The 278,511-nt window shown below is 39.9% G+C and overlaps 2 protein-coding genes and 1 pseudogene across 8 annotated transcripts; 1 reads left to right on the forward strand and 2 right to left on the reverse strand.

Annotated features, from left to right (window-relative positions):
• Positions 1–33,264: 33,264 nt before the first annotated feature.
• LOC128587316 (inositol monophosphatase 1-like) lies at positions 33,265–34,099 on the reverse strand (annotated as a pseudogene). Its single transcript, XR_008380571.1, has one exon. The product of XR_008380571.1 is annotated as an inositol monophosphatase 1-like (transcript).
• Positions 34,100–51,828: 17,729 nt separating this feature from the next.
• Positions 51,829–81,083, forward strand: TM6SF1 (transmembrane 6 superfamily member 1). Of its 5 annotated transcripts, none has more exons than XM_053593331.1 (10): positions 51,829–51,947; positions 56,747–56,850; positions 59,347–59,444; positions 63,431–63,534; positions 65,370–65,452; positions 66,078–66,199; positions 67,888–67,992; positions 69,755–69,847; positions 70,037–70,156; positions 78,363–78,810. In XM_053593331.1, exons 3-10 carry the CDS (start codon positions 59,424–59,426, stop codon positions 78,552–78,554), a joined length of 840 nt encoding a protein of 279 aa, XP_053449306.1. In that variant the 5' UTR covers positions 51,829–51,947; positions 56,747–56,850; positions 59,347–59,423; the 3' UTR covers positions 78,555–78,810. The 5 variants fall into 5 exon arrangements, with proteins under 5 accessions (XP_053449306.1, XP_053449304.1, XP_053449308.1 ...); XM_053593329.1 differs by lacking the exon at positions 51,829–51,947 and adding an exon at positions 52,271–52,445 and having other exon boundaries at positions 78,363–81,083; XM_053593330.1 differs by lacking the exons at positions 51,829–51,947; positions 63,431–63,534; positions 65,370–65,452; positions 66,078–66,199 and adding an exon at positions 52,272–52,445.
• HDGFL3 (HDGF like 3) lies at positions 79,991–166,691 on the reverse strand. 2 transcript variants are annotated; one of them, XM_053593334.1, is made up of 7 exons: positions 166,160–166,691; positions 103,765–103,841; positions 97,363–97,501; positions 96,877–97,035; positions 91,932–92,078; positions 87,474–87,540; positions 79,991–81,076 (listed from the first exon to the last, which is right to left on the reverse strand). In XM_053593334.1, the coding sequence occupies exons 1-7, from the start codon at positions 166,241–166,243 to the stop codon at positions 81,045–81,047; spliced, it is 705 nt and encodes a 234-aa protein (XP_053449309.1). In that variant the 5' UTR covers positions 166,244–166,691; the 3' UTR covers positions 79,991–81,044. The 2 variants fall into 2 exon arrangements, with proteins under 2 accessions (XP_053449309.1, XP_053449310.1); XM_053593335.1 differs by lacking the exon at positions 87,474–87,540 and having other exon boundaries at positions 166,160–166,681.
• Positions 166,692–278,511: the final 111,820 nt, after the last annotated feature.

The raw sequence follows: 278,511 nt of genomic DNA on the forward strand, positions 1-278,511 counted from the left end.
CTTCAGTGGGGAATTCAAGCCATTAACATTTATTGAGATAATTGATAAGTGTTGTAGTATTCTATTCATCTTATTTTGTGAGAGTCCATTGCTTAGTTTTATCTTTTGCATCAGTGTGGAGATTAGGTTCTGTCCTTTAATTTCTGAGTTCTTACTTTGCTACTGATCCATTGTGGTGGTCAGTGTACAGAACAGGTTGAAGTATTTCCCGTAGAGCTGGTCTTGTTGTGGCGAATTTCCTCAATGTTTGTATATCCGTGAATGATTTGATTTCTTTGTCAATTTTGAAGCTTAGCTTAGCAGGGTACAGAATTCTGGGCTGGAAATTGTTCTGTTTAAGTAGATTAAAGGTAGATGATCATTGTTTTTTTTTTTTGCTTGGAAAGTTTCATTAGAGAAGTCTGCGGTCACTCTGATGGATTTTCCCCTGTAGGTCAACTGGTGCTTACTCCTGGCAGCTTGCAGAATCTTTTCTTTTGTCTTGACTTTGGACAGGTTCATCACAATGTGTCTTGGAGAAGCTCAGTTAGAGTTGAGGCGACCTGCGGTCCGATATCCCTCTGAAAGCAGTGTGTCAGAATCTTTGGTGATATTTGGGAAATTTTCTCTTATAATATTCTCTAGAATGGCTTCCATTCCTCTGGGGCATTCTTTTTCCCCTTCTGGGATTCCTATAACTCTTATGTTGGAACGCTTCATAAAGTCCCATAATTCTGACAGTGAATGTTCTGCTTTCTCTTTCTTCTTTTCTGCCTCTTTTACTATCTGAGTTATCTCAAGAACTTTGTCTTCTACCTCTGAAATTCTTTCTTCTGCATGGTCTAACCTGTTGCTGATACTTTCCATTGCATCTTTAAGTTCCCTAATTGACTGTTTCAGTTCTTTCAGCTCTGGTTTATCCTTTTTATATTCTTCATATCATTCATCTCTTATTTGATTCTGTTTTTGGATTTCCTTTCGGTTATTTCCCACTTTATTTGCAGTTTCCTTCATTGTTTCCATCATTTTTTTCATTGTTTTCATCATGTGTATTCTAAATTCCCTTTCTGTCATTCCTAACATTTCTTTATATGTGGAATCCTCTGTAGTAGCTACCTCACGGTCCCTTGGCGGGGTTGTTCTGGACTGGTTCTTCATGTTGCCTGGAGTTTTCTGCTAATTCTTCCTCATGAGTGATTTCTTTTATCTGTTTCCTTGCCCTAATTTTCCTTTCACTTCCTCTTGCTCTTTAAGGTCTCGTGCCGGTTTTCCACTGTTTTAGTCCTCCTCTTGGGGTCCAGAAGTCTCTCACTGACTCTCTGTATCCTCACAGGGGTGATGATAGGCAGATCCCACCAGCAAGAGATGCCTGGAGTCCTATCTCCCCAGACTCACGGTGCCCAGATGCAAGGAAGGTGTTACTCAGCCGCCATCTTTTTCTCCTCCCCAGTAAAAGCTTTTTATTAGCTTTCTGAAGAGGATGACTTCTCAGAGTTAACTGACATCAGCAGCTCAATCTTCTGCTTGATCTTTTTTCGGATGTTTCTCTCTTTTCGGCCTCCACTTTCGGGTGCGAATGGCCAGCACTGGGGAAAGACAAGACACACACTAACGGTCATGCCGGGCGGCCTGCAGGGCCGCGTGGAAGGGAGAGGGGGACCCCCAAAGTTCTAATTGTTAAAGCAGGCAACAATGGAACATTATATTTAAACTAGACAAATGAAGAAACAAAAGAAAGAAAAGGGAAAAATCTAGAAGAAAAATGTTGAAATAAAAAAAATACCAAAACCCAAACCAAAAAGAAAGCAGTATGCATATCTTGCTGAATATTGTCTGGGCAACAGGTGATCTTCTGGGAGATGTTAATCACAATGCTGATACAGCTGTACAGATGGAGGCTGGAGGCCTCTGCTGATTTCTCAAACCCTGCAGGGTTGAGAGCCTAAATCACTCCTCAGTCCTCTTAAAAGACACTTTATACCAAGCGTCCTCAAACTTTTTAAACAGGGGGCCAGTTCACTGTCCCTCAGATGGTTGGAGGGCCCGACTATAGTTTAAAGAAAAAACTATGAACAAATTCCTATGTACACTGCACATATCTTATTTTGAAGTAAAAAAACAAAATGGGAACAAATATAATCAGACCGCCTCATGTGTCCCACAGGCTGCAGTTTGAGGACCCCTGCACTGTTGTCCTTGGCTAAGCAGAAGCTCTCCCGGGAAAGCACTTGTTGCTGGAATCTCTCCTTAAGTGGCTGCCCACTTATCCAATGCATCAAAACCAGATTCACTCTATGCCCCTGAGGGTCAAGACTGTAAGGCAGCCTGCAACTGCCAAACACTGAAATCTCTGCTCTTTGCCAGCATCTCAGTCCCCTCCTTGGTCTGTTCAGTCACTAGATTATTTGCCCAAGTTCTCCCAGCCTGATCCTTGCTCTGCGACCCTGATGGCAGAGCCTGCAGGGGTGATTCTCCCACAGTGACTGCACGTGACCCACAGCCAAACATTATTAGCTCTGTTAGGGCTCAGTGGCTCAGTCAGGGACCCTAGACAACACTTGAAGTCATCTGCACCTTTGCTCAGGTTCTCCCAATTTAGTTCAACCGAGTGCCCAAGTCCAAAAAATCGAAACAGCCTTCCCTGTTTGCTCTCTTGCTGTCGCTGTAGTTACAGCTGTGGGCCATTGAACAAACGCAACCTTTTGCCAATTCTCCACTGCTTTTGTCCTTCTCCTGGGGTTCAGAAGTCTCTCACTGTCTCCCTGTGTCCCAAAAAGGGATGTTTCTGGGCAGATCCCACCAGTCTGGATGCCTGGAGTCTTCTCTCCTCAATATCACTGTGCCTAGTTGCAAAGAAGCTGTTACTCGGCCACCATCTTGCTCCGCCCCTGGTTCTCAATATTTTTAATCTTATTTTTCTCTACCATTTATATCCCCTGGGGTTGGGTCCAGAGGGTCCATTTTTATTGTGATGAGTTGTGGCTCTGTGTCATTGCCTTTGGGTCATGATACTGGCTAAGTCAGCACAGTAGGTGGTAGAAGTATTTCTGGAAATTGTTCCTACAATGTAAATCTAGCATGAGTGACCAGTAACCACATAGGGATATTCTAGTAACTTAATTAAATGTATCCCTGACTCAGCTTCTCCTTAATGCCAGGGGCTATTCCAATGACATATGGGAATTGTCATGGAATATTTGTTAGATTCAACAGTCTTAACTACTGTTAAAATATCTTATTTTGCAAATTTAAAAAATATAATATTGTGTGAATATATTGCTAGGGCCCATCCTTAGCAGAATTCTTAGAAGAGGTTTGTGTAACTGAAGGGCCTTGAAACTTCAGCATCATTAGTTTTCAAGGGAATCTGCTTCTGCATGGAATTGATGTGAAGATCAACTGAAGTAATATATATGAAGAATTAGAATAGCCTGGCAACACAGGAAGTGCTCAGCAATTATTATCTATTATTTATTACTAATGTAGGAAAAGATATATGCAACAGATGAAGAAGCCCATAAACTGACCCGATTATAGGTAAAATGATCAATATAGAGACATGGGAGGAAGATAACATTTCATTGTAATGGGGAAAATATGGGACTTTTCAGTAAAGTATCAATATAAAATTATTAAATTTGTTAGAGCTTGATTGTATTTCATTCCTTCCACCAAAGTGTTTACCTGAAAGAATAAGCTATATATTTTAAAAGATGATGAAGGAAAATAATAATAGGAAGAGAACAACAAGAATAAGACCACAAGACACCAAAAAAGGGCTGGGTCCTATGGCTTACACCTGTAATCCCAGCACTCTGGGAGGCCAAGGTAGGCAGATTGCTTGAACTCAGGAGTTCCAGACCAGTCCGAACATGAGCGAGACCCTGTTTCTACTAAAAATAGAAAAATAAATTAGGTGTCATTGCAGGCGCCTGTAGTCCCAGCAACCCAGGAGGCTGATGCTGAAGGACTGGTCAAGCCAAGAGTTTGAGGTTGCTGTGAGTTATGATGATGTCACAGCACTGTACCCCGAGGCAACAAAGACTCTGTCTCAAAAAAAAATTAAAAAAAAAAAAGAATTTTTCTTAGTAAAGTATTATGAGAATGGAGAAGCAAGAATCCAATGTACTCAATTCTAATATGAAACCAGTAGATGATCTAATATAGACCCACATAAGAGAAAAACTCAATTCAAGGGGGTGGGGGAATGATGGAGCAGAGAGAGGGGAAGTGGTAGGGGGATGGAGGTGCTCCCACTTAAGGGGCACAATGTTAGGGTATATAGCACACCTATTGGGGATGGGAAACAATTATAAGAAGAACTTTACATAACAAATGCAAACAGTGTAACCTAATTCGTTGTACCCTCAATTAACTTTTGAAACAATAAAAACACTTTTTAAAAAAATATAAAAGGACTAAAATAAAATGCAAGTGAAAAATATCTGTTTTTGAAGTAGAGAATGCCTTTCTAAACGTCCACCAAAGGCTAAATCGGCAAAATAAAAATATTTGACTACATAAAACAGCTAAACTTCTTTCCATCTAAACATAAGGCAAAATAAAATTAAAAGTAAAAAGAGGCTGAGCACAGTGGCTCACACTCGCAATCTTAGCTCTTTTGGATGGTGAGGCAAAGTGAGGAAGAATAAGAGGGGTCTCTACAAAACCCAGAAAAATTAGCCAGGCACCATGGTTCATGCATTAGTCCCAGCTACTTAGAAGGCTGAGGCAGGTGGATCACTTGACTCCAGGAGTTTGAGGTTGCAGTGAACTATGATGATCCCACTGCACTTCTGGCTGGGGCTATAGAGTGAGACCCTATCTAAAAACAAACAAAAAAAAAGGTAAAAATACAAACTGGGAAGAATGTTTGCCTGATTTATGTCAAAGGTGTGGTATTATTATGACATAAAGAGCCTTTGCAGGCTTGGCACCTGTAGTACAGTGGTTATAGTGCCAGCCACATACACCGAGGCTGGTGGGTTTGAGCCTGGCCTGGGCCAGCTAAACAACAATGATGACAGCAGCAGCAGCAGCAGCAACAGCAATAACAACAACAACAACAAAATAGCCATGCGTTGTGGCAGGGGTCAACAACAACAACAACAACAAAATAGCCATGCGTTGTGGCAGGGGTCTGTAGTCCCAGCTACTAGGGAGGCTGAGAGAATTGCTTAAGTCCAGGAGTTTGAGGTTTCTGTGAGCTATGATGCCATGGCACTCTCTTGGGGCTACAAAGTGAACTCTGTTTAAAAAACAAAAACAAAAACCACACACCATTTTATTAATGGACAAAGGACACAAACAGAGATTATGCAGAATTATAACCTTTTTGAAGAGCAATTTAGAATTGTGTCAACAGTTTAAAACCTTAAAAAACCTGTGTATCTTTTGTTCCGGCAATCCACCTGTTGTAATTTTTCCTAAAGAAATAAAAGCTGGACGTAGAATTATCAATTATCAACAGCAGAGGATTTATGATCACCAAAATGTGGAATCAACCCAAGTACCCATCCACCCAGGAATGCATTAACAAACAGTGGTATATGTATGCCATGGAATTCTATTCAGCCATAAGACAAGATGGAGACTTTACATCGTTTGTATTAACCTGGATAGAGTTGGAGAACATTCTCTTTATCACAAGAATGGAAAAGCAGGTATTACTCAATACTAATATGAAGTCAATAGACAAATGCCCTCACAAGAGAAAAACTTAATTTAATTCAATTGGGGGAAAGGAGAGAGGGAAGGAGTGAGGGGGATTGCTGTGCTGTCAGCCAATGGGTACAATATAAGTGTATGTGGCACACTTCCTGGGTGAGGGGCATAACTACAACAGGAATCTTACCTCACAAATGCAAACATTGTAACCTAATCATTTGTACCCTCATATTAATCTGAAATAAAAAATAAATAAAATCAAAACAATGGAAATCAGACATAGTGCTTCACAGCTGTTATCCTAGCACTTTGGGAGGCCAAGATGGGAGGATCACTTGAGGCCAGGAGTGCAAGACCAGCCTGGGCAACATAGTAAGGGTCTCTACAAAAAATTACAAAATTATCTAGGTGTGGTAGTGGCAGGCACCTACAGTCCCAGCAACTCAGGAAGCTGAGGCAGGAGGATCACTTAAGCCCAGGAACTTGAAGTTACAATAAGCTGTGATCAGGCCACTGCACTCCAGGCAGAGGGAGACACTGTCTCTTAAAACACACACACACACACACACACACACACATATGCTTAGACGTATGCAAACAGGGAGGATATCAAAGTATTACAATAATTTTTAAAAATGGAAACAACTTAGATAATTGATTAAATTATGGAATAATCTATCATAAGATGGAACAATAAACACATGTTAAAATAGTTGTATTGTTATGAAAAAGTGTTCTTAACCTGTAATGCTGAGTTAAAAGAGAGAATACACAGAAATATAACCTTTTTGAAGGGCAATTCAGAAATGTGTCAATAGTTTAAAACCTTACTAAATGACAATCAGATGTACAGCATACCCTGTTGTCTTGGGGCTCAAGAGTGTACCAGTTTGTTTATAATCTCTGATTATATATATATATATTATATATGATTATATAATATATATATATTTATATATATATAAAGACAAAGTATGGCTACTGTTATTAATTTTTATTTTGTTTTGTTTTGAGATAGAGATTTGTTCTATTGCCCAGGCTGAGTGCAATAGTATCATCATAGCTCACAGCAACTTCAAACTCTGGGTTCAAGTGATCCTTCTGTCTCAGCCTCCTGAGAAGCTGGGACTACAGGTGTGTGCCATCACGCCCGAATAGTTTTTCTATTTTTTGTAGACATGGGGTTTCACTCTTGCTCAGGCTGATTTCAAACTCCTGGCTTTAAGCAATCCTCCTGCATTAGTCTCTCAAAGTGCTAGGATTATAGGCATGAGCCACTGTGTCCAGCTTCCCCTGCTATTTATTTGATATATTACAAAGTAATGGAATTGTACATGATTCTCCCCACTTTATATTACTTTTCTTATTTGAGAGAAAGAGTTTTTTTTTTAAGTAAAAATATTGTGAGATTTGACTACATAAAAATTTTGGATTAGCTACCTGGTAAGCTGGAGCAGGGTCACTGGGCATGTTTATACTATGCAATGCCATTATTTCCTTGATTTCATCTGAAATGCTGTTAGGTATTACTTTTTTTTTTTTTTTTTTGGTAGAGACAGGGTCTCACTTTATCGCCCTCAGTAGAGTGCCGTGGCATTACACAGCTCACAGCAACCTCCAACTCCTGGGTTTAGTGAGTAGTTGGGACTACAGGCGTGTTAGGTAAATTTGACTAAATGCAATTTAATTTAATTGGACACATTGCAAGGCACTAGAGGTGAGATTCAAAGATGACTAGAACATATTACTCACCGCGAGGAAGCTTATTATTTAGTAAAAAAAGGGAAGCCCACTGGGGCCTGCTCAGCTAGAAATAAAACTTCTTTGCTAACTGGTGGATTTTTTTCAAAAGAAAAGCAATTTTCCATGCCCTAGACTAAATTCAGCTTACTTATGGAGCTCTTCTTTCTTTGCTTGTCATTGCTTTCTGGAATCCAGCCTCAGAAAGTAATATATGTCACGATGTGTGCTAGTTTATAATTAGAACACATGTGAGGACTTATAGGAAAAAGACTTATTAGCAAAAAAAGTTAAGTAAAATTCCAGAAAAGGCAGTCAGGAGAAGGAAGAAGAGATCCATTTTGAAAAACAATTTAATGCCAAAGAAAGAGAAGACATTTAAAAAGCGTAAAAGGCAATTATTGTGTTAGGATTTTTGTATTTCAGGGAGTGCATAAAAATGTAGCTGCTATTGGATTACCCTCTGTTTGAAATGATGAGCCTTGTAGGTATAAATAGAAGCTAAGCTCAAGAAGCTAAAGGCAGAAAAAGACTCACATGTCCGGCAGAGACTGATAAGCATATGAAACAATGCCCTGCTCACAGGCTGACTCCATGCCTGCCAGCTAAGCTCCCAGGACATGGGCCCAAGATTGCCCTTCCTACCAATCTTAACTCAGCCTTCACCACCCTGTACCTTAACACTAGTGCTCAGTTGAGTCTGATTTCTTAGATCTCTGAGCCCATAGGGTCATTTCGCCCTGCACATCACGTTTCTCTAACTGAGAATGAACATTTTTCAGAAAGAGCTGGTTGATGTCAGCCCTGATAACTAACATTCCTCCCTCTCCAGGGTCAAGAATTTCTGACAGCCTTTCCCAGGAGTGCAGCCTGGCCCCCAGAACAAACAAGCAAATAAGCCAACAAACAAGCAGGAAGAGGGGCGCCCCAGTGTGAAGCTGCTGGATCTCTCTTCATATTTCCATCCCCAGCCCAGAAAGCACTGATCTCTCCATCCCAGATGTCCAGCCACGTGCAGGCAGGACAGAGCTGCTCAGCTCCCCCTAGCCACAGTCCTGTCCTGTTTCCTGAGGACCTCCCCACCCCTTCCTGCCTTGACTGTCCCCTCTGTCTGGGGGTCCTGTCCAGCTGCCTGCTGAGCCTGGCTGTGAGGGTTTCCGCTGAGTGGGGGGGCTAGCCGGTGTCAGCGAGTCTGCTCTCTCCACTTGTCCTCCTCTGAGAGCTTCTCTTGGATCACAACTCTCATGACTAAATGTCAGACCTTTCTTTGAGAAGAGGGGAACGAAGAGGTCCCCTCAGCGCACCAGCTCTCTCTCAGACCCTCTTCATCCTCTCTTCTGCCTCACCTGGAGGCCACTCTTCTGGCTTGAATGAGGATTTATTTAACTGCTGCAACCCATGTGAGGGATGGGGGACGTGTACCCAACACAAACAGGTACCTGGGATATCCACCGAAGGATTCAGCCAGCGGGTGGAAGCAGGAGGCGCCGTCTATCTTTTTGGATCTAGAAAGATTCCTATTCCTAGGTTCCTTCAGGCAATAACATTCCTTCTGATCCAGTATTCTGGGGATGATTGGAGGGAGCTGAGGTTTGTAGCTTCCAAAGATCCCAGTTTCTTAGCCCAAGCATCTGTCACCCTGGTTGGCACGGCCCTAGGCCTGGTTCATCTTTATTGCGGTCACACTATTCTGGGCTCCCTGCGTCTGTGATCTTATGTCAAAATTTCTGCTCCTTTCTTCTGCCCCTGTAAAAGTATGCATTTTCTTGGACCAGAAGAACTGAACGAAATGTTAGATTATTTAACTAAAAGGTGTCCCGGGGCTTACTAAATGAAGAGGAGTGTGAAGCCAAGGGCACTCTGAGGACAGTTTATTTAGATGCCACAGTAACACCAATAAGCATGTTTACTTAAGTATTGAAGATACTGTTTTTGGCCATTCCTCCTTTTGACATTACCTCAACACTTATTTTTTTTTACAACTTTCTCATTCAAAAGTTCATTTTTTTTTGACATTTTGACATTTTTCTGACTTTTTTTTTTTTTGTAGAGACAGAGTCTCACTTTATTGCCCTCAATAGAGAGCTGCGGTGTCACAGCTCACAGCAACCTCCAACTCCTGGGCTTAGGTGATTTTCTTGCCTCAGCCTCCCAGGTAGCTGGGATCTCTAAGTATTCTCCAAACATCCTTCCAGAAGGAACATATTAGTGTGCATTCCCACCAGCAGTGTAGTAGTGTGCCCCATTCTCCACATCCACGCCAACATCTTTGGTTTTGGGATTTTGTTAGGTGGGCTACTCTTACTGGGGTTAGGTGATATCTCAAAGTAGTTTTTTTTTTTTCTTTTACAGCTGTATAAGAGTCTCTTTTTATTTTTATTTATTTATTTATTTTTATATAAATCATAGCTGTGTACATTAATGCGATCATGGGGCACCATACACTGGTTTTATAGATCGTTTGACACATTTTCATCACACTGGTTAACATAGCCTTCCTGGCATTTTCTTAGTTATTGTGTTAAGACATTTACATTCTACATTTACTAAGTTTCACATATACCCTTGTAAGATGCACCACAGGTATAATCCCACCAATCGCCCTTCTCTGCCCCCCCATCCCCTTTCCCTCTTTCCCATATTCTTGGGTTATAACTGGGTTATAGCTTTCATATGAAAGCCATAAATTAGTTTCATAGTAGGGCTGAGTACATGGGATACTTTTTCTTCCATTCTTGAGATACTTTGCTAAGAAGAATATGTTCCAGCTCCATCCATGTAAACATGAAAGAGGTAAAGTCTCCATCTTTCTTTAAGGCTGCATAATATTCCATGGTGTACATATACCACAATTTATTAATCCATTCGTGGATCGATGGGCACTTGGGCTTTTTCCATGACTTAGCAATTATGAATTGGGCTGCAATAAACATTCTGGTACAAATATCTATGTTATGATGTGATTTTTGGTCTTCTGGGTATATGCCTAGTATAGGAATTATAGGATTGAATGGCAGGTCTATTTTTAGATCTCTAAGTGTTCTCCAAACATCTTTCCAAAAGGAATGTATTAATTTGCATTCCCACCAGCAGTGTAGAAGTGTTCCCTTTTCTCCACATACACGCCAACATCTCTGGTCTTGGGATTTTGTGATATAGGCTAATTTTATTGGAGTTAGATGATATCTCAAAGTAGTTTTGATTTGCATTTCTCTGATGATTAAAGATGATGAGCATTTTTTCATATGTCTGTAGGCCGTGCGCCTGTCTTCTTCAGAGAAGTTTCTCTTCAAGTCCCTTGCCCAACCTGCGATGGGATCACTTGTTCTTTTCTTGCTGATACGTTTGAGTTCTCTGTGGATTCTGGTTATTAAACCTTTGTTGGAGACATAACCTGCAAATATCTTCTCCCATTCTGAGGGCTGTTTGCTTGCTTTACTTACTGTGTTCTTGGCTGTGCAGAAGCTTTTTAGTTTGATCAAGTCCCAGTAGTGTATTTTTGAAGCTGCTTCAATTGCCCAGGGGGTCCTTCTCATAAAATACTCGCCCAGACCAATTTCTTCAAGGGTTTTCCCTGCACTCTCTTCTAGAATTTTTATAGTTTCATGTCTTAAGTTTAAATCTTTAATCCAATGAGAGTCTATCTTAGTTTTTTTTTTTTGTTTTTTGTTTGTTTTTTTTTGCCAGGGCTAGGTTTGAACCCGCCACCTCCGACATATGGGACCAGCACCCTACTCCTTGAGCCATAGGCGCCGCCCGAGAGTCTATCTTAGTTAATGGTGAAAGGTGTGGGTCCAGTTTCAGTCTTCTATAGGTTGCCAGCCAGTTCACCCAGCACCATTTGTTAAATAGGGAATCTTTTCCCCACTGAATGTTTTTTTTTTTTTATTGTTGGGGATTCATTGAGGGTACAATAAGTAAACTTACACTGATTGCAATTGTTAGGCAAAGTCCCTCTTGCAATCATGTCTTGCCCCCCCACTGAATGTTTTTAATTGGCTTGTCAAAGATCAGATAATGGTAAGTAGCTGGATTCATCTCTTGGTTCTCTATTCTGTTCCAGACATCTACTTCTCTGTTTTCGTGCCAGTACCATGCTGTTTTGATCACTATCGATTTGTAATATAGTCTAGGTGTGGTAGCGTGATTCCTCCTGCTTTGTTTTTATTTCTGAGTAATGTCTTGGCTATTCGAGGTTTTTCCTAATTCCATAGAAAATGAAGTATTATTTTTTCAAGATCTTTAAAGTATGACAGTGGAGCTTTAATAGGGATTGTATTAAAATTATATATATTGCTTTGGGTAGTATGGACATTTTAACAATGTTGATTCTTCCCAGCCATGAGCATGGTATGTTTTTCCATTCGTTAACATCTTCAGCTGTTTCTTTTCTTAGAGTTTCATAGTTCACTTTATAGAGATCTTTCACATCCTTTGTTAGATAAACTCCCAAGTATTTCATCTTCTTTGGCACTACTGTGAATGGAATAAAATCCTTAACTGTTTTTTCAGCTTGACTCTTGTTGGTATATATAAAGGCTACCGATTTATGAATGTTGATTTTGTAACCTGGGACGCTGCTGTATTCCTTGATTACTTCTAAGAGTTTTGTAGTAGAGTCCCTAGTGTTTTCCAGATATACGATCATATCATCTGCGAAGAGTGAAAGTTTGATCTCTTCTGACCCTATACGGATACCCTTGATCGCCTTTTCTTCCCTAATTGTGGTGGCTAAAACTTCCATTACATTGTTAAAGAGCAGTGGAAACAATGGGCAGCCTTGTCTGGTTCCTGATCTGAGTGGAAATGATTTCAATTTAACTCCATTCAGTATGATATTGGCTGTGGGTTTGCTGTAGATGGCCTCTATCAGTTTAAGAAATGTCCCGTCTATACCAGTTTTCTTAAGTGTTCTGATCATGAAGGGATGCTGGATATTATCAAAAGCTTTTTCTGCATCAATTGAGAGAATCATATGGTCTTTATTTTTTAATTTGTTTATGTGCTGAATTACATTTATAGATTTACGTATATTGAACCAGCCTTGAGAGCCTGGGATAAATCCCACTTGGTCGTAGTGTATAATTTTTTTGGTGTGTTGTTGGATTCTGTTTGTTAGGATCTTATTGAGTATTTTAGCATCAATATTCATTAGTGATATTGGTCTATAATTTTCTTTTCTTGTTGGGTCTTTCCCTGGTTTGGGGATCAAGGTGATATTTGCTTTGTAGAATGTGTTGGGTAATATTTCTTTTTTTTTTTCTATATTTTGGAAGAGGTTTAGTAATATAGGTACTAGTTCTTTAAAGGTTTGGTAGAATTCTGATGTAAAGCCATCTGGTCCTGGGCTTTTCTTTTTAGGGAGATTTGTATAGTGAATGCTATTTCAGAACTTGATATAGGCCTGTTCAACATTTCCATTTCATTCTGCCTAAGTCTTGGTAGGTGACGTACTTCCAGGTATTGGTCGATTTCTTTCAGATTTTCATATTTCTGAGAGTAGAGTTTCTTGTAGTATTCATTAAGAATGTTTTTTGAATTTCTGAGGAGTCTGTTGTTATTTCATCTTTACCATTTCTGATCGATGAAATTAGAGATTTTACTCTTTTTTTCCTGGTTAGGTTGGCCAAAGGTTTATCTATTTTATTGATCTTTTTAAAAAACCAACTTTTGGATTTATTGATCTGTTGTATAATTCTTTTGTTTTCAATTTCATTTAATTCTGCTCTGATTTTGGTTGTTTCTTTTCTTCTGCTGGGTTTGGGGTTGGAATGTTCTTCCTTCTCCAGTTGCTTGAGATGTCCCATTAAGTTATTGACTTCTTCTCTTTCCATTTTCTTGAGGAAGACTTGCAGTGGTATAAATTTCCCTCTTAGGACTACCTTTGTGGCATCCCAGAGGTTCTGGTAATTCGTGTCTTGATTGTTGTTTTTTTTCCAAAAATTTAGTGATTACCTTCTTAATCTTGTCTATAACCCATCTATCCTTCAGCATAAGGTTGTTTAGCTTCCATGTTTTTGTATGGGTATGCAGGTTCCTGTTGTTATTGAGTTCAACTTTTATTCCATGATCATCTGAGAAGATGCAAGGGATAATTTCTATTTTCTAAAATTTGCTGAGTTTAGATTTGTGGCCTAGGATGTCGTCAGTTTTGGAGTATGTTCCATGGGCTGATGAGAAGAATGTGTATTCAGTTTTTTTGGGATGCAATATTCTGTAGATGTCTGTTAAGTCCATATGTTGAATGGTTAAGTTTAAATCTAAAATTTCTTTGCTTATCTTCTTTTTGGAGGATCTATCCAGCACTGCTAAAGGGGTGTTAAAATCTCCAACTGGTATGGAAGTGGAGGAAATCAAGTTGCTCATGTCTGTTAGAGTTTCTCTTATAAATTGAGGTATGTTCCGATTGGGTGCATAAATATTAATAATTGAAATCTCATCATATTGAGTATTACCTTTAACAAATATGAAGTGTTCATCCTTATCCTTTTTTTTTTAAACAAAAATTACAGACTTTATTATATACATACAATAAAACAGAAAACATACATGGAGAAAAAAGCTATTCACAATTATAGCAAAAATATTAAGGAAATAGGAAATGCACAGAGCCAGTATGTTGCAGACTTCTAAAACTCTTCTAAAAGATCCTAAAAGAAAACAGGAGTAAAGGGAGAGATTTTATTTTTGGATGAGAAGTATCCATGTTGCAAAAATGTTGTTTCTCTCTATATCATTAAATCAGCACAGTGTACTTTTAGTATAATCTCCCAAATATTCCATATAATATTTATAATTTGATAAAATTATTCCCCCCCTTTTTTTCCTTTTTTTTTTTGAAACAGAGTCTTATTTTGTTGCCCTAGAATTCTGTGGCATCATAGCTTACAGCAACCTCAAACTCTTGGTCTCAAGTGATCTTTCTGCCTGAGCCTCCCAAGTAGCTAGGACTACAGGCACCTGCTACAATGCTGGGCTGTTGTTAGAGATGGGATCTTGCTCTTGCTCACACTGAAACACACAGTAATTTGAACCTGTGAGCTCAGACAATCCACCCACTTTGGCCTCCCAGAATGCTAGGATTACAGTCATGAGCCACTATGCTTGGCAAAAGTAATATAGTTCTGTACTCATTGCTGTACAAAAATACCATTTTATAGTATTAAGTAAAAAAATCAGGTCACAAAACAGCATTTATAATATGGTCCTATTTTGCATTTTATATTTTATATATACATTATATCTAGTAGACATAAAATTTGTGGAGGGATGTATTTATTTTTTTTTTATTGTTGGGGATTCATTGAGGGTACAATAAGCCAGGTTACACTGATTGCATTTGTTAGGTAAAGTCCCTCTTGCGATCATGTCTTGCCCCCAGAAGGTGTGGCACACACCAAGGTCCCACCCATCTCCCTCCTTCCCTTTCTCTGCCTTTTCTTCCCTCACCAACCTTAATTATCATTAATTGTCCTCATATCAAAATTGAGTACATAGGATTCATGCTTCTCCATTCTTGTGATGCTTTACTAAGAATAATGTCTTCCACTTGCATCCAGGTTCATCCTTATCCTTTCTTATTTCAGTTGGTTTAAAGCCTATTGTGTCTGCAAATAGGATTTCAATGCCTGCTTTTTTCTGCTTTCCATTTGCCTGGAGTATAGATGACCATCCCTTAACCTTGAGTCTAAATTTGTCTTTTAATGTAAGATGTGATTCTTGTATGCAGCAGATATCTGGCTTGAGTTTTTGTATCCAGACAGCCAACTTGTGCCTCTTTAGAGGACAATTTAAACCATTCACATTAATTGAGAATATTCATAACCCTTTCGAGAGTCCGGTGGATATTTTTAATCCTTTTGCGACTGTGGAAGTTGGAATTTGATCAAAATTTTCTGGGTGGGTTTACTTTTGTGGTGGAGGCTTATGCTGGTTTTTATGGAGGATAGGTCTGAGAATATCCTGGAGAGCTGGTTTAGTTATGGCAAATTTCATCAACCTGTGAATGTCATTGAAGTATTTAATTTCTCCATCATAAATGAAACTCAGTTTAGCTGGGTACAGGAACCTGGGTTGAAAGTTATTTTGTTTTAGGAGATTAAAAGTTGATGACCATCCTCTTCTAGCTTGAAATGTTTCAGCAGAGAGATCTGCAGTTATTCTAATATTTTTCCCCTTGTAGGTGATGGTTTTCTTTCATCTGGCTGCTTTCAGAATTTTCTTCTTCATATTAACTTTAGTGAAGTTGATTATGATGTGTCTGGGGAATGTCTTTTTTTTTTTTTTGTAGAGACAGAGTCTCACTTTATGGCCCTGGGTAGAGTGCCGTGGCATCACACAGCTCACAGCAACCTCCAACTCCTGGGCCTAAGCGATTCTTTTGCCTCAGTCTCCCGAGTAGCTGGGAGCTATTTTTTTGGTTGCAATTCAGCCCGGGCCGGGTTTGAACCTGCCACCCTCGGTATAAGGGGCCGGCGCCTTACCGACTGAGCCACAGGTGCCTCCTGGGGAATGTCTTATTTGGGTTGAGTTGTGCTGGCGTTCTGGAACTGTCTGCTATCTGAATTTCGGAATCTCTTGGCATGTCTGGAAAGTTCTCCTTCATAATCTCAAAGAGAAGAGACTCTATGCCTTGTGAAGCCACTTCGTCACTTTTGGGGATCCCTATAAGATGAATATTAGTTTTCTTCAAATTATCCCAGAGCTCTCTGAGAGAATGATCTGTTTTTGCCCTCCATTTCTCTTCCTCTTTGAGAGTTTGGGAGTGTTCGAAAGCTTTGTCTTCAATGTCAGAAATCCTTTCTTCTGCTTGCTTCAGTCTGTTACTGAGGGATTCTACTGTGTTTCTCAGATCTTTGAGGGATGCAACTTCTTGTCTCATTGTGTCAAAATCTTTGGTCATTTGGTCTTTGAATTCGTTGACTTCTTGAGATATATTTTGGGTTACTGCTTGGAATTCTAATTTGATCTTATTTGCTATCCAGATTCTGAATTCGATTTCTGACATCTCAGCTATTTGTTTGTGCATGGGATCTTGTGCTGTGTCTGCCCCATTGATCCTTGGGGGAGTTGATCTACTCTGACTATTCATATTGCCAGAGTTTTTCTGTTGTTTTTGCATCATGATTGTTTTTCAGTGTTGCCTCTGGCCATCCTCAGAGTTGGGGAGGTGTTTCTCCAAGTTTAGACCCCAGCGGGATCACTCTATTGTTGCTGGATTTTTGTAGGGAGTTGCCCTCTGTAGTTCCTCTGGGCCTGCCCCAGCCAGGGAGTTCTGGTTGTGGAAGCAGCCCTGGAGCGTGACACACCTGGATCCAGCAACAGGGCGGGAGGTGGTGTGCATGGTTCTGGGAGTGCCCGGTGCCCAGTGACTTTGGCACAGAGAGCCCTAGACTCCAGCAGTCTCTGGCCAGGAGAAGGGCTTTGTGCAGAGGCAGGGAGGGCTCTAGAGGGCACGAGGCTACCAGAGTCCCTGGCCAGATGAGCGGGCCAAAGATACCCACTTTTGAAAACTCCCTGAACATAGGTCGGTGCACCTTTCTGTGTGCATATTAGACTGCAAAAAAGTTTCCAACAAAACTTTGAGATTTGTTCTCTAAAAGTTGCATTTCTTCTGGATAATTTAGTCAAGAGATATTCTTTAGGCTCTTACTGCTTTTTACTATCCATGTCCTTATACTACTTAGTGCTTGGTTAAGTGATGGTAACAATATTTTTTCACACAGTAAAGTGATGTGTTTTATTTCCATCTTACTGTTCCTTTGCACTCTTCCCTATGAAAGAAGACTTATCTTCCTAGAGCAGGAAAGCATGCATATTTGGCCTGCTTATCAAGGTGATTGGTTTAAAATTAGGGTGACCTGGGCAAGGCCTGGCATTCACTCCTGGGAATGCAGAATTTAGAGCCGTGGACCTCCTGGATGAGGGTAAGGTCACTCCATTGCTTTACCTCCTGGTCAGGGGCCAGATGGACAATGTGATAGTAATTTACAGAGCTCAAATGAGGTTGAGCCAGCTGGAAGGTAGCCTGGGGCTTTGACCAAGAGAAACAAAATTAGTTAGACCAACTGTGAAGGTTAGCTATGGACACCAGGACACCAGGGCCAGGGCCATCCACACCTCAAAAATCACCAGCCTTTTGACACATACCAAAGGGCCAGCATGTGGGCAAGGAAGGCGTTTATCCCCCCAAAATCTTGAGATCACCTGGGTCACTCTCCTGTGTACCCAGATAAAAGCTAGAGGAACAGAATTTGAGAGACTGCATTGTTTAGCCTATGAGATAGCCTTTCTTAAAGGGATTGGTTACATTCTTGCTTTGGAAAAATTGTCCTGGAATAGAGTAAATTATTCTTTTCCGTGTCACCTAGTGAGTGGGACCCAGTAACATCAGATTCCTTAAAGATAAATAAAACAGCTACATTTCTTTGGCACTTCTGAGTATAGTACGAATAAATTTGTAGCCTTCTCTCTCTCTCATTTGTGTATTTTTCCTTGATTGTTTACCAACTTGTAGACTTTTGTTACTGCTGAAAGTAGTTTATGTTAGGAATTTTTCTAGATACTTGAGCAGAATTTGAAAAGAAAGCTCCTGGCATTGCAACTCCCCACAACCATTCCTTTATTTATTAGTAAAACAATTTTTTATAATTTCTTTTACCTTTTCTCTCTATTAATCATCTAATCATCTGTCCATCTAGGCAAATAATAGCCACTTTGTTGGGGGCATGTGTCAGGGATTGAGCTAGACGGTAAATAAGAGAAGTCCTTGCCATCAAGTTTTGAATACAGAGAATGAGCAGGTAAAGGCTCTGTCCCACAGTCACTTTTCCACACAACTACCATGGGTTTGTTTGAATTTCTGTGTCTAGGCATTTTAATTACAGTCATTGCTCTAGGTTTGGGCTTCTGAGTACGCTGATACAGTGACAGTCTTGGAGAGCTTCCTTGCTCTGTGGTATGTGATGTGCGTCTCCTGTCTCAGATGTGAAATCAGCCCTTTTTCTAAGGAGCCTCAGTTCCTTTTGGTGATAAATAAGTTTAGAAACCAGAATCTGACCTTCAGGGGAGCTCATTTCTTTAGCATCCATGATTGTTTCCAGGACTTTTCAATAGATAACACTGAAATGAAGAGTATTAGGGAGGAGAGATTTTTAGAGGTAAATGAAAAAACTAGTTTTTCTACTCTTAATCAGATTGTATTTTTTTTATTATAATGATAAATAAATCTGTCAGAAATACCTTTGTAGCTTTTTTTTTGCTTTGAATTCATTTACTTAGGATAATTTAGACTCATGGATTTATTAGGACAAAGGGCATGAACCCTCAGTCATCTTGCCTAATTATTTCCTCAGGGGCTACACATAGGACCAGCTACATAATTTCCAGGGCCCAGTGTGAAATGAAAATGCAGGGCCCTGGTTTAAAAAGCAGTGAACAAGTTCCACTAAGGTATAATAAACCTTGTCTCTCTTCCTGTTTCTCCCCACCCCTTTCTACTTCCACCCCTCTCTCCATGTGTCATGCTGTTTTTCATCTGCTAATGTCAGGTTCATCTGGCCACTGGAATGCTGGCGGCCAAGTGCAGCCCTCACAGGCCCCCAGGGGCTCAGGCCTCTGGTGGTATGCATGGGACACAGCAGCTGCCAATTCCCTTCCTGCCAGCCATCTCACCACTGGGCCTGGCTTGCACTGGGAAATCTGAGTCAGGGAGCTCCTCTTCCCGTAGGCAGGCTGCCCACGTCATAGTGGATAAGTGAATCCCAAGGGCATTGCTATAATCATGCCAGGATGTGCACTTGGACTGCAGGTGGTGAGAAGTTTGCCCTCAGTCCAGGAGGTCATTGTAGGAGTGCACATACCCAACTCTGATCCTTCCCACCAGAAATGGGGCCGACAGTAGTTGGTGGGCAGTAGCAGGTAGTAGGCAGAGGCCAGGTGAGGCTGAAGGCACCAGGGCGTGGGAAGCAGATGGCTTGAGTTGACCCCTGGGAGGAAGGGAGGCAGCTGGGGTGGGGACATTGTGTCAACCCAGGCTTAAGCCTGTGGTGTACGTCCTGTTGTGCCCTCAGACTTTACTTACTGGACACGGATTCAGAGCAGAGCATTAAACCCCAAACAGGGGGCTCTTCAGAGCACAGGCACACCCATGAAGCTGTCCCTTTATAGGTAGAATGTGTAGTTGTTTTTATTTATTTATTTTTTTTGTTATTTATTTGTTTATTTATTTTAGGAGTAGAGCATTTATTTGGGTCAAGGTTGAGGATTGCAACCTGGGAGTATAAATTCAAGTTGCCTTGAATATACACCCAGTACCAGCATGGACAAGTGGATTATTATTATTATTTTTTTGAGACAGAGTATCATCATGTCACCCTCGGTAGAGTGCTGTGACATGTAGTTGTTTTTAGAATATGGGCCCCAGAGGTTCATGGCAGCCTGTGAGGTGATCTGTGTGGTCAAAATTATTTTCGTAATGACACTAAGACGTTATTTGCCTTTTCCGCTCTCATTCTCCTAGTGGTGTACAGAGAGGCTTTCCCAGGGCTCCCTGATTTGATCACAGAAGCAGAGAGTCCTGCTGACTTCTAGGAAGCAGGCACGTAAAACAACACCACTCTCCTCACTAATTTCTGCTATGGAAAGCACAGGTATTTTCTATAAAAAGGTTATTTGCTGTTATTTTAAAATTTTATGTGTTTATTTATGTGCATTTATTTTTGTTATCTTAAAAATGATTGATGAATATTTAAAATTTTTCCCACTTTTAATTTCTAATACAATAAATATCGATAGATATATTCCACATAAGCAATAAATGAATACATTTTAAAAATTGAGGTAAGATTCACCTAACATAAAATCAACCATTGTCAAGCAAGATGATTCAATGTCATGGGCATACCAGTATTGTGAACCATCACCTCTGCCTAGTCTCAGACATTTTCATCACCTCAGAGGGATTGAGCAGTCACCCCTGTACTTGGTCCTCAGCCCCTGTCAACCACTCATTGGCTTCTGTTTCTAGGGTTTACTTATATTGGGATTTTCATGTAAATGGAATTACGCAATACATGATGTTTCATGTCTGGCTTCTTTCATGAAGCGAATTTCTCCCCCGGTTTTTTATCTTAATAGATTTGGGAGGTACAAGTGGAACTCTGCCATGTGTGTATGATACGGAGATGAAGCCTGGGCTTTGGCACCCACAGCATGTTTCTGGGTCTCCCACATTGTAGCAGGTATCAGTACTTCATTCTTCTTATGGCTGAATATTATTCCATTGTCTGATATGCCGTATTTGTCCATTCTTCGGTGGATGGGCATTTGAGTTATCTCTACCTTTTGGCTATTGCGATAGTAGATACTGTATGCATTCACATGCAAGTACACATTTGTTTGAATGATGTTTTCATTTGAGTATAAACTGAAGAGTGGAATTGCTGGGTCATATAGTAATTCTATGTTTACAGTTTTGAGGAATGGCCAAACTGATTTCCACAACAGCTGCATCATTTTACCTTCTCATAAGCAAGGCTGGAGGGTTCCAGTTTCTCCACATCCTCACCAACACTTTTTAGTTTCTATTTTTTTATTGTGGCCATCCTAGTGGGTGTGCAGTGGGCATCTTACTTGTGGATTTGGTTTGTATTTTCCTAATTATTAGTGATTTCAAGTATCTTTTTATGTGCTTATTGGGGATTTGTATATCAAAATGTCTGTTCAAGTTCTTGGCCCATTCTTATGTTGGGTTGTCTTTTTATGGTTGAACTGTAAATGTTTGTTATCTATTATGGACACCGGAACTTTATTAGATACATAATTTGCGAAGGTTTTCTCCCATTCTGTACATTGTCATCTTACTTTCTTGGTAGTGTCTCCTGAGGCACAAAGTTCTTCATTTTGATAAAGCCCATTGATCTAGTTTTTCTTTTGTTGCTTGTGCTTTCAGCCTCTTTTCTAGGAATCCTTGCCAAGTCCAAAGTCAAGACAATTTACCCCTATGCTTCCTTTTTAGAGTTTAATAGTTGAAGCACTTACAACTATTGTAAGGTCTATGATCCATTTGTGTTAAATCGTGTACATGATACGGAGCAGAGGCCCACTTTCATTCTTTTGCATGTAGCTATCGAGTCATCCCAGTATTATTTGTTGAAAAGACTATTCAGTCCCCTGTTGAATGATCTTGGCACACTTGTTGAAAACCAGTTGACCACAGATGTTTGGGTTTGTTTCTGGACTTCCAATCTTTATGTCTGTCCTTATGCCAGTAATACACTGGCTTGATTTTTATACTTTCGTAGTTTTGAAATGGGCATATGTGAGTCCTCCAACTTTATTTTTCTTTCTTCAAGATTGTTTCAGTTGAACAAGGATCCTTGCAATTCCTTATCAATTTTAATGTTTGTTTTTCAATTTCTGCTCCCAAAGAAGGTTGTTAGTATTTGCACAGGGATTACATTAAATTTGTAGATCATATCAAATAGCCGTGTCATATTAATAGAATCAAGTCTTCTAATCTATGAACCTAGGGTGTCTTTCGATGTATTCAGACCATTGTTTTTTTTATCAATATTTTATAGTTTTCAGTATGTAAGTTTTGCACCTTCTTGGCTAATTGTATTCTTTCTAATGTTAGTATAAATGAATTTTTTTTTTTTTTTTTTTTTGTAGAGACAGAGCCTCACTGTACCGCCCTTGGGTAGAGTACCGTGGCGTCACATGGCTCACAGCAACCTCTAACTCTCGGGCTTACGCGATTCTCTTGCCTCAGCCTCCAGAGCAGCTGGGACTACAGGCGCCCACCACAACACCCGGCTATTTTTTGTTGCAGTTTGGCCGGGGCTGGGCTTGAACCCGCCACCCTCGGCATATGGGGCCGGCGCCCCACTCACTGAGCCACAGGCGCCGCCAGTATAAATGAAATTTAAAAAAAAAATTTTATTTTCAGATTGTGTATTGCTAGTATATAGAAATACAATAGATTTATGGGTGCTGATCTTGTATCCTCTGACTTCACTGAATCCATTAACTAACTCTAATAGATATTTTTGTGTGTTTTTTGGGATTTTCTATATAGAGGGTCATGCTATATGTTAATAGAGATAATTTTGCTTCCTCCTTTCCAATTTGGATGCATTTCTTCTTTTTCTTGCGTCATTGCTCTGGTTGGGAGTTCTAGTGCAGTGTTGATCAGCAGTGATGGAAGTGGGCATCTCATCAATGTTCCCTTCTGCAAGACAGAAAAACAAAATACATATTCTTTGTCTTACATCTGATCTTATGAGAAAAGGTTTTAGTCTTTCACCATTGAGTGTGATGTTTCCTTTTACTCCTAGTTTGTTGAGTGATTTATCATTAAAGCCTCAATAATTTTCAAGAATGTAAATGGATCCTGAGACCAAGTTAAGGAGGCCTGAGACTAGTTTGATTATTGCTGGTATAGAGTATTAGTTAAGAGCAAGGGTTTTTAAGTCAGTCTACCTTGAAGGTTGCAGTTGGGCAATTTATTTGCTATATGATCTTGGTCAGTTTTTAACGTTTCTGTGCCCTGGTTTCCCTATTTGGGAAATGAGGATGATAATGGTAGCATGAGTTACCTCAGAAGGTTGAAGAAAATTAGATGAAAACTTGTTAGAATGGTGCTTGGTGTAGACTCAATGCTCAATAACTATTAGCAGTAACTCAAAGAACTGAACCAATTAAATACTGATAGGCGGTTTCTGTATTACTATTTTCCTAAAGTCTACCCTACAACCCTACATGGATTTAGTAATTTGACTTCACTTTTGATTATTTAACACATAGTGCTTCATTTTTCAAATTTATACTTCTGTAATTGCTATTGTTTAAATTAGTGTCCTAGTTGTGATTTTTTTCCTTTTAAATCTACTTTAACTGTCCGGTTATACTTTTGTTATTAGCTGTTTTTGTTTGTTTATTAGCACAGTAACAAATGTAGACTAAAGTAGTCCACTGAGCAATTCCTATTCCACACGTTACAATTAACAGCTTAAGGTATTTCACTACAGGTTTCCACAAATCCTGATTCAATTTTTAATCTTTCAACAATAAAGTAGATTGGCATATAAAATAAAATACATTAACTACTCATTTCCTAAATGTTGTCTTATAGCCACATGTCCATTTTATATATATGAGATGACAATCTCTAAAAATTGTTAAATATCAATGTTCCCTTCCAAGAAGGGAAAACAAATTCCTTAAAAAAAAAAAAAAAGAAAGAAAAAAAGTATGTAGTCTTAGAGGGACTTTACAGAAATGGCCGTGTGTGTAACCTGTACAAAATTAAGCTGTTTTAAATTTACAGACTACAAGCAACTGAACCCAAGTATCTAAATGTACATTCTTTTCTGTACTACATTTCAGCTAATATTGCAGAACTAATGACAGTTTTAAAAGTTGCTATTACCAATTCTGTCTACTGTAGTAAGATACCTTAAGTTAACAACCAAATCTTAGGAAGTAAGACTGAATAATATCTGTTATAGAAATACCCTACTCTTTACCAACTCCTACCCTCCCCCACCCCTTCAAAATCATAAGCAGTTTTCTTCTGTGACAGACAAATAATCTTAAGAATTGTGAAAACCCAATTTATGTAGCATATCTCTTGGTCCACTGTCTGGCCATCCTGTCATGTTCTGCTCTGTTGGTCATATACTGAGTGGCAATACTTCCCACCAACGGGTCAGCAGGGTTACAATCTGTAAGAAGTGAGCAGATAGAAAGGGGAACTTCAGAAATGGTTAGTGCTGGACTCCAATTATCTTTCAATATGTCCAAGCAAATAACACCTTGACTGTTTATATTACAGTGATGGATTCTTGTCCGAAATGTAACCTTTGGAGCCTTGAAGGGATATTCTGGTGTAAAAGTAATATCAAGGAAGAATACACGGCCCTCATACACAGATCCTGGAGGCCCTAGAATGGTTGATCTCCATTCATAGATGTTATCGCCTTTGGGACCAGCACTGCAGTTAGGTAGGGCGTCTAAAGTGATGTCTGCCAGTTCCTTCTGAATCCTGCCGGGAGTCGCGACCGCCCCGGCCTCCCCGCCCGCTCCAGCGCTCACCGGACGGCTCTAGCCGCGCGGGTAGAGCGGCAGGCGGGGCGCGGGGTGGGCAGGGACTGGGGCGACAGCGCGGGGCTGCTCCGCGCTCACCAGCTAGCCTCCCCCGGCGCCCAGGCCCGCGCGGGCGCCCAACTCCCCGCCCTGGCTGTAGCGCGGCCGGCGGCCTTATTAGCTGTTTTACATATTGTTTTGATGTAGTCAAATATAAATAAAATCAATTCAGTTTTTACCACATTATCAAGCCTATTGTTGTAATAAAAATTATATTAGGGTTCCCAGGGCAGGTTTCCTACATGTTCTGAGTCTTTTTCATAAGCCTGAAAAAGACTCAGAACATGAGCACTGAGCACAGTTGCTGTGTTTCTGCTGCAGTGATATAAATATGACCTTCCACGAAAATACGTGTCATGGCCAGAAAAGAAATTCAAGGCAGTAGATTGGGTTTCAGAGTCCCCTTCACTAGAATATGTTGCCTCTCTGGTTACAGTGAAGTAAATATAGACCAGACTGATTATGTGAACACATTTTTTTTTTAACTTAGCCCGTCTTTAATTATTTCCCAGCCAACAGAAACGAAATCAGCCCAGCTGTAAGTAGGTCTGGCAATCCCTTTCCCTCCAGCCTCAGTCATCCCCCTCCTTTTCAAGGCTAATTTTTCTTCTTCTGCTCTTGAATTCATCCCTTTCTGTCTTGCTAAACTATCTGTCCATTTTCTTTCTGGTTACTTTAATGTCTTTGGTCTCTACAGGTTCCTTTTCCTGATAAGCACAAATATATAACTGTTCTCATAACTGAAATGATTTCCTCAAAGCCTCTGCTTCAGCCTCTCTTCCTGTCGCCAGGCCTTAGAAAAAGTGACTTGGCCGGAGCCCATCCCTAATTCAGATTGGTTCTGAACTGAATACATAACCAATCATGGCCAAGGAAATGGAAGAGACTGGAAATAGGGTTTCAGAAAGATTTCTGTAGTCCAGTTAAATGTTAATATAAAAGCCCAGAGAAGAAAAAGCCTCATGTTAAGAAACTTAAAGGTAAAAAACCAGCAAGATGAGGATGGGGATTAGGAAGACATAAAGACATGAGGGCGTCCTTAGTGATGTCCTTGAACCACTGCAGCTAAAGGGGAGACTCCTTTCTCCAGGATCACTTCACATTTCCAGAGGTCTACAGAGCTGTGCATGCTGCTGCTTGCAACCCAGAGATCCCAATTGAAACAGTCCCTTGAAGAGATCTTTGAGGATCAAGAGATAATTCTGAATGTAATGTGTCAAGCATGTAGCAGACTTTTATTTTACAGCCACTACCCGACAGTTTTTTCTCCTGTCATTCCCAGTTTATAAAACCTGATTTTACTTAGGCAGAAACAAGCTCCAGGCCTCAGAGAAAAAACTGCAATAGGTCTCAATATATCTCTGTATATCTGAGTCCCCTTAATTCCTGTTCTCTTTCCTTCTCCCAGCTAGGTGTCATCCCTAAAATCTCTGGTTCCTACCACTCACATCCGTGTAATCACCAAACTCTGTAGAATCGATTTCCTTTTTAGTTTCACCTTGCTACTTTCACTGTAGCTGCCCTGGCTTAAGAACCAAGCTCTGCAACTTCTTTTTTAGCTTAGACAACTGCTCTTCTCATCTCTGCTGCCTGTTTAGTTCCCCTCACTTCATTCCCGCACACCCTCCAGACTGAGCTACTAAAATGACCAAGCTGAGCTCGTCACTTTTCTGCTTAAGGTCGCCATCCTTTTCCTCCCCAGGCACTGGCTGGAGATACCTAGACTGGGGTATGAGAGCGCAGCCATGCCATTCCACCTGTCCTTGGTACCTCCTTCATCAAAAGCCCTCTTTGCCCTGGTTCTTCAGGAGTCACATTCTCTTCCTGCTTGAGTTCCTGGCTGAATTAATCACTCCCTCTTGATGGGGTTTAGGGCACGTTGCCCCCAATATGGCAAGTCGGCACTAGAGAAAGCAGCAGAAGCCAGAAGGCCTCTCTCACTTTCCCCTGGCCCTTGTCCCCTGACTCAGGACATGATTTCCTCAAGCCAGAGCTAGCCTCCCACTGCCCAGAGGGAGGGAACAAGAGGAACATTTTAGCCCTTGAAGGCACACACACCAGGAAGAGTCTGAGTAAGGCCTTGCTGAGTTGCCCCAGTTTGTTACCATTAGACCACACCCCCTCAGTCCAATCCTACTTCCCCCCAACTACCCACTTCTTTATCAGACTTAGCACAAAAATACCCACTTCCTTGTTTCACTGAGCTTTCATTTCCAAAGGCCCCCCGTGTCATGTGAAATTTATATTAAATTTGTATGCTTTTCTCTTATGAATCTATCTTTTATTATAGGTGCCTCGATTATAATCCTAGTGATGGGTAAAGAAAAATACACAGTCCCCTACAGTCTCCCATGCACTTTGAACCTTTTTCATACTTTCACTGTTGTGGTTTTTTGTTTGTTTTAAAATGGGATCTCCCTCTGTCACTTGGGCTGGAGTGCAGTGGTGTCATCACAGTTCACTGCAACCACCTCCTCCTGAGTAGCTGGGACTACAGCCATTGTGTGCCATATAATGCCTCGCTAATTTTTCTATCTTTTTGTGGAGATGGGGTCTTGCTCTTGCTCAGGCAGGTCTCAAACTCCAGGCCTCAAGAAATCCATCTGCTTTGGCCTCCTAGAATGCCGCGATTACAGGTGTGAGCCACCGTGTACTATCTACTATTGTGTTTTGCTGGTTTAATTTGTTTACACATCCCCTGTAGATTGTGGGCAGCTTGGCGCTTATTCGCTCTTCCCATTTTTATTACCATGGTGCCTAGTACAGTATGTAGTGTATTGCACACACGCAGCACATAAACATGTATTGAATAAATGATTGAGTTTTAAATGTGACCGTGTAGGGATTCAGTTAACTCTCCTGTACTTTGAGGCTGGTTATGAAATGTATAGTTTATTTGGTCCCCATCTTCTGTTTTCTCACTTCTTTCTAGTTCCTGACTTTGGGCCATTTTCTCCACACCAGTGTGTGAGGAGTGAATGTGACACTCAATATTACCATACACAGAATTTGTATTGTCCGAGTTTCATTATTCAAGATCCCACAGTTAGAGTTTACAGAAAGTAGCAGAAGTCATCCATGCTCCAAAACTTTCACTAATGAGCAGGTCCCCACTGCGTCAGCCCCAGAGTTTGTCTGTCTTGACCACTGAGTCAAAGGCTTCTTTCTAAGCTGCTCCTGGACTGTTGGAGTGTGGAATTTCCTGCAGTTTAAAGTGATATTGGGCAATGGCTTATTTATAAAAATAAGAATTTGATTATAAAACCAATTAACAAATGAAGAGCAAAGTAACAAAAATGAAGATGTGATAAGTATTTCAAAGAGGGTGATTTGAACATGAAAAGATAAAGAGATGCCTTTGGAAACACTACTTACTAATCCCTTGACTATTTGTGCACAGCCACCCTCTTCATGATCTTGCTGCCAAGTTCAAACACACAGGGGCTGATGTTGCATTATGCCACCTGCTCATTTCATTTATTTACTTGTCAAAGTTATGTGTGTGGTTTTTTTGTTTGTTTTTTGTATTTTCTTTTTTTAAGATTTTTCTTTTTTTTTTTTTTTAGAGACTGAGTCTCACTTTGTCACCCTTGGTATAGTGCCATGGCATCACAGCTCACAGCAAACTCCAGCTCCTGGGCTTAGGTGTTTCTCTTGCCTCAGCCTCCCAAGTAGCTGGGACTATAGGTGCCCGCCATGACACCCAGCTATTTTTTTGTTGCAGTTTGGCTGAGGCTGGGTTCAAACCCACTACCCTCGGTGTATGGGGCCAGAGCCCTACTCACTGACCCACAGGCACCACCCAAAGTTATGTGTGTGTGTGTGTGTGTGTTTTGCAGTTTTTGGCCAGGGCTGGGTTTGAACCCGCCACCTCCGGCATATGGGGCCAGCGCCCTACTCCTTTGAGCCACAGGCGCTACCCAGTTATGTGTGTTTTTAATAAAAATAATAATAGATGACAAGGCTTGTAATGAAAATAGGAATTCTTTCCCCCACCTTTACTACCCCTGATTTCTATTCTGAAAAGGAATATCTTTCAATGGCTGCTTTTGCCCCAGTATTTGTTTCTTTCTTCTTCTTCTTTTTTTTTTTTTTTTGCAGTTTAGGGCCGTGGCCGGGTTTGTACCCACCACCTCTGGTATATTGGGCGGTGCCCTACTCCTTGAACCACAGGTACCACCCAGCCTCAGTATTTCTAAATAACATGTTTACACTGGTATTTCTCAATTTTTTCAGGTTTAGATGTTATCTATTCACTTGCTATGATAGAATATGAGGCTGTTTTCTTACTTCTTCTCACCACTTCAGCCTCAGATTCTCTGATGACAGACTTTTTCTTCTCTTACTATCTTGAAACACACTAGGTAACCTAAAAATTTCATCTCTTTCCAGAGACAGCTCCTCTCCTGTCCTCCAGGCCAGCTGTCACCCCATCAGCCCAGGGATCCCTTAGCCTCATTCCTGTTTCCTCAATCTCATGCCTTTCTCTGCATTGTGTACCCCTTTGTTTTGATAGGGTAGATTCTGCAGTAGCTTTCTGTGAAAAGACTTTTAGGAGTTAGCTTTTTTGAGACCTTGAATTTCTAAAAATGCCCCCCCCCTTTTTTTTGTCCCTCTCACTTGCTAGTTTAATTTTTATTTATTTATTTATTTTAGAGACAGGGTCTCCCTCTGTTGCCCAGGCTGGAGGGCAGTGGCATCACCATAGCTCACTGTAACTTCAAATTCTTGGGCTCAAAAGATCCTTCTGCTTTACTCTCCTGAGTAGCTGGGACTACAGGTGTGCACTACCATGCCTGGCTAAGTTTAAAAATTTTTTCATGGTGATGGGGGTCTTGCTATGTTGCCCAGGCTGGTATTGAACTCCTGGCCTCAAGTGATCTTTCATCTCAATCTCCCAAAATGCTAGGATCTAGGTATAAGCTGCCAAACCTGGTTAATTTTTCAAGTTAAAGTCTCACCCTATCTGTGCTAGATAATATGAGAAAACTACTAAGCACATTAAAAATTCTGGTAAAATAGAACAAATCTCTCAAACACACAGCTGAGCCTCCAAGAAAGTAAGTGAAATCCCTAGACTAAGAAAAACTAAACTGTAGGGCCTGGCTCTACGAACAACATGGTATAGCTCTAGGGAGGTTGCTGGTTCAGTAACGTGGAAACTCAGTTTTTATGTGTACACCAGTTTAGGTGACCAGGCTTTGAATTTGCTGGATGCAGAAAATCGAAACTGACATCTTTGCAGGGAGCTAGGGCTTTTAAAAGTGACGCATACCCATGATAAAATGATGAACTGGCAAAAAATTTCCCTGCACACAGGGAGACAGAACAAAGCTGGTATGTTTGGCCTGGGCTCAGAGCAGGGGAAAAACTCTTGCTTGTAAAATTACCGCCATTTTCAGCAGGCAAGGTGTCTCAAGCGTGTAATCCTGGCACTCTGGGAGGCCGGGGTGGGTGGATTGCTTGAGCTCAAGAGTTCAGAACCAGCCTGAGCAAGAAAGAGCAAGATCCGGTCTCTACTAAAAATAGAAAAACTAGCCAGATTTTGTGTGGGTGCCTATAGTCCCAGCTACTCGAGAAGCTGAGGCAGGACAATTGCTTAGCCCAAGAGGCTGAGGTTGCTGTGAGCTATGACTCATGGCACTCTACCAAGGGTGACAGAGTAGGAATGTCTCAAAAAAAAAAAAAAAAATTACAGCCATTTTGGACCATTACTCGAGATTTAAATTTCCACAACCAGCATATTCTAGGAGAAATGAAAACTTAAACCCATCTGATTCTTCTAGCAATAAATTGCACCTTTAGCTTGTGTCTGATTTGGGTTTAAAGACGTTGTGTACAGCTGTGCATAAGGACACCATTCCTCAGAGTGCAGACTGGAGATAACTGGTATCAGCTCTGGGAAATCTGTTAAGGATTCGGATTCTTGGGCTTTGCCCTAGAGCTAACAAATCAGAATATCCGGGAGACTACATTTTTAACAAGTTTCCTAAGTAGTTCTCGGGTGCACCAAAATCTTGATTATAGCTGAGTGAAGTGACTCCTCAGGCTTCTTTGGTTTCAAAGCTCACCAGGTCAGCAGAGGAACTGGCTGGAGCTGGCCTTGGCCTAGTGGGCTAGAAATAGATTCCAACAACACACACACACCCTGCACCTGGCCATTGTGCTTTGAGACATTGCTGCCTTGGAGGAACTCCTGAACATGCACATGAGGACAGAAGGACAACTAACACGTGGTAGTGAAAAATTAAAAACAACTCAGAGGTCTGTCTGTGGGTGAATGAAAACTAAGTTGCCAGAAGAGGCTTAGTAATATAGGTACTAGTTCTTCTTTAAAGGTTTGGTAGAATTCTGACATAAAGCCATCTGGTTCTGGGCTTTTCTTTTTAGGGAGATTTTGTATAGTTGATGCTATTTCAGAACTTGATATAGGCCTGTTCAACATTTCCACTTCGTTCTGGCTAAGTCTTGGTAGGTGGCGTGCTTCCAAATATTGGTCTATTTCCTTCAGAGTTTCATATTTCTGAGAGTAAAGTTTCTTGTAATATTCATTAAGGATTTTTTTAATTTCTGAGGGGTCTGTTGTTATTTCATCTTTACCATTTCTGATTGATGAAATTAGAGATTTTACTCTTTTTTTCCTGGTTAGGTTGGCCAAAGGTTTATCTGTTTTATTGACCTTTTCAAAAAACCAACTTTTGGATTTATTGATCTGTTGTATAATTCTTTTGTTTTCAATTTCATTTAATTCTGCTCTGATTTTGGTTATTTCTTTTCTTTTGCTGCGTTTGGGGTTGGAATGTTCTTCCTTCTCCAGTTGCTTGAGATGTCCCATTAAGTTATTAAGTTCCTCTCTCTCTGTTCTCTTGAGGAAGGCTTGCAGTGCTATAAATTTCCCTCTTAGGACTGCCTTTGTAGTATCCCAGAGGTTCTGATAATTTGTGTCTTGATTGTTGTTTTGTTCCAAAAATTTGGTGATTACCTTCTTAATCTCGTCTATAACCCATCTATCCTTCAGCATAAGGTTATTTAACTTCCATGTTCTTTTTTTTATTTAAAATTTTATTTATGGTTGTCTTAATTAAAATAAATTTAATTGTAAAAAACAACCTATCATAGAATAATACAAGTATCAGATGCAACCATCCCAATACAGTAATTATAGTATTCAAACCTTACCATCATGTACACTTAACATTCTGCTACATGTACACAACAATAACTCTCTACCTTGCTTGAAGTTTATAGAAGCACTTTTCATTTTATCAAACACAGGCCTCACATAAACTTATAATAAAATTAAATTGTCATGTCAATTTCACATGATAAGGAACAAGGCTAAACAATAAATTCATCCTTTAAAAATACCTATAACCAGTGCAATTTTCTTTTTGAGTCTAGTAGGCCAAAGACTATTGAAGACCATTTAAAGGCTGATTGGAACCTAGTAGTGAAGTTAAACAAGGAGTCTGGAAGAAACAAGTAGTTCAATATCAACAGCACAGTATATTTGCCAGCATGAATAAATTAGTGTAAACATCTTTAAGACGTGAATGTTGAATTGAGTAAAATGTCATACTCTATCTAATTATATCGGATACCTGAGGAGAGTGCTTTTTGGAAAGAGTTTTATTCTGTTGCACATCAGGGACTTTAAAGCAAATCCAAACACAATGAAAAAGTGGTTGGAAAATGCATTCATTGAAGAAATGATAAACAATGGTATTTGAGACATGGCTTTGCTCTGCTGCCCAGGTTAGAGAGCACAGGTGTCACATCATCATAGCTCACTGCAACCTCAAACTCTTGAGGCTCAAGTGATCCTCCCGATTCAGCCTCTGGAGTAGTGATCACAGGGATGTGCCACCATACCTGGTTAAATTTTCTATTTTTTGTAGGGATAGGGTCTCACCATGTTTTTCAGGCTGGTCTTGAACTCCTAGCTTCAAGCAATCTTTCTGCCTGGGCCTACCAAAGGGCGGGAACTATAGGTGTGAACTACCAGGTTTGGCCAGGCAATGCTATCTTGTAGTATAGTAAGGTAATGTGTAATGTTAGAAAGAGAACTAGACACTTTTTACTTCAAAACCTAAAGCAAAAATACAGAATAGTGGGAGCTTATTACTTTATGTATCTATTATAACTAAGAAATGTTTCCTTCAAATTATTCATCCTTACAATGTCTGTAGAGTGCCTTCTATTTCATAGGTACTATACTAGGTGCTATGTAGACACTGATGAATAAAATAAGTAAGGTTCTCTGCAAAGAGAAAAATTAAGGTCTAGGAAGTACTCATTATATCCTTAAAGATTTAAATAAACATAGCTTTTAAAACTAAAAAGAAATATTTTTTCCAAAAAGGTAACTTTCTGAGTATCTGTGTGTATGTATACAAATATCATAAGTCAAAATTCCAGGGGACCACAAGGACTCAGAAATGCAAAATTGCTAATTGATTTTTTCAGTTGGTGTCCTCCTTATCTGAGGAACTGTACTTCCTATGCATTTTTCCTAAAGTACATTCTCATATGCAGAATTTTTTAAAACAATGAAACAAATATTATATCTCTTCTTACAAACATAGTCTTAGTAAACATGGACTGTGTTCCAATTTTTTAATCTTGACAAAGACAATTTAAACCAAGCGTATCATACATCTGAAAAAGATACCCATCAGCAAGTCAGCAGTGTGGGGAAAGCAACTGTGACTGAACGTGAGGCTGTTGTCATTATTCTTCATCATCTCGTCGTAAAGGTACAACCTGAATTTCTTTGGCTGTCCTTTCTGCTAATGTTCTACTACTTGCAGCAATTACCCTTCATGACATCAAATCAAATGGTCCACCTGTAACATCCAGTAGCACTCTGCCAGCTTCAGTAACAATAATTCCAGCTCCTGCAACATCCCAGCAGTGAATTCCCATTTCAAAGTATGCATCGGCTCCTCCAGTTGCCACAAGGCACATATTGACAGCTGCTGTTCCAACACTCCGGATCCCATGAACAGGAATGCAAAACAGCCTTTCCATATTAGAAAGAATAATTCTGACAGTCTCTGGTGTTCTGCAAGAGCCCAACTCAGTCACCAAGAGTGATTTGGTAATATCTTCTTGTTTTGAAACCTGTAGTTTTTGACCATTACAAAAGGCACCTTTTTCTTTCCTGGCAGTGTACATCTTATCTTCCACACAACTGTACACAACTCTAAATTCTATCTTTTTATTTACAACAAAGCCAATCGAAACAACTACAAAAGGAAATCTATGTACAAAGTTGGTTATTCCATCAATAGGGTCAATGATCCACGTGGGGTTGTCAGTTAAGACACATTTTTCCACAGCTGCCACAGACTCCTCACCAATGAAACTGTGAGAAGGATACTTTTCCTTTATGGACGAAATAAGCACCTTTTCAACTTTTTGGTCAGTAACAGTAACCAAATCAGCTGGAGAACTTTTTAGCATAACATTCTTTTCATTTTTTTATAGCTTCACAAACCACCTCTCCAGCTTGTCTTGCTAGGGTTACAGCATAATCCAAGCATTCCTGCCAAGGATCAGCCATACCAAAAATATAGAGGAAGGAATCCTTTAAAAGCGGGCAAGAACTGAGGTGCCTCAAGGCGTAAAATGCTGAGTTCTGGGGAACAGTTCTTTCCAAACTCTTTTATACTTTCTTCTTAAGCTCAATATCAGCTCCAGTTGCAGTGCATCCTACTCGCTGGATGCCTGGCGTTATCCTAGCTTCCATGTTCTTGTATGGGTATACACATTCCTGTTGTTATTGAGTTCAACTTTTATTCCATGATGGTCTGAGAAGATGCAAGGAATAATTTCTATTTTTTAAATTTGCTGAGGTTAGATTTGTGGCCCAGGATGTGGTCAATTTTGGAGTATGTTTTGTGGGCTGATGAGAATAATGTGTATTCAGTTTTGTTGGGATGAAATGTTCTGTAGATGTCTGTTAAGTCCAGATGTTGAATGGTTAAGTTTAAATCTAAGATTTCCTTGCTTAGCTTCCTTTTGGAGGATTTATCCAGCACTGCTAAAGGGGTGTTAAAATCTCCAACTACTATGGAACTGGAGGAAATCAAATTACTCATGTCTGTTAGAGTTTCTCTTATGAACAGAGGTGTGTTCTGGTTAGGCGCATAAATATTAATAATTGAAATCTCATCATATTGAGTATTACCTTTAACAAATATGAAGTGTCCATCCTTATCCTTCCTTATTTTGGTTGGTTTAAAGCCTATTGCATCTGCGAATAGGATTGCAACACCTGCTTTTTTCTGCTTTCCACTTGCCTGGAGTATAGATGACCATCCCTTCACCTTGAGTCTATATTTGTCTTTTAATGTAAGATGCGATTATTGTATGCAGCAGATATCTGGCTTGAGTTTTTGTATCCAGTCAGCCAACTTGTGCCTCTTTAGAGGACAGTTTAAACCATTCACATTAATTGAGAATATTGATAAGCCTTTCGAGAGTCCGGTGGACATTTTTAATCCTTTTGCGACTGTGGAAGTTGGAATTTGATCAAAATTTTCTGGGTGGGTTTATTTTTGTGGTGGAGGATTATGCTGGTCTTTATGGAGGATAGGTCTGAGAATATCCTGGAGAGCTGGTTTAGTTGTGGCAAATTTCTTCAACATGTGAATGTCATTAAAGTATTTAATTTCTCCATCATAAATGAAACTCAGTTTAGCTGGGTACAGGAACCTGGGTTGAAAGTTATTTTGTTTTAGGAGATTAAAAGTCAATAACCATCCTCTTCTAGCTTACCTATATTACTAAACCTCTTCCAAAATATAGAAAAAGAAGGAATACCACCCAACACATTCTATGAAGCAAACATCACCTTGATCCCCAAACCAGGGAAAGACCCAACAAGAAAATAAAATTATAGACCAATATCACTAATGAATATTGATGCAAAATCACTCAATAAGATCCTAACAAACAGAATCCAACAACACATCAAAAAAATTATATCCCATGACCAAGTGGGATTTATCCCAGGCTCTCAAGGCTGGTTCAATATAAGTAAATCTATAAATGTAATTCAGCACACAAACAAACTAAAAAATAAAGACAATATGTTTCTCTCAATTGATGCAGAAAAAGCTTTTGATAATATACAGCATCCCTTCATGATCAGAACACTTAAGAAAATTGGTATAGAAGGGACATTTCTTAAACTGATAGAGGCCATCTACAGCAAACCCACAGCCAATATCGTATTGAATGGAGTTAAATTGAAATCATTTCCACTTAGATCAGGAACCAGGCAAGGTTGCCCATTGTCTCCATTGCTCTTTAACATTGTAATGGAAGTTTTAGCCATTGCAATTAGGGAAGAAAAGGCGATCAAGGGTATCCGTATAGGGTCAGAAGAGATCAAACTTTCATCTTCACAGATGACATGATTGTGTATGTGGAAAACACTAGGGATTCTACTTCAAAACTTTTAGAAGTGATCAAGGAATACAGCAATGTCTCAGGCTACAAAATCAACACCCATAAATTTGTAGCCTTTATATATACCAACAAACAGCCTTATATATACCGAAAAAACAGTCAAGGACTCTATTCCTTTCACAGTAGTGCCAAAGAAGATGAAATATTTGGGAGTATACCTAACAAAGGACGTGAAAGATCTCACAAAGAGAACTATGAAACTTTAAGAAAAGAAATAGCTGAAGATGTTAAAAGACATACCATGCTCATGGCTGGGAAGAATCAACATTGTTAAAATGTCCATACTGTCCAAAGCAATATATAATTTTAATGCAATCCCTATTAAAGCTCCATTGTCATACTTTAAAGATCTTGAACAAATAATACTTTGTTTTATATGGAATCAGAAAAAACCTCGAATAGCCAAAACATTACTGAGCAATAAAAACACAGCAGGAGGAATCATGCTACCAGACCTGAGACTGTACTATAAAACGATAGTGATCAAAACAGCATGGTACTGGCACAAAAACAGAGAAGTAAATGTCTGGAACAGAATAGAGAACCAAGAGATGAATCCAGCTACTTACCATTATTTGATCTTTGACAAGCCAATTAAAAACATTCAGTGGAGAAAAGATTCCCTATTTAACAAATGGTGCTGGGTAAACTGGCTGGTGATCTGTAAAAGACTGAAACTGGACCCACACCTTTCACCATTAACTAAGATAGACTCTCAGTGGATAAAAGATTTAAACTTAAGACATGAAACTATAAAAATACTTGAAGAAAGTGCAGGGAAAACTCTTGAAGGAATCGGCCTTGGTGAATATTTTATGAGGAGGACTCCCCAGGCAATTGTGAAGCAGTATCAAAAATACATTACTGGGACCTGATCAAACAAAAAGCTTCTGCACAGCCAAGAACACAGTGAGAAAGCAAGCAGACAACCCTCACAATGGGAGAAAATATTTGCAGGTTATACCTCTGGTAAAGGTCTAATAACCAGAATCCACAGAGAACTCAAAGGTATTAGCAAGAAAAGAACAAGCGATCCCATCTCAGGGTGGGCAAAGGACTTGAAGAGAAACTTCTCTAAAGTTCCAGACGCACAATCTACAGACACATGAAAAAAAGCTCATCATCCTTAATCATCAGAGAAATGCAAATCAAAACTACTTCGAGATGTCACCTAACCCCAGTAAGAGTAGCCCCAGTAGCCCACATAACAAAATCCCAAAACCAGAGACGTTGGCGTGAATGTGGAGAAAAGGGCACACTTCTACACTGCTGGTGGGAATGCACACTAATACGTTCCTTTTGGAAGGATGTTTGGAGAATACTTAGAGATCTAAAAATAGACCTGCCATTCGATCCTATAATTCATTTACTAAGTATATAACCAGAAGACCAAAAATCACAATATAACAAAGACATCTGTACCAGAATGTTTATTGCAGCCCAAATCATAATTGCTAAGTCATGGAAGAAGCCCAAGTGCCCATTGACCCACGAATGGACTAGCAAATTGTGGTACATGTGTACCATGGAATATTATGCAGCCTTAAAGAAAGATGGAGACTTTAACTCTTTCATGCTTATATGGTTGGAGCTGGAACATATTCTTCTTAGCAAAGTATCTCAAGAATGGAAGAAAAAATATCCAATGTACTCAGCCCTACTATGAAGCTAATTTATAGCTTTCATATGAAGGCTATAACCCAACTATAGCACAAGAATATGGGGAAAGGGCCAAGGGAGGGAGGGTAATGGGTGGGGCCACACCTAGGGTGCATCTTAGAATGCAGGTTGCAGAATACAAATGTCTACGTACAATAACTAAGAAAATTTCATGAATGCTACGTTGAACAGTTTGATGAGAATATTTCAGATTGTATATGAAACCAGCACATTGTACGCCTTGATTGCACAAATGTACACAGCTATGATTTAACAAGAAAATAATAATAATAATAATAATAAAAAACCCTAAGTTGCTGTTTGGTCATGCAACAGAATAACAGTGAAAATGAATGAACAAGTGTATAGAAATCAGTGTATTTAAAAACTCAAACATTAAGAGAGAATGGACTGTAAGGATATTATTTATGTAAACTTTTAAATTAACTCCCCCATATATTGTTTATGTATATGGTAAATGTATATAAAGGTGGAGTACAGGTGCTCCGATTTCAGCATAGTGATTGCTTCTAGAGACAGAGGGAGAGGACTGGGAAGGGGATTTCAGTTTTCTTTCTTTCTTTCTTTTTTTTTTTTGTGACAGAGACTCAAGCTGTTCCTTTGGGTAGAGTGCTGTGGCATCACAGCTCACAGTAACATCCAACTGCTGGGCTTAAGTGATTCTCTTGCCTCAGCCTCCCAAATAGCTGTGACTACAGGTGCCTGCCACAACACCTGGCTTTTTTTAGTTGTAAGTGTCGTTGTTTGGCAGGCCCAGGCTGGATTCGAACCCACCAGCTCTGGTGTATATGGCTGGTGTCTTAGCTGCTTGAGCTGTAGGCGCCAAGCCTCAGTTTTATTTCTTAAACAAAAAGGATTTGAAGCACCTTTTCTGCCTGTCCCCCCCACTCCGAGTTTTTATCAGCTACTATTCTTACAATACTAAAGGTTCATGATATTTACATTTTATTTAGTAATTCTAATTAAGTTTTCTATGTTTTGCCTATAATTTCAAAAGTTGAAAACTTTTAAATAGCATATTCAATTTTGTGACTATGGAAATATTTAATATTATGCACCAAAAAACTAATTGTTACAGCTCTTTTAGTTTTTTTTTTTGAAACAGAATGTTAAGCTATCGCCCTAGGTAGAGTGCTGTGGCGTCCTAGCTCACAGCAACTTCCAACTCTTGGGCTCAAGCAATCCTCTTGCTTCAGTTTTTTCACAGAGCTGGGCTTAGAGTCCCTTGGTGGCTACTCAGCTGAGGTGAGAGTATCACATGAGCTCAGGATTTCAAGGCCAGAGTGGGAAACATAGCAAGTGTGTGTGTGTGTGTGTGTGTGAATGTGAGTGTTTGAAATACAAAAGTTTTGATTTAGTCCTTGTCCCAGCTCACCTTTTTCATGTCAAATTATCCTTTATTTCTTTGCTTATCAAACCATAATGTTTTATCCTTATTTATCAACATAGAATATTTCTTCTGTTTTGCCAGCCACTATTACTTCAAACTCCATATTACCTCATTTGTATTCAAACTTAGTAATATAAAATGATATCCTAGAGCATTGCTTGATGGATATTCCCTTTGATCAAAGCTGGCAGATCAATTCAAGTTGGCAGGTGAGAAGAAACCTATTAATGAGTATTGTTGGGAAGGTTTATGGGGTGATGTCCAATCTTTTTTTTTTTTTTTGTAGAGACCGAGTCTCACTGTACCGCCCTCAGGTAGAGTGCCGTGGCATCACACGGCTCACAGCAACCTCTTAACTCTTGGGCTTACGCGATTCTCTTGCCTCAGCCTCCCGAGCAGCTGGGACTACAGGCGCCTGCCACAACGCCCGGCTATTTGATGGTTGCAGTTTGGCCGGGGCTGGGTTTGAACCTGCCACCCTTGGCATATGGGGCCGGCGCCCTACTCACTGAGCCACAGGCGCCTCCCGTGATGTCCAATCTTAATGGGAAAAAGTTCAGCGATCACTTGGTAATATTTGCCCTGGGCTTGGACTGGAAGTGATCACAGTGTGGGCCAGATATTATAAAATGTATCACTGAACTAAGCCAAACGTGCAGAGCCTTGCTTATCTGTAGGAAATTGTTTTGATCACTTGATTGCACTGAATGGCACTTGGCAATAAGCTGATAGTCACCTGCATTGAGGACGTTCCCAGAGACAACTGTTCAGAATTTGATTCTATATTTATTGCGGGAATGTTGCTGAGGACAAACTATATAACACTATGTTCCCTTTAAGAGGAGCCAGGGAAGAGTTTTTCTGAGCAACAGATCTGTTTTTATCTTATGGACACTGTGAATACTATAACTGATTATGTTTCCTTCCTTGCTTTGGTTGCTAGGAAACCCAGGACAAAATTGTAGACCTCCTCTCGTAACCGCACAGGACCTTTGAAAACATTTTTTCATGCTGCCTTTACTTCTCCTTTCAATTCAGTTTTTAATCACTCTTTCTTCTACACAACTCCTTTATTCCCCCAATACCTTTTTTTCTCTCTCCTTCCCCTCTTCAGTTTACATTAATGCAGCATCTGCTGTATGCTGGCACTGTAAAAGGGGCTGGACACACAGCCATCTTTCCCCACTGTAGCCCCTCCAAATCCATGTTAATAACTTTAGCCATAGTCAGGGTGCTTGAGAGTTGGGGAGACTCATGTGCTGAGAGTTTTTCAGTAGCTTTTTTTTGTGTGTGTGTGGGGAAGTGTTGGCTCCTCCCTGGTCCCTTCCCCAGACAGGACCCTAGTGACCTACCCATTAAGCACACCATGCTCATCCTGGTCACTCTCAGGTCGTTTGATCTGTCCCTGAACACCCCAAAGACCAGTCTACTTCACTGCCTCTTGCATTCATCTGGAGTGTGTAGCCTTTCACAGGAACACAACCTCACTTTCAGCAAAAGGATAGAGTGGGAAACTGGAGCATGTGAACAGGGAAAGTGAGTGCCAGTCCTGGAGCTGGTGGCCAAGGCATGGGGGGTGCTTCCGCTTTGCTCTTCAGAAGATCATTACCAGGCCCAGCCACTTTCTATTATGGTTCCTTCTTCCCATGTGACCACTCCTTGGGGTTCTGCTTTCACTTCCCTCTGTGACAGAAATAGTCATGGTGAGGGAAATCTTCAATCTAATTTCAGAATAGTCAATTATTTTGAATCTACACTGTGAGAAACTATGTCTTTCTCATCAGGTAACAGGGCGGGATACAGCCCGGTTTTGCTCCTAGGAGGCCTGGAGTCAGATCTGATGCTTTGTTGTAACATCAGGCCTTAGGGCTTGCAAGTTTGATGTTCCTAAAAAACCCAACAAACAAAAATCAAAAAACAATTTTATTGTCTGAATGTCTTTTTAAAAAGATATATTCCACCCTTTTTCAAACTTAATAAGTTTTGGTCTACACTGAGCAAAACTCCAGACCTTCGCCTCCTGAGCAAAGCGTCAAATGACCAAGTGTGGGCTGTGTCCATTTACTGTTTTCTAAGGTGCTGGGCATGGTCCTTTGCTGCTGTTCGGTGGTGGCACCATGAGTATAGCAACGTAAAGTCAAAGGACATGAGCTCAGTTTGCCCTTTGTCTTCCTCACTCTCTGAATGTGGACAAGTCATCTAACTTGTTTGAGCCCCAGTTTCTTCATTCATAAATGATTCTATATTCTCAGAGTATTGTGAGGATTACAAGAGATTATGTCAATGGAATTATTTTTTAATCTACAGCATACTGCTCCAAAATGGGATTATGTGTGTGGGTTTAGGATCAAGCCCCAAAGCCAGGAAAGGTCTCATATTTTGAGAATTAAGAGAAACTGTTTGCAACATAAATTACACAATCACCAATGGTATATTACAATACCTCAAAGCTCTGCCATGATCCCTTGCAGGCTCTGAGGGGGCAGCTTCAGCATTGAGAGGTTGGATGTTTCTGCCTCTGAGTTCATATTCCCAAGGCTGTTTTGCTGGGGGCAAGGCTCACCAACTCCTCTCAAGTGGCTTCTGTCCATTGACCTACCTTCTTCATGGGACATTCATTTCCTTATTTTAAGCCCCATTCCTATGTGGATACCCCAAAAATATCTGTAGCCTGTGCTTCTCTTGGTGTCACAGACAAACATCCCCAATTGCCTGTGGAATGGCTTCTCTTGGGAGCTCCATGGGTGCTGAAAACCCAACATGTCTCCAACCAAACTCATATCTAGTGCCTTCTCCCAATCATCTCCAATTCCTGTCCCGATCTTTCACATCTTTTCTCCTCCTCTTCCTTCTCATTGCCATCTCTTTGGTTCAGGTACCATCATCTCTTGCCAGGACAACTGTAGCAGCCTCCTAATTGTTCTTCCTGCCTTCTTTCTCTATTCTTTGTAAACCACGGTCCATTTTACTTGCCAGAGGTTCAAAGATGCTACTCTGATCAAGTCAACTTCTCCTCCCACTTAAAAATCACAAATGGCTCCCTGCACTTCAGATTCTGTGAGACCGAGCCCCCACCACCTTCCATCTTCACCTCCTGCCAGTCCCCCTCGGGCACAGCCTCCTTGTATTTCCAACCAGAGCAAACGGTTTGTAGTTCATAGAGTGACGCGTTCTCTCACATATTCCTGTCTAGAACATTCCACCTCTTCCTTGTCTTCTTAGCCAGCTTCTAGTTTAGTAATTTTTAACCAGTGTGCTGCGAAAATTTTTAAATTATTAATTAAATTATTTTCAAAAGAAGTTCAAACCACAGTAAGTATATTCTTTTTTTTTTTTTTGCTGTTTTTGGCCAGGGCTGGATTTGAACCCGCCACCTCCAGCATATGGGGCCAACGCCCTACTCCTTTGAGCCACAGGCACTGCCCAGTAAGTATATTCTTTTTTTCTTTAGTTCTTTTTTTGATCAACATAATTTAAGTGTGCCATGGAAGTTTAAACTATGGGTTCAAGTGTGCCATGAGATATAAAAGGTTGAAAGACACAGCTCCAGTTGTTCTTCAAGGCTCGTCTAAAGCCTCGTTTTCCCTTGAAGCTTTTCTTGGTTCCTGCAGACCAAACTGGCTGGTTCCTGTGGCAATTTGTATGTGTGTCTTTTCTTGCATTATGTGGTAATTGCTACTTGTTTTTCTCTCACATAAGACTGTGGTTTTCTCAGGCAATTTGTAATTCATATTTGTTTCCCCCTTTTCAGAACAATGCTGGAAACATGGCAGACTCTCTAAGGATGTTTGTTGATTAAATAAATTGACCAATGATTTAAGTATCATACCTATGATATACAGTAGTAGACAGCACCACTGAAGCTGGGTCAGTATGGGAGGAGTAAGTCTAGAGCTATGATGTCAAAGACAGAAGACACTAGACACATGTGACGGCTGAACACTTGAAACTGTGACTAGTTTGAACTGAGATGTGCTGTGTTGAACACACACAGGATTTTGAACGCTTAGAATGGAGAAAAGAATGGAAAGTTTCTTCTGAATAAGTCTCTTTAAAATGATTATCTTTTGGATGTACTGTACTGAATAGTATTAAAATTAATTTAACTTGTTTCTTTTTACCTTTTTAATGAAGCTACAAGAAAATTTAAAATTGTCCATGTGGCTCACTTTTTTTTTTTTTTTTTGAGACAGAGTCTCAAGCTGTCGCCCTGGGTAGAGTGCCATGACATCACAGCTCACAGCAACCTCCAACTCTTGGGCTTAAGGGATTCTCTTGCCTCAGCCTCCCAAGTAGCTGTGATTATAGGCACCTGCCACAACACCCAGCTATTTTTTGGTTGTAGTTATCACTGTTGTTTTGGAAGGCCCAGGCTGAATTCGAGCCTGCCAACTCTGGTGTATGTGGCTGGCACCTTAGCGGCTTGAGCTATAGGCGCCGAGCCCATGTGGCTCACTTTTGTGGTGCACATCATATTTCTGTTGGACAGTGATGATCCTGAGCACTCATTCCCTGAACAACTATTTTTTAAGAACCTACTTACTATGTATGAGGTATTCATCTAGATCAGTGGTTCTCATCCTTTCTAAGTCTGCGACCCTTTAGTACATACAGTTCCTCATGTTGTGGTGACCTCCAACCATACAATTATTTTGCAAAAGTAATTTCATGATTGGGGGTCACTACAACATGAGGAACTGCATGAAAGTGTCGTGGCATTAGGTAGGTTGAGAACCACTGATCTAGATGACGGAATGGAACACTGAGCAATGAAGATAAGGTTCCTGACCTCAAGAAGCTTCCATCATGGAGGAGAGAGATAAGTAAGCAAACAAAAGTGTAAGCAGAGAGGGAGAGATTAAAGATGGCGGCCGAGTAACAGCTTCCCTGCAACTGGGAACAGTGAGTCTGGGGAGACAAGACTCCAGGCATCTCTGGCCGGTGGGATCTGCCTATAATCATCCCTTTGAGGATACAGGGAGCCAGCAAGGGACTTCTGGACCCCAAGAGGAGGATAAAAACAGTGGAAAACTGGCAAGTGGTTGCATGTGTTTGATAGACCTAATCACGCCGGCAACCGTAAGTACAAGCAGCAGTGAGACTGCAAACTGGAAAGGCCTTACCTGTGAACTGTTTCGTGTTCTTGGACTTGGCACTCAGTCGAACTGCCTTGGGGAGAGCTTGAGCAGGAGTGTGGAGAACTTTGGGCATTGTCTGGGGCTCCAGACTGAGCCACTGAGCTGGGCACAGGAAGCCATTGTGAAAGAACTGTCCCAGCAAGCTCCGCCCTCAGGGTCTCAGAGCAAGGATTGGGTGGGTCAAAGTAACCTACTGACTGAGCAGCCTAAAGGCGGGGACTGAGCTGCCTTACAGCCTTAATCCTTAAGGGCAGAGTGAGACGGTTTTGGCACACTGGAGCCTTGGGCTGTTGCCCTGGGTAGAGTGCCGTGACGTCACAGCTCATAGCAACCTCAAACTCCTGGGCTTGGCGGCGCCCAGACCTCCATAAGAGCTGTGCAGCGACTCCCGACCAGTGACCCGCACCTACCGGGCCTCCACATTCCCTGACCAGGAACTGCGGGAGCCACGCAACCCTGTGTCCTCCCTCCTGTGTCCTCCCAGCTTCCACACTAGCCTGTTCATCTGGACAGGGACTCTGGTAGCTGCGTGCCCTTTGGAGCCCTCCCTGCCTCTACGCAGAGCTCTTCTCCTGGCCAGAGACTGCTAGAGCCTTGGGCTCTCTGTGCCAAAGTCACTGGGCGCCTGGCACTCCCAGAACCGTGCGCACCACCCCCAGCCCTGTTGCTGGATACGGGTGTGTCACAAACTGGAGCTGCTTCCACAACCAGAACTCCCTAGCTAGAGCAGCCCCAGAGGAACTACACAGGGTCACTCCCTACAAAGAGCCAGCAACAATAGAGTGATCCCACTGGGGTCTAATCTTGCAGAGATACCTCTCCAACTCTGAGACAGCCAGAGGCAATGGTGAAAAACAATCATGAGGTGAAATCAACAGAAAAACTCTGGCAATATGAATAATCAGAGTAGATCAACTCCCCCAAGGATCAATGGGGCAGAAACAGCACAAGACCCCATGCACAGACAAATAGCTGAGATGTCAGAAATTGAATTCAGGATCTGGATAGCAAATAAGATCGAATTAGAATTCAAAAGTTATCTCAAGAATTCAACGGATTCAAAGACCAAATGACCAAAGATTTTGACACATTGAGACAAGAAGTTGCATCCCTCAAAGATCTGAGAAACACAGTAGAATCCCTCAGTAACAGAATGGAGCAAGCAGAAGAAAGGATTTCTGACATTGAAGACAAAGCTTTCAAATGTTCCCAAACCCTCAAAGAAGAAGAGAAATGGAGAGCAAAAACAGACCACTCTCTCAGAGAGCTCTCGGATAATTTGAAGAAAACCAATATTCGTCTTATAGGGATCCCCGAAAGGGACGAAGTGGCTTCACAAGGCACAGAGTCTCTTCTCCATGAGATTATGAAGGAGAACTTTCCAGACATGCCAAGAGATTCCGAAATTCAGATAGCAGACAGTTTCAGAACTCCAGCACGACTCAACCCAAGTAAGACATCCCCCAGACACATCATAATCAATTTCACTAAAGTTAATATGAAGGAGAAAATTCTGAAAGGTGCCAGACGAAAGAAAACCATTACCTACAAGGGGAAGAATATCAGAATAACTGCAGATCTCTCTGCTGAAACCTTTCAAGCTAGAAGAGGATGGTCATTGACTTTTAATCTCCTAAAACAAAATAACTTTCAACCCAGGATCCTGTACCCAGCTAAACTGAGCTTCATTTATGACGGAGAAATTAAATACTTCGACGACATTCATGTTGAAGAAATTTGCCACAACTAAACCAGCTCTCCAGGATATTCTTAGACCTATCCTCCATAAAGACCAGCATAACTCTCCACCACAAAATTAAACCCACCCCAAAAATTTTGGATCAAATTCCAACTTCCCCAGTCGCAAAAGGATTAAAAATGTCCACCGGTCTCTCGAAAGGCTTATTAATACTCTCAATTAATGTGAATGGTTTAAATTGTCCTCTAAAGAGGCACAGGTTGGCAGACTGGATACAAAAACTCAAGCCAGATATCTGCTGCATCCAAGAATCGCATCTTACATTAAAAGACAGATATAGACTCAAGGTGAATGGATGGTTATCTATACTCCAGGCAAATGGAAAGCAGAAAAAAGCAGGCGTTGCAATCCTGTTCGGAGATGCAATAGGCTTTAAACCAACCGAAATAATTAAGGATAAGGATGGACACTTCATATTTGTTAAAGGTAAAACTCAATATGATGAGATCTCAATTATTAATATTTATGCACCCAACCACAACGCACCTCAATTTATAAGAGAAACTCTAACAGACATGAGTAACTTGATTTCCTCCACTTCTATAGTAGTTTGAGATTTTAACACCCCTTTAGCAGTCCTGGATAGATCCTCCAAAAAGAAGGTAAGCAAAGAAATTTTAGATTTAGACTCAACCAACCATTCAACATCTGGACTTAACAGACATCTACAGAACATTTCATCCCCCCAAAACTGAATACACATTCTTCTCATCAGCCCATGGAACATACTCCAAAACTGACGACATCCTAGGCCACAAATCTAACCTCAGAAAATTTTAGAAAATAGAAATTATCCCTTGCATCTTCTCAGATGATCATGGAATAAAAGTTGAACTCAATAACAACAGGAACCTGCATACCCATACAAAAACATGGAAGCTAAACAACCTTATGCTGAAGGATACATGGGTTATAAACGAGATTAAGAAGGAAATCACCATATTTATGGAACAAAACAACAATCAAGACGCGAATTACCAGAACCTCTGGGATACTGCAAAGGTAGTCCTAAGAGGGAAATTTATTTCCTCAAGAAAACAGAAAGAGAGGAAGTCAATAACTTAATGGAACATCTCAAGCAACTGGAGAAACAAGAACACTTCAACCTCAAATGCAGCAGAAGAAAAGAAATAAGCAAAATCAGAGCAGAATTAAATGAAATTGAAAACAAAAGAATTATACAACACATCAATAAATCCAAAAGCTGGTTTTTTTAAAAGATCAATAAAATAGATAAACCTTTGGCCAATCTAACCAGGAAAAAAAGAGTAAAATCTCTAATTTCATCAATCAGAAATGGTAAAGGTGAAATAACAACAGACCCCTCAGAAATTCAAAAAGTTCTTAATGAATACTACGAGAAACTCTACTCTCACAAATATGAAAATCTGAAAGAAATCGACCAATACCTGGAAGCACGCCACCTACCAAGACTTAGCCAGAACGAAGTGGAAATGTTGAAGAGGCCTATATCAAGTTCTGATAGCATCAACTATACAAAATCTCCCTAAAAAGAAAAGCCCAGGACCAGATGGCTTTATGTCAGAATTCTACCAAACATTTAAAGAAGAACTAGTACCTATACTACTAAACCTCTTAGAAAAAGAAGGACTATTACCCAGCACATTCTACGAAGCAAACATCACCTTGATCCCCAAACCAGGGAAAGACCCAACAAGAAAAGAAAATTATAGACCAATATCACTAATGAATATAGATGCTGAAATACTCAATAAGATCGTAACAAACAGAACAGAACAACACATCAAAAAAATTATACACCATGACCAAGTCGGATTTATCCCAGGGTCTCAAGGCTGGTTCAATATACGTAAATCTATAAATGTAATTCAACACATAAACAAACTTAAAAATGAAGACCATATGATTCTTTCAATTGATGCAGAAAAAGCTTTTGATAATATCCAGCATCCCTTCATGATCAGAGCACTTAAGAAAATTGGTATAGAAGGGACATTTCTTAAACTAATAGAGGCCATCTACAGCAAACCCACAGCCAATATCGTATTGAATGGAGTTAAATTGAAATCATTTCCACTTAGATCAGGAACCAAGCAAGGTTGCCCATTGTCTCCATTGCTCTTTAACATTGTAATGGAAGTTTTAGCCATTGCAATTAGGGAAGAAAAGGTGATCAAGGGTATCCACATAGGGTCAGAAGAGATCAAACTTTCACTCTTCGCAGATGATATGATCGTATATCTGGAAAACACTAGAGATTCTACTACAAAACTTTTAGAAGTGATCAAGGAATATAACAATGTCTCAGGCTACAAAATCAACACCCATAAATCTGTAGCCTTTATATATACCAACAATAACCAAGCCGAACAAACAGTCAAGGACTCTATTCCTTTCATAGTAGTGCAAAAGGAGATGAAATATTTGGGAGTATACCTAACAAAGGACGTGAAAGATCTCTACAAAGAGAACTATGAAACTCTAAGAAAAGAAATAGCCGAAGATGTTAACAGATGGAAAAACATACCATGCTCATGGCTGGGAAGAATCAACATTGTTAAAATGTCCATACTGTCCAAAGCAATATATAATTTTAATGCAATTCCTATTAAAGCTCCATTGTCATATTTTAAAGATCTTGAAAAAATGATACTTCGTTTTATATGGAATCAGAAAAAACCTCAAATAGCCAAAACATTACTGAGCAATAAAAACAAAGCAGGAGGAATCACGCTACCAGACCTGAGACTGTACTATAAATCCATAGTGATCAAAACAGCATGGTACTGGCACAAAAGCAGAGAAGTAGACGTCTGGAACAGAATAGAGAACCAAGAGATGGATCCAGGTACTTACTGTTATTTGATCTTTGACAAGCCAATTAAAAACACTCAGTGGGGAAAAGATTCCCTATTTAACAAATGGTGCTGGGTAAACTGGCTGGCATCCTGTAGAAGATTGAAACTGGACCCACACCTTTCACCATTAACTAAGATAGACTCTCAGTGGATAAAAGATTTAAACTTAAGACATGAAACTATAAAAATACTTGAAGAAAGTGCAGGGAAAACTCTTGAAGGAATCGGCCTGGGTGAATATTTTATGAGGAGGACTCCATAGGCAATTGAAGCACTATCAAAAATACACTACTGGGACTTGATCAAACTAAAAAGCTTCTGCACAGCCAAGAACATAGTGAGTAAAGCAAGCAGACAGCCCTCAGAATGGGAGAAAATATTTGCAGGTTATACCTCCCATAAAGGTTTAATAACCAGAATCCACAGAGAACTCAAATGTATTAACAAGAAAAGAACATGTGACCCTATCTCAGGGTGGGCAAGGGACTTGAAGAGAAACTTCTCTAAAGAAGACCAACGCACAATCTACAAACACATGAAACAAAGCTCATCATCCTTAATCATGAGAGAAATGCAAATCAAAACTACTGTGAGATATCACCTAACCCCAGTAAGAGTAGCCCACATAACAAAATCCCAAAAGCAGAAATGTTGGCGTGGATGTGGAGGAAAGGGCACACTTCTACACTGCTGGTGGGAATGCCCACTAATACGTTCCTTCTGGAAGGATGTTTGGAGAATACTTAGAGACCTAAAAATAAACCTGCCATTCGATCCTATAATTCCTTTACTAGGTTTATACCCAGAAGACCAAAAGTCACAATATAACAAAGACATCTGTACCAGAATGTTTATTGCAGCCCAATTCATAATTGTTAAGTCATGGAAGAAGCCCAAGTGCCCATTGACCCATGAATGGACTAGCAAATTGTGGTACATGTATACCGTGGAATACTATGCAGCCTTAGAGAAAGATGGAGACTTTACCTCTTTCATGTTTACCTGGATGGAGCTGGAACATATTCTTCTTAGCAAAGTATCTCAGGAATGGAAGAAAAAGTATCCAATGTACTCAGCCCTACTATGAAGCTAAATTATAGCTTTCACATGAAGACTATAACCCAACTATAGCACAAGACTATGGGGAAAGGGCCAAGGAAGGGGAAGGGGGGGGAGGTTTTGGTGGAGGGAGGGTAATGGGTGGGGCCACATCTATGGTGCATCTTAGAATGGGTACAGGCGATTGCACTAATGTACACAGCTATGATTTAACAATGAAAACAATTAAAAAAAAAGTGTAAGCAAAATAATTTTAGATAGTAAAAGCACCGTGAAGAAAGTAAGGCCGGGTGTTTGATAGAGAGGGTTGGGGAGGCTCAAGAGGGTGGTAAGGTCAGGCCTTCTAAAGCAGGGAGGGCCAGGGGACAGCCTGAAGGGAGAAAACTAGGACATAGCCCAGAGGAGAGGTGGTACAGACCAGAATAAGAGGTATTACGGGAGGGGAGGACCAAATGGAGTTGAGTGATACTTGGAAAGCAGCACTGGTAGAACTGCATAAGGAAGGAATCTGGAGAGATCAGGACTGAGAGGGACTCCCAGGTTTATGGCTCAGGTGAGTGAGTGAATGGCAGTGCTACCTGCTGAGATGAAGCAGGATCATGCCTCTAGGTAAAATGAGAAATTCTCTGGCCTTGTGGAGTGTGCGGTGCCAGGGGGATTCCCACGCAGGTCAGTGCCAGGAATGATTGTTTGGGATCTATTAACAAAGATGTGGTCATTAAAAGCAAATGCAGCTGTGAAAGGAGAGAAGATGGTAAATGAAGAGGGAACTCAGGTCCAGGGAACACATTTCTGGACTGGAAGACACATGTCTAGGTTGAGGGGAAGTATCCACAGCAGCCACAGGGTTTCAGGTGTAAGAGAGAAGGCAAGATGGGTGCAGCAGAGTTGGGTGGCCATGGGAGTGGGGCTGGGAGGATGGAAGGGGTGCTGGAGGAGGTGTGGTTAGGGAGCAAGCAGGAGTCTGAGGAGAGTGGTCAGATTAGGTTAGGGGTGATTGTAATGTGCAGGTTACAGGTGAGGACACCACCTAGAGAAACTTTGGCTATTTCGTAGATTGGGCGAAGGTATTATTTTGGGCTCAGAGTTGGAGACACCTTGAAGAAGAGTTAGGAGAGGGGATTAGGAGCGCTGGCATTTGAAAAGTTGATTGGCTCTAAAGCAGGTCTCTTTGAGGCTCATTGTCCTCATGTCTAAAATGGGCAGAATGGGCTCCGCGCCTATGGCTCAAGCGGCTAAGGTGCCAACCACATACACCTGAGCTGGTGGGTTCGAATCCAGCCCGGGCCTGCCAAACAAAGACAGCTGCAACCAAAAAAATAGCTGGATGTTGTGGCAGGCGCCTGTAGTCCCAGCTACTTGGGAGGTGGAGGCAGGAGAATCCCTTGAGAATGAGAATCTGTCTCCAAAAAAAAAAAAATAATAATAATAAAAATAAAATATAATAATAATAAAATAAAATAAAAAATAAAATGAGCCGAATGGTCTCCCTGGCAATTGTAAGGACACTAAATACCTGCCAGGCCTTGCCAGGCCTTGGTCTGGCACTTACTTTCATTCCCTTTCCCCACCAGTGGACCCAGCCCCAGGGGGCTTTCTGACACCTCTGCCCTAAAGCCAGCTCAACATCATTCGCAGTAGCCATATCCCCAGGGGAGGCAGTCTTTGCACACTGTGGTGCCCCACGCCTGGCCACCAGGATCGCTTCCTGGAATAGAAAGGAATGGAACAGAAAGGGCTGTGCTTTCTCTGAGTGTCAGTTTCAATTAAAAACAAACAAACAAAAAACCCAACCAAACAAGAAGAGAGGAAGGAGTTGCAGGAGACAGTAGCCCAGGGAGCAGTGCAGAACACAGCGTCTCGTGCGCCCTGCCTCAGTCAATCCCATGTCGCTCAGTGAAGCGGTTCGTCCTCAGAGAAGACACAGGTTAAGTAACTCGACCAAGGTCGCTAGCGGACAGCCAGGTTTTAAAACCCAGAAACCTCCTGGCCGCGGGAGCTGTGCTAGTGCCCGCAGACGCTGCTCAGAGGAGAGGTTCCGAGGTTCATTTGTCCACTCCCATCTCTGGGTAGGTCCCGGGCCCTCCGGTGGACGATCTCGCGCGCCCTTCCCGCTCTGACCCCGGGTCAGACTCCACCCGCCCTGGCCCGCTGCTCAGCCAGCGCCTCTCCAGCTCGTCCATGACCACTTGCGCGGCTGTGCCCAGGCCCTGCGACTCGCGGGTGTCCCTCGGCGCCGCGGGCCAGCGCCAGCCAAGCCCTGGCACCCATGGCAGCAGCGCGGCCAGGAACCGCACCAAGTCCCTGCGTTCCCGGACCGCTGCGGGTCGCGGCCGCAAGGGGACGCGCTGGGGGCGCGGAGCGGGGGCGGGGCGCGCGGGGCCAACGCCGAGGGGCGCGGGCGCAGCCGGAAGCCGCGGCAGGGCGGGGTGCCCGGGCGGGATGCGGTGAAGGGCGAGCGGCGCGGCGGGCGCGATGAGTGCCTCCGCAGCCACAGGGGTCTTCGTGCTGTCCCTCTCGGCCATCCCGGTCACCTACGTCTTTAACCACCTGGCAGCCCAGCATGAGTGAGTGAGCCTGCGTGGTTGGGGTCTCGGCAACTTCTGGGAGGGGCTGGGCCGCCGGCCGGTGGGGGGTGGCGCTCCGGGAATCCGTGGCGGGCGGAGGGGAGGCAACTCCCGGGTCGCACGGCCGCGGTCCCTGGCTGGGCGGACGCTCGCCGGGCCCTGGGGTCCGGGCTGATGCAGCGACGCCCTGTCCTGGGGGCTCGGGGCGGCGGGACGCGGCCCGGACGCGGGAGCGCGGGCGCGGCCGTGTCTCGGGGAGCGCCTCGCCCTTCCTCACTGCCCAGGAACGCTTCCATGTATGGACTTCATATACTTGTAGTTTCTTATTAATTTTAGAAACTTGTTAATGACTAGCAGAAATAACCCCGAGCCGGCAGGCGGAGACGCGGCTGCCGGGCTTGCGGTGGCTGTGTCCGTGCGGACTGGCCTCGCTTTCTGGTCTGGCTGTGTCTGCGCCGTCGGCGGGACCTGGGAAGCCCCGAGTGCGCTGGGCGCTGGGAACTGAGACGCGCTTGCCAGTGCCGCCCCGGGGCTGGGCGGGGACCCTGGGCAGAGAGCCGGGGGCCACCGAGATGGGTGAGCTGCAGGAGCGCTCGGGGTCCTGCCCCCCTCCCTCCTCGGGTCGCTGAGGGCTGGAGGCCCGCGAGCCGTAGGGAAGGCGCCCCTCTGCGTCCTGTTTGCTGGCGGCTATCTGGGGGAAGAGGAAGTAACTATTCTGTACCTGAGCAGCTGGTGCTAAGGAAATTGCATCAGTCAGTGCACTGCACGCCTCCCCCGCCCCCCGCCCGACGTTCGTTCAGTGTGTAGAGAGGGGTCTGTATGCCCTGCAGACTTCCTCCTTTCTCAGCGTGTGGCCACCTTATCGCCATGTGGATGTCTAGCACTAACCGGGCACCAGAGCCACTCCTGGACGCAGCTGCTCTGGGCAGCTGAATATCACGCGCTCGTCAACACAGTGCAGGGGAGGTGGGGAGGGTAGACTGTATTTCTAAAAGAGCGTCATGGGCAGTTTGGCCTACTGTGTGCTTGGTACTGTTTCAAGGGTTGAGGACATAGCTGTGAACAAGCCAGAAAAGGCTGGGGAGGCAGGTGTTGAGATAGGCATTTACAAATACATAAATGACTCTGGGAGGCCGAGGTGGGTAGGTTGCCTGGCTCACAGGTTCAGGACTAGCCTGAACCAGAGTGAGACGTCGTCTCTAGAAATAGCCAGGCATTGTGGGGGTCGCCTGTAGTCTTAGCTGCTTGGGAGGCTGAGGCGAGAGAATTGTTTGAGCCCAAGAGTTTTAGGTTGCTGTGAGCTATGATGCTACGGTACTCTACCAAGGGTGACAAAGTGAGACTCTGTCTCCAAAAAATAAATAAATAAAATTAAAACCACATAAACAGATAGTGACATGCTATGCAGACAATAAAATAGGGTGACTGGGAAGGGGGCTTGTGGTCACAGAAGGCTTCTTGGAGGAGGTGACAGTTGATTTCGGAGAGATCTGGGGACAGAGCCTTTCAGGCAGAGAAATGAGTAGTGTAGGGGAAGGAAGTGGATGGTCTATGGGAGGGCAGATGGGGTTTACTGAAGAGTTGCACAGAAGCAGAGAGAGTTTGAGGTTGGCTTCCAGGTTTTTGCTGCAGCCACTGGGAGATGGCGATGGCATTTACTGAATACAGATGGAATTATGTATTGCTGTGTACTACTGAGCACATTGCTAAGCCATACAGTTTTTTTTCTTTATAGTTTTTGAATAATTAGTTACAACCATTCTTCTTATCCTTCTGCAGGTTAAAATCCTAGTGGATTTTGACTCCTCTCTGTTCTTTCTCTACTCCCTTCCTTCTACTGTCCCCTTCCCCACATTTCCCTGGGCTAGTCTAGTATCTGTTCCCTCCTTTCAGATCCCCCTGGCACTGGCCCTCTCTGACCTGGACTGTGGCAAAGTCTCCTACTTAAGCCCCCTGCCCTTGGCCCAGCCACACCCCCCAATGCTAGTGCCACAGCCACATGAGGCTGTCCTTGGCCCTGGGACATGCCTATACATCCTGCCTCCTTCCCCATGCTCATGCTGTCCCCTGTGACTCGGGTGCTGCCTCCCTGTTGCTGATTGTGGAAGCCACACCTGGACTTTATGGGCCAGAGAAGAATGCTGCTTTTTTCCTTTTGCAGACCCTCCCTCTCTCTCTCTGCTTTCAGCCCCTGATGCCCCTTGATCGCACTTCTCTCCCAGAAGTTACTTTCCTGTGGTCAGAACTTATCTGGCTAGGCTATGGCTCACCTCAATATTGTCCTGTCCAGCCTAATGCCTTGCACAAGTAGGCATTCAGTTATGTTTGACTTCATTATCACTCTTCCTTCCCAGTAGACCTTTTATGAGAGTCTTGAAAGACAAAAAGCAGATCAGGTTGAAGCATTAGGCTCTCTCTCTCTGCTCCTTCTCATCCAAATATGACACCACATCCCCCTCATTAGAAGTCTGTTGATAGAAGGGCATGAGTGTCCCCTCCCCAAGACTTGCAACCTTTTGATCTCTTGGCCAGTCTCAGCCCTTCCTACCCCTGTTTCTTCCTGCTTCAGGCTGTTGTGCTGTACTTGGCTGTTGTAGGATCTCTGGAGCCCATACCAAGAGGCAGAGGTGATCTGCTGCCCTATTTCACATCATTCTTCCCTCCTCCCCTGGGGCGGAGAGTGTGAGAGGACGCTGTGAACCAGTTTGCACTGCTCTCTCTTAGTCCAGAAGAGCACTGCTGGGGGAGTGTGCTGGCTGTGGACTTACGCCCTTGGTAGTAGGTGCAGGTGTGGCGGCTGTGTCCCGACTGCCACCTGTACCTGTCAGCTCTTTGGCACCACAGACTGCTGCCCTCCTCACAGATGCTTCAGCATCATGCTCTTCACTCGCGTCAGCTTCCTCCCCCACTCACCTGCACCACCAAAACCAATGTGTAGCTTCTCTCCTGGACGCTGACACAGCCATCTCATTCTTATCCTATGACTGATCTATCTTTCCTTCCATTTATCATGCATCCATCCATTATCCATTCATACATCATCCATCTACCCATCCATCCATCCATCCATCATCTACTTTTGCCCCTCCAGCTCTGTCTGCCCTTCTCTCTCCCAGTGACATATGGCCAAAGCTATATCCAAAAGGCCCAGTGTTTGGCTGTGGTGGTGTGAGGGGTCTAGCCGAGGAGTGGTAGCACTTCTGGCAGCACTAAGGGGTTGTGAGGAGGTCCTGGCATAGCAGCCCATCAGAGGGGCTAGGTGGTTCTTTGTTTAGAATTGGAAGCCCTTTTGATGCTGGACATGTGCAAGGGAGAGTATCTTTGTTGGTCTGGAGGTGACCTGGTGGCAGCAGAGCCCCCCAAGATCAGTCTCTCCATGTAGACAGGTCGTCTCTTATCTCTTGTTCCTCTAGTCTAGGGCCTGCTATGTGAAGGTATGCAGTCCGTTTATCTGCAATACGTTCTTCAATTAATTAATAAACAGATGAATACCATGAGGTGAACTTCCTAAGGTCACACCATTAATCAGCGGCAGAGTGGTTACTAGGACCCAGGTCTCCTGACTGGCAGCTCTACTGAGTCTCATACCCCAGCGGTGCCCCACGGAAGGTCCCTGGTCTTCTTGGTGTCATTCCCTTTCCTGGAGAAGGTCCAGGGGATGTGCCCAACCAAGCCTCACCTTGTCTCCGTGCTGGGGATTGGATGCTGGCCTGATGGCCCTGGATGTGGATGTTGGGCATCTTCATTTGGGCCTCAGGTCCATCATGGTGCTTCTCTTGCTTGGATTTCCAGACCTCACTCTCTGGCGCATTTATTGTCCACATGGCATATGGCTCCTTCTTCCTTGTCCCCCTGGAAGGCTTGTGAGGTTGTAATGCCTGTGTGTTCCTTAGAGCTTGGCTTGAGGGTTTCCAGGTGGCCCTGAGAGTGATGGCAGGTCAATTGTCAGGCCTGTCAGTGCTGGGAGTGGGGCTTACAGGTTTGAGTAGGGAGAGGCAGTGGGGCAGTAGCTGTCTCAGGGGCAGGTGCGGTGGGGAGAGGGAGCCTCAGACATACTGTGCATATGAGGCAGGTGGGGAAGGTCAGAGGACAGTGAGGGCCTGATGGCTCCAGTCCCTGGCAGCCAGAGGCTGTGACCCAGAAAAGCCAAAGTGCTGCAGATAAACTTCCCCAAGCTGCAGGCAGAGGTAGATTACACAGGAATTAGGCTGCTGGGGGAAAGAACATTCAGTAGGCAGGAAATTCCAGGCACCAGTGTGTTTATTTTGTTGGTGACCACCTCCTTGTTCTGACTGTTGCAGTTCCTGGACAATTGTAGGGGTGGCTGCCCTCATCCTGCTCCTGATAGCCCTGCTGGCTCGGGTCCTTGTCAAAAGAAAACCACCCCGGGACCCGGTATTCTATGGTATGTCTCCCTGGAGGGAAATCATTTGTGTCTGTTTACTAACAGCTCCTAAGGTGCACCTGCACCTCCCCAGTGAAGGCCTGGGAATGCTCTGGGCTGAAGGTGTAGGGTGCTTCAGGGCAGCACAGCCCTCACCTCCAGACTGTTGCCTGTCCAGGGCTCTGGATCCACCCGCCATGGGATCCAGGGCACCCCCTCCATTCTTTGCCCCCAAATCTGCAGCATACTTTCATCTCTGACCTCTGACCTTGACTCTCTCCTACCTGCCCTTTCCTAGGCTTCCTGCTTTTGCAGCCCCCTCCGCCTACTGTACAGTCAAGTTCCGGTGTGGAACTTGACTGTACAGTAGGCGCCCCCTCTGTTCATGTGCATCAAGAGGCAAATAATAGCACCTTCTTGGGACAGTTGGTGAAACATTAAATAAAGTGATACCTCTAAAGTGTTTAGAACAGCGCCTGGCACTGTACATGCGTGTGCTGCCTCATATGGTTCTAAGCACGTCAGCGGCACCACAGCCCTCCACTTGAAAATGAGGAAGCTGGCTCAGAGACACTGAGAAATGTGGTCGGGTCCCATGGACAGTGAGAACAGCGCCGACTCCACAGCCCACGCCCTTTCCTTGGGCACGCTGCCCAAAGCAAAGCTGGGCCGCCTGGGAGCTCTTCTGTGCTGAGCACTTTGCTTGATGTGTTATTCCTTAATTTCTGCCTCAGTGAATGCTGCACAGGAAATACTCCCCAAGTCCTACAGCCACAAGCATTTATTTTTCTTGCCATCAATTTTATTGGTTGGCTGGGCCACTCTGCATCAGGCTATGGGCTAGATTCAGGCCTGTCTGCGTGTCTCCCTATTCTAGGCCCTGCAGCTCCCAGGGCATACCCTTTTTGTGGCAGATACTGAGGCACAGAGGGGCTAGGGAAAAATAGTCATGTCTCTTAAGGTCTTGGCTTGGGGCTGCTCCCTTTGCTTCCACCCATATTCCACTGGCTGAAGTGTCACCAGGCTAAGCCCATCATCCCTAAAGTATAGGGAACATGCTCTGCCTTCAGGGACCTTGCAAGGTGGGGTGGGAGTAACTAGTTTCTCCTAAACCGTGTATAAAAAAACTGAAGCACAGATAAATGATGAAACTTGCTTAAGGTTTTGTAGTTTCTCAGTAGATGAGCTGGGCCCATCTGACTTCAAGGCCTGTGTCCTTTTCTCTGCCCCACTCCACTTGCCCCTTGCTCTGGCTCTGCCCCCCTTTCCAGACTAGTATTCTGTACTGTCAGTCCCACTCCTTCCTTCCTCCCCACTCCACAGAGCCTGCTATAACTGTCCTGATGACTCTTCAAGGTCAGGTACCTCTGTCCTGGTCTCTGTCACAGGTATGTGCACACTGAAGCCTCAGGGTCAGACCCCAAGCCAGACCCTTTGTGCAAGAGAAAGCAGAGGGTATGTCCATGTGGGCATCAGTGATCGCTGGTTGATTACACAGAGTGGAGATGTGGTGTGGCTAATCGCCTGGGAAGCTTCCAAAAAATGAGTGTCAGAAAGTGATGCTGTCAGTGAGAACTGGGCTGCAGGCCTCCGTGGAGGCCTAGGGAAGGCATGTCTGCACAACAGGGCATAGGCAGACCTCCGCTCCTCCTGGGATAGGTGGATGCCAGGCTCCTGGCTTCAGACTCTGCTAGGGCCGCTTCCCCTCACTGAGTTAACCTCCTCTCTTCTCTCCATTTCTTTTCCCACAGCTTTTCTTCTGTTCACCATCAGGTTTTTCTGCTGTCCATGGCCATCCCATTTTCTGAGATACCCATTTATTACAACTTGAAACTACAACGTTAACACACACACTAGACTTCTTGCTATTTAAAAAATATTATTCCTTAGATGTTTGTGGCTGGTGGTTTTAAGCCCATTGAAGAGATGCTCACAACTCTAGTAAGATTCTCTAAGATGCTACAGCTTCTCTACTTTGATATTCAGTTGTACCATCTTGTACTCATTTTTAAAGGTCCATGGCCCTTTTTTTTAAAAGCCATTGTCACTTGCACATCAGCCTCCTGTCTGCCTGTAGGGTCTCAAGCATGGAGGAGGGCGAGCATGTCAGCACCCTGGGAGTTGACTGCTTGGTAGCCACTGAGATGAATCACCTTCTCTAAATCACTCCTTTGCTTCCTTGGCTTCTTGGTTACTGCCCAGGTGAGATGTGGTTCGCCTCTGGGCAGCCGTGGGGCTGTGGAGGATGGGTGGGCGTGGCCTGGTCCATCTCCTGGGACAGAGTGACTTTGTTATTCTCTACTCTGGTTCTTTCCGTGCTCTACTCCGGTTCCTTCCGTGAGAGCACTGGGCAGGGATGGGGAGATCCCTGAACAGGCAGAGATCTGACTGGATGTGCAGAGGGTTTAATGTTTCTGGAAAACATTAAAAACATTCCATCATTATTGGCTAATGTCACACTCTTAATGGTTGTCTCCTGATCTACTGCTTTTTAAGTTGCTGTTTTCTTTGCTCTAGTGTTTGCAGTTTTTGGATTTACCAGCGTGGTGAACCTTATCATAGGACTGGAACAAGATGGAATCATTGATGGATTCATGACATACTACTTGAGAGAGGTATGGGATTGCTTGGTAATTTTGAAGCTTAAACCAAAGAGCCAGCAGCTTCGGCCATGTTACTCAGAGAGAAGCCTTGTCAGTTAGTGTAAACAGGTGCGCTGCATGGCACCACATTTCCCGTAATACACCTAGGCTGCTTATTCACACACAAAGAGAACAGAAAGGTAGGGTGAGATGGGGGTGATTCTTGTCCACATTCCATTCTCACGACTCCTTGCCGACTCAAGGGCCATGATACACTTCTCCCCTTTATTTGGACTTAATTTATATGAGGTACTTTCGGTGCATTAGTATTTGTGTGTCTGTTAATACATTGCTGTCCCAGAAAGCCCAGGCTGTCTTCAGCTTGTGCTGCAGCAAACGTTGAGGCATTTAGTGCCACCATTGATGATGATGCTGCTGGACACTCAACCCCCAAACCTCGCCACCCAAACCCCAGCATTAGGAGCTGCTTGATGACAAGGCAGATAGTTCTGTTTTCTTATTTTAGAGTAGGGTGAAATCCAGCCCCATAGAGGTTAAGGCAGGTGTCCTCAAACTGCGGCCTGCGGGCCACGTGAAGTGGTGTGAATTGTATTTGTTCCCGTTTTGTTTTTTACTTCAAAATAAGATATGTGCAGTGTGCATATAAATTTGTTCATCGTTTTTTTTTTTTAAACTATAATCTGGCCCTCCAGCGGTCTGAGGGACAGTGAATTGGCCCCCTGTTTAAAAAGTTCGAGGACGCCTGGGTTAAGGACTTACTCAAGGTCACACAGGAAATGAGGGGCAGAGCTCAAAGTATACTCTTCACCTGTGTTTCAAATACTGAGGAGCTTTGTATGCCAGCTAGGGGAGTTGGGATTTTATCCTGTCTGTGAGGAAAGATTTTTAAACAGGGAAGGATGGGTCTGCAGGGAAGGGGCAATGCTGTGAGCCTGGGGGAAAAGTCAGGAAGCTTGTGCAGGGCCAGCACGGGCATGAAGTTGGTTGGGCAGGGAAGGGGCATAGAAAGTAGAGAGGTGACTTCAGGGGATTTGAGTGGCTGGAATGAATAGGACTTGGGGACATGATGGGGTGATGGTAGGGGGTTGAGGAGGCCTAAAATGACTTCCGGACTTCTGCTTTGGAAGTTGGCAAATTCAGTTTTTTATTTTTTCTTTTTGAAACTCCATTTTATGGCTGCTATTCAGAGTGCCTCCATCTGTTAGCATATTCTTTTTTTTTTTTTTCTGAGACAGAGTCTCCTTCTGTTGTCAAGGCTAGAGTGCCGAGGCTAGAGTCTCCTTCTGTTGCCTAGCTCACAGCGACCTCAAACTCCCGGGCTCAGGGGATCCAACTGCCTCAAACTCCTGAGTACCTGAACTATAGGCACACCATGATGCCCAGCTATTTTTTTTTTATTTGTATTTTTAGTAGAGACGGGGTCTCACTCTTGCTCAGGCTGGTCTCGAACTCCTGAATTCAATGGAATCCTCCTGCCTCAGCTTCCTGGAGTGTTAGGATTACAGGTGTGAGCCGCCGTGCACCTGGCCTGCTTTGGAAATTGGAAGAACGCTGTGGTTATTATACCAGACAGGGATAAGAAGAGGAATTCAGTTCACAGATATTTGTTGAGGCAACCTCTGGGGTCTGAAAACCTGCATCCTGAGCCCTCCAGGAGCTTACTGTCTGGTGTGGCAGGGGGATGGCATTGTCCAAGGTGTGATGAGAGGGACTCGCTGAGCGCACAAGTACACAGAGGAGGAACTGATCCCAGGAGCGGTCAGGGAAGGCCTTGCTACATTGGCGATGATGCTATGGCATTTAAAAAATGACCATGTCAGTGGACCAGGGAGGTAGAAATCCTTCCGAAGAGAAGCAACAGCTTGGGTACAGGCTTGGAGAGGAGAGTACGTTTCCCCTGAAGTGCATGTCTGGGAGGTAATGCTGAGTTTATTTGGAAACATGGAGTTTCAGGTGCTTGAGGGACATCTTGGCAGAGAGATCTGGGGGCTATGTATAGTTGGTACCTGAAGGTCTGAGAGGAGGGGGCTGCTTGCCCGGAGGAAGGTAAAGAGAGAAGGGGACTGAGGCTGGGACTTTGGAGACTAGGAGAAAGGTCCCCTGGAGTGGACTGTGGAGGTCAGAGAGACAGAAAAAAACCCCAGAGGAGGGATATTTCAGGAGGGAAGGCGAGTGGGCTGGAGGTTGAGCTGGAGGTTGAGTTGGTGGGGGTGGCAAGCACTGGGGCAGAGCAGGAGGAGGAGGGGACTGGGTACAATGATGCCACAGTATGCAGGCCCAGGCTCTAGGCATCTAGCTGCCATGCACAGGAGATGAGGCTTAGTTCAGGTGGTGACATGCTTTGATGAGGACATGCCGAATGCCGGGCTTTGAGAGCCTTCATCTGGCAGTGTGTGTGTGGCAGATGGGAAGGGAGGGAAAGAGAGAGACCATTTGGGAATGTAGCAGTGTCCAGTGAGAGACACTAAGGGCTTGACTGAGGCCATGACCAAGGGGTGACATTATGGAAATAAAATTGATAGCATTTGCCAAAAGACTTCATAGGGTGGTTTTGACCTGGGTGAGTTGAGTGATTTGTCCACTACAATAGAGGCCAGGTGGAGGTGACTTGAGGGGAGAAGCTGATGGATTAAAGGAGTTTAGGTGAGTGTAGAGGGCCTGTGGACCACCCAGTTAGATGTCTATTAGGCTACCAGGAGAGGACAGCACTTGCTTTGAGAGCCAGGTATGCAAGCATGGAAGACTGAAATTGTAAAAGTCAGATGGATTCTTTGGAGCATGTCAGAGAGAAACAATGGGCTGGGCATGGGTACAGAAGTATGATTTTGGTTCTGTCTCCTCCTCCTCTGTGGTTTTAATCAGATTTGATTTGCGAAGAGAGATGACAGCAGTCCTTGCCTTGCCCCTGGGGAGCACGAAGCTCCAGAGAATGCCCTGTGTGGCTGTCCTAATGGGCTGGCTGAGTTGTACTCCTGGTTGTAGAAAGGATGGAAGGCACTGTTGGGACACACTGAAAGAAGCAGGACAGCACAGACATGAGAGAAGGAAGGAAGGAAGGAAAACGAAGCAGAGCCTGAACTATGCTAAAGACCCACGAAAAACTGGCAGTGATTTTCTGGTAGCCACCTGGAAATGTAACCACCTGCAAAGGGAATGCAGTTCATCATATAATTTTATTGTCCTAAAATCAAAAACTTCCCAGGAGAAGTACAGGTTTTCTTTCTTTTTTTTTTTTTTTTTTTTTTTTTTTTTGCAGTTTTTGGCTGGGACCGGGTTTGAACCCGCCACCTCTGGTACATGGGGCCAGCGCCCTTCTCCTTTGAGCCATAGGTGCCACCGCTAAGTATAGCTTTTCTTGGTAGTACTGCTTCTGCTAGGTATTTAGCTGCGAGACCTTAGCTGTGATATCTCTGGAAGCCTCTATTTCCTCATCTATAAATGGAGTCAGTCCTATCTGTCCTATAGGGTTGTTGGGAAGGTCAATGGAGGGGCTGGGCATGAAGCTCTGAGTTCAGTGCCCACGTGTAGGTGTGTTTGCATGTGGGGAATAAGTGCCATCCCCATGCCCTGGCCAGCCAGCTGAGGGATCAGCAGAAACTGTTAAGGCCAGCCAGTGGCTCTGGTGAGCCCGGTCTTCTCTGGCCACCCCTCTGGTCATAGCCGAGGACCACTTGTCACAGATGTTGCTTGGCCTCAGTGAGTTTGTTGCAAAGCCAGGATTCCTACCACACCACCTGCCTTCTCATCACAGTGCAAACCTGTGTTGATGTCAGCCCCCCTTTAATTCCATCCTCTGTGGCCAGACCCTGGCTTTGGCAGCTCCAGGTAATGTTATATATTCTCATTTTACCAGTTTTATAACTCCGTAGAAGTAGATTCATTTTAGCAGACTAACACAAATTAGTTGTGCTGTTTTAACTTGCAATACAGGTCTGGTATACTGCGCTTAAATGTTTGAATCTTATTTAAAGTGAACTTCTTTTTCATACTTTCCTCAGGGTGAGCCCTATTTGAACACTGCACATGGGCACATGATCTGCTACTGGGATGGCTCTGCCCATTATCTGATGTACCTGGTGATGGTGGCGGCCATAGCATGGGAGTAAGTCCATTCACAGCTGTGTGTCTTTGCCACCTTCGCACCTGACAAGCGGGTATGTAAGGAAGTGTTAGGTGTAGAGGCAGGTGCACAAACAGGTATGTCCCAACATGAATATATGCTCCATGGCTCCAGTTAGATGCAGCTTGTGTTTCCTCATACCATGGCCTTTTGAACATGTGCCTCTGGATTGCTCCCCAACAGCTCGTGCAAACCTTCGCTTTCTGATCATGTGCTCTTAGAACAGTCTCATTTTCAGGAATTAAAGTGAGGCACAGTCTAAACTTCAAACTAAAATTTCAAAACTTCAAACTTATAAAACTTCAATCTCATTCCAGTTCAAAGCTCTTTCTCCCAATTGAGGCAGCTCTGAGGCATGGTTGTATGGTCCTTTCCCTGCTCACCTCCTCTGCAGCCCGCTCCATGGGAGTGCATGTCCGTGTGCACAGGATTAAAGAACTGACAGCAGCTCTGTTTTGGGTGCTGGTACCCTCTAGTACTATATGCTAACTTAATCTTGTGAGGCACATGGTGGGTTCTTTGGAGACCCTACTCTAGGAACCTTTGCATTGCAGCAATCCCTGAACATTGACACGATGTTCTCTCTGAATTCCTGGGTCTCCCCTACCCATGGTGGTACAGCCACAGATTCTTACTGCGAAGCTCCCTGTAAACCAGGAGGTCTACCCTTTGGGGAAGGATCTTCCAAAACATCTCAAGCTCAGTTACTTTCCCAGACCTCTATTTGTTTCCAAGTTTGAGAACGTTATGCTTTTTTTTTTTTTGGAGACCCCTTGGTGGAGTGCTGTGGTGTCATAAACTCACAGCAACCTCAAACTCTTGGGCTTGTGTGATCCTGCCTCAGCCTCCTGAGTAGCTGGGACTACAGATGCTCACCACCATGCTCAGCTAATTTTTCTATTTTTAGTAGTGATGAGGTCTTGCTGTTGCTCAGGCTGGTCTCTAAAGTCCTGAGCTCAAGCAATCCACCTGCCTCGGCCTTCCAGAGTGATAGGATTACAGGTTTGAGCCACTGAGCCTGGCCAGAAAGTCATACTTTTTTTGTCCTGTGCAAAGGTGCAGCTTGACACCTCCTCCCCCCTTGATGTACTCAAGGACTGTGCCAGTTACTTCTTATCTGTCCTTCTGCTTGGTAGGATTGTCCTACCAATCCCAGTCATTGTGAATGGTACTCTTGGGGTTTGGTTGTATTTGGCTTGAGGGCTGGAATTAGATAGGAAGCACACAATATTCTTCCTGTTTCCCTTCAGAGAATCTTCCTTTTGAGTTTTTCTCATAGCTTATTACATAGCATGGAATTGGGGTATTGGGTTATCAGTTGAAGGAACTTTTTCTCAACGTTGAAGATTAGGAGTGTATGTCTACTCTTTATTGCTTGGGGTACATGCTACTTATTACCTTCACCTTTAGGGCTTTGGCCACAATTCTGTGACTCCAGGGAAAGTCCTTTTATCATCCTGCTACTCATACTTACAATGATTTGAAATATGAATCCAATTTCCTTTCTTCTTTGAACTCTCCCCTTTCATGCTGTGGGTTTCATACATGATAGGGAAATGCAGGAGCCCTTTGGCAGTGATGACCATGTTGTATTTAACAAGATCAGTGTAGCCAGCATAATCTCCTATTTAAAAGGACACAAAAAAGGTTCTATAGTGTATCACACATGGAAATGAAGTTTGATTACCAGGGCTTCTTGTGTTAATCACTCTTGGTTCATGTACTTTACTAGTTTGAATAAAAATAACACTGAGGGACATCTTTTGCTCATAGTCTTCTAAAACAAATGCACTAAGTCAAGCTTTTTGTTGTTACAGAGAAAGTTATAGAACCATTGGCCTATATTGGGTTGGATCTATTATTATGAGCACTGTTGTTTTTGTGCCAGGAAACATTGTTGGTAAGAAACTTTATCTTAAAATTCATTTTTCTTTTCTGAAACAATCGGGCTTATTTTAAAGCAGAGATTATTTCAGTGATAATAGAACCTAGAGACTCCAAGCTTACCAAAAACCTGTTTTGCAAAAACCTGTTTTGCAGATTTATTCCTTTTCCCTCAACTTTAGAACAGTTTTCAGAAGTGTGACTTCAACAATTAGACAGTCAAGTATCAGTGATTCCTGACTTTTAGAATGATCTGGGGGGTGGATTATGGCTACATTTAGTGCACAAATATTTCTTACAACTCTTATTATTATATGTAACTCCTTACACATAAAAACTTCAAAAATGTACTTGGAAATTAATACTCTTAGAGGCTGAAGTAAAGGAGGTTATTTATGCTTGAAGGAAATCAGGATATTATATTAAATATGCCTTGAAACTACTATAGATAGGATATGGCTGTTAATACACATCTATTAGTTTTAAATTGAACATTTTTTTTTTGACCTCATTAAAAATACTGTCTGGCCCATAACAAAATTTTAGATGACTTGAGATTGGGAGATACCCTAAATGTTACTTGTGTTAGATGTGCTTTTGGTAAACTTTTGACTTTCTCTTTCTTTCTCTCTTTTAAATAGGGAAGTATGGAACACGAATTTGCCCTGCTTTTTTCTTAAGCATACCATATACTTGTCTTCCTGTCTGGGCTGGTTTCAGAATCTATAATCAGCCATCAGAAATTTATAATTATCCCTCAAAGGTGATTTTTATTAAGTTTTGATGTAATCTGTTCTCTAACTCATAGGGCTTACTCACATCCACTGGCCGATGAATCGAACTATGCCTCTGTAGACTGGAACATTTGGGGCATTCAGTCAGAGTGACTGTTTTGATTATGTGGCATGAGTTCACATCTTGGTTAATGTAGCCATGATGGTCTGTTTCTGTCTGAATGTATCTGCTTCTATGGGCAAAGCAATACCTGTGGGAATTTCCTCTGCCAGTGGCCACCTTGGCTTAACAACGATCGTGCATTAATTAGTGTGCTGTATGAAATCTGGAGTGTTTGGTTTGGCTGGAGTTGTTAATGGCCTGGCTTTTGACCACCTGGGCAGCTTTTTCTGTGTATTTATTGCCCCAAGAAGATGCTGGAGAGATACTGCTGTTCAAAGTAGTCCATGTAGCCACAGGGTCTGATTCCCAGGGTCTGATCCAGGCCCATGGAGACTGGCTGGCTATAGGACGTGTCCTGAGACATCTCTCTCCCATTCATAGTCCAGTCCTGGTCTGGAGGTACTCTTTAAAGGTCTTTATTTCATAGCTAGTTTCTCTAAGTTTTTCTTCCTTTTATAGGTATTAGATCATGTAGCAAGATCCTTTAAGAAAAATTTTATAAAAAGATTTACAATAAAGTTCACTAAAAGACATTTAAATTTACGAACAGTCCATTTCTAAACCTTCAGACATCTTCCATATAAACTCAGGCTGGCACACTGACAAGTGGTGCCCCCTTCAGTCCCTCTGAGGAATGGGTAACCTTACCCTTAATCTTGGCTCCACTATTTCTGAAGATTCCATATCAACATACCAACTGAGTCAGAAGGTGCATAGAACTATTTATTATTTTTATGCTAAAACACAGTGAGGGGCAGGGCCAAATGGGTAGTGTCATACAGTGCTGATAGGAACATAAATTTAGAATTGCTCTGTGAAGCAATTTGGCAGTGTTACCAACCTTACCAAATTTGACTCTTCAATCTAGTAATTCCATCTCTTGGGCCCTCCATCTTAATGGAAATGCTGTCAAAGATTTATGTACAGAGTTGTTCATTATCATGTTAAGTATAATGGTGAAAAATGCCTAAATGTCCAAAAATGGGAGAATAGATAAAGACATATGCTTCTACATGGCATTAGTTTTAGAAGAATTTTTAATGTAGGGAAGTGCTTATAAATAGCTGTTGAGGGCAAAAAGAATGCACAATTGTTTATACACTAAGTCCTAATTTTGTGAAAAATACAGATTACATAGGTGATATATGTGTGTATGTTATTTATGTGGGTGTGTTAGTATATATATTTACTTATACATATTACTGTAAAAGCTTATCAACTTAATAGTGATGTGGTGGGTTTATGGTTTATGTTTTTATTTTTCATATGTGTATGTTATATTTAAAAATCATGAAAATGTTATTTCATGAAAAAATATGGATTCATAGAGCTAGAGAGGTCCTTAAAGATCATCTGGCTCAATCTCTTCATTTCACAGATGAGAAAATTTGAGGGAAGAAATGATTTTCCTAAGTTCTATGGCCAGTGGTTTATTTTATGAATTATGCATATTCAAAATTCTGTCATTATCCTTCATTATAGCATTTAGTGTTTCAGGTTTCAGATTCTTCTTTGGCACTGTGTGCCTGTTCTTTAGTTACAACTCTATTTTAGGTTGTTCAAGAAGCCCAAGCAAAAGGCCTGCTGAGAAGACCATTTGATTTAACGTTGGTTGCTTGTCTCCTCCTGGCAACTGGATTTTGCCTTTTCAGAGGCTTGGTAAGCATAACAGATCAAAATATCATAACATGATTACACTGTTAATACTTCCAAATGGGAAAAACTAGAAATAAGTTTTTGTTTTTTTTATCAGACTTCTTAGCAAACTAACATACTATTCTCATGTGAGCCTGGAGCTGTACACCTGCCCTTCCACTCCCAAGGGGCAGCACATCCTGGGCTGTCTTAATGTCCCTCCTTCAGCTCAAACTATCATCCTTCCCTTATTTGAGGGCACCAGAAAAATTAGCCACCAGAGTCTCATTTCTTTTGATTCCTTTGTGATTTGAATGTGATTATCTTTGGTAAGGATGATACCCTAAGACTAATACAACTGTGGCCCAGAACGTCTGTCCGTGTGTTCTCAGGAGGAACGATGGGAGTGAGGAAGGGGTACGGTCCACATATATGTAGAGTCATGTGAATTTCTCACTGCTAAGTGTAGTGTTGAATAAACTATGTCCAGGTTTGGAGTCTTCATGCTGATGTGATGGAAACACATTAATGATATGTGGGGATTTCATTTTCTATTTTTCCTTTACCAGTTTAGTAGTGTAGTGTAGAGGTTAAGAAAAAGACCCACAGGCTTTGGAGTTGGAAATCTGGCCATTTACTAGCTCTGTGGCCTTGGAAAAATTGCTTAACCTCTTTGAGACTTCATTTTCTCCTCCGTAAAATAATAGTATCTGTCTTACAGTATGGTTTTGGAGATTAAATAATGCACATCAAACACTTGGTAGAGGGCCTTCCTTACACAAAGTGCTTGATAAATGATTGCTGTTTCTATTTTTAATGATCAGTGATCCTTCGCATTGCCCCAGTTTCATGATTTATTCTTAGTAGAAATGAATTTGAGGAGCTCAGAATTACGTGGTTAATTATATTTGGCTTCAGTGACAATTACTAGCTATATTAAGCCTGCTGGAGTAGCATAACTCTTGGGGAGTGCCAAGTGTAAGCTGATGTAACTAATTTATTGTTTGGGGTCCTTGGGCTATGTATCAAGGGCCCATGCAGCTGGCTGGATTCAGGGTGAGAAGCTGTTTTAGTTGTCTTTGGAGCTCATTTTTACCAGTTCTATAGCTGGCCCATCTTCATATGTTATCTAGGTGGGCAGCATTTATGGGCAACACCATGAGGAATGGTGCCTGAAGGGGAAGGTGACTCAGAGGGGGCTTAGTAATGTGCCCAAGAAACAGTTGTCTACTTGTGGCCTACAGTCTACTCCATTGTGACTAAATCTGCTCTGCTCTCTTCTGATGTGGACACTGGAGGTGGCTTCAGACAAGACGATCCTGCTTTCAGATCATTACCCTTTACTGCCCCCAAAGGCCATATGCTGTGAAGCACTGGAAAGAGGAGGATGCTGTTTTTGAATCTCACAAAATTTGGTGTAGAAATATACTTTTCTTCTTGTAGGGAATAGTTGGCTAGTTATTTCCAGGAAAAATGAAACTGGTAATCTGAAGCAAGCTGTGCTTTGGCTAGTCAAACCTAGATACTTAAGACTCAGTGTTTGCAAGGTACCCAAGAATCGTGCTAGCTTCCATTTCCTGCTTCATGATTAATCACTCTTTCATGTCTTTAGATAAATATGTAGAATATTTCATTTCTTTCTTTTTCATTGATGAACCTCTACAATGCATAGTTTTTGTTAAATACCAGAGCAGCTTGTGACTAAATCTGGTACAGTTAGTCTTATCAGCAAACCTAAGAACCAGATGTGAACATATTTTTATAATGAATTTATTTTTGTTCTTAGATTGCTTTGGATTGCCCATCTGAACTGTGCAGATTGTATGTACAACTTCAAGAGCCCTATCTCCGGGATCCTGCTGCCTATCCTAAAATTCAGGTCAAGTAGTTAAAAAGCCTATTTTTCTAAAGCTAAGTTTTTCTCCTTTTAAAAATAAGAAAATGTGGTCCCATGTAGGAAATAAGAATTAACATTTTCAAAAACGAAAATGTTGGTTTTTTGCACTTTTTTAGTTAGGCCAGGTTAACTGCTGATTTGCTAATGGTGTAATTTCTCTCTTCAATGCAGATGCTGGCGTATCTGTTCTATTCCGTCCCTTACTTTGTGATTGCGCTCTATGGCTTAGCGGTTCCTGGGTGTTCCTGGATGCCTGACATAACACTGATACATGCTGGAGGCCTAGCTCAGGTACTGAGAATATCCTCTGTTGAGAAAGTTTACTCCTGATCTGTCATTGTGGCAGGTATGAAGAACATCTTTGCTCCGAGTTACATTCCTTAGAAGACATTTCTGCAAACACGCTTCATTTAAATCTCACAATAACTATCGAGTAGATGTGTGATCCAGTTATACAGATGAGGGTCAGTGAGGTTAAAAGATTTGCCGAAGGTCATACACCCAGCAAGTGATGCTGTCATTTTATAGGGTTGTTTCTTTATCTCTGAACATCATGACTACTAAAAAAGGATTGAGAAGATGTCAAGATGTTTTCAAGATGTCTATCTAAATTTAAGACTTTAGAATTCCATTATACTATGCTTATAGAACCAGGGAAATAAGTTTTAAAATAGTTCTATTCCTGAAAAGCAGGGCTATCACTTGATCCCGCCCCATTGGCACTTAGCCAAGTCCCTGGTACAGCTTAGGTTTCAGTCAAAGAACTTAACTACACTGAACTGAAAATGAAATTATCTGTGGCAAACTTCACACATGCACATTTTACATAAGGTAATAGTTGGCAAAACAAGTTGATCTTCTGAGGAAGGAAGAAAATTAAGTAATTTTACCTTTTTTATTACTGGAAATAAAAATCAAATGAATTCATCTTTGAAAACATCTTTGTCTTGCTCTTTTCAAGCAGGATGAGGTTCATCAAGAACCTCTAGGCATATTAGTCAGTTATACTCATGGTATAATAATCATGACAGCCAAGACATACTAGAATTTACAGGGTTGAAAACCAGTTAACAGTATTTAAGGGTTAAATCCTTCTACTTTGAGGTACTTCTTAATTATAAATTTGAATATTAATATCAACAAAGTTGATGCAGCATCCAGAAGTAATGGTTCCCATCCTTTCCTTGAGTGACTAGAGAGAAGGATACATTTATTTCCCTTTGCTGGTTGTTCTTGCTTTGCAAAGTTCTAAATACCTAATTCCTTAGGCTTTGGTTTTGGGTCTTTACATATCTTTTGATACCAGCTACAGGCTGCTGACTTCTAGTTTCTGCCAAACTGCCCCCAGACTTTAATTCCAAACCCAGTCATTTCACTTGGGTGCCTCACTAGCATCTCAGATTTAATGTGAAAAACAGGACTTAATCTTCCCCACACTTCTCTCGCATTTTTTATTAACTTTGTAAATGGCTCAGTTACATCCAGCAGCTCAAGCCAAAAAGGTAGCTTTTTTTTTTTTTGACAGTCTCACTCTGTTGCCCAGGCTAGAGTGCTGTGGCATCATAGCTCATAGCAACCTCCAATTCCTGGGCTTAAGTGATCCTCCTGCCTCAGCCTCGCCAGTAGCTGGATTACAGATGCCTACCACAACACCTGGCTAGTTTTTCTATTTTTAGTAGAGATGGGGTCTCTACTAAGGTTGGTATCAAACTCCTGAGCTCAAGGGGTCCTCCCATCTCAGCCTCCCAGAGTTCTGGGATTACAAGTGTGAGCCACTGCACTGGGCCAATAAGGTGGAGTAATTTTTTATACCTCCTGTTTCTTTACCTTCTCCATCTAGACTATCACTGGCTAGTTCTGACTCCAGAGTTAATTCTCAAATCCATTAATTTCTTTCCAGCTCTGCTCCCACTAGATTAGCCCAAGCTCTCATTATCTTACTTCGTGCCAGGAAAATCAGGTTAAATATTTTACTTACCTGTAAGGATGGGCTGTGTGCTCTGCTGCAGAAACAAATACTCAATGGCTTAACACAAAAAAATTTATGTTTTGTTCCTATAATGATCATGTGGGATGTTTTTAAGGGCTAGGCCTGGCACCAGCTGTGATGGACGCTGGTAAATGTGGTCTTTTTGTGTGCTTCCAAGGAATGAACAGCATGATGAACATATAGTATTATGTTAGAAGTATTTAAAGGAATCTCCATTTAAAGATGAGGGTGTTGAGGCTCAGAACATCTCAAGTTACTTTCGTTAAGATTACAATTGCTAAATGGCAGAAAAGGGATATGAAATTCTGATTCCAAAGCCCACACTCATCTCCACTGTTATCTGCTCCTACCCCATTGAAACCATGAGCTATGGCACAGAGTGAGTCCTATAGCACAAAGTAAGGCTTGCACGTGGCACTGAGGAGTTGGTGAACCTTCAGGGGGGTAGGACGGAGTTGCGTCTGAGCTGAACTCTGAGGGTCAGGTGGAGCTCAGCCTCTCCAGGGAACATACGGCAGTATTCAGGTGTGGTGTGTGCAGCAGGTCTGGTGCCAGAGTAAGCCTTAGCTTTTCTTTTTCTTTTCTTTTTTTTTTGAGACAGAGTGTCAAGCTGTTGCCCTGGGTAGGGTGCTGTAGCGTCCTAGCCCACAGCAACCTTCAACTCTTGGGCTGAAGTAATCCTCTTGCCTCAGTTTTTCTATTTTTTTAGTAAAGATGGGGGTGGGTGGGTCTTACTTTTGCTCAGCCTGGTCTTGAACCCATGAGCTCAAGCTATCCACGCACCTTGGCCTCCTGGAGTGCCAAGATAACAGGCATGAGCCACTGCACCCAGCCAGCTTTGTTTTTCTGACTTGGTTCCCCAGCCTTATTATTCTCCTGCATCCTCCAGGACAGAGGGCCTCAAACTCAACTCACTCTTGGCAGCCCTTTCTTCAGCTTTTGATAGCTGTTCATCAGCTGTGTGCTTTGCCTGTACCATCAGGCCTTCTCTGCCTGCCCATGCCTTCAGCTGCCCAGACCAGCCCCCAGTGCAGGAATGCTGAGTGTTATCAGCTTGGAGGCTGTCTGAAGAGGACAGATATTGGAGCTGGTCAAATCTCAGGAGATGACTAGGGAACTAGGCAGGAAAACCTAGGCAAAGGCCTAACTAATCATGTGGACAGGGCTGAGGCTGAGGAACAGTTAGGAGGCTGAGGAAGGTCAGCATTTGGGGGAAAATGGGTGTGTAAGCCTACAGCAGCAAGACTAAGCCCAGACTGACCTGTTGGTGAGAACAAGTTTGCAGATGGGCTATTGTGACTGCAGCTGAGCTGTTCCAGGTGAAGTGTGGGCTGCAAAGCAACTGGCAGTAGCAGGGGTAGCTTTAGCCAGACCTCAGGCCTTGTAGAAATCCATCACTGCTCAGTTTAACAAGGTAGCCTGAAGCTCCTCTCTTACTGGTGAGTCCAAAGACTCAGAGCCTGAGTTTAAGGGCCAGATTCTCTAAACATCAGGACATTTCTCCAGACCTAGCAGGTAAAAGTGGCAGAATTATGTGTCTGACATTCCCCTATCTTAGTTGAACTTTAAAATCTACCTATTTGCAGTGTGTAGGCTAAGACAAAGTTAGAAACCATGCTACAAAGTGCATACTATTGGAACAATGAATGACAGTTACGTGATTTAGTTGGTACTTAACTAATACTTGCTTATGAATAGGACTGTCTTTTTACTGGGCACCTGACACATTCATCACAGAAAGCATTCTCCGTAATCTTGACTAGCACCCTTGTTTGCTAAAACTGCTATTCCTAATTCAGAAGCCTTACGGATTCATGATCCCACTAACTTACTAAAATTTGCTTTTAGTGAAACATTAGTGAACTCCCAAGAGTCTATGCCACAGGTTGCGAACCGCTGGTCTATGCAGTTTAATAATAAAAACCCCAACTTTTAAAAAGCTCTACAAGAGTGTAAGATCAACATTGAATATTTATTTGGTCCTTGATTTCAGACCATGTAGGGAATCTGCCAAATCTGCCACCTCAGAAATCAAAAGATCAACCCAAAAGTCAAAGAAAATTTTATAAAATAAAATAAAACCATTTTAGACCAAAGAGTTCCTTTGGGGGGCTTCTTTATAACCCAACTGTCTTTTCATACAGAATGGTGCCACAAGAATAAAGCTGTAAGTCTAACTGGAAAGTATTATAGGCTGCTTAGAACCACTTATTAGCATTTCCTGTCAACTGGTATTGTCTGTGCTAAAACATTACTGAAAATGAAAAAAAAAAAAATCAGAGCACCTATTGTTAGTTAATATGACTAAGAGTGTAAAGATCTGGAGGCAGACTGGCTCGGATTTGAGCCATTCACTGACCTTTTTCACTTCACCTCAGTGACCCTCAGTTTCCTCCTGTGAAGTGAGGGTAGTTCTAGCTCCTTTTCAGAGTTACTTTGAGAGTTAAATGAGGTAATTGCTCAGAACAGTGCTAAGCACATTAATAGCTGTTTACCTCTTTGTCGCTATTATTAACAGAAGATTCCCATTTTCCAAATAGAAAAATGCCTTATAAACAGCTCAGATTAATTAATCTGTAGACAAATTAAGTAAGCTGTGTGTATAATTACCAAAAAAGCAAAGAAAATGGAAGAAAGCTTTGAGACAGGCTCACCATGGCTTTGGCAGGGAGCCCATCACTCCCTAACCATTGAAGCAGGACCAGTTCTACTGCAAAGGTGACAGTCATTCCCCTTTGCTGCCCTCAGACTGTCTAACTTCCTGCAATGCAGGGCCATTGTCAGGAGGCTTATGTGTAGATAATCGTGTTGTAAAGAGTTAACTCTTTACAGTAGATTTCTTATGTTTTTTTCCTTTATAGACCTTTAAGAAATACCTGAAGGTAAAGGTTTAGGAAGAGCATGGATAATTGGGATACTAATGAAAATCCCATTTTACTCATTTGTTTCTAATGTGATTCATTACTAAACATCTTTATTTAGTATTAAAATTAGACTTTGACATCTTTAGGTGCATATCCTTTTGTGGAGACATGACAGCCAAATGGTCAAAAGGGTGTCTAAAAACAAAGAGCCCAGATTTTCAACAAAGTAGAGCACCAGATCATAAGTAGGCATTTCAGTGGAGTTCTGTGTTTAGGAGTAGCCCAAGTGCTTGGCACTAAGCACATCACAAATACCAATTCATTAAACCTTCACAACAATCTATGAGGTAGGTTCCATTATTATCCACTTTTATAGATGAGGAAGCCAGAGGGTTACAACTCTTGCCCAAAGGCCATACTGCTGGTGTGTGGTGGAGATGGGATTTGACTCTGGCGATCTGGTCGCAGAGACAGTGTTCTGAACCAGCATTTGGTGCTGCTCAGAAAACCGTAAAAAAGATAATAGTTCTAGATTAGCAATGAATACTGTATTGGCCAAATCGCCTAGCTATTGTCTCAATGGTCACACTAGTTTTTGCTTATAATATTAACACTGACACACAACACTCAGTTCTTTCTGGAGTTAAGATTGTAATTTGTAGTCATCCTTTCCAGGCTGTCTCTTATAAACATAAAAGGACAGAACTACTAAAATTTACCAGTAAAATTTTTTCACTTTTATTGTCTCATTTTCCATTCCAGCCATCCATTCTAAAAAAACCTCAAGAGTGTATCTCTTAATTACTTCTGTCAGGTGAAAAATAATTTAGAATGAAGTAGAAGAAAAAATATTAGGGATTCAATCTCGCATCATTAAATTTTGAAGAGATTTCTGGGTTCTGTAACTTGCACCTATTATCCTGGGCCACATGTGAATTCAGTAGCACTGACTGAGCTCCTCAGGTCCTTCGTAGGGAGGCCTCCCACAGGTGGGAACATCACCCAGGAGACATTGTGCAGTTGCTTATCAGCTGTGTGACTGGGGAAGGGAACCTTTCTCAGGTGAGACTGAGGTTCTGAAACTTCAGAACCCTGAACACTTAACATCACATGCCTTAGGAGGAAACTGTGGTTGGGTGCTCACTCGCCTGGAGGCGTGGCCACCAGGAGTATACTCATTAGAACTATGAGCAGTACTGGGAATGGCAGACAACTGTCCTGGGAGTTCTCTCACATACAAACACCTCTTTTGATTATGCATGTGATCTTTGCTCTTACTAAGTAATTGAGTTAAAGAGGCTAATAAAATAGGTACAAAACCAGAGAAATACTTTCAGACCCTTTTATTTCTTGAGATAGAGTCTTGTTCTTTCACCTGGGCTAAAGTGCAGTGGCATCATCATAGCTCACAGCAACCTCAAACTCCTGGGCTTAACTGATCCTTCTGTCTTAGCTTCCTGAGCAGCTGGGACTACAGGAGCTTGCCACCAACCACGGCTAATTTTTATGTTTGGGGAGACAGTGTCTCACTCTTGCTCAGGCCAGTCTCGAACTCCTCAGCTCAAGTGATCCTCCCACCTCAGCCTCCCAAAGTGCTAGGCTTATAGGCATGACTGTTTTGGACCCTTTCTGTATTGTGACAGTCACGAGACCACTGTTGTTGAACTTTTATTGAGCTCTAACAATGTGAAGGTGCTACACAAAACATTAGACACAGTACCTGCCCAGTGGGCTTACAATCTAATCTAAGGATATGAATCATTTTAAAATGTTGCTGCGACTTTGCTGTTCATGAAAATGAGGTATTAAGTGCACTGTTTAGTGCAGGAAAAGAGCCTATGGAATCACTAACTTTTTATGCAGGCTTCCCTATGCAAGTAGGCACAACTGCTTTTATGTCTTAAAGTATGGTTGGCATTTCCCCAAATTTGGTGATTTTGTGATGTTTACAAGTATCTATAAAGGTAGAGCCACCAGACTCCCATTTCTGAAAACCAGGGTCAAATTTGGCCTTTAGTCCAGGAGAAAAGGCTTTGATATATTTTTAGACAAACACTATCATTCAAAATAGGTCATAAGGAAAAACAATCAGGGGGGCAATCTGTTCAGAGTTCCTAGGATGTCCACAGTGCAGCTCCTCAGGGCAGCCTGGCAAATGCCCTTTACTCTCCAGGATTTTTGTCCTCAGAGCCCAGAGATGTGAACACGTTCTGTTTGGGCGGCTGCCTATGGGAGGTGTGTCCAAGGCACAGCCCTCTCAGTGTCTCATGGATCACACTGCAGACAGTCTACATGTTGGTCCTTGGGAGCAAACCATACTGATTTAATTTTTATGTCCAGAGAATAGCAAAAATGTACCAGAGTATGCCTCAGTACTTTTGTAAAAATGCAGCCCATTAAAACATCTGCTACTGATAAAAATTCACTGAGATGCTGCTTATAAAAGTTTGTCCTTTTGTCATGGGTAAAATAAAGTGGTAAGAAACACTTTTATCTGTTAGCCACTTAGCAGAATAAGTTGATTTCATATGGAAGGTAATATTAAATAACTTATGTATCTATAACAATTTAGTTCTTCATTCTTGTCACTACTGTGCCTTCTCTAGATGGCAGTATGTTTTGTCCCTTCACTTTGGTCCTGATGGACTAAGAATTTACTACGTATTACATTTAGATTCCCAATCCTTCCATCATACATATCTTGAATTTTGACAAGATATGAAAATGCAGACTCTGCCTCCTGAGGAAATCCTCTCAACAGAGCTTTTAATCCTGCTGTGGTGGCCTGTATTACCCTTTTTAATACAGTTTTCCTCTATTTTTATGAAAAGTATCAAAAAATACCAGCAGGCACATTCTGAATGTGTGTTCTGAACAAGTATGTAAGTACTGAGGAAGGCTGTTTAGATAACTAAGATTACGCTGGCAAGTCATACTTCTAGCTAAATTATAATTTGATTTGAAAAGTTTGCCTGCACGTACATTTGCCATTTTATAAAGAGGAACCATATTCCTACCTCTCCTCAAGTTCGTAATAGCCTTATCTTACAAACAATGCTTAATTTTTAAGTTGGATAAAAAGCAAATAAAGAAATAAATAAACAAAACATTTATGGTGAAAAGACTTTGAGTTCTTGTTCCAAGGAGTAGATGAAAGGCTGATAAATGAAGATAAGGCCCCCAGTGTTTTCTTTTTAAATAGTCTGTTATGCTAAAAATATATTAGCTATTTTAAACTTTACATGTATCTTCTTCATTTTTACTGGACACAGTTTGTGAGTCAGTTTGTGAGCCTCTATGTAGGATCTCCAGAATGCAATTCAGAGCAAAACTGAGATTTTATTGAGATTTTTCTTTTAGATTAAGCCATTAATGTTTAAGCAAGGGACTCTAGATGGGATAAAAAACAAAACTAGCATGATAAAACCACACTAAAAGAATGTATACTTTATTCGAATAGTTATATTAAGAATGGCCCTGAATTTAATGAAAGAGTAAAGGTAACAAAAAACTATGGATTGTTTGAAGGTACTCTGACTGGTTAGGAGAAACATGCTCTGAATGAACTCAGCACTCATCATCCTGCATCCAGCTGACCACAGATTTCACGCTTACCAATTTTTTTTTTTTTTTAATGCAACAGGCTCAGTTTTCTCACATTGGTGCTTCTCTTCATGCTAGAACTGCTTACGTCTACAGAGTCCCTGAAGACGCAAAAACCCTTTTTTTAGCATTAAACACAGCATATGGAATTCTTCCTCAACTCTTGGCCTATCGTTGTATCTACAAACCAGAGTTCTTCATAAAAACAAAAGCAGATGAAAAGGTGGAATGAAAATATTACTTCATGCTCTTCCTTTCTAGATTTGCGGCTTTTGTCATACTGGTACTGGTATTTTGTTCCATTTTATCCTCTTCCCATATATGAATACTTAAGAACACATAAATTCTTGCTCTGCACTATATGCTTGAGCTACACTGTATTGTGTATTATAATTTTTTTTTTTTAAAGAAAATAGAAGTTGTTGAGAAATTTGTTTAAAGAAATACATTTGAAATTATTTGTGGACAAACTTGACCATCTATCTCAATATTCTGTTTGACATATTAAATAATTATAGATGAAAATTACAATTTAGTGCCTACAATAGTGAGCATGAAAATGAAACTATTTGAAAATGAATATGGTCTACATATATTAAAAACTCAAAATAGTAAACATAGTTTGGAAAAATACATCTTCCCCTAAGATGTATGTGCTTCATTATAAAAGGCAAATCATCAGAGTATTTTAAAACTGTTTGAAAATGTTTTCATTTTTAGGAAAGTGCATTATTTGCTGCTGTTTAAAAATTGTTTTTAGTAATTTTTTGTGTGAATTTAAATAGCTAAAGAGGGACTGATAACTTTCTGTCTGCCCTTAATGAACACTTGTTTTATTGGTGGCTGGAAATATTTTTATTGCATTTCTGTATATATTTTTAATAAAATTATTTTTGGCCTTTATGAAGATAATTTCATTGACTTTAAAACATTTTATATATATATACACAAAAATGGCTTTTTAAGAAAATCTCTCAGTTATACATACCAATTCAAAACGTCATCTATATTCTTCTCATGTTTTAGTGTAAGCAATGAAGAGGACTTTTGATGAATTAATTAAACTTCATTAATTTCAAAATAAATTAAAATTAGAAAGTACCTTTTAAGAAAAAAAACTGGATTGGTATCCAGGTATTTTTTTATGAACGTTTCCTATGGAATTTTGTGAGTATACTAAAGAAAATATTTGCTACACGAGAGAAACCAAACATAGCTGCTTCCTCAGTGTGCCATGGAGTGAGAAGTGGATCGGTGTTTTCATACCCTTAGCTGCCATCATCACCATCAACAGCCCTAGGAATTTAGATCTGCTTACATTTTTCTCTTCATGTTAGAAAATCAAAAGAAAATGGGATACAAATCAATGGATGGATAAATTTAATGTGTAAATCTAGGGTCCACTTGGCTGGTAAATGTGCATGTGCAAGCAGGTCATATAGTCACCCCCAACACCCGTACCAGTTTTTTCAAATAACCTAAAACCCAAAGAGTGTTTTAAAAAAATGAAATAAAAAGAAAACCCTCACCTGTACTTGATTCTGTTGTCAACTTGCTGTTAACAATTTTTGCTTTAATATAGGAATTAACATTAATACCTCACATTACATATATGAAGCCAAATTACACTAACTTAGTTGTTTACAACCTCAAATCTTACTCCCAGTACACATTCCAATAAATTTATTCTGTAAAAACAATACATTTTTTTGTTTTTCATTTTTTTTACAGTAAACTTTTCAACTACAAACCTTGAATACGCAAAAGATGTTCCAAAGACAAGCAAAAACAGGATTGATAAAACTCAAACTGACTAAATGTGTTTTCACAATATAAGCTGGCATAAAAATAAATAAAATTCTCTATTATCACAATAGCAACAATAATGTACACATAGTAATGGTTTGTGGATGAATACTAACTATTCTAATTCTAGTTCCAAAAGGAAACAGTTCATTTTAAAGACTGTATTAAAAGTCAATGCTTTGTCTCGTTTCCCACAGGCTGCTGCTGAGTCCAGCTTTAAAATGTAAAGTGTCCACCGTGAGCGATTGGGTCAAATTGTATTGGCATTGGGAAAAAATAAATCATTGCCTTTATTCTGGAGTAACACAAAAAAAGACTTACTAACTTCACATATAGAAACTTAGCTTGTGTACATAACAATATGAATTTTGAGAAGTATAGGCTGTCAACTAGCTATTTCTAATACGGAATAGATATTTTACAATATGGTTAAACTTTACACATGGCCTCAAAACTGAAGGACAATTTTAATTTCATCTTCAATATACCAACATTATGTATTTAGGAATTAGTTCTTGGATTCTGGCACAAAGAAGAAATTCCATCCTTAAGTATTATTGTTGAGTGGTCATCTAAAAATGCTAATTTATATTTAACTGAGTGGTGATGGTGGAGTAAAGGCAAGAAAATGATAAACATAACTGCCTTGATAAAAGGATCCTAGACATGTGTAAGTCTGCGCAAAAATCTTGATAATCCTTAGTGGTTAAGGGCAATTTCATGCAACCAAATAATATGAAATTAAATCAGTAACTTTAAAAAAGGCTAAAATGTCTTCCCCAAACACAACAGAGAGGAATGTGAATAATGTACATACAAACTGGGATTCTGTCAATGACAACAAGGACTATGTGTTGGTTCATATCAAATCCAAGAATATTAGACAACCAAACATATAACCTTCTTGTGGTTTCTCTTAATATGCAGCATTCATTAGGGTTGTTAGGTCTGTAAAGAAAGAAAACAAGCCTTTAGATGATTTAGAAAGCTATCCATACTTATATACTATATAATTGATTTTCTGAGGTTTTCATATGTACTGCACCATGAATAATATTTACTTAGCAAAAATGGCTTGAGGCTTGGCTTTATACCCATCAGTGTGGCAAAGTAAAGGGAATATTAGGGTTCTCTATTAAGAAAAGAAAGCATTAAACTTCATGTACTGTCTGTCAGGGCAGTGAGTGGGCAGTAGTGTGAACTCTAAGGCTGTGTTCATTGTTGGGACACATGAAATCAATGGAAAAACTGATACAATCTATTTTTCTGAGGACTGTGGTTTCAGAAAAGCTATATAAAATGTGTGCAGGAATTAATCTTTAAAATATTTACAACTTAGGGCGGCGCCTGTGGCTCAGTCAGTAAGGTGCCGGCCCCATATACCGAGGGTGGCGGGTTCAAACCCAGCCCTGGCTGAACTGCAACCAAAAAATAGCTGGGCGTTGTGGCGGGCGCCTGTAGTCCCACCTACTTGGGAGGCTGAGGCAAGAGAATCGCTTAAGCCCAGGAGTTGGAGGTTGCTGTGAGCTGTGTGATGCCATGGCACTCTACCGAGGGCCATAAAAGTGAGACTCTGTCTCTACAAAAAAAAAAAAAAAAAAATGTACAACTTACTTATGAGACATGGCTCAAAGAAATACAAGAGCCAACAAAATCAACATGTACAAAGTTATCTGATTTCTTGCTTTTGAAAAAATTATAAAGGATAAAAGGAAGCTAGTTTTCTTTTAAAATTTTAGTGGCATCCAAGTGACAAAGTTAAAATATTTGTTTCATAAAACAATACGTTTCAATTTGGATTTCACTTTAAATTTTGTTAGGATATATTTATTTTCCAAAAAGGATGCTATTTTTGTTTTAGCATTAACCAATTAAGCCCCCTTAGCAATGTTCTTATAGTATAAATGAAAAGTGGGAACTCAGACCCCAAATGTTCTTTCTAAATACATGTACACATTCACAGGTATGTTCTCAACTAAAATGCATACTACTGTATTTTTATAAATGATTCCAGGACCTTCATAGGAGGAAAAGTTATCATCCTCAATATGGCCCAAATGAATTTCTTAGCCTTCTCTGTCCCTACCAAAATGAGGCAGTCAATCTTAAAACAAACAAAAATCACTTAAAATTTGTAAACTGGCAAAATGCAATGCCTAGTGACTCCTAATTATTAACAAAAACACTAGATATAAGATTATACTCACAGATACTTTGGAGGACATTCCTCCCTTGCGAAGGAGGAAGACATCCATTAGAATGAAAAACGGTCAACCAAAGAATCCTTTAACAGTTTTTAATATTAATGTGAAAGGCTACAAACTATATTTATCTTGGTAGAAAATTCATAGTAACTACTCAATCCATATCAAAGAATATTTTGGGACAGATCCATGGCAGCCTCAGAGTATTACTAATACCTCAAATAAAGTGAAGGTGGCACCAGAAACTTTGGGATATGCTTATTTTTGTCTTTAAGGTATTGTCAAATGGATACTTTGTAAAAGCAAATTATGAAATCTGAGGTTTCTTTTTCTTCTCATACAACAATCATTCTATTTACATCTATGCATTGAAAAATACATCTTACTAATTGATAATGATATATGTTCTGGACTCTGAGAGTCTGCCAGACCTGAAGTCTCTTTTTAGTAAGCAGCCAGAAATGGTTCCTTATGCACTGGTTGCCCTGCCCCTCTGGACTGTCTAATGGCTGCGGAGTCCGATCAGATTCTCTCTCCAGGTGTCTGAATGTGAGGCATATTGAGAGGATACAGGGCGGCAGTGAAGCCAAAAGACACCCAGAATGTAGCCATGAGGATCTTTTCATGGAGGACTGACCATTTTTATGGGAAGCATATTCAGTATGCCTATTGAGACTTGGCAATTTGTAAAAAAGTAACTTACTACTTCAAGGACAACAACTGATGGAATTTGTTGCCAATCATAAAATTTGAGCATTTAAGTGAAAAATCAGAATTTTGAATCCTCCATCATTGGTAGCTCCCCAATACGTAAAGACTTTTCTGATGAGATAGGTAGAAATATTAAAATATTTTATAATGAAGTGGGTCAACATTTGGAAGACCAAATTAACTCAGAGAACCAATATTTTTCAAAGGGGTAAAAGCTTTTCAAAATGCCAGGCAGTCCAATGGTTTTTAATGTAACAGAGGAGGAAAACTTCACATTCTACATTGTAACTAAACTTTAAGAAACTACCTCTTGCCGGAAAGAATATCCATAATTTTCAGACATGATAATATTCATCTCTCCATTTTCTAATTATATATCTATGTAAAGCAAGATTATCTTCACATACTTGAACCAAAATTATATATTGCGACAGATGTAAAAGCAGATGGATTTCAGCTGTCTTCTATTAAACCAGACATTAAAAGATTTGCAAAAATGTGAACAATGTCATTATTCTCAAAACATTTTAATCAAAATTTTCATAAATATGCTATTTAGGTTAAGCAATGGGTTTATTATTACTTTAAAATGAATTAAGTATTTAAAAAATTCTGTTTTTATTTCTAATTAACTAAGTATCAATAGCTGTAACATATATAGACAAAGCTCCCTGGGGCCCTCAATAATTTCTTTAAGAATAGTAAAGAGGACCTAAGACCAAGAATAAATGATGAGAGATGAGACTGGAAAGATAAACTAAGTCAGACATAAAGGGAATTATATGATAAATAAAGAATTTGGACTTGATCTTGTGGGTACCAGGGTCAGGCTCAGAAGAAAAAGGCATGGACACTGGGAAACAGTAGCCATTGTAGCTGTTCTCCCAACATTATTAACTCTATCCTCTGTCCCTTCCCCCAGCTGAGTGGTAAGCCTTGTGATTTAGGACTTGACTCCAGCTCCATGCTGAGTAGAACCTGCCTGATGCCAGCTAGCTGGTTCATGGACGGGCAGCTTTCTGACATGGTCTCCAATGATTCCTGACTCCTGGTATTTACACCCTATATAGTCCCCTCCCCTGGAGTGTGGACTGGTCTGAGTGGCTTGCTTCTAACAGAATGAAACAAAAGTGATGGGATGTCACTTCTGAGACATCCTACAAAAGACTGACTTCTGTCTTGCTGAACTCTCTTGCTGACACTTTACTGCCTGCTCTGATGAAGCCAACTGCCATGCTGTAAGCTGCCTCCTGGATCCATATGGCAAGGAACCAAGGCTTGTAAGGAACCGAAGTCCTCAGTCCAACAATTGTGAGGAGCTGAATCCTGCCAACAATTGCTTGAGAGAGCTTAGCAGAGGCTACCTCCCCAGTTCAACCTTAAGATTTGAGTCCCTGCTGACAGCTAGACTGCATTATTGAGAGAGACCCAGAGACAGGGTTCAACAAGTTGCACTTTATTCTTGATATGCAAAAAAGATGAGATAATAAATGCTGCTTAAGTCACCAGGCTTTGGAGTAATTTGTTACATGACAATAGATAACTAACACAGCGGGCTTAAGGCCAAGCAGCACATGGTATCCTCCTGGCCAGAGATTAGTCCACTTCCACTTCCCATCTATGTGAATCAAGGAAAGCCAAGGGTTCAGATAAAGGAGCCCACCCCTTTCTCCTGCTTCCACTGGCAGAAGTGAGGGGATAGTCAGAGAACAAAGAGGACCTCTTGTAAGATCTCTTCTCTCCTCCAACCAATACTCCTAACTTCAACCTAACATCTGCTTTGAGACCATTAGGCTTTTCTTTTTATTCTCACTTACTTCAGTTACCACTGGATGGGCTCCAGAGCATCCATTACTTTTGAACTCATATCCCCAAGCAGCTTTGTACATGTCCTTTAATGACTTCATTTTTAATACCCCCGTTACCCCCAAATTCCTTAATCTCTCCCACTGGACTCCCTGGAAATCACATCCAGCCATCAGAAAGCCTCCTACATGCCCAACTTGAATTTTTAGGACACTCCACCAACTTGTTCTAACTGAAACCTGGTTTTTCTTCAGAGCAGTGCTGCTTCTTCCCCTGCAACCCCTTAGCTCTTTTCTCTCCCATAGCTCTTGTACTACTGCTGGCCCTGGAGGTAGAGACATTCTTCTTGCTCATTACTATTTTTTTTTTAAATTGAGGGTACACAAAGGATTAGGTTATACTGATTGCATTTGCTAGGTGAAGTGCCTGTTATAATTGTGTCCCGGTCCCAAGAGGTGTGCCAAACACCATGAGCCCCCCATCTCCCTCCCTACCTCACACATCCCAGCTTCCTCATTCCCCTACCTCCCTGTCCTTATGATAAAATCATTTTTTTTTTCTTCTGGGTAGATGCCCAATAATGGGATTGTGGGATCAAATGGGAGGTCTAATTTCAGTTGAGGATTCTCCATACTTCCTTCCAAAAAGGTTATTAGTTTGCATTCCCACCAGCAGTAAAAGAGTTAGTTTCCCTTTTCTCCACATCCATGCCAGCATCTGCAGTTTTGAGACTTTGTGATGTGGGCCATTCTCACTGGTGTTAGGTGGTTTCTCAGGGTAGTTTTGATTTGCATTTCTCTGATGGATTAGGGACTATGAACATTTTTTCATGTTTGTTAGTCTGTCTTCTTCAGAGAAGGTTTTATTTATGTGATAGTGATATGTGAGATTGTTGGGTTTTTTGTTAAGTTCTCTGTAGATCCTAGTTATCAAGCTTTTGTCCAATTCATAATATGCAAATATCTTTTCCCATTCTGAAGGTTGTCTATTTGCTTTGGTGGTGGTTTTCTTAGCTGTACAGAGGCTATTCAGTATAATTAAGTCCCTTTTATTTACTTTTGTTGTTGTTGCAATTGCCATAAAGTCTTCCTCATAAAATCTTTCTCCAGGGTGATATCTTCAAGTGTTTTCCCCACACTTGTCTTCAAGGATTTTTATTGTTTCAGGCCTTAAGATTTAAATCTGTTACCCATCTTGAATCAATTTTTGTAAGTGGTGAGAAGTGTGGGTCCAGTTTCAGTCTTTGCATGTGGTTATCCAGTTCTCCCAACACCATTTATTGAATAGGGATTCTTTCCCTCAGTATATGCTTGGTTTATCAAATATCAGGTAAGATGTTAGTTTTATCTCATGGTTTTCTATTTGGTTGCAAATGTCAATGTCTCTATTTTTGTGCCAATACCATTCTGCTTTGATCACTATGGCCTTGTAGTATAGAAAGTCTGGTAGGGTGATACCTCTGCCTTTGTTTTTATTACTAAGAATTGCCTTGGCTACAGAGGGCTTTTTTCTGGTTCCATACAAAACAAAGAATTATTTTTTCTAAATCTTGAAAGTATGATGATGGTATCTTAATGGGGATTGCATTAAATCTGTAGACTCACTACTTTTTATAAGCTATTCTTCCTCTCCCCTGTGCCCTTACCCTCTGAAAAGAAAATCCTCCTAGGCTTGAATCTTGATACTATAAACTACTAAGACCCCCCACCCCCACCCCACCCTGCCCCATCCCACTTACTGCAGTCATCTACACACTCCCTGGATTATGCCCCTTACTCCTTGAAGATTTTGGTTCTGGCCCACTGGCGTTCAATATCTTAATTCCTGTGATTTCAGTCTTCATGTAGATTATCTTTCTAACATTTGGGTATCTCAGTTTCTTGGCATCCTCTCTGCCAAAGATCCTCTCCTCTACTCTTAGTCACTCCCATGGTTATTTCTTAAGACAGGTGATTTGCAACCATGGGACTATTTGTAAATACTGTTTTAAGCCACTGTTTTGGGGGTAAGATTATGAGGGAGGTTTCTTATAATTCTTGTTATAAGAAGTTAGGGGTTCACCTAGTATTTAAAGGGCAGGAGCCAAGGGTATTAAATGTCCAACGATGTGGACAGTGCTCATACAATGAAGTATTGTCCCACTCAAAATACCAATGATACCTGCATTGTCATCAGCAACTACCACAACTCTTTCACAATTCAGTTCAAATATCCTCCTCTATCATCACCTATATTTCTATCTCACATCCTCTGTTTGGCCCCGTCTCCAATAGTTTTTTGATACTCACAATCTGTTGACCCTATCCTTTCCTCATGTATATCTTTCCCTCTTAACATATATTGGATTTCATGGTCCACTGTTATGATTATTCCCTTGCATACACCCTCAACTTCCTGGTCTTTAATCTCCTTTACCTTACTAGCTAGGCAAACCCCAATTCTAGTTAAAATCAATTTTCTGTGTTCTCTGTGACTGGGCAACTGAATGTACCTGGAAAAAATACACAACCATTCTGATTGCTCTTACTTCAAATTCATGACCACCAACTTCAAGAGAGCCCTTACTGCTGCCTGGCAATTCACCTTCATTTATTCTCCTATTCTTCTCAATGACTATTTTATACCTTTGCCTCTCTCTTGAAGCTTCCAACACTTCTTCCTGTTCTCACTCTCAAATGCTAACTTTATTTCCTAAAAAAAAGAAAAGAAGCAATCAGATGACAACTTTTATTAAGCTCTCACCTCAATTATCTACTTACCTGTATCTGTGCCCCAAAACTCTGCCTTCCCTCCTGTTTCTTTTTTCTTTTTGAGACAGAGTCTCACTTTGTTACTCCCAGTAGAGTGCCATGGCATCACAGTTCACAGCAATCTCAAACTCTTGGGCTCAAGTAATTCTCTTGCCTCAGCCTCCCGAGTAGCTGGGACTACAGGTGCCTGCCGCAATGCCTGGTTATTTTTAGAGATGCAGTCTTGCTCTGGCTCAGACTGGTCTTGAACTTATGAGCTGAGGCGATTCACTCACCTCGGCTTCTTACCAGAGTGCTAGGATCACAAGTGTGAGCCACCATGTCTGACCTGTTTCCTCCTGTTTCTACCATGTCTGACCTGTTCCCTCCTGTTTCTTTTTCCTTTTCTTTTTTTTTTTTTTTTGAGACAGAGCCTCAAGCTGCCGCCCTGGGTAGAGTGCCGTGGCATCACAGTTCACAGCAACCTCCAACTCCTGGGCTTGAGCGATTCTCTTGCCTTAGCCTCCCAAGTAGCTGGGACTATAGGTACACAACACAACACAACACTCGGCTATTTTTTGGCTGTAGTTGTTATTGTTGTCAGGCCTGGGCTGGATTCAAACCTGCCAGCTTAAGTGCCTTAGCCATTTAAGCTACAGGTGCCAAGCCTTCCTCCTGTTTCAATAGGTGAACTAAGGTAACCCCTCTAGATGCACCTAGACCTTATGCCTTTTTAAAGGATACTGGTTCAAAAATTCCTTCTTACATTATTATTTTGTGATCATTTCTCATTTAGATCATTCTTACCAGCATCTGTGATATAAATTCTGCCATAAAAAGAAAAAAAGCCCCTCCTTGGCCTTCTATCCCAACCATGAATATTTAAGTATTTGAAAAGAAAGTTTAAGATTAGGCTACCACCTAATTCTCCAAGATTCTAGGAGTCATTAAAAAGCTACTATAATTAACAGAGTGTAACAGAATAGAGAACCCAGAGAGGGACTCCTAAATATATGAGAAGAGGGCAGATTGGAGAGAAAAGGAAGTACTATTCAATACACAGTGCTGAAAATGAAAATAAAAAGAAAAGTTTGATACAGTTTGCTACAATAAAATCAAGAAGGTCTTGTATCAGAAGTAGAAAGAATTTGAATAGACAAGTCATAAACTTGGGAGAAGATACTTGCAAGGCACATGACCATGAATGTTAGTTAGAATCCATAACATATAAAAAAGCCCTACAAATCAATACGGAAAAAAATGCAGTAGGAAAATAAGCAAAAACCAAAAACACTGCACATGGGAGGAAATACAGGTGGTCAATAAAAATGAAAAGCTCAACATTATCATTAATTGTAAATTAATACTATAATAGATCATTTTACATATATCGGCAAAAATTAAAAAGCCTAACTATGCCAAGTTAATCACAGGGAATTCTTATATACTACTGGTGGGAGTATAAACTGGTTCAACTACTTTGAAAAATAATTTCGTATTATACTGTAAAGTTAAAAACCATAAAGTGGTTAAATATGATTCAGTATTTTCAGTTCTAGTTACACACCCTAAAGAAACTCTTGTACATGTGTTCTAGGAGACAAGTAGGCGACACAGTTCATAACTGCAAAAATCTGGACACAACCCAAGTGCTCATCAATAGGGAGACTGGATAAAATAAGTTGTAGTGTACTCACAAAACTGAGTATTACACAGGAGTGAAGAAGGAATAACACATTGACTGCCACACCAGAATAGAGATATTTTCCTTGGAGTCACTGTGTTTTATTAGGTCAAGAAACATGGAGTGACAAACTCCTATTACATATAGTCACATGAAGGCATCCTGGAAACATAGCGATGAGTAAATGTCATCATTTTTTAAAAAGTTCAAAATTAAACCATATATTAAGGTACATACCTATATGTTAAATATGGGCTAGGATTTTTAAAATCAAAGAAAATAGTAAATACAAATTAGTACTCACACCCACTCTACCTCTGGTGTGGTGGGAAGAAGATGGGACTAGGAATGAACATGTGAACAAACACAGTTCATCTTATGTTTTAGTTTTTGGGTTGACTGGTGGGGCCACTGGTATCCATTACAATTCAAGGTCTCACAACTTTATATTATATACAATACAAATATATACAAAAATTCTTTTGTATATAATAAAACTATTATTAAAAACAGGTTAAAAATAAAAAGGATTTCAGGTTTTTGCCTCCCACTCTGGCTCTTAATAGCAGTGTGACTCTGGGCCAATTCTTTAGCCTCAGTTGCTCCCGCTAAAAAAATGGAAACAATACCTACACCTACTCCTTGGGGTTTGTGTGAAGATTAAATGAGATAACGCACACACAGCATTATGTGGCACATAGGCTGCTGGGGCTACCTAGTAGCAGTTACTATTTTGTAAGGTACTTTCAAGATATTCAAGTAGAAGTGGCTTTATCAGCAGTTAGAAAAATGAATCTATACAATGGGATAGAGAACGGAAAGTAATAAACAATAGTGGAAACCTTGTGAGTAGATATGATGGACACAGAAGTTTTCATAGTAGAAATGTGCCAAGTTGGAGTGAAGAAAACCTCTAGAAAGTGACTGAGAAGGAATAGTGAAAGGAAGCAGAAGAGACTGGTGACTTAGAGGAAAAGTCAGGTGGAGAAAATGTCCAAGGGTATTAAATGCTGTGGAAGTAAAGACAAAGATCAAAGGAGACACTTAGATTTGGCAATAAGAGGATCAGAAGGGACCTTAATAAGAACAATTTCAATTAACTGGTCAAAGAAGAAACAAAAGTGCAGTGGTTTAAGTCATGACTCGGAGGTAGGGAAATAGAGATAGGGATAAAAGATTAATTCCTTTAAAGACATTTAAAGATAAAGAGAATGGTGAAAAAGGTAGAATATATGATTTATAAGGAAGGTAGCTTCATGATTAAGGGACATCTTACAGGCAGAGGGGTAGGAACCAGAAGAAGACATCAGTATAGGAGAGAAAGGGGATGAGTGATTGGGTATGCCTTGGAGAAAGGAGGAGATGATATTCTGGACCCTGGCAGATGATATTCTGGACCCTGGCAACTGAAAGTTAGTGCTTCTCAAACTTTAATGTAGGTATGAATTAACTACAGGTGTAGTTCAAATGCAGATTCTGATTCAGAATCTGTGCTCTGGGGTGGCCCCGAGATCCTGCATTTCTAACAAGCTCCCAGGAGATATTGATGCTACTTGACCACTGACCACACTGTGAGGAGTAAGAGTGTAGAACAACTCTTCCTCTGTCACAATAAGAGTATCTGGAAGTAAGTTTGGTAGTAAGGGGAAGAGAAATTGTGGGAGTTTTCCTATTTGCATATGAAGCCACCTAGGAAATCAAGTGAGCCAAGTATTCAAGCCCTCAAATGGCTGGTAGCAAGTACATGTCCCTGGGAAGGCTGTAGGCAAACATGACAAAAGAGGACTACTTACTGGAAGAGGAGGGTGGACAAAGGACAGAGTACAGAGTAAAGCTGAGTTGAATGAGAAGAATAACAATTATTAGTAGAATGATAATACTTTGGGAGTAATTATAGATAATTGGGATGAAGGAGGAAGGAGCTGAGAAATAAACAGGACTGACATGAATAGGCAAGAACACAGCCGAAACAAGATAATAATACATTTCATAGGTCATTATTTTGAAGTGATTTGACACTGTCCAACTACTTTTCATGAAGAAAAAGCTCATGGAAAATGCCTAGGGTCAAAATTTGCCTTAGCTGACACTTTTACAAAGGTATACTCACCTGTGACTTTGAAGTTAATAGAGGTTCACAAAATTTAAGAGTCAAAGTGGACGTATTTATCCCTATAGGTAATGTAAATATCAATATTTAAATACTGCTTGAATATTTAAATATTTAAAGTCCCCATGGGTACATTAAATTATTGGGAAAATAGCAGTGGTATATTCTATTTTGAATATACCAGTGAGTCTATGATAAAAGAAATACAACTGTTAAATTTTGAGGTGGAAATTATGAAACATTTTATAATTTCAGGATTTCATAGTGTACTTTAAAAAGACTCCAAAATTAGTTTTAAAATGAATAAACCTATTCACAGAGTTCCAAATGGACAGGAAGGTGTAATTCCCATTTAGCTGCCTTTTGTTCTTGGACCCTCATTCACTCACTTATTAAGGAGTGGTGAGTGGATGTGTGCAATAGGCAGAGATTACTTTTACACCTTTACTAACACCATTTTTGCTAATGTTTACTAATGCTGAGATATGGACACTAAATCTGAAGCAAAATGTCCTCTAAGTTAATAGAAGGCAGGAAAAAATGACATGCACATCCTTACCCCTTCACTGGTTTTCTGCAAGTCTGAAGTTGTGTTTCTTGTGTCATTACCGGCATCTCCACCCTCAGAGCTGCTTTTGTTTTCTTCTTCTTTGCAGTCTTTGTCATCTTCATCGCCTGGAGATTTCCGGGACTGTTTAGAGGATTTCTAAATGTTTAGACAAGTTAAATATTATAGTCAAAAGCAGAAATCCAAATGCACAAGAATAAGTACGAGATGCTGAAGCAACTGACTTGTACCTAGTCTCTGTGGGCTGACAGGCTATAAAGATGCAACACACAGTGTGTCAAACTGAGCTGGGTGATACTGGACAAGCCATCTCACCTCAGTGGGCCTGTTTAACCAGATGGAAAGAAAACAGAAGTGGACCAAATTACCTTTAGTTCTTTCCAGCACTGTGATATTAAAAACAGAAAATGAAGATTCAAGTAGTACCCAGAACGCTATCAGTGAATAAATATAGCCAGATGAATGCCAGCTTAAGAAACCTATGAAACTAGAAGGTACCCCCAAGGTTACCTGTTCTTCCTTATCATTTTACAAATGAAGGTCCAGAGAAATGAGGCGATTGTCCAATATAGATAATAGATTTAAGTTGGAACACTTGTTGAAGCTATATGGCTAATGGTATACACAGAATCATCTTGACAAAACGTTAGTATCACTGTGTGATGTAAACTATTTTAACTTCTAAAATTATGAACAGTTATTTAAGAATCCAAGGCTATACAGTCCTTTTTCTGATAATCTCATATGGGAAATCAAGATGAACTATAAAGATAAAAATACAATTATAATTTGCAGCAAGAATCGGTTAGCAGAATAGCATTAAAAGTATAAAAAGTTAGCTCCACTTGTGAGCCTTTAAGGAAGCAAAATGTAGCATTTTTCTACATTTCCTGTCATTTCTTTTAGAAATGTTAAGAAAGTTCAAGCACATTGCAAATAAGAGGTAAGGCAAAACTGATTCAGCCAAACTTTTGGCCTTCCAGAAATAATTTGCAAACTAAATCCTCTTCAGACAATCAGTTTTTAAAAATACACCTTCCAAAGAGACAACATCTTCTAGCTATGTGATAGAATATGTAACTAAATTGTTTCTATTCGATATAACAACAACTATTATACCAACAAGCCCAAAATGTCAGTTCAAAATGTAACAATTTTAACTTTTTACATGAAGGGAAAATGGGTGGAGTGTCTAGAGTTAGTTAAGATTAAGAATAATAAGAGTAAAAGTGAAATACTTTGTACTCCTAATATAGTGTAATTTTCAAAATGCAGTAATTGTTTTATGTAGTAAATCTCAAATAACCATGCTTGATCTGCAGTTCCTGTAGATAAGAATGTACAATTCCCTAAAATTTATAATGCTTATAAAGTATATTTGAGTAACTTTATAAGTGAGTTTGTAAGTATTATATTTGGTACATACAGACTAGAATTAGGGCATTACTAGAGTTTTACTAATGAGTTGCAACATTCAGTAGCCTACTAAGAAATCTGCTGCTTTGCTGTATTTGGTAAAACTCTTTAGAACTCTGGATTTTTGTAATTTATGTTTTATCAGTGTGGTCTTAAATAGGTTGTATTTCCAATTTTTGCTATTTTTGTTTTTTAACTGATTATTGATGGTTTATCATCATCAGTTTAGTTTGCTGTGAGGCTCTAATGAGCCTACTGTCTACAGTAAATAATTTGTATGTAAAATATTTTTTACCTATAGTTTTCTGGTATCGGTTATGCCTCAAATAGGAATCATGCACACCCTTACTGCTAAAGAGAAAGACATATACTCCCCCTCAAAACTGCGATACTGTGACTTTTCATTATGCCTATTGTTCCTTTTCCATAGAAAAGCGAAATTAGGTGAAATATGGGCAAAAGATGTGGGACATTTCCCTTTGTCTAACTGGGATATAGTTGAAAAAGTTTGTGAACGACCATTTTTCAGTGCAAAGGAAGACAATTCAACTTTAAGAAACAGATGTAAAGAAAGATCATCATATTCAACAAATAGGAAATGTTTGGGGAGCCATAGAGAACAATGAGGTTAGGCTAAGTAACTGGTTCTCTAAATGAGGTATCCAGATCAGCAGCATCAGCCTTACCTAGAAATTTGATTCCTGGACCCCATCCCAGACCTTTCCACCCCAGAAGTAGAAATTCTGCAGGATGAAAAATGTGTTTTAACACACCTTCCATGTGATTCTGATATATGCAACAGTTTGAGAACCACTGTACTAGGTTATTTCATTGATATTAAAATTAATTATTAAGTGATTATAAAAGTGGTTCCTTACTTGAAAAAAGGCAAAGGAAATAATTCTTTTATTTGAAATAGATTAAATAAGCTAAGTATGTCCTTACCCCTGCAATGCTCACCCCAGGTATGAACCCCATTACTTTTGGTCTTTGCAACAAGCAATGAAGTAATAGCATTTAAAAGCCACATATTCACACTATTAGTCTAAGCAACATTAGGTAGCTTAGCATATAAGATAATTTAGAGTTATACCACATACTACATCAGTGGTTCTCAATATTCCTAATGCTGCGATGTATTTTCATTGTTATAAAGGGGTAGCGACCCACAGGCTGAGAACCGCTGTACTACACGAAAGTTCAGCAGGCAATCATAAAAGTAAAAAAATCAATTCAAGTGGGTATTTAAATGAAGTCCAAAATGCTAAAAGAAATTCAGCTTAAAAAAACTGCTATGTAAGATACAGTCAGAGAAAGAAGGTCCTAATTATTTTGTTGTCATTTGCAAACTTTATCCCCATCCATGGCACTCACACTTTTCTTTAAGTACATCAGAAAGAATGGTTCATTCACATAATTTTACTTACATGCCAGTTAGATAGATTTTATAGACTGCCAAAATAAACTGCTGATAGTCTGGTAAACTCTTAGTATTTGTTTTTAAGTATATCTAGCCACTAAATACCAGAATCTAAATGGAAGTAATTTATCCAGCTATTCGATCATGCAACAGACCAATTATAGAGGAATCTGTACCAAGTTTTGGTCTTTAAGTATCCATTTGCCTTGCTTTCAGTTTCTAAAAGGTGAAGAATTTTCATAATCTCATAGTTTTATGAATTGCATTTCTGAAGTACCCAGACTTCCGACTGTAAATCTTGTCACTTCTCTGCATGTTTTCAAATCGAATATTTTATTAATATGGTGGTCATCTTTGTAACATATGTACACGCATGCGTATGCACGCACACCCCCCACACACACTCAGAGTGATCTAAGGAAATATTAAATATGCCAAAAGAGAAAATGAAAAATAAAAAAATTCCTATAGGTTTTCATAATTGTAGGCAATTATGTACACATCATTTACAAGGCTATTGCCAATCTGTACAAGTAAGCAAAGTTTGAAGTGGGGGGAGGGGAGGGAATCTCAGGAAAAATTCAACAGTGGCATAGCAGAACTCTCAATCTGAGAAAGCTGACATGATGTGGACTTCGCAGTGTATTTTCTCTTTGCAAAATATGGGGAGAAATTTATCAATGAGCAGAAAATAAGAGAAGGTAGTTTAAAATCTTCAATTATTGTTACGTTTTGTAATAAAATTCAAATTCCATAACATGGCCTGTAAGTCTGCATTATTTGCCCTTTGCCTGCCTCTCTCCCTGGATCGTGATCTTCTAGCCACACCTTTCAATTCCGGCATGGGGCTTTGCTGTCACACACAGCATCTGCTCCCAAACCTTTTAGGTCTCAGCATAAACTTGACCTTTTTAGAAAGGCCTGGAGACCTAGCCAATTTAGATTTAGACCAATCTAAAGCGGGTCCAGTCCCCCTACTCTCTAATTCCCCACTCCCATTCATTTCCCTCATAGCCCTCTCACAATTCATGTTTATTAATTATTTACTTGATTACCGTGTGCTACCCCTAACCTCTACTATATTATAATTTATGTGGGGGCAGAAATGGAGTAGATTTTGCACACCACTGTATATGTAGTCTAGTGTCTGGCAAAGATTAAGTGATTAGGCAACATAAGAATTAAATGAAGAATCAAAGCACATTCTTTGAAGCAGAAGAATAAGAATCTTTACAGTCATGTGGCACATAACAATATTTTGGTCACTGATGGACTGCGTATGTGACAATGACTTCACCACAGAGTCTGGGTGTACAGTAGGCTATACCATCTAGGTTTGTGTAAGTACACTCTATGATGTTCATCCAATAATGAAAGTGCCTAATGATTCTCATGTTTCTCTGAACATATCTCTGTTGTTAAGTGACATGTGACTATATTTACATATACAGTATGTAGACACACAATTGTATATATGTCTTATGTCCTAAATTCTTCAGAGCTCAACTAGAGGTTATTGTAGGATCACAGCTACTCACACATTCTTAACAAAGAACAGCTTTCCTCTGACTAAGGTGGTATTATCTTCAGGGCCAAATCAACCCTAGAGTCAATAGCCAGATTCCCCAAATACTAAAGGCAGAGGCTCTACAAAGTGTATTTCTTTTCTTCTCTTTCTCTTTTTTCTTTCTTTCTTTTTTTTTTTTTTGAGACAGAGTCTCACAGTGTTACCCTGATAGAGTGCCATGGTGTCATAACTCACAGCAACCTCAAACTTTCTTGGGCTTGGGCAATCCTTTTGCCTCAGCCTCCTGAGTAGGTGGGATTACAGGCGAGCACCACGATACCTTGCTAGTTCTTTCTTTCTATTTTTAGTAGAAATGGAGTCTTGCTCTTGCTCAGGCTGATCTCCAAGTCCTGAGTTCAAGTAATCTACCTGCCTTGGCCTCCCGGAGTGCTAAGATTATAGGTATGGCCCACTGTGCCCAGTCAGAATCTAGTATATTTCTATGTACTCAGTAAACAAATTAAAACTAATCTAAAAACATTTTTAAGGAATATGCATGGAACATTAATATCAATGGGAAGTTTCTCAGTAACCTTTGAAGTGTATGACTTTTTCCGTTTTGAGCCAGCTTTTTCGTTCTTTCTTTTGCCTTTTCCGTCTTCCTCTACTCTATCACCTTCTTCCTCACTGCTTGCATCTGCAGTATTTCCACCTTCTCCCTCTGTTTCTGAAGAGCTCTGTTGCTGAATTGCCTAAGAAATAATAAAATATTACCTAATTACATTTTTGAAAAAATACCAATGAACACATATTGTAAAAAAAATCTCTATTTTAATTTCAAAGGTTTCAGGTTTACTCTTAAAATTTTCAAAACAAAGGGCTGTCAAATTCAATTTTCTAGTGCCCACTGGATTTTAGCCCTGCTAAATAAGAGTTACATTTAATCCCAAATGCTACTGGAGTCAAAACAAATTCTGACTTCAAGTAACTAGAAGTAGGAAGGATGTCTAAGAAAGATATGAAGAAGCTTTAAAACCAAAGAAATGAGATTCGGAAGTATCAATGAAGCAAACTATTACCTGGTATCCAGTGAACTTTACTCCTGGGTTATTTTCTATTTCCCATAATCCTTCATTAAATCCTTTTCGTTTGTTTGACTTTCCAAACTTGTCTTTGTATTCCTTATACGGAAAGAGGTCTTTGGGACCTAAAAATGCACTGTAGAGATATATTAGAGGTAGAACTGACATGCTGATCTTCAAATGTAAGCATTTTAATCATCAGTATCAGCAAAGGTGTCAGAACATATTAAACTTACAGTACATATAAACCTCTGAATTAAAAAAAATCACAAGTTGTTTCAGATACATATTTCAAGGCAGAAAAAATGAATATAGCTTGGCATATGAATTATGCCAGCACCCTTGAATTATGCTACTTTGATTTGACTTTTGAATTACCAATATCTTCTTTGTTTTGAAACTGATTTTTAGTTATACAAGTAGAATTAAAGATGGCTACTTTGGCCACTTAATCATTACCTTAAACTACAATTTATCTATATAAATCTTACCACACGTAAGGGTTTTGTAAGCTTTCCAGTTTAAATATAAATATCGGAATAAAAAAAGATTTTAACTGTGTATATAGTAGTCACTCCTTATCTGTGGTTTCACTTTTATTTGGTTTGTTACCCATAGTCAACTGTGGTCCAAAAATATTCAACAGAAAATTTCAGAAATAAACAATTTATAAATTTTGAATCTCCTGCTGTTCTGAGTAGCATGATGAATCTCTTGCGGTCCCATCTGGGCTGTGAATCATACCTCTGTCTAGCATATCCACATTCTTTACACTACCTGCCTATACTTAGCAGTGGTTCCTATTATCAGATGAAAAAACACAGCAAATATGGGACTCAGTACTATTTATGGTTTTAGGCATCCACTGGAGGTTTTGGAACATACCCCTCCAGATAAGGGGACCACTGTGCCACGTTAATGTATTTATTCACTATTATTTCTGCAAATTGAAAAATCAGTAGTGTTTAATTAGGCACTAAGTAAAAAGAAAAAAATCAGAAGTGGCAAAAAAGAATCTTACACAATCTAAAAATCTTATCCTAAATTAATCATAATCAAGAAAAAAAAAGAGAATAAATACTGGGGATGGCTAATAGATCTTATTAACCTGGTGAATGGCACTGTGAAGGCCCAAATTCTGGCTGACATCCCTGAAGCTTATACTTCAAACTAAGATTCATTCATTCATTCAATAAATATTGATTGGACTATAATGTTGTAGGCTAAGGATTCTGCAGGGAAGAAAGAGACAAAACATTTATGACCCTTAGAGTACACATTCTAGGACCAAAGGTGGAAGTATGGACAATAAAAAGAGAAATAAGTCAAATATATAAGTATGTATGCTAAAAAAAATAAAAAACAGAGAAGAAGAATGGGAAAACCTAGTGGTGCATTGTACAATTTTAGATACACAGATCAAGGAAGGCCTCACCAGAAAGGCAACATCTAAGTAAAGAACTAAAGGAGGTGAGGGAACAGAACAGGTCAAAGGAAGAATAAATGCAAAGGTTCTGAAATGGTACAATGTCTTGTACGCTTGAGAAACAGAAGAGACTAGTGTGAGTGGAGTGAGTGGAGTGAAATGAGTGAGGATGACCATATAAAATGAGGCCAGAAAAGAAAAAGGGCAGGGGCACAAATTATGTAGGACCTTGGAGGCCACTATAAAGGCTTTGTGTAAGACAGGAAACCAGTAAAGGCTTTGAGAAGATAAGTGACAATTTATGTGTTAATAGATCACTTTGGCTGCTGTGCTGAAAACAGACTAAAGGGTGGGATAATATGGTGGAAGCAGGGAGACTAATTCTAAGGCTACTGAAGTAATGACTATGGTGGAAGCAGGGAGACTAATTCTAAGGCTACTGAAGTAACAGTGGTGAGTTAGACAGGGCTGTCAGTATAGCTGGTAAGAAGTGGCCAGATCCTGATACCATTCTCAAGAAAGAGCTGTTGATGGGCTGGATATGGAATGTGAAAGGATGAAGGTGAGGCTACTACCAAAGCTTTTTAGGAGGAAAAAATTGGGGTGTGTGTGTAAAAAGCTCAGTTTTGAATATTAAGCTTAAAATCCTGGTTAGAGATCTAAATGAAGATATCAAGTAAGCAGCTGGAGCAATAATTCTGGAGTTCAGGGCAAAGAGATAAGTTGGAAATAAAATTTTGGAAATTATCAGCTTTCAGACAACACGTTAAGTTTACTCTTGATCTTTGTAAATTCCATTTTTTGACCAGGTTTCAGCATTGGTCCCTCACGTAGTCCAGCTGATCAAAAAATTTCAAATTGATAAAAAACCAGGGAAGCATTTTGACTCCTGGGATGTTTAAGAATCACCAAACTCCCTTATTATTCACCTTTAATTGCTCAGCCAGCATGATTCCACCTCAGTGAAAGAAGAAATAGTTCACTGGACATTTTAATATAAAATATGTCAGTCTTGCTTGACAAACTGAACATAAGAAAGAAATGTGTCTGAGGAAATTTCACTTTTAGAGAAATTTGTCATAAATGAATAGACTCTGTCTTTTGACCTTTTCCAGCCTTTAACCCTATGTATAGGAAATGATTTGTTAGATAAGCTTACTGCTGCTAATCAGAGCTTGCCTGTACTTCAATAATGCCACAAGACTGCATTCTCTTTGAGTACATGATATGTTTTTATTATCATTCCTCAGGAATAACTTTGTTTATTGTTCTTTTTCTTTATAACATGTTGTAGAAAGACCCCAGGAATGACTTCAACTGACAACTGGCCAAGTCAGTTGTTGCTAGAAAGAGGAACCCTGAATGAGCTATTCTAAAGCAAATTATTTTAGATAGAAAATTCTTTTTTTCTGAATTATAGATGATTTTATAAATCAAATCTCCTCTCAATTGGCCAAGTTTGCTGTATGTCTCATGATAAGACAGAAAATAAAATTGTTCAAAGCTACATGTGCTAAGGATGATTTTTTTTCCTGGCCAAGGATTCCTTAAAAGTTGTGCAGACTAGGCTCGGTGCCTGTAGCTCAGTGGCTAGGGTGCCAGCCACATACACCGGGAGCTGGCAGGTTTGAATCCAGCCCGGGCCTGCCAACAATGAGAATTAGAACCAAAAAATAGCCAGGAATTGTGGTGGGTGCCTGTAGTCCCAGGTACTTGGGCGGCTGAGGAAAGAGAATTGCTTAAGCCCAAGAATTTGAGGTTGCTGTGAGCTGTGACACCATGGTACTCTACCCAGGGTGACATAGTGAGACTCTATCTCAAAAAAAAAAAAAAAAAAAAAAAAATTGTGCACTCTAAAACTAGTGGGGCTATATTATATGGAACATAAAAACTCCAGTCACCTATCTGCCTGAGAATTAGGACAAATTCAAAGTCATGTTCTGAGAAAAACACTAGATCTATATGGAGTGCTCCTTTAGAGCTGAACTTGAACACAGCCTTTTAAGTTTATCACCTTCCACATACTCTTCTCCATCTTGATTTTCATTGATTGATAATTTTAATTAATCATTAGCTATTTCTAAAACACCCACTGTTGGTCAGGCACTGTGTGTATAAACAGGAGTAAGCAATACTGACATGACCTCTGCCTTTCACAGAGAGGGTAAACAATAGTACTTGCCAGGGCAAGTATAATCTCAGGTTCAGGGACACTAAACACTTAGTAAAAGTTCAGCAAAATCAATGTTATGGCAGGTTTTTGGAAGTTCATTCTCTTCCAGATACTTTAAAATCTCCCTGTAGATCAGTGGTTCTCAACCTGTGGATTGCAACCGCTTTGGACTGTATTAAAGGTTTGCAGCATTAGGAAGGTTGATCAAACCAGAAAAAAAAAAAAAAAAATCACACATGGATTCCAATACAACCAGCAACTAGATCACTTGGAGATAGGTCCTAAAGAGAAAGCAAAACAATAGTACACACAAAAGATTAGGAAGGAATGAGGAGAACACAAAAATAAGTATCACAAAGTTTTATGCACTAATAAGCTTCCTAGCAACCTAAGGAGGAAAATCTGATTACTTACATAGTTCACAGTGTCTATTATATAAAAACAATACAAAAGAAAATAAAACTAACTTTTTGAAAGAAACACACCTATTTATCAAGTAAAGAAATAAATCTGTCTTGAGAGCCCTCCCCTGGCTCTCCTTCCAGACAAGAATGAGGAAGACATCAGAGTGGCAGACACAGCAAGGTAAGAAAGAGTTCATGCCAGGCTTCACTCCTGTTCAGAGGAATACATAGTATAGGGGATGACCCTGAATTTGAAGACTTAGAAGATTTTGTGATTGTTTAGTTTGTCACCACATTTGCGATTTCTATTCTATTTGTTTTCTTGTTGTAAATAACCATATACATTCTTAGCTTGTCAAAGACTGCCTAGTATCCACTCTTGTATTTCTTTCATTAATGGATTATTCCTCCCAATGTTTTTTTTTTGAGACAGAGTCTCATTATTTTGCCCTCAGTAGAGTGTGCTGTAGCGTCACAGCCCACAGCAATCTCTAACTCTTGGGCTTAAGCGATTCTTTTGCCTCAGCTTCCCTGGTAGGTGGGACTACAGGCACCTGCCACCATGCCTGGCTATATTTTGGTGTAGTTGTCACCGCTGTTTAGCTGGCCCGGGCCAGGTTTGAACCCGCCAGCCTCGGTGTATGTGGCTGGTGCCCTACCCACTGAGCTATGGGCACTGCCCCCTCCCAATTTTTAAAATAAAGTACCCAGACAGACTACTGTTTCCTGTCTTTCCCTATAGCTTCACGTGGTCACATGACCAAGTTCGTGCCACTAGAATGACACACAGTAAGTACATTAAGTACACTTAATGCCATTAATAGGTTTTTGGAAATTGTTAATTTTAACCAAAATCACATTGAATGAATGACGTTATTTAAGGACCTGCTGCCTTTGGTTTCTCTTACTGTATGCAACTTCCTTGTCATTTCTTTACAAGGATTTACTTCCTCACTTTACTTTTTCCTCCTTCCCGCAGTCAGGAAGATGCACATGTCCAGCTGAGTAAGGTTTTTTTTTTTTAAATAAGCAGACAAGGGCAATCCCAAGGAATGACGTGACAAAACAGAAGAAACTTGAGTCCTTAAACAGTCTACCCACCATGATCTATCTGCCTACTTGTAGATTATTTCAAAAGAAAAAAATGAACTTCTATTATTATTTAGAATATTTTATTTTTCTATTACTTTACTATAGCTTTTTAGTCTATAGTAAAGACTTTTTAGAAAACTTTGGGCGGTGCCTGTAGCTCAGTGGGTAGAGCACTGGCCACATACAGAGGGTGGTGGGTTCGAACCCAGTCCAGGCCAGCTGAAAACAACAATGACAAATGCAACACCAACAACAAAAAAATAGCTGGGCATTGTGGCGGGCACCTGTAGTCCCAGCTACTTGGGACACTGAGGCAAGAGAATCGCTTGAGCCCAAGAGTTTGAGGTTGCTGTGAGCTATGACGCCATGGCACTCTATCCAGGATGACAGCTTGAGACTTTGTCTTAAAAAAAAAAAAAGAAAACCTAAAAAGGTGGTATGTTTCAGGGTCCAACAAGATAAAAGAGCCTGAGAAAACATAACTTTGTTTTGTGAAATATGAATGGAAAAATTTCTCTGGAAAGAAAATATCCAAGAGCTACAAAAGAAATTACTGGGAGTGGTACGAGAACCACCCAAGGACTTAAAAGTGTCCTAAAGGGGCTTGGCACCTATAGCACAGTGGTTACATTGCCAGCCACATATACCGAAGTTGGCAGGTTAGAACTCAGCCCGGGCCAGCTAAAACAACAATGACAACCACAACAAAAAAATAGCCAGGAATTGTGGTGGGTGCCTGTAGTCACAGCTACTTGGGTGGCTGAGGCAAGAGAATCGCTTAAGTCCAAGAAGTTGAGGCTGCTGTGAGCTGTGACACCACGGCACTGTACCGAGGGTGACATAGTGGGACTCTGTCTTTAAAAAAAAAAAAAAAAAAAAAAAAAAAAGTCCTAAAGGAGACTTTTGGATATGAACCAACACTTATTTAAGAAGAAATAGAATATTTCTATCACAGAGTCTGCTTCCCAGGAAACATACACTGCATGGTTACCACTGTTATGTTATTTAGTGTTTATAATATTTTGCATAGCAAATATATTTCATTATCCTGTGCTTGGACATAAAAATTAAAAAATAAAAAAAGAAGAAATAGAAATGGTATTCAAAAATAAAAATACGCTTTTAGAAATAAAGATGTCTATGATGAAAAATATTCACATTAAGAGAAATACAGTATTAAGCTTGGTAATTTTTATATACATGCAACTGATAATAATGATTTTAACAACATATAACATCATCTATAAACAATGAAGTCTAGCAGAATCTATTAGAGCTGTTGAAACTTTTCTTTGCTAACTTACGTTTCATGGGTACCAAAAAAGAAGATGGGATACTTGTTTGCTGGAGGCTTCACGGCTCCCTCTGGGAGTTCATCAATCTATTAAAAGATAAATGTAGTTATTAAGTGGTTACCATAAACACAATATAAATATTATTCCGATAATTTATTGCTACTTTCAAATAAAATTAATCAAAATCCTAATAGTTCTTCTTTTCTTGAACCTTATAAAATGATTGTAAAGGTCATATTTAGCCTACCACATGGAAGTTAACACTGAAATGATTATAGCTATTACAATAATTCATAAGCAGGAGCCTAAACTACTCAAGGATCATTTCCTTTGATTCAATAGAATTACTCATGGGACTCTAAAGAGTAACAAAAGTAAGTAAGAAGATATACTTTTGGGGGGTAACAGTGAATATATCACATCCCTAGAAACATAAACATTGCAAGGTAGGACAATTATAAAAAATTACCTTGACAAAATATTACGTAGTCATTAAAAGACATCTCTTACCTGGAGTACTACAAGTCTCTTTCCCTACTCATTTAAACTAGAATTTGCTTTCAAAATGCACAATTATGTTACTTCCTTGCTTCAAATCTTTCTATAGCTTCTCACTGTTTATAGCATTCCTAACTGTGCATGTTAATCACTTCTGTAGCTTTTAAAGAATAAAGATATTTCAGCCCTTCCAATTCTCATTTATAGAAGAGGTTGAGAATCGCTGATAGGGTAAAGCCCAAATTCCTCAGAATGTTTATATATATTTATCTAATACACATACACACACACACACACACATATTATTCCTTAGGATATTTCCAGAAATGGTCCTTTTCCAGTCTAAACTCCTGTCACTTTTCTCTCCACAGGCCATGATTCAGCAGTGTGAAACTTCACAGATTTGGTCATATGCGTGCTATTTTCTTTCATATAGTTTTTTCTGATGGCTGAATTTTTCTTCATCTTTCAGAGTTTTATTGTTCCATTATAAAACTGATTATTTATTTACAATAAGAAAATAAACCGGGGCCACACCTACGGTGCATCTTAGAATGGGTACAGGCGAAACTTACTAAATGCAGAATACAAATGTCTACATACAATACTAAGAAAATGCCACGAAGGCTACGTTGAACAGTTTGATGAGAATATTTCAGATTGTATATGAAACCAGCATGTTGTACCCCTGGATTGCACTAATGTACACAGCTATGATTTAACAATAAAAAAATTAATTAATAAAAAAAAAGAAAAGAAACCACAAGAAAATTGCCAGGACTTTTCTTTGGAAACCTGTTTAGGCAAGTTCCCAGAAATCCTTATACAGAAGTGCTTTCTGGTTTTAACTTAGTTTCCTCTCCACCTCAAACACAAAAACTCCCAGCATTCACAGGGATCGAACCGTGAAATTTAATTGTCATCAGTTTCATGGTAAAATCCACCTCTGATGACCATGCCAGTCTTTGGAAGCCAAACCTAGGTGTCACTTACTGGCTGCATGATCTTGAGCTAGTCACAAAACTGCAGTTTCTTCATCTCTTCACATTTAGCTCGTGATACTCATCTTATAGGGTTGCTGTGATCATTAAATGAAGCTTGGTTTAGAATCCATGGGTCATACTAGGCACTCAACAAATGATAGGTAGGTTTGTTTCTGTTTTTTTTTTTTTGGTAGAGACAGAGTCTCACTGTACCGCCCTCAGGTAGAGTGCCACGACCATGACGTCACACGGCTCACAGCAACCTGTAACTCTTGGGCTTAGGCGATTCCCTTGCCTCAGCCTCCCAAGCAGCTGCGACTACAGGCGCCCACCACAACACCTGGCTATTTTTTTGTTGCAGTTTGGCTGGGGCTGGGTTTGAACCCGCCATCCTCAGCATATGGGGCTGCCGCCCTGTTTCTGTTCTTACTAGCTATCGGAGCCTCTATAGAAAGAGCTTTTTCCCCTATGCAGCTTATAAAGCCCTCTCCTGCCCACTTCCTGTTGACTAACTTCTCTTTGACTTTCTCCTACTACTCCAGCTTGCTCTGTGCAGACACATTTTAAAAATCACCTCTTTGGGGTGGTGCCTGTTGCTCAGTGGGTAGGGCACCGGCCCCATATACCGAGGGTGGTGGGTTCAAACTCAGCCCCGGCCAAACTGCAACAAAAAAATAGCCAGGCATTGTGGTGGGTGCCTGTAGTCTCAGCTACTCGGGAGGCTGAGGCAAGATAATTGCCTAGGCCCAGGAGTTGGAGGTTCCGGTGAGCTGTGACGCCACTCTACCAAGGGCAATAAAGTGAGACTCTGTCTCTATAGAAAAAAAAAAAAAAAAAAAAAAAGGAAATCACCTCTTTGGGAAGGCTTACCAGACCACCCATGCAGAACTTCTTGTTTCATTGCCATAACTACTGAATTCTAAATATGCTTCTATTGTTGTATTTGTTACCTAGTACCACTCTATTTTCAATTTATTCTCCTTTACTAGACTATGAATTTTGAATGTAGTAGCCATGTACAACCCCAGTACAATCTTTGGTTCATACAGTGATTCTTAATTAATCTTTGCTTTCATAATAACATTTTATTCATTCAAAAAATATGTCAGTATGGAAAACAGTTTTATGACATAATGTGAAGGAAAAAAGCCACTTTATGTAGGATGTGATAATCATATATACATAGATTTATAGACAGGGAGATAAAAGAGTATACAAAATGTAAACATAGAAATTGAGGTCAATCAAGACAATGTTTCTCCTACAAATTTTCTTTTCGGCTCTATGGTCCGGGTGGCCAAGGCCAAGTGCCCTTGCGACTGGTGCTGAGAGGCCACGGATCTGCTCTGTTCTCATTGCATAAATTCACAGAGAAACATGAATGGATAATGACAGAAAATGGTGTTGGAACAGCGGGAATCAGCAATTTTGCACAGGAAGCTTTGGAGATGTTCTTTACCATAGTCTATATGAAGATGGGACAAAATTAAACAAGATGAGTTTGGTGCTTTGGAATATGTAAAAGCTGCTAATGAACTCGTCTCCTTTATCAGAAGTAACTGAAATTAATGAAGCTGAGGCAGAAAATCCAGGACTTGTTAGGTCCGGCATGGTGGCTCACACCTGTAATCCTAACATTCTGGGAGGTTGAGGTGGATAGATTGCTTGAGTTCAGGAGTTCAAAACCAGCCTGAGCAAGAGTAAGACGCTGTCTCTACTAAAAAACAGAAAAACTAGCTGAGCATAGTGGCAGGTGCCTATGGTCCCAGCTACTTGGGAGGCTGAGGAAAGAGGATCACTTGAGCCCAAGAGTTTGAGGTTGTTGTGAGCTATGATGCCACGGCACTCTACCCAGGGCGACAGAGTGAGACTTTGTCTCAAAAAAAAAAAAAAAAAAAAAAAAAATCCAGGACTTGTCAACAAATCTCATCATGAAGATGGTTGGCTGATCAAGATAACACTGAGTACCCTTCAGAACTAGATGAGCTAATGAGTGAAGAAACATGAGAAATATGTAAAATCTATTGAAGAGTGAAAATGGAACCCCTAAATACATAGGTGTGAAATAACTTTAAAAATTTCCTTTTTGTTATGATAATTTCTATTTTATTTTTATTGTTGGGGATTCATTGAGGGTACAAAGAACCAGGTTACAATGATTGCATTTGTTAAAGACCCTCTTATAATTGTGTCCCACCCCCTAAAGACCCCAAAAGGTCTACCACACACCATGACTCCCAAACCCCCTCCTTCCTTCCCTTCTCTGCTCTCCCCACCCCCCACTATGTACTAGGTCATTAACTGTCCTCATATGAGAATTCAGTACATAGGATTCTTGCTTCTCCATTCTTATGATTCTTTACTAAGAATAATGTGTTCCACTTCCATCCAGGTTAATACAAAAGAGGTAAACTCTCCATCTTAGTGGCTGAATAGTTTCCATGGTATACATATACCACAGTTTGTTAATCCATTCAGCTTCTCTACACCTAAGGAGACAACAACCAAAGCAAATAGACAACTTACACAATGGTAAAGAATATTTGCATATTTTGATTGGACAAAAGCTTGATAACTAGGATCTACAGAGAACTCAAATTAATCAACATAAAAAGAGCCAACAATCCCTTATTATCACTGGGCAAGAGACATGAATAGAATCTTCTCTGAAGACAACAGATGAATGGATAATTTCAATTTGTAAGAAAACAAATTCTTCATATCAAAAGATAATTACCATTCTATAACCATAAAGTTTCTGGCATTTCTTTGAAGTTGCCATTTAATCATAACCCTAAAGAAAGATCATTTCACTGAGAAGTTAAAAATTTTGTTTCACGATATTTCTGATAATGTATAAGCAAAATTTCTGTCTGACTATGATGGTGCAATTGGTACTGAACTAATTCTCTGTTTGAAAACAACCTTAAAACTGGTCAAAATACCAGTGTATGAGCCAAGTATTTTCAGACATTGGACAACAGGTGGCACAAGACTATAATCCCCAGGAAAAGGGAAACTCCCAAAAACAGGCCTATAACTTTCCCAGCTCTTACTGTGGCACAGTGAGCTAGATTCCAAGCAGAGGAAGCGGAATCAGACAATGAAATAGCAGAACTGACTGGAATCTATGGGATAGGACCCTGGAAAAATGAAGTACACCTGGGAAGTCTGAATGGAGAGTTCCTACGAGATTATAACCAGGGGCTGGGCACACTTCTCAGACGGATACGAGAAAGCAGTTGCTATGGGAATGAGAACAGAACAGGGGCACGAGAAATCAATGGACTTTGGAAGTTGAGCTAGCGTGGGGAAATCTTTTAATCACCTCCTTAATACCTTAGGCATCTAGTTGAGATACAAGTTTTGCCCTAAGAGTGTAAATTAGATTAACACCTAATTTACATGTGTCCTAACAGAGAATAATACCAATCCCTGATAAGATCTACAGGGAAGATTTTAAACACTGAGCAAGTTAGTTGAGCTTGGGAAATACCTTAGGTTTCCCCTAGATTTGCCCTTAAAAAGTATGAAGACAAGTTATACAAATAGAAGGCTATCAGTCAGTAAGTGAACTGCCTACTATAACAAAAAGTACATAACAGAAAAGATTTAAAAAGTCCAGATTATTGATAATTCATCATTAACAATGTTCAATACTTAATAAATATTACAAGATAAAAAAGAGAAAAACATGACCTACGATTAAGAAGCAGTCAAGAGAAAATGACTTGAAGATGATAGGATGTTGGATTAAGCAGACAAAGACTTCAAAGCAGCTCTATGTGGACTTAATGTGTGGTAGAGAAACAAAAACAATTAAAAAAAAACCAATATGGGAAGTTCTGAACTGAAAAGCACAATAACTGAAAAACTCACTAAATAGGTTTGATGGCAGAAGAACAAGTCAATGAACCTGAAGATGACAGAAATTATACGATCTGAAGAATATAGAGTAAAAAGATAAGTAGGGCATCAAGAATTTGTGAGATGCTATCAAATAATCTAACATAATATGTAACAGGAGTTCCAGAAACAGAATGAGGCAGAAAATATATCTGAATAAATATTAGACAAAAATTCCCCAAATATGATGAAAAACATCAACTTACAAGTCAAAAATCAACAAATCTCAATCAGAATGAACTCAAAGAAAACCATACCTAGGTGCATCATAGATAAAACACTAAAAACCAAAAAGATAAAGGAAAAATTGTGAAAAAAATTACATATAGTGAATCAATGATAAAACCGACTACTTATCAGAAATAATGGAGACCAGAAGAAATGAAATGATATCTACCCTTTCAACGCAGAACTCTATATTAAAAATAAGCATGGCGAGTAATGTTAGCAGCAAGATGGAGGAACAGAAGGACTCCCTCTGCCCCCCCACCCAGCATCACTTACTCCACAAAATATAACTAGAAACAATTCAACGACAAGAATAGCATCTTGAGTTAACCACAGCTCACCGGATAAGCAGAGAAACCCTACAGGCCTACAGAATTAAGAGAAGGTATAACCAGTTAAAGAAACAGTCACCCTCCAAGCTGGCATGATGCTACTCACAGATAATTTCCCTAGATCTAAGGTTTCCAAGATGTAAGGAGGGAAGTGGAGGTGGGTGTTTGATCTCCGGACTGGCCTGGATCTGTTTATGGGAAGCCCACCCTGGTCTCATCTCATGAAATCATTAGAAGTCCCAGAGAGCTAAACCATCTGGGATGAATTAGGGACAAAGAACAGGGTGGGCTGCAGTGATAAGCACATGTTCCTTGGTGGCTACTCTGTGCTGTGATCAACAGGGATGTACCACTGAAGAGAGAGGCCAGTGCCACAGTGCACACAATTCATGGGAATAGCTGAATCCCAGACCAGATTTTCCACAAAGCCCAGGTGGTTGCATGAAGCTTTCCCTAGCTTGGGAACAACTAAAAGGTCAGGATATAAGTACTAATGCCTACTTAAGTCTTCCCAACTAGGAAACAACAGCAAACAGAAATTTAATTCTGGAACACCCTTTAAAGTTCCAGTGTTCACTGCAAATCTTACTCAGAAAGGATGACAGGGTGGGTCATGAGTTAGTTCCGGGGTTCACTAAGTCCTCCCCAGAATGAGAAGAAATAACAGAGTAGTGTTAAGTTCTGATACTAAGTATAAAGATCTAACACTATCAAAGAATATCTGCAAGAGCTGGGCAAGGTGGCTGTTTCCTTAAATGAGCACTCATTATATGAAGATGAAAGGATTGTGAAAACTCAGAAATATGACACTACCAAAATAAACTACAAAAGTTCCAGCAATAGAACAAGTAGTACTAAAGATCTATGAAATATTAGGTAGAGAATTCAGGACAATCCTCTTTGAAAAGTTCAGGAAATCCAAGAAAATATGAAAAGAAAACTAAATAATCCAGGAGCAAAATGAAAAATTTGACAAATAAATTGAAACAATTTTTAAAAAGTAGAAATCCTAGAAACAAAGAATAACTGAATTGAAAAACACATTAGAAAGCTTCAACAAATTTGATCAAACAGAGGAAAGAAAGTAACCTTGAAAATAAAAATATGAAATGACCCTATCAGAGGAGCAAAAAGAAAAAAAAAGATAAAGAGGCCTATGAGAATTATGGAGCATAATCAAACAAAATAACCTCTGTATAACAGAAATTCCTGAATGAGATGAGAGAGAAAAAGACCTTGAAAGTACTCTAAAGTAAATAATGGCTGATAATTTCCCAAATCTGGAAAAAGATGACATCATCCAGGTAGGTATAGGAAGCTCACAGGCCATCAAACAAACTCAACCCAAAGAGAAAATCCCCAAGGCACATGATATTCAAATTAGCAAAATATCAAAGATAAAGAAAGACTACACAAAGCAAAAAGAAAAAAAAAATCACATTCAACAAAGCCCCAATATGGGTTCAGAGGATTTTTCAACAGAAACTATGCAGGCCAGAAGACAGTAAGTAGGAAGCTACATTCAAAGTGCCAACTGGGGTGGGGGGACGACGATGACGACATGACCTGCTAACCAAGAACACTAAATCCAGCAAAGCTTGCTTCAAATGTGGAAGACATATAATAGACTTTCTCAGACAAAAGCTGAGAATTCATTAATAGTAGATCTGTCTTACAGGAAATGCTAAAGAGAGTTCTTTACTCCAACAGAAATGATCACTAACATGTAACAAGAACACATCTGAAGGTATTAAACTCCATGGTAAAAGAAAGTACAGATAGATTCAAAATATTCTAATACTGTAATTGGGGTAAATAAATCACTTATGTCTTAAGTATGAAGACTAAATGGTAAAATTATTCAGAACAATAATAACTACAACAAACCATTAAGAGACAACTAAAAAGATGTTCACAGAAACATCAAAAAGTAAAAATGCGGATGCAAGAGAAATGGTGTTAAACTATAGAGTTTTTGTTACTTTTCTTTGTGATCAAAGTTGTTATCAGTTGAAAATAATCTGTTATAACTTGAAAATATTTTTTGTTAACCTCATGGTAAACATAAGCAAAACCATGTATTGGAGAGAATAAAAATAGATAGCATGGATTCAAAACATACTATTAGCAGTCACATACCAATGGGTGTGTGGTCAGAGATAGTTTGCTTTCCCATGTCCCTGACCACCCCCCACCCCTTGCTTTAAGATTGCTAGAGAAAATCATTTAACCACAAAAGAAGACAGTAAAAGAGAAAAAAAACGATATACAAAACAACCAAAAAACAAGTAACAAAATGGCACTAGTAAATCTTTACCTATTGATAATAATTTTGAACGTAAACGGATTAAATTCTCCAATTAAAAGACACAAAAGGGGGTGGCACCCGTGGCTCAAAGGAGTAGGGCGCCAGCCCCATATACCAGAGGTGGTTGGTTCAAACCCAGCCTGGCCAAAAACAGCGAAAAAAAAAAAAAAAAGACACAGAATGGCGGAATGGATAAAAAGATCCCTACAAGAACCAACCACCTGCTGTCTATAAAAGCCCACTTCACCTATAACCATGCACACAAACTGAAAGTGAAGGAATGGAAAGACAGTAAACAATGTGTGTGTAGGGGGAGAATCAAAGAAAGCAATCCCATTTACGATAGTTACAAAATAATACCCAGGAATAAATTTAACCCAAAAAGTGAAAGAAATCTATAATGAAGATTACAAAACACTAATGAAAGAAATTAAAGAGGCCACACACAAAAAGATAATATATTCCACAGTCATGGATAATTAATATTGTCAAAACATCGATACTATCCCAAAGTGATCTACAGATTACATGTAATCCCTATCATAATTTTTTTGTTTTATGACAGTGCTAAATTAACATGCATTCAGTAGAAACCATAATTCGAGTAGTCATAAAACCATTCTGTATTTCACTTTCAGCCCAATATTTAATAAATTGAGATATTCAACATTGTATTATTAAATAGGCTTTGCTTTAGATGATTTTGCCCAATGTTAGGCTAATGTTAAGTGTTCTAAGCACATTTAAGGTAGGCTAAACTATAATGCTTAGTAAAAAGCATTTTTGACTCACAATATTTTCAACTTACAATGACTTTATCAGCATAAAACCCCATCATGCGCTGAGGAGCATCTGTACTCTTGGCTGATTTCCTTTTTTTCTAACTGCTTTTACTAATCTGTTTCTTTGGTGTTTCTCCTTCTATTTGCCTAGTAATTTGAATGTTTTTCTAGGTTTCACTCCAGGATCTCAATTCCTCTCAAACTACATTCTCTTTCCAAGCAATCCTGTCTATTTAAGTGAATTCAACTTTTACCATTATTTTTATGGACTCCCAAATCTCCATCTCTAGCCCTAACCATTGTTCCTTTGAACTCCGGGCATGAAATTATACATACATCTACAAATCTTCTCTATTACAGATCCTATAAGCAGCTTACAAACCCAAGACTACAAATAGGAAAAGGTCCTTGCACTTGCCTTGAGAGGGCAAGAAAAAGGCTCTGGCATCCAGTCTCTTGAAGAAGTCTGTAGGCCTTCTTAACTAACATTTGGCAAGAGTCTGAGGATTACTGCACCATCACAAATTCATCTTTGAAATGAATGAACCTGGTGTCACAGAACAAAGATGTTCTGATATAATAAGAAAATATGGACTCTGAATTTAGAAACATATTTAAGTGTTGCTTTGATTTAAATTATGATACTGAAGGCATCACTTGATTTCTTGAGGCCTCAACTTTCATATCTGTGGAAAATGAGATAGTTGAACTAGGTACCCTCTAGATTTCCTTGAAGTCCCCAAATTCTACAGCTTGTCTAAAACAGAACTAAATTCCTTTGAATCTATTTTTTTTTTTTTTTTTTTTGAGACAGAGTCTCACTCTGTTACCCCAGGGTAGAGTACTGTGGAGCCATAGCTCACAGCAATCTCAAACTCCTGGGCTCAAGTGATCCTCTTGCCTCAGCTTCCCAAGTAGTGGGGACTACAGGCACCCATCACAATGCATGGTTAATTTTTCTATTTTTTAATAGAGACAAGGTCTCACTCTTGTTCAGGGTGGTCTCGAACTCCTGAGCACAATCAATTCACCTGTCTTGGCTTCCCAGAGTGCTAGGATAATAGGCATGAGCCACCATGCCCCACCCTTTGAATCTATTTTTACTTTCTACTTTAATTATTGACATACTCTGCTACCGAGAAAGAAATCTTAATCTTTTGGATGTTTTCCTCAAGTCCTAAGATTCACTTGTTCAATGAGTCCTGCCAATTTAGTCACTGAAATGTCTTTCAAAATGAGCACCATTTCAATTACTAAAATTTAGTTCTCTAAATCAAGTTCTCACGATCTTTTGACAAGGCCATCATAACTGCCTTAATGCCTCGTTTTTAGGATTTCCTGTTACCTAGTATGGGTAGTACAACTTCTGTAAAAACCCTGTATGTGTTACACCCTACAACACCATCCTACAAAAACATCTTAAAATGAATATACAGAGAGTGCCAAAAAATGTGTATGTATTTTAAGAAAGGAAAAAACTGTAACAATTGACCATACTTAAGTCACCTTTGAATTTTACAATTATAAGAGGTGCCCAAACATGACCTGTATTCAACTTTTGTTATCAGTATATACTGAATTATTACAATTTTAATACAGCCTTTTCCATTCTTAAAATGTGTGTACTTTTTTTTGGCACTCTCTGTATATAACATATAAATTGTGGTAAAAACCACATTAACATAAAATTTACCAACTTAACCATTTTTAAACACACAGTCCAGTAAAGTATATTCACAGTATTATGAAACAGATCTCCAGAAAATGAATAATTATATTTTAAATGGACCTAACCAGAACTCAAAATGGAAATACATAGGGTTATATAATAGGCAATGAATTACCAGTTGATAAAACACTATCACATCATGTACTTCCTTTTTCCAGTGAGAAAACTGAAAGTAAAAGATTTTTTAAAAAAATCTTTAAAAACAAAACCGCATCTTTTGAGTTAATTCTTCCTTTGCTATAATGCTATATATATAACTAACATCTACTGCACAGGTTGCAAACTATTGGCCCTCAGGCCATTTCTGGCCTAAAGATAAGCTTTGTTTGGCTCACACATATTTTATCTTTTTAATTAAAAAAAATTCAGATTGATAAGAAAGGTACAAATAGATTACCTTGATTACATTTGTTAAGTAGAGTCCAAGTTGTAGTTGATTCCCAGGAGGTGTGCCCTATGTCCCTACACTGAGCTCCTTACTCTTCTCTCCCCCTCTCTCCTCATTACCCCACTATTTGGATGTAGTTGTGGTTTTCTCTTGTGTGGCAGGTGTAGCTGTCCATCTATTGGTTTGATATTACCATTGAGTACAGTGGATACTTGGCTTTTACTTTCTTGTAATACTTAGGAGGATGTTCTCACACTCAATGTCTTTAAAAAACTGAACTGTTTGTTATCAACGTTTAAAAACTGGAAGGCTCACATTAAAATCCAGACTAATGACTTCTGTGTAAAAAAAAATTAATATGAGAAGCTTGTATTCCTCTACTGCAACAATTAGCTGCAGATGATCAACAGCTGCTTACTTTAGATCGCATGTGTGCTCTCCAGTTTGTTACACTCCTTACTATCCTCTATGATTTGTAAATGACCTCTTTCCTTATTTATATTGCTTGCCTGGCCCCTTTGAGTATGAATTTGTATTCTATGCAATAAATATTGTCAAAAATAGTAACCAGCTTTATCAGTATGCTGGTTCTCTCACATGTGAGTTAATGTTTGACATGTACTTATTATGTTGTTATAAAGTCTTGCTGTTAACTTTTTTGAAAATTACACTTTGACAATTTTGGAAGTATACCAAGATATTCAAGTAGATACATCTTCCTGACTCATTTAAAGTGTGCACCACTCGGGTAGTTTCTTGGATCCTGGAGTGAATACCAAGTGATAATAGAATTTTACCTTTATGGAGTTTGTTTCTCTACTGTTTCTGTTTTCCTGACTTTGCACTTTTACGTTATGCTTCTGGTTCTGGCTGTTTGGTTCTGATTTTAGTTTTATACACTTAATAAGTAATAGGATGACAAAAAATGCCCTCCTTGTACTTGAAAGAAGAAAAGCCCTTTGGGACCAAGGTTGTGTGTGTGCTCTGCATTTTCTCTAACTGGGAGATGAAGCTAGCTGTAAGCTCTCTGTTGACAATATTTGAGAAAGCCTATGTTCCTAGTCATCTGAGTTTGAAACATTTTCCTACTTCTGTAAAGGACTACCAACAAATTAGATATAAATTTCTTAAAATAAGGTTATATCAGTTTATAGACACTAGTAACATATAAAAATCTAACAAAAGGATAATCAGAAAATAAAAAACTGAATTTATTTTCAGTGTTTCCTTTAAAAAGCTGTTTTACTGACTTAAGTGGAAAATTTATAAAAAGTTAACGTTTCTTGATCTATTAAAATTATGGTTTACATTATTAAGACAATGACAATTGTATACAGTTCATATTACATTCATACTGTACACGAATAAAAGCAAATATTCAAGAGGTCCTCTAAATTTCAAGATTAAAAACCATAACACCTTGACTAATAGAATGATTATAACTAGGTATTATTTTAAAACTGCAAATGTACATATGCTCATAACACTCCCTCATTTTAACATTATTTCAAAATCTCATTTCATTGATAATTTATACTTTTAAAATTCTTTCATAATTTTTATAGGTAATTCACTGAAAATAATTGCTTGGGTCTTTAAAAAACTTTTAACAGTGGATTAAAAAGCAACACTAGTGCATTTTAGAGTGATCGAAGTTTGAAAGGCCAAACAGCAAATTATTATTATTTATTATTGTTATTATTAGAATTATTATCACTATTATTTTTTGAGACAGGGTCTTGCTCTGTCACTCAGGCTAGAGTGCAGTGGCTTCAATGACAGCTCACTGCAACCTCGGATTTCTGGGCTCCAGTGATTTCTGGCCTATTCTGTGTGTGCGTGTTTAGTGAAGGGAAAGGGTGTTGGGGAGAAAATGATGAGGAGTAAAGTATAAGGACTTTCATGAAGCGGATACAGTAGGGAGCAGTTCAGGACTATAGCTGGAATAGTGGATGCCAAAGTGCATCAGGAATTTAATTTCAGGCTTTAATAGTGGGATAGATAAAAGGAAATAACAGGGAGCCAAGGCTGGAGGATGGATCACGTGAGGCCAAGAGTTTTAGATCAGCCTGAAAACATGATGAGAGCCTTTCTCTACAAACAAAAACGTAGAGAGGATCAAAGTTTTCTTACTGACTCAGGATTGAAGGATGCCCACATAGAGGGAATTAGTGACCTCTACTATGATAGGGAAGACAAAAGAGAGTTTGTGAAATACTTCCAATAACAAATGATTAAGAAAAACTATTATGAGCTTACACAATAAAGGAGTCCCTTTGTGTAAGAAAAGAATATGAGAAGCACAAGCAAACTTATCTCCAAACATGCCAACTGGGGGCGGGGGGCTGCTGCTAGAGAAGGTACAGAAAAAAATCCCTTTGACTATAAACAAGTTTTGTGAGGTTTAAATTAGAAGAGGGGAAAAAACTCCAAATTGTGATATTGTTATAAAAATGGACCTAAAGAGAAATCTGCAATTAAGTCAACAAATTTACTCTAGGGGCAGAAGGGGAAACCGCACTATGGAAAAAAATGAAGTTATGTATAAGAGACAAGGAAAAAGTTTTTAGAATGTGAGTATATTTAGTTCAACAAACAGATGAGTAATCAATTTAATATTTGAGAAGAAAACTGTTAGCAGAATCACAAGGAGGATATGAAAACATTTTCCAAAACAGTAGTTTGAAAAAATGTCTAGAATATCAGTCCTTATCTTCAAGTATACAAAAACTATTATATGTTAGTTGATAGAGCAAATTCACAGTTAAAGACAAGAAAAAAATCTTAAAAAGCATTAACATTTGTATCTTTAAAAGAATTATAAATAACTGAGAGGTCATGAAGTACTTAGAAATCAGTATCTTTACCTTCTTGTAGGCTTTACGTGGGCAGGGGTGTCCAACCTGTGGCCCATGGGCTGCATGCTCACTTTGTGAGTTTTTTTTTTTTTTTTTGCTTATCTATGGTATCTAATATCATGAAAAGTATGCACAGACTTTTTTTTTTTTTTTTTGCTAATGAGCTTTCGTTAGTGCTTTTGCATTTAATACAGCTCAAAACAACTCCTATTCTTCCAGTGTGCTGCAGGAAAGAAGAAAGGTTGGACATGCCTGCATTGTAGGGGATAGACCAGATGACTTATTAAGGCCCCTCATTAGTATGTTAAGTTGCTGATTCTGGAGGAGGAATACATGTGGGGCATTAACTCATCCTCAGGGTATACCTGGAGAAAGGCAGTCTCTGACAACTGGAAAAACTTAAGTTGAACAGTTAAAAATGAGAGATTTTGATCTCTCTTCATATAAAGAAGATGACAGGGTTAAACCTCCAGGGTTTTTTTTTTTTTTAATTCTAGCAGTCACATTTTAAATTGAGTTGTTTAAAATTCTGTCATATTCCCCCAATTCCCCTAGAGCTCCTCAAGTCTTCTAAGCAACTGCCCACACAGGTTCAATTTTGAACAGACATAAAATATATACATTTGCTTTCAGGGTTCATTTTCACTTTTGTTGAGGTAAAACTTATATACAGTAAAATATGCATATCTTAAATGTATACTTCATGACAATTTGATAATCCAGTAAATGCATATACCCATATAATTAACACCTAATCAAGCGTAGAACATTAACACCATCTCATAATGTTTCCTTGCACTCTCTACCAATTATTTCCCATTCTTACAGGTAACCAATTTTTTTTTTTTAATTTTTTTATTAAATCATAAGTGTATACAATGATATGATTATGGGGTATCATACACTCACTTCATAAACCATTTGACACATTTTTATCCCAGTGGTTAACATAGCCTTTCCGGCGTTATCTCAGTTACTGTGCCAAAACATTTATATTCTACATTTACCAAGTTTCGCAAATACCCCTGTAATATGCACCACAGGTGTGATCCCACCGATTCCCCTCCCTCTACCCACCCCCCCCTTTCCCACTTCCCCCTATTGTTAAGTTGTAGCTGGGTTATAGCTTTCATGTGAGAGTCCCAAATTAGTTTCATAGTAGGGCTGTGTACATTGGGTATTTTTTCTTCCATTCTTGGGATACTTTACTAAGAAGAATATGTTCCAGCTCCATCCATGTAAACATGAAAGAGGTAAAGTCTCCATCTTTCTTTAAGGCTGCATAGTATTCCATGGTATACATATACCACAATTTATTAATCCATTCGTGGATCGATGGGCACTTCGGCTTTTTCCATGACTTAGCAATTATGAATTGGGCTTCAATAAACATTCTGGTACAAATATCTTTGTTATGTTGTGATTTTTGGTCTTCTGGGTATATGCCCAGCAGAGGAATTACAGGATTGAATGGCAGATCTATTTTTAGATCTCTGAGTGTTCTCCATATATCCCTCCAAAAGGAATGTATTAATTTGCATTCCCACCAGCAGTGCAGAAGTGTTCCCTTTTCTCCGCATCCACGCCAACATCTCTGGTCTTGAGATTTTGTGATATAGGCTAGTCTCATTGGAGTTAGATGATATCTCAAAGTAGTTTTGATTTGCATTTCTCTGATGATTAAAGATGATGAGCATTTTTTCATATGTCTGAAGGCCGTGCGCCTGTCTTCTTCAGAGAAGTTTCTCTTCAAATCCCTTGCCCAGCCTGCGATGGGATCCCTTGTTTTTTTCTTGCTGATGCGTTTCAGTTCTCTGTGGATTCTGGTTATTAAACCTTTGTCAGAGTTATACCCTGCAAATATCTTCTCCCATTCTGAGGGCTGTCTGCTTGCTCTGCTTACTGTGTTCTTAGCTGTGCAGAAGCTTTTTAGTTTGATCAAGTCCCAGTAGTGTATTTTTGAAGCTGCTTCAATTGCCTGGGGGGGTTCTCCTCATGAAATACTCACCCAGACCAATTTCTTCAAGGGTTTTCCCTGCATTCTCCTCTAGTATTTTTATAGTTTCATGTCTTAAGTTTAAATCTTTAATCCAATGAGAGTCTATCTTAGTTAATGGTGAAAGGTGTGGGTCCAATTTCAGTCTTCTGCAGGTTGCCAGCCAGTTCACCCAGCACCATTTGTTAAATAGGGAATCTTTTCCCCACTGAATGTTTTTAATTGGCTTGTCAAAAATCAAATAGCGGTAAGTAGCTGGATTCATTTCTTGGTTCTCTATTCTATTCCAGATATCTACTTCTCTGTTTTTGTGCCAATACCATGCTGTTTTGATCACTATCGATTTGTAGTAAAGTCTGAGGTCTGGTAGTGTGATTCCTCCTGTTTTGTTTTTATTTCTGAGTAATGTCTTGGCTATTCGAGGTTTTTTCTGATTCCATATAAAACGAAGTAATGTTTTTTCAAGATCTTTAAAATATGACAGTGGAGCTTTAATAGGGAGTGCGTTGAAATTATATATTGCTTTGGGTAGTATGGACATTTTGATAATGTTGATTCTTCCTAGCCATGAGCATGGTATGTTTTTCCATTTGTTAACATTTTCAGCTATTTCTTTTCTTAGAGTTTCATAGTTCTCTTTATAGAGATCTTTCATGTCTTTTGTTAGGTAAATTCCCAAATATTTCATCTTCTTTGGCACTACTGTGAATGGGATAGAGTCCTTAACTGCTTTTTCAATTTGACTGTTGTTGGTGTATATAAAGGCTACCGATTTATGAATGTTGATTTTGTAACCTGAGACGCTGCTGTATTCCTTGATCACTTCTAGGAGTTTTGTAGTAGAGTCCCTAGTGTTTTCCAGATACACAATCATATCATCTGCGAAGAGCGAGAGTTTGATCTCTTCTGACCCTATATGGATACCCTTGATCGCCTTTTCTTCCCTAATTGCGGTGGCTAAAACTTCCATTACAATGTTGAAAAGCAATGGAGACAATGGGCAGCCTTGTCTGGTTCCTGATCTGAGTGGAAATGATTCCAATTTAACTCCATTCAATATGATATTGGCTGTGGGTTTGCTGTAGATAGCCTCTATCAGTTTAAGAAAAGTCCCTTCTAGACCAATTTTCTTGAGTGTTCTGATCATGAAGGGATGCTGGATATTATCAAAAGCTTTTTCTGCATCAATTGAGAGAATCATATGGTCTTTGTTTTTTAATTTGTTTATGTGCTGAATTACATTTATAGATTTACGTATATTGAACCAGCCTTGAGACCCTGGGATAAAACCAACTTGGTCATGATGTATAATTTGTTTGATGTGTTGCTGGATTCTGTTTGTTAGGATCTTGTTGAATATTTTTGCATCTATATTCATTAGTGATATTGGTCTATAATTTTCTTTTCTTGTTGGGTCTTTTCCTGGTTTGGGGATCAGGGTGATATTTGCTTCATAGAACGTGTTGGGTAGTCTTCCTTCTTTTTCTACATTTTGGAACAGGTTGAGTAATATAGGTACTAATTCCTCTTTAAAGGTTTGGTAGAATTCTGACGTGAAACCGTCTGGTCCCGGGCTTTTCTTTTTAGGGAGGTTTTGTATAGTTGATGCTATTTCTGAACTTGATATGGGTCTGTTCAACATTTCCACTTGATTCTGGTTAAGTCTTGGAAGGTGGCGTGCTTCCAAGTATCGGTCTATTTCCTTCAGATTTTCATATTTCTGAGAATAAAGTTTCTTGTAATATTCATTAAGGATTTTTTGGATTTCTGATGAGTCTGTGGTTATTTTGTCTTTGTTGTTTCTGATTGATGATATTAGAGATTTTACTCTTTTTTTCCTGATTAGGTTGGCCAGAGGTTTATCTATTTTATTGACCTTTTCAAAAAACCAGCTTTTTGATTTATTGATCTGTTGTATTATTCTTTTGTTTTCAATTTCATTTAATTCTGCTCTAATTTTGGTTATTTCTTTTCTTCTACTGGGTTTGGGGTTGGAATGTTCTTCCTTTTCCAGTTGCGTGAGATGTCCCATTAAGTTGTTAACTTCCTCTCTTTCCGTTCTCTTGAGGAAGGCTTGCAGTGCTATAAATTTCCCTCTTAGAACTGCCTTTGCAGTGTCCCAGAGGTTCTGATAGCTTGTGTCTTCATTGTCATTTTGTTCCAAAAAATTGGTGATTTCTTTCTTAATCTCATCTCTGACCCAGCTATCATTTAGCATAAGGTTATTTAACTTCCATGTTTTTGTATGGGTATGCAGATTCCTGTTGTTACTCAATTCAAGTTTTATTCCATGATGGTCCGAGAAGATGCATGGAATAATTTCTATTCCTTTAAATTTACTGAGGTTAGACTTGTGACCTAAAATGTGATCAATTTTGGAGTAAGTTCCGTGGGCTGATGAGAAGTATGTGTATTCAGTTTTGTTGGGATGAAATGTTCTGTAGATGTCTGCTAAATCTAAATATTGGATGGTTAGGTTTAAATCTAAGATTTCTTTGCTCAGCTTCTTTCTGGAGGATCGATCCAACACTGCCAAGGGAGTGTTGAAATCTCCAACGATTATGGAGCTGGAGGAAATCAAGTTACTCATGTCTGTTAGAGTTTCTCTTATAAATTGAGGTGCATTCTGGTTGGGTGCATAGATATTAATAATTGAGATCTCGTCATATTGAGTATTACCCTTAACAAATATGAAGTGACCATTCTTGTCCTTCCTTACTTTTGATGGTTTAAAGCCTACTGTATCTGCAAATAAAATTGCAACACCTGCTTTTTTCTGATTACCATTTGCCTGAAATATGGATGACCATCCTTTCACCCTGAGTCTGTATTTGTCTTTTAAGTTGAGATGTGACTCTTGTATGCAACAAATATCTGGCTTAAGTTTTTGTATCCAGTCAGCTAACCTATGCCTCTTTAGAGGACAGTTTAAGCCATTCACATTGATGGAGAGTAAGGATAAGTCTGGTGGAATTTTGGGTATCGAGTTTTTCAAAGGTCCAGTGGACATTTTTAATCCTTTCGCCAGTGTGGAAGTTGGAGTTTGATCCAAAGTTTCTGAGTGAGTTTACTTTTGTGGTATAGGATTGGGTTGGTCATTGTGGAGGATAGGTCTGAGAACATCCTGAAGAGCTGGTTTACTTATGGCAAATTTTTTCAACATATGAATGTCATTGAAGTATTTAATTTCTCCATCATAGATGAAACTCAGTTTAGCTGGATATAAGATCCTGGGTTGAAAGTTTTTTTGCTTTAGGAGATTAAAAGTTGATGACCAGCCTCTTCTTGCTTGAAAAGTTTCAGCAGAGAGATCTGCAGTTATTCTAATATTCTTACCTTTGTACGTTATAGTTTTCTTTCGCCGGGCTGCTTTGAGAATCTTCTCTTTCATGTTAACTTTAGTGAAGCTAATTATGATATGTCTGGGAGATGGCTTTTTGGGGTTGAATCGTGCTGGGGTTCTGAAGCTGTCTGCTATCTGAATTTCAGATTCTCTAGGCATGTCTGGAAAATTTTCTTTCATAATTTCATATAGAAGGGCCTCTGTGCCCTTGGCTGCCACGTCATCAGTCTCCGAAATTCCTATAACCCTTATGTTATTTTTTTTCGAATTATCTGAGAGCTCTCTGAGTGAGTGATCCGTTTTTGCTCTCCATTTCTCTTCCTCTTTGAGAGATTGGGAGCGTTCGAAGACTTTATCTTCAATGTCAGAAATCCTTTCTTCTGCTTGCTCCATTCTGTTACTGAGGGATTCTACTGTATTTTTCATGTCTTTGAGGGCTGTAAGTTCTTGTTTCAGTGTGTCTAAGTCTTTGGTGGTTTTATCTTTAAATTCGTTAAATTCTTGAGACAGTTTTTGAATTTCTCCTCGAATTCCTAATTCCATTTTATTAATCTTGTCTGCAAACCAAATTCTGAATTCGACTTCTGACATCTCAACCAGTTGTTTATGAATGGGATCTTCAATCACATCTGCCGTATCTTTTCTTGGGGGGGTTGATCTATTCTGGTTATTCATGTTACCAGAGTTTTTCCGCTGATTCCGCCCCATGGTTTACTCCCTTTGGTTTTTCCCCTGGGGTTTTATCGAGGGCCCGTACAGTGTTGTGGCCTGAGAAACTGGGGCCCTGTCTGGTGTGGTGGAGCAAAGTGGTTCTGTCTTGTTTTCAGCTGGTTTCTGTTCGATCCTATTGCAACTTCTACTCTGGCTTGAAGTCTCAGCTGTGTGGAAAAATCAGCAATTAAGTCACCCCGCCTGCCCACCTCTGGCCCCAGTTGGAAAAGGAGAATCAAACCTTCCTACAATCGCACACCCAGGGCACCACCTGAAAAGTCCTCAGTCTATTAGCCCAGTTCAAAAGGTCCGAATCAACTGTCTCAATCGGCACTTGTCTCAGGTGGAAGGGTTCAAGAGGTCTCTGGGAACTGGATCACAGGGGCCTGGTGACTCCTCTGAGACAGCTCACCCCAGTGCAGCGTGGAGTCAGGAGGAGCCACCCCGCAAACAGAGCAGTCTGGGAAGGTTGACGTCTCCTTCCCCACTTTGCCCCTCCGTCGGACCCAGTCACTGGTATCTCTGCAGATGGCTAACCCAGTTGCCTGCAGTGAACAGACACTCCAGGGGTTTGCACCTGCCTGAATCGCGAGGAAGTCTGCCAGGCCCCTGCAGACTGCCGCTATCTAGCAGGAGGAGATGGGGCCTGACATCTTTGAGTGTTTGATGCAGGTGATGGGAAGGAGGTGTTCACTCAGGCTTAGCCCCGTCCCTGATGGATGCTGCTAACAGAACAGAACAGAACAGACAACTTTGTGAGGTTCTGTCTCTGTTCCTGTCGTCGCCTACAGGAGACGGGCTGTTTTGAGTTCAAACGTCTTTGCTGCTGGAGAATTGCGTCTCAACACCTCTCTGGGTCGGCCCCGCCCTGGAGGCCTCCGGGTTTGTGAGCCGTGTCACCGGTGGCCTCCTCTGGTTGCCCAGGGAGACGGGGGTGTGGCCTCAGAATATCCAGAAGTGAGCGTTCTGCCGTTAAAGAAAAAACGGCTGTTGATCTACCTCCAGGGAACTGCTGCTCTGGTGTGGGCACTCAGGCGACCCTTTTCTCCTCTGTCCCGCGCCCCAGAGTCAGCACTGAGCGGCCGCAGTTTGTGCTGGGTCCACACCCCTTAAGAGATCCCCCAAGAATCAGAACTCTTGGGGGATGGGCCCCCAGACCCCGATTGGGAGTGGGGCGGGGGGAAGCTAGAGTTTCATTCAGTTTCACGCAATACTACGGTCAGGGGAGGGCTCCTGCACTGCACCGCAGGGAAGTGCCGCCAAGGCTTGATTTCCCCTCAGCAGAGTGCCCTCTCCTTGCTCACGTATCCCAGAGTCAGCGCTGACCTGACGCAGCTCAGGCACTGTGCACTCCCCTCGAGAAATCACCCAAGGAGCCGAACTCCGGAGGGATAGGCCCTCAGACCCCGAGTGAGAGTAGGGGTTCTCAGCTCTCAGCGGGGAGGCCAGAGTCTGATTCAGTCTTGGGCCCCGTATGCCCGGGGAGGGTTGCTGTACTGCACCGCAGGGAAGTGCCGCCAAGGCTTGATTTTCCCTCAGCAGAGTGCCCTCTCCTCGCTCACGTATCCCAGAGTCAGCGCTGACCTGACGCAGCTCAGGCACTGTGCACTCCCCTCGAGAAATCACCCAAGGAGCCGAACTCCGGAGGGATAGGCCCTCAGACCCCGAGTGAGAGTAGGGGCTCTCAGCTCTCAGCGGGGAGGCCAGAGTCTTATTCAGTCTTGTGCCCGGGGAGGGCTCCTGCACTGCACTGCAGGGAAGTGCCGCCAAGGCTTGATTTCCCCTCAGCGGAGTGCCCTCTCCTCGCTCACGTGTCCCAGAGTCAGCGCTGACCTGACGCAGCTCAGGCACTGTGCACTCCCCTCGAGAAATCACCCAAGGAGCCGAACTCCTGGGGGATAGGCCCTCAGACCCCGAGTGAGAGTAGGGGTTCTCAGCTCTCAGCGGGGAGGCCAGAGTCTGATTCAGTCTTGGGTCCCCTATGCCCGGGGAGGGTTGGTGCACTGCACCGCAGGGAAGTGCCGCAAGGCGTGACTCCCCCTCAGCCCGGTGCCCTCTCCTCACTCGGCGCGCCTCAGAGTCAATGCTGACCAGTCGCAACTCGGGGACTGTCCACTCCCCTTGAGAAATCACCCAAGGATCCGAAGTCCTGGGGGACAGGCCTCCAGACCTCAGTGGGCGGGAGGGGAGCGCCGGGGATTCAGGGTTGCTGGCAAAGGATTCCCAAAGTTTTATTCAGCCCTATGTCCGGCAGGAGAACGCCACGGCACCCCAGTAGGGGAGGTAGGTCCAGTTTTTAGAAGGTCTCTCCCGTGGAGTGTAGTGGGAGGGGCTTTAATTTCTGCCCGCTTGTTCAATTGTGGGGCTACAGAGCCGGTCTCATGGGGGAGGGGGACTCCCGTCCGCTTGGTGGTGGATTTTGTACCTTTTGTTTGCGTCCTTGTGATCACAACTTGCCTCAGCGGTGTTGATGTGCGTTCTTCAGCCTTCTCTCTTGGTGAGGCTCAAGTCCACCAGGATACTTACTAAATTCCTGTCCCTTAACTCTCCTTCTGGACGGGAGCCTTTGTTGAAAGCTGGCTTCAGTCCCCAGGTAACCAATTTTTTAAGTTCTCAAAGAATGATATAGTAAAAGTCTTTGGTCACTGGCTTCTTTTGCTTTTGAGATGAACCAGTATATTAGTATTTCATTCCTTTATAGTGCCAAGTAGTACTTCACTGCATCCATCCTCCTACTGATGGGCATCTGTGTGGTTTCCAGCTATTGTAAAGGAAACTGCTATAAGCATTCTTGTATATTTCTTTCTGTGGATATATGCTTGCATTTCTCTTGGGTAAATATCTAGAAGTAGGATTACTGGATAATAGTGCAGGTATATGTTTAACTTTGTAAGAAACTGCCAAATTTTTTTTCAAAAGTGGTTACATTTTATACTCCCTTGAGAGTTCCAGTTGCTTGCTCTATATCCTAACCAACAATCGTTACAGACTGCTTTTTAATTCCAGCTATACTAGTACAGGAAAAGTGATCTCTATTGTAGATCTTTTACTAAACCAACTTTTTACAATGCTCTATATATTTATGTCCCTCCACTAACATGAGAGTGGCTAAACTAACTTGAATATTTATACAAGGGAATGCTATTCAGTAACAAAAAAGAATGAGATACTTATATAGGGATGAATCTCAAAAATATTAAGCTATGTGAGGAAGCCTTACACAGAAGAGTACATAAGATTCCACTTATGTACTCTTTATGAAGTTCTATAAAAGGAAAAGCTAACTATGGTGAAAAATAATCGCAATAGTGATTACCTCTGGGAGGAAGATGGAGACGGTGATTGGGAAAAGCATGACAGCATTTTTTTGGGTGACAATAATAATTTATATCTTGATAGAATTTTAGGTAAAACAGGTGTACAAATTTCTCAGAACTCATGAAATGTAACACTTAAGATCTGTGCGTGAGGCTCAGCGCCTGTAGCCCAGTGGTTATAGTGCCAGCCACATATACTGGTGGGTTCGAATCCGGCCCGGGCCAGCTAAACAACAATGACAACTGCAACAAAAAATAGCTGGGCATTGTGGTAGGCAGCTGTAGCTCCAGCTACTTGGGAGGTTGAGCCAAGAGAATTGCTTAAGCCCAAGAGTTTGAGGTTGCTATGAGCTACGACACCACGGCACTCTACAAAAGATCTGTGTATGCACTTTATGTAAACTTTATCTGAAAATGTATATAAATATTAAACTCTAATTACATGCTTACTGAAGCATTTAGGGATGAAATATACTAGTGTCAGCAACTTACACTTTAAAAAACATGAAAAGTAAGATGAAGTGATGGATGGGTAGAGATTGTTATATGGATAGAAATGTGATAAAAACTTCAAAATGTTAATCATAGATCTTATATGGCAGGCAGACCAGTGTTCACTTTCATATTCAACTTTCTGTATGTCTGAAAATCTTCATAATAATATATTGGTAGAAACAGGTAGAAGGAAAGGGAAGAGAGAATGAAGATAGTATAAAGTTGGTCATATCCTTGTTCTTTAGGATAGAAAGCCAATAGATATCATTTCATCAGTAAACTGAGATTTGACATAAGCTGAGGTTGATTTTTAAAACCATGTATGTACAACATTTTAGCTAAAAAAAAAATTTCAAAAAAGAATGCTTTAGAACTGCCAAATTATCAATTACAGAGATTGCACTAATTATACTCCCACCAATAATGTGAGTCTCTATTTCCCTATTCCCTCACTTATAATGGGTATTATCATTATTTTTATCTTATCTGAATTTGCTATGTGAAAAACATTTTAATTTTCACTTTTAAAATTATAGTTAATATTGAACTTGTCATAAGTAAGTTATTTATATTATGTTATCTGTAAACTGCTTTTTCACATCCAATGTTGGTTTTTCTACTGGGTTGCTGGTCTTATTACTGATCTATAAAAGCTTATTTTATGTACATGCATGTATATAGATACATATGTATGTGTGTGTGTGTATATATATCATCTCTTTTCTATATAACAAATGTTTTTCCCCATTTATCATTTGTTTGGACTTCATTTGTAATATTTTTGCCAGCAGAAGTTGTTTTTTATGTAGTAAAAGCTATCACAGTGGTTTTTTTTTTCCTTTGTGGCTATGGGTTTGCATCTTGTTTAAAAGACCTTTCCTAATTACAAAAAATTTCCTGAGATTACACAAAAATTTCCCCATATCTTCCCTAGTATTATTTTTATGGTTTTAATGAATTATGTTCTTAAGCAAGAATTGTGCCTAACAGTGAATATTGGGAAATGGGCACTCACATAAATGATTATTGTTAATGTAAACTTGCCACAAACATTTAAGAAATTGGTATGAATAAAAAGATTATAAAATTTAAAACATACATACCACATGGCCTAATAATTCTACCTCTAAGAAATAATCTATGCTGGAGAAATAAAAGCGTTAAGTATATAAACAAACCAAGATGTCCAATGAAGTTCTCCTGCCAAAGGAAGAAACAAATAATGGCCATCGGTGTAGGAATCGTTAACTAAATTGTGGTGCATACTGTGGCATAACATGTAGCCAAGACATTCTAAAAATACTTACTTGGAAAGCACCATACTTATATGTCAAGGACAAGTGGAAGGAGCAAACTACAGAATATAAAATGGTAATTCCATTAAACTGTGTGTGTGTGTGCACTTACATAAGCCTAGAAAAAGATGAGGAAGGGCACACAGCAAACTATTAATACTAGGTGCCTCAGTGGAGAGAAATGCTAGTGTTATGAAACTACATTTTCTTCTGATATTAAAAACAGAAATATAACTTATTTTTTAAAAAAGCAAGCCAATAAGAATACAGATAAATAGGGGTCTGCCTCAGAAAAAGTACTACTTAAAAAACTATAGATTGGAATTCTTGTTAAAGAACTGTTTAGTTAAATTTATCGTACTTTGCTATCTATGTCTGCTGAGGTGGCTCTTCCTTAAAACAGTCAGGCTCTCTCAGGACCAAGCCAATGAAAACCTAGTCTGATACAAAGAGCATTTTTTCTTCGCTGCAAAGGAAGTTGGGTAAGGGTTTCTATTCTACTAGTGGTTTGAATTTCTAGGAACCCTTACCTACAGGTTTGTTTTTTTTCTAAAGACAGGATCTTGCTCAGATCAATTAAACTGTGTGTGTGTACTTATATAAGCCTAGAAAAACATTAGGAAGGGCAGACAGCAAACTATTAATAACTAGGTGCCTCGGTGGAGAGAAATGCTAGTGCTACAAAACTACATTTTCTTTTGATATTAAAGACATAATCTAGCACAGGCTAAAGTATAGTGATGCCATCATAGCTCACTGCTACCTCAAACTCGTTGGCTCAGGCAATCCTGCCTCAGCCTTCTGAGTAGCTGGACTATTGGCACCCGCCACCATATCCTGCTAATTATTTGTAGGACTTTAATATTCCCTTTCCCATCTCCCTGGTAGAGATTCTTAGTTGGCCCTCCTACAGCAAAATCTCCCTAAGTATATGCAAGATTTTATAAATACAATTTAATAGAAAGATAATTCATTCCTTTACTCAGATTTTCTAAGTCTTGCCTCCCTTACTAAAAAAAAAATGAAAGAAATATAATTATGTACATAAGCTAAATTTGGATTACTTATAAATCCAGTTCACAAGACTTGTGCCAATTTGGACACATTTATTTCTGGTGTCAATTTCAGAGGGCTTTACGTTGTTAACATAAAATAACATGCAACATCTGTTCTTTTCTCTTAAATTCTATTTTGTCTAACATGAATACTGCCATCTTTCTGTTTTACTCAAGTATGATAAATAGATCTTTCTAATTTGGTAATAATTTTTGCCTTCTATTATCTGTGTTAGGTCAGTCTCATATAAGTATTGCATTGTTAAAATTTATCAGTCTAATTCAAGACCTTTTATACTTGTAATATAGTATCAGGCTTTTTATACCTGTTTTCTCTCTTCATGTGTACCTTTATTCTATGAATTACAACTCTAATACCTAAGTTTTAATTCTACAAGGACTTGAAATATTTAAAAAACACTTTAAAACTAATATTTATATGATAATAGATATAATTAATATTAAACAATATTCATCTACTTATTCTAGTCCGAAATAAAGTATTTAGTTCTTTTCTCTCTCTTCCTCTTTCCTATTCTTATTATTTCCTCAATAACAGTATGTCATTATGGAATTACTCAAGAATTTCAGCTGAAGAACCAAGACAAAAGATAATACATTCCAATAAGAGGTGAGTAACCACTATACCAGACTTGCTGGTCGAGATCTTTGTAAACATTAGCTCATTAGCATAACAACAAAAAGTTTGGAAAGGGCCATGAGAAGAGTGGATGGTTATTCACAGAGAATTTTTGGAAAATGCAATGTATATTTCAGCTCTTCTATCCCCAAGGACCTCGACCTTTGGAAAGAAGTTTCGACAAGACCACATGGAGAGCTTACCATGGAGAGTTTGGGAGTCATAGAAGGCTGACTCAATCCTGAGAAATCTTGAAAGAGAATATAAGACTATTCGGTTTGTTGCTGTGATGGCAGAGTGAAATGGGTGGCGACTGCACTGGATTGGCCTGCACTTCAATTTCTTGTGGTGAAGAAGGCAAGTCTCTATGGACCATTAACTAGAGATAGTGTGGAGCTATCTTAAATTCCAATAAGCTATCTGTAGATGAAGGGATGATAGCAGAAAAAAAGAAAGCTGTAAATGTATCATGAGATGTCCTGGAAAGAGAGAGAGATGCATTTGCCTGTATCAAGAAAAGTGAAGATGAAATAATCCCAAGAATACTAGGGGAGGGAGTGGTAGATGGATTCTAAAGTGGCAACAAGTGACCCCGAATCCTGGTATTCATGGACTTAAATAAAATCCCCTCTCCCTGAGTGTGGGATGCACCTAGTTACTTACTTCTACTGAATGGAATATGGCAAAAATGATTGGATGTCACGTCTAAGGTTAGATTAAAAATAATTACTTCTATTTTGCTGCCTCTTGTTCTCTCACTTCTTTGCTCTGAGGAAGCCAGTTGGTGTATTGTGGGTTATTCTATGAAGCCTAAATGACACTGAGGGCAGGCTCTGGCCAACATCTCATGAAGAAATTAGGCCCTTAAGCCAACAACCATGAAGAACTGAATCTTGCCAACAACTATTTAAATGACCTTAAAGGTAGATCCATCCTATAGTCAAGTCTTAAGACAACTGCACCCTTAAAAAAAGGGCTGCACTAAACACACTTTTATGCACTAGTGCCTCTATTTCCATGAGTCAATTTCTGGGAGTGAGATTGTTGGATCATGGATTAAAGATACTTTTCATTTAATAGGTATTACCAGACTGTATTCAAAAAAGGCTATAATAATTCACATTTCCACAAAGGCATAAAAATGACCTCCCTCCCAATCTTAGGCAGAATTAGGTATTATTGCTCTTTTAAATGTGCATTTCCCCGATTAATCATGAGGTTAAGCATCTTTTCCCAGGTTTACTGGCCATCAGGATTTGCTATTCAGTGAACTGCCTATTCATACAAATTTTGTGTTTTTCTGTAGAGCTGTTTCAATTGTGGCATATTAATTTGGTATGTGTAATTTCCATTGCATATATATTTCTCTATTATGTGGTATGTCCATTGAAACATTTTCTTCTCTTGAGTTCTAGAACGCTATATAGTCTCGTGATTTTTTTCCCCCATCTTACCATCTACTTCTCATGACATTCCTTTCACAGCCCCTCCTTTCTCTCTACCTATACTTAGTCCCTTGGTGATCTCGTTCAGTTCTATGGCTTTTTTTTTTTTTCCCTCAACTTGAGGATCATCAAATTTATTTTTGTTTTTTTTTTGTATTAATTTTTTTTTATTGTTAAATCATAGCTGTGTACATTAGTGCAATTGCCTGTACCCATTCTAAGATGCACCATAGATGTGGCCCCACCCATTACCCTCACTCCACTAAAACCTCCCCCCTTCCTTGGCCCTTTCCCCGTAGTCTTGGGCTATAGTTGGGTTATAGTCTTCATGTGAAAGCTATAATTTAGCTTCACAGTAGGGCTGAGTACATTGGATACTATTTCTTCCATTCCTGAGATACTTTGCTAAGAAGAATATGTTCCAGCTCCATCCATGTAAACATGAAAGAGGTAAAGTCTCCATCTTTCTTTAAGGCTGCATAGTATTCCACGGTATATATGTACCACAATTTGCTAGTCCATTCATGGGTCGATGGGCACTTGGGCTTCTTCCATGACTTAGCAATTATGAATTGGGGTGCAATAAACATTCTGGTACGGATGTCTTTGTTATATTGTGACTTTTGGTCTTCTGGGTATAAACCTAGTAAAGGAATTATAGGATCGAATGGCAGGTTTATTTTTAGGTCTCTAAGTATTCTCCAAACATCCTTCCAGAAGGAACGTGTTAGTGGGCATTCCCACCAGCAGTGTAGAAGTGTGCCCTTTTCTCCACATCCACGCCAACATCTCTGGTTTTGGGATTTTGTTATGTGGGCTACTCTTACTGGGGTTAGGTGATATCTCAGAGTAGTTTTGATTTGCATTTCTCTGATGATTAAGGATGATGAGCTTTTTTTCATGTGTTTGTAGATCATGCATCTGTCTTCTTTAGAGAAGTTTCTCCTGAAGTCCCTTGTCCACCCTGAGATGGGATCACGTGTTCTTTTCTTGGTAATACATTTGAGTTCTCTGTGGATTCTGGTTATTAGACCTTTATCAGAGGTATAACCTGCAAACATTTTCTCCCATTCTGAGGGCTGGCTGCTTGCTTTACTTGGCTGCTTTTTAGTTTGATCATGTCCCAGTAGTGTATTTTTGATACTGCTTCAATTGCCTGGGGAGTCCTCCTCATAAAATATTCACCCAGGCCAATTCCTTCAACAGTCTTCCCTGCACTTTCTTCAAGTATTTTTATAGTTTCATATCTTAAGTTTAAATCTTTTATCGAGTGAGAGTCTATCTTAGTTAATGGTGAAAGATGTGGGTCCAGTTTCAATCTTCTACAGGTTGCCAGCCAGTTTACCCAGCACAATTTGTTAAATAGGGAATCTTTTCTCCACTGAATGTTTTTAATTGGCTTGTCAAAGATCAAATAACGGTAAGTAGCTGGATCTATCTCTTGGTTCTCTATTCTGTTCCAGACATCTACTTCTCTCCTTTTGTGCCAGTACCATGCTGTTTTGATCACTATGGATTTATAGTACAGTCTCAGGTCTGGTAGCGGGATTCCTCCTGCTTTGTTTTTATTGCTGAGTAATGTTTTGGCTATTCGAGGTTTTTTCTGATTCCATATAAAATGAAGTATTATTTTTTTCAAGATATTTAAAGTATGACAATAGAGCTTTAATAGGAATTGCATTAAAATTATATATTGCTTTGGGCAGTATGGACATTTTAACAATGTTGATTCTTTCCCAGCCATGAGCATGGTGTGTTTTTCCATCTATTAACATCCTTGGCTATTTCTTTTCTTAGAGTTTCATAGTTCTCTTTGTAGAGATCTTTCATGTCCTTTGTTAGGTATACTCCCAAATATTTCAACTTCTTTGGCACTACTGTGAAAGGAATAGAGTCCTTAACTGTTTGTTCGGCTTGGTTATTGTTGGTATATATAAAGGCTACAGATTTATGGGTGTTGATTATGTAGCCTGAGACATTGCTATATTCCTTGATCACTTCTAAAAGTTTTATAGTAGAGTCCCTGGTGTTTTCCAGATATACGATCATATCATCTGCAAACAGTGAAAGTTTGATCTCTTCTGACCCTATATGGATACCCTTGATCGCCTTTTCTTCTCTAATTGCAATGGCTTAAACTTCCATTACAATGTTAAAGAGCAATGGAGACAATGGGCAACCTTGCCTGGTTCCTGATCTAAGTGGAAATGATTTCAATTTAACTCCATTCAATACGATATTGGCTGTGGGTTTGCTGTAGATGGCCTCTATCAGTTTAAGAAATGTCCCGTCTATACCAATTTTCTTAAGTGTTCTGATCATGAAGGGATGCTGGATATTATCAAAAGCTTTTTCTGCATCAATTGAAAGAATCATATGGTCTTCATTTTTAAGTTTGTTTATGTGTTGAATTACATTTATAGATTTACGTATACTGAACCAGCCTTGAGACCCTGGGATAAATCCGACTTGGTCATGGTGTATAATTTTTTTGATGTGTTGTTGGATTCTGTTTGTTAGGATCTTATTGAGTATTTTAGCATCTATATTCATTAGTGATATTGGTCTATAATTTTCTTTTCTTGTTGGGTCTTTCCCTGGTTTGGGGATCAAGGTGATGCTTGCTTCGTAGAATGTGCTGGGTAATATTCCTTCTTTTTCTATATTTTGGAAGAGGTTTAGTAATATAGGTACTAGTTCTTCTTTAAAGGTTTGGTAGAATTCTGACGTAAAGCCATCTGGTCCTGGGCTTTTCTTTTTAGGGAGATTTTGTATAGTTCATGCTATTTCAGAACTTGATATAGGCCTGTTCAACATTTCCGCTTCATTCTGGCTAAGTCGTGGTAGGTGGCGTGCCTCCAGGTATTGGTCAATTTCTTTCAGATTTTCATATTTGTGAGAGTAGAGTTTCTTGTAGTATTTGTTAAGGATTTTTTGAATTTCTGAGGGGTCTGCTGTTATTTCATCATTACCATTTCTGATTGATAAAATTAGAGATTTTACTCTTTTTCTCCTGGTTAGGTTGGCCAAAGATTTATCTATTTTATTGATCTTTTAAAAAAACCAGCTTTTGGATTTATTGACGTGTTGTATAATTGTTTTGTTTTCAATTTCATTTAATTCTGCTCTGATTTTGGTTATTTTTTTTCTTCTGCTGCGTTTGGAGTTGAAGTGTTCTTCTTTCTCCAGTTGCTTGAGATGTTCCATTCAGTTATTGACTTCCTCTCTTTCCGTTTTCTTGAGGAAGGCATGCAGTGCTATAAATTTCCCTCTTAGGACTGCCTTTGCAGTATGGCAGAGATTCTAGTAATTCATGTCTTGATTGTTGTTTTGTTCCATAAATATGGTGATTTCCTTCTTAATCTCGTTTATAACCCATGTATCCTTCAGCATAAGGTTGTTTAGCTTCCATGTTTTTGTATGGGTATGCAGGTTCTTGTTGTTATTTAGTTCAACTTTTATTCCGTGATGGTCTGAGAAGATGCAAGGAATAATTTCTATTTTTTTAAATTTGCTGAGGTTAGATTTGTGGCCTAGGATGTGGTCGATTTTGGAGTATGTTCCGTGGGCTGATGAGAAGAATGTGTATTCAATTTTTGTGGGATGAAATGTTCTGTAGATGTCTGTTAATTCCAGATGTTGAATGGTTGAGTTTAAATCTAAAATTTCTTTTCTTTTTTTGTAGAGACAGAGTCTCACTGTACTGTCCTCGGTAGTGTGCCGTGGCGTCACACGGCTCACAGCAACCTCTAACTCTTGGGCTTACGCGATTCTCCTGCCTCACCCTCCCAAGCAGCTGGGACCACAGGCGCCCGCCACAACGCCCGGCTATTTTTTTATTGCAGTTTGGCCGGGGCTGGGTTTGAACCCACCACCCTCGGCATATGGGGCTAGCATCCTACTCACTGAGCCACAGGCGCCGCCTAAATCTAAAATTTCTTTGCTTAGCTTCTTTTTGGAGGATCTATCCAGGACTGCTAAGGGGGTGTTAAAATCTCCAATTACTATGGAAGTGGAGGAAATCGAGTTGCTCATGTCTGTTAGAGTTTCTCTTATAAACTGATGCGTTGTGGTTGGGTGCATAAATATTAATAATTGAGATCTCATCATATTGAGTATTACCTTTAACAAATATGAAGTGTCCATCCTTATCCTTAATTATTTCAGTTGGTTTAAAGCCTATTGTGTCTGCGAACAGGATTGCAACACCGCTTTTTTCTGCTTTCCATTTGCCTGGAGTATAGATGACCATCCCTTCACCTTGAGTCTATATCTGTCTTTTAATGTAAGATGCGATTCTTGGATACAGCAGATATCTGGCTTGAGTTTTTGTATCCAGTCCGCCAACCTATGCCTCTTTAGAGGACAATTTAAACCATTCACATTAATTGAGAGTATTGATAAGCCTTTCGAGAGACCGGTGGACATTTTTAATCCTTTTGCGACTGTGGAAGTTGGAATTGGATCAAAAATTTTTTGGGTGGGTTTACTTTTGTGGTGGAGAATTACGCTGGTCTTTATGGAGGATAGGTCTAAGAATGTCCTGGAGAGCTGGTTTAGTTGTGGCAAATTTCTTCAACATGTGAATGTTGTTGAAGTATTTAATTTCTCCGTCATAAATGAAGCTCAGTTTAGCTGGGTACAGGATCCTGGGTTAAAAGTTATTTTGTTTTAGGAGATTAAAAGTCAATGACCATCCTCTTCTGGCTTGAAAGGTTTCAGCAGAGAGATGTGCAGTTATTTTGATATTGTTTCCCTTGCAGGTAACGGTTTTCTTTCGTCTGGCACCTTTTAGGATTTTCTCCTTCATATTAACTTTAGTGAAATTGATTATGATGTGTCTGGGGGATGTCTTATTTGGGTTGAGTCGTGCTGGAGTTCTGAAACCGTCTGCTATCTAAATTTCAGAATCTCTTGGCATATCTGGTAAGTTCTCCTTCGTAATCTCATGGAGAAGAGACTCTGTGCCTTGTGAAGCCACTTCGTCCCTTTCGGGAATCCCTATAAGACGAATATTGGTTTTCTTCAAATTATCCGAGAGCTCTCTGAGAAAGTGGTCTGTTTTTGCTCTCCATTTCTCTTCTTCTTTGAGGGATTGGGAGCATTCAAAAACTTTGTCTTCAGTGTCAGAAATCCTTTCTTCTGCTTGTTCCATTCTGTTACTGAGGGATTCTACTGTGTTTCTCAGATCTTTGAGGGATGCAACTTCTTGTCTCAATGTGTCAAAATCTTTGGTCATTTGGTCTTTGAATCCGTTGAATTCTTGAGATAACTTTTGAATTCTAATTCGATCTTACTTGCTATCCAGATCCTGAATTCAATTTCTGACATCTCAGCTATTTGTTTGTGCATGGGGTCTTGTGCTGTTTCTGCCCTATTGATCCTTGGGGGAGTTGATCTACTCTGATTATTCATATTGCCAGAGTTTTTCTGTTGATTTCGCCACATGATTGTTTTTCACCGTTGCCTCTGGCTGTTCTCAGAGTTGGGGAGGTGTCTCTCCAAGATTAGACCCCAGCGGGATCACTCTATTGTTGCTGGATCTTTGTAGGGAGTGACCCTGTGTAGTTCCTCTGGGGCTGCTCTAGCTAGGGAGTTCTGGTTGTGGAAGCAGCTCCAGTTTGTGACACACCCGGATCCAGCAACAGGGCTGGAGGTGGTGCGCATGGTTCTGGGAGTGCCAGGCGCCCAGTGACTTTGGCATAGAGAGCCCATGGCTCCAGCAGGCTCTGGCTCTGGGCAGAGGCAGGGAGGGCTCCAAAGGGCACGCAGCTACCAGAGTCCCTGTCCAGATGAACGGGCTAGTGCGGAAGCTGGGAGGACACAGGAGGGAGGACGCAGGGTTGCATGGCTCCCGCAGTTCCTGGTCAGGAAATGCAGATGCCCGGTGTGTGTGGGTCACCGGTCGGGGGTTGCTGCAGAGCTCTTATGGAGGCCTGGGCAGCGCCAAGCCCAGGAGTTTGAGGTTGCTATGAGCTGTGACATCACTGCACTCTACCCAGGGCAACAGCCCAAGGCTCCAGTGTGCCAAAATCGTTTCACTCTGCCCCTAAGGATTAAGGCTGTTAGGCAGCTCAGTCCCCGCCTTTAGGCTGCTCAGTCAGTAGGCTACTTTGACCCGCCCAATCCTTGCTCTGAGATCCTGAGGGTGGAGCTTACCGGGCAGTTCTTTCATAATGGCTTCCTGTGCCCAGCTCAGTGGCTCAGTCTGGGGCCCCAGACAATGCCCAAAGTTCTCCACACTCCTGCTCAAGCTCTCCCCAAGGCAGTTCGACTGAGTGCCAAGTTCAAGAACACCGAAACAGTTCACAGGTAAGGCCTTTCCGGTTTGCAGTCTCACTGCTGCTTGTACTTACGGTTGCTGGCGTGATTAGGTCTATCGAACACACACAACCACTTGCCAGTTTTCCACTGTTTTTGTCCTCCTCTTGGGGTCCAGAAGTCCCTTGCTGGCACCCTGTATCCTCAAAGGGATGATTATAGGCAGATCCCACTGGCCAGAGATGCCTGGAGTCTTGTGTCCCCAGACTCACTGTTCCCAGTTGCAGGGAAGCTGTTACTCGGCCGCCATCTTTAATCTCAACCTCAAGATCATAAACTTTAAATAGATCTCTCTATTCTTCTATGGGTTTAAAAGGCATTTGTATGATGCTAAGTCTTATATTGTCACCTCCAAATTGCTACCTCTCTTTTGAGCTTCAAATTCACACACTGGGGTATCTCATCAGCATTTAAAATTTAAGAGTTCTAAAAACTCTTTATTTGATGGCCTAACTTGCTTATTCATCAGAATTCTCCATCTGAGTAAATGGCATTACTATCTATCCAGCTGCTCCTACCAGAAACCTGGAAATCATTACTGATTTATATCTCTACCTCACCAACATATTTATCATTAAATACTTTCAACTGTACCCCCTAAATCTATCACTAAACTAACCTTTTCTTCCTATATCCACTGCTACTACCCCCTAATTCCTTTCTATTCACAGAAACCTAATGACTAAACTTCTACTAAAGCCTCTCAACTGGGCCCTTTGAATGCACTTCACCTGCCCCTACTCCAACAAACAATTTTTGGTCCCTAAACATAGAATAGGTCATGTCATTCCTCTGCTTAAAACTCTCAATGACTTTCCATCATACTTAAAACATTTTAAACTTATTACTAGAACTATAAGGCCTTATATAATATGTTTTTTGTGTACCTCCTTGAAATCATCTTCTGTTCCCTCCCCTTAGTCCTAGTGCATTCTCTATTAGCCTCATTTGCCTTCTTGCTCTTCCTTGAACATGCCAAGCTCATTTCCACTTTTTCTTCACATAAGCCATAGTTATAAAATTCCCTTCCACAGAACATTCAATTCTGCTGAAATGTCATTTTCAGAAAGGCCTTCCACACACACAGCATCACATCATATGCTACCCCATTAACTTGCTTCATCTTTTTCCACAGCACTTATGCCTAAATTAAATTCCATATTGCTTTTTAGGCTTATTCACCTCTTCCTCTCTAAAATGTATGCTTCATGAGGCCATAAAATTTGTCCATCTTGTTCACTCTTAAATCTCTAGCATTTATAACAGTGTCTGGCACACAGCAGGAATTCAGTAAATTTTTTCAAAAAATTTTTTTAAAAGACTAAGTAGCCAGGCATGGTGGCTCATGCCTATAATCCTAGCACTTGGGAGGCTGAGGTGGGCAGATTGCCTGAGCCTACAAGTTGGAGACCAGCCTAAGCCAGAGTGAGACCTCGTCTCTAAAAATAGCTGGGCAGGCGCCTGTAATCCCAGCTACTCGGAAGGCTGAGGCAAGAGAATTGCCTGAGCCCAAGAGTTTGAGGTTGCTGTGAGCTATGATGCTATAGCACTCTAGTCCTACAAAGTAGGACTCTGTCTCAAAAAAAAAAAAAAAAGACTAAGTAAATAAATGCTTCTTTATTATTTTTTGACACTTGTCACTGCAAAGCTGCCAGATTAACTGTATTGAAAGCAATCAATGTATACCTGTGGTTCATTCATTTTTAATAAATACAGTAGAAATATCCTGTTACGTCAATATGCCACAATTTAATTTTCCATACTCCACTGAAAAACCTAGGTTATCTCCAAGTTTTTTTAGTTATTATGATTTCTGTTGGCATGAACATTCTTGTGTATATCTAGTACACAAGGTTCCCAACCTTTCTGGGGCACCAGGTACCAGTTCCAGTGAAGACAATTTTTCCATGATTGGGGGTAGGAGGATGGTTTTGGGATGATTCAAGCACATTATGTCTCCACCTCAGATCATCAGGCATGCAACCTAGATCCCTCAAATGTGGAGTTTATAGCAAGGTTCATGCTCCTATGAGAATCTAATACTGCCACTGACCAGACAAGAGGCTGAGTGAAGGTGGTGATGAGAGCAATGAGGAGTGGCTGTAAATATAGAGGAAGGTTTGCTCTAGAGATGCTGAGTCAGAAAGTATGCAAAATTCAGTTTCATCACAATAAATTGTTTTCCAAAGGAGCTGGACCAGTATATCTATATATTTAGTTATATATATATCTAAATATATATGTATGTATATGTATGTTATATATATATATATATATATACACACACACACACACATACTCCTTTGGTAGTGTCTATGAGTTTCTGCTGATCCATATCCTCTTTTAACTTTTGATGCTGCCAAACGTCTTTATTTTTGGCAGGTTCATAGTGATATTAATTTCATTTTCCTGATTACTTGTAAGGTTGAGCATCTTTCCATGTATTTATGGCCTTATTTATTTATTTATTTTTTTAATGAGAAGGCATTCCTGTCTTTTTGCCCACTTTTTCATTGGGCTGTTTATCTTTTTCTTACTGATTCATTTTGTATACTAAAGCTTATTAGTTCTATGTGTGGCAGGCATCTTCTCCCCGTTTGTGCCTTTTTAATTTCACTGCAGAATTTTTTCCTGAACAGAAGCAATTAATTTTAATGTACTCAATCTTTCCTATCATGGCTAGTCCTTTCTATGTCTTGTCAGGAACCTCCCCCATGATGTCCCCCCAAATACCCTAAAAGTTTCTTACACTTTCATCTATGCAGAAAATGACCTTTGAATATGGTGTTAAGTAGTGATCTAATTTCATAGGAATACTATGATAATTAATTCACATGGGTATTTAATACATGTCGATAACATGCTGCATTATTTAAAAAGTTTCTTCTTTCCCCCACTTGATCTCTAATGCCATCCATGTCCCATATGGGTTCCAGATATCTGTGGGCCAGTTTCTGAGTTTACTTTCTGTTCTACTGGTTAATACTTCTCTGTCTGAGCCAAACTCTGTCTTAATTTACTATTAATTACTATTTGAACAATTCTATGTTTTAGTATCTGGTACGACATTTCCTACCACCTTATTCTTTTTGTTTGGGCTGCCTGCTCTTTTGTATATATTTTTTAAAGGACAGAAACAAAAAGAAAATATAATTACACTCTTCTTTATAACATTGGCAAAAGTATGACAATTTAGAATACATCTAGAAAGAGATGTACAGAAATTATGAAAAAATTTAGAAACATTTCAAGAAGGCCTAAATAAATGGAGAAACAAACTGCATTTATGGATGAGAAGCCTCAATATCAATTCTTCCCATACTATCCATAGATGTAATCCAAATCCAATCAAAATTCCAACACAGTTTACTGTGAATCTCACAAGCTAATACTGTTTGTCCTGATTCCAATTGGAAAACATTCAGAATTAGTAAGTTTAAAACTTTAACCAAAATATGCCTTGGGATTTAATTGTGATAAACCCTCTTTCCAACATTAGGTTTTTCTTTTATTAAGGTCTAGAAAATTTTCTCTAATTATACTTCTGATAATTTTGAACTGTCTGCCCTGTCTTCTAGAATTCATGTCATTAGTAGGCTGACTCTCTCCGAAAGATAACTGATGTTTAATTATCATCTCTTTCCTTGTATTTGTCTCTGGCCATTTCTTTTGCTTTTTGAATATGTTCCTTAAAGTACGTTTTTCATTTAAATTATTTTCAGTAACACTGATTCTGTGTGTTATTCTAGGACCTATGCCCTACCATGGGTCCTCAAAGTATGGCCTGTGGGCCACATGCGGCGGTGTGATTGTATTTGTTCCTGTTTTGTTTTTTTACTTCAAAATAAGATATGTGCAGTGTGCATAGGAATTTGTTCATAGTTTTTTTTTAAAACTATAGTTCGGCCCTCCAACGGTCTCAGGGACAGTGAACTGGCCCCCTGTTTAAAAAGTTTGAGGACCCCTGCAAAAGTCAGAGATCACTGACCAAAGCACAAGTGTGATAATCCATCAAATGCCTCAAAAATTTAACCTACAGTAGCACTAATAACATTCTAAGGATTTAGAATCATGTGTTAAATGCAATCTATTGTAATTTATCTCCTTTTGAAGATAGAGATGTTAAGATAATGTTGTCTTTTTACTAAAATTTCCAAACCAAAATTAAAAACAAAACAAAACAAACAAACAAACAAAAAAAACTTTGATAGACACATGTTCTTGACAGGATTGCTAACAAATATTTAATAATGGAAAGTAATCATTAGGAAGAAAATGCTAATATATGCCACAGTTGAGAGAACAGACAATAATAAGTAAATTGATTAGGAAGCTCTTGTTATTATTATTATTTTTTTTATTGTTGGGGATTCATTGAGGGTACAATAAGCCAGGTTACACTGATTGCAATTGTTAGGTAAAGTCCCTCTTGCAATCATGTCTTGCCCCCATGCTCTTGTTATTTTTTGATGGGTCAATGTAATGGCCAAGAAAATAAGAAAAAAAAGGACAATTAGCTTAATGCATGACTTCCATAAGAAGAAGCCATGGTTCTTGGAAGCAAAATATCTAGGAAAGGCGGCACTTTTGGATACTTTTCTCAGAAATTGCAGCCTTCAATTTATGTTTTAAAGATAAAATGCACTACAGGAAAATATGAAAAATCCTAGGCATAGAGGCGGAGCAAGATGGCAACCGAGTAACAGCTTCCTTGCATCTGGGCACCGTGAGTCTGGGGAGATAGGACTCAAGGCATTTCTGGCTGGTGGGATCTGCCTATCATCACCCCTGAGAGGATACAGGGAGTCAGCGAGAGACTTCTGGACCCCAAGAGGAGGACTAGAACAGTGGAAAACCGGCAAGTGGTCGCCTGTGTTCAATCCGTTTAAACGGGCCAGCAACTGTAAATTCAGTAGCAGCGAGACTGCAAACCAGAAAGGCCTTACCTGTGAACTCATTTGGTGTCTTTGGACTTGGCACTCAGCTGAACTGCCTTGGGGAGAGCCTGAGCAGGAGTGCGGAGAACTATGGCCTTTGTCTAGGGCCCCAGTCTGAGCCGCTGAGCCAGACGGAGCTAATAGTGTTTGGCTCTGGATCACAGGCAGCCATTGTGAGCGATCTGCCCCGGCAAGCTCCGCCCTCAGGGTCGCAGAGCTAGAATTGTGTGGGAGCTGGTAACCCAGCGACCAAGTAGCCTAAGGGCGGGGTCTGAGCCGCCTTGCAGCCCTAACCCTCGGGGGCAGAGGGAGACCAGTTTTGGCACACAGGGTAAGTGGATAGCCACTTCAGCAGTGATTCCAGCGACAGGCACTTCCCTGGGAAAGCTTCTGCTCAGCAAGTGAACAAGTTCAAAGTGCCTTTTAAGTGGGCTGAAGAGAGATTTAGGGTGTCTACCTGCTGGGGTTTGAGAAACTAGCAGCCTCCAGTCGTATCAGAACTGTGATTATCATCTCATACCCCAGAAGACCACGTGTTGCCCAGACAATATTCAATAACATATACATACTGCTTTGTTTTTGGTTGTGTTTTTTTTTCTTTTTTTGGGTTTGGTTTTTTTTTTTTTTTTTTGATGTTGTTTTGTTTTTTAAGTTCAACCTTTTCCATACAGATCCTTTTTCTTTCTCAATTTTTCTAGTTTAATTATAATTTCCCATTGCTGCCTATTTCAATAATTAGAACTTCATTTTTGTTAGTGTTTCTACCGCTATTATTTGGTTTTCCACCCAATTTTATCCCGTAAAGTTTTCTGTTTGCTTGTTTTGGTTTGATTTATAGCATTTTTGTCTTTCCTCTCTACTTGGTGGAGGTGGGGTACTGTGTCTGATCAGGTTACAAAGAGCTGCTGACCTCAAGGGAACCACCCAACTGGGAACCCCCAGAAGGTGTTTTTTTTTTAAGGTTGTATAAAAGTACCCTACTGTACACCTATATTGCTCTGTCTCCCTCTTTCTGTGCCTCTCTTCTTTTGTCAACATTCCTTTTACCCACTCCCTCTCCTTTCTCTATTTTTCTTTTTTTTCTTATCACTCGGTCCTCCTTTCTTTCATCCCTTTTTTGCTCTTCAACCTTCTCACCCTTCTGGTCCTGTAACCCTTAGTCCACAGGCACAAGAACTTAAAGAGCAAGAGGAAGTGAAAGGAAAATTAGGGCAAGGAAACAGATAAAAGAAATCACTCATGAGGAAGAATCAGCAGAAAACTCCAGGCAACATGAAGAACCAGTCCAGAACAACCCCGCCAAGGGACCATGAGGTAGCTACTGCAGATGATTCCACCTATAAAGAAATGTTAGGAATGACAGAAAGGGAATTTAGAATACACATGTTGAAAACAATGAAAGAAATGATGGAAACAATGAAGGAAACTGCTAATAAAGTGGAAAATAACAAAAAGGAAATCCAAAAACAGAATCAAATCAGAGATGAAAGATATGAAGAATATAAAAAGAATATAGCAGAGCTGAAGGAAATGAAACAGTCAATCAGGGAACTTAAAGATGCAATGGAAACTATCAGCAACAGGTTAGACCATGCAGAAGAAAGAATTTCAGAGGTAGAAGACAAAGTTTTTGAGATAACTCAGATAGTAAAAGAGGCAGAAAAGGAGAGAAAGCAGAACGTTCACTGTCAGAATTATGGGACTTTATGAAGCGTTCCAACATACGAGTAATAGGAATTCCAGAAGGGGAAGAAGAATGCCCCAGAGGAATGGAAGCCATACTAGAGAATATTATAAAAGAAAATTTCCCAAATATCACCAAAGATTCTGACACACTGCTTTCAGAGGGATATCGGACCCCGGGTCGCCTCAACTCTAACCGAGCTTCTCCAAGACACATTGTGATGAACCTGTCCAAAGTCAAGACAAAAGAAAAGATTCTGCAAGCTGCCAGGAGTAAGCACCACTTGACCTACAGGGGCAAATCCATCAGAGTGACCGCAGACTTCTCTAATGAAACTTTCTAAGCAAGAAGACAATGGTTATCTACCTTTAATCTACTTAAATAGAACAATTTCCAGCCCAGAATTCTGTACCCTGCTAAGCTAAGCTTCAAAATTGACGGAGAAATCAAATCATTTACGGATATACAAACATTGAGGAAATTCGCCACAACAAGACCAGCTCTACAGGAAATACGTCAACCTGTTCTGCACACTGACCACCACAATGGATCAGCAGCAAAGTAAGAACTCAGAAATTAAAGGACAGAACCTAACCTCCACACTGATGCAAAAGATAAAACTAAGCAATGGACTCTCACAAAATAAGATGAATAGAATACTACCACACTTATCAATTATCTCAATAAATGTTAATGGCTTGAATTCCCCACTGAAGAGACACAGATTGGTTGACTGGATTCAAAAACACAACCCATCTATCTGCTGTCTGCAAGAAACACACCTGGCTTCAAAAGACAAATTAAAGCTCCGAGTCAAGGGTTGGAAGACAATTTTTCAGGCAAATGGCATTCAGAAGAAAAGAGGAGTTGCAATTTTATTTTCAGATTCATGTGGATTTAAAGCAACTAAAGTCAAAAAAGACAAAGATGGTCACTTTATATTGGTCAAGGGAAAAATACAACAAGAAGACATTTCAATTCTAAATATTTATGCACCCAATTTAAATGCTCCCAGATTCTTGAAACAGACCTTACTCAGTCTGAGCAATATGATATCTGATAATACCATAATAACAGGGGACCTTAACACTCCTCTTACAGAGCTGGACAGATCCTCTAAACAGAAATTAAAGAAGGATATAAGAGACTTAAATGAGACTCTAGAACAACTGTGCTTGATAGACACATATAGAACACTCCATCCCAAAGACAAAGAATATACATTCTTCTCATCACCCCATGGAACATTCTCCAAAATTGATCATATCCTGGGACACAAAACAAATATCAACAGAATCAAAAGAATTGAAATTTTACCTTGTATCTTTTCAGACCATAAGGCACTAAAGGTGGAACTCAACTCTAACAAAAATGCTCGACCCCACCCAAAGGCATGGAAACTAAACAATCTTCTGTTGAATAACAGATGGGTGCAGGAAGAATTAAAAAACAGGAAATCATTAACTTCCTTGAGCATAACAACAATGAAGACACAAGCTACCAAAACCTGTGGGATACTGCAAAAGCACTTTTGAGAGGAAAATTCATCACTTTAGATGCCTACATTCGAAAAACAGAAAGAGAGCACATCAACAATCTCACAAGAGATCTTATGGAATTGGAAAAAGAAGAACAATCTAAGCCTAAACTCAGTAGAAGAAAAGAAATATCCAAAATCAAATCAGACATCAATGAAATTGAAAACAAAAGAATCATTCAGAAAATTAATGAAACAAGGAGTTGGTTTTTTGAAAAAATAAATAAAATAGATAAACCATTGGCCAGACTAACGAGGAATAGAAAAGTAAAATCTCTAGTAACCTCAATCAGAAATGATAAAGGGGAAATAACAACTGATACCACAGAGATACAAGAGATCATCTCTGAATACTACCAGAAACTCTACGCCCAGAAATTTGACAATGTGAAAGAAATGGATCAATATTTGGAATCACACCCTCTCCCTAGACTCAGCCAGGAAGAAATAGAGCTCCTGAACAGACCAATTTCAAGCACTGAGATCAAAGAAACAATAAAAAATCTTCCAACCAAAAAATGCCCTGGTCCAGATGGCTTCACTCCAGAATTCTATCGAACCTTCAAGGAAGAGCTTATTCCTGTACTGCAGAAATTATTACAAAAAATTGAGGAAGAAGGAATCTTCCCCAACACATTCTATGAAGCAAACATTACCCTAATACCAAAACCAGGAAAAGACCCAAACAAAAAGGAGAAATTCAGACCAATCTCACTCATGAATATAGATGCAAAAATTCTCAACAAAATCCTAGCCAATAGATTACAGCTTATCATCAAAAAAGTCATTCATCATGATCAAGTAGGCTTCATCCCAGGGATGCAAGGCTGGTTTAACATACGCAAGTCTATAAACGTTATCCACCATATTAACAGGCAAAAATAAAGATCACATGATCCTCTCAATAGATGCAGAAAAAGCATTTGATAAAATCCAGCATCCTTTTCTAATTAGAACACTGAAGAGTATAGGCATAGGTGGCACATTTCTAAAACTGATTGAAGCTACCTATGACAAACCCATAGCCAATATTTTACTGAATGGAGTAAAACTGAAAGCTTTTCCTCTTAGAACTGGAACCAGACAAGGTTGTCCTCTGTCACCTTTACTATTCAACGTAGTGCTGGAAGTTCTAGCCAATACAATTAGGGAAGACAAGGAAATAAAGGGAATCCAAATGGGAGCAGAAGAGGTCAAACTCTCCCTCTTTGCTGACAACATGATCTTATACTTAGAGAACCCCAAAGACTCAACCACAAGACTCCTAGAAGTCATCAAAAAATACAGTAATGTTTCAGGATATAAAATCAATGTCCACAAGTCAGTAGCCTTCGTGTACACCAATAACAGTCAAGATGAGAAGCTAATTAAGGACACAACTCCCTTCACCATAGTTTCAAAGAAAATGAAATACCTAGGAATATACCTAACGAAGGAGGTGAAGGACATCTATAAAGAGAACTATGAACTCCTCAGAAAGGAAATAGCAGAGGATATTAACAAATGGAAGAACATACCATGCTCATGGCTGGGAAGAATCAACATTGTTAAAATGTCTATACTTCCCAAAGCAATCTACCTATTCAATGCCATTCCTATCAAAATACCAACATCGTACTTTCAAGATTTGGAAAAAATGATTCTGCGTTTTGTATGGAACCGGAAAAAACCCCGTATAGCTAAGGCAGTTCTCTGTAACAAAAATAAAGCTGGGGGCATCAGCATACCAGATTTTAGTTTGTACTACAAAGCCATAGTGGTCAAGACTGCATGGTACTGGCACAAAAACGGAGACATAGACACTTGGAATCGAATTGAAAACCAAGAAATGAAACTAACATATTACAACCACCTAATCTTTGATAAAACAAACAAGAACATACCTTGGAGGAAAGACTCCCTATTCAATAAATGGTGTTGGGAGAACTGGATGTCTACATTTAAAAGACTGAAACTGGACCCACACCTTTCCCCACTCACAAAAACTGATTCAAGATGGATAAAGGACTTAAATTTAAGGCATGAAACAATAAAAATCCTCCAAGAAAGCATAGGAAAAACACTGGAAGATATTGGCCTGGGGAAAGACGTCATGAAGAAGACTGCCATGGCAATTGCAACAACAACAAAAATAAACAAATGGGACTTCATTAAACTGAAAAGCTTCTGTAAGCTAAGGAGACAATAACCAAAGCAAAGAGACAACCTACACAATGGGAAAGGATATTTGCATATTTTCAATCAGACAAAAGCTTGATAACTAGGATCTATAGAGAACTCAAATTAATCCACATGAAAAAAGCCCACAATCCCATATATCAATGGGCAAGAGACATGAATAGAACCTTCTCTAAAGATGACAGACAAATGGCTAACAAACACATGAAAAAATGTTCATCATCTCTATATATTAGAGAAATGCAAATCAAAACAACCCTGAGATATCATCTAACCCCAGTGAGAATGGCCCACATCACAAAATCTCAAAACTGCAGATGCTGGCGGGGATGTGGAGAGAAGGGAACACTTTTACACTGCTGGTGGGGCTGCAAACTAGTACAACCTTTCTGGAAGGAAGTATGGAGAAACCTCAAAGCACTCAAGCTAGACCTCCCATTCGATCCTGCAATCCCATTACTGGGCATCTACCCAGAAGGAAAAAAATCCTTTTATCATAAGGACACTTGTACTAGACTGTTTATTGCAGCTCAATTTACAATCGCCAAAATGTGGAAACAGCCTAAATGTCCACCAACCCAGGAATGGATTAACAAGCTGTGGTATATGTATAGCATGGAATACTATTCAGCCATTAAAAAAAATGGAGACTTTACATCCTTCGTATTAACCTGGATGGACGTGGAAGACATTATTCTTAGTAAAGCATCACAAGAATGGAGAAGCATGAATCCTATGTACTCAATTTTGATATGAGGACAGTTAATGACAATTATGGTTATGGGGGGGGACAGAAAGAGGGAAGGAGGGAGGGGGGTGGGGCCTCGGTGTGTGTCACACTTTATGGGGGCAAGACATGATTGCAAGAGGGACTTTACCTAACAATTGCAATCAGTGTAACCTGGCTTATTGTACCCTCAATGAATCCCCAACAATGAAAAGAAAAAAAAAAAAAAAAAAAGAAAAATCCTAGGCATAAAACAAAGTCTTAAGTTTTAAGTTATATCTATTTTAAATCTTAAACTTACTTATGCATACTTTGAGACAGAGTCTCACTATGTTGCCCTCAGTGGAGTGCCATCATACCACAGCTCACAGCAACCGCAACTCTTGGGCTTAAGCGGTTCTCTTGTCTTAGCCTCCCATGTAAGTGGGACTACAGACGCCCACCACAACATCTGGCTATTTTTTGATTATAGTTGTCGTTGTTTGGAAGGCCCGGGCTGGGTTTGAATCTGCCAGTTCTGGTGCATGTGGCTGGCACCCTAGCTGCTGAGCTATAGGCGCCGAGCTAAGCTATGTATACATTTGACAAATAAATATAATAGCTCAGCCAATCCACCTTGTCTACCTTTTATGTATAACAACTGATTCAACTGTCTAAAGAATTACTCACCAGTATTTTCTGAACACTACCTTGTTTTCAATCCTACCCAATTGCCTAATTTAAAGCTAGGCCTGGGCAAACTTGTGAAGTTTATCATTAGTCTCATCTTTTCATCTTCCAGTAACTCTATGTCATATTCTATTCCATGTATCTGGTAACATCACAATATCCCTACAGGATCTCACTTCATTGCATCTACTTGCCTCACATATGGACTTCCATAAAAACTCATTCTCTGGGTGGCGCCTGTGCTCAGCTGGTGGGGCGCCGGCCCCATATGCCGAGGGTGGCGGGTTCAAGCCCAGCCCCAGCCAAACTGCAACAAAAAAATAGCCGGGTGTTGTGGCGGGCGCCTGTAGTCCCAGCTACTCGGGAGCCTGAGGCAAGAGAATCGCCTAAGCCCAAGGATTTGGAGGTTGCTGTGAGCTGTGTGACGCCTTGGCACTCTACCAAGGGTGATAAGGTGAGACTCTGTCTCTACAAAAAAAAAAAAACAAAAACAAAAAACTCATTCTCCTAGGACATCTATGCAGAGATCTCTTCTTTGTTTATTTAAATAAATTACAATGAGCATAACAATCAACGGGGTGAAAGTGAACCCCGGCAATGACAGAAAATTATTTGTAAATCATATAAGTAGTTTACTGTTTAAATTGCACACGAACTTTATGTCCACCCTGTATATAAATAACAATAAAAAACAACTCAATTAAGAAATGGGGCCAGGTACAGTGATTCACATCTACAATCCTTGTGCTCTAGGAGGCTTAGGTGGGAAAATTGAGGGCAGAAGTTTGAGACTAACCTGGGCAACATAGTGAGACTCCATCTCTAAAAATAGAAAGGAAAAAAACTGGCCAGGTGGTATGAGGCTGTAGTAGTAGCTACTCAGGAGGTTGAACAGGAGGATTGCTTGAGCCCAAGAGTTCGAAGATACAGTGAGCTATGATCAATCCATTGTACTCAGCCCAGGTGACAGGGAGAACCCTTATAACAACAACAACAACAAAACAAAAAACAAAACAAAACAAAAAAGCAATTAAATATACTTTATCTTAGCAGAAAGGCCAACAAGTGATGAAAAGACTTAAACAGATACTGTTCCCACTATATAGATGGTCAATAAGCACATGAAAAGATGCTAACATCACTTATCATTTGGGAAATGTGAATCAAAACCATGATGAAATATCACTCCACACAGCCAATAGGATGCCTACTATGGAAAAAACAGAAAATAGTAAGTATTGACAAGGAAACAGGGAAATTGGAATGCTTGTGTACTGTTAGTGGGAGTGCAAAATAGTGTAGTCCCTATGGAAAAGAGTATAGTGTTTCCTCAAAATATTAAAAACAGAATTACCATATACCAGCAATTCCCTTTCTCTCTCTCTCTTTTTTTTTTTGAGACAGAGTTTCACTCTGTCACTCAGGGTAGAGTGCTGTGGAGGCATAGTTCATAGCAACCTCAAACTCCTGGGCTGAAGTGATCATGTTGCCTGGGCCTCCCAAGAAGCCGGTACTGACTATAGGCACTCACCACAATACCCACTAATTTTTCTATTTTTAGTAGAGTCAGGGTCTTGCTGTTGTTCATGCTCATCTCAAACACCTGAGCTCAGGCAATCCACCCACCTCAGCTTCCCAGAGTGCTAGGATTACAGGTGTGAACCACCATGCCCAGCCCCCAAATCCCATTTCTGGCTATATACTTCAAAGAATCAAAGGTAGGGTCTCAAAGAGATATTTGTGTACTCATGTTCATAAAAGTAACATTTCCAATGACCACAAAGAGGAAAAAATTCAGGCATCCATCAATGGATAAATGGATAAACAAAATGGAATATTGTTCCCTACAAATAATAGAATATTATTCAGTTTTAGAAGGGAAATTCTGACACACTATAACATGGACAAACCTTAAGGACATTATGCCAAGTCAAATAAGTCAGATACAGAAAAACACATACTATATAATTCATTTATATAAGGTACTTAGAACAGCCAAATTCATAAGAGACAAAAGGTAGAATAGTGGTTGCCAGAGACTTGGCAGGGGGATGTAGAGTTATTATTTAATAGGTACAAGAGTTTCAGTAAAAGAGTTCTGGATATGAATGGTGGTAATAATGGTTACAAAACAATGCACTTAATATTATTAACTTATACACTTAAAATGGTTTTTAAGATGGTAAATTTTATGTTAGGTGTATTTTACACAATTTAAAAAATTTAACTGTATATGAAATTATAACTGACAGAAATGGAGGACAATTCAAGAGTAGGCAGAGATTTCAATACTTCACTTTAAATGATGTATAGAGCAGTTAGAAGACGAAAAAGAATAAAACCATAAACCAACCAGATCTAACAGACTTCTGAAGAATACATAGCAGAATACACATTCTTCTCAGTGCACATGAACCACTCTCTAGGATAGACCTTAGGTTAGGTCATAGAACATGCTTCAATAAATTTAAAGGATATTCTCTGACCACAAGAAAATGAAATCAGAAATCAATAATAAAAATTTGAGAAAGTAACAAATATGCAGAAATTAAACAGCATGCTCTTAAATAACTGGTAAAGAAGAAATCACCAGGGAAATTAGAAAATACTAAGGGATACAGTGAAAAAATAGCTTAGAGGAAGCTTGGAAACATCTATTTGTATCAAAAAAAAAAAAATCACAAAAAACTCCTAAACTTCTACTCCTAAGTCTAAGAAACTGCGAAAAGAGTATCAAACTATTTAAAACAAGTAGAAAAGAGGGAAATAATAAAGGTTAGAATGGAAATAGAGAATAGAAAAATAGAGGAAATCATTGAAAACAAAAAAAATTGATAAACCTTGAGCTAGATGGATCCCCACCCAACAAAAGGGAAGAGACAGAGAAGATTCAAATTATTAAAGTCAGGAATCAGAGAGGGAAACATTACTACTTAACAGAAATAAAGATTTTAAGGGAATACTATGAACAGTTGTATGCCAAAAATTAGATAACCTAGATGCAATGAATAAACTCATAGAAAGGCACAAACTACTGAAACTGACTGAAGAAGAAATACAAAATCCAGTAGAGTTATAACAAGTTATAGTTCTAACAAGAATTAGCAATCAAAAAACCATGGCAAGTAATCAAAAAACTACCTACAAAGAAAAGCCCAGGACCAGATGGCTTCAATAGTGAATTATACCTAACATTTACAGAATAATTAAGACCAATTCTTCACAAACACTTTCAAAAAAATGAGGGAACATTCAACAACTCATTTTTTGATGCCAGTATTATCCCTATACCAAATCCAGACAAAGACATAAGAAAAAAATACAGAGCAATACCTATTCTGACTACAGGTGTGAAAATTATTATTATTTTTTGAGATGGAGTCTCATTCTGTTGCCCAGGCTACAGTGCTGTGGTATCAGCCTAGCTTACAGCAACCTGAAGTGATCCTCCTGCCTCAGCCTCCCAAGTAGCTGGGACTGCAGGAATCCGCCACAATGCCTGGCTAAAATTTTTCTATTTTTTTGTAGAGACAAGGTCTTGCTCTTGCTCAGGCTGATCTCAAATTCCTGAGTTCAAGGGATCCTCCTGCTTCAGCCTCCCAGAGCACTAGGATTATAGGAATGAGCTACTGTGCCTGGCCTATTGGTGTAAAAATCTTAATTAAAAATCTTAGCGAACCAAATCCAGCAACACATAAAAAAGATTATATACCCACCATTACCAAGAGGCTCTATCTCAGAATGTAAGGTTGGTTTAATATATGAAAATCAATTAATGCAGTACACCGTATTAATTGAATCATAGACCTAAAGCACATAATCATCTCAATAGATGTAGGAAAAGCATTGACAAAATCCAACACCCTTTTGTGATTAAAAAAACTCAACAAACTAGATACAGAAGGAAACATCCTCAACCTGATAAAGGGCATCTATGAAAAACCCATAGCTAACATCATATTTAATGGTAAAATACTGAGTTTTTCCTTAAGATCAGGAACAAGACAAGATGTCCTCTCTTATCACTTTTTTTTTTTTTTGAGACAGCATCTCAAGCTGTTGCCCTGGGTAGAGGGCTGTGGCATCACAGCTCACAGCAACCTCAGACTCTTGGGCTTAATCAGCGGTTCTCACCCTGTGGTTTGCGACCCACAGGAATTGTATTAAAGGGTTGCAGCATTAGGAAGGTTGAGAACCACTGGCTTAAGTGATTCTCTTGGGTCGGTCTCCCAAGTAGCTGAGACTACAGGCATCTGCCACATACCTGGCTATTTTTTTTTTGTTGTTGCAGTTGTCATTGTTGTTTTAGCAGGCCCAGGCTGGGTTCGAACCCACCAGCCCCGGTGTATGTGGCTGGCGCCCTACCCACTGAGAGCTACAGGTGCCACCCTCTTATCACTTTTATTCAACATTGTATTGGAGGTGCTAGCCAGGGCAATTAGGCTGTTGGAAGCATAAAATGGAATCACTACTTTGGAAAAGAGCCTGGCAATTCCTCAAATGGTTAAACGTAAGAGTTATCATAGCCTAGCAATTATATTTCTGGGCATATACCCAAAAGAACTGAAAATCTGAGTCTACTTAAAAATTTGTACAGGAATCTTTACTGCAGCATTATTCATAACAACCAAAAGTAGCAATGCAAATACCATTAACTGATGAAAGGATAAACAAAATGTGGTATGTGATACATTTTGGTTCCATAAGGTTCTGATATATTTACAAATACAACAATAGGTATAAACTCCTTTTGTTATGATACCGTTATAATTACACAATATAAAACCAAGATAAAATTGGTTTTACATATAACTTATTATATATATTTATATATTATATTTAGATATAAATACAAATCTAAATATAAACATAAGTAAAATTGACACCAATAAAATTCAAATTAATAATATTAATTTAATGCCATACTACTGTGCTGAAATTATATCCTGCTTACAACATTAATATACTTCAGGTTATTTTGAATCCTTACATTGCCCTGAGCTATATGATAAACCATATCTCATACCACTTTTGTCTAGGAGAATTACTAATAGGCCTCCATTTGTATAGCCCATCATGACATTGTGAGGTACGTAGTAAAATGTGGGACGTATAAGTTGACTGGAGATCTTCATTTTGGAGGTGACTGGTTGGACAGTAATCTTGTTTTAAGACAAAAATACTCAGGTGGTGAGGGGCAGCTAAATTAGTTGACAATAAATTTGTGGTACCTGAGGGACAGCTAGATGGAGTCATCTAGAAAGTAAATGAATTTATGGATTTGAAGCTCACACTAGTGAATTTGGGCCTGAAATAGAGGTTTGGAACATATCATCTTGAAGAACTGTGGTTGAAGCCAAAGAAAAACCTGCAAAGGCACTGTGAGAGAAGTGGAAGAAACTTTCAAAAAAAGAAACACATGTGGGAAGTTAGGGGAAGAGAATTTTTTAAAAGTAGTATTAAATTCCATAGAGTCAAAAATAAGGTGTTCTTTGGGTTGGGAGGTTATGGTGATCTGTGGGAGAGGGGAGAGAATGACAGTAAGGCCCAGTTCTTTATGAAGCTTGACTACTAAGGAAAGCAGAGAGCAATGCCTGAAAGATAAGAGATTATTTCCGAAGAAAACGAGCTAGTAAAGAAGACAAGGCTTACATTATGTGAGAAAAAAAGACTTTTGGGGGGTTACTTCTCTACCTCTAGTACCTACCACAGCACTCTTAATGCCTGGAATACAACAAACATTAAAAAATATGTATTGAATGTTGAATGAAAGAAGGAAAAGGATGAGTTCAAACAAGAGGAAGAGGTTCTCAGGAAGAAGGCTAGAGAGGGAAGGGGAGGAAAACTAATCTTCTGATCATTTGTTAACCTCCCAAGTTCTTTACATTCATAATCCTTGAAAAGATCCTGGAAGGAAAGCATTATTGTCTTCATATTTACAGATGAGCCCACAAAAACTAATAAACTACCCCTGGCCATTCACCTGATAAGGGACAAAGGTAATGTATAGAAATGGCTTCATCTGCCCTCTAAGTTTTTGCTTTTTTCACCTTACTGCCTCCCAGGAAAAGGGGCACAAATGTGTTCCACACTGGAGAAAAGAAAATAAGAGAGGGAGACCAAAAGAAAAACAGAGGGTTTTCATTTATAAGCAAAGGATAGAAAACTACCTCATGTACATAAAGTATGAAGGTAAAATAATGTGCTGAAAATGAGGGGAAAGAAGTTGGAAGAGAATGGTAAAGCATCTAGGAATCTCCGAGGAAGATATACAAGGAGCTGGGGTAAGCACATGGACTGATGAGCACCATTTTGGATCTAGATGAAATTAATCCGGGAGCTGCCCCAGTTTGCATGTCTACGCTAAAACAGAGAGGGCAGAGTTTAGGGGGCTTTGTAGGATGAATGCTTCCAGGTAAAAAGGAGACATAAGAGAGCTGTTAAGAGTTACCATTTGGGGTCTAATTTGGACAAGGAAGGAGTGAAGCCAGGATTGGGGGAGGGTATACCGAGATAAAATGGAGAGGACCAGGGAAGAGTTTACAATGATAACGAGGGGCGGCGCCTGTGGCTCAGTCGGTAAGGCGCCGGCCCCACATACCGAGGGTGGCGGGTTCAAACCTGGCCCCGGATGAACTGCAACCAAAAAATAGCTGGGCTTGGTGGCGGGCTCCTGTCGTCCCAGATACTCGGGAGGCTGAGACAAGAGAATCGCTTAAGCCCAGGAGTTGGAAGTTGCTGTGAGCTGTGTGATGCCATGGCACTCTACCCGAAGGGCATAAAGTGACACTCTGTCTCTACAAAAAAAAAAAAAAAAAATACAATGATAACGAAAAAGCAATTTTAGTGGAGTAAAGGAAGAGTCTGAAATTACTAACATATCTATTTCACATCAACAAATCTCTCCAACTGCCCACCCTTGTTAAGTTGCTCTACTTCGTCATTTGCTTTTATAACTATATAAAAACAAGGGGCACATTTGTTTTGGGTTACCTGATCCTTTGTAGTTAAATAAATCTTGTCTCCAAAACTTATTAAAAATGAAAAATAGAGACCACCATATTTCATAATGCTATCAAAGGCTTTGTCTTTCCTCTGCCATCCAAGCATAGCACAAAATAGGGTCAATAAAAAATAAAAGCAATAATAAAAGGCTAAGCTGGAGAACAGCCAGAGTTCTTCTTGGATACCTGGCATAACATATCTTATTTATTTTATTTCAAAATACTTCCATTTAGTATAGTTGGGCAATTTTCTAACAGAAATGTACATATTTTATGTAAGTCAGTGAGCCAGATGTGAGATATAAAGCTGTGCTTATTATAACTCTTCAGAAGTGTATCTTTTTCAGAATTTGAAGAATGCCTTCCTATCCTCAATACTAGATTCTCTCTACCGAGATTGCTGTATAGCAAAGAAATCTCTTTGGATACAGCGGGTTTAATAAAAGGAAAAAAAATAAAATAAAAAGTAAATATGAAACCATTGTAATGTGTTCACCTCACAGCCTTTATATCCACTATAGAGGGCATCACAAATCCTCCCCTACCCATATGTTTTCTGAATTAACAAAGGCTCCTCTTCTTCAGTCATACATAGTCTGATATCTCCACTATCTAGTCCCACTAGAAAACCCAGAAAACTAAGAAAATCCCAGATCTTCAGTATTATCCACCAGCGAGCACTATGTAGCCAAACACTGTATGTAACTGGGTAGTTAACAAATGTATGGTATCTATCTATCTATCATCTCTATACTATATCTATCTCTATATTTAGCTTCAAAATAGTCATGGATACTTCTGAAGCTTAAAGATTAGAAGGAAAATGATTATAAAAATGTTTGATCTGTATACCTAACCTTTTGAGATCAAAAGAAATATTGGCCTGGATAGTTAAACAATCTAATGCAGTATCATTTTAATTTCTTATGTTTATGTGACCGTCATGTAAGACTGTGGCTAAGGCAGAAGAAAAAGCTCAGGACTGTTAACAAGTCAAGATTTAGTAAAAAAAATTTTTTTTTCTGGTGTGTTGTGTCTTAGTGTTTTGTGTTGCTATAACCTATGGTTGTATAATTTATGAAGAAAAGAGGTTTATTTAGCTCATGGTTCTGCAGGCATGAGAAGTCTGATGCCAGCATCTGCTTGGTTTCTGGTGAGCGTCACATGCTGGGTCAAAACATGGTAGATGGCCAAAGAGGAAGCTGTCAAGTTGTGAAGAAAGACCAAACTGGAGGAGGAACCTCACTTTGTTAACACCCTTTCTTGAAGGATTAATCTATTCCTGGAGAATTAATCCAGTCTACAGTGAATGAGAACTTGCTGTTACAAGAACAGCACCAAGCTATTCCTAAGAGATCTGCCCCCATGACCCAAACACCTTTCACTAGGCCCCATCTAGGGACAAACAAACCATAGATGTGTGAGTATGTATATATGTGGGTGTGTATGCCCACACACATGTACTATGAATGACAATTAATTGTTCTTACTGTGGGTTATACTAAAAAACATCTGAAAGCCACTAGACTGCATCAGAATCAATCTGCAGCAATTACTCATTCCCAAGGTCTAAATATTTTTTCAAAATTAACTAATCCTCATGCAGCAGTCCAGCAAAACGTTAATATCTTGTTTTAAAAAAATTGGTCTCATTTTGAAAGTCAAACAGAGGCCTAGAAGGAATTCATTTTCATTTCATTCAACATATGCTAACTCTAAAAAAATTAACTTAGAATTTATAATACTACTCCCTCTGAATATGCATATCTTCCAAAATTAAAGATGTCATTAGTACTTAATTCTACTTCAATGTCAAAGAAGTAAATAGATATCTAAAGGTATGTATGAGTTTATTTTGACATTCCTACCTACATAAAAATTCTTTAATCTTCTGTGAAACTCTCATTTTTATATGTGCTAACCACTGCTGAACCTATCACTTGTAACCATTCTAATCTTAAACATATTTTGCAAATAGAAACTGTAAAGTTACTGCTACGTTATCAAAAATTTTTGAGTTCCCATAGCAGCAACCTTGTTGCTACCAAGTGACTCGCCTACACTGACACCTCCACTTCTGGGGAGTGTTACAGACTCTACATTAGGACTCAGAGAATCTGCTCAGAGTATGAATCTCAGTGATCACAGGGAAGAGTAGTTTATTCACTCACCCTTTTTGTGGGCCAACACGGTCCAGTTAATCTTGCCCCCAAATTCTGAAGCTCTATGAAACATCTAGAAACGGCCCATCACACTTAGGAATCTGAAGGAGGGTTAACAATGGGAAGTCCTCACAACTCCTGGAGTCTAGAGCTAACTCACTATTACAAAGCCACAAAGAAACTACTGAAAAACATGCCAAGCCACAGAGGCATTTAGAGAGACTTGACTAGGTTCCTTGCATTATGTAACTAAGGAGTTTTATGTTCCTGGAAGTTAATTATTTATCATCTTAATCAGAACTTAATTAGCAAACAGTTCTTTCATGTATATTTTAATAACATTTGATTCCTAGGAAAAAGAATAAGAATTATCATCCTCTATTTTACAAAGACCTTGTAATAAAAAATATGTCCAATCTTACAAAGCAAGACAGTGGTGGAATGAGGTACTTATCTTTTAACTCCTGGTCTAGCTTTCTTTCCCTACATTTCAGGGTTTCCTCAGAAATCTGAAGGATATCATTCTGAAACCTTGAGCTCACCAATCATTAGTTTATTTATTTATATTTACTTCTGTGTGGGTCTCTGTTACCATACAGATGGTTATTTACCAAACTATTTGCAGTAATTCTTTTTTTTTTTTTTTTTTTTTAAATCATAGCTGTGTACATTAATGCAATCATGGGGTACAATGTTCTGCTTTTATATTTGCAGTAATTCTTATCTAGATAAGAAAATATTAATAGAAAAATCATTTTAATTGGGTTGTAAACTGGCAAAAATTTACACAGACAAGTCGTCATTTGTAGGATTTAGCTTCTAGGCGCTCTACTGAACCAGTAACTCTGATGTAACTGCACTACCAGATATTCAAAGTCTATGTGTTCTCTCACATATAAAAGTTTTGGAAACTATATGTAAGATGACACCAAGCTATTCATTCATAATTGATTTTTAATGGTTCTCTGCTTTCTCCGTATGCCTAACTAATGTCTAATTTGCTTATATACTCACTGTGTCAAAGGCCTTTCAAAGAGATATAGACTAGAGAAACATAATCTACTACAACAAATATTCTCTGATTTAAGATTGCCAGCTCCACAGATATTTGTGGGTGCCTTGTGTAGTATAGTGTTCTTACATACTGCTAAATGCTTTTTCAGTCCTTTTACCTAACCTAAATGTCACATTTTTTATGTCCTTGTGGCTTTTTTTTTTTTTTTTGAGACAGAATCTTACTTTGTCACCTCTTGGTAGAGTGTCTTGGCATCATAGCTCACAGCAACCTCAAACTCTAGCTGGGACTACAGGCGCCTGCCACATACCTGGCTATTTTTAGAGACGGGGTTGCTCAGGCTGGTCTAGAACTCCTGAGCTCAGGGATCCACCCGCCTGGGCCTTCCAGAATACTAGGATTATAGGTATGAGCCACCATGCCTACCCCCCTTGTAGGTATTCTTAATGGTCTGGGATTATTAACTGGGTGAATTTCTTAAGCTGAGTTTGGGAATAATATCTACATCATAGTAAAGTTATCATATATGTGCATTCAAATTTATAATCAAGATACATATGTATGATTTGATATATACCCTCATATATGATATATATATATATATATGCAGTCTAACTTGTGATATATATATATATAGTCAGTCTAACTTGTAACTAAAGAAGTTATTGTGTTCATTAAATTGACAAAGATACTTTAAAATATCAATCAGTTACTTTTAATGAATATGTGAGAAAACAGGTATTATCAAGGTAATTTGGTAATACAAATCTGAAGTTCTAAAACATACACATGCCCTTGATTCAGAAATGTGGTTTCTAGAAACCTGTTCTATGGAAATAACTTAGGAAACGATTTAGCTAAATTAATGTGCCTGAGTCTTGCTTTATAGTTAAAAACTTAATAAACCCTAAATGTTTTATCACAGAAAGTGGTTATAATATATAATAAATAGTTCCACGTTATAAATTACCAGATAGTTATTACAAATGTTAATGTTATAGAAACCTATTCGTTGCCATTGAAAGTCATTTAAGATACAGTGTGAGAGAAAAGGTTGCAAAACTATATATATTACAAAAATCATGTACCTACACAGATAGGTGCATATTCATGGTGTTCACAAGTAGTTATACAGATATTAATCTTTCTACATGTACAATGAACATTATTACTTGTGTAATAAAAATTTTTGTTTATAACATGATGTTTCAACCATTCCCTCTTTCACACAGTTGACAACAGTTTAAAAGTTTATAGTATGAGCAAATTGCTTTAAGTGTGAGGACCACTATTGACCTTTCAAAGTTATTTATTGTCAGCACTGCCACTCTACCTGTAGTGAAGAACGAGTTTTGTTTTTCTAAATTTCTCCTTTGTTGCAGATTGACATTTTTATAAAATATAATAAAAAGGAACTATCAGAAAAATAAAAAGGTATACAAAATGAAAGCTTATTTTTCACATTTGATTCAAAAATACAAAGCTATCCTACCAACTTCTAAATTCTTACTTGCAATATCTGTACTTACTTTGCCACGAACAGGTAATAGCCACAGCCCATGTATCCAGTAGCACTGCTTGAAATGATTCAGACACCTTTCTGCCATGCACTAATAATAATTCCACCAAGTGGACTAGACTCAGATTTACCATCTGAAGATGCTTTCACAACAGAAAACTTTCTCCAATAAGTAAAAATTTTTGGGTTCTTTACCTATTATTAAGTTTACTATACTTACTAGCCTACTATGCTTTTCTAATGCTTTTTTTTTATATTACTGGCATTTTCAAAAAAGTAATATATAATTTTAAACCATCAGTCATTTTCTAAAAGAATGAAACAAAATCTTTTATAGTAGAAACCCCCCTCAAATCATGGGGGAACAATGGCCATGTGCCAGGAATACAGATTCATCTGGTTGAAATGGGAGACTGGAAAATGCCAGAGGTCCTCAAACTTTTTAAACAGGGGGCCAGTTCACTGTCCCTCAGACAACTGGAGGGCCGGACTATAGTTTAAAATAAAAAACTATGAACAAATTCCTATGCACACTGCACATATCTTATTTTGAAGGAAAAAAAAAAAGAAATGGGAACAAATATAATCAGACCACCTCATGTGATCCAGAATACCTTCTTAGAAGATAAAAACTATGGCCATCTAGTCAGATCTCCTAAGAAGCAGAAGAAAAATATTCCAAAATTTAAGACTTTTAAAAATATGGTTGTACTCTATGACTGGTAATGATATTTTTCCAACAAAAATTTTAAAATATATATCATCTGTCATTCCTGTTAGCTTCTTTGTTATGTTTATTTTATAAGGTATAGAGCAGTACATGAATATGTAATTTTTAAAAAGTAAATTTACATATATTAGAAATACGTGCTCAATTGTTTTTGCCAAAAGGGTACATAATCAAAAGGATTCACCTCTTACTTTAGCATATTTTAATATTAATTTAGCTGATCCACAGGAATTGACAAACTTTTCTCTTTTTTTTTTTTTTGTAGAGATAGAGTCTCACTATACTGCCCTCAGGTAGAGTGCCATGACGTTACACGGCTCACAGCAACCTCTAACTCTTGGGCTTGCACGATTCTCTTGCTTCAGCTTCCCAAGCAGCTGGGACTACAGGCGCCCGCCACAAACTTCTCATTTTTAAAGATATCCACAATTAGGCATATGCCATTAGAAATAGCCAGCTGCTATTTTATGTTAAAATAACACTGGGGATATTGGGGGAGAAGTAAGGAAGATAGGTATCTACTACCAAAAGGCATGAAAAACTTTTCTGGGTATTAGTACCGTTCTATGCCTTGGTAGGTATTTGTATCAGAGTTGTATATATGTTTGTCAAACTTTCTGAATGACCCAGTCAAGGTAAATGTGTTTCACTCTATATAAATTTTACCTTAAAGGAAAAAAACAGAATCCATAAAAAATATTAACTTCTAGTTAATGATATGCATATAGGAGTGTCTAGAAGGAAATTATAGTGATATCTGCAACTTAATTTAAAATGCAGTAAGATGGACTTCTGTATGGAGAAAGATATGGATACAGGAACAGATATGTGACAGAGCAAGTAAGGTACAATTTAACTGTAGAATCTAGATAGCAGATGCATGGGTATTCACTGAACAAGTACTTTCAACTTTTCTATATATTTGACATTTTTCATGAAAAAATGGTGGAAGCAATAACTAATCTACTCAAGAATTGAAAGCTGACAAACAATTTTAAAAAGTGAGATGCAAAGGAAAGTTAGAAATTAAAAAAGGAAAAGGGAACATTCAAGCACCATCACTTGGTGCTTTTGGATACTCTGTACTCTGAGGTAAGAATTATACCTATTTTACAGACTAGTAAACTAAGAAAGATTATAGAACACACACAAGGTTAAGAGTGTGAAGGCCAGCCAAGAGCAGAATCCAACTTGTTTAAATTCTGAACCCTCTTGACCCATATTTCTCACAAGAGGTTGCCTAGGACCAAACATCTTCCTTATAGCAGAGAAGTTGCTTTTCCCTGTCTACATGGACCAGCTCTGACTGTTAGAAAGCTTGTCCTCCCAGGATGTTCCTTAGGTTTTATCCCTTAGGGCCATAAAGAATCTAATCTTCACACGACTAGCCTTCATATCAAGTGACAGTGTTTAAAATCTGAATAAGGACTTTTTTTTCCAGTTAGTATTTTATAACATTATCATCTACAAAGCTATAATTAGGTATAAATGGGGGACAATGCTTCACAGAATTGGAAAGAAAATAAGATGAGAACATTTGTGAAGCATATAGCACTGTAACCAAGAGTAGGGATTCAAATGATCTTTTTCTTACATTTACCTTTCTTTGGAAATTGCAACATGTCACTCACAGTAAAATAATACATTAAAAAAAAAGCAAATAGACAAGATTTTTCTCCTTTTATCTATTTTTAAAATCTAAAAGCCTGATTTTTGCTTCCTCATTTTACTTTCCATTTTGCCTTGTTTTGGAATTATAACTTCTAGGAATTTTATAATGCAATTAGAGATACAACTAGGCCTACCTTTGTAGCACTTTCCTGTTTCACAAATTACTACAGGTGGCCAGCCTGTGAAAGCAACATGTTAATGAAATTAATGAAATTTGATTCATTTTGATTCTCAGAAGATATTTTTCAAATCTAAGAGTTAAAAAAAAACATTAAGTTACAAGGTAAATGACAGACTGGTGATGGTGGCCTTTAATTCACTTTTGACTGTGCATATAAATAACACTCTACCTAGAACTGTTTTATTTCTTATTTGACAAATATATTCAGGGATTCCCTAAAGGTCTAGTAAAGTCACCTACCTTGCTCCTTTAAGCAATATTGTACCACAACACAAATAATAACCAGTTATTTTACCTTACCTTTAACTTTGCCTTCCTTAAAGACAACCTACAGTTCCAACGTGAAGTTATTTTCATAGTTTAATGGAACGTAAGACTATTTTTTCCTTTTGATACCTGAGGTTATAAGTGTTGGAAGGGATGGACCCTAGAGATGATTATTTTATACTTGCAGAAATGGATATGCATACAGTTGAAAAGATTAGTCTATAACAGAGCCTGGAACAGACACCATGTCCCCCCATTCCTGGCCTATGTTCTTTCCATTCTACAATCATGCCTAACCACACACAAAATAAGTGATTATGTCCATCATTACCTCAACTTCACTAAATTTCAGTCTGGCCACCCATAATGGCACTTCCTTTTGTGAATGGGTGTAATTTTCCCTTAGTCTTTCTATCTTCACTTGACTAAAACACATCTTAAGAGCTCACACTATGTGCCAATTTTCCCAATATCTGTTTCTGTTCTTAGAGGATACCAACGTAGTCTCCAACATGCCCTGGCCCTTCTTTTCACTGTATTTACTTCAAACAATCGTCGACTATTACAAAATTTTTAAGAAAAAATTTATTTTAAAGCAAAAAGCACATACGGCAGTGTTGTGTGACTTCCTCGCTCAAAAGGCCTAATAATAATCATTCGTGCTATGTATTACAAGCAGATGCTTTCCAGAGAAAGGCCCAGCGACAACCGCGCTATGTGGGAAGCGAGAGCTATCGTGGGCTGTCGTGGGAGGCCAAGAACACGGTTTGGGCTTCCACCTAAAACAAACATGGAGGTGGCGAGGCACTGGAGCCGGCTGGACCCACCGGTCGGGGCTAGCTAGCCTGCAAGCCCCGGCGAGCTGCTGTCGGTTTAAAAGAACGAGGGACAGCATGGAGGCACGTACCTCGGGACAATGATAGGGCAGGCAGGGCACCTGGAACCGCGCGCAGGGAAAACTCAACAAGTCTGGAAAGCGAGGACAGGGATGAATGACTGCCAAGAGGCTCCCGCTGGCCTCTGCGTGACCACTGCCCCTTTCCAGGATTCGCCGCCGCCGCCACTCTACGGCTCCCGGACGGCCATTTGCTCCACGCTTCCCTACCTGCCCCGACGTTCGCCGGCACCCAAGGTGTCCAGCGGCGACCCCGCCGGGAGCCGACGTCTCCGCCCCAGGCCCACTGCTCGGCGGCGCGGCTCCCCGGCCACCGCCGGCTTTCCGGGAGGAAGGCAGCGTCAGGCCCGCGGGGGCTGGGCCCGCCTTCGAAAGTGGGCGGAAGAATGGCCGCCTGGCGGGGTGCGGGCGCGGCCGGGCACCCTCGCCCCCGGCCCCGGCCCTTCTGCGCAGCGTTGCCCGCGCCCACGGCCCTCATCGCGGCCGGCGCGAGCCGCGGGCTCGGGGCTGAGGCGATGGGGAAAGGGGGCGGGCGCGCCATCATGAAGGGGAAAATGGTGGGCGGGCGGGCGGGCCCGCGCGCCGCCGCTGGACTCACCCGGGCGGGCCAGTGCGGGTAGCCCTTCATCTTGGCGAAGACCAGGTCGCCTGCTTTGTACTCGCGGGGCCGCGGACGCGCCATCCCAGCCGCTCCTCTTCCTGGTCGTCCTTGGTCGCTGCGAAGATGCCGGGAGGCCGCCCCCCTGCGGGCCGACGGACCGCGCCGCGCTCCCCGAGGGCCTCGAGCGGGGCGGACTAGCGGCCGCTCCGACGAGGGGAAGCGGCGAGGCTGCGGCTGAGGCGAGGGATGGGCGGGGGGCGCAGCAGGCCCGGCAAATCACGGCCTGGCAGCGGGGGAGGGGCGCCCCAGGCCGCTCGCTGCTCTCGCGTCCGGCTGCGCCAAGGTCCCCGCCGCCGCCGCCGCCGCGCGTTGCTCACAAGCTCATGCCGAGGTCCCCGCCGCCGGCGGCCTCCCTCCCGGGCTCCCGGGCGCGGCGCGAGCGCTGGGCCTCGCGTCGGCTCTGAATTCTTCCTCGGGCAGCGACCGCAAACACGATCTTATTATTGTTCTCGCGCGCGCTCAGCATCCCCCCCGCCCCGTTCCCCTCCCTTCCCGCGCCGGCCGGTTAATTCCTAGGTACACGGCCGGCTTTCGCGGAGAAACCGAGCGCGCCAGCCCGGCTGCTGGCGGGCGGGCGGGCGGGCGGGCGGTGGGTGCGTCCTCCCCCAGCACCAAAGCCCGCGCTGGGCGGGCGGGAGCGCCTACTCCGAGGACGCCCGCCGCCCGCTCTCTTTTGTTCTTGGCCCGGAGCTTTTGACGCGGCCAATCACCACCCGGCCGTCCCCTTCCCTGCCTGGCCGCGCCACACTGGGGGCGCTCCGGCTCGCGCCCCTCAGCCCCACGCCCACCTCCCTCTGACTGGATCCTCGCCCGGCTGCCCCCCGCCGACCACTTCCGCGGGTGCTCTCTGGTGAGTGGGGGACGGCTGCACGAGGGGACCCGCTGCCCCTAGCACCAAGCTGCCCGAAAGAGGATCGCTCGGAGTCCGCGGCCGTTGGGTTCTTGTCCCAGGTCTGTCCTTTAACAAGGCACAGTGACCCACGTAGGGCGAGCTGTTTAACCGGAGTCGTGGGAGGTTTTCTGATTTGCTGAAGGGCAGGCACGGTCGGGATTCGAATATGGACCCACACCAGTCCATTCTACTGCCTTCTGCGTGGGTTTCACGGGCCTGTAGTGTTTGTGGAAACGATTTACTCTAGCAGGTCGCTTGTTTCCAATCTTGGCAACCTTTTGGACAACGTTTTTGAAATTGCTATCGGTTCTGGTGATTTATGTACGTACACAGTTCATTAGGTCTAGAACAAGATGTGCGCTTACCACTATTTTACTCGGAACTCCTTAACTGGCTGCGTTCAAAGACATTTTGGGGGTGAGAATATTCCTAACACCCTCCTTTGGGAGATTAAAATAATTCAAGGAGTCATTTTGGGTCTGCCCAATGAATGAATACTGCTGCTTTCATCATCCTGAAGCCCACCTGCTTCCAGAGGTCAGCAGTCACTACCCCTTATGACTTTCTGTTGCCTTAAACTTGTCACAAGGACAGTTCTCACATGTCTGGACCCTCTTCTGGGATTCCCTGCCCTCTCTTCCTTTCATGGAAGCTACAGTTTCCCCCAGCATGTGCCTTGCTGGCTTACTCTGTAGATGGGTGGGCATTTGTTTTAACCGCTGCTCTTATTCCCTGGCGCTGAGCTTCCAAAAATGGGAGTTAAAAGCCTCTTGACTTCCTGTGCACTGTTTACTTTGTTAATAATGCTTTGGTTTTATTTTACTAATGTATTTCTTTACTACTTGCATCTCATGACTTACCTTTATTTGTCCTACAGGTTCACTTTTTCATCTTTTCTCACCATGGAAGACTAATCTAGGTGTTTTTGCCTTAGTTGTAATAATATGCTAATGTCTATCACTTCTAGAATCTGCCGTGGGTAAATGTCTTTATGTCACACACTGCTCATTGACCTGTAGATGAGTCCTCTTATGTCAAACCCCAATTCCTGTGATCCAACTGCAGGCCTGTGTGGTCCAACCCTCCTGAGGGCACAAGGTAGATACAGGGGAGAGGAGAGAAATGACAGGGAAAAGGTGGTTAATTGGAAGGGCACCATGGGAGGACATTAAGCAGGGGAGGGATGTGATCATGGTTTTGGTTTAGATAGATTACTCTGCTGACCAATGAGGAGGTAGGTTTGAGGGTGAGAGGCTCTCACCAGCAGAGAGAAGACAAGGATTTTGAGATGGAGCTTGTGGACTCATTGAATGGCAGGTGGGTAGAAAGAAGGAAGAGTCAAAAATGATTCCCTGGTTTCTGGCTTAAGCAACTGAATGATTAGTTTTGATACTCTCCAAGGTGAGGGAATCCATGAAGAATGAGCAGGTTTAGATTATCTCTAAGGTCATGAGTGGTTTGGGATGAGATTACCATGCGGCATCCAGAGAAATGTTTAGTGAGCAACTGGGTAGTCAAGACATAATGTAGAGATTTGAGTGATGCCAGTATACAAGTGGCCATTGAAACCACTGCTGGGATGCCCAGGAGACTGTAGAAATGAGAAAAGCAGTGCCCACTTTTGGAGTTAGGTAATACTAACATCTAAGAGTCAGCCAGAAAACTGATGTAGTATCATAGGAGTCAAGGAGTCAAAGAATTTCCAGAAGAAATATGTCCAGATAACTGCCACAGGAAGGCCAAGTAAATTACAGAGGAGATGGATCCTTTGAATCTAGTGATTGAAAAGTCACTGGTGATGTTGGGAACTGTTTCACTCAATGGTAATGGGAAGACATCAGAAGCTTAAGAGGTGAGAGGTGAAAAAGTGGAGGCAGGAAATGCTGACAACATAGTCCCAGCAGTAGAGGAGTAGCAAGAAGGCATAAAGGGAGAGTTCTGTTGTGATCATTTCGGTGGTTTTTAAAAGTAGGAAAAATTAAGTTTGTAATGAGAAGCAGCCCGTAGAGAGGTTGAAGATGGAGATCAAAGACGGGATAATTGATGCAGTTTGGTTATTTTGAGAGGGTGGAAATTTCCCCCTGTGTAGGTTTCAGGTTTTCAATTGAGCCTGGTATGATTGTTCAGCACACCTCCCTTGCCTGACCCTCACACCCCAACCAAACCAGACTTAATAATATGCTCACATGGGCTCTCTGTGGCTGGTCATCAGGAAACTCCTAATGTGCTTGGCTAAGAGTCCATCCTTCTTTGCAGCAAGGCTGGATGCAGACCACCTTGTCAACACGTTGCTACTGGGGATGTAGTATTGCCCTGTGGCTTGTACTGCAGACAGCTTTCAGATTGGTTCCTCCACTTTATGCAAAGGACTGAGCTGTGGCTATTCCAGAGCGATGCTCTGTTCAAATATTTAACAGATAATCCGTAACCCTTCAGAAATATCACTAAGACCATTAAAAGAGTCTGATGTATTTTATTTTAGCCAATGTGGCCCCTGGAGCTGATCTATTTACTATATCAAAGTAGAATACATTAATTTTATTTCTGAGACTTGGAAGGAAATACGATCACAAATGGTTATAATACCAGTTTTTTCTGATCACTTTTGAGTTTAGCATCCTCGAATGTCTGTAGGCTAATCCTTCTCCTTGCCTCTAGCTCCTTGATCTATTTTGTCATCATCTTCTCACTCATATGCATCACATATTTTGTTGACCTAACCATGTTTTCATCTTCCCTTTCATATCTTGACTCAGCTTTCTAATAAAACAGTAATGGTTCCTTCAAATCTTGCCCCTACATTCACCTATCATGCTTCAATTGCCTAAAATCTTTTCCTCTGCTCCAAATTATGTAGGTTACACATAAAGCACTTAGAAAAGCACCTAGCACATAGCGAATGTTCATTAAATGCCATTTGATATTGTTTTCTTTGTTGTTGTCAATATAGTGTGAAAAGGAACAGTTGATGTTAATCTCTCCCACACACAAGCACACATGCACACACAATCAGCATGTCAGAAGGTAGCTCTCTGGACCTTGCATCAGACAATCTCAGGGGAAACAGTATCACATTCCTTGAAAGAGAGAGGACTAGGGGCTGCGCCTGTGGCTCAGTGAGTAGGGCATGGGCTCCATATACTGAGGGTGGCGGGTTTAAACCCAGCCCTGACCAAACTGCAACAAAAAATAGCCGGGCACTGTGGCAGGCACCTGTAATCCCAGCTACTCAGGAGGCTGAGGCAAAAGAATTGCCTAAGCCCAAGAGCTGGAGGTTGCTGTGAGCTGTAACGCCACAGCACTCTACCGAGGGCAACAAAGTGAGACTCTGTCTCTAAAAAAATAAAAAATAAAAAAAGAGAAAGGGCTATAAGACATTTATATCCTCTTGAGAGTAAAATAAATAAATAGCTGTAATATGCTATTTGTCGTGAGAGAGAGAAATCCTACTTCATTCATAGGCAATTCTGTGTTGGCAAAAGTCACCAATAAGTCAACATGGGCCAGGATAAGAAGTAGGGGTCAAAGGCTGGGGTTAGTCAGCATTGCCAGAGTGGGGATAGGTAATGGTAGCAACTATACTTAGGCCACCAAGTAGAGAAGCAGAGAGCACCCCAATAGTAACCTCAGAAAATGTTAATGGACTTGGAAGATGCTGCCTGAACTACCTGAGATCTTATTTGGGGAGATTGTTTTAGGTCCTGGGAATTCTCCTGAAATTTTTAACCCAAAGTCTGTTTCCATTGAGATTGTTCTCATTCTCACCATCTCTCTGTCCTATTCCAGACTGAAGAACAAACTGGTTAATTTTACTGAGTTACTAGTTATTTGGGAAGGGGAGGGTCAAGATAGAGATGATATTAAAAACTTGAAGAACTTGCAGATTTGCCTGCCATTTTTGCTAGTATTCTTCCAATACTAGTGTATATGCTGCTGAAGGTTAACATTAGCTCAGTGGTTAGAATTCATTTGTTCATTTGTTGAATAAATATTTGTTGAGTACTGCTATGCATCAGTTTTGTTTTTTTTTCCCCCGAGACAAAGTCTCAAGCTGTCACCCTGGGTAGAGTGCTCTGGCGTCATAGCTCACAGCAACCTCCAACTCTTGGGCTCAAGTGATCATCTTGCCTTAGTTTTTTTCTATTTTTAGTAGAGACAGGGTCTCACTTTTGCTCAGACTGGTCTTGAACTCCGGTGTTCAAGTAATAAACCTGCCTTGGCCTCCCAGTGTACTAGGATTATGGGCGTGATATGCATCAGTTATTGTTCTAGGTCTAGGATCCATGGAGAACAGGAGAATGGTGAAGGAATCAAAATCGTGTCAAATGAAGTAGTGCTACAGAATTCCTGGGAGGCTAGAATATCTGACTATCTGTAAGATGTGGGAGAAATTGTGCTTTGCTAGTTCTAGACCTAGGCATGAAGAAGCCTAGGAGTTTTTGTTTTCACCCTTTTGGAGATGACTCACTATATAAAGAATGAGAATTACCCTACTAGTATGGGGGGAAAGTGGGGCACATGGGGAAAGATGGCTTGGAGAATGAAATTCGAGATAGAGGTAGAGATAAAGATACAGAGAGATAGCGATAGATAGATAGAAGGAGGGAGGGAGAGAGAGAGAGAAAAAAAGAGGCCTAAGTAGTTCCCAACTCTTCCAGTCCTCTTGGTTGAGGTGCCAGGACATGTGACTGAAGCCATCTCTGATCCTCCAACTCCAGTTAGGCTATCCTTGCCAATACCATGTGGCAGAGAGACAAGCTATGCCTGCTGATCCTTACCCAAATCACGGAATCACGAGTAAGTAAATACTGTAGTGGCAGTTGTTTGAAGCTGCAAAAGTTTGGGCTGGGTTGTTATGCAGCAACAGGTAACAGAAGCAGGGTTTAATAGCAGATTAGATACAGCCGAGGAAAGCTAGTGACCCAGATAATAGGTCAGAAGGAAACTGAGACTAAAGCCCAGAGAGGAAAAAGGGAAGAAGAAACAAAAGAACATAGTGTATTCACACCAGCTTTCCATTAGTTAGCATTTGGTAAGATATTCCTTTTCTTTCAATGAGATGTGGTGAAAAAGTCTAATATGGAGTCCCAAATGATGATGATGATGAGAAAAAGAATAAAGGAGAAGCAGTATTTGAGCAATGATGGCCACAAATTTTCTAAAACTGACAGAAGATATTGCTAAGGGTTGAATGTTTATGTCTCTCATGAGCCAAATTCATATGTTGAAACTGGAATCCTTGGTATGATGGTATTTGGAGATGGAGGCTTTGGGAAGTAATTACAGCATGAGGGTGGGATCCTTGTAATGGGATAAATGCCTTTATAAGAAGACTTAAAGGCTGGGCATGGTAGCTCATGCCTGTAATCCTAGTGCTCTGGGAGGCCGAGGCAGGTGGATTGCCCTGAGCTCAGGAGTTCAAGAACAGCCTGAACCAAGGCTCATCTCTACAAAAAATAAATAAATAAATAAGCCAGGCCTTGTGGCGGGCACCTGTAGTCCCAGCTACTTGGGAGGCTGAGGCAAGAGAATTGCTTGAGCCCAAGAGTTGGAGGTTACTGTGAGCTATGATGCCCCAGCACTCTACCAAGGGCCACAGAGTGAGACTCTTTCTCAATAAAAAAAAAAAAAAGACTTACCAAAGAACTTGTTTCTTCTCTGTTTCTCTCTTCTTCTCCAAATGAGGATACAGTGAGGTGATCTCCATCTACAAACTGGGAAGAGAGCCCTCACCAGACAGTGCATCTGCTGGTGCATTGAGCTTGGACTTTCCAGCCTCCTGAACTGTGAAAAATAAATATATGTCATTTAAGCCTACCCAATTGATTGTATTTTTTTTAATAGCAGCCCAGATTAACTGAGACATACATCAAATCATAGATTAAGAAGTATTTTGAACCTCAGTCATGATAAATACAAAGAAACTACTCCCAAGAACATAACAGTGAAATTGTGAAACTCACAAAGAAAATATATGAAAAGAAAAGAAGAGAAGAGAAGGGCAAAACAATAATTTCAAAGGTGCAGCAAAAAGCAATAGCTGATTTATCAACAGAAAGAAAATAATTAGCAATAACAAATTCTAAACCAAGCAAACTACAGGTATATTTCAAATAAAAGAGAATTAAGGACAATTTTAAGACAAATAGAAACCTAGAGAATTCATTAGCAGCAGACCTACACTAAAAGAAAGGGAGCTGGTGAGGTAGAAAGAAAATGATCCCAGATGTAAACAGCAAGATACAGAAGGAAATGAAGAACTTTGGAAAGCATAAATATTTGAGTAAATCTAAATAAAAATAGACTGTATAAAATTAAGTAATGGTCTCTTACTTGAGTTGTATATATGGAGAATTTAAAGTTCACAAATAAATAAGATTGAGATTAATGTAATTAAAAGGGTGTAAAGTCCCCAAGTAATTCAGAAAGCAATGGAGTTTCTGGAATGATGTACCTAGAGGGCATGGTACGTCCCTTCCCACATACCTTGCTCTCTGCCGCTCTTCATCTGTTTCCTTTGCAGTGCTGTCACTGAATGTGAAGTTAGGTAGAGATTCACAGAATCAGTTCCCATGAGCAGGAAGCATCTGATGAAGAATAAAGAGAAGAAATAGAAAAGTAGCTGGTGCCCATTCTCCACTTCCATAGTCTGGGAACCTAAAGGAGACCTAAGCTGGAGTGGTGGAGTTTTAAAATTAGTACTGTATTACTAGGCCATTGGCCATAGAAAGAATAGGGCCAGAGCCTGAGGATTGACCAACCCATGCTACTGTAATTACTAGACAAGTCTGTGGACTGATTCAGCTGCAGGTCTGCTATAAGTAGAGTGTCCGTGAGAAGAATGTCTCTCACATGTTTATATGTGGTAGACACTTTGTTTTCATTGCTAATATTTCCCTGGAAATCCAGCGGGAGTGAGAAAGGATTATAGAGGGACTGGCCGGGCAGAAGCAGCAGTATGGGGGAGGGTTGGCTTCTGGAAGAACCCAAAGTAAAGCAACTCAACCCAGAAAAATACTTGGAGAAGAGAAGGACATTTTATGTTAGAAGATAGAAAATGGCAATGTCTTCAAGTTTACTTTTTTCTCCAGAAAGACCATCGATGGAAAGTAAGTTCCATAAAGACAAGGATTTTGCTTGACATGATTATTGATATATCCCTGGCACCTGGAATAGTGCCTGGCCTGTGAGGACTGAGGAGCTGTGTCTTCTTGTGTGGCTGATACATTAACCCCAAGTACAATGGAAGAGTAAGTTCTGTTGAGCACCTCATATTATCTAGGTACTTTAAACTCAACATTGGCAAACCCACCCCAAAAGGCCTATGCTTTAAGATATGCTATAGTAGGGGACATTATGTCAAGACATGAAAAAACTAGGGGGAATTTTTTTTGTTTTATTAAAAATGTCAGTGTACCTACCATGCTGTGAATGATTAGCTACTTCATCTGTACAGACTTCTCTGAAAGCAGATGACATTTTTCCTTTTCTATATTTCCTTTTCATTCTCTTGCTTATAGCTTGTATTTGGGTACTATATTTGTTCCTTCTGCATTATTTGAAGAAAGACAAATAGCATAAAATAAAAAGTAATAGCCCAATAAAATATACAGAAAGTGACAAAAGTGCTAACATTTTAAATGTTTATAAGTTAATAAGTTTTAACTTATTTTAATAAGTTAAAGATACATGTTGTTATCTCTAGGATAATAAGTAAAAGAATAATGAAAGAATGCTTAATTAATAGAGGGATAAGAAAGTAATAATATTGCAAAATGGCAAGAAAGGAAAGAAAAGAGAACATAGAATAATTAAATATGAAATAAATAATCATGGCAGAGTTATACCCAAATATATATTAGTAACCATGTTAAAGCTAAAAGGAACATATACTCCAATTATAAGTAAAGATTATGAGACTGTTTAAAAAGACAATTTTATACGGTTTACAAGAGATATCTTGAGTAAGGATACTGAAAAGTGAAAGTAAAGTGATAAAAAAAGAAAAACTTTTCAAACACAGAAAGTGGCTCTACTAATACAGACAAAATAGACATTAAGGTACAAAACATAACTATAAATCAGTGGTCCTCAACCAGGTACAATTTTGCTCTCCAGTGGATATTTGGCAATGTCTAGAGATATTTTTGATTGTCTTGACTGGGGAGGGGGGTGAAGATGCTATTACCATTTAGTGTGTTGAGGATAAGGATACATCTTACAGTGCAAAAGATAGTATCTCCAACCCAACAAATAATTACCTGTGCAAAAAGTCCATCATGCACAGTTGAAAAATGCTGCTGTAGGGCGGCACCTGTGGCTCAGTGGGGAAGGCGTCGGCCCCATATAATGAGGGTGGTGGGTTCAAACCCAGTCCCAGCCAAACTGCAACAACCAAAAAAATAGCCAGGAGTTGTGGCGGGCACCTGTAGTCCCGCTACTCAGGAGGCTGAGGCAAAAGAATTGCCTAAGCCCAAGGATTTGGAGGTTGCTGTGAGTTGTGACACCACGGGCACTCTACCGAGGGTTAATAAGTGAGACTCTGTCTCAAAAAAAAAAAAAATGCTGCCGTAGATAAAAAGAGACGTTGCATGAAAATAAAAGGGTCAACTCAACAGAAAAAAATAAAATTCTTAATTTGTAAATGCTAATAACATTGCCTTAAAATATATAAAGCAAAAAAATGATAGAACTAAAAGGAATATAGAAAAATTCACAATTATGCTGGGAAATTTCAATACCATTCTCTTAGGAACTGATAGAAAAAATAAACAAAAAAATTAGTAAAAATATAGACACCTCATGTAACACAAGAGTAATAATCTTATTGATATATTTAGAACACAATGCTAAATATTGATAGAATATACATTATTATCAAATATGCATGGAATATTGACAAAAATTGATCATATGCTGGGTCACTGAGTAAATCGTAATAGCTTCCAAAGAATTAAGATAGGTGTGGTATATTCTCTTACCACAGTGGAATTAAACAAGAAATCAGTAACAAAAAGAAAACTAGGACATTCTCAAATGTTTGGAAATTAAACAATATTTTAATTGCCTTATTTTATTTTATTTTTCATTCTTTTGAGACAAAGTCTCACTCTGTTGCCCTGAGTAGAGTGCTGTGTTGCCATAATAGTTCACAGCAACCTCAGTCTCTTGGGCTCAAGAGATACTCTTACCTCAGCCTCCTGAGTAGCTGGGACTACAGGTGCCCACCACAATGCCCAGCTAGTTTTTTTAATTTTAGTAGATACAGGGTCTCACTCTTGCTTAGGATGGTCTTAAACTCCTAATCTTGAGCAAACCACCGCCCTTAGCCTTCCAGAGTGCCAGGATTACAGGTGTGAGCCATAGCACCCAGCCTATTGCCTAATTTTAAATAACCTGAGTCAAAGAAGAAATAACAACGAAAATTAAAATATATTTTGAGTTGAAATATTTGGACACAATTTATATAAATTTATGGGATGGTACTAAAGCTATTTGGAAAGACTTAAAGTGCATATATTAGAAAAAGAAGGATGAAAAGTAATGACCTACCCATCCATCTCAAGCAGTGAGAAGAACAGAAAATTAACCCCCAAAAAGGAGGATGAAAGAAATACAAATAGCAGAAGTCAATAAACTATAAAAATATATGATAGGATCAACAAAGCCAAAGGTTGGTTTTTAAAAAGACTAATAAAATGGGTAAGTTTCTGTTAAGATTGATCAAAAGAAATAAAGAAAGCTCAAATAACAAATATAAAATAAATTTGTTATTATATTTTATAATAAAATATATAAAATATGAAAAAGGGGCACCACCTCAAATTCTATAGATATTTAAAATAATAAAAAGGACACTGTGGACTACTTTATGCCAATACATTTGAAAATTTAGATGAAATGGAAATATCCTAGGAAAACACATCACATCTTACTAAAATTGACACAAGAAGAAAGAGAAATGTGAATAGCCCTAAATTTACTGAAGAAATAAATTTTATCTATAATTAAAAAACCTCCCAAAGAAAATTCCTAGCCCAGATGGCTTCACTGGCAAATCATATCAAACATTTTAGAAAGAAATACTGCCAGTATCACACAAACTCTTTCAGAGAATAGAAAAAGAGGGAACACTTCCCACTTTGTTTTATGAGTCTTAATATCAAAACAGAGAAAGTACACATAAGAAAGGAAAATACCCTCTTACAACAGGTGAAAAAAAACTCAGCAAACCAAATCCTGGTATATATAAAAAGGATAATACGTGGCAAAAAATTTCAATATAATTTGCAATACAGGTTGATCAATAATTGAGAACCAATCATTGTCATTTACCACATTGCAGATTAAAGGAGAAAAATCACACCATCCTCTCAAAAGATGCAGAAGTATTTGATGAGAGTAAACCTGCATTAAAAATAAAAAAGCCGGGGGCTGCGCCTGTGGCTCAAAGGAGTAGGGTTCCTGTAGCTCAAAGGAGAAGAGCCCTGGCCCCATATGCTGGAGGTGGCGGGTTCAAACCCAGCCCCGGCCAGAAACTGGAAAAAAAAAAATATCCCTAGGAGGCTGGGTGTGGTGGCTCAACTGTAGTCTGAGCTCTCTGGGAGGCAAAGGCAGCAAGATCCCTTTGAGCTCAGGAGTTGGAGACCAGCCTGAGCAAGAGCAAGACCCTGTCTCTACTAAAAACAGAAAAAATTAGCCAAGACTTGTGGTGGGTGCCTGTAGTCCCAACTACCCAGGAGGCTGAGGCAGGAGGATCACATGAGCCCAGGAGTTTGAGGTTGCTGTGAGCTAGGCTGATGCTATGGCACTCTAGCCTGGGCAACAGAGAGAGATTCCATCTCAAAAAACAAACAAAATAAAAGCCCTAGAAAACTGGAATCAGATAAGAATTTTCTTAATTAAGTAAAGGATATCCGGTGCTGCCTGGCCCAGTCTTGGACCCGGACCCCATTCCCCGCCGTCGGACCCACGAGCATGGAGCTGGGGCCCACGCTGCTCTTCTACACGAACGGCTGCAAGGTGACAGAAACAAATGTTGATCCTGAAATAACGCTGTTGCGGTACCTGAGGAAGAAGCTTCGACTCACAGGAACTAAGTACAGCTGTGGAGTGGGGAGGCTGTACGGTGATGGTATCACGATACAGCCCCATTACCAAGAAGATAAGACGTTACCCGGCCAATCCCTGTCTGATCCCCATATGTTCTCAGTATGGTGCTGCCATCACCACAGTAGAAGGCATAGGAAGCACCAAGACCAGAATCCATCCTGTTCAGGAGAGGATCGCCAAGTGTCATGGTACCCAGGGCAGATTCTGTACCCCTGGGATGGTGATGTCCATCTACACACTGCTCAGCTGCTTTGTCGCCATGCTCCCCTTTTGCATGGGCACTCTCAGGACCATATTAAGGAGCAGAGGGCTGCTGATGAGAATAGCGTGAAGCCAAAAAGACTGAGATGATATGATGATACTTGTTTCAAAGAGCTGTCTCTATCCACTCTGGGGACACTTTATCAAGCTCTGGAGCTCAGTGTGTGTGTATGTGTGTGTATGTTGGGAAGGGATCCTCATCACAGGAGTCTAAGCAATTTTTGAACATGATAGCCTCTGACATCCTATTTCTACTGAAACTCTCCGTGGTTCTATTTGTCTTTGCCTCCTGCCTCCTGAGGACCTCATTTCACTGCTAGAGAACACCAGCCTAAAGCTCTTGTATACCCTTTCTCTGCAACAATGTTCCAGGGAGAACCAAGCCCATGGAAGTAGAAAGGAGTGACATAGCACATAACTGTCTTCTGCCTGATTGCATTTAGGTATTACTATTCAGGGTCCACAAATTTTAGGATACACAAGACATAATGGGGAGTTTATGAATAATGAAGATCCCAAGGACACACCCTCAGAGAGCTTGACTAAGTGACCTTGTTTTGTAAATAAGACCTCAGATTTGGGCATAGGTGAAGAACAGAGGACCTCTGTGAGAAACACTGGACTAATTATTGTTGACCTTAAGTGATGAGAGTCAGAAAATATGATTAAGTATCAAGTTTATTCAAGTACACAGGTTGTGGATGACCATCCAGGATGACCACCTGGGAAAGACAGACTCCAAAGGAATAGGAAGTTAAGGTTTCACGCGTATAGGCAGAAACAGAGAAGTTTAACAGGGTTGGATATTTTCTATACAAGGCCGTCCACACATTACAGCGATTTGGATTTGATCTACCACAGCTTGCTATATTCAAGGAAGATTGCTTTAACATTCTGTGAGGAGTATGGATTGGAAGGGGTCTTATCTCTGCTGTCATTCTGTTATTTACAGAGAAAGCAGAAGTTGCAGCGGCATGCTATATGATTCAAGCCATACATAGTTATATCCTCTCAAGGTTCAAAATAATTTAAAGTTCCAGAAGCTTTAAGTTTGAATTATTTAATTTCTTTCTTTCTTTTTTTTTTTCTTTCAAGAGACAGAGTTTTACTTTGTCGCCCTCAGTAGAGTGCCATGGCGTCACAGCTCACAGCAACCTCCAGCTCTTGGGCTTAGGTGATTCTCTTGCCTCAGCCTCCCAAGTAGCTGGGACTACAGGAACCCACCACAATGCCTGGCTATTTTTTTGTTGTTGTTGCAGTTTGGCCCAGGCTGGGATCGAACCCACCCCCCCTCAGTATATGGGGCTGGCGCCCTACTCACTGAGCCACAGGCGCACCCCTGAATTATTTACTTTCATATTGTAAATAAACTGTATGCCTGACTGATTCCAAAGTTTAATAACCACCTTTGCTGCTGTCGAGTGCCTTTGAACTTCTTTTTATTTTTGACTTTGATCTTTCTGTCAACTGAAGCTTAGCGCTTTCTCCCTCTCTCTTTTGCAATAAATTGATAAGTACCACAAAAAAAAAATAAAGGATATCTATAGAAAACCTAAATCAAACATCATACTTAGTAGTGAAATATTGAGAAATTTCCCTAGGATTATTAACAAAACAAAGATATCTGCTATCACCTCTTCTATTCAAGATTATACTAGAGTTCTTAGGCTGTGGCATAAGATAAGAAAAGAGATGGTTGGAACATAATAGGTACACCGTTAACTGCAGGTAACATAATTATGTATGTAGGGAGTCTAAAAGCATCTATAGGTATGCTATTAGAATTAATAAGTGAATTCAGCAAGGTTATGGGATAAAAGATCAATATAGAAAAAATTATATTTCTGTATACCAGCAACAATTAGAAAATGAAATTTTAGAAATTTGAGTATTTATAGTAGCATCAAAAAAACCCATCAACTACCCAGGAATGAATCTAATTAAAGATTTTTTTAAATTAAATCTAGTTGTCTACATTAATGCAATCGTGGGGCACAATGTGCTGGTTTTATATACAATTTGAAATATTTTCATCAAACTGGTTAACATAGCCTTCATGGCATTTTCTTAGTTATTGTGTTAAGACATTTATATTCTACATTTAGTAAGTTTCACATGTACCCTTGTAAGATGCACCATAGGTGTGGTCCCACAAATTACCCTCCCTCTACCCATCCTCCCCCCCCTTTCCCATTTCCCCATATTCTTGGGCTATAATTGGGTTATAGCTTTCATATGAAAGCTATAAATTGGTTTCATAGTAGGGCTGGGTACTTTTTCTTCCATTCTTGAGATACTTTGCTAAGAAGAATATGTTCCAGCTCCATCCATGTATATATGAAAGAGGTAAAGTCTCCATCTTTCTTTAAGGTTGCATTATATTCCATGGTGTACATACACCACAATTTATTAATCCATTCATGGGTCAATGGGCACTTGGGCTTCTTCCATGACTTAGCAATTATGAATTGGGCTGCAATAAGCATTCTGGTACAAATATCTTTATTATAATGTGATTTTTGGTCTTCTGGGTATATACCTAGTGGAGGAATTGTAGGATCGAATGGCAGGTCTATTTTTAGATCTGTAAGTGTTCTCCAAACATCTTTCCAAAAGGAACATATTAGTTTGCATTCCCACCAGCAGTGTAGAAGTGTTCCTTTTTCTCCACATCCATGCCAACATCTCCGGTTTGGGGATTTTGTGATGTGGGCTAATCCTACTGGAGTTAGATGATATCTCAAAGTAGTTTTGATTTGCATTTCTCTGATGATTAAGGATGATGAGCTTTTTTTCATGTGTCTGTAGGCTGTGCACCTGTCTTCTTCAGAGAAGTTTCTCTTCAAGTCCCCTGCCCACTCTGAGATGGGATCACTTGTTCTTTTCTTGCTAATACGTTTGCATTCTCTGTGGATTCTGGTTATAAAACCTTTCCCAGAGACATAACCTGCAAATACCTTCTCCCATTCTGAGGGCTGTCTGCTTTCCTTACATACTGTGTTCTTGGCTGTGAAGAAGCTTTTTAGCTTGATCAGGTTCCAGTAGTGTATTTTTGATGCTGCTTCAATTGCCCGGGGGTCCTCCTCATAAAATATTTGACCAGGCCGATTTCTTTAAGGGTTTTCCCTGCACTTTTCTCTTCTAGTATTTTTACAGTTTCATGTCTTAAGTTTAAATTTTTAATCCAGTAAAAGTCCATCTTAGTTAATGGTGAAAGGTGTGGGTCCAGTTTCAGACAAGATCGGGCACGTTCAGGGTGGTTTGGCCGTAGACTGCGTCCAGTTTCAGTCTTCTAAAGGTTGCCAGCCAGTTCACCCAGGACCATTTGTTAAATAGGGAATCTTTTCCCCACTACATGTTTTTAATTGGCTTGTCAAAGATCAGATAAGGGTAAGTAGCTGGGTTCATCTCTTGGTTCTCTATTCTTTTTTATTTATTATTTATTTATTATTAAATCATAGCTGTGTACATTAATGCAATCATGGGGCACCATACACTGGTTTTATATACCATTTGACATACTTTCATCATACTGGTTAATATAGCCTTCTTGGCATTTTCTTATTTATTGTTTTGAGACATTTACACTCTACATCCAGTAAGTTTCACATGTACCCTTGTAAGATGCACCGTGGGTGTGAACCAATCACCCTCCTTCCACCCATCCTCCCTCCTCCCCTCCCTCTCCCCCTTCCCCATATTCTTAGGTTATAATTGTGTTGTAGCTTTCATATGAAAGCCATAAATAAGTTTCATAGTAGGGCTGAGTACATTGGATACTTTTTCTTCCATTCTTGAGATACTTTACTAAGAAGAATATGTTCCAGCTCCATCCATGTAAACATGAAAGAGGTAAATTCTTCATCTTTCTTTAAGGCTGCATAATATTCCATGGTGTACGTATACCACAATTTATTAATCCATTCGTCGATCAATGGACACTTAAGCTTTTTCCATGACTTAGCATTATGAATTGGGCTGCAATAAACATTCTGGTACAAATATCTTTGTTATAATGTGATTTTTGGTCTTCTGGGTATATGCCTAGTAGAGGAATTGTAGGATCGAATGGCAAGTCTATTTTTAGATCTGTAAGTGTTCTCCAAACATCTTTTCAAAAGGAACGAATTAGTTTTGATTTGCATTTCTCTTATGATTAAGGATGATGAGCATTTTTTCATATGTCTGTAGGCCGCGCACCTGTCTTCTTCAGAGAAGATTCTCTTCAAGTCCCTTGCCCATCCTGAGATGGGATCACTTATTCTTTTCTTGCTAATACATTTGACTTCTCTGTGGATTCTAGTTATTAAACCTTTGTCAGAGACATAACCTACAAATATCTTCTCCCATTCTGAGGGCTGTCTGCTTGCTTTACTTACTGTGTTCTTGGCTGTGCAGAAGCTCTTTAGTTTGATCAGGTCCAAGTAGTGTATTTTTGATGCTGCTTCAATTGCCCGGGGGGTGTCCTCCTCATAAAATATTTGCCCAGGTCAATTTCTTCAAGAGTTTTCCCTGTACTCTCTTCTAGTATTTTCATGTCTTAAGTTTAAATCTTTAATCCAGTGAGAGTCTATCTTAGTTAATGGTGAAAAGGTGTGGGTCCAGTTTCAGTCTTTTACAGGTTGCCAGCCAGTTCACCCAGCACCATTTGTTGAATAGGGAATCATTTCCTCACTGAATGTTTTTAATTGGCTTGTCAAAGATCAAATAATGGTAAGTAGCTAGGTTCATCTCTTGGTTCTCTATTCTGTTCCAGACACCTACTTCTCTGTTTTTGTGCCAGTACCATGCTGTTTTGATCACTATCAATTTGTAGTATAGTCTGAAGTCTGGTAGCATGATTCCTCCTGCTTTGTTTTTATTTCTGAGTAATGTCTCGGCTATTTGAGGTTTTTTGTGATTCCATATAAAATGAAGTATTATTTTTTCGAGATCATTAAAGTATGACAGTGGAGCTTTAATAGGGATTGCATTAAAATTATATATAGCTTTGAGTAGAATGGACATATTAACAATGTTGATTCTTCCCAGCCATGAGAATGGTATGTTTTTCCATTTGTTAACATTTTCAACTATTTCTTTTCTTAGAGTTTCATAGTTCTCTTTATAGAGATCTTTCACATCCTTTGTTAGATAACCCAAATATTTCATCTTCTTTGGCACTACTGCAAACAGAATAGAGTCCTTGACTGTTTTTTCAGCTTGACTGTTGTTGGTATATATAAAGGCTACCAATTTATGAATGTTGATTTTGTAACCTGAGATACTGCTGTATTCCTTGATCACTTCTGAGAGTTTTGTAGTAGAATCCCTGGTGTTTTCTAGATGTACAATCATATCATCTGCAAAGAGTGAAAGTTTGATCTCTTTTAACCCTCTATGGTGCCTTTTCTTCCCTAATTGCGATGGCTAAGACTTCCATTACAATGTTAAAGAGCAGTGGAGACAATGGGCAACCTTGCCTGGTTCCTGATCTGAGTGGAAATGATTTCAATTTAATTCCATTCAATATGATATTGGCTGTGGGTTTGCTGTAGATGGCTCTACTAGTTTACGAAATGTCCCTTCTATGCCAATTTTCTTGAGCGTTGTGATCATGAAGGGATGCTGAATATTATCAAAAGCTTTTTCTGCATCAATTGAGATAATCATATGGTCTTTGTTTTTTAATTTGTTTATGTGCTGAATTATATTTATAGATTTATGTATATTGAACCAGCCTTGCGACCCTGTGATAAAACCAATTTGGTCATGATGTATAATTTGTTTGATGTGTTGCTGGATTCTGTTTGTTAGGATCTTGTTGAATATTTTTGCATCTATATTCATTAGTGATATTGGTCTATAATTTTCTTTTCTTGTTGGGTCTTTTCCTGGTTTGGGGTGATGTTTGCTTCATAGAATGTGTTGGGTAGTATTCCTTCTTTTTCTATGTTTTGTAAAAGATTGAGTAATTTAGGTACTAGTTCCTCCTTAAAGGTTTGGTAGAATTTTGATGTGAAGCCATATGGTCCTGGGCTTTTGTTTTTAGGGAGATTTTGTATAGTTGATGCTATTTCAGAACTTGATATAGGCTTGTTCAATGTTTCCTCTTGATTCTGGCTAAGTCTTGGAAGGTGAAGTGCTTCCAAGTATTGGTCAATTTCCTTCAGATTTTCATATTTCTGAGAATAATGTTTCTTGTAATAGTCATTAAGGATTTTTTGAATTTCTGAGGAGTCTGTTGTTATTTCGTCTTTGTCATTTCTGATTAATGAAATTAGAGATTTTACTCTTTTTTTCCTGGTTAGGTTAGCCAAAGGTGTATCTATTTTATTGACCTTTTCGAAAAACCAACTTTTTGATTGATTGATCTGTTGTATAATCCTTTTGTTTTCAATTTCATTTAATTCTGCTCTAATTTTGGTTATTTCTTTTCTTCTGCTGGGTTTGGGATTGGAATGTTCTTTCTTTTCCAGTTGCTTGAGATGTCCCGTTAAGTTGCTAACTTCCTCTCTTTCCGTTCTCCTGAAGAAGGCTTGCAGTGGTATAAATTTCCCTCTTATGATTGCCTTTTCAGTATCGCAGAGGTTCTGATAATTCATGTCTTCATTGTCGTTTTGTTCCAAAAATTTGGTAATTTCCTTCTTAATCTCCTCTATGACCTAGCTGTCATTCAGCATAAGGTTATTTAACTTACATGTTTTTGTATGAGTATGCAGATTCCTGTTGTTACTGAGTTCAACTTTTATTCCATGGTGGTACAAGAAGATGCAAGGAATAATTTCTATTCCTTTAAATTTACTGAGGTTAGACTTGTGATCTAAGATGTGATCGATTTTGGAGTATTTTCCATGGGCTGATGAGAGGTATGTGTATTCAGTTTTGTTGGGATGAAATTTTCTGTTAAATCCAAATGTTGGATGATTAGGTTTAAATCTAAAATTTCCTTACCCCAGCTTCTTATTGGAGGATCTATCCAACATGCCAAAGGAGTGTTGTAATCTCTAAGTATAATGGAGCTGCAGGAAATCAAGTTGCTCATGTCTGTTAGAGTTTCTCTTATAAATTGAGGCACATTTTGGTTGGGTGCATAAATATTAATAATTGAAATCTTAACATACTGAATATTACCCTTAACAAATATGAAGTGACCATACTTATCCTTTCTTACTTTTGTTGGTTTAAAGCCTATTGTATCTGCAAATAGAATTGCAACACCTGCTTTTTTTCTGATTTCCATTGCCTGAAATATAGACGACCAGGCCTTCACCCTGAGTCTATATTTATCTTTTAACGTAAGATGATATTCTTGTATGCAGCAGATATCTGGCCTGAGTTTTTGTATCTAGTCAGACAACCTGTGCCTCTTTAGAGGACAGTTTAAGCCATTCACATTAATTGAGAATATTGATAAGCCTTGTAAAATTTTGGGTACCGAGTTTTTTGAAAGTTCAGTGGACATTTTTAATCTTTTCACCATTGTGGAAGTTGTAGTTTGATCAAAAGTTTCTGAGTGAGTTTACTTTTGTTGTAGAGGATTGGGCTGGTCATTATGAAGGATAGGTCTGAGAATATCCTGAAGAGCTGGTTTAGTTATAGCAAATTTCTTCAACATGTGAATATCATTAAAGTATTTAATTTCTCCATCATAAGTGAAACTCAGTTTAGCTGGATACAGGATCCTGGGTTGAAAGTTATTTTATTTTAGGAGATTAAAAGTTGATGACCACCCTCTTATGCCTTGAAAAGTTTCAGCAGAGAAATCTGCAGTCATTCTAATATTCTTCCCCTTGTAGGTTATGGATTTCTTATATCTGGCTGGTTTCAGAATTTTTTCCTTCATATTTACTTTAGTGAAGTTAATTATGATGTTCCTGGGGGATGTCTTATTTAGGTTGAGTCATGCTGGGGTTTTGAAACTGTCTGCTATCTGAATTTCAGAATCTCTTGGCATGTCTGGAAAATTATCTTTCATAATTTCATGGAGAAGAGCCTCTGTGCCCTGCAAAGCCACTTCATCGCTTTCAGGGATTCCTATGGGGGGATATTAGCTTTCTTTGAATTATCCTAAAGCTCTCTGAGAGAATAGTCCGTTTTTGCTCTCCATGTCTCTTCCTCTTTGAGAGTTTGGGAGCATTCAAAAGATTTGTCTTCAATGTCAGAAATCCTTTCTTCTGCTTGCTCCACTCTCTTACTGAGGAATTCTACTGTATTTTTCAGATCTTTGAGGGCTGCAAATTCTTGCCTCAATGTGTCAAAATCTTTGTTGATTTTTTCTTTAAATTCATTGAATTTTTGAGACGAGTTTTGAATTGTTCGTGGAATTTCTATTTTCAACCTTTCCTCCATTCTATTAATCTTTTTTGCAATCCAAATTCTGACTTCACTTTCTGACACCTTGGCCATCTGTTTTTGAATGTTATCTTCAGTTGCGTCTGCCATATCTTTCTTTGGGGGGTTGATCTACTCTGGTTATTCATGTTACTGGAGTTTTTCCATTGTTTATGCCCCATGATTATTTTACACTGTTTTACTAGATGAGTGGATAAAGAGAAGTCAGGTTGTGGGCTCCAGCAGTAGTGATTAACCAGCCCTTTGCCCCAAAACTGAGACTGGTGGCTGTACCTATTCCCCTGGAACTTTGCCGAGGACCTGTACAATGCTATGGCCTGAGAAACTGGGGACTTGCTTGGTGTGGTGGGGCTAAGTGGCTCTGTCTTGTTTTCAGCTGGTCACTGTCCTACCCAAGTAAATCAGCTACTCTGTGTTGAAGTCTCAGCTGTGGAGAAATACCAGCAATTAAGTCACCTTGCCCGCCACAGGCAACAATTGGAAAAGGAAAATCAAACCTTCCCACGACCACACACCCACGGTACTACTTGGATAGTCCTTGGGCCATTGGCCCAGTTCAATAAGTCCAAATCAATTGTCTCAGTCAGCACCTGTCTCAGGTGTGAGAGTTTAAAAGGTCTCTGGCAACTAGATTACAGGGGTCTGCTGAAAACTCAAATATGACTCGCTCTGGTGCTCCATGAGGTCAGAAGGACCCACCCAGGAAATAGATCAGTCTGGGAAGGTTGATGCCTCCTTCCCTACCTTGTACCTCTGTCACACCCAGTCATTGATAACCCCACAGGGCTGTGACCCTGTTGCCTCCAATGAGCAGATACTCCGGAGGTTTGCACCTGCTTGAATCACAGGGAGATCTATGTCTCCTCAGCCATGCCGCTGCTCTCTGCCACTATTTGGCAGGGGGAGGCAAGGCCTGACACCCTCGGATGCTTAATGGAGGCTGGGGCAGTTCACTCAATTCCGGCCCCACCCTTGATTGATGTTACTGACAGAACAGAACAAATTCAGTGAATTTGTGAATCCCAGCTATGTTCCCCTGCAGAAGAGATGCTGTTAGAGTTTATAGCACCTGCCCCTCAGGCCCTGTCTGTGTTGCTGCCCAGTCTCAGCTGCCATTTGTATTCCAGCAGCCTGGTTAGCTGTCAGTTCCAGCCTCTGCCTGCCCTCCTTTGTCTTGGCTAATGATCCCCTGAGGGCCGGGTGGTCTTAGGCTCAGTAAAGCGTTCCTCTGCGTTAGCCCCACCCTGGGAATCTGCTGGCTCTGTGCACATATTCTAGTCCCTGTGCTCCACCCAGGCTGGTACCACCTCAGGCAAACCCTTTACTCATAGGGCCTGCATTTCCATCCCAGATCTGATCCACCAGTGGCTGCCACCAGAGAATATGTCCGGCCTCCTCTGGTTGCGCAGAGAGACAGGGGGTGTGACTCCGGAATATCCAGGAGTGAGCCCTATTCTTGCCAAAAATGGCTGCTGCTCTGTGCCTCGGGGCACTGCCGCTCCTGAATGGTTCCCTCTCAGCTGAGCATCCTCTCCTTACTCCTGTGCTGCAGAATCAGCACTGACCATCAGCAGTCTATGCCCTGTCCACACCTCTCGAGAAAATACCCGGGTATCCAGACTCCTGGGGGACAGGCTTCCAGACCTCAGAGTCAGAGCAGAAGGGAGTGCTGGGAGCTCAGAATTGCAGGTAGAGAATGTACAGTTTTATGTCTGGCAAGAGAGTGCCATGGCACCCTAGTAGGGGAAGTAGCTCCAGTTTTTAGAGGGTCTCTCCCGGGGGATATAATGAGAGGACTTTTGAACTCTGCTCGCTTGTATGTATGGAGTACCCCAAGCCATTCTCATGGGGGACAGGACTCCCATCCGGTTGGTGATGGATCTTGTACCTTTTGTTTGTATCCTTGGGGTCGCAGCTTGCCTCAGCAGGGTTGTTGTGCGTTCTTCAACCTTCTTTCGTGACGCAGCTCTAATCCACCAGGTTACTTGCTAAATTTCTGACCTTTAACTCTCCTTCTGGACAGGAGCCTCTGTGGAAAGGTGGCTTCAGTCAGCCATCTTGCCTCTGCCCCCCTGTAAGCCTATTTCTTCAGAAATGTGTTGTTTTGGAATCAAGAACCACAGTGAATCTAAGAATCTTGAAAGTTTTTGGCTTTCAGAATCTTTCCACAGGACACAGGGAAAAGTATGTCCACTCACATGAAGACCAGAAAGTCTATGTGGCCCAAATATCCAGTTCTCAGACCTTGAAACGGGGTTCACAGTTCTCTCCTCCTTTAGAAATAACAGCTACATCTTTTCTTTCTGTGCAGCTGGGACCGTCGGGCCTGGTTCTCTATTCTGTTCCATACATCTACCTCTCTGTTTTTGTGCCAGTACCATGCTCTTGTCATCACTATCTATTTATAGTTTAGTTTGAAGTCTGGTAGCATGATTCCTTCTGCTTTGGTTTTTATTTCTGAGTAATGTCTTGGCTATTTGAGGTTTTTTCAGATTCCATGTAAAATGAAGTATTATTTTTTTGAGATCTTTAAAGTATGATAGTGGACCTTTAATAGGGATTGCATTCAAATTGCATATTGCTTTGGGTATTATGGATATTTTAACAATGTTGATTCTTCCCAGCCATGAGCATGGTAGGTTTTTCCATTTGTTAACATTTTCAGCTATTTCTTTCCTTAGAGTTTCATAGTTCTCTTTATAGAGATCTTTCACATCCTTTGTTAGTTAAACTCCCAAATATTTCATCTTCTTTGGCTCTACTGTGAATGGAATAGAGTCCTTGACTGTTTTTTCAAGTTGACTATATATAAAGGTATATATAAAGGGTACAGATTTTATAGAGATCTTTCACGTCCTTTGTTAGATAAACTCCCAAATATTTCATCTTCTTTGGCACTACTGTGAATGGAATAAAGTCCTTGACTGTTTTTTTCAAGTTGACTATATATAAAGGTATATATAAAGGGTACAGATTTATGAGTTGATTTTTTAACCTGAGATGCTGCTGTATTCCTTGATCACTTCTAAGAGTTTTGTAGTAGAATACTGGTGTTTTCCAGATGTACAATCATATCATCTGCGAAGAGTGAAAGTTTGATCTCTTCTAACCCTCTATGGATACCCTTGATCACCTTTTCTTCCCTAATTGTGATGGCTAAGACTTCCATTACAATGTTAAAGAGCAGTGAAGACAATAGGCAACCTTGCCTGGTTCCTGATCTGAGTGAAAATGATTTCAATTTAATTCCATTCAATATGATATTGGCTGTGGGTTTCTGTAAATGGCCTCTGTTAGTTTACAAAATGTCCCTTCTATACCAATTTTCTTAAGTGTTGTGATCATGAAGAGATGCTGCATATTATCAAAAGCTTTTTCTGCATCAATTGAGAGAATCCTATGGTCTTTGTTTTTTAATTTGTTTATGTGCTGAATTATATTTATAGATTTATGTATATTGAACCCCCTGAGACCCAGGGACAAAACCCACTTCGTCATGGTGTATAATTTGTTTATATGTTGCTGAATTCTGTTTGTTAGGATTTTGTTGAATATTTTTGCATCTATATTCATTAGTGATATTGGCCTATAATTTCTTTTCTTGTTGGGTCTTTTCCTGAGACTTGCAATGTATGATGTGATCAATTTTGGAGTATGTTCCCTGGGCTGATGAGAAGAATGTGTATTCAGTTTTGTTACGACGAAATGTTCTGTAGATGTCTGTTAAATCCAAATGTTGAATTGTTAAGTTTAAGTCTAAAATTTCTTTGCTAGGCTTATTATTAGAAGATCTATCCAGTACTGCCAAAGGAGTGTTAAAATCTTCAACTATTATGGAGCTTCAGGAAATCAACTTGCTCATGCCTGTTAGAGTCTCTGTTATAAATTGAGGCACGTTCTGATTGGGTGTATAAATGTTAATAATTGAAATCTCATCATGTTGAGTGTTACACTTAACAAATATGAAGTGACGATCCTTATCTTTCCTTACTTTTTTTGGTTTAAAACCTATTGTATCTGCAAATAAAATTGCAATACCTGCTTTTTTTCTGATTTCCATTTGCCTGGAATATAGATGACCATGACTTCACCCTGAGTCTATATTTATCTTTTAAGGTAATATGAGATTCTTGTATGCAGCAGACATCTGGCCTGAGTTTTTGTATCTAGTCAGCCAACCTGTGCTTCTTTAGAGGACAGTTTAAGCCGTTCACATTAATTGAGAATATTGATAAGCCTCGTAAAATTTTGGGTATTGAGTTTTTTGAAAGTTCGGTGGATATTTTTAATCCTTTTGCCACTGTGGAAGTTGAAATTTGATCAAAAGTTTCAGAGTGAGTTTACTTTTGTGGTGGAGAATTGCAGTGGTCATTATGGAGGATAGGTCTGAGGATATCCTAGAGAACTGGTTTAGTTATGGCAAATTTCTGCAACATGTGAATGTCATTAAAGTATTTAATTTCTCCATCATAAATGAAACTCAGATTAGCTGGATACATGATCCAGGGTTGAAAGTAATTTTGTTTTAGGAGATTAAAAGTCAATGACCACCCTCTTCTGGCTTGAAAGGTTTCAGCAGAGAAATCTGCAGTCATTCCAATATTCTTCCCCTTGTAGTTTATGGTTTTCTTACGTCTGGCTGCTTTCAGAATGTTCTCCTTCATATTAACTTTAGTGAAGTTAATTATGATACCCTGTTTCCCCGAAAATAAGACAGTGTCTTATATTAAGGTGTGCTCCCAAAGATGCGCTAGGTCTTATTTTTAGGGGATGTCTTATCTTTCCTGTGAGTAGGTCTTATTTTTGGAGGATGTCTTATTTTCGGGGAAACAGGGTATGCCCGGGGGATGTCTTATTTGGGTTGAGTGGTGCCAAGGGTTTCTCAGACTGTCTGCTATCTGAATTTGAGAATCTTCTGGCATGTCTGGAAAGTTTTTTTTTTATAATCTCATGAAGAAGAGACTCTGTGCCTTGCAATGCAACTTCATTGCCTTCAGCGATTTCTGTAAGGCAAATATAAGTTTTCTTTGAAACTTTTCCTCTTTGAGAGTTTGGGAGCATTGAAAAGCTTTGTCTTCAATGTCAGAAATCCTTTCTTCTAGGGCGGCACCTGTGGCTCAGTGAGTAGGGCGCTGGCCCCATATGCCAAGGGTGATGCGTTCAAACCCAGCCCCGGCCAAACTGCAACAAAAAAATAGCAGGGTGTTGTGGTGGGCGCCTGTAGTCCCAGCTACTTGGGAGGCTGAGGGAAGAGAATTGCCTAAACTCTGGAGTTAGAGGTTGCTGTGACCTATGATGCCACAGCACTCTACTGAGGGTGACGAAGTGAGAGTCTATCTCTACAAAAAAAAGAAATCCTTTCTTCTGCTTGCTCTATTCTGTTATGGAGGGATTCTACTGTATTTCTCAGATCTTTGAGGGATGCAAATTCTTATCTCTTTGTCAAAATCTTTGGTGATTTTGTCCTTGAATTCATTGAATTCTTGAGACAACGTTTGAAATGCTCCTTGAATTTCTAATTGCAACTTTACCTGTATTCTATTAATCTTATTTACAATCCAAATTCTGAATTTGATTTCTGACATCTCACCCGTTTGTTTATGAATTGGATCTTCAGTTGTTCCCGCCATATTTTTCCTTGATGGTGTTCATCTACTCTTGTTATTCATGTTACCGGAGTTTTTCTGCTGATTCTGCCCCATGATTATTTTATACCATTTGGCTACATAAGCAGATAAGGAGAAGTTGGGTTGGGGGCTCTAAGAGTAGTGATTAACCAGCCCTTTGCCCAAGAGCTGGGACTGGTGTCTGTACCTTTTGTCTAGAGCTTTGCCAAGGACTCATACAGAAACTGGGGACCTGCTTGGTGTGGTGGGGCTAAGTGGCTCTGTCTTGTTTTCAGCTGGTCTCTGTTCTACTCTAGTGAATCAGTTACTCAGGGTTGAAGTCTCAACTGTGGATAAATACCACTAATTAAGTCACCTCAACCTCCACAAGCAACAATTAGAAAAGGAAAATCAAACCTTCCCACAACCACACACCCAGGGTACACTTTGGATAGTCCTTGGGCGATTGGCCCAGTTCAAGAGGTCCAAATCAATTGTCCCAGTCAGCATCGGTCTTAGGTGGGAGAGTTCAAAAGGTCTCTGGCAACTAGATATCAGTGGTCTGCTGGCAGCTCAAGTATGACTCACTCCAGTGCTCCATGAGGTCAGAAGGACCCACCCAGCAAATAAATTCGTGTGAGAAGGTTGATTCCTCATTCCCCACCTTGCATCTCTGTCACACCCAGTCACTGGTCACCCCACAGGGCTGTGACCCAGTTCCCTCCAATGAGCAGGTGCTCCAGGGGGTTGTGCCTGCCTGATTCACAGGGAGATCTATGTCTCCTCAGCCAGGCTGTTGCTCTCTGCCACTATGTGGCAGGGGGAGTTGAGGCCTGACAACCTTGGGTGCTTAATGGAGGCTGGGGCGGTTCACTCAGTTCCAGCCCTGCCCCTGAATGATGTTGCTGACAGAACAGAACAAATTCGCAGAATTTGTTTCTGTCCTGGCTATATTCCCCTGTGGATCAAACACTGTTTGAGTTAACAGAAACTCCTACTGAAAGATTTTGAGAACTTCACACAGAAAACTTTAAAATATTATTTAGAGAAATTGATGATGTCCTTAATAAAGGAGAGATGTACCACTTTTATAAATTTGAAGACTCTCTATTATAAACATGTTATTCCTCCACAAACTTATGTATGAATTCCAATTAAACCAAATTAAAATCTCACCTTTCTGGTAGGATATAGAAATTGCAAGCTGGTTCTAAAACTTATATGAAATCCAATGGGCAAGCAATAACAAAGATAATATTAACAAAGAACAAAGGTGAACACAATCCCTCGTGCTCTTTCTTTGCAACTTGGGCCTGGCAGAATGGCTCCTGCAAAGAAGGGTGGCAAGAAGGGCCATTCTGCCATCAACAAGGTGGTGACTCAAGAATACACTATCAACATTCACAAGCACATCATGGAGTGGCTTCAAGAAGCAGCCCCTCGGGCACTCAGAGAGAGCTGGAAATTTGCTGTGAAAAAGAGATGGAGACTCCAGATGTTTGCATTGATACTAGGCTCAACAAAGCTGTCTGGGCCAAAGGCATAAGGAATGTCACATATCGTATCTCTGTGTGCTTGTCCAGAAAAATCTTCTTCATGGAGAAGAAGATTCACCAAACAAGCTCTATGCTTTGGTAACCTATGTACCTGTTACCACTTTCAAAAATCTATGGTCAACGTGGATGAGAACTAACTGGTGATTGTCAGACACATCAAATAAAGTTATAAAACCACACACACACACAAAAAGAACAAATGTGGAGGACTTACCCCACCAAATATCAATATTTACCAAAGTATAGTGATTAAGACAGTGAGGTTTTAACACAAAGATAGACAAAGAGATCACAAGATTGCAAGGTCACAAACCAACTCACACATATTTGACTTATGACAATGATGGCACTTGGAGAAAAATCCTCTTCTAAATAAATGGTTCTAGGTCAATAAGATATCCATACCTTCCCTCCTACATTTTGACTTTTATATCACAATATATGCAAAAACCAATCTTAGTTATATTAGGATTTTAAATGTGAAAAGTAGAGGGGAAGGTAAAACTTTGTTGAAGAAGGTATCTGTCCCCCTCCACAAAAAACCTCACTAACCATAAAGGAAAGGAAGGGTAAATTGCAATACAACAGAATCAGAAATTTAATCAATAGTAAGGGAATAAAAAGAAAACCACAGAGTGTGAGAAAATATTTGCAAGATACCTAATCAACAGGAGCTTGTATCCAGATTGTACAAAGAATTCCTATAAATCAATATGAAAAAACAATCCAAAAGAAAGATGAGTAAAAAGCCTGAACAGGTACTTCACAAAAGATGTTAGACATATGACAAAGAAACAAATGGAAAGGTTCTCAGGTCATTATTATTAGGGAAATGTAGATTAGAACCACAATGAAATATTACTATACCCCCACTAGAATGGCTAAAATTAAAAGTACTAATGATACCAATTGTTGGTAAAGATTTAGGATAAGTGAAACACTTAATCACTGCTGGTGGAAGTATAAATTGGTTCAACCAATTTGGAAAACAATTTGTCCTTATTTACTAAAGTTGAAGGTATTGTTTGCTAATAATGTTGAAGAAAAGTGATTTGGTCCTTAGGTATATAAATGTAAACATATATGCACCAGAACTCATGTAGAAGAGTTTTCTTGGAAGCATTTTCTATGAAGAATCCCAATGTCCATAAACATGAGAATGGATAAATAAATTATGGAATAGTCATGTAATAGAATATTTTATGGGAATGAAGATGGAAAAACTACTGCCAAATGCAATTACATGAATTAATCTTGTAAATATATATTGAACAAAACAAGCCAGGCACACAAAAGAATAAACCCTGTGGAATTCCATTTAAAAAATGTCCAAAATTTATCTGCGGTATTAGAAGTCAGGATATTGGTTACCTTAAGGAAGATTGTAATAATAATTGGGGAGGGGCACAAGAAAATTTGGGGTGTTTCCATCTTTATATTTATATTTATCCACCTTGGGAGTATTTACTCATGTGTGTTCGATTTATGATAATTCATCAAGTTGTACACAAGATTATAATTGTTATATTTGAATAAAGTTTATTTCAAAATAAAAATATAAGTTTGGGTTTTGGACAATGGCTTAAAAATTCTGCAATCAATGCCATGTAAATGCTTTTATGTCTAAAGTTTCATTCCTTGAATAAATCCCTGAAGCATGATTTATGGCTTTCAAAGTGACTTCAAGAATGAGAGATAATTCATAGAAGATATATGAAATTTTGTCCAGGTCATTAAATGTTGCTTACCAATGAAATGTGAATTTCTAAAGGGGAGAGGCTGTGTCATTCACTTATGTGTGTCTGGAATCCATCAGAAGACCTGACCAAGCTTTAGGACATTATCTTTGTCCTTAGTCTGTTTAGTGTTGCTATAATGAACACATAAGGTAGCGTAATTTATAAAGAGAAGAAGTTTATTTAGCTAGTAATTCTGCTGACTAGAAGGTTTAAGACTGGGCACCTGGTTAGAAACTCTGGCTGCTTCCACTCATGGCAGAAGGCCAATGGGAGCCAATGTGTACAAAAGATCATGTGGCAAATGAGGGGAAGTGAGAGAGAAGGGGGAATGCCAGCTGTCTGTAACAGTCAGTTCTGTAGGAACTAGTAGAGTGAGATCTCACTTGTTACCCTTTCCCAGGGAGGATATTCATCTATTTATGGGGGAGCTCTCATGACCCAAACACTCCCCAACTTCAATATTGGGGTCAAGTTTCAGCATAGGGTCTGGGGGAACAAATACCCAAACTGTAGCATACTACAGTTTCACTAACTGTGCCAGCTCCAAACTAGTAGTAACCATTGTTACTGGAATATTGTGTAATATTATGAAGACCACATTCTGAGACTGCATCTAGGATCAGTGGGAAAGATTCTGTGTTCAGTTAGCAACGTCTGCCACGGACACCAAAGACAAAATGGTAGCATATACCTAGGGGTAAAGATTTTACAAAAATGGGATTTGGGCTATGACATGGAGCACTGAATTAACAGCATTGCTTGCCCAGACACCATAGGACCAAAAGAATTTTAATTTAATTATGGGTAATGTTGCATGAAGTCCCTTATGTGTGATCGGTGATGCAGAGTACAGACCTGCAGTTGAAATAGTATGGAACAAGGAGTGGCTACAAGCTCTATGATGGCAAGCAGCAAACTTCTTCATTTATTCCCAGCTTATATAGGCACATAACTTAATCAATAAACACATGACTTACACCTTGGCCCCCAAGCCCCTGGTACTCACGGTCCCACAGATAAACCAGATTAACTGGTAACCATTTTACTAACATTATCTAAAGCTATCCTTATGGGCTAAGGTTTAACCAGATTAACTGATAACTACTTCATCTAACTTAATCCTCCTAAAATTACAAGACTTAATGGAGAACATGTTGTTAGCCATTACTTGTTTGCTCTTATCTGATAAAGCCTGAGGCTCTGGGGGAGAAAGGTAGATTGAATATCTGCCTTACTGGCCTCACCATTTGGAGGCAGTTACTTTAATCTTTAAGCAAGGCATAGTGAGGAAATTCTTAAGACATATGGAAACTCGTTTGCAAGTCTCCGCTCCCATGTGGGCCTTAAGTCAGGGGTGTTTTATGCCCGCAACCAACCCAGCCATATGGGATTCTGCCTCAGTTTCTTACAAGTATGTCTGCACAAAGTCTTTTCACTGTTCCCTCTCAAACAGCTTTTTTTGGCTAGAGGCATATAGGCCTTTCGCCTATAGGGTAATATAACAGAAAAGTCAGTGAATTTATCTATATGGTTATCTATATGGAGGAAGTCAGGTTTGATGGAAAGAAATAACAAGAAAGGATGTTGGCAGTAGGTCAACATGAAATGGAAAAGAGAATCAGAAACAATACTTACAACTTCCAATGTCTACACCTCAACTTTTCCCAAATATATGTTCCATGGAAACTCTTCAGGGCATTTATAAGCAGGCCTGCTCATAATATTTGCAAGACAATATTAAAAATTGAAGCTGTGTATCGTATGACAATATGTAAAAGTATAAATCAAGCTAATGTACTGTTAAATAAAATGTGTTCTATCCACTTACTTTGGCAAACATACCTTGAAAATGATAAACTTGAAAAATTTATAAGCACCCATGGTCTGTGTGATTTAAAGATGGCCAAAACCAAAGATGATGAATTTGATTATTAGTGTGCATATCTGACTGTTCTGTTGATGGTCTAGTGATGTTTGGATGAGTAACAAAATAAAAACATATATGGTTATTTAATTATTTTATATTTAAAATACAAAATATGAGGTCCTTCTGCCTCAGCCTCCCAGTAGGTGGGACTATAGGCACAAGCCACTATATCAGGCTAATTTTTTAATTTTTAGTAGAGACGGGGGGCTTGCTATTGCCCATGCTATTATCGAATTCTTGGGCTCAAACAGTCCTTTCACCTCAGCCTCCTAAATTGGTAGGATTGCAGGTGTGAGTCACTACACTTTGCCTTTATTTTCTTTTTCAATTTTGCGATACAGCCATTCTCAACCTGTGGGTCGTGATGCACAGGAAGTGTATTAAAGTGTTGTGGCATTAGAAAGGTTGAGAACGACTGTAAGGAAAACAAAAATAGCACTATCTTACCTGATTGGCTTAAATTTCTCTTTAAAAGAGACCACATTTTGCTATGAACCTAGTGTATGGTGCCCCGTGATCACATTAATGTACACAGCTATGATTTAATAAAAAAAAAAAAAAAAAGAGACCACATTTTGACCAGAAAGTCATTTCCAAAAAATTAGTTTTATGATCATTTGAAGATAACTCTGTTAAAGAGGCATACTGGTTCTTTTGTTTCCATAATCTGGTATCCTAATATTTTATTGGAATATTACCCTTTGTCGCATATCTCACATGAAGTTTCTTTTTATTTAGAAAAACAATTTTCTCTAAAATTAAAAAATGTTTTATCAAGTAAACATTTGCTAACAATTTTAGCAGCAAGCAACAGTTTTTAGTGAATAACTACAGATAGTGCAAATTAAAAATTATTTTTATTTCATTTTTCAACAAATACCATGATTCACTTTTTTTTTTGAAGATCTTCTGTTGTCTTACTGAACTTTTTTGACATTTCAGATCTTGTCTAAATTAAATGTATGCTTCAACAACAATTAGTTGGATTACTAATTACAGTAGTGTCCTAGAATAGTTATAAGGTCAAATTTGATATGTTTTCATCAAGATTGTCCTATCTTTGGGAAGACCTAGAAAATACCATATATAATCTTTAAACCATTTCAAAGAATGTCCCTTTCGGAACAGCTGAGGTGGCTCAGCGCCTGTAGTTCAGTGAGTAGGGAGCCAGCCACATACACCAAAGCTAGAGATTTCAGCCCAGCCCGAGTCTGCTAAACAATGACAACTGCAACCAAAAAATAGCCAGGCATTGTGGCAGGTGTCTGTAGTCCCAGCTACTAGGGACGCTGAGGCAAGAGAATCGCTTAATAAGGCCAAGAGTTTGAGGTTGCTGTGAACTATGATGTCATGGCACTCTACCGAGGGCAACATATTGAGACTCTGTCTCAACAAAATAAAACAAAACAAAATAAAACAAAACAAACAAACAAAAAACAGAACAGCTGAGATTATGTTTTCTAGCATTAAATTCAAATAATTCAACATACATAACACAAAAAAGTTTAAGGATTTTAGACCAAAATTCAGCTTATATACTCTTTTATTAACCATGTTAGTACCCTCAAAAATCCTTGACATTACTTACATTATTTATGTAAAACAAAAATGTTTTAGTTTTAACTTTAGTTAATATTAGTTATAACCAATGTTTTAGTTAAAACTTTAGTTTTAACCTTATTAAGTATTTTCACAAAAATAAAATTATTTGCTTTTCCAACATTTTATAATATTCATCTAGTAGCCAGTGTAAAGAACTGGTATTGTCTGGTACATCTAGACAAACGTGTACATATGCACGTTTAAGGCCAGTTTTCATTGCTTGTAAAATGTTCTTCAACTACCCCAGGCAGCTGGTGGTGGATAGCTGCCACAATGGGGAATAAATAAGCTCAAACAACTCAGGAATGCAACGTGGTACACCATCTGGGGGTCAGCATGAACGTTAGGCCAACTCTCCTGACAGCCCCTCACCAACAGGTCAGTATGAAATGCACTGTCCATACCAAGCCAGCAGACACTTCAGCAGGAAGACGTGGGTATGGAGAACATCTGTCCTCTGCTTCCACTCTGTGATGCAGTACTCCAGCCAGGGAGTGTGAGGTGGAGAGGGAACTTTTTTGTTCATTTGAGACAGTCTCACTCTGTCACCCTAGGTAGAATTCCGTGGCGTCATGGCTCACAGCAACCTGTCTCTTGGGCTCAAGTGATCTTTTTGCCTCAGCCTCCCGAGTAGCTTGGTCTATAGGCTCCTGCCACAACAACCAACTAGTTTTTCTATTTTTAGCAGAGATGGGGTCTTGCTCTTGTTCAGGCTGGTCTTGAACTCCTGAGCTCAATCAATCCACTGTCTTAGGCTCCCAGAGTGCCAGGATTACAGGCGTGAGCTGCCGCACCCAGACTTAGTGAGGGAGCTTTAAATCACATTTGCGATTTATGCATTACAGTGAACTGGACTGAACCCCATCCACACACACTTTTTAAAAACTTCAAAATACATGTATTATGAAGGCACACATGTTTTTGGTTACAGGTGTTGATTTACTTATGTTTGAGTCAGGCCATAGGTGTGCTTATCACCCAGGAGTGTTCATTGTACCTGTGACATAGATTTTCACCTTTCTCTTCACCTCTGTGCACATGTGTGCTCATCAGTTAGTTCCAATTTAGTAAGGACTAAATCGGCAATGGAAATTAAGGAAGTAGTTTGAGAAGTTAAGAGAACCAATAGAAAAGGTATTTCTCTAGAGAAGAAGAAATAAATACAACTATTTCATAGAAATGGTTGAGTGCCTGCAGAGTGACTGCATAAAAATATTTGTTTCTCTTCTTATTAGTTGAGTGACCTTTGATAGGTTACTTAACTCCTCTGGGTTCCAGTGACCTCATCTATAAAACGGGGATGATAAGATTATCAATACCCTAAAGATATTTTGAGGATTGAGCAAGATGGCGGCAGAGTAAAGCTTCTGTGCAACCGGGTGCAGCGAGAATGGGGAGAGAAGACTCTAGGCATCTCTGGCCAAGTGGGTTCTGCCAGAAACTTCCCTTTGGTGACACAGGAAGTCAGTGAGAGACTTCTGGACCCCACGAGGAGTACAAAAGTGTGGAAAACTGAGAAGTGGTAGGTTCATTTGTTCTGTCAGAGGCTGCCCACAGCTGTAACCATAGCAACAGCAAGACTGCAAGCAGGAAAAGCCTCACCTGCGGGCTGTTTTGGTTTTCTTGGACTTGGGCACTGGATTGAATTGCCTTGGGAGATCTTGGGTGGGTGTGTGGATGACTTTGGGTGTTGTCTGGGGCCCCCGGACTGAGCCCTGAGCTGGAAAGGAGCTAATATCATTCAGCTGTGGGCTGCCCGCACAGCTACTGTGGGGGACCTGCCCCTGCTTGTTGCAGCACAGGGATCAGCCGGGAGACCTTGTGCCAGTAATTTAGTGACTGAGCTGCCTAAAGGCGGGACCAAGACAATGGGGAAGAGTGGAGATCTAAGTGTTTGGCAGATTAACAGCCTTGGCCCTCAAGGGCGTACTGGTTAAGGGGGCAGCCACAGCAGGAGAGATCCCAGTGATAAGTGCTTTCCTTGGAAAACTTCTGCTTAGCCAAGGCTCACAGTTTGGAGTGACTTTTAAGTGGGCTGAGGAGACATTTGGGCTCCCAAGCCTGCAGGGTCTGAGAAATCAGCAGAGGCCTCCAATCTCCATCTCAGACAGCTGTATCAACATGGTGATTAACATCTCATACCTCAGAAGATCACCTGTTTCCCAGACAATATTCAGCAAGATATATATACTGTTTGTTTTGTTTTGCTTAATTTCAATATTTTTCCTTGACTTTTTTCTTTTTTTTTTTTTCCTTTGTGGTCTTTTTTTCTTTCCTTTCCCCTACTATTATAGTTTAAATACAATCAACTATTTTTGTCTTCTTTAACAATTAGAATTTCATTTTTGCCTGTGTTTCTGTCCCTATTGTTCCCACGCCCCCCAATTTTATCCTGTAAGGGTTTTTGCTTGTTTGTTTTGGTTTGATTTATAGTATTTTTGTCTTTCCTCTCTACCTGGTGGAGGTGGGGTACTGTGTCTGATCAGCCTGGCAAAGAGCTGTTGACCTCAAGGGAACCACCCAACCCAGCACCCCCAGAGGTTGGGGGTTTTTAAGGTTGGGTCATAGTACCCTACTATACACCTATATTACTCCTGTCTCCTTCTTTCAGTGCCTTTCTTCTTTTTGTCAATATTTCCTTTTACTCACCCCCTTGTCATTCTCTTTTTTCTTTCTTTTTAAAATCTTTTCTCTGTTCTTGCTCTTCAATCTTCTCATCATTCTGGTCTCATACCAAAAGGTCTCATGAAAACTTTAGGCCAGAGGCACAGTAACTTAAAGAACAAGAAGAAGTGAAAGGAAAATTAGGCTAAGGAAACGGATACAAGAAAGCACTCATGAAGAAGAATCAGCAGAAAAATCCTGGCAACATGAAATACCAGTCCAGAGCAACCCCTTCAAGGGACTGTGAGGTAGTTACAGCTAAGGATACCACCTATAAAGAAATGTTAGAGGCAGTGCCTGTGGCTCAGTCGGTGGGGCGCCGGCCCCATATACCGAGGGTGGTGGGTTCAAACCTGGCCCCGGCTGAACTGCAACCAAAAAATAGCTGGGCGTTGTGGTGGGCGCCTGTAGTCTCAGCTACTCAGGAGGCTGAGGCAAGAGAATTGCTTAAGCCCAGGAGTTGGAGGTTGCTGTGAGCTGTGTGATGCCATGGCACTCTACCCGAGGGCCATAAAGTGACACTCTGTCTCTCCAAAGAAAAAAAACAACAAACAAACAAAAAAAGAAATGTTAGAAATGACAGAAGGGGAATTTAAAATATAGATGATGAAAACAATGAATGACTTTCACAAAATAAGACCACACTTATCAATTATCTCAATAAATGTTAACGATTTGAATTCCCCACTGAAGAGGCATAGATTGGCTGGAAAAACACAAGCCATCTATTTGCTGCCTGCAGAAACACACCTCATGTCAAAAGACAAATTAAAACTCAGAGTTAAGGGCTGGAAGTGAATGTTTAGGCAAACGGAATTCAGAAGAAAAGAGGATTACACTCTTATTTTCAGATACATGTGGATTTAAAGCAACTAAAGTCAAAAAAGACAATGATGGTCACTTCATATTGGTAAAGGGAAAAATACAATAAGAAGACATTTCAATTCTAAATATTTATGTACCCAATTTAAATGTTCCCAGTTTTTTTTTTTTTATGATTTGGATGTCTTTTATTTCTATTTCTTTTTTTGTAATTAAATCATAACTTTGTACAATAATGCAATCACGAGGTACAATGTGCTGGTTTTATATATAGTTAGAAATATTTTCAATTGAACTGGTTAACATAGCCTTCATGGCATTTTCTTAGATATTGTGTTCAGACTTTTATATTCTACATTTAGTAAATGTCACCTGTATCCTTCTAAGATGCACCGTAGGTATGGACCCACTAATTACCCTCCCTCCACCCATCCTCCCATCCCCTCCCTTTCCCCATATTTTTGTGCTGAGATTGGGTTATAGCTTTCATATGAAAGCTATAAATTAGTTTCATATTAGGGCTGAGAACGTTGGGTATTTTTTCTTCCATTCTTGAGATACCTTGCTAAGAAGAATATTTTCCAGCTCCATCCATGTAAACATGAAAGAGGTAAAGTCTCCATCTTTCTTTACAGCTGCATAATATTCCATGGTGTACATATACGACAATTTATTAATCCATTCGTGAGTCGATGGGCACTTGGGCTTTACCCATGACTTAGCAATTATGAATTGGGCTGCAATAAACATTCTGATACAAATATCTTTGTTATAATGTGATTTTTGGTCTTCTGGATATATACTTAGTAGAGGAATTATAGGATTGAATGCAAGGTCTATTTTTAGATCTCTAAGTATTCTCCAAACCTCTTTCCAAAGAGAACATATTACTTTGCATTCCCACCAGCAATGTAGAAGTGTTCCTTTTCTCCACATCCACGCCAACATCTCTGGTTTTGGGATTTTGTGATGTGGCCTAATCTTACTAGAGTTAGATGATCTCAAAGTAGTTTTGATTTGCATTTCTCTGATGATTAAGGATGATAAGCATTTTTTCATGTGTCTGTAGGCCGTGCGCCTGTCTTCAGAAAAGTTTCTCTTCAAGTCCCTTACCCAACCTGAGATGGGATTACTTGTTCCTTTGTTGCTAATATGTTTGAGTTCTCTGTGGATTCTGGTTATTAAACCTTTGTCGGAGACATATCCTGCAAATGTCTTCTCCCATTTTGAGGGCTGTCTGCTTGCTTTACTTACTGTGTTCTTTGCTGTGCAAGGCTTTCTTGTTTCATCAGGTCGTAGTAGTGTATTTTTGAAGCTGCTTCAATTGTCCTGGGAGTCCTCCTCATAAAATATTCCCCCAGGCTGACCCCTTCAAGAGTTTTCACTGCACTTTCTTATTGTATTTTTATAGTTTCATGTCTTAAGTTTAAATCTTTATTCCAGCGAGAGTCTATCTTAGTTAAAGGTGAAAGGTGTGGGTTCAGTTTCACTCTTCTACAGGTTGCCAGCCAGTTCACCCAGCACCATTAGTTAAATAGGGAATCTTTTCACCACTGATTGTTTTTAATTGGCTTGTCAAAGATCAAATAATGGTAAGTAGTTGGGTTCATCTCTTGGTTCTCTATTCTGTTCCATACATCTACCTCTCTCTTTCTGTGCCGGTACCATGCTGTTTTGATCACTATTGATTTATAGTATAGTCTGAGGTCTAGTAGCGTGATTCCTCCTGCTTTGTTTTTATTTCTGAGTAATGTCTTGGCTATTCGAGGTTTTTTTCCGATTCCATATAAAATGAAGGATTATTTTTTCAAGATCTTTAAAGTATGACAATGGAGCTTTAATAGGGATTGCATTAAAATTGTATATTACTTTGGGTAGTGTAGACATTTTGATAATGTTGATTTTTCCCAGCCATGAGCATGGTATGTTTTTCCATTTGTTAACATCTTCAGCTAGTTCTTTTCTTAGAGTTTCATAGTTCTCTTTATAGAGATCTTTCACATCCTTTGTCAAGTAAACTCCCAAATATTTCATCTTCTTTGGTGCTACTGTAAACGGAATAGAGTCCTTGATTGTTTTTTCAACTTGGCTATTGTTGGTCTATATAAAGGCTACAGATTTATGAGCGTTGAATTTGTAACCTGAGACATTGCTGTTTTCCTTGATCACTTCTAAGAGTTTTGTAGTAGAATCCCAGGTGTTTTCCAGATATAGGATCATATCATCTGCGAAGAGGGAAAGTTTGAGCTCTTCTGACCCCATGTGGATACCCTTGATCGCCTTTTATTCCCTAATTGCGATGGCTAAAACTTCCATTACAATGTTAAAGAGCAGTGGAGTCAATGCCTTGCTTCGTTCTTGATCTGAGTGGAAATGGTTTTGATTTAACTCCATTCAATACAATATTGGCTGTAGGTTTGTTGTAGTTGGTCTCTATTAGTTTTTTCTATACCCATTTTCCTAAATGTTCTGATCATGAAGCAATGCTGGATATTATCAAAAGCTTTTTCTGCATCAATTGAGAGAATCATATGGTTTGTTTTTTAATTTGTTTATGTACTGAATTATATTTATATATTTATGTATATTGAACCAAAATTAAGACCTGGGGATAAAACCCACTTGGTCATGGTGTATAATTTGTTTGATGTATTGCTGGATTCTGTTTGCTAGGATCTTGTTGAATATTTTTGCATCAATATTCATTAGTGATATTGGTCTATAATTTTCTTTTCTTGTTGGGTCTTTTCCTGATTTTGGGATCAAGGTGATGTTTGCTTCATAGAATGTGTTGGGTAGTATTACTTCTTTTTCTATAGTTTGGAAATGATTGAGTAATATAAGTAGTAGTTCCTCTTAAAGGTTTGGTAGAATTCTGATGTGAAGCCATCTGGTTCTGGGCTCTTCTTTTTAGGGAGATTTTGTATAGTTGATGCTATTTCAGAACTTGATATAGGCCTGTTCAACATTTTCACTTTGTTCTCACTAAGTCTTGGAAGATGGTGTGGTTCCAAGTATTCATCAATTTCCTTTAGATTTTTGTATTTCTGAGAATAAAGATTCTTATAGTATTCATTAGGATTTTTTGAATTTCTGAGGTGTCTGTTGTTATTTCATCTTTACCATTTCTGATTGATGAAATTAGAGATTTTACTCTTTTTTTTCCTGGTTAGGTTAGCCAAAGGTTTATCTATTTTATTGACCTTTTCAAAAACCCAACTTTTTGATTTATTGATCTGTTGTATAATTCTTTTGTTTTCAATTTCATTATATTCTGCTCTAATTTTGGTTATTTCTTTTCTTCTGCTGGGTTTGGGATTGGAATGGTCTTCCTTTTCCAATTGCTTGAGATGTCCCATTTAGTTGTTAACTTCCTCTCTTTCTGTTCTCTTGAGGAAGGCTTGCAGTGCTATAAATTTCCCTCTCAGGACTGCCTTTGTGGTATCCCAGAGGTTCTGATAATTCATGTTTTCATTGTTGTTTTGTTCCAAAAATTTGTTAATTTCGTTCTTAATCTCATCTATGACTTTCATTCAGCTTTCATTCAGCATAGCTATGATTTGAAAATAAAAAAAAATAAAATAAAAGTCAATGACCACCCTCTTCTGGCTTGAAAAGTTTCAGCAGAGAGATCTGCAGTCATTCTAATATTCTTCTCCTTGTATGTTATGGGTTTTTTTTTTTTTACATCTGGGTGCCTTCAGGATTTTCTCCTTCACATTAATTTTAGTGAAGTTAATTATGATGTGCCTGAGGGATGTGTTATTCGATTTGAGTCATGCTGGGGTTCTGAAACTGTCTGTTATCTGGATTTCAGGGTTTCTTGGCATGTCTGGAAAGTTCTCTTTCATAATCTCATGAAGAAGAGCCTCTGTGCTTTGTGAAGCAACTTTGTCACCTTCAGGGATCCTTATAAGGCAAATATTTTTCTTCGAATTATCCCAGTGCTCTCTGAGTGAATGATCCATTTTTGCTCTCTGCTTCTCTTCCTCTTTGAGTGTTTGGGATTGTGAAAAGTTTTGTCTTCGATGTCAGAAATCCTCTCTTCTGCCTGTTCCATTCTGTTACTGAGGGATTCTACTGCATTTCTCATATCATGTAAGGCTACAACTTCTTTTCTCAATGTGTCTAAATCTTTGGTGATTTTGTCTTTGAATTCTTGAGACATCTTCTGAATTAATCCTACAATTTCTAAGTCCATCTTTACTTCCATTCTATTAATCTTGTTTGCAATCCAGATTCTGAATTCGATTTTGGACATCTCAGCCATCTTTTTTTTTTTTTTTTTTTTGTAGAGACAGAGTCTCACTTTATGGCCCTCGGTAGAGTCCCGTGGCCTCACACAGCTCACAGCAACCTCCAACTCCTGGGCTTAAGCGATTCTCTTGCCTCAGCCTCCCGGGTAGCTGGGACTACAGGCGCCTGCTACAACGCCCGGCTATCTTTTTTTGTTGCAGTTCAGCCGGGGCAGGGTTTGAACCTGCCACCCTCGGTATATGGGGCCGGCGCCTTACCGACTGAGCCACAGGCGCCACTCTCAGCCATCTTTTTGTGAATAGGATCCTCTGGTTTGGCTGGTTTGTCATTCCTTGGGGGAGTTGAACTGTTCCAGTTATTCATGTTGCCAGAGTTTTTCTGTTGATTCTGCCCCATGATTGTTTTTCAGTGTTTAGCTAGATGAGCAGGTAAGGTGAAATTGGATTGGAGACTTCTGAGGTTGTCGTTGACCAGCCCTTCACCAAGGAACTGGGACTGGTGACTGAAGTTTTTCCTCTACAATTTTGCAAAGGACCTGTACAGTACTACAGTCTGTGACTTTAGAGGCCTGCTTGGTGTAGTGGGGGTAGGTGGCTCTGTCTTGTATTCAGCTGATCTCTGTATGATCCTAGTGAATCAGTGATTCTGGGTTGCAGTTTCAGCTTTGGAGAAATACAAGCAACTAGGACTTCCCTTCCCCCACTGGTAATATCTGGAAGAGGATAATCAAACCTTCCCACAACAGCAAAACCAGGGTACTTGGAGGGTCTTTGGGTGATTTGTCCAGTTCAAGAGTTCCAAACCAATTGTCCCAACCAGCACCCACTCTCTAGCTGGAGATTTTAAAAGGTCTCCAGCAACTAGATATTTTTAGGAGTCTACTGGTTGCTCAAGTGTGGTTTGAGTGCCTCTTGTACTCCGAGGAGTCAGAAAGGCCCATCCAGTGGGAGATTTGGAACAAGGGGGTTGATGCCTCTTTCCTCACCTTGCTCACCCTTCACCACCAGACTCTGGTCACCCCAGTCTCTGGTAGCCCCACCAGCAGTCTCTGTTAACCCAGTCTCTGTGGCCCAGTTCTGTCCAAGAAGCAAATGTGCCAGGGCTATGTGCCTGCCAGAGTCAAAGTAAGGTCACTTTCTCCTCCTCATGGATACCAAAGTCTGCCATCATCCAGCAGGAGATGCTGAGGTCTGCCTGCCTCTCACGCTCAATGGAAGCTGGAGAAAGTTCCACCTGAGCTCAATCTAAACTTGAGGCTATCCAGACAGCAAAATAATTTCTCCCTCAGCCACTGCACCTTTGTTGCTGTTGTTCTGAAGCTCTGGTATCCCTATCGGACGAGGTCTGGTTCCCTCTGGCAGGCCACAGAGTTGAGGAGATGACTCTCCAAAATTAGACCCCAGCAGGATCACTCTATTAATGCTGATGTGGGGAGGGTGGTGTCTCCTCTTGGGTTTGTGCACCTCAGCAGTTTCCAAGCCTCCACCTGAAGTGGAGAAACCCAAGCCTCTGTCCACTGCTGAGATACACTTTTTCTGGGCCAGGTCAGTCACCTTTCCCTCTGTGTCTTTCTGTGCAGTTACTGAATTCACAGATACAGCACAGCTGTACTGCGTCCATCTGTGCAATGCCCGGTCCTAGCCAAGAAGTGTAGACATTCTGGTTTCTGCAGGGGTTGGACTTCTAGACTGCCAGGCCAGTGGGGAGGGGTAGACTGGAGGTTCAAGGTGGTAAGGAAAATATTTGTTCAAACTTCCTACCAGACAAGGGAATTCCTGGACTCATAGCAGGGGTTATCTGGAGAAGGAGTCCTAACTTCCAGCAATTCCCTCCGGTGGGGTGAGGAAAGAGAGCCTCACTTCATCGCTCATTAGTAGAGATCACACAGTTAGCAAGCAACTCTCTTAGGGGAGAGGACAACCACACAACCTCTTTGGGATGAGATCCGTACCTGAAATTAGTTTCTTTGGAGTCAAAGCTTACCTCAGCAGGGAAGACGAGTAATTATCTATCTCGTCTTTCAGCTCGGCTCCCCTCCTTTGGCTTTGTTGGGTTATTTCTGGCAGTTATCTCTCCCTCTGAACTGGAGCTTCTGTTGAGAGCAGGCTCCAGTCAGCTGTCATCCCTCCTCCCCCTTCTTCTTGTTGAATGTGAAAATTGGAATTAGGGAAAGTAGCTGACCCAAGGATTTAGCAAAACACATAACACACTGAAACCAAATGAGCAAATAAGCAGATAAAAAGGCTACTAGACACACAAGCCCACAGATGCAAGGACAATCAGAAACACCTAGACATACAGACAAAAAACAACTACAACAAAAATAATGATAATCATAAAATAATTGAAAAAAAAAAACCCTCTAAAAATCTTATGCAGCACCATAAGAAGGGAAGAAGAGGAAGAGAGAAAGCTAAAAAGAAAATAGTATTCATAAAAAAGTTAAAAAGAAGGAAAAAAATGTAAAAAATTACAATAATTCTTCCAAGAAAAGTATGAAAAAAAGAGGAAAAAAAAAAAAAAGGCACCAACCACAAAAATATACAATTAGACGTAGGGGTCAACTTTAGTAGGAATATATTTATATTGCAATATGTTTTCTGGACACCAGGCGGTGCTGTGAGTGGTTCCCAGGCTTATACCTGATTCACAGTTTACATTGTTACCACGGTAACCATCGACCTGTTGCCATTTTTGAAGTTTCAATATATGTCTGTTTCCTAACTGTTGCCTGATCTCGGCTGTTCTGTTCCAGACTGCTCCCCTATCTGACCTCCAAACTTGGTGTGAGAGTCCAGACTTCACAAATCTTTCTTTTTTTTTTTTTTTTTTTATTGTTCGGGATTCATTGAGGGTACAATAAGCCAGTTACACTGATTGCAATTGTTAGATAAAGTCCCTCTTGCAATCATGTCTTACCCCCATAAAGTGTGACACACACCAAGGCCCCACCCCCCTCCCTCCATCGCTCTTTCTGCTCCCCTCCCCATAACCTTAATTGTCATTAATTGTCCTCATATCAAGATTGAGTACATAGGATTCATGCTTCTCCATTCTTGTGATGCTTTACTAAGAATAATGTCTTCCATTTCCATCCAGGTTAATACAAAGGATGTAAAGTCTCCATTTTTTTTAATGGCTGAATAGTATTCCATGGTATACATATACCACAGCTTGTTAATCCATTCCTGGGTTGGTGGGCATTTAGGCTGTTTCCACATTTTGGCGATTGTAAATTGAGCTGCAATAAACAGTCTAGTACAAGTGTCCTTATGATAAAAGGAATTTTTTCCTTCTGGGTAGATGCCCAGTAATGGGATTGCAGGATGGAATGGGAGGTGTAGGTTGAGTGCTTTGAGGTTTCTCCATACTTCCTTCCAGAAAGGTTGTACTAGTTTGTAGTCCCACCAGCAGTGTAAAAGTGTTCCCTTCTTTCCACATCCACGCCAGCATCTGCAGTCTTGAGATTTTGTGATGTGGGCCATTCTCACTGGGGTTAGATGATATCTCAGGGATGTTTTGATTTGCATTTCTCTAATATATAGAGATGATGAACATTTTTTCATGTGTGTGTTAGCCATTCGTCTGTCATCTTTAGAGAAAGTTCTATTCATGTCTCTTGCCCATTGATATATGGAATTGTTGGCTTTTTTCATGTGGATTAATTTGAGTTCTCTATAGATCCTGGTTATCAAGCTTTTGTCTGATTGAAAATATGCAAATATCCTTTCCCATTGTGTGGGTTCTCTCTTTGCTTTGGTTATTGTCTCCTTAGCTGTACAGAAGCTTTTCAGTTTAATGAAGTCCCATTTGTTTATTTTTGTTGTTGTTGCAATTGTCATGGCAGTCTTCTTCATGAAGTCTTCCCCCAGGCCAATATCTTCCAGTGTTTTTTCTATGCTTTCTTTTTTTTTTTTTTGTAGAGACAGAGTCTCACTGTACCGCCCTCGGGTAGAGTGCCGTGGCATCACACGGCTCACAGCAACCTCTAACTCCTGGGCTTCCGCGATTCTCTTGCCTCAGCCTCCCTAGTAGCTGGGACTACAGGCGCCCGCCACAACGCCCGGCTATTTTTTTTTGTTGTTGCAGTTTGACCGGGGCTGGGTTTGAACCCGCCACCCTCGGCATGTGGGGCCGGCGCCCTACTCGTCTATGCTTTCTTTGAGGATTTTTATTGTTTCATGCCTTAAATTTAAGTCCTTTATCCATCTTGAATCAGTTTTTGTGAGTGGGGAAAGGTGTGGGTCCAGTTTCAGTCTTTTACATGTAGACATCCAATTCTCCCAACACCATTTATTGAATAGGGAGTCTTTCCCCCAAGGTAAGTTCTTGTTTGGTTTATCGAAGATTAGGTGGTTGTAAGATGATAGTTTCATTTCTTGGTTTGTAATTCGATTCCAAGTGTATATGTCTCTGTTTTTGTGCCAGTACCATGCTGTCTTGACCACTATGGCTTTGTAGTACAGGCTAAAATCTGGTATGCTGATGCCCCCCGCTTTATTTTTGTTACTAAGAACTGCCTTAGCTATGCGGGTTTTTTTCCGGTTCCATACAAAACGCAGAATCATTTTTTCCAAATCTTGAAAGTACAATGTAGGTACTTTGATAGGAATGTCATTGAATAGGTAGATTGCTTTGGGAAGTATAGACATTTTAACAATGTTGATTCTTCCCATCCATGAGCATGGTATGTTCTTCCATTTGTTAATATCCTCTGCTATTTCCTTTCTGAGGAGTTCATAGTTCTCTTTATAGATGTCCTTCACCTCCTTCGTTAGGTATATTCCTAGGTATTTCATTTTCTTTGAAACTATGGTGAAGGGAGTTGTGTCCTTAATTAGCTTCTCATTTTGACTGTTATTGGTGTATACAAAGGCTACTGACTTGTGGACATTGATTTTATATCCTGAAACATTACTGTATTTTTTGATGACTTCTAGGAGTCTTGTGGTTGAGTCTTTGGGGTTCTCTAAGTATAAGAGCATGTCGTCAGCAAGAGGGAGAGTTTGACCTCCTCTGCTCCCATTTGGATTCCCTTTATTTCCTTGTCTTCCCTAATTGTATTGGCTAGAACTTCCAGCACTATGTTGAATAGTAAAGGTGACAAAGGACAACCTTGTCTGGTTCCAGTTCTAAGAGGAAAAGCTTTCAGTTTTACTCCATTCAGTAAAATATTGGCTGTGGGTTTGTCATAGATAGCTGCAATCAGTTTTAGAAATGTGCCACCTATGCCTATACTCTTCAGTGTTCTAATTAGAAAAGGATGCTGGATTTTATCAAATGCTTTTTCTGCATCTATTGAGAGGATCATGTGATCTTTATTTTTGCCTCTGTTAATATGGTGGATAACGTTTATGGACTTGCGTATGTTAAACCAGCCTTGCATCCCTGGGATGAAGCCTACTTGATCATGATGAATGACTTTTTTGATGATAAGCTGTAATCTATTGGCTAGGATTTTGTTGAGAATTTTTGCATCTATATTCATGAGTGAGATTGGTCTGAAATTCTCCTTTTTGTTTGGGTCTTTTCCTGGTTTTGGTATCAGGGTGATGTTTGCTTAATAGAATGTGTTGGGGAAGATTCCTTCTTCCTCAGTTTTTTGGAATAGTTTCTGCAGTACAGGAATAAGCTCTTCCTTGAAGGTTTGATAGAATTCTGGAGTGAAGCCATCTGGACCAGGGTATTTTTTAGTTGGAAGCTTTTTTATTGTTTCTTTGATCTCAGTGCTTGAAATTGGTTTGTTCAGGAGGTCTATTTCTTCCTGGCTAAGTCTAGGGAGAGGGTGTGATTCCAAATATTGATCCATTTCCTTCACATTGTCAAATTTCTGGGCATAGAGTTTCTGGTAGTATTCAGAGATGATCTCTTGTATCTCTGTGGGATCAGTTGTTATTTCCCCTTTATCGTTTCTGATTGAGGTTACTAGAGATTTTACTTTTCTATTTCTAGTTAGTCTGGCCAATGGTTTATCTATTTTATTTATTTTTTCAAAAAACCAACTCCTTGTTTCATTAACTTTCTGAATGATTCTTTTGTTTTCAATTTCATTGACCTCTGATTTGATTTTGGATATTTCTTTTCTTCTACTGAGTTTAGGCTTAGATTGTTCTTCTTTTTCCAATTCCATAAGATCTCTTGTGAGATTGTTGATGTGCTCTCTTTCTGTTTTTCGAATGTAGGCATCTAAAGCGATGAATTTTCCTCTCAAAACTGCTTTTGCAGTATCCCACAGGTTTTGGTAGCTTGTGTCTTCATTGTTGTTATGCTCAAGGAAGTTGATGATTTCCTGTTTTATTTCTTCCTGCACCCATCTGTTATTCAACAGAAGATTGTTTAGTTTCCATGCCTTTGGGTGGGGTCGAGCATTTTTGTTAGAGTTGAGTTCCACCTTTAGTGCCTTATGGTCTGAAAAGATACAAGGTAAAATTTCAATTCTTTTGATTCTGTTAATATTTGTTTTGTGTCCCAGGATATGATCAATTTTGGAGAATGTTCCATGGGGTGATGAGAAGAATGTATATTCTTTATCTTTGGGGTGGAGTGTTCTATATGCGTCTATCAAGCATAGTTGTTCTAGGGTCTCATTTAAATCTCTTATATCTTTGTTTAATTTCTGTTTAGAGGATCTGTCCAGCTCTGTAAGAGGTGTGTTGAAGTCCCCTGTTATGATGGTATTATCAGATATCATATTGCTCAGACTGAGTAAGGTCTGCTTCAAGAATCTGGGAGCATTTATATTGGGTGCATACATATTTAGAATTGAAATGTCTTCTTGTTGTAGTTTTCCCTTGACCAATATAAAGTGACCATCTTTGTCTTTTTTGACTTTAGTTGCTTTAAATCCACATGAATCTGAAAATAAGATTGCAACTCTTCTTTTCTTCTGAATTCCATTTGCCTGAAAAATTGTCTTCCAACCCTTGACTCGGAGCTTTAATTTGTCTTTTGAAGCCAGGTGTGTTTCTTGCAGACAGCAAATGGATGGCTTGTGTTTTTTAATCCAGTCAGCCAATCTATGTCTCTTCAGTGGGGAATTCAAGCCATTCACATTTATTGAGATAATTGATAAGTGTGGTAGTATTCTATTCATCTTATTTGGTGAGAGTCCATTGCTTAGTTTTATCTTTTGCATCAGTGTGGAGGTTAGGTTCTGTCCTTTGATTTCTGAGTTCTTACTTTGCTGCCGATCCATTGTGGTGGTCAGTGTGCAGAACAGGTTGAAGTATTTCCTGTAGAGCTGGTCTTGTTGTGGCGAATTTCCTCAATGTTTGTATATCCGTAAATGATTTGATTTCTCCGTCCATTTTGAAGCTTAGCTTAGCAGGGTAGAGAATTCTGGGCTGAAAATTGTTCTGTTTAAGTAGATTAAAGGTAGATGACCATTGTCTTCTTGCTTGGAAAGTTTCATTAGAGAAGTCTGCGGTCACTCTGATGGATTTTCCCCTGTAGGTCAACTGGCGCTTACTCCTGGCAGCTTGCAGAATCTTTTCTTTTGTCTTGACTTTGGACAGGTTCATCACAATGTGTCTTGGAGAAGCTCGGTTAGAGTTGAGGCGACCTGGGGTCCGATATCCCTCTGAAAGCAGTGTGTCAGAATCTTTGGTGATGTTTGGGAAATTTTCTTTTATAATATTCTCTAGTGTGGCTTCCATTCCTCTGGGGCATTCTTCTTCCGCTTCTGGAATTCCTATAACTTGTATGTTGGAACGCTTCATAAAGTCCCATAATTCTGACAGTGAACGTTCTGCTTTCTCTCTCTTCTTTTCTGCCTCTTTTACTATCTGAGTTATCTCAAAAACTTTGTCTTCTACCTCTGAAATTCTTTCTTCTGCATGGTCTAACCTGTTGCTGATACTTTCCATTGCATCTTTAAGTTCCCTGATTGACTGTTTCATTTCCTTCAGCTCTGCTATATTCTTTTTATATTCTTCATATCGTTCATCTCTGATTTGATTCTGTTTTTGGATTTCCTTTTGGTTATTTTCCACTTTATTAGCAGTTTCCTTCATTGTTTCCATCATTTCTTTCATTGTTTTCAACATGTGTATTCTAAATTCCCTTTCTGTCATTCCTAACATTTCTGTATAGGTGGAATCCTCTGCAGTAGCTACCTCATGGTCCCTTGGTGGGGTTGTTCTGGACTGGTTCTTCATGTTGCCTGGAGTTTTCTGCTGATTCTTCCTCATGAGTGATTTCTTTTATCTGTTTCCTTGCCCTAATTTTCCTTTCACTTCCTCTTGCTCTTTAAGTTCTTGTGCCTGTGGACTAAGGGTTACAGGACCAGAAGGGTGAAATGGTTGAAGAGCAAAAAAGGGGGATGAAGGAAAGGATGACCGAGTGATAAGAAAAAAAAAGAAAGATAGAGAAAGGAGAGGGGGTGGGGATAAGGAATATTGACAAAAAGAAGAGAGGCACAGAAAGAGGGAGACAGGGCAATATAGGTGTACAGTAGGGTACTTTGACACAACCTTAAAAAACCCCACCTTCTGGGGGTGCCCAGTTGGGTGGTTCCCTTGAGGTCAGCAGCTCTTTGCTAACCTGATCAGACACAGTGCCCCACCTCCACCAAGTAGAGAGGAAAGACAAAAATGCTATAAATCAAACCAAAACAAGCAAACAGAAAACTTTACGGGGATAAAATTGGGTGAAAAACCAAACGATAGCGGTAGAAACACTAGCAAAAATGAAGTTGTAGTTATTAAAAATGGCAGCAATGGGAAATTATAATTAAACTAGAAAAATTGAGAAAGAAAAAGGGATCTGTATGGAAAAGATTGAAATTAAAAAAGAAAAGAACATCAACAACGTCAAAATAAACAAACAAACAAAAAAAAACAACCAAAGAAAAAAAAAGAAAAAAATACACAACCAATAACAAAGCAGTTTGTATATGTTATTGAATATTGTCTGGGCAACACGTGGTCTTCTGGGGTATGAGATGTTAGTCACAGTTCTGATACGACTGGAGGCTGCTGATTTCTCAAACCCCAGCAGGTAGACACCCTAAATCTCTCTTCAGCCCACTTAAAAGGCACTTTGAACTTGTAAACTTGCTGAGCAGAAGCTTTCCCAGCTTTCTCGCTGGAATCGCTGCTGAAGTGGCTATCCACTTACCCAGTGTGCCAAAACCGGTCTCACTCTGCCCCTGAGGGTTAGGGCTGCAAGGCGGCTCAGACCCCGCCCTTAGCCTACTTGGTCACTGGGTTACCAGCTCCCACCCGTTTCTAGCTCTGCGACCCTGAGGGTGGAGCTTGCCGGGGCAGATCACTGACAATGGTTCCGTGTGACCCACCGCCAAACACTATTAGCTCCGTCTGGCTCAGCGGCTCAGACTGGGGCCCTAGACAACGGCCAATGTTCTCCACACTCCCGCTCAGGCCTTCCCCAAGGCAGTTCAACTCAGTGCCAAGTCCAAGGACATCAAAACAGTTCACAGGTAAGGCCTTTCTGGTTTGCAGTCTCGCTGCTACTGAACTTACAGTTGTGGGCGGGTTTAGACGGATTGAACACACGCGACCACTTGCTGGTTTTCCACTGTTTTAGTCCTCCTCTTGGGGTCCAGAAGTCTCTCGCTGACTCCCTGTAACCTCATAGGAGTGATGATAGGCAGTTCCCACTAGCCAGAGATGCCTGGAGTCCTATCTCCCCAGACTCACGGTGCCCAGATGCAAGGAAGCTGTTACTCGGCTGCCATCTTGCTCTGCCTCCAGCCACAAATCTTTCTACTCAGCTCCCAGATTCTCCCTGAACTGAGAACTGCAATCTCTGTGTGGGAGGGGCTGGTTGCTACTGGCTCTCACTGCTTCAGCAGCAGCCCCACACCTGAGACCTTTCAGTGGCTTAGAATCTCACTTTTGAGTCCAATAACCTGCTGGTTCACTGCATACCCTCAACTCCAGTCCATACCAATATTCTTGGCCAGGTCTGGTCTGGTCTATTCAATCGCACCTGTTTTTCTGGGAAAAGGTGTCCATCATTTCTGACATCCTGGGCAGGATCCTTTTCCCTTAATTTTCTATTGGGCTGCCTAGCCCCCTGCGGCTCTGAATGGCACCCCTTTTTGGTCGCTAAACTCTGCTCAGGAATCCACACTGCAATGAAATTTCCATCAAATACATAGGTTTCCCCACAGACTGGGAACTACAGTCCTCCATGGGGGAGGAGCCGGCTGCCAGCACCAGCCATTGGCTCAGTAGGGGAAATTTCTACAGCAGAGTCCTTGGCCTTGGATTACACGTCGAATATAGCAAACCACCAATTCACTACACACCTTTAGCTGCCTTTCAACATCAACACTCCATGCGGGGAAAAGATCTAGAGCCCCCTCGCTCTCACCTGATTTGGGAGAGATGGGCTAAACATCTCTCCCTCTGCCATCATGCTCTGCCTCCCTCCCAGATTCTTGAAACAGACGTTGCTTAGTCTGAGCAATATGTATCCTATAACACCATGATAACAGGGTGCTTTAACATCCCTCTCTCAGAGCTGGACAGATCCTCTAAACAGAAATTAAACAAAGATATTAGAGATTTAAATTAGACCCTAGAAAAACTGTGCTTGATAGACATATATAGAACACTCCATCCCAAAGATAAAGAATATACATTCTTCTCATCATCCCATGGAACATTCTCTAAAATTGATCATATCCTAGTACATAAAACAAACCTCAAAAGAATCAAAATAATTGAAATTTTACCTTGCATCTTCTCAGACCACAAGGCATGTGGAACTCAACTCTAATAAAAACGTTCAACCTCACACAAAGGCATGGGAGTTAAACAACCTTATGAATGACAGTTGGGTGCAGGAAGAAATAAAAAGGAAATCATTAACTTCCTTGAGTATAACAACAATGAAGACACAAGCTACCAAAACCTATGGGATATAGCAAAAGCAGTCCTGAGAGGAAAATTTATTGTTTTAGAAGCCTACATTCAAAAAACAGAAAGAGATCACATCAACAAACTCACAAGCCACTTATGGAATTGGAAAAAGAAGAACAATCTAAACCTAAACCCAGTAGAAGAAAAGAAATATCCAAAATGAAGTCAGAGAGTGGTGCCTGTGGCTCAAAGGAGTAGGGCGCTGGCCCCATATGCCAGAGGTGGTGGGTTCAAACCCAGCCCTGGCCAAAAACTGCAAAATTAAGTCAGAGATTAGTGAAATTGAAAACAAAAAAATCATTCAGAAAATTAATGAAGCAAGGAGTTGGTTTTTTGAAAAAATAAATAAAATAGATAAACCTTTGGCCAGACTAACTGGAAATAAAAAAGTAAAATCTCTAGTAACCTCAATCAGAAATGATAAAGGGTAAATAACAACTGATGCCACAGAGATACAAGAGATTATCTCTGAATACTACCAGAAACTTTATGCCCAGAAATTTGGCAACGTGAAGGAAATGGATCAATATTTGGAATCACACCCTCTCCCTAGACTTAGCCCAGATGAAATAGATTTCCTGAACAGACCAGTTTTAAACACTGACATCAAAGAAATAATAAAAAGCCTTCCAACCAAAAAATGCCCTGATCTGTATGGCTTCACACCAGATGAAGTGCTTATTTCCATACTGCAGAAATTATTCCAAAAAATTGAGAGGGGAAGTCTTCCCCAACACATTCTATGAAGCAAACATCACCATGATACCAAAACCAGGAAAAGACTCAACTAAAAAGGAGAATTTCATACCAATTTCACTAATGAATATAGATGCAAAAATTCTCAACAAAATCCTAGCCAATAGATTACAGCTTATCATCAAAAATGTCATACATCATGATCAAGTAGGTTTCATCCCAGGGATGCAAGGCTGGTTTAACATACACAAGTCCATAAATGTTATTCACCATATCAACAGAAGCAAAACCAAAGACCATATGATCCTCTCAATAGATGCAGAAAAGCATTAGATAAAATCCAGCATCCTTTTCTAATTAGAACACTGAGGAGTATAGACATAAGTGGCACATTTCTTAAACTGATGGAAGCTACTTACAATAAACCCACAGCTAATATTTTACTGAATGGAGTAAAACTCAAAGCTTTTCCTCTTAGAACTGGAACCAGACAAGGTTGTCATCTGTCACCATTACTATTCAACATTATGCTGGAAGTTCTAGCCAATACAATTAGGCAAGACAAGGAAATAAAGGGCATCCAAATGGGAGCAGAGAGGTCAAACTCTCCCTCTTTGCTGATGATATAATCTTATACTTAGAGAACCCTGAAGATTCAAACCCAAGACTCTTGGAAGTCATCAAAAAAATACAGTAATGTCTCAGGATATAAAATCAATGTCTACAAGTCAGTAGCCTTAGTATATGCCAATAACAGCCAAGATGAGAGGCTAATTAAGGACACACTTCCTTCACCATACCCCCAAAGAAAATGAAATACTTAGGAATATACTTAACAAATGAAGTGAAGGACATCTAAAAAGAAAATTATGAAACTCTAAGAAAGGAAATAGCAGAGGACTTTAATAAATGGAAGAACATACCATGCTCATGGCTGGGAAGAATCAACATTGTTAAAACGTCTATACTTCCCAAAGCAATCTACTGATTCAACACCATCCCTATTAAAATACCAACATCCTATTTTCAAGACTTGGAAAAAATGATTCTGCATTTTGTATGGAACCAGAAAAAAGCCCGTATAGCTAAGGCAGTTCTTAGTAATAAAAACAAAGCTAGGGGTGTCACCATACCAGATTTTAGGCTGTACTACAAGGCCATAGTGGTCAAGACAGCATGGTACTGGCACAAAAATAGAGACATAGACATTTGGAATCGAATAGAAAACCACAAAATGAAACCAACAACTTACAACCACCTAATCTTTGATAAACCGAACAAGAATGTCTACTAGGGGAAAGACTGTCTATTCAATAAATGGTGCTTGGAAGAATTGGATATCCATATGTAAAAGACTGAAACTGGACCCGCACCTTTCTCCACTCACAAAAATTGATTCAAGATGGATAAAGGACTTAATTTTAAAGGATGAAATGATAAAAATCCTCAAAGAAAGAATAGGAAAAACATTGGAAGATATTGGCCTGAGGAAAGACTTTATGAAGAAGGTCGCCATGGCAATAGCAACAACAGCAATAATAAACAAATGGGATTTATTTAACCTGAAAAGCTTTTGTACAGCCAAGGAGACAACAACCAAAGCAAATAGACAACCTACCCAATGGGAAAGGATATTTGCATATTTTGAATCAGACAAAAGCTTAATAACTAGGATCTATAGAGAACGTAAATTAATCCACATGAAAAAAACCCAACAATCCCATACATCAATGGGGAAGAGAGATGAACAGAACCTTCTCTAAGGAAGACAGACAAATGGCTAGCAAACACATGAAAAAATGCTCATCATCCCTAATTATTAGAGAAATGCAAATTAAAACCACCCTGAGATATCATCTAACCCCAACAAGAATGGCCCATATCACAAAATCTCAAAACTGCAGATGCTGGTGCGGATATGGAGAGAAAGGAACACTTTTACACTGCTCGTCGGACTGCAAACTAATACAACCTTTTTGGAAGGAAGTATGGAGAAACCTCAAAGCACTCAAGCTAGACCTCCTGTTTGATCCTGCAATCCCATTACTGGGCATCTATCCAGAAGGAAAAAAAAACAACAAACTTTTATTATAAAGACACTTGTACTAGACTATTTATCACAGCTCAATTTACAATTGCTAAAATGTGGAAACAGCCTAAATGCCCTTCAATCCAGGAATGGATTAACAAGCTGTGGTATATGTATACCATGGAATACTATCTAGCCATTAAAAAAAATGGAGATTTTGCAGCATTTGTATTAACCTGGATGGAGGTGGAACACATTATTCTTAGTGAAGCATCACAGGAATAGAGAAGCATGAATCCTATGTATTCAACTTTGATATGAGGGAAATTAATGACAATTAATGACACAGTGGGGCATGGGGGAAGGGGAGACCAGAGAGAGAAAGGAAGGAAGGGGTGATAGAAAAAAAAAAAATAAAGAAAAGAAAATAGTGACTAATTCTCACATAAATTGGATTTAATTTTGACCAAAATACATTACTTAAACATTAATTTTTAATTCAACTTGTTAATATGACATTTAGGATATTGTATCCTCATTTATAAGTGAAATATGTTTCTAATTTCCCTTTATAATAATATACTTTTTCCAACTTTAATATCAGGTGTATCAAGATGAAGTAGCATGACTTTGAAGTATTCCCTTTTTTTCTGTTGTCTATAAGATTTGTCATGATCTGTTTTTTGAAATTATCTTTTATTTTTATTTATAAATATTAGTTGTCTATTTTTTGAGACTCTGGGAAAAATAAAAAAGAAGTTAAATGAGGACTCCATACTGAACCTCAGATTCAAAGCATTCTATGGCAGACATACTCTTATTTGACAATGTGAATATTACTATTTTTGCATTATTATTATTGCTCAATATTTCATTGCAGCAATTGTCTGATTTCTTTTCTGAATGTATTTATCTTTGTTCATTCTTTATGAGGTTTTTGTTTCTAGTCCTTATCTTAAACATTGTTATTAAATTTTAAACCTTTTCAATTTTGTGAAGGCAAAAAGTGGAAACCAAAAAAACACATGTATATGTATAGAGAAAATTTAAAAATAAAAAAAATAAATATTTTTTCCTATGTTACTGAAAAAAATATATTTTGAGGATTGAATATTACTATTTGTAAAGTACTTAGGAGCATGCCTGGCACACACTCAATTTTATGTGAGTGGTTTTTAAATAAATATAAATAAGGGTGTCTTAATGAACTGGTCATACTCAAATGCCTATGGATTTAGGCAAGAAATGTAAGTGGTTGAAACAAACAAAGTGTAAGATGGAGAGTAGTAGCGACTGCGGTGGGGGAGCTTGTGTCCTGAATAAAGAGGGCAGCCACCCTCAGCTCTAGCTGATGATGGTCACCATATTGGAATGAAGTCCATATCACAGCTCACAGCAACCTCAAACTCTTGGACTTGAGCAATCCTCTTGCCTCAGCCTCCCGAGTAGCTGGGTCTACAGGTACCTGCACAAAACCTGGCTAGTTTTTCTGTTTGTTTTTTTTTTTTTTTTGCAGAGATGGGGTCTCACTCTTGCTCAGGCTGGTCTCAAAATCCTGAGCTCAGGGAATCCACCAGCCTCAGACTCCCAGAGTGCTGGGGTTACAGGCATGAGTCACTGCAGCCAGCCAAAATTTAGATTCTTATCTTAAATGTCACTATTTTTAAAGTAGACAAGTAATTAAAAAATTTAAAAAACACTGTGTGGGACAAGAAAAAGATATACATGAGCTAAATGTGGCTCATGTGCTGCTGGTTTGCATTTTGAGAGTCACCTGAGCTGGGCAGACCTCACCTGACTATTAGAAGCAAAGTTATGGTCCTCAGCAGGCAAAATCAACTGGGAATGGCTGTGATCATTTCAAAGGACAAAAGGGGGTCAGTAAGGCTAGTTTTTCAAGGTTTTTTTTAGGCTAATGTGCTAGCCCTGCTCTTAGGAGAATGCTGAAGACATGGTATGTCCGATTTTTAAATGCATAAACTCTTACAAAGACAACTGGTGACATCAAAGCAATATGATAAACCTGACTGAAGAATGATCTTATCAAAGAATATTGATTAATGGATTCCTGGCAACCTGAGGAAAGACCCTCGTGACACGTCCGTGGGATCTGTTTATGGCCTTATTCTAATCAGCAATTAAACACGGTTTGAACATGTGAATTAATGATCTGATGATATTTACGTCTTTTTAGATTGTATACTTGAAAGGCATCATTAACTTATTGAAATAGAATAAAATATTAATACTGAAAATTTTAAATTTGGTTAAAAATTTAAAGTCTTGTCTGTTATTCTATCACATAGACAAATATATAAAAAAATCCCCACCTCCCACCAGTCCTTACCTAATCTCACTTCCCACTGATAACTATTATTAATACCTTATATTTACAAATATCATGAATAGTATCCTACTACATGTATTGATCTATAAGTTTCTAGTTTCATTTAACAATCTACTGTAGATATCTTTCCAAGTGAGAAAATAAAGATGCAGCTTTATGTTTTGAAATTTTCACTGTATTGTTTCTGATTTTTTACTACTACTAACAATGCTGCATTGAACATCTCTCTATATATACTTTTGCATAATTGTGGGAATGCTTTTAAACAAGATTCCTATAAAGCAATTTGCTGAGTTACAAATTTGCTACACTTGAATTTTTCACCAATATTTCCTCCAGAAATCTACCAGTGGACCTTTCCAACTACAATACACCTGTTTTCCAACATCCTTATCAACACTTGCCTTTAACTTTTTGCCAACTTTAGAGGTGATAAATGAACTTGTTGATATTTGTGGCAGTAGCCTCTGAGCTGACCTTCAAGGAGCCCAGATTCCTGGCACCCATACTTCGTGAGTCTCCTCTCACATTGAATCAGAGCTGGTCTGCGTGACCATAGCTGGCTACATAATTTGCAGGACTTAATACAAAAGCAGGAAAAAGTACTAATAAAGTTACAATAAATAGATCTTTTCCCTTTTTTCTAGTCTTTCTCTAAACTTGTCATTTTTTAAAAATTTGCTATCTAGTGTTACCTCGGGTAAAGAAAACCTAAAATGTTAAAATTTTAGCACTAATTTTACCTTTCATTTTTATCGTGCAATGCCAGGTTTAAATGCAGATATAAGAGCATTTAAACTCATATGGAATCACCAAAAGCACACAATTTATTTTGTGTAGCTTGTATATGTATTTTGTTCTTACCAGCGTAAAATTAACTTTTCTTCTTTCACTTCTTGATACACACATAATTCTTTCTACACTTTGTGGGACCTTCTAGCTTTCGAAACACACTTTCTTGACTTTGAGACTCACTGAACTTTCACCAGAACTCTGTGCAATGCTAATGCTATATGTAAATAAGGTGGCAAGGAACACTGGTGAATACACACATTGTGTATATCTTCTGCTCACACACGTACCCCTTTGCCCCACTGTCTTCACTTACAAAACAAAAGCTCAATGATAAAATGATAAAGAATATCATGCCGGGCCCTGTCGCTCATGCCTGTAATCTCAGCACTTGTGAGGCCAAGGCAGGCAGATCGCCTAAGCTCAGGAGTTCAAGACCAGCCTGAACTAGAGCAAGACCCAGTTTCTCTATTCCCAAAATAGCTGGGCATTGTGGTGGGTGCCTGTAGTCCCAGCTACTTGGGAGGCTGAGGCAAGAGAATCGCTTGAGCCCAAGAGTTTGAGGTTGCTATGAGCTAAGATGTCACAGCACTCTACCAAGGGTGAACAAGTGAGACTCTGTCTAAAAAAAAAAAAAAGAATATTAATATGGCAATAGCAGAGCTTTAAATCCTGTGTGACTGCATAGGTTGCATGCCCAGAAAGCTGGCCCTGTGTGATCAACAGAACATGATGGCAGTGGTTATGCATAACTGCCAAGGTTACATTATGAAGTCATTATAGCTTCTGCTTTGCTCTTTTGTATTGCTTGCGAGGAAGTCAGTCACTATGTAATCAGGATGCTCACGCAGCCCTGTGGAAAGGCCCACTTGGGGAGGAGCTGGAGACTTTTGCCAACAGCCAGCACAAACTTACCAGTTATATGAGTGAGCCACCTTGGAAATGGATTCTCTTGCTCCTGTGAACCCTTGAGATGATTGCAGACCCAGTCACAATCTTTACTGCAACCTCATGAAAGACCCCACACTGTAATGGTCCAGCTTAGCAACTTCTGAATTCCCAACCTACAGAAACTGCTAGAGATAGTAAATATTTATTGTTGTTTTAAGACACTAAGTTTTGGAGTGATTTGTCACTCAGCAATAGAAAACTAAAATAATGTTTTAATTCACGTTTGCTTTAATTTTAATAAGATTTGGAATTTATTTGCATACTTGATGGCTATTTATACCTTTTTTCTTTTACCTGATCATTTATTTTGTCCATTTTTATTGGGCTGTTTATCTCTATCTTACTGATACATACAGAGCTCTTTGTAAACCAAGGAAATTAGACTTTTGGGCAACATGTACCGTACATGTTTTTCACAGTTTATGTTTTTTACTAGTTTTTCATTATAGAAGTTTAAACTTTTTACTGTGGTTAGATTAGCCAATTTTACCTATATTACACTTCAAATTTTGCTCCAAATTTACTAGAGGCTTTTCTCACCCTACAGTGATAAAAATGTTTATCTATACTTTGTTATAGTACTTTGATGGTTTTGTTTTTATATTACTGTTTTTTGGGGGTGTTTTTTGAGAGAGAATCTCACTCTGTTGCTCCAGGCTAGAGTGCAATGGCGTCAGCCTGGCTCATACCAACCTCTAACTCTTGGGTTCAAGTGATCCTACAGCCTTGGCGTCCCAGAGTGCTAAGAATACAGGCATCATCCACCACTCCCAGCCTCATTTTTATATTAAAAATTTTTACTTCAGAATTTCTTTCAGTGGTAGTAGTAGGGATACGACTCCTCAACTTTTTTTTTTTCTTTTGTGTGTTATTTTATTTTATTTTATTTTATTTTTATTGTTGGGGATTCATTGAGGGTACAATAAGCCAGGTTACACTGATTGCAATTGTTAGGTAAAGTCCCTCTTGCAATCATGTCTTGCCCCCATAAAGTGTGACACACACCAAGTCCCCACCCACCTCCCTCCTTCCCTCTTTCTGTTTCCCCCCCATAACCATAATTGTCATTAATTGTCCTCATATCAAAATTGAGTACATAGGATTCATGCTTCTCCATTCTTGTGAACTTTCTAATAGGCCATTACATGATTTCAATTATTAAATCAGCCTCTTCCCACTGATCTGAAATACCATCTTTATCATAAGCCATATTCCTGCCTATTCTTGGGTTTGTTTTTGTACTCTACATTCCCTTCCAGTGATTTGTCTGTTCCTATTGATACAAGGCAGGTGGCGCCCCAGCCAACACAGCAGCAGGACCCGAGGAGAGGACCTGCCATCCCCACCCTGGAGGTGCTGGTGCAGCAGCAGCCTGCACAGGAACCAACACTCTGGAGGGTGAGGAGGGCCACAGGAGGCTCCAGTGGCCAGAGGAGCCAGGTAACTGCTAGGGGACACCTCCAAATTGCCAGCTCAGCACTGTGGTGTCTCGGGGAGCCTCTGTCTCCCCTTGCACTTAAGGCTGAACAGGGAACTCCCTTTCCCAGGCCTGATCAATTTCATGTAAGTTTCCTAGGTCTGGAAACATAGGGATTATGTCTATTCATTTGTTGGGATATACCAGTGGTTCTCAACCTGTGGGTCACAACCCACAGGAACTGTATTAAAGGGTTGCAGCATTAGAAAGGTTGAGAACCATTGCCCTAGACAAAGGATCCAGGGGAGATTTTTTCCAACTTGGGGTTTTCCCTCTGCCAGGAGCTCTGGTGCTTTTTCTCTGAATTCTTGTCTGTAAAATAAATCCTGTCTTATCACTGATCTGTGTTTAATTCATTCTTTGAATCCCTGAGACCAAGGACCTACTGAAGAAGAAATTCTGATAACATATTTTGGGAGGCTTGTCTAGGATTGAAGATCTGTGGTAAGCAATGGAACCACTTACCGCTATCTTATTTTCTCTATAGTTATAATAATGGAGACTTAGGGAGACTTCTGACTTGGGTCTTCCCCTTTGTCAGAAGCTCTGGTGCTTTTTGCTCCTTCTGTATTCCTTCTGCCTAATAAAATCCTGTCTTACCACTGTGTGTGTGTGTATGGGAAATGGAGACTAATAATTTTGATGCCTGTTAGGCCATTAAAGTACATAGTGTGGCTGCTAGCCTGCAGGTCACAGGGGACAGGCTGCTGTTCCAAAAAGGAGCCAAAAGGAATGTTAGAAACTTTTTGAACCTGTTCTGTATCCACTCCTTTTCTCTGGTTGAGAGTAGAGCAAAGAAATAGCACCCAGAAGTCCCAGGGTCCCCAGCAATGGTTCTGACCCCTGGGCACACTGGAGGGCCTTCTGAAAAAGTGCTCTCCCAGGTCTTTTACTATCTGCTCTCATCTTGCATGGTCCCAAACTTCTGTTTATCTCTACAGACCCCTGCTGCTTTCTTTCTCTCTGTCCTTGTAGTTTGTGTGTTTTGTTATAATGTTGGTAAAGGATTGTTACATTTGTATTGGCTCATTCTGGTATTTTTCAGATGTTATAAGTATGATTCAGATGTTGTGGGTGTGTTATAAGGCCCTTTTTATTGCCTTTCATTGCAAAATTGAATTCAACTGGCTTTTTTGCATGTTTGAGAAAATAAGCTGAACCATGTTAACAGAAGCCTAGAAGTTGGCTTCAAACAAAGGGCAAAATTACTCCCCTGACATGGCTTCTCTGGGCAACCAGGAGCCCATGAAGGGAAGCCTGGGGCAACCCTTTAAGGCAGGAATAGCCCTAAACCCTAGGCTATAGTTCAATCTTTTCTTCAAAGTACAAAAGGAAAGAAAGAAAACCTTTAAAAATGAAGAAAGGCAAGTAAAATGACCCTGGTTATTTGATTGTTTCTGATCTATTGGTGTAAATGGAAAAGTTTAAAATAATTCCAGGTTTCTCTAAGACTTAGGCTAGTTGTAACTAATTCTAATGCAAAGTTCCAAAGTGTTTCTCAACTCTGATTTTTTAATGGAGTTTAATTATTGTTGCCTTGCTAAATTCGGGGGAAGAAAGGGAAGTTGGGAAACATAGCATTTAAGACCTGCTCATGATAGAAAGCCTATGTTCCTTTGTTACTGCAAATTTAGAAAAAGCTTGTAAAAATTATAAAGGGTTGCACGTGCAAGCACCATGCTGGGGCAGGGCTAATCCCCACTTTGATCGACAGACATATACTCAATGGCAGGTGCAGAAAGGGGTAGAACTTGCATCAGGTGGGACCAGGCTCCCGGATACCTGACTTCTAAGGCTGTGCTGCCAGTAAGTAATAAGTACAGGAGAGCCCACTGGTACAAAGCGCTTCCTTTTGTTTGGCTGGAAGCCTTCTTGGGTTGGTCAGAGAACACTTTGACAACCTAGGAACACAGAGAGTTGGCTTGATTAAAGCGCTGGACATTTGTTCTTTCCCACAGATGGGTAACATATTCTCTTGCCAAGAGAACACCCTGCTGGGTTGTATTCTGAATTGTTGAGACATGTTTAATCCCCAGGCACTGGAAAAATAATATATGTTTTTCTTCTGCACCCAGGCCTAGCCTTAGTATCGATTCTCTGATAGTGAACAATAACCAACAGAGGATACTCTAAATTACAACACCATTTTTTCAATTAGATATTTTTTGTAAACAAGGGAAGTGGTCTGAAGTGCCCCATGTGCAAGCGTTCTTTTTCTCAGGGACAACTCCAACTGTGTAAAACCTGTCAGATAGATTCAGCTCTCCTGGATGTAATAACTTCCCCAAATGACCAGGGATTCTTGAGAGAGACGCTGTCACCACCTAGTTCAAACCTGCCATCTACTTCTGCACCTTTCTCCATGCCTTTAGAAAGTCCCAAGGGGGAGTTTATTCCAAGAGTTTCTTCTGTTCCTGTTGGGAACCCTCAGAAAGCAACTTTATCTTTCTTTGTGTTCCTTCATTGAGACTGTGGGTGGTGGAAGGGGAAATGGGTGAGTATTTTCTTGCAAGTATTCACTCCATCTTCTCTGGCAAATGTAAAATAAAATTTTAGGAAAATTTTCTGATGACTCAGATAGGTACACAGATGTTCTCCAAGGGTGAGGACAAAGCTTTGACTTCAGTTAGAAAGATGTAATGCTACTACTAGATCAAACATTAACTTTTAATGAGAAAAATGAAGTCTTAGATGAGGCCAGAAAGTGGTGTGATTTGTGGTTCATGTCCAATACTGATACCAGTATGTCCTCTGAGGAAAGGAACAGATACCCCATGGGAAGACAGGCAGTTCCCTTTGAGGATCCCGAACGAGACCCTGAGAAACAAGGTCACTGGTGGCATAAACATGTTCTAACATGTATGCTGGAAGGTTTACGTCGTTCCAAGAAAAAGCCTATATATTATTCTAAGTTGTCTACTATTTGCTAGGAGCAAAATGAGAGCCCCTCAGCCTTTCTTGAGCAGCTTAGGGAGGTGATGAGAAAACACACTCAGTTGACACCTGCCTCCATAAAGGGCCAAATTATTTTAAAAGATAAATTTATCATTTAAGCTGCCCCAGATACTAGAAGAAAACTCCAGAAACTGGCTCTAGGCCTGGATCATAACCTGCAGAATCATCTTAAAACAGCCACAGCTTCTTTTATAATTGAGATCAGGAGGAAGAGGAGAAAAAAGAAAGAAGGGATTAAAAAAAGAATGACAGCTCTAGTAAAGACATTCCAACAAATAGGCACCATTCAGGGGCAGAGAGAAGCCAGAGGAGCTAAGAACAAATGCTTCCAATGTGGTCAGACTGGCCACTTTAGGAGAGATTGCCCCCAGTAGAACAGTCTGTTGGACAAGCCATCTGGCCCCTGTCCAGAATGCAAGGGTGACCACTGGAGGGTAGCCAGTTCCCAGAAGTGAAGGTCTCCTGGTACAGTGACCCCATCAGCCCCCAGACTGGACTGAGGGTGCCTGGAGCAGATTCTCATGGCTCCAGCTTGTGTCATCACCCCTCAAGAGCCCTAGGTCTGCCTCATAGTGGAGGGCCAGGAGACAGAATTTCTTCTGGACACTGGACAATAAGCCTGGTCTTCTATCATCCAAATCTGTAACTATACAGATAGTGTCTGGAAAGCCAGTTACTAAATTCTTCTCTCAGCCTTTAAGCTGCAATTGGGGTGACTGGCTGTTCTCGCACACCTTCCTAATCAACCCTGAAAATCCTGCTCCCCTTTTGGGGAGGGACATACTAACTAAGTGAGAACAACCATTTATATCAGCGGTTCTCAACCTGTGGGTCATGACCACTTTGTAACAATGAAAATGAATCGTGGCATTAGGAAGATTGAGAACTACTGATTTATATGAATATGGGCCAAGAACCTATAATATGCCTTCCCTTATTAGAGACAGAAATTAATCAGGAAGTGTGGGCTACAGAGGGACAGATGGGAAGAGCAAGATATGCTCAACCAGTCCAAATTAAATTTAAAAATCCCACCATCTATCCAAATCAAAAACAATATCCCCTAAAAGCAGAAGCTAAGAATGAGCTAATACCCATAATACAGAGTCTAAAGCAACAGAAATTATTAATATCTTGCAATAATCCATGTAACACTCCTATTCTGGGAGTGCCAAAGCCAAACAGAACTTGGAGACTAGTACAATTATAAATGAAGCAGTCATTCCTCTCAATACTATAGTTCCCAATCTGTATACTTTATTATCGCAAATCCCTGAAAAAGCTGCCTATTTCACAGTCCTAGACTTAAAAGATGTCTTTTCCTGCATCCCTCTTCATGAGAATTACCAATACCTTTTTGCTTTTGAAGAGCCCTCTGACTCCAACACTCAGCTCACACGGACTGTGCTACCTCAAGGATTTAGGGACAGCCCTCACATGTTTGGACAAGCCTTGGCCCAAGACTTGAGTTATTTCTCATATCCCCCAGCAACTCTTATTCGGTATGTAGATGACATTCTTTTGGGAGCACCAGATGCAAAGGAATGCCACAAAGCTACCCAAGCTCTATTAAACTTTCTAGCTGATTGTGGGTACAGAGTTTCCAAGTTTTCATCCCCAACTTTCATAGGGGGAAGAGAGCCTTGGGGCAAAGAAAGAATAGAATAAATATTGGCTCACTCTAAACCTTGAACTCTCAGATAGCTTAGAGGCTTCTTAGGAATTACAGGCTTTTGCAGAGTCTGGATTTCTGGATATAGTAAAATAGCTCTATCACTCTATTCTTTAATTACCAATTCTCAGCAAGAGTGCCAGTTACTCTAGAATGGGAACTAGAAGCAGAGAAGGCATTCCAACAGTTGAAAAAAATACTCTTTTACAGGTCCCTGCTTTAAGTCTTCCTACTGGACAATAATTTAATCTGTATATTACAGAGCGGACTTCCCTAGGAGGAACTGTCCTAGGAGTCTTGACCCAACACTGGGGTCCAGTTTTACAACCTGTATCTTATCTTAGTAAAGAAATTGACACCATGGCCAAAGGACGGCCACACTGTCTATGGATTGTAGCAGCTATAGCCCTCTTAACATCAGAAGCAACTAATCTAACTTTGGGAAGAGACCTAATTATTTATACTTCTCATAACTTTACTGGACTTTTAAATTCAAAAGGTAATCTTTTGCTGTCAGATAACCAGCTTCTTTTTTTTTTTTTTTTGTGGTTTTTGGCCGGGGCTGGGTTTGAACCCGCCATCTCCAGCATATGGGGCCGGCGCCCTACCCCTCTGAGCCACAGGATAACCAGCTTCTTAAATATCAAGACTTATTACTAGAAGGACCAGTGCTACAATTATGCACCTGTGCCACTTTGAATCCTGCCACTTTCTTTCCTGAATCCAATGAGGAAATAGGGCATGATTGCCAACAAATTACAGCACAGACCTATGCAGCTAGAGAGGACTTACAAGAAACCCCCCTACCTAATTCTGATATGGTATTATATATAAATGGAAGTTATTTCACAGAACAAGGAACTTACAAAGCAGGCTGTCCTATAGTTACTCAGTATGCTGTAATTGAGAATGGGTCTCTCCCTTCAGGAACCAGAATGCAATTAGCTGAGCTAATAGCTTTAACCCATGCTTTAGAAATTGGGAGGGACAAATGATCAGTATATACCCTGACTCAAAATATGCTTTCCTCATTTTACATGCCTATGCTGCCATTTGGAAAGAAAGACAGTACCTAACTTCTAATGGCTCCCCTATAAAATATCATCATCAAATAGACAGGTTATTACAAGCTGTTCATGCTCCACAAGAAGTAGCAGTTATTCATTGTAAGGGACACCAAAAAACCTTAGATGATATTTCTGAAGGTAATGGACTTGCCGATAAAGAGGCTAAAATGGTAGCGCTGAAAGGAAAAATTCCCCTTGTGGCACCCCACATTTGGGAGGGGTCACTTGAGAATCATGTACCTCTATATACCCAAAAAGAAAAGGAATGGGCTTTATCCAGAGACTATTCACTACTTCCTTCAGGCTCACTACAAAATAGAAGTGGACTTTTGCTATTACCTGTTGCAAATCAATGGAAAATAAAATTTTACATCAGTCTTTTCACTTTGGCACTGAAAATACCTATCAAATGGCTAAAGCTCTCTTTAATGGAAAAAAACTTATTTAAAACCATAAAACAGATAACAAGGACTTGTGAGGTGTGTCAGAGAAACAATCCTTTAAATCACCATCTAAGCTCTACCAAGTATACAGAAACAAGGTAAATATCCAGGTGAATACTGGCAAATATATTTCACTCATCTCCCTAAGGTACACGGTATACAATATTTGCTGGTATTTGTGGATACTTTTACTAATTGAGTTGAAGCATTCCTTCGCAGGACAGAAAAGACCCAGGAAGTTGTAAAGGCTTTAGTACATGAGATTATCCTCAGGTTTGGACTCCCTTGGAGATTGCAAAGTGATAATAGGCTGGCCTTCAAAGCAGCTATTACCCAGGAAATATGTAAAGACCTGGGCATAAAATACCACCTACACTGTTCTTGGAGGCCCCAATCCTCTGGAAAGGCAGAAAAAAATGAATAATAAAATCAAAGGACAATTATGAAAACTACCTCAAGAGACTCATCTCCCTTGGACTAAATTACTTTCCATTGTTCTACTTAGAATAAGAAATTTCTTCAGAGACTCAGTTGTAGCTCATCTGAGTTATTATGCAGAAGGCCCTTTTCAACCAATGATTTATTATTAGATCAAGAAACTACAGAATTAGTAAAACATATTACTTCTTTAGCTAAATTTCAACAAATCCTTAAAAACCTCCCAACTACATTTTCATATTCAACACTAAAAGAGCTTTTCTCTCCTGAAGATCTAGTTATGATCAAAACTCTTCCCTCTAATTCACCTTTCTTAACCCCAACTTGGGAGGGCCATTTTCTTGTTATTTTGTCTTCTTCTACAGCAGTTAAAGTTACAGGAATAGATTCCTGGATACATCATTCACCAGTAAAATCATGGAACCCATTATGTCCTACAGAAGGGGACCATGAAGAGAATCAACTACAGTGTACCTACACTTGTGAGCCTAAAGAAAATTTGAAGTTATTATTTAGAAGACAAGAAGGAAAGTGTTAATATAGTTTTCTTTTAGTAGCACTGACTTTGTTTTTCCAACCTGACACCACTGACACTGTAATTAACCCCCTCCTCTCACTGTTCTACCCTTGCCTTTTAATGAGCTAATCAGATTTGTGTCTTCCAGAAATGATGTTATCAAGCCACACACAGTAAAGATGGTTCTAGTCCAAGACCTGATTCTATTGTGGACCCCTGGATCACCCTCCCTCTGGAGAAACCCTAACTTCCCCCTTCTCTCATCGCCTAGTCCAACAGGAAGCAGATGAAGTCTTTGTCCTTTTTCCCTAACAGAAGTTAGAGTTTCTATATGGAGAGGGAGAATTGGGCCCCAGCCTGCCATCTCTGTCCTGAGAGTGTTGGTGTGGCAGCAAAGGAAACGATAGGTTGGAGGATAGGTGTGTGGAGTGAGGGGGGACAGGAGGCTCCCAGGGACAACTGCTGGGGGAATACCGGTAGGTTGCCAGATCAGCACTGTGGTGTCTAGGCCAGGCCTCTGTTTCCCCTTGCACTTGTGGCTGAACAGGGAACCCTCATTTCCCAGGCCTGGTCAATTTCATGTAAGTTTCCTAGGCCTTGAAACTGAAGGGATCATATGCATTTATTTGTTGGGCTATTTACCCTGGACAAAGGACCCAGAGGAGATTTTTTCTTTCTTTCTTTTTTTTGTTTTTTTGTAGAGACAGAGTCTCACTGTACCGCCCTCAGGTAGAGTGCCATGATATCACACAGCTCACAGCAATCTCCAACTCTTGGGCTTATGTGATTCTCTTGCCTCAGCCTCCAGAGCAGCTGGGACTACAGGTGCCCACCACAACACCCGGCTATTTTTTTTTTGTTGTTGTTGTTGGTTGTTGTCGCAGTTTGGCCAGGCTGGGTTTGAACCCGCCACCCTCGGTATATAGGGCCAGCGCCCTACTTACTGAGCCACTCAGTTTTTCCCTCTGCCAGGATCTTTGGTATTTTTTCTCTGTACTCTTTTCTGTAAAATAAATCCTGTGTTACCACCGATCTGTGGTCTGTGGATTCATTCTTTGAATCCCTGAGACCAAGGATCTACTGAAGAACAAATTCTGGTAATACTATGCAACATTTACTCTTCTATTTATGGATATCTTGGATATTGTCATTTGTTTCATTTTTCTAGAATAATTTTGGAATCATTTTCAATTTCAGGTAGACAAGTGAATCAATATCCCTAAATATTTCTCTTGCATCAAATTAATGAAATTGTCTCTATCAGAGAATAAAGTCTGTCTTTGTATCAATTCATATCTATTTTATGTTGCTTTTTGATAGGCTATAAAGATTTTCTTAATTTAGGGTCTATATTTTTCATAGTAACTCTATTCCTAGGTTTTAAAAAACTGAAGTATAGATTGGGCCCTGTGGCTCATGCCTGTAACCCTAACACTCTGGCTGGCCAAGGAGGGTGGATTGCTTGAGCCCAGGATTTAGAGACCAGCTTGAGCAAGAGTGAAACCCCTTTTAAAAACAGAAAAATTAGCTGGGTGTAGAGGTGTGCCTGTAGTCCCTGCTACTGGGGAGGCTGAGGCAGGAGTCTCTTCAACCCAGGAGTTTGAGGTTGCTGTGAACTAGGCTGATGCCATGGTATTTTAGCCTGAGGGACACAGACAGACTATGTGGGAGGGAGGGAGGGAGGATGGAAAGAGAGGTATAATTGATATACAATAAATCACACATATATAAGACACACAATTTGCTAAGTTTTGACAAATGTATACATCTATGAAAGCATCAACACAATCAAGATGACTGACACAGTCATAACCCCCAAAGCTTCCTCTTGCCCCTTGGTAACCACCTCTCTAAGCAACCACTCACCTGCTTTCTATCACTACAGATTAGTTTTCATATTTTAGAATTTCATGTAAGTGGTATCATACAATATGTCCTCTTTGTACTCTTTTTCTGGCTTCTTTTACTCAGCATAAGTATTTTGAGATTCATTCGTGTTGTTCAATGTATGCACAGTTAATTTTTTCCATTACTGGATAGTATTCTGTTGTATGAATATAACACAATTTGTTTATCCATTTAGCTTCTGAAAGACATAGGTTGGTATCCAGTGTTTTGCTATTTCAAATAAAGCTGCTAGAGTATTTTTGGATGGACATGTGCTTTCTGTTCTCTTTGGTAATATCTAAGAGTGAAATGTTTGGACCATATGAAAGATACATGTTTAACTTATTTAGAGCTGCTAAGCTATATTATATAGTGGCTGTATCATTTTACATTCCCACTAGCAATATGTAAGATTGTTTTGGACCCTAATTTCTAGTTTTACTGCATTGTTAGAATAGAATGGCATATGATTTTATTCCACTTTTTAGACTTTATATAGGTTTTCTTTATGGCCCTACAAAAGGTTGATTCTTATAATGTTGTATTGGTACTTGAAAAGAAAATGTTAACTATGTTCAGGACATAGAAGTCAACCTTATTGATTGGGTAATTCAGAGCCTTTCTAGGCCTACTTATTTTCTGTCTATTGTTTCTGTCACATATGGAGAGAAATAAATTACAATCTCTTATGGCTGTTATGTTTTTGCTACTTTATTCTTATTTTATAAAATTTTGTCTTATTAATTTTATTTATTGTAAAGATTAATGACTGCTATAATTTCATTGTAGATTGTCCCCCTTAACATTATAAAGTCTCTCCCTTTGTTTTGTAAACTACTTTTTCATCTAATTTAATCTTACTGAATTTTAATATTATTAACCTTATGTTCTTTTGGCTAAATCTTTAAAGCATATGATTATTGAAATTTTCAAACATATACAAAAGCATGAAAAAAACAGTATAATGAACCCACATTATACCTATTATCCAGTTCCAATAATTATCAAGAGTTAGCCAATCATGTTGGCACTTTAACACTTCCTCTGTACCTTGATTGTTTTGAGGCAATTCCCTGATATTACATAATTTCATCTGTAAATATTTCAGTGTATATCTCTAAAAGATAAAGACCTTTAAAAATAACTACAGTACTCCATCACTCTTAAAATTCACAATTACTCCCTAACATCATCTCATGTAATAGCATTCATAAGATTTTTATGGTCTGTCAAAATCAATCATAAGCTAAATAAAGCTAATATATATTAATTGTGTCTTTTAAACTTTAGGTTTTCTGTTGTATCTCTTTCTTTTACATTAAATGTATTTGTCAATTCATTTCTCTGTAGTTTCTCACATCCTTGATGTTTACAAGTTCATCCCCATGGTGCTCTTTAAAGTGCTCCCCAGCGCTTTGTATTTTCTGTAAACTGATGTTTAGATCTAGAGGCCTAATCAGATTCATATTTAACATTTTGGCAAGAATTCTTCATAGATAGTATTACATACTCCTATAAATCAGCATATGTCTACTTACATAGCTTCTAATATTTAATAGTCTCATTTTAAATAAATTCATTAATTCATATAGGTTGCAAAATGGTACACTATTATATCTTATAATAACTTCTTCATGGGTAAACTGATAGTTCTGTAAGAAGTATTTAGTTGCTCATGTAGAATGACAAGACAACTATTTGGTTACCTTCAGGTGTTTTTCATAAAGGAAAGTTAAGATAAATGGTTGATTTTTTTCTACTTACTTAAAATTTCCAAATAGTGAGTTGATTCTGTAGTATTCACTGAAGGTAAACTATTAATTTATCCCCTTCTATTTTTCTTTTGTAGTGTTGTTTTGAACTTATAGATTTAAAATATTTATTGTTTTAATCCATAGGAATTCTCATTTTTTAATTGATATTAAATGCTACCTCTGTAGCATTACAACCTTAGAAGTATTCCTGAAACCTGGTGTTGAAGAGAAATTCTCTCACCTAGCAGAACTTCAAGCAGTCTACACCTCATGACAACCCCAGTCAATGTAAAATACTTAGAAGTAAGATCTATGATCCATGGGGCAGGAGAGTTGGCCAGTTGATTAGGGAATTTTGAAAAAAATAAGATAGTAAAATTACTGAGACCCAGGTCTAGGGAAGAGATATGGGGAAAGGGCACAGAGTGTGAGGATATTTATGTCCAATATGGAAGCTCACCAAATTATGGCAGAAATTATTCTACCATAGAATAATTATGTACAAAGCAAGCCATAGTCTGAGGATGTCAGTCAGCCCATTTTCCCAGCCATCAGTACTTGTTCAGTTGCCCATGTTCAAAGTGGCCATGATGGCAGGGATGGGCTCAACAACACCGACTTCCCCTCACCAGTGATGATCTAGCAACCATTGCTGAGTGTCTAGCCTGCCAGCAGCATAAGCCAATGCTGATTTCCCAATGTGGAGTAGGTGGCAATTTATTCCCATTGAATAATCACTTATTATTATGGGTATGGATTTATATTTTCTGTCTGCAATGCCTCTGATAGTACCATCCTCCCTAGACTTGTATAAAGCTTTATTCAGCATCATAGTATTTCATATATTGATATTGGCTAAGCAATTCATTGCACAGAAACAGAAGAATCACAATGGGCTCATGTCAATGTCATTAATTGGCCTTACCATAAATGCAAACAACCAGAAACCACAGGCCTGAGAGAACAGTACATTGTTGAAGAGCCTACTGAAGACAGTATAAGTTGGAAGAGAACACTCTAAAGGTGTGGGTATATACAATAGGTTGTGTGGGTTTTTTTTTTTAAACCAGTGATCAATATATATGCTATTTTTTCCATAGCCAGAATATTCAGATCTAGCAGTGAAGATGTAGAAGTTGAAGCATGATCTACTTAACAGAATTTTTGCTTTCTTATCTTTGATTAGGTTCTGCTAGCTTAGATGTCTTAGTTTCCAAGGGAGGAATGCTTCCCTTAAGAAACATAATGGATTTATACCCTTATTTGTAGGTTGAAACTACCACTGGCCAATTTGGATTTTATATGTTACTCAACTAACAGGCAAAGGAGGTTATTGTATTGGCTAAAGTGATCACAATTACATAGGGGACTATTGTGTCTATTGGTAAGACACAATAGAACTTGGTGGATTCTTCAGGGTACCTCTTAGTACTTAAATGTCTAGTAGAAAAAAAGGCCAATAGAAAATTAAAGGAAGACCAATAGGGATGAGAATTTTCAGGAATGAAGGTTTGGTTACCTCAAAGAACTGATTCTGCATCAACTGACATACTGGCTGAGGAAAGGGAACTGGAATGTATGAGGTAAGAAGCTATAATAATGGGCGGTGCCTGTGGCTCAAGGAGTAGGGTGCTGGTCCTATATGCTGGAGGTGGCGGGTTCAAACCCAGCCCTGGCCAAAAACCACACACACACACACACACACACACACAAAAAAAAAAAAAAAAAAAAAAAGAAGCTATAATAACTACAGCTTGAGTGCCAGTTACAGAAATGGGGTAAAGTGACTATGTATATTTTTCCTGGATTGATATCTAAACATAAATCATTTTTCTTGACATTTCTTTCTTGTTACTATTTTAAGGTTTACTGTTAGTTTTATGTTCCAAATGATTCTCATGGGATTCCAACTGAACTAGAATAGAAAGAAGCATCACATTTTCATCACAATGGTTAACATAGCCTTCCTAGCATTATCTCAGTTACTGTGCCAAAACATTTACATTTACCGTTGTGATGAAAATGTGTCAAATGGTCTATGAAGCGAATGTATGATGCCCCATGATCATATCAATGTATACAGTTATGATTTAATAAAAAAACAAAAAAGAAAGAAGCATCACCTAGAGATGGAGATAGGAGACTGTTAGGACTTTTTATATTACTCTCTTTGAGAGAGCATGGGAATACTTTTGTCACTCTTGCTTTGTTTGTGTCATAATAGGTGGAAGCATGGAGTTTTTTTTTTTTTCTAGAAGTTTAAAATATGAGTAGAAGGGTTTATATGAATGCTGAACTCTTGCCAACTGACTTTTAAAATAATTCTTCAAACCATTAACCAATTAATAAATGACAATTAATAAAATGACAGGAATAATCCTTCAAATATCAATAATAACTTTGAATATAAATGGATTAAACATTCCACTTAAAAGACCTAGTTGGTTTCCAACCTACTTGGGAGGCCAAGGAAAGACAATCATTTGAGCTCAAGAGTTTGAGGTTGCTGTGAGCTATGATGATGCTATGGTACTCTACCCAGAGCAGCATAGTGAGACTCTGTTAAAAAAAAAAAAAAAAAGACTGAGTTTTTGGCGCTGGCCCCATATACCAAGGGTGGCGGGTTCAAACCCGGCCCCGGCCGAACTGCAACCAAAAAATAGCCGGGCATTGTGGCGAGCGCCTGTAGTCCCAGCTACTCGGGAAGCTGAGGCAAGAGAATCGCTTAAGCCCAAGAGTTGGAGGTTGCTGTGAGCTGTTGTGATGCCATGGCACTCTATCAAGGGCCGTAAAGTAAGATTCTGTCTCTACAAAAAAAAAAAAAAAAGACATAGATTGGCTGAATGATTAAAAATCATGACCCAACTGTATGCTACCTATAAGAAACTAATCTCACTTCTAAAGACTCATACAGATCAAAAGTAAAGGGATGGAAAAATATATTCTATGCAAACAGAAACCAAAAGAGAGCATGAGTAGCAAAACTCATATCAGATAAAATAGATGTTAAGTCACAGTAAAAAGAAACAAAGAAGATCATTATGTAATGGAAAAATGAATCAATTAAGCAAAAGGATATAACAATTTTAAAAATAACAGGTACCCAATACTGGAGTACTCAGATACATAAATCAAATATTATAAGATCTAAAGAGAGACACAGACTCTAATACAATAATAGTTAGGGGTGTCAACATTCCCTTCTAAGCTTTAGGCAGCTAATCTAGACAGAAAATTAATTAAGAAACTGCACTTTAGGCTGAGCGTGGTCGCTCAGACCTGTAATCCCAGCACTTTGGGAGGCAAAAATGGGGGGATCACTTGAGGACAGGTGTTCAAGATTAGACTGGGAAACATAATGAGATCTGATCTCTACAAAGACAAAAAATAAAAAAATTAGCCAGACATGATGGTATGCTCCTATAGTCCTAGCCACTCCAGAGGCTGAGGCGGGAGGAAAGCTTAAGCCCAGGAGTTTGAGTTGCAGTGAGCTATGATTATGCCACTGCACTCCAGGTTGGGTGACAGAGGAAGACCTTGTCTCTTAAAAAAAAAAAAGTGATAACTGCACTTTAGACCTAATGAACCTAGAAGACATTTACAAAACATTTCATCCAACAGCTACAGAATATACATTTTTCTCATAAGCACATGGAATATTCTCCAGGGTAGAACACATGTTAGGACACAAAACAAATCTCAGCAAGTGTTTAAAAATAAAAATTATATCAAATATTCTTTGTATACACAATGGAATAAAACTATAAATTAATGACAAGAGGCAACTCTGGAAACTATACAAATATGTAAAAATTAAACAACACTGAAAGACTACTGGGTCAAGGAAGATATTAATGAGTAAATCAAAAAGTTTCTTGAAACAAATGAAAATCAAAACATAACATACTGTAGCCGGGCGTTGTGGCGGGCGCCTGTAGTCCCAGCTACTCGGGAGGCTGAGGCAAGAGAATCGCTTAAGCCCAGGAGTTGGAGGTTGCTGTGAGCTGTGTGAGGCCATGGCACTCTACCAAGGGCCATAAAGTGAGACTCTGTCTCTACAAAAAAACAAAAAACAAAAAAACATAACATACTGAAACCTGTGGAATACAGAAAAGTGCTAAGATAGAGGTTTGTAGCAACAGATGTCTACATTAAAAAAGTAGAGCAAATTTAACTAGAGGATCTGATGATGTACCTCAAAGAACTAGAAAAAGAACAATCCAAGCCAATAAATTAGAAGAAAAAAAAATAATGAAGATCAGAGCAGAACTAAATGAAATAGAGATTAAAACAAATACAAAGGATGAATAAAATGAATAGTTGCTTTTTCAAAAGATAAACAAAATCAATGAACCACTAGTTAGACTAAACAATAAAAAGAGAGACAAAATTGGGGCGGTGCCTGTGGCTCAAAGGAGTAGGGTACTCGCCCCATATGCCAGAGGTGGTGGGTTCAAACCCAGCCCCAGCCAAAAACTGCAAAAAAAAAAAAAAAAAAAAGAGAGACAAAATCTAAATAAATAAAATCAGAAATGAAAAAGAAGACATTACAACAGATACCCACAGAAATACAAAAGATTATCAGAAATTATTGTGAACAAAACTGGAAAACCTAGAAGAAATGGACAAATTCTTGGAAACCTACAAATATGATTAAGTCAGGAAGAAACCAAATAGTGAGCAGCAAAATTGTATTAATAATAAAAGGTCTCCCAACAAAGAAAGGTCCAGGACCATATGGCTTCATTGTCAAATTCTGCCAATTTTTCAAAGAGGAATTAACACCAATTCTCTTCAAACTATTATAATAATTTGAAGAGGGGGAAACTCTCTCTAATTCATTCTATGAGGCCACATTACCCTGATACCAAAACCAGATGAAGAACAGCAAAAAAGAAAACTACAAGCTAACATTCCCGATGAACATAGATGTAAAAATCCTCAACAAAATAGTAACAAACCAAATCCAACAGCACATCAAAAAGATAATACACCACAATCAAATGGGATTTATCCCAGGGATAAGGATGGTTCAACATATGCAAATCAGTATGTACAATACATCGAACTGAATGGGGAAAAGCTGAAATCCTTTCTTCCAAAAACTGAAACAGAACAAGAACACCCCATTTCTCCACTTCTACTCAACATAGTATTAGAAGTCCTTGACAGAGTAATTAGGCAAGAGAAAAAAATAAAAGAGATCCAAATGGGAAAGGAAGAAATTACCACTTCTTGTCAGTGCTAATGACATGATTTTGTATAGAAAACCCTAAAAAAGGGCAGTACCTGTGGCTCAAAGGAGTAGGGCACCGGCCCCATATGCCTGAGGTGGCGGGTTCAAACCCAGCCCCGGCTAAAAACTGCACAAAAAAAAAAAGAAAAGAAAAGAAAAGAAAACCCTAAAAACTCTACCAAAAAACTGTCTGTCAGAACAAATAAATGAATACAGTAAATTTGTAGGATACAAAAATCAACCACATAAAAATCAGTAGCATTTTTATATGCTAATAACAGATTATCCAAAAAAGACATAAAAGGAAAATTCTATTTATAATAGCTATAACAATAAACAAAATACTTAGGAATAAATTTAACCAAGGAGTAAAAAATCTATATATCAAAAATGATAAAACAGTGATGAAAAAAATTGAAGAAACAATGAGAAAGGTATCTCATGTTCATGGATTAGAAAACTTTAAAATGTTTATGCTACTTAAAGTAATATACAGACTTAATGTATATCTATCAAAATTCCAATATCAGTTTTCATAGAAATATTTTAAAAATACTAAAATTCATATGGAACCACAAAAAAACCCCAATAGACAATGCAATCATGATCCAAAAGAACAAAGCTGGAGGCATCACACTACTGATTGGTAGGTAACTCTATAGTAATTAAAATATCATGGTGCTGGCAAAAATATAGACACATTGGTCAATGAAATAGAATAGAAAAACCAGAACATGCACAATTGATTTTGACAAGAACACACAATTGGAAAAGGATAGTCCCTTTAATAAATGGTGGTGGGAAAGCTAAATATCCAAACAGAGAAGAAATTGGGCCCTTATCTCACATCATATACAAAAATAAACTCAAAATGAGTCAAATACTTAAACATAAGACCAGAAACTATAAAACTACTAAAAGAAAACAGGGGAAAAACTATACAACATACAACATTGGTCCAGTCAATGATTTTTTTGATTTCACCCCAAAACACAGCTAACAAAACCAAAGATAGACAAATGGGATTGTATCAAATCAATAAGTTTCTGTACAGAAGTATGAAGAGACAACCTACAGTCTGGAAGAAAATATTTGAAAGCCATTCATCTGATAAAGGGTTAATACCAAAATATGATATATAAGGAAATCATATAACTCAATAGCAGGAAAACAAAATACCCAACTAAAAAGTGGGCAAGGGGAAGGGTTCATTTTCTGGTTCAAAAATGGTGGCATAGAGGCAAGCTAGCTTCCTTCTTCCGCACATAAAGCCAAAAGCAAATTTATACAGCACCAACATCTTCATCAGAAACAATCCAGAGCTCAAGTATAAGGATTAGACAGTTCCCAGAGCTACAGAGAAGTGGAAAAACTCTGCAGACAGTAGGAGAACCAGACTTATACAATCCACAAAGCCCTCCCTGTTCATCCTGCCAAGCACCAACTGCATAGAAAATATTCCCTCAACTCAGTTCCTACCTAAGAAAAAGTGATATTGAAGTGGTCAACCACCTTCGTGGGCTCCTCTAGCATGAGACTGGCTGAAGGAAGAAATAACTCAGACCATCCCCAACCTGGAAACCCTACTCTGTATCTCAGTCAAAGAAGATGTCAGATAAGAGTGGCTATAGGAGGCATATTCTCTAGGTCCTTTGAGCACAAACCACTGGCCACTGATAGACTATCCCACACTGCTGGGACAATTCCTTTGAGACAGGCAGTGCCCTAACTATTTACTAGAGCCAAAGTAAAGCCTCAGATTAAAGCACCATCTTGAGTTGAAGAGGAGGCAGTGACCTAGCAGTGAAGATTCACTAAGCAAATATATTCAATAAAAACAAAAACAATCTGGACAGAGAAAATGGTAATAAATTATCCTTTGACACAAAAATATAGATGTATACCAGCAAGAATCAACAGCAAACGGAACCATGACCTTCCCCAAAGGACAATGCAAAATTCAGTGACTGACCCTAACAAGATAGCAATTTGTGAGCTCTCTGACCAAGAATTCAAAATAGCAGTGTTTAGGAAACTCAGTGATCTCTAGATTACGCAGAAAATCAATTTAGAAATTTATTAGAAAAATTTAATGAAGAGATTGAAATAATAAAAAACATCAAATAGAAATCTTGGAATTGAGAAGTATATTTGCTGAACTGAAAAACTCTTTGGAAGTTCTTAACAGCAGAACGAACCAAGCAGAGAAAAGAAATAGTGAGCTTGAAGACCAGCTATTTGAAAATACAGTTAGAGGAGAAAAAAAAAAAAAAAAGAATGAAGACTACCTATAGGATATAGAAAATTATGTCAAAAGACCAAATCTAAGAATTATAGATGTTTAAGAGGGACCTGAGAAAGAGCAAGGGATAGAAAGCTTAGTCAAAGAAATAACAGAAACTTTGTAAAACCTGGGAAAGATACAAATATCCAGGTACAGGAAGGTCCTAGAACACCAAATAGATTCAAACCAATTAAGGCTAACCCAAGGCATTTATTGATTATAAACTCTCAAAGGTTAACTGTTACATACCAGTGTACATACCAGTGGTGGTGGTGGGGATCAGGGAATGAGCCCACTGTTGTTTTGTTTTGTGTATTTGTTTATGTGGGACAAGAAACATGCAAACCCAAAACATCTGACCCCCACCCCCACCCACCCACTGGTATGTGACAGCTAAGGACAAAGAAAAAAAATCATGAAACCAGTGAAAGATAAGCAAATAACATATAAGGAGTTCCAATTCATCTGGTGACCCACTTCTTAATGGAACCCCTACAGGTCAGGAGGAAATGAAATGACATTTTCAAAGTATGCAAAGAAAATAACTGCAACCCTAAAATATTGTATCCAGCAAAGTTGCCATTCAAATGCTGAGAGAATTCATCACCACCAGATCATTTTATAGGAAATGCTAAACAGAATTCTTCAATCTGAAAGAAAAAACCACTAAGGTGCAAATGAAAACTTTTCAAGGTATAAAATTGGTAAAATTAAGTACATGGACAAACTCAATACTCTATTACCGTATTGTGGTGCACAATCCATTCATAACTCTAGTATGAAGCCCAAAACACAAATCTGTCAAAAATAATAATAACTACTTAAATCTGCTAAGAGATAGGTAATTTAAAACTATGTAAACTGAGACAACTGAGAGTCAAAATGTTGGTGGGGGAGGGAGTTAAAATGTAGACTTTGTAGTGTGGGGAGGCTTTTTGGCTTTTGTTTCTATTCTTTTGTGTTCTATAATAAGTTGTACCTCCTTAAAATAAGTTGTTATGTTGATAAAATGGTTTTTATAGGCCTCATGGTAACCACAGTGCACAATCCTATAACACGTTTACTAAAAGTAAAGAGCAATAAATTACAACATACTACCAGAGATATTCACTTAATTACAAAAGAAGGCAGTAAAAAAGGAAGAGAAGAGTTTTAAAACAGCTCAAAAATAAATGGCAGTAGTAAGTCCTTACTTAGCAATAATAACATTGAATACAAATGGTCTCAAGTCTCCAATTAAAAGGCATTGAGTGGTTAAATGTATAAAGAAACAAGACCCAACCATATGTTGCTTTCAAGAAACCCACATAACCTATAATGACACACATGAACTGAAAGTGAAGGGGTGGAACAAGACATTCCGTGTAAGTGGAAACCAAAAAAGAGCAGGAGTGGCTATACTCATATCAGATAAAACAGACTACAAATAAAAAACTATAAAAAAGACAGAGAAGATCACTATACGTGTGTAAATGATAAAGGGGTTAATTCAGCAAGAATATATAGCAACTATAAATATATCCATTCACCCAACACCAGAGCTCCCCAATATATAAAGCAAACATTAATAGACCTTAAGGGAGAGATATACTGCAATAAAATAATAGAAAGGGACTTTAACACTTTACTCTCAATAATAGGCAGATCATTCAGACAGAAAATCAACAAAGAGCAGAGTTAAACTATACCTAACAAACGTGTACAGAACATTTCACTCAACTTCTGAAAAGACATTATTTTCATCAGCACAAGGAATATTTTCCAGACTAGACCATATCTTAGGCTACAAAACAAAGTCCATGCAAAAATATAGAAACCATATCAATTATTTTCAAATCACAATTGAATAGAACTAGAAATCAATAACAAGAATAACCTTGGAAAGTACACTAACCAATGCAAATTAAACAACATGCTCTTGAATGATCACTGGTTCAATGAAGTAATTTAGAAGGCAACTAAAATATTTATTAAAACAAATTAAAATGGAAATACAATGTACTGAAACCTATGGCATACAGGAAAAGCAGTACTAAAAGGGAAGTTTAATGCAATAAATTCCTATATAAAAAAGTAGAAAGACTTCAAATTAACAACCTAACAGCACACCTGAAGAAACTAGAAAAGCAAGAACAAATCAAACCCAAAATTAGTAGAAGGAAAGAAATTAAAGATCAAAGCAGAAATAAAAGAAATAGAGACAAAAAACTGCAGGAGATCAGTGAAATGAAAAGTTGATTTTTTAAAAAGATGAACAAAATCAACAAATCTTTAACAAGACTAAGAAAACAAAGCAAGGATACAAATAAAAATTTTAAAAAGTAGGAAGACAACCGAGACCTTGGAAATACTATTATGAACAATTATATACAAACAAATTGGAAACTGTAGGAGAAATGCATAAATTCCTGGATAACCTACCAAGAATGAACCATGAAGAAATAGGAAACCTTTATAAACTAATAACAAGTAATGACATGAAAGCCATAAAAAAAAATATCCTATTAAAGAAAAGCCTAGGATCTGATTGATTCACTGTTGAATTCTACTAAACATTAAAAGAAATCAAACTAACACCAATCCTACTCAAACTCTTCAAAAAAACTGAAGAGGAGAGAATACTTCCAAACTCATTCTACAAGGTGAGCCTTACCCTGATACCCAAACTAGACAAGGACCCAACAAAAAACCAAAACTATAGGCCAACATCACTGATAAACACAGATGCAAAAATCCTCAACAAAATACTAGCCAATTGAATGTAACAATATATTAAAAAGATCATTCACCATGACCAAGAGGTATTCATCACAAGGATGCAAGGATGGTTTGACATACAGAAATGAATAAACATAATACAACACATAAACAGAATCAAGAATAAAACCCAGGCTGGGTGCCCATAGCTCAGTGGTTAGGACGCTGGCCACATGCTCTGGGGCTGGTGGGTTCAAACCTGGCCCAGGTCTGCTAAATAAACAAATAAACAAAAAATAGTTGGGCATTGTGGTGGGCACCTGTAGTCCTAGCTACTAGGGAGGCTGAGGCAAGAGAATGGCTTGAACCCAAGAGTTGGAGGTTGCTGTGAGCTGTGATACCACAGCACTCTACCAAGGATGATAAAGTGAGATGCTGTCTCAATTAAAAAAAAAAAAGAATAAAACCCAATGATTATTTCAATAGCTGCCCAAAAAAGCATTGATAAAATTCAACATCTCTTTATGATAGAAAACCCTCTAAAGACTGGAACAAGACAAGACAAGGGTGCCCACTTTCATTGCTATTATTAAGTACAATGCTAGAAGTTCTGGATAGGGCAATTAGGTAAGAGAAAGAAAGAAAGGGCATTCAAATTGAAAAGGAAATTAATCTCATTTGCAGATTATATGATTTTATACCTGAAAAAACCAAGACTTCAAACTCTGGTGAACAAAATAGAACAGGACATATACGCAAAAAATGGAAAGATATTCTATGCTCAAGGATTGCAAGAATTAATATTGTTAAATTGACAATACCACCCAAAGCAATTCATAGATTCAATGCAATTCCTATCAAAATACTAATGATATTCTTCATAGAAACAGAAAAGAAAATCCTAAAATTTGTATGGAACCACAAAAGACCCTAAATAGCCACAGGAATCCTGAGACAAAACAGCAAAGCTGTGGGTACATGTATTACATGACTTGACTTCAAAATTTATTACAAAGCTGCAGTAACCAAAAAACACAGTACCGGCATAAACACAGAGAAATGGACCAATGGAACAAAATAAAGAAGCCAGATATAAATCCACGCATTTACACCAGCTCTTCTTTGACAAAGGTGCCAAGAACTTATGATGGGGAAAGGATAGTCTTTTCAATAAATGTTGCTGGAAAAACTGGATAATTATATGCAGGAGAATGAAAAATAGACCCCTATCTCTCACCATATACAAAATCAAATTAAAATGGATTAATGAACTGAATCTAAGATCTGAAATTATGAAACTACTAGAAGAAATAATTGGGGAAATACTATCAGACACTGGAATGAGCAAAGATTTCTTGAGGTAATACCTCAAAACACAGGTAACCAAAGCAAAAACAGACAATTGAAATTATGTCAAACTAAAAATCTTCTGCATGGGAGGGAGACAAGATGGCGGACTGAAGCCAGCTTTCAACAGAGGCTCCCGTCCAGAAGGAGAGTTAAGGGACAGTAATTTAGTAAGTATCCTGGTGGACTTAAGCCTCACCAAGAGAGAAGGTTGAAGAATGCACATCAACACCGCTGAGGCAAGTTGTGATCACAAGGACGCAAACAAAAGGTACAAAATCCACCACCAAGCGGACGGGAGTCCCCCTCCCCCATGAGACCGGCTCAAGAGTCCCACAATTAAACAAGCGGGCAGAAATTAAAGGCCCTCCCACTACACTCCACGGGAGAGACCTTCTAAAAACTGGACCTACCTCCCCTACTGGGGTGTCGTGGTGTTCTCCTGCCAGGCATAAAACTGAATAAAACTTTGGGAATCCTTCACCGGCAACCCTTCCGGAGTTCCCCTCACGCCCACTGAGGTCTGGAGGCCTGTCCCCCAGGAGTTCGGATCCTTGGGTGATTTCTCAAGGGGAGTGGACAGTCCCCGAGTTGCGACTGGTCAGCATTGACTCTGAGGCGCACGTGAGGAGAGGGCACCGGGCTGAGGGGGAGTCACGCCTCGCGGCACTTCCCTGCGGTGCAGTGCACCAACCCTCCCCAGGCAACATTACGGGGCACAAGACTGAATAAGACTCTAGCTTCCCCGCTGAGAGCTGAGAGCCCCTACTCTCAATCGGGGTCTGAGGGCCTATACCCCAGGAGTTGGGATCCTTGGGTGATTTCTCGAGGGGAGTGCACAGTGCCTGAGCTGCGTCAGGTCAGCGCTGACTCTGGGACTCGTGAGCGAGGAGAGGGAACACTGCTGAGGGGAAATCAAGCCTTGGCGGCACTTCCCTGAGGTGCAGTGCAGGAGCCCTCCCCGGGCTGTAGTGTTGCGTAAAACTGAATGAAACTCTAGCTTCCCCCCCCCCACTCCCAATCGGGGTCTGGGGGCCCATCCCCCAAGAGTTCTGATTCTTGGGGGATCTCTTGAGGGGTGTGGACCCAGCACAAACTGCGGCTGCTCAGTGCTGACTCTGGGGCGCGGGACAGAGGAGAAAAGGGTCGCCTGAGCGCCCACACCAGAGCAGCAGTGCCCTGGAGGTAGATCAACAGCCGTTTTTTCTTTAACGGCAGAACGCTCACTTCTGGATATTCTGAGGCCACACCCCCTGTCTCCCTGGGCAACCAGAGGAGGCCACCGGTGAGCGGGGGATTTCCTGACCCCGCTCACAAACCCGGGAAGCTTCCAGGGCGGGGCCAACCCAGAGAGGTGTTCGGACGCAAATCTCCAGCAGCAAAGACATTTGAACTCAAAACAGCCCGTCTTCTGTAGGCGATTTCGACAGGAACAGAGACAGAACCCTGCAAAGTTGTCTGTTCTGTTCTGTTCTGTTAGCAGCATCCATCAGGGACGGGGCTAAGCCTGAGTGAACACCTCCTTCCCATCACCTGCATCAAACACTCAAAGATGTCAGGCCCCATCTCCTCCCGCTAGATAGCGGCAGTCTGCGGGGGCCTGGCAGACTTCCTTGCGATTCAGGCAGGTGCAAAACCCTGGAGTGTCTGTTCACTGCAGGCAACTGGGTTAGCCATCTGCAGAGATACCAGTGACTGGGTCCGACGGAGGGGCAAAGTGGGGAAGGAGACGTCAACCTTCCTAGACTGCTCTGTTTGCTGGGTGGCTCCTAGACTGCTCTGTTTGCTGGGTGGCTCCTCCTGACTCCATGCTGCACTGGGGTGAGCCGTGTCAGAGGAGTTACCAGGCCCCTGTGATCCAGTTCCCAGAGACCTCTTGAACTCTCCCACCCGAGACAAGTGCCGATTGAGATAGTTGATTTGGACCTTTTGAACTGGGCTAATAGACTGAGGACTTTTCAGGCGGTGCCCTGGGTGTGCGATTGTAGGAAGGTTTGATTCTCCTTTTCCAACTGGGGCCAGAGGTGGGCAGGCGGGGTGACTTAATTGCTGATTTTTCCACACAGCTGAGACTTCAAGCCAGAGTAGAAGTTGCAATAGGATCGAACAGAAACCAGCTGAAAACAAGACAGAACCACTTTGCTCCACCACACCAGACGGGGCCCCAGTTTCTCAGGCCACAACACTGTACGGGCCCTCGATAAAACCCCAGGGGAAAAACCAAAGGGAGTAAAATAACCATGGGGCGGAATCAGCGGAAAAACTCTGGTAACATGAATAACCAGAATAGATCAACCCCCCCAAGAAAAGATACGGCAGATGTGATTGAAGATCCCATTCATAAACAACTGGCTGAGATGTCAGAAATCGAATTCAGAATTTGGATTGCAGATAAGATTAATAAAATGGAATTAGGAATTTGAGGAGAAATTCAAAAATTGTCCCAAGAAGTTAACGAATTTAAAGACAAAACCACCAAAGACTTAGACACACTGAAGCAAGAACTTACAGCCCTCAAAGATATGAAAAATACAGTAGAATCCCTCAGTAACAGAAAGGAGCAAGCAGAAGAAAGGATTTCTGACATTGAAGATAAAGTCTTCGAACACTCCCAATCTCTCAAAGAGGAAGAGAAATGGAGAGCAAAAACGGATCACTCACTCAGAGAACTCTCAGATAATTCGAAAAAAAGCAACGTAAGGATTATAGGGATTTCTGAGAACAATGAAGTGGCCTCCAGGGGCACAGAGGCCCTTCTGCATGAAATTATGAAAGAAAATTTTCCAGACATGCCTAGAGAATCTGAAATTCAGATAGCAGACAGCTTCAGAACCCCAGCATGATTCAACTCCAATAAGTCATCCCCCAGACATATCATAATTAGCTTCACTAAAGTTAACATGAAAGAGAAGATTCTCAAAGCAGCCTGGCAAAAGAAAACTATAACGTACAAAGGTAAGAATATTAGAATAACTGCAGATCTCTCTGCTGAAACTTTTCAAGCCAGAAGAGGCTGGTCATCAACTTTTAAACTCCTAAAGCAAAAAAACTTTCAACCCAGGATCTTGTATCCAGCTAAACTGAGTTTCATCTATGATGGAGAAATTAAATACTTCAATGACATTCATATGTTGAAAAAATTTGCCATAAGTAAACCAGCTCTTCAGGATGTTCTCAGACCTATCCTCCACAATGACCAACCCAATCCTATACCACAAAAATAAACTCACTCAGAAACTTCGGATCAAACTCCAACTTCCACACTGGCGAAAGGATTAAAAATGTCCACTGGACCTTTGAAAAACTCGATACCCAAAATTCCACCAGACTTATCAATACTCTCCATCAATGTGAATGGCTTAAACTGTCCTCTAAAGAGACATAGGTTAGCTGACTGGATACAAAAACTCAAGCCAGATATTTGTTGCATACAAGAGTCACATCTCAACTTAAAAGACAAATACAGACTCAGGGTGAAAGGATGGTCATCCATATTTCAGGCAAATGGTAATCAGAAAAAAGCAGGTGTTGCAATTTTATTTGCAGATACAGTAGGCTTTAAAGCATCAAAAGTAAGGAAGGACAAGAATGGTCACTTCATATTTGTTAAGGGTAATACTCAATATGATGAGATCTCAATTATTAATATCTATGCACCCAACCAGAATGCACCTCAATTTATAAGAGAAACTCTAACAGACATGAGTAACTTAATTTCCTCCAGCTCCATAATCGTTGGAGATTTCAACACTCCCTTGGCAGTGTTGGATCGATCCTCCAGAAAGAAGCTGAGCAAAGAAATCTTAGATTTAAACCTAACCATCCAATATTTAGATTTAGCAGACATCTACAGAACATTTCATCCCAACAAAACTGAATACACATACTTCTCATCAGCCCACGGAACTTACTCCAAAATTGACCACATTTTAGGTCACAAGTCTAACCTTAGTAAATTTAAAGGAATAGAAATTATTCCATGCATCTTCTCGGACCAGCATGGAATAAAACTTGAATTGAGTAACAACAGGAATCTGCATACCCATACAAAAACATGGAAGTTAAATAACCTTATGCTGAATGATAGCTGGGTCAGAGATGAGATTAAGAAAGAAATCGCCAATTTTTTGGAACAAAACGACACAATGAAGACACAAACTATCAGAACCTCTGGGACACTGCAAAGGCAGTTCTAAGAGGGAAATTTATAGCACTGCAAGCCTTCCTCGAGAGAACAGAAAGAGAGGAAGTTAACAACTTAATGGGACATCTCAAGCAACTGGAAAAGGAAGAATATTCCAACCCCAAACTCAGTAGAAGAAAAGAAATAACCAAAATTAGAGCAGAATTAAATGAAATTGAAAACAAAAGAATAATACAACATATCAATAAATCAAAAAGCTGGTTTTTTGAAAAGGTCAATAAAATAGATAAACCTCTGGCCAACCTAATCAGGAAAAAAAAGAGTAAAATCTCTAATATCATCAATCAGAAACAACAAAGACGAAATAACCACAGACTCATCAGAAATCCAAAAAATCCTTAATGAATATTACAAGAAACTTTATTCCCAGAAATATGAAAATCTGAAGGAAATAGACCCAGACTTGGAAGCACGCCACCTTCCAAGACTTAACCAGAATCAAGTGGAAATGTTGAACATATCCATATCAAGTTCAGAAATAGCATCAACTGTACAAAACCTCCCTAAAAAGAAAAGCCCGGGACCAGACGGTTTCACGTCAGAATTCTACCAAACCTTTAAAGAGGAATTAGTACCTATATTACTCAACCTGTTCCAAAATGTAGATAAAGAAGGAAGACTACCCAACACGTTCTATGAAGCAAACATCACCCTGATCCCCAAACCAGGAAAAGATCCAACAAGAAAAGAAAATTATAGACCAATATCACTAATGAATATAGATGCAAAAATATTCAACAAGATCCTAACAAACAGAATCCAGCAACACATCAAACAAATTATACATCATGACCAAGTCGGTTTTATCCCAGGGTCTCAAGGCTGGTTCAATATACGTAAATCTATAAATGTAATTCAGCACATAAACAAATTAAAAAACAAAGACCATATGATTCTCTCAATTGATGTAGAAAAAGCTTTTGATAATATCCAGCATCCCTTCATGATCAGAACACTCAAGAAAATTTGTCTAGAAGGGACTTTTCTTAAACTGATAGAGGCTATCTACAGCAAACCCACAGCCAATATCATATTGAATGGAGTTAAATTGGAATCATTTCCACTCAGATCAGGAACCAGACAAGGCTGCCCATTGTCTCCATTGCTTTTCAACATTGTAATGGAAGTTTTAGCCACCGCAATTAGGGAAGAAAAGGCGATCAGGGGTATCCATATAGGGTCAGAAGAGATCAAACTTTCGCTCTTCACAGATGATATGATTGTGTATCTGGAAAACACTAGGGACTCTACTACAAAACTCCTAGAAGTGATCAAGGAATACAGCAGCGTCTCAGGTTACAAAATCAACATTCATAAATCGGTAGCCTTTATATACACCAACAACAGTCAAATTGAAAAAGCAGTTAAGGACGCTATCCCATTCACAGTAGTACCAAAGAAGATGAAATATTTGGGAATTTACCTAACAAAAGACGTGAAAGATCTCTATAAAGAGAACTATGAAACTCTAAGAAAAGAAATAGCTGAAAATGTTAACAAATGGAAAAACATACCATGCTCATGGCTGGGAAGAATCAACATTATCAAAATGTCCATACTACCCAAAGCAATATATAATTTCAACGCACTCCCTATTAGAGCTCCACTGTCAAATTTTAAAGATCTTGAAAAAACTTTACTTCGTTTTATATGGAATCAGAAAAAACCTCGAATAGGCAAGACATTACTCAGAAATAAAAACAAAACAGGAGGAATCACACTACCAGACCTCAGACTTTACTACAAATCGATAGTGATCAAAACAGCATGGTATTGGCACAAAAACAGAGAAGTAGATATCTGGAACAGAATAGAGAACCAAGAGATGAATCCAGCTACTTACCACTATTTGATTTTTGGCAAGCAAATTAAAAACATTCATTGGGGAGAAGATTCCCTATTTAACAAATGGGGCTGGGTGAACTGGCTGGCAACCTGCAGAAGACTGAAATTAGACCCACACCTTTCACCATTAACTAAGATAGACTCTCACTGGATTAAAGATTTAAACTTAAGACATGAAACTATAAAAATACTAGAGGAGAATGCAGGGAAAACCCTTGAAGAAATTGGTCTGGGTGAGTATTTCATGAGGAGAACCCCCTGGGCAATTGAAGCAGCTTCAAAAATACACTACTGGGACTTGATCAAACTAAAAAGCTTCTGCACAGCTAAGAACACAGTAAGCAGAGCAAGCAGACAGCCCTCAGAATGGGAGAAGATATTTGCAGGGTATATCTCTGACAAAGGTTTAATAACCAGAATCCACAGAGAACTCAAACGCATCAGCAAGAAAAAAACAAGGGATCCCATCGCAGGCTGGGCAAGGGATTCGAAGAGAAACTTCTCTGAAGAAGACAGGCGCAAGGCCTTCAGACATATGAAAAAATGCTCATCATCTTTAATCATCAGAGAAATGCAAATCAAAACTACTTTGAGATATCATCTAACTCCACTGAGACTAGCCTATATCACAAAATCTCAAGACCAGAGATGTTGGCGTGGATGCAGAGAAAAGGGAACACTTCTGCACTGCTGGTGGGAATGCAAATTAATACATTCCTTTTGGAAAGATATATGGAGAACACTCAGAGATCTAAAAATAGATCTGCCATTCAATCCTGTAATTCCTCTGCTGGGCATATACCCAGAAGACCAAAAATCACAACATAACAAAGATATTTGTACCAGAATGTTTATTGCAGCCCAATTCATAATAGCTAAGTCATGGAAAAAGCCCAAGTGCCCATCGATCCACGAATGGATTAATAAATTGTGGTATATGTACACCATGGAATACTATGCAGCCTTAAAGAAAGATGGAGACTTTACCTCTTTCATGTTTACATGGATGGAGGTGGAACATATTCTTCTTAGTAAAGTATCCCAAGAATGGAAGAAAAAGTACCCAATGTACACAGCCCTACTATGTTTGAGTCCTAATTTGGGACTCTCACATGAAAGCTATAACCCAGCTACAACTTAACAATAGGGGGAAGTGGGAAAGTGGGGGGTGGGTAGAGGGAGGGGGATCGGTGGGATCACACCTGTGGTGCATATTACAGGGGTATTTGCGAAACTTGGTAAATGTAGAATGTAAATGTTTTGGCACAGTAACTGAGATAACGCCGGAAAGGCTATGTTAACCACTGTGATGAAAATGTGTCAAATGGTTTATGAAGCGAGTGTATGATGCGCCATGATCATATCAATGTATACAGTTATGATTTAATAATAAAAAAAGACAAAAGAAAAAAATAAAATAAAAATCTTCTGCATGGCAAAGAAAAACAAACAACAAAATGAATAGACAACCCAGAATGGGGAAAATATTTGCAAACTACTCATCTAATAAGATTAATAATCAGAATACATAAGGAGGTCAAACAAATCAATAGCAAAAATAAAAAACAAGCTAATTAATAAATGGGCAATAGATCTGAACAGGTGTTTCTCAGAAGACATACAAATGGCTACCAGATATATGAAAAAATGTTTAACATCATTAATCATCAGAGAAATGCAAATCAAAAAATCACAATGAGATATCATCTCATCCCAGTTAAAGTGGCTTTCATCAAAAAGACAGGCAATACCAGATGCTGGCAAAGATGTGGAGAAAAGGGAACCCTCACATGCTATTGGGGGGAATGTCAGTTAGTACAGCTGTTATGGAGAACAATGTGGAGGTTCCTCAAAAAACTAAAAATAGAACTACCATAAGATCTAGCAATATCATGGCTGGGACATATTAAGGAGACATCTGCAGTCTCAGGTTTATTGAGGTACTGTTCACAATAGCTAACCTAAGTGCCATCAACAGATAAATAAATAAAGAAAATGTGGTATATATGTGGTATATATACCAGATGGAATATTATTAAGCCATAAGAAAGAATGAAATCTTGTCATTTGCATCAGCATAGATGGAACTGGAGGCCATTATGTTAAGTGAAATAAACCAAGCACAGAAAGACAAATACCACACATTTTCACTTACTAAAAGTAGATTTCATGAAAATAGAGACCAGATTGATTACCAGTCACCAGAGGCTTTTTAAAAGAGAGGAAAAGGGGAGAAGATTTTGGGGGGAAAAAGAACATAAATAGATTTGCTACCACTGATCTGTATACATAAAAATGGTAGAGTTGCCAAATTTTATGTGCGTATTTTACCTCAATAAAAAAATTTTTAGGGCGGCACCTGTGGCTCAGTCGGTAAGGCGCCGGCCCCATATACCGAGGGTGGTGGGTTCAAACCCAGCCCCGGCCAAACTGCAACCAAAAAATAGCCGGGCGCTGTGGCGAGCGCCTGTAGTCCCAGCTACTCGGGAGGCTGAGGCAAGAGAATCGCTTAAGCCCAGGAGTTGGAGGTTGCTGTGAGCTGTGTGAGGCCACGGCACTCTACCGAGGGCCATAAAGTGAGACTCTGTCTCTACAAAAAAAAAAAAAAAAAATTTTTAAAAATTGGCAAAAGACCTGAATAGATATTTCTGAAAAGAAGACATAGCAAAGGGCTGACAGGTATATGAAAAAGCTCAATGTCACTAAGCATTAAGGAAATGAAAGTTAAAATCACAATGAGATATCACGTCACACCTGTCAGAATGGCTGTTATCAGTGAGACAAAAGGTAACAAGTGTTGGCAAGGATGTGGAGAAAAGGGAACCCTTTAGACTCCTGGTGGGAATGTAAATTAGTATAGCTATTATATAAAACTTGTGGAGGTTACTCAAAAAGTAAAAACAATCAATATATGATCTAACAATCCACTTCTGGGTCTTAAATCAAAAGATTTGAAATCAGCTTGTTTAAGAGAAGTCTGCACTCCAATGCTTACGGCAGCACCATTTAAAATAGGAATCCATCAAAACCCCAAGTACTGGGGTTGGGGTTGATAGGGACATCAGGGTCCTAGTGTACAAAATCTCAGACAGTAGGAATAACTATTTTTTTGAGAGCTATTGTACAGCATCATGAATATATTTAATACTATTGATTAAGTGGAAATGGATCATCATAAAGGTCTTTATCCTCATTGTCTTCACATTGGATAAGCTGAGAAGGGGGAGGAAGAGGAGGACTTGGTCTTGCTGTCTCAGGAGGGGCAGAGGCAGAAGAAGATCCATGTATAAGTAGACCTGTGTAGTTCAAACCTGTGTTGTTCAAGGACCAGTTGTAAGCGCATGTGACTCAGAGATAAAGGCATAACTACCTTTATAGGGGTGTAAACCAAACTTTACAGTGTCTAGTGTTCAGAGTCGGCCAGTGTATCAGGCTTATTAAATGTGAAATGTTGGGAAATGTTTATGCAGTGGAGTGGAACTTCCAGCTCTATTATTATTGTTATTATTATTAATTATTAATTTTTTTTGAGACAGTCCCATCCTATGCTCTGAGCAGAGTGCAATGGCGTCATAGCTCACTGCAGCCTCAGGGCTGTGGGCATCTGGCTACCTCAGCCTCGGGAAGCCGCTGGGATTACAGGTGCTGGCTGTGGTGCCCGCTGGTTTTTTTTTTTTTGTTTGTTTAATGAGTCGGGGTCTCATTCTCGCTTCCAGACTTTTTAACGGAGGTTCCAGTTATCAAGACTCACTGACTAGTTCCAGTGAACTGGAATAAACAGAATTTCTTCTTACAGAAGGTAGAATAACTCTTGAGTCTGTAAAAAGTTACTGGGCTTGTTAGAAAATCGATTTTGGAGGGAGCCAACATCAGCTCAAAGGACGCCCTCAGCTCTTACCATTCTCTTTAAGCCAGCTTAGAAAGCAGGTTAGAGTGACTTAACACACAGACAAATCTCCTCACACATACATGTAGGGATGGAATCAGAGAAAGGGTAAGAAGGAGTTTAGAGATCATCTACTGCATGATTTTCAAAAGGAAACTGTTTTTCTTTTCTTTCTTTTTTCTTTAGTAGCAGAACGAAACAAAGTATTAAAACTTAACACAAAACCAGGTAGGAACGGAGTGAACTCATGTGATGCTTGGTAGCTGCCCACCTGGGTGCTCCCCATAGCCTTTGGTAGTTGACCTGTGAGGTTCCCTAGAACACCTCGAAGTACAGTCTGAAACGCCGCTTTACAGAAGGTAAAATGAGGAACCCAGTGTTAAAGATATTTGAAAATTCCAGAGCTAGGGATGTGCAGAGTCGAAAGCTGAAGCCAGGACCCTGGCGTCCCCAGACGTGCCCTTTCCACCGCATCCGTCCTCTATGTGTGGCCTGGCTGGAGGCCTGAGCTCTGGATTCAGCTTCTGTTCCACAAGGCAAATGGAAAACTGGGCACTGCGGGGACAGCCCGTGTGAAATCTAATCCGAATCAGCGTCCTATTGAGGCACTCAACTTCTGGAAGCAGGCTTAAGACCATTCTGGAAGCACGTCCTCTTTTCAGCTAGTCTTAGAATGGGAAGGCAGGTGCGGAATGGGCGAAGGACGCCGTGGGCGGTTCTCCGGCCCAGGAGCCACCTAGTGCAGTGACTGGGTGAGTGACGTTGCGAGCCGCCCCCGGAGCCCGAGAACGCTCCAGAGCCGTGCGCGCCGCCTCGTGCAGCTACCAAGTATTTTCAGCAGAGGGCACTGTTCCCTAGCGATTGGAAATGCTCCCCGGCGCTCACGCTTGGAAAGCCAGAGAGCTCCTTTAGAAAACATTTTCCCCAGCAGTTCTAGCCCTCTGCAAAGAACATAAAGAAAGTATAGCAAATCAGACCCATTAAAACCTGTCAATCACACAGATTTCTAGGCAGTAGTTTATTTTATTTATTTATTTATTTATTTACGTATTTTTTATTAAATCATAGCCGTGTACATTGATATGATCATGGGGCATCATACACTCGCTTCATAGACCATTTGACACATTTTCATCACAATGGTTAACATAGCCTTCCTGGCATTATCTCAGTTACTGTGCCAAGACATTTACATTCTACATTTACCAAGTTTGGCAAATACCCCTGTAAAATGCACGCAGGTATAATCCCACCAATCCCCCTCCCTTTACCCACGACCCCACTCCCTCCCCTCCCTTTCCCACTCCCCCCTATTGTTAGGTTGTAACTGGGTTATAGCATTCATGTGAAAGCCCCAAATTAGTTTCATAGTAGGACTGAGTACATTTTTCTTCCATTCTTGAGATACTTTACTAAGAAGAATATGTTCCAGCTGCATCCATGTAAACATGAAAGAGGTAAAGTCTCTATCTTTCTTTAAGGCTGCATAATATTCCATGGTGTACATATACCACAATTTATTAATCTATTCGTGGATCGATGGGCACTTGGGCTTTTTCCATGACTTAGCAATTATGAATTGGGCTGCAATAAACATTCTGATACAAATATCTTCGTTATGTTGTGATTTTTGGTCTTCTGGGTATATGCCCAGCAGAGGAATTACAGGATTGAATGGCAGACTTATTTTTAGATCTCTGCGTGTTCTCCATATATCTTTCCAAAAGGAATGTATTAATTTTCATTCCCACCAGCAGTGCAGAAGTGTTCCCTTTTCTCCACATCCACGCCAACATTTCTGGTCTTGAGATTTTGTGATATAGGCTAGTCTCACTGGAGTTAGATGATATCTCAAAGTAGTTTTGATTTGCATTTCTCTGATGATTAAAGATGACGAGCATTTTTTCATATGTCTGAAGGCCCTGCGCCTGTCTTCTTCAGAGAAGTTTCTCTTCAAATCCCTTGCCCAGCCTGCGATGGGATCCCTTGTTTTTTTCTTGCTAATGCGTTTGAGTTCTCTGTGGATTCTGGTTATTAAACCTTTGTCGGAGACATAACCTGCAAATATCTTCTCCCATTCTGTTTGCTTGCTTTACTTACTGTGTTCTTAGCTGTGCAGAAGCTTTTTAGTTTGATCAGGTCCCAGTAGTGTATTTTTGAAGCTGCTTCAATTGCCCGGGGGGTCCTCCTCATAAAATACTCGCCCAGACCGATTTCTTCAAGGGTTTTCCTTGCACTCTCCTCTAGTATTTTTATAGTTTCATGTCTTAAGTTTAAATCTTTAATCCAGTGAGAGTCTATCTTAGTAAATGGTGAAAGGTGTGGGTCCAATTTCACTCTTCTGCAGGTTGCCAGCCAGTTCACCCAGCACCATTTGTTAAATAGGGAATCTCTTCCCCACTGAATGTTTTTAATTGGCTTGTCAAAGATCAAATAATGGTAAGTAGCTGGATTCATCTCTTGGTTCTCTATTCTGTTCCAGATATCTACTTCTCTGTTTTTGTGGCAATACCATGCTGTTTTGATCACTATCAATTTGTAGTAAAGTCTGAGGTCTGGTAGCGGGATTCCTCCTGTTTTGTTTTCCTTTCTGAGTAATGTCTTGGCTATTCGAGGTTTTTTCTTTTTTTTTTTTCTGTAGAGACAGAGTCTCACTGTACTGCCTTCGGGTAGAGTGCTGTGGCGTCACACGGCTCACAGCAACCTCTAACTCTTGGGCTTACGCAATTCTCTTGCCTCAGCCTCCCGAGCAGCTGGGACTACAGGGGCCCGCCACAACGCCCGGCTATTTTTCTGGGGCAGTTTGGCCGGGGCTAGGTCCGAACCCGCCACCCTCGGCATATGGGGCTGGCGCCCTACTCACTGAGCCACAGGCGCCACCCTTGAGGTTTTTTCTGATTCCATATAAAATGAAGTATTGTTTTTTCAAGATCTTTAAAGTATGACAGCGGAGCTTTAATAGGGAGTGCGTTGAAATTATATATTGCTTTGGGTAGTATGGACATTTTAACAATGTTGATTCTTCCCAGCCATGAGCATGGTATGTTTTTCCATTTGTTAACATTTTCAGCTATTTCTTTTCTTAGAGTTTCATAGTTCTCTTTATAGAGATCTTTCATGTCTTTTGTTAGGTAAATTCCCAAATATTTCATCTTCTTTGGTACTACTGTGAATGGGATAGAGTTCTTAACTGCTTTTTCAACTTGACTATTGTTGGTGTATATAAAGGCTACCGATTTATGGATGTTGATTTTGTAACCCGAGATACTGCTGTATTCCTTGATCACTTCTAGGAGTTTTGTAGTAGAGTCCCTAGTGTTTTCCAGATACACAATCATATCATCTGCGAAGAGCGAAAGTTTGATCTCTTCTGACCCTAGATGGATACCCTTGATTGCCTTTTCTTCCCTAATTGCGGTGGCTAAAACTTCCATTACAATGTTAAAAAGCAATGGAGACAATGGGCAGCCTTGTCTGGTTCCTGATCTGAGTGGAAATGATTCCAATTTAACTCCATTCAATATGATATTGGGTGTGGATTTGCTGTAGATGGCCTCTATTGGATTAAGAAAAGTCCCTTCTAGACCAATTTTCTTGAGTGTTCTGATCATGAAGGGATGCTGAATTTTATCAAAAGCTTTTTCTGCATCAATTGAGAGAATCATATGGTCTTTGTTTTTAATTTGTTTATGTGCTGAATTACATTTATAGATTTACGTATATTGAACCAGCCTTGAGACCCTGGGATAAAACCGACTTGGTCATGATGTATAATTTGTTTGATGTGTTGCTGGATTCTGTTTGTTAGGATCTTGTTGAATATTTTTGCATCTATATCATTAATGATATTGGTCTATAATTTTCTTTTCTTGTTCGGTCTTTTCCTGGTTTGGGGATCAAGGTGATGTTTGCTTCATAGAACGTGTTGGGTAGTCTTCCTTTTTTTTCTACCATTGGAACAGGTTGAGTAATATAGGTACTAATTCCTCTTTAAAGGTTTGGTAGAATTCTGACGTGAAGCCATCTGGTCCCGGGCTTTTCTTTTTATGGAGATTTTGTATGGTTGATGCTATTTCTGAACTTGATATGGGCCTGTTCAGTATTTCCACTTGATTCTGGCTGAGACTTGGAAGGTGAAGTGCTTCCAAGTATCGGTCAATTTCCTTCAGATTTTCATATTTCTGAGAATAAAGTTTCTTGTAATATTCATTAAGGATTTTTTTGATTTCTGACGAGTCTATTGTTATTTCATCTTTGTTGTTTCTGATTGATGATATTAGAGATTTTACTCTTTTTTTTCTGATTAAGTTGGCCAGAGGTTTATCTATTTTATTGACCTTTTCAAAAAACCAGCTTTTTGATTTATTGATCTGTTGTATAATTCTTTTGTTTTCAATTTCATTTAATTCTGCTCTAATTTTGGTTATTTCTTTTCTTCTACTGGGTTTGGGGTTGGAATATTCTTCCTTTTCCAGTTGCTTGAGATGTCCCATTAAGTTGTTAACTTCCTCTCTTTCTGTTCTCTTGAGGAAGGCTTGCAGTGCTATAAATTTCCCTCTTAGAACTGCCTTTGTGGTGTCCCAGAGGTTCTGATAGTTTGTGTCTTCATTGTCGTTTTGTTCCAAAAAATTGGCAATTTCTTTCTTAATCTCATCTCTGACCCAGCTATCATTCAGCATAAGGTTATTTAACTTCCATGTTTTTGTATGAGTATGCAGATTCCTGTTGTTACTCAGTTCAAGTTTTATTCCATGATGGTCTGAGAAGATGCATGGAATAATTTCTATTCCTTTAAATTTACTGAGGTTAGACTTGTGACCTAAAATGTGGTCAATTTTGGAGTAAGTTCCGTGGGCTGATGAGAAGTATGTGTATTCAGTTTTGTTGGGATGAAATGTTCTGTAGATGTCTGATAAATCTAAATATTGGATGGTTAGGTTTAAATCTAAGATTTCTTTGCTCAGCTTCTTGTTGGAGGATCGATCCAACACTGCCAAAGGAGTGTTGAAATCTCCGACTATTATGGAGCTGGAGGAAATCAAGTTACTCATGTCTGTTAGAGTTTCTCTTATAAATTGAGGTCCATTCTGGTTGGGTGCATAGATATTAATAATTGAGATCTCATCATATTGAGTATTACCCTTAACAAATATGAAGTGACCATTCTTGTCCTTCCTTACTTTTGTTGGTTTAAAGCCTACTGTATCGGCAAATAAAATTGCAACACCTGCTTTTTTCTGATTACTGTTTGCCTGAAATATGGATGACTATCCTTTCACCCTGAGTCTGTATTTGTCTTTTAAGTTAAGATGTGACTCTTGTATGCAACAAATATCTGGCTTGAATTTTTGTATCCAGTCAGCTAACCTATGCCTCTTTAGAGGACAGTTTAAGCCGTTCACATTAATGGAGAGTATTGATAAGTCTGGTGGAATTTTGGGTATCGAGTTTTTCAAAGGTCCAGTGGACATTTTTAATCCTTTCATCAGTGTGGAAGTTGGAGTTTGATCCGAAGTTTCTGAGTGAGTTTACTTTTGTGGTATAGGATTGGGTTGGTCATTGTGGAGGATAGGTCTGAGAATAGCCTGAAGAGCTGGTTTAATTATGGCAAATTTTTTCAACATATGAATGTCATTGAAGCATTTAATTTCTCCATCATAAATGAAACTCAGTTTAGCTGGATACGAGATCCTGGGTTGAAAGTTATTTTGCTTTAGGAGATTAAAAGTTGATGACCACCCTCTTCTGGCTTGAAAAGTTTCAGCAGAGAGATCTGCAGTTATTCTAATATTCTTTCCTTCGTACGTAATGGTTTTTTTTCGCCGGGCTGTTTTGAGAATCTTCTCCTTCATATTAACTTTAGTGAAGCTAATTATGATATGCCTGGGGGATGACTTATTGGGGTTGAATCATGCTGGGGTTCTGAAGCTGTCTGCTATCTGAATTTCAGATTCTCTAGGCATGTCTGGAAAATTTTCTTTCATAATTTCATGCAGAAGGGCCTCTGTGCCCATTGAGGCCACTTCATCATTCTCAGAAATCCCAATAATTCGTATATTGCTTTTTTTCAAATTGTCTGAGAGCTCTCTGAGTGAGTTATCCGTTTTTGCTCTCCATTTCTCTTCCTCTTTGAGAGATTGGGAGCGTTCGAAGACTTTATCTTCAATGTCAGAAATCCTTTCTTCTGCTTGCTCCATTCTGTTGCTGAGGGATTCTACTGTATTTTTCATATCTTTGAGGGCTGTAAATTCTTGCTTCAGTGTGTCTAAGTCTTTGGTTGTTTTGTCTTTAAATTCATTAAATTCTTGAGACAACTTTTGAATTTCTCCTTGAATTCCTAATTCCATTTTATTAATCTTGTCTGCAATCCAAATTCTGAATTCGATTTCTGACATCTCAGCCAGTTGTTTATGAATGGGATCTTCAATTACATCTGCCGTATCTTTTCTTGGGGGGCTTGATCTATTCTGGTTATTCATGTTACCAGACTTTTTCCGCTGATTCTGCCCCATGGTTATTTTACTCCCTTTGATTTTTCCCCTGGAGGTTTATCGAGGGCCTGTACAGTGTTGTGGCCTGAGAAACTAGGGCCCTGTCTTGTGTGGTGGGGCTAAGTGGTTCTGTCTTCAGCTGGTTTCTGTTCGATCCTATTTTAACATTTACTCTGGCTTGAAGTCTCAGCTGTGTGGAAAACCAGCAATTAAGTCACCCTGCCCACCCACCTCTGGCACCAATTGCAAAAGGAAAATCAAACCTTCCTACAACCACATACCCAGGGCACTGCCTGAAAAGTCCTCAGTCTATTGGTTCAGTTCAAAAGGTCCAAATCGATTGTCTCAATTGGCACCTGTCTCGGGTGGGAGAGTTCAAGAAGTCTCTGGGAACTGGATCACCGGGGTCTGGTGACTACTCTGACATGGTTTACTCCAGTGCTGCGTGGAGTCAGGAGGAGCCACCGAGCAAATAGATCAGTCTGGGAAGTTTGATGTCTCCTTCCCCACTTTGCCCCTCCGTTGGATCCAGTCACTGGTATCTCTGCAGATGGCTAACCCAGTTGCCTGTAGTGAACAGATACTCCAGGGGTTTGCACCTGCCTGAATTGCAAGGAAATCTGCCAGGCCCCTGCAGTCTGCCACTATCTAGCAGGAGGAGATGGGGCCTGACATCTTTGAGTGCTTGATGCAGGTGGGGTGGGGGGAGGTGTTCACTCAGGCTTAGCCCCGTCCCTGATTGATGTTGCTAACAGAACAGAACAGACGACTTTGCAGGATTCTGTCTCTGTTTCTGCTAAAATTGACTGCAGAAGACAGGCTGTTCTGAGTTCAAACGTCTTTGTTGCTGGAGGTTTGTGTCCGATTACCTCTCTGAGTCGGCCCTGCCCTGGACACTTCCCAGGTTTGTGAGCAGCGTCAGGCAAATCCTTTGCTCACTGATGGCCTCTTCTGGTTGCCCAGGGACACAGGGGGTGTGGTTTCAGAATATCCAGAAGTGAGCCTTTTTGCTATTAAAGAAAAACGGCTGTTGATCTGCCTCCAGGAACTGCTGCTCTGGTGTGGGCACCCAGCCGACCCTTTTCTCCTCTGTCTCGCGCCCCATAGTCAGCACTGACCAGCGCAGTTTATGCTCTGTCCATCCACACCCCTCGAGAGATCTCCCAAGAATCCAGACTCCTGGGGGGCAGGCCCCCAGACCCCTGAGTGAGAGTTGGGGGGAGTGCTGGGAGCTCAGTGCTGGAAACGGGGAAGCTACAGTTTTACTCAGTTTTATGCCTGGCCGTATTGTTGCCCAAGGAGGGCTGCTGCACCGCGCCGCAGGGAAGTGCTGCCGAGGTGTGACTCCCCCTCAGCCGAGTGCCCTCTCCTCGCTTGCGTGTCTCAGAGTCAGCGCTGACCAGTCACAGCTTGGGCACTGTGTACTCCCCTTGAGAAATCGCCCAAGGATCTGAACTGCTGGGGGACAGGCCCCCAGACCCCGAGTGAGAGTTGGGGGGAGTGCTGGGAGCTCAGCAGGGAAGCTAGGGTTTCACTCAGTTTTATGCCTGGCCGTATTGCTGCCCAGGGAGGGCTGCTGCACCGCACCGCAGGGAAGTGCCCCCGAAGCGTGACTCCCCCTTAGCCGGGTGTCCTCTCCTCACTCGTGTGCCTGAGAGTCACCACTGACCAGTTGCAGCTCGGGGACTGTCCACTCCCCTTGATAAATCACCCAAGAATCCGAACTCCTGGGAGACAGGCCTCCTGACCTCAGTATGAGTGGGGGGGGGGGGAGTGTTGGGAGTTCAGGGTTGCTGGCGAAGAATATTTAAAGTTTTATACAGTTTTATGCCTGGCAGGAGAATGCCATGGCACTCTAGTAGGGGAAGTAGGTCCAGTTTTTAGAAGGTCTCTCCTGTGGAGTGTAGTGGGAGGGCCTTTAATTTCTGCCCGTTTGTTTAATTGTGGGGCTCTTGAGCTGGTCTCATGGGGGAGGGGGACTCCCGTCAGCTTGGTGATGGATTTTGTACCTTTTGTTTGCATCCTTGTGATCACAGCTTGCCTCAGCGGTGTTGATGTGCGTTCTTCAACCTTCTCTTTTGGTGCAGCTCAAATCCACCAGGATACTTACTAAATTTTTGTCCCTTAACTTTCCTTCTGGATGGGAGCCTCTGTGGAAAGCTGGCTTCAGTCCGCCATCTTGTCTCTCCCCCTAGGCAGTAGTTTTAAAAGCATCAGGTGACCAATAGACAGTCTAATCTTCGTCCAGTTTGCCTGCATGTCAGTTTTAAAGTTTCTTGACTGAACTGGTTTTAATGAATAGCCAAGAACTTACCCTGCAGAAGAAGTTGTGAGTGAGGAGGGGAGGGCGTCTGGAGCTAGGTACCTACTTAGGCCTACACGTGTGGCTGGTGTCTAGAGGCTCAGTCAGACACTTCTTTTCTAGGGCTACCACTGCCAGAGGATGGGAAACTGGGTTTCACTTTCTGATGAGGGAATCCTGATCCAAAGGGGTTGCTCCCTGGGCTCTCAAACTCCTTTATCGCTGCCCCCGGTCTGAGAGCAAGCGACGAGAGACTGAGAGAGGCTTAGTCCATTGTCCTCACGAATAGGGTGGGCAGCACCTCTCCCCTTTAGTAATGGTCTAGACCAGTGCTTCTCAACTGTGGGCTATTGTGCCACACACCCCACCGGGGAATGTTTGATAATGCGACACTTTTAATTGTAAAAATTTGAGGAGTGCTATGGGCATTTAGTATTAGAGGCCAGGGAAGCAGCTGAACACCCTACAAAGCACAGGACAGTCTCCCATAAGAAAGAATGATCCAATCCCAAATGTCTAGAATGCCAAGTTTGAGAGACTGTGGTCTAGACTCGGGACCTATGATTATCAAAGCGTGGTCCTAGACCTAGTGCCTCAGCCTCACCTGAGCACTTATTACTTAAAACTCAAGGCGAAATCCTAAGCTCCACAACCAATTGAATGAACCCCCTCTTGGCCAAGGGGGCTCCAGAGAAACCTTGGGAGGTCAGACATGGCACATTATATCTTTTCCTTTTTGTGGTTTAGACACAACAAATGACCAGCATTAAGGCTAAAATAGAGCGCACAAGCCTGACAGAACAGTTTCTTTGTGGCAGTAAAATACCAAATTATAAATAGGACCTATAGCCACACCAGCTGAATGCTAAGTTAAGCTTCCCTACATTTAAAGGATAAACTAGGTTCAGACTGCCACAAGGTTTTCCTTTTTCTCTGGCAGTTGAATAAACCTTGAGATAAGCAATATTGAAATTACTGCAGCTCATCTACCACCAGGCACTGAGCTCCACCCGCTGTTCCACATGCCATAGCTACAGCTATGACTATAGGACCAGAGAATGATTTCAATACCTCTCTGCTGCTAAGAGACCACTGACCATGGACTGGTTCCAGCCAATTTACAGAGGTTGTGCACAGACTTTTTTTTTTTTTCAGTTTTTGGCCGGGGCTGGGTTTGAACCTGCCACCTTGGCTATATGGGGCTGGTGCCCTACTCCTTTGAGCTACAGGCACCGCCCTGCACAGACTTTTCTTATGTCTTGAAAGACCTTTTAATTCATAGGGCCTAATTGTAATATGTTTAAATGTAATGTCTCCACCACAAAGTGAACGTGGGACACCTGTAACATGCATGTTTGCTTGTAACACATGTGTGCATCCTGACTTCATGAATATTCATAGCTCCTCCCATGGCCTGGTGAATATGTATTCTTGAACAACCTGTTTGGCATAATTCCTGTCCCACCACCCCCACCACCTCAAAGTGCCTGCCTTTTGGTTTCTGCTGGAGGAGGCTGTACTTCCCAGCCTGCTGGGAGGGCCACACTGCAGGTTGTAACCCTTAATAAGAAGTGAAGTCTCCTCCATATTTATGAAGACCCTGGGTTATTTTTCAGTTGACATCACAAATGTAAATTCTGGGCCTCTGGCTCAGAGACCTACTAAATTAGAAGCTCTAGGAAACCTGTGTTTTAGTGAATTTTTCAGATGATCTAATGCATGCTTAAGTGTGAGACTTGCTTGTCTAGAGACTATACCACTTGAGATTGGGAGTCTAAGGTAGTAATGTGCTTACAGGTACTACAGAACTGTTAAAATGCAGATTTTGGTTTAGTTACAGTTAAAATTTGCATTTCTTACAATCTCCAGGTGATACTGATGATACTGGTCAGGATCCACACTTGGAAAAGGGGGGATCTAAGATGTTGCTTCCAAATTTGTCAGATTAAAAAAATACTCCTGGAGTGTTTGTTGAAATTTCAGATTCCCAGGCTCTCTCTGAGGTCCGCTAAGTAGACAGCTCCAGAGGAAGGGCCTAGGACAGTGGTTCTCAAGCTTCCTAATGCCTTCTAATGCCACCACCCTTTAGTATAGTTCCTCATGTTGTGGTGACCCCCAACCATAAAATTATTTTCATTGCTACTTCATAACTGTAATTTTGCTACTGTTATGAATCATAATGTAAGTATCTGATATGCAGGATATATTTTCATTGTTCCAAAGGGAGTGCGACCCACAAGTTGAGAACCGCTGACCTAGGAAAATGCATATTTAATAAGTGCCCTGGAAAATTCTTATGATCAAGCAGATTTGAAAATATTGACTTCAGAGGGTAGGTTCAAGAGTTATTGATTAATGATAGCACCTCTGGGTCCCCTTTAAAGTTCTCAGTCCAGACTGGGGAGAATCACCTGGGGAGCTTTGAGACTCACCCTGCACCAGCCACAGAGCAGAGCAATTACATCAGAACCTTTGAGGGTGGGACCTAGGCAACAGCACGGCTAAAAAGTTGCCCAGGTGATTCCAATGTGCAGCTATGTTTAAGAATCAGTGACCTTAGAAAATAGTCTGGCAGCTTCTCAAAAAGTCAAACATACGGTTACCATATGACCCAGCCATTCCACTCCTGGGTATATACCCAGATGAATTGAAAAACATATGTCCACACAAAAACTTGTACGCGAATGTTGATAGCAGCACTATTCATAATAGCTAAAAATGGAAACAATCCAATGCCCATTGGATGATGAATGGATAAACAAATTAAAATGGATGTGTTATATCTACATGATGGAATATTATTTAGCAATAAGAAGGAATGATATATGTTACAGTGTGGAGGAATCTTGAAAACATTATGCTAAGTGAAAGAAGCCGGATGTAAAAGGCCACACATTGCATGATTTAATTGATAGGAAATATCAAGAGAAAGCAGACCCACAGAGGCATAGATTAGTGGCTGATAGGGGTTGTTGCAAGGGGGCAACTACTTAATGGGTAGAGGGCTTTATTTTAAGGACAATGATTTTCTTTTTTTTATTATTAAATCATAGCTGTGTACATTAATGTGATCATGGGGCACCATACACTGGTTTGATAGACGGTTTGACACATTTTCTTTTTTTTATCAATATTAAATCATAGCTGTGTACATTAATGCAATCATGGGGCACCATACATTGGTTTTATAAACAGTTTGACACATTTTCATCACACTGGTTAATATACCTTCCTGGCATTTTCTTAGTTATTGTGTTAAGATAATTATATTCTACATTTACTAAGTTTCACATGTATCCTTGTAAGATGCACCGCAGGTGTAATCCCACCTATCACCCTCCCTCTGCCCATCCTCCTCCCTCCTTCTCCTCCCTCTCCTCCCTCTCCCTATGTTCTTAGGTTATAACTGGGTTATAGCTTTCATATGAAAGCCAAAAATTAGTTTCATAGTAGGGCTGAGTACATTTGATACTTTTTCTTCCATTCTTGAGATACTTTACTAAGAAGAATATGTTCCAGCTTCATCCATGCAAACATGAATGAGGTAAAGTCTCCATCTTTCTTTAAGGCTGCATAATATTCCATGGTGTATATATACCACAGTTTATTAATCCATTCGTGGATCGATGGGCACTGGGCTTTTTCCATGACTTAGCAATTGTGAATTGGGCTGCAATAAACCATCTGGTGCAAATATCTTTGTTGTAATGTGATTTTAGGTCTTCTGGGTATATACCTAGTAGAAGAATTATAGGGTTGAATGGCAGGTCTATTTTTAGATCTCTAAGTGTTCTCCAAACATCTTTCCAAAAGGAAGTATTAATTTGCATTCCCACCAGCAGTGTAGAAGTGTTCCCTTTTCTCCACATCCACGCCAACATCTCTGGTCTTGGGATTTTGTGATATGGGCTAATCTTACTGAAGTTAGATGATATCTCAAAGTAGTTTTGATTTGCATTTCTCTGATGATTAAAGATGATGAGCATTTTTTTCATATGTCTGTAGGCCATGCGCCTGTCTTCTTCAGAGAAGTTTCTCTTCAAGTTCCTTGTCCAACTGAGATGGGATCACTTGTTCTTTTCTTGCTTATACGTTTGAGTTCTCTGTGGATTCTGGTTATTAAACCTTTGTCGGAGACATAACCTGCAAATATCTTCTCCCATTCTGAGGGCTGTTTGCTTGCTTTACTTACTGTGTTCTTGGCTGTGCAGAAGCTTTTTAGTTTGATCAGGTCCCAGTAGTGTATTTTTGAAGCTGCTTCAATTGCCCGGGGGGTCCTCCTTATAAAATACTCGCCCAGACAGATTTCTTCAAGGGTTTTCTCTGCACTCTCTTCTAGTATTTTTATAGTTTCATGTCTTAAGTTTAAATCTTTAATCTAGTGAGAGTCTATCTTAATTAATAGTGAAAGGTGTGGGTCCAGTTTCAGTCTTCTACAGGTTGCCAGCCAGTTCACCCAGCACCATTTGTTAAATAGGGAATCTTTTCCTCACTGAATGTTTTTAATTGGCTTAGTCAAAGATCAAATAATGGTCAGTAGCTAGGTTCATCTCTTGGTTCTCTATTCTGTTCCAGACATCTACTTTGTTTTGTGCCAGTACCATGCTGTTTTGATCACTATCAATTTATAGTATAGTCTGAGGTCCAGTAGCGTGATTCCTCCTGCTTTGTTTTTATTTCTGAGTAATGTCTTGGCTATTCAAGGTTTTTTCTGATTCCGTATAAAACGAAGTATTATTTTTTCAAGATCTTTAAAGTATGACAGTAAAGGTTTAACAGGAATTGCATTAAAATTGTATATTGCTTTGGGTTGTATGGACATTTTAACAATGTTGATTCTTCCCAGCCATGAGCATGGTATGTTTTTCCATTTGTTAACATTTTCAGCTATTTCTTTTCTTAGAGTTCCATAGGTCTCTTAATAGAGATCTTTCACGTCCTTTGTTAGATAAACTCCCAGATATTTCATCTTTTTTGGCACTACTGTGAATGGAATAGAGTCCTTAATTGGTTTTTCAGCTTGACTATTGTTGGCATATATAAAGGCTACTGATTTATGAATGTTGATTTTGTAACCTGAGACGCTGCTGTATTCCTTGATCACTTCTCAGAGTTTTGTATTAGAATCCCTGGTGTTTTCCAGATATACAATCATATCATCTGCGAAGAGTGAAAGTTTGATCTCTTCTGACCCTATATGGATACCCTTGATTGCCTTTTCTTCCCTAATTGCAATGGCTAAAACTTCCATTACATTGTTAAAGAGCAGTAGAGACAATGGGCAGCCTTGTCTGGTTCCTGATCTGAGTGAAAATGATTTCAATTTAACTCCATTCAATATAATATTGGCTGTGGATTTGCTGTCAATGGCCTCTATCAGTTTAAGAAATGTTCCTTCTATACCAATTTTCTTAAGTGTTCTGATCATGAAGGGATGCTGGATGTTATCAAAAGCTTTTTCTCATCAATTGAGAGAATCATATGGTCTTTGTTTTTTAATTTGTTTATGTGCTGAATTATACTTATAGATTTATGTATATTGAACCAGCCTTGAGACTCTGGGATAAAACCAACTTGGTCATGGTGTATAATTTGTTCGATGTGTTGCTGGATTCTGTTTGTTAGGATCTTGTTGAATGTTTTTGTATCTATATTCATTAGTGATATGGGTCTATAATTCTCTTTTCTTGTTGGGTCTTTTACTGGTTTGGGGATCAGGGTGACATTTGCTTCAGAGAAGGTGTTGTGTAGTCTTCTTTCTTTTTCTACATTTGGAACAGGTTGAGTAATATAGGTACTAGTTCCTCTTTAAAGGTTTGGTAGAATTCTGACGTGAAGCCATCTCATCCTGGGCCTTTCCTTTTAGGGAGATTTTGTATGGTTGATGCTATTTCAGAACTTGATAATGGCCTGTTCAAAATTTCCATTTGATTCTGGCTAAGTCTTGGAAGGTGATGTGGTTCCAAGTATTGGTCAATTTCTTTCAGATTTTCATATTTCTGAGAATAAAGTTTCTTGTAATATTCATTGAGGATTTTTTGAATTTCTGAGGAGTCTGTTGTTATTTCGTCTTTGTTGTTTCTGATTGATGAAATTAGAGATTTTACTCTTTTTTTCCTGGTTAGGTTAGCCAAAGTTTTATCTATTTTATTGACCTTTTCAAAAAACCAACTTTTTTTTTATCCTGTTAAATCATAGCTGTGTACATTAGTGCAATCAAGGGGTACAATGTGCTGGTTTCATATACAATCTGAAATATTCTCATCAAACTGTTCAATGTAGCCTTCATGGCATTTTCTTAGTTATTGTATGTAGACATTTGTATTCTGCCTTTAGAAAGTTTCGCCTGTACCCATTCTAAGATGCACCATAGGTGTGGCCCCACCCATTACCTTCCATCCACTCTAACCCCCCTCCCTTCCCCTTCCTTGGCCCTTTCCTCATAGTCTTGTGCTATAGTTGGGTTATAGCCTTCATACTATAATTTAGATTCATAGTAGGGCTGAGTACATTGGATACTTTTTCTTCCATTCCTGAGATACTTTGCTAAGAAGAATATGTTCCAGCTCCATCCATGTAAACATGAAAGAGGTAAAGTCTCCATCTTTCTTTAAGGCTGCATAATATTCCATGGTATCCATGTACCACAATTTGCTGGTAAATTTGTGGGTCGATGGGCACTTGGGCTTCTTCCATGACTTAGCATCGTGAATTGGGCTGCAATAAACATTCTAGTACAGATGTCTTTGTTATATTGTGATTTTTGGTCTTCTGGGTATAAACCTAGTAAAGGAATTATAGGATCGAATGGCAGGCCTATTTTTAGGTCTCTAAGTATTCTCCAAACATCCTTCCAGAAGGAACGTGTTAGTGGGCATTCCCACCAGCAGTGTAGAAGTGTGCCCTTTTCTCCACATCCACGCCAACATCTCTGGTTTTGGGATTTTGTTATGTGGGCTACTCTTACTGGGGTTAGGTGATATCTCAGAGTAGTTTTGATTTGCATTTCTCTGATGATTAAGGATGATGAGCTTTTTTTCATGTGTTTGTAGATCGTGCATCTGTCTTCTTTAGAGAAGTTTCTCTTCAAGTCCCTTGTCCACCCTGAGATGGGATCACGTGTTCTTTTCTTTGTAATACATTTGAGTTCTCTGTGGATTCTGGTTATTAGACCTTTATCAGAGGTATAACCTGCAAACATTTTCTCCCATTCTGAGGGCTGGCTGCTTGCTTTACTTGGCTGCTTTTTAGTTTGATCATGTCCCAGTAGTGTATTTTTGATACTGCTTCAATTTCCTGGGGAGTCCTCCTCATAAAATATTCACCCAGGCCAATTCCTTTGAGAGTTTTCCCTGCACTTTCTTCAAGTATTTTTATAGTTTCATGTCTTAAGTTTAAATCTTTTATCGAGTGAGAGTCTATCTTAGTTAATGGTGAAAGGTGCGGGTCCAGTTTCAATCTTCTACAGGTTGCCAGCCAGTTCACCCAGCACCAGTTGTTAAATAGGGAATCTTTTCCCCACTGAATGTTTTTAATTGGCTTGTCAAAGATCAAATAACGGTAAGTAGCTGGATTCATCTCTTGGTTCTCTATTCTGTTCCAGACATCTACTTCTCTGTTTTTGTGCCAGTACCATGCTGTTTTGATCACTATCAATTTATAGTACAGTCTCAGGTCTGGTAGCATGATTCCTCCTGCTGTGTTTTTATTGCTGAGTAATGTTTTGGCTATTCGAGGTTTTTTTCTGATTCCATATAAAACGAAGTATTTTTTTTCAAGATCTTTAAAATATGACAAGGGAGTTTTAATAGAAATTGCATTAAAGTTATATACTGCTTTGGGTGATATAGACATTTTAACAATGTTGATTCTTCCCAGCCATGAGCACAGTATGTTTTTCCATTTGTTAACATCTTCAGCTATTTCTTTTCTTAAAGTTTCATAGTTCTCTTTGTAGAGATCTTTCACGACCTTTGTTACGTATACTTCCAAATATTTCATCTTCTTTGGCACTAAGTGAAAGGAATAGAGTCCTTGACTGTTTTCTTGGCTTGGTTATTGTTGGTATATATAAAGGCTACAGATTTATGGGTGTTGATTTTGTAGCCTGAGACATTGCTGTATTCCTTGATCACTTCTAAAAGTAAAAAACCAACTTCTTGATTTATTGATCTGTTGTATAATTCTTTTGTTTTCAATTTCATTCAATTCTGCTCTAATTTTGGTTATTTCTTTTTCTTCTACTGGGTTTGCAGTTGGAATGTTCTTCCTTTTCCAGTTGCTTGAGATGTCCCATTAAGTTGTTAACTTCCTCTCTTTCTCTTCCCTCGAGGAAGGCTTGCAGTGCTATAAATTTCCCTCTTAGGACTGCCTTTGCGGTATCCCAGAGTTTCTGATAATTTGTGTCTTCATTGTCATTTTGTTCCAAAAATTTGGCACTTTCCTTCTTAATCTTATCTATGACCCAGCTATCATTCAGCATAAGGTTATTTAATTTCCATGTTTTTGTATGAGTATGCAGATTCCTGTTGTTACTGAGTTCAACTTTTACTCCATGGTGGTCCGAGAAGATGCAAGGAATAATTTCTATTCCTTTAAATTTACTGAGGTTAGATTTGTGATCTAAGATGTGATTGATTTTGGAGTATGTTCTGTGGGCTGATGAGAAGTATGTGTATTCCGTTTTGTTGGGATGAAATGTTCTGTAGATGTCTGCTAAATCCAAATGTTGGATGGTTAGGTTTAAATCCAAAATTTCTTTGCTTAGCTTCTTATTGGAAGATCTATCCAACACTGCCAAAGGAGTGTTGAAATCTCTGACTATTATGGAGATGGAGGAAATCAAGTTGCTCATGTCTGTTAGAGTTTCTCTTATAAATTGAGGCACATTCTGGTTGGGGGTATAAATATTAATAATTGAAATCTCATCATATTGAGTATTATCCTTAACAAATATGAAGTGACCATTCTTATCCTTCCTTACTTTTGTTGATTTAAATCCTATTGTGTCTGCAAAGAGAATTGCAACACCTGCTTTTTTCTGATCACCATTTGCCTGAAGTGTGGATGACCATCCTCTCACCCTGAGGCTATATTTACCTTTTAAGGTAAGATGTGACTCTTGTATGCAGCAAATATCTGGCCTGAGTTTTTGTATCCAGTCAGCTAACCTGTACCTCTTTAGAGGACAGTTTAAGCCGTTCACATTAATGGAGAATATTGATAAGTCTGATAAAATTTGGGTATTGAGTTTTTCGAAAGTCCAGTGGACATTTTTAATCCTTTCCCCACTGTGGAAGTAGGAGTTTGATCAAAAGTTTCTGAGTGAGTTTACTTTTCTGGTAGAGGATTGGGCTGTTCATTATGGAGAATAGGTCTGAGAATATCCTGAAGAGCTGGTTTGGTTATGGCAAATTTCTTCAACATATGAATGTCATTCATGTATTTAATTTCTCCATCATAAATGAAACTCAGTTGAGCTGGATACAGGATCCGGGGTTGAAAGTTATTATGTTTTAGGAGATTAAAAGTCAATGACCACCGTCTTCTGGCTTGAAAAGTTTCAACAGAGAGATCTGCAGTCATTCTAATATTCTTCCCTTTGTACATAATGGATTTCTTACGTCTGGCTGCTTTCAGAATTTTCTCCTTCATGTTAACTTTAGTGAAGTTAATTATGATATGCCTGGGGGATGTCTTATTCGGATTGAGTCGTGCTGGGTTTCTGAAACTGTCTGCTATCTGAATTTCAGAATCTCTTGTCATGTCTGGAAAATTCTTTTTCATAATTTCATGGAAAAGGGCCTCTGTGCCTTGCGAGGCCGCTTCCTCACTTTCAGGGATTCCAGTGAGGCTGATATTACCCTTCTTTGAATTATCCCAGACCTCTCTGAGAGAATGATCTGTTTTTGCTCTCCATTTCTCTTCCTCTTTGAGAGTTTGGGAGCATTCAAAAGCTTTGTTTTCAATGTCAGAAATCCTTTCTTATGCTTGCTCCACTCTGTTACTGAGGGATTCTACTGTATTTTTCAGATCTTTTAGGGCTGCAAATTCTTGCTTCAGTTTGTCAAAATCTTGGGTGGTTTTGTCTTTAAATTCGTTAAATTCTTGAGACCACTTTTGAATTGCTCCTCAAATTTCTAATTCCAATTTTTTCTCCATTTTATTAATCTTGTTTGCAATCCAAATTCTGAATTCGATTTCTGACATCTCGGCCAGCTGTTTATGTATGGGATCTTCAGTTACATCTGCCATATCTTTCCTTGGGGGGTTGATCTATTCTGGTTATTCATGTTCCCAGAGTTTTTCTGCTGATTCTGCCCCATGGTTATTTTACAGTGTTTGACTTTTCCCCTGGAGTTTTGTTGAGTACCCGTACAGTGCTACAGCCTAAGAAACTGGGGACCTGTTTGGTGTGGTGGGGCTAAGTGATTCTGTCTTGTTTTCAGCTGGTCTCTGTCTGACCCTAGGGAAACAGTTACTCTGGGTTGAAGTCTCAGCTGTGGAGAAATACCAGCACTTAAGTCACCCCACCCCCACAGGCAAAAATTGGAAAAGGAAAATCAAACCTTCCTACAACCACACACCCAGGGCTCCACTTGAATTGTCCTCGGGCGATTGGCTCAGTTCAAAAGGTCCAAATCAATTGTCTCAGTCAACACCTATTTCACGTAGGAGAGTTTTAAAGGTCTCTGGCAACTGGATCACAGGGGTCTTGTGACAACTCAAATATGACTTGTTCCGGTGTTCCGTGAAGTCAGGAGGACCTACCCTTCCGTGAAGTCAGGAGGACCTACCCCACAAATAGATTAGTCTGGGAAGGTTGATGCCTCCTTCCCCACCTTGCACCTCTGTCACATCCAGTCACTGATAGCCCCACAGGAGTATAACCCAGTTGCCTCTAGTGAGCAGATACTACAGGGGTTTGCACCTCCCTGAATCACAAGGAAATCTATATTTGCTCAGCCAGGCTGCTGCTCTCTGCCTCTATCCAGCAGTGGGAGGTGAGGCCTGACAACTTGGGGTGCTTGATGGAGGCTGGAGTGTGTTCACTCAGTTCCAGCCCCGTCCCTGATTGATGTTAGTGACAGAACAGAACAACTTTGCGGGGATTTGTTTGTGTCCCTGCTAAATTTACCTGCAGAAGAGAAGCTGTTTTGAGTTTCCAGAACCTGCATCTCAGGCCCTGTCTTTGCTTCTGCAGGTTTGTATTCACAGCACGGTTAGGTGTCAGTTCTAGCCTCCTGCCTTCCTTTGTCTATAGGCTGATGATCCCCTGAGGGGTTGGTGCGTCTTAGGGTCAGTAAAGCTG

The sequence above is a fragment of the Nycticebus coucang genome, chromosome 6, assembly GCF_027406575.1.
Source record: "Nycticebus coucang isolate mNycCou1 chromosome 6, mNycCou1.pri, whole genome shotgun sequence".
Lineage (NCBI taxonomy): Eukaryota > Metazoa > Chordata > Mammalia > Primates > Lorisidae > Nycticebus > Nycticebus coucang.

Excerpts from the sequence above, each read along its gene's own strand:
- TM6SF1 (XM_053593329.1), top strand. The coding sequence starts at position 52,354 with ATGAGTGCCTCCGCAGCCACAGGGGTCTTCGTGCTGTCCCTCTCGGCC. Across the intron at positions 56,851-59,346 it reads CCGGGACCCGGTATTCTATG|TGTTTGCAGTTTTTGGATTT; the intron begins GTATGTCTCCCT and ends TCTTTGCTCTAG. Across the intron at positions 69,848-70,036 it reads CTGCCTATCCTAAAATTCAG|ATGCTGGCGTATCTGTTCTA; the intron begins GTCAAGTAGTTA and ends TCTTCAATGCAG.
- HDGFL3 (XM_053593334.1), bottom strand. The coding sequence starts at position 166,243 with ATGGCGCGTCCGCGGCCCCGCGAGTACAAAGCAGGCGACCTGGTCTTC. Across the intron at positions 103,842-166,159 it reads ACCCGCACTGGCCCGCCCGG|ATTGATGAACTCCCAGAGGG; the intron begins GTGAGTCCAGCG and ends ATCTTTTAATAG. Across the intron at positions 97,036-97,362 it reads TAAAGTTCACTGGATACCAG|GCAATTCAGCAACAGAGCTC; the intron begins GTAATAGTTTGC and ends ATTATTTCTTAG.